The 288358-nt window shown below is 37.5% G+C and overlaps 5 protein-coding genes and 6 long non-coding RNA genes across 14 annotated transcripts; 3 read left to right on the top strand and 8 right to left on the bottom strand.

The window, feature by feature from the left end:
- Positions 1–14695: 14695 nt before the first annotated feature.
- On the top strand, positions 14696–33468 carry LOC129454133 (uncharacterized). Of its 2 annotated transcripts, none has more exons than XR_008647694.2 (8): positions 14696–14756; positions 17723–17804; positions 18087–18167; positions 29859–30179; positions 30295–30438; positions 30660–30781; positions 30950–32506; positions 32543–33466. It is a non-coding gene; the product is annotated as an uncharacterized lncRNA (long non-coding RNA). The 2 variants fall into 2 exon arrangements; XR_012368570.1 differs by having other exon boundaries at positions 14725–14756; positions 17699–17804; positions 32543–33468.
- LOC129454127 (uncharacterized) lies at positions 20648–24571 on the bottom strand. The gene is made up of 4 exons (XR_012368571.1): positions 24283–24571; positions 23433–23479; positions 23021–23341; positions 20648–21774 (listed from the first exon to the last, which is right to left on the bottom strand). It is a non-coding gene; the product is annotated as an uncharacterized lncRNA (long non-coding RNA).
- Positions 33469–53052: 19584 nt separating the features above from the next.
- Positions 53053–64973, bottom strand: LOC141363106 (ICOS ligand-like). Its single transcript, XM_073865643.1, has 4 exons — positions 64644–64973; positions 55990–56030; positions 55542–55880; positions 53053–54522 (listed from the first exon to the last, which is right to left on the bottom strand). Exons 1-4 carry the CDS (start codon positions 64745–64747, stop codon positions 54284–54286), a joined length of 723 nt encoding a protein of 240 aa, XP_073721744.1. The 5' UTR covers positions 64748–64973; the 3' UTR covers positions 53053–54283.
- A 3882-nt stretch (positions 64974–68855) lies between these two features.
- Positions 68856–77149, bottom strand: LOC141363130 (V-set domain-containing T-cell activation inhibitor 1-like). The gene is made up of 4 exons (XM_073865680.1): positions 76710–77149; positions 72171–72211; positions 71729–72061; positions 68856–70810 (listed from the first exon to the last, which is right to left on the bottom strand). Exons 1-4 carry the CDS (start codon positions 76712–76714, stop codon positions 70587–70589), a joined length of 603 nt encoding a protein of 200 aa, XP_073721781.1. The 5' UTR covers positions 76715–77149; the 3' UTR covers positions 68856–70586.
- A 3174-nt stretch (positions 77150–80323) lies between these two features.
- LOC129454128 (uncharacterized) lies at positions 80324–173484 on the bottom strand. Of its 2 annotated transcripts, none has more exons than XM_073865562.1 (4): positions 173387–173484; positions 86563–86603; positions 86119–86451; positions 80324–81905 (listed from the first exon to the last, which is right to left on the bottom strand). In XM_073865562.1, exons 1-4 carry the CDS (start codon positions 173425–173427, stop codon positions 81520–81522), a joined length of 801 nt encoding a protein of 266 aa, XP_073721663.1. In that variant the 5' UTR covers positions 173428–173484; the 3' UTR covers positions 80324–81519. The 2 variants fall into 2 exon arrangements, with proteins under 2 accessions (XP_073721663.1, XP_073721662.1); XM_073865561.1 differs by lacking the exon at positions 173387–173484 and adding an exon at positions 148570–148761.
- On the bottom strand, positions 116526–117898 carry LOC141363133 (uncharacterized). Its single transcript, XR_012368640.1, has 4 exons — positions 117697–117898; positions 117506–117610; positions 116760–117438; positions 116526–116670 (listed from the first exon to the last, which is right to left on the bottom strand). It is a non-coding gene; the product is annotated as an uncharacterized lncRNA (long non-coding RNA).
- On the bottom strand, positions 118105–118961 carry LOC141363108 (uncharacterized). The gene is made up of 3 exons (XR_012368612.1): positions 118847–118961; positions 118460–118655; positions 118105–118367 (listed from the first exon to the last, which is right to left on the bottom strand). It is a non-coding gene; the product is annotated as an uncharacterized lncRNA (long non-coding RNA).
- Positions 129513–131235, top strand: LOC141363132 (uncharacterized). The gene is made up of 4 exons (XR_012368639.1): positions 129513–129781; positions 129873–129930; positions 130061–130520; positions 130621–131235. It is a non-coding gene; the product is annotated as an uncharacterized lncRNA (long non-coding RNA).
- Positions 173485–221465: 47981 nt separating the features above from the next.
- LOC129416940 (uncharacterized) lies at positions 221466–223539 on the top strand. The gene is made up of 3 exons (XR_012368634.1): positions 221466–221820; positions 222890–223040; positions 223150–223539. It is a non-coding gene; the product is annotated as an uncharacterized lncRNA (long non-coding RNA).
- Positions 223540–240840: 17301 nt separating this feature from the next.
- Positions 240841–262791, bottom strand: LOC141363113 (uncharacterized). Its single transcript, XM_073865660.1, has 4 exons — positions 262669–262791; positions 262236–262273; positions 243076–243408; positions 240841–242101 (listed from the first exon to the last, which is right to left on the bottom strand). The coding sequence occupies exons 1-4, from the start codon at positions 262710–262712 to the stop codon at positions 241686–241688; spliced, it is 831 nt and encodes a 276-aa protein (XP_073721761.1). The 5' UTR covers positions 262713–262791; the 3' UTR covers positions 240841–241685.
- A 10249-nt stretch (positions 262792–273040) lies between these two features.
- Positions 273041–276478, bottom strand: LOC141363107 (uncharacterized). 2 transcript variants are annotated; one of them, XM_073865645.1, is made up of 5 exons: positions 276118–276478; positions 275046–275086; positions 274603–274941; positions 273576–273813; positions 273041–273417 (listed from the first exon to the last, which is right to left on the bottom strand). In XM_073865645.1, exons 1-5 carry the CDS (start codon positions 276135–276137, stop codon positions 273372–273374), a joined length of 684 nt encoding a protein of 227 aa, XP_073721746.1. In that variant the 5' UTR covers positions 276138–276478; the 3' UTR covers positions 273041–273371. The 2 variants fall into 2 exon arrangements, with proteins under 2 accessions (XP_073721746.1, XP_073721747.1); XM_073865646.1 differs by having other exon boundaries at positions 273041–273414.
- Between the last annotated feature and the right edge of the window lie 11880 nt (positions 276479–288358).

The following is a 288358-nucleotide window of genomic DNA, read 5'->3' as shown; positions in this document are numbered from 1 at the left end:
CCAACCATCCTCTTGAGGTCGTCGTAGCCAGGTGGCAAGGGCGATCTAAATAACCACGTGAAGTTGTATAAGAGTGCTGTGGGTGAGTTTCACTGATTGATGGTGTTTACGCTTTACTTGCTGTGTGTATGCTGTGCTTGTAGCGTTCAAACTGCCTAGCCTCAGACGAGTCGCGAGACGACGACATCCGTTGTGGCCTGGGTCCTAAGGAGAGCGAGGAAATTGAGCCCTGTGCCCGGGGTGTGTCAACGAGAGCTTTGTTTGTCCATAGAGCAGACAGTGGTGAAACCCAGTGAGTATTATCAAGAGTGTACCGTGCGGACTGTGGGTTGTAGCGGTGTGTGTACTGACCTCTCCAACAGAAGCTCGTGGTGAGCGGAGCCCCGACGAAAGTTCGCCCCAACTCGTGACCCCGGTCGTGGAAGAAGGAGGGGGAGTTTGGGAAGCGTTCGGCTCCGTGTCATCGGACCCACTAGTCCCTACGACGCCCGGACAGCCGGAGTGGATGGGCGAAGGAATACGGTGCACCAACACTGTAGCGAAAATCCACTGTTTGCAAGTAAAGCTCTGTGTGCATGAAGATCCCCAGTGCTGTGAGTAACGTAACCTGTGAAGTAAACCTGTTCTGTGCTTATAGCAATTACCTACCTGTACAAGTGAAGCTCTGTGTGAGTGAAGATTCCCAGTGTTGTGAGTAACGTAACCTGTGAAGTAAACCTGTTCTGTGCTTATAGCAATCACCTACCTGTACAAGTGAAGCTTTGTGTGCATGAAGATCCCCAGTGCTGTGAGTAACGTAACCTGTGAAGTAAACCTGTTCTGTGCTTATAGCAGTTACCTACCTGTACAAGTGAAGCTCCGTGTGAGCGAAGATCTCCAGTGCTGTGAGTAACATAACCTGTGAAGTGAAACTGTTTTGTGCTTATAGCAATTACCTACCTGTGCAAGTGACGCTTGGTGTGAACGAAGACCTCTAGTGCTGTGAGTAACATAACCTGTGAAGTGAAACTGTTCTGTACTTGTAGCAATTACCTACCTGTACAAGTGAAGCTCTGTATGAACGAAGATCCCCAGTGCTGTGAGTAACATAACCTGTGAAGTGAAACTGTTTTGTGCTTATAGCAATTACCTACCTGTGCAAGTGACGCTTGGTGTGAACGAAGACCTCTAGTGCTGTGAGTAACATAACCTGTGAAGTGAAACTGTTCTGTACTTGTAGCAATTACCTACCTGTGCCGGTGAAGCTCTGTGTGGGAACGAAGATCCTCCAGTACTGTGAGTAACGTAACCTGTGGAGTGAACTTGACCTGTGGCTATAGCCATCACTTACCGTTCCAACGAAGGTCCCGTGTTGAACGAACAGCGACCAGTAACGAAGTACCTTACCCTTGTCTGACTGTTATTTGATTCTGCCTCCAGGAGAAGCGGAGCGCGCCACGGATTGTTGGGCCAGAGCCCCCAAAGGAGCCCCTGTCCCCAGTCTTTCCCCCAAGTGGCCCTGGAGGCGAAGAAGAGACACATTAGTTTTAAATTGCCCTTTTTCCCTTCCCCCTTTCCCTTTTAAATATTTAATAAAGTTTGTTTTAATTATAGTATACTCGTCTGTCTGGTCATTGGGGTGGTCTTGGGAAACTCCTCGAGGTGGAAGAGTTGAGAGGGGTGTGACCCTTAGCATAGTTGGGTCCGCCCTCGGGGTGTGACAATGAGTTAGCACGCATCATTGTTGCCTCACAGCAAAAAAAGGTCTCTGTTTCAAAAAAGGACTAAGTCAGACAAAGACTTTGTTAAGAAATCTTTCTTTGTGGAGCATGCATGTTCTCTCTGTGACATTGTGGGTTTACTCCCACAGTCCAAAACATGCAGATGCTTTTATCCAAAGCGACTTACACTGCATTAAAAGCTAGACATTTTATCAGTACTTGTGTTCCCTGGGTTTGAACCCATGACCTTTTGCGCTGCAAACACAATGTTCTACCACTGAGCTACACAGGAACACAAGAAGTGTCCTTTTCCCAACTTGTATGTGTATTAACTTTATGGATAGATGCTGGAATACAGTTGTAATAGTTGAGAGGACTTAAGTCACTAGTTGAGTAAACTTAGAAATTTGCTTAATCAGTTTAAGTTGGTTCAACTTTTGGTGTAAGTTGTCATTGCTCAGTAAATTGAGTTAGGTGAACTACATCATCCAAAAGTTGAGTAAACTCAAAAAAGCTGTGCAGCAAGTTGCCTTGAAAATGTAAGTTAAGTCAACTTTTTATTTTTTACAGTGCATTTTTCATGACCGATAACACAAACCTGCAGCTTATACAATATAAAGTCATTCACAGAACTCACATCACCCAAAGTAAAATGTTCAAAATGGGCCTACACAACACCAACATTTGTTCACAATGCACTTCAGGCAGCATAGATGACTATTTGCACGCCATATGGCAATGCCAACCAGTTCATTCATTTTGGGTTACAGTCACTGAGACACTATCCACTGTCCTGAGTCACAGAATCCTACTATCTCCAAAACTCTGTCTCATAGGCGACCTCTCTGAAATCAAAATCTCACAAAAATACAGGAATCCATTGCTCATCTCTCTAGCTGTCGCTAAGAAAGTAATTCTTCAAAACTGGAAATCCAAGAAATCTTGCAACATCAATCATTGGATAAATTTAATTTCAGAACACATTTCAATCGAAAAACATAATGCATACAGAAGGAAGCAGATATCTGCTTTTGAAGACATCTGGTCCCCATTATTAACATTTCTTAACACAAAAACATAACTACAAGCCGCGTACATTACCATTTACATTACCATTCACATATCTCCCTTTCCATCTTCTGTTATGTAAGTTTATTTATTGTCTTTCATAGGAACACACTATTCATGCTCATGCATAACATATTTTTTTTGTTGTTTTGTTCTTTTTTTTTTTTTTTTTTTCCCCCCAACCCTTTTCAAACTAACGAATGTGAACCTCAGATTAATGTATAGAGCTTACTCAAGATCATTATACTCAACTGTTCTTGTAGCAACTGTCAATTGTCTTGTCTCTGTTATCTGTTTGTCGTATATGTTACATGTTACACTATGTATGTGGTGCTACAAAAAACTGGAAAAAACTGACTTCCTTGACATTACACGGACAGTCTTTGTGTCTTTCAGACGTCTGCAGCAGTTCATCTTAAATGTGTGAAAGAAACGGTTTTCATATTCAATCTGTTTGAACCAAACATCAACATGAAGATTATTCAGCTGCAGATTTGTGAGTTTATTACAGGTTATGAATTTTAATGTTTTTGTAATCTAAAGGTATTTAATTTAGTTTTTCTGTGTTTTTTTCTTTTAGATGTGTCAATTTTGTGTCACGCTGTAGTGTCTTTACATCAACTAACAGTTTTGGGACAAAATGTGACTATAAACTGTGATCTGGATTCAAATGAAGTTTATTGGATTTTACTGAAACAATCAGATTCTCATTTAGTGATACTGCGCTCATTCTCAAACTCACCATTACCTTTTTACTTAAATAAAAAGTTTAAAAATAAATATTCAGTAGAGTCTAAACATGGTCTGGTGATATATAATATTACTGTAGATGAGTTAGGAGTTTATTACTGTATAAACACAGGCACAGGATCTCCAAAACTCAGTAACAGCACAAGACTGCACATCATCAGTAAGTACATTTGCTTATTTATTGATAAAAACTAGTGCAGGGCAAAGATTAATCGCCATTAATTGCATACAAAATAAAAGTGATATTCATTTCAGAATTGTTTTACTTATATATAATTAATTTTTTTTTAATATAGAATATATAAAAATATAAATAAATATAGATAAACATGTAAATGTTTCTTAAATACATACATGAATGTGTGTGTATTTATTTATACATAATAATTACACACAGCACGTACTCATATATTATGCCAAAAATCACTTTTATTTTGTATGCGATTAATCGCGATTAATCTTTGCCCAGCACTAATAAAAACATATTAATACATGCGATTATTAACATTAGTGATTCACTTCTTTAGTTTTTACTGACTTATAACTTATAAATAAGGCTTAACTTAGGATCTTATTTAATGATATCGTGCTGCAAACTTTCTTTACAGAGCCAACTCAACCAACTGAGTTAACTAAGTGTAATAAACACACACATGTCCTAGTGACCGAGCAAAACTGTACAGAATGGAAGACGCTCAGCATTATATCTGCTCTGATAATTTGTGTTTTATTCATTATAGTCATAGGTGAGTAGGCTACTTATACAGTATTGTGTATTTATCTTTCTGTAATACATTTATTTATATAAATAATTTGATTTAAAAAAGGATAATAACCTGGTATGATATGACAGCTTTTTGGATTTTTTTATTTTTATGAATTAATGAATGTCATATTTAATGAGAGTCTACAGTACATGGAAGTTTTATACTTTTAATTATTCAACAATCAATTGTAAAATAAATTATAAAAAAGCAATAAAAACAATAAAACATGAATACAGTTTTCTTCATAAAATCATAGATTTTAAATTCCTAGAATTTATAAAGGTCATGCACATGTTATGGTTTTACAGCAATATAATTAAAAGTTCTCTGTATTATTTTTAGGACTAATAAAACTTTGTGTTACTAAAAACGGATGTTGGATCAGATCTAGACAACTTCATAACACAGATCTACAGCAGACACAAGTAACAGAACAGCCTCAAGACCCAGACCAACTACAGGTAAAAACATTAATATCATTACAGAAATTATTGATAATTCGTGTGAATTATTGCTAAACTTTTAGGCCACCAATCCGCTGTGAGATGGATTACTTTATGAAATTTGAATTAATAATCATCAGCTGAATTTTAGTAATGATTTCTTGTTGATTTTTCAGTATGCGACGATGGACTTTTCCAAACTGCGTAAAAATGTTCGTCCTAGCAAAGACAACAGCACATATTCTGCTCTAAAGCTGACAAGATCAAGAGCACAAGAATATTAATCATCTCATATTTTAAAGTACAGGATCATTAATGCTTACATTATTGTATAATCTCACTTATTTTAATATCTCTTTTTGGTTTCAATTCATTTAAAGTATTGACATTTTTAAATTAGCATTTTTATCTCTTCAGTTGTTGACTAGACAACAGTAAAACAACAAGCAACATTTTATAAAGTATAACAGAATAAAAATGCATTGAAAACTGTATAATACTGTTTTTCACCATAGTGGTCCTACTGTAAAACATTTTGTAGTTTTTACGGTAAAAAAACTGACAGTTTGTGGTTGCCACCGTAAAAACACAGGAAACGTAAACAATTTTGCAGTTATATTTGTATTTTATTATAAATCTGCTTTATAACATACAGATTACCATCATAACACAGTTGGTAAAATGGATGTCCACATGCTGAATCATAGTTTATCACAAGTGGTCTTTCAATACAGTAGATTATACTTAAAATTCTGCTGGGTTGTAAACAGTCATCACTTGGCTGTCATGAGGCCATAATAATTGTGACCACTTTTTACCCGATACCAGTGAAACTTGTCATTTAAATGTCATGAAGTGTTAATACTTTGTCAAATAGATTTATAACAGTGTTGTAAATATTTTTCTTGACCTCAACTACAGTTGTACAAATTAAATTTGACATTAAAATGTCATTAAGTGTTAATACTTTGTCAAGTAGTTTTTTAACAGTGTCATGAATATTATTCATGAAGTTTTTTTTTTTGGTTTTTCTCCAGGTGTTAGAGAAATAAAATCAATCTTCCAATGATAATAATAATAATAATTAAAATTTATTAAATTATATTTTATTGCATAAGACAGATTCACCTAAAATTAAATGAAAACAGTACAATAATGGGTTAAGCCATGCAGCGTTGGGTCCATGTCGTTGCAAAAATGTTAATTCAAAGTTAATTAAATTAAGTAATTAAATTTTTTGTTAGTTTTTTTTCTATGTGAGAAAATTTCAAGTTATGATGTATTGGTTTATGTCAAGTTGTCGTCACAATGTCATCTTTGCATTACAAATTACATAATTGAGAGAATGACACTTAATAAAAGTTGTCATAAAGGTGCTTACAATTTTTTTATGTTCATGACACGTGTCATATCATTATTATGAAGGTGTCATGTCAGTCTTATGAACACCCCTTCAAGTAAAGTGTTAACGAAGTCGCAAAATCTGTACCGGAGTTGCAGACTTCGTAGAGGAACCATTAAGGATCCGTCTGGGAGCCTATTGCTATGCAATTTTTGTTATAACATGGCAGCCTTGAATGCTTGATTCTGATAGGCCAACTATGAAATTAGGGGTTGGGGTGGAGGTAATCATCCGGTGCCTCATTTGAGTACTAAGAGTCAACTTGACAGGTGAATATACAGATTCACTGCTCACAAATAAATACAATCTAAGTATTTAACAATTACAATTAAAAAAACACTTTCCTGCCAATGACGTGTTTTTCCGGCAATCCATTTCCACTCCAAGTGGTGATCTTAACCAACGTATAAATCCCAGAAGGGCATACCGTTCAAACTCTGTGTATGTTTTGATCATCGCTCTGAATCTGATCTCTATCAAAAGTCCTTCACAAAAATGCAATTTATTTCAGCTTTTTGCTCAAAACTTTGTATTTTTAAAGAAACAAAGAAACCTACCCATATTTGAGAGATGATAAAAGATAACAAATGAAGGTAGGATGAAAGTTTTTTTATTTTTTTTGAGAGCAGAGGGTCTGTTCTTTTATTTGATATATTGTATGTTTGTATATTTAAAGACATTTTCTGGAAGGCATTAAACTTTTGTGAAAATCATAAAAAATGTTGGCAACTTTTTTTACAAACGCGGGCAGGGATAAAAATGAATTAATAAAAGAAACACGAGTCGGGAAATGCATTTACTCAGGTCTCTTTTTTTAAGATGGTGGTCAAGTGTTGATGGGAAGATTTGAAAATAGTGTTCACAATGCGGTCAGAGCAAGCTTGACTTCTTCCGCCTGATGTGGTTAAGCTTTTGATCTGCAAAAACCTGACAACTATATGCATTTTATTTAATGCCACAGCATAAGATTCACTCTTAAAATTTACTTGCATACTATGATTTTATTTTATACTGTAGTTTCATATTTAATTATTCATAAGAGGCAAACTACAGAGATGTTAGATCAACTAACAGGTCTGGGATACATTTTTTTTTACTATAAACTGTGATCATAATAAAGGAAAGATTTATTTGTTATTACTATGAGTAACTACCAGATCCTTCTGTGATATTATTATACACGGTATGAAAAAATAAAGTGATGTAACGGTTAACCAAAAAAATGTGATACTCGCTTGGGGGGTCACCTCAGTCAATGCCTGCAATGGTTGCCTGTTGGTCTTAAGAATCCTACAGGCTATATTTGGGTTACAAGCGTTTGTCACTAGACTACATAGAGGACAAACATATTGTTTTTGGATACAAAAATATGCTTTAATTGAAATAGACTAACATGTATTATATAGTAACAGACTGCAAACTTTGCTTAACCAACAGAAAGTGCAAACCAAGTAACTTAATATACAGTACAACAAAACCAAAGAGCAGATTGTGCTGTAGGGCTTTAAGTCTTTGCTTTCACTAGTAGTATTTTAAAGGTTTTTATTGATGGAAATGAAACATTTGGAGAATGTTTTTATAAAACAACAGCTATACTTATACATGTTTTCTCATTTGATCTTTTACTATATATGCAGAAGTGGACTTTTTAAAACTGTGTAAAGGTTTCAGCTTTCTAAAAGCCCACAGCACTGACAGCATGCTGCTTTGAAGCTGACAAAACTGTGAGCACAAGATCACCTGAAACATATCTCACACCCTTCAGTTGTAGAAACAGCTTTTTATGATTTTAGCACCTCATCGTGCGAGCACTGACCACAATGTAACTTCTGTAATGAGCTGTAGATTATACTGTTTGCATAGGTAATAACAACTAAGTTATTAATTTTGATATAACATACATTAAAATCAATTAGATGTCTCATATTGAAATAAACTTTATACATGCATATTTGTAAAACCACAACATCCGCATGGTAAACTTTTATGTTGTACGATAGCCATATAGCTAGTCATGATTGGATGAATGAGTTTCTGTTACTTGATGTAAGTATCCAACTTTAACTACTATATAGCTTGACACAATGCTAAGTGATATGTCTATATAAGTTCATCATGTCTGCTTTTGATTGACAAGTTGTCAAATTAATTTCTATGCAAGTTTTTTTTTTGTATTATTGGCTGGAGTGATAACTGCATTGATCATAACAATACTTCTTCATATTTCAATTCATCAGGATAAAATATATGTGGTGTTGCAATGATCTTGTTTTTCTAATAGGACTGAACATCAAAAACTGTCAGAAAGAAATCGAATGTGAGTTTAACTTCCTCTCTTTGATGAAACTGAAAAAGTTTTGAAGTAGAGTTTCATCTCCTGGGCTATTTTTAGTGGTGCTTGCATTTATGCAAAGCATCACTGTTGTTATTGCTCACACTTATTTAGTGCTGCTCACATTTATGCACATTTTTATTAACGTAAAGCTGCTTGGAACAATTAAACTTTTATAAGCGATCGGTTGCAGGATTTCTGAAAAAAACACTCAAAGAATCCCTTAGACTTAAAGGGATAGTTCACCCAAAAATTAAAATAATGTCATTAATGACTCACCCTCATGTCGTTCCAAACTCATAAGACCTCCGTTCATCTTCGAAACACGGTTTAAGATGTTTTATATTTAGTTCGAGAGCTTTCGGCCCTCCATTGAAAATCTATGTACGGTATACTGTCCATGTCCAGAAACGGAAAAAAACATCATCAAAGTAGTCCATGTGACATCAGTGGGTCAGTTAGAATGTCTTGAAGCATCGAAAATACATTTTGGTTCAAAAATTACAACTTTGTTCAGCATTGTCTTCTCTTCAAGTTCTGTTTTTAAGCGCATGCACAAGACCAAAGTCACGTGACTGCAGTGACACGGCTGACGTGTTATCTGGTGCGCCCCAATTTTTTGTGCACCTGAGCTTCTTTTACAGTCTGAGGGAGATGCACGCTGTAAGTTTGAAAAAAACCTGTCATCCGTGTCATTGCAGTCATGTGACTTTAGTCTCGCGCATGCGCTTCACAACAGACGCGGAAGAGAAGACAATGCTGAATAAAGTCGTAATGTTTGTTATTTTTGGACCTAAATGTATTTTCGATGCTTCAACACATTCTAACTGACCTACTGATGTCACATGGACTACTTTCATGATGTTTTTATTACCTTTCTGGACATGGACAGTATATGCACGTAGATTTTCAATGAAGGGTCAGAAAGCTCTCGGACTAAATATAAAACATCTTAAACTGTGTTCTGAAGATGAACGGAGGTCTTACGAGTTTGGAATGACATGGGGGTGTGTCATTAATGACTTTTTTCATTTTTGTGTGAACTATCCCTTTAATATTGTGTTGAACTTTGACGGGTCATAGCTCCGCTCAAGGACTTTGTAGAAATGTGGGTAACAACATTTGAAGAAGGTGGTAGGCTCTGTAAGGACATACATCACATTGAGGTCTACATTGTACCCCTGGGGTGTAAGAGCTGCCCAAAATTACCCATAGACAAACAATGGGGAGAAAATCTCATAGATTTAACATTGCGAAGAACTTTGACAGGTCATACAGTAGATCAAAGCAAGGATATCGTAGAAACATGTGAGTTACAACATTTGAAGATGATTGTAGACTCTTTAAAAATGTACTCCACAATGGGGTGTAAGTTCACTCTAGCAACCATTTTTGGCACCCTAGCAATCAATCTCTTAGTTGTCATTATAAAATACCCAGATAGATATCTTTGCAACACAGTGTCTTAAAGACATGTGGGTGGGCTCATTTTACTCAGACATCAATCTCTCAAGATTCTTACAGAGCTGTTAAGCCACGCCTGTCAGCTATAGATTACTGTTCACATGAACAGATATACTTTGATGTAGTTACTGTGGTCAAATTTGTCTTCATTTTAGTATAGTGTGTGTACTAAACCCGTACTCAAGGTCTCAGGAAAGTTTCCAGTTTGTAGAATCAGATTAAATAGTTTTGTCGCGGGGCTGTTATCATTTGTGTGGTCTAAGCTTTAATGTTGTTTCACTTAAGTGAAAGTCTCATTATGGTGAATGTATGGTAATGGATACTCAAAATGTGACCTCTGCATTAACCCAACCTGGTGAGTAGAGACACACGCACTACACGTCATAAACACACACCCAGAGCAGTGGACAGGAGCTTCCTGTCAGCCATCACAACCTTTAAAATAAAAGTCTGTCTTTAACCACTAGAACACAAGTGCCCACCAAGCCCATCTTGGCATGATCAGATCATCTAAAGTTATTTGGTTTGTTTGTCATCATGGTTCATCTTATTTTTAATGTCTTTCATTTTAGGTGTCTGAAGAAAACTCTCTGAAGAGGGTTTCAAAATTTTCCAGACATCTGGTTTATGGAAGTTTTAAAGTTATTAATTAAATGATCAATTAAAATCGCAAAATATTTCCCAAATTTGAAAATAAATGATAAAATAAATACTAAAACATTAAATAATGTTTTATAATAATGCATCTTTCCTGCCAAAATTAAAAATAAAATGCAATTGATGAACTTGAAAAAGAATCTGTAAATACATTTTATAAAGGCTTTTAATTCATGCCCAAGCAGCAATAGTGTCAAAATTAATGTAAAGTTCAGTTTTAATTTTATGTTTTTTTTATTTATTGGTTTTCATTTTCAACTTTTATGCAAATTTGATGTTAATCAGTGGGCGGGGTTTACTTGCTCAAGAAATTGGGATTGGCTGAAGCAGTTTTGCCAACTTTGCGACTTTATTGTTACATTTAGTGACCCATTAAGACAATCCTTTGTACAGATAGGCTAGTGTGTCGCTACTGGCCCACAAGTGTCGGGTCTTGTTGTCCTGGTGAAATGTGTGTATCTCTCATCGTCTACATCTGAGCAGTGAGCAATATTTACACAGTACTAGCTGACACATCAATATGAGATTCACATTCATTGCTTACATTACAAAAGAAGAACCAACTGTCGCTGTGTATGTCTGCAGCTCGTTTGACTGACGCCTCACCAGATCAGATGTGTGATATTACGCACATACATAACAACGAACCAGCAACTTAATGTTTGTTCCTCCTTTCAAATGTAAACAATTCGTGCGAATCTCGTGATGTGTCAGCTTGTACAGTGTAAATATTGCTCACTGCTCAGATCCATGCACAGTGTGTAGACAATGAGAGATACACACATTTGGGAACAGCAAGACCTGGCACTCGTGGAACGGTACACTGTAAAAAAAATCCGTAAAAAAACGGTAAATCTCTGGCAGCAAAGTTGCCAGAGAAATTCCGTCAAATTATGGTAAAAAAAATGTTTTTCAAAATTACATACAAAAACCGTAAAAATACAGAGAATCTTTTACAGTCCTAATTCATTAAATTACAGAATATTACTGTTAATAATTGTTATAAAACTGTATAAATTATGTGAAAATACATGAAATACAACTACTTTTCAGGTCAATCCCTGTAAATATACGGCTTTTATTAGTTATTTTATTAAATTGCTCTGTATTTATACAGTAATATTTTAAAATACAGTTTATCTTTGTAAAATAACTAAAAAACACCTGTATAAAAACGTATTAAGTATGTGAAAATACATGAAGTACAAGTGACACAAATGTTTGTCTAAATCGGTCTAGAAGTCACTTAATGTAGCAATAAAGTCGCTAAGTTGGCAACACTGCTTCAGCCAATCCTCATTTCTTGAGCAAGTAAACCCCACCCACTGATTAACATATAATTTGCACAGAAGTCGAAAATGAAAAAGAAATTGAAAAAGAAAATGAAAACCAATAAATAAAAGAGAACATAAAATTAAAACTGAACTTTACATTTTAATTTTGTCACTGTTATTGCTTGGGCATTAATTAAATACCTTTAAAAATGTTATTTAAAGATTCCTTTTCAAGTTTGTCTTTTAATTTTAATATTGGCAGTCTTGCCTCAAGATTGTATTGAAAATTAAATGTCAAATCATCAATTGCATTTTTGTTTCTCAGTTTGGCAGGAAAGATGCGTTACTAATAACCTTAAAAATGTTTTTTTTTAATGTTTTAATTTTTATTTTATCATTTAATTTTAAAATTTGGGACATATTTTTCGATTTTTTCTATCATTTAATTAATTTGGCAGAAATAACCTTTCTGTTTTGTATGTTTATGTACTAGGGTTGCAAAGGGGCAGAAACGTTCCTTAATCTGGGGAATTTTGAAAAATATTCCAATTTGGAAACTTAACAGGAATTTGTGGGAATTTACAAGAATTTATTGGAATTATTTAGACAATATGGAAATTTATATAAACTATATCATATACAAACGTAAATAAACACTTTGTTTCATCATAAGCATATACATGCCTGCAAGGTAATACAAAGTTTAAAAATGAAGTCTTGACTGATTTCATTGTAAATAGAACTGGCCCTCTACCCCATCAAGGGGTGATCACTGAATTTGTAAATTTACTGATTGAGCAGTAATTCAGCAAAATAACTATTCTCAAATACAACTTCAAAACAGCTCAGATTGTTAAAATAGGGCTTCAAGTGCATTTTGTCAATCAACAATCACAACATTGTGACCTCTAGTGGTTATCAAAGGAAGTTCAGCTTTACAAACAGTTCATTCTTTATACATGGTGGTATAAGTAAGGAATAATTGACGACGGGCCATTGAATTATAAGAAAATAATGCACACCCAAGGTGTTTATGCAAACATCTGGTGCCTAGTTTTCAGACATTTGAAAAGTTAGGTGTGTGGTTATTGAAAAATAATGCATACCCATGGAACATTTCTCAAGCAATCAGAATACAGCATTCCAGACCCGTGTTATAAGCTACATTAAATGTTATTATATTAAACATTTTGAGAGATGAAGCAGGTCAAAAGCAGGAGTTCAGTCTAGACATTTCAAACAGCTCTTCATAATGATTTCATAAGCTCTTAAGTATAAAACACCTTCATATGTACATACAATGAGTACGTTTAGCTGCTCCTACAGTGTTATGAGTGCATCGAGCCACCTACTGTTTAATGTTTACTGTTTAACTGGTTTAATGTTTGTTTAGATCATCAGAACTATTTCACCTATACTAAATGATGGAGGGTTCCTAGAATTTACCATCATGTACATACTATATATTTACTGACCACTGACTCACCAACTTGAATCCTGCTTGAAATGTGGATCGAGTTGAACCAATAACAAGAATTTTTGAGGTTTGTAAAATGTAATATGCTAATAACATGATGCACAAACAAGAGACAATCATTCAATATTAGTATAGCCTATTTACATGTATTTATTTAGCACACCCTATTATCCAAAGGGACTCATAAATGGAAAATATATTTCATGTTTGAGGTTACAAAACCAACAAAACCTTTTATTAACAATTAAAGCACCTGCACAAGATCACAATGAGATCACAATGCTCACTGTTTGTCAAATGCCCAGCCCAGAGTTTCAGTATTAATGCATCACGTGTGTACATCTCTTAAAGCTTTGAAGACGATTTTAGTGTTGCAGGCCCCATACGGCATGGAATAAGCTGCCACCTAATCTTTGTGCATCCGACAACCTCCAGACCTTTAAAAAACAACTTAAAACTCATCTATTCACTATGCTCAATGAATAACTCAGTTTTCTCTGTTCAACACTGTTCATCTTTACTTTATTTCTATAATTCATCTAAATGTATGTTTTGACAAAAAGGTTATTTGTTTTCTTTGATTTATGTTGATCAGTGTTTGCTTGACTTCATCTACCTGCTGCTTGTTTGTCTGTCATAATAAGCAGCTGGCCTGTATATTTGTCTTCTTATTTGTATTGTATAAAAAATAAACATATTATTATTATTATTATTATTATTATTATTATTATTAAGACACTTTGCAGTCCATAGAGTTTACTTTGTCTGAGATGCAACTCTCAAGGTCCAGAATATTTAAGAAACATATGCTGAAATTTTTTGAAAAGTTAACCAATGAACAATAAATATTAGTCCTCAAGACAGTGATCCTGCTATACGGTTTACATTAAATCTACAATAATGTTTTTATGTTGAAAGTTTTGCTTTATATATTGGTGTTATAGTCAACTTTATTATTTATTATTTGTTATAGTCAAACTTTGTCTATCTCTCTCTATATTTGTGTTTAATAGCAGGTCACAGACCAACGATTCCCATTCAAAGACGTATCTCGTTGCTTAATAGTACAATGCACTGCTGGATAAACTAACTAGCTAGTCATGATTCGAATAGTTGACTAATGTATTATGCTGTTGGGAAACGCACCCTGTTTAGGTGCATTTAAAAATGAATGCAATGATGTCATCTAAATGCACAAGACCATAAAGAGTTGACATTTTTTGCATAGTTCCTTGTTGAGCGTTTGCATGTGATTGCATACTTTCACTTTGATCACAAGGTTGTCTCCAGGTCTGTCAATCATTTATATGTAGCCAATCACTGTCAGGAACTCCCAACACAGGTGGAGAAACCTTTATATATATAGACCAGTGTTGTTCTGATGCTTTACTTCATGCCACCAGTGAGGAAACCTTATAACAGGTAAGTTAAATTGGTTAGTGTATATTTCATTTGAGTGTATATTAAACTTTTTAGATGATGTATTTAACCTTCAATTTCAGTAAAGCCCATCAGGCAATTAAATAAATGCTGCGTGGTCATGTGTCATTTTAACATTTTATGTATCATACTGTGTTGATTTTGTGTTAAAGTAAATAATAGGGATTAAAAGTAACACAAAATGTGTTACACGGATATGTATATGTTTTAGGACAACGCATTTAGTGTGTTGTCCCAAAACTATCCCTGATGCTGTTGTTTTTAACAAATTCATTCTTATAGTATAAATGTTTTAACATGAACCTTTGGACCGAGTAATGCTGCTGTCATTCCTGTCAAATATTTGTTTTGCTTTTCTGGGAATGTTGCCAGTTCATCTGGTTTTTAAAGCATTGCAAAACATTCAGTGAACAAACCTGTAGCCCGAGCAACCATTGTTTATAAGGAACGTGCATCATTTGACTGTGAAATCAACCTGATGGGCTTTAACAAAGACTTTGTTTCGATGTCTTTCACTGTATAAGTATAATATATGTGACCTGCCATATGTAAAATAATATTTTAACTGAGATATTAGCTTAGGGAACACATCATGTACCTGATGGTGACATTGCAAAACTTTTTTAGGAATAATTTAATAATTAAATTCACATATATGCATGTGGATAAATATATAGACTATAGTTACCTCCCAACTTTAAGTACCTTTCTTAAAATGTTTTACAGACCTTTTCAAAATGAAAAATGTAGCTGTTATTCAGTTTAGTCCCATTCAGCTATCACATTGCAGTGGACTTGCGTGACTCTACACAAGATAATAACATCTTTCCAAAGTTTTTGTTTTCATATTTCACTGTAGCTATGTTGTTTTGTCCTGTTAGTTGTTTGAAGTTGTTGATTAGATAAAATGGAGACGAGTATGTGAGACATCTGTGTGTGTCATCTGTTTTAGACTCCAGATAGATATGATAATTTACATGTGCTGATAAAAAAATAAAGTGGAATATAATCCCCAAAATGACAATAATAGCATAATGTGATCAATGTTTGACTTACCAAAATGACACACACTTTATAAATACTTTGGTTATGATGCCATAAATGGTTTCAGATCATAATGTGTGTGTTTGTGAATTTCCGTGAGAGTCACAGAATTTTTTGCCCATTTTTCCGTGGCCCTACCACGGACTTTCTTTTCTGTGGCATTCTCACGGATTGGTTATTGGTTACTGTTGTGTCCTATTTTCTTACCATTGTCGCTTCGGTTTAGGGTTAGATTTACATAAAATTACATCCTTACACAAACCCAACTCTAACCCCAACCCCAGGCGACAATGGTTTAAAGTTTAGAAAATATGAAAGAATAAATCAGAAAAAAATAGTATAAACTAATACTTAAATGTGCAGTGTGTCATTTTTAGAAGGATCTCTTGAAAGAAATGCAAAATAATATACAAAACTATATTATCAGGGGTGTATAAAGACCTTTCATAAAGAACCGTTATGTGTTTATTACCTTATAATGAGACATTTTTATCTACATACACCGAGGGTCCCCTTACATGAAAGTCGCCATTTTGTGTCGCCATGGACATTTGGACATTTTTTTTTACTAAATTTATCTCCGACGATGACGTGTTTGTCCGGTGGCAGCTTCTCTATGTGTTTCAAAAGTGAGGGGTGAGCAGTGCACTAAGCCGTTGGTTGCAATTCGCAACCTCACCACTAGATGCCGTTAAAATTTACACACTGCACCTTTAAAGTGACATACTAACGCAAACACCAAATCTAACCCTAAACCGAAGCGACGATGGTTTGAAAATAGGAAAAAGCAGTTGAGTAACCAATCCTTAAAAATGCCACGGAAAAGAAAGTCCATGGTAGGGCCACGGAAAAATGCGGAGATCCGTGAGAATGCCACTGAAAAATTAGCAAAAAATTCTGTGACTATCCCACGTAACTTTGTGAGATCATGTTGATCAAACAGTAAGCTTGATATACTGAGACACTTTTGTTGCTGTGGATTCCAGGAAGTTCAGAGGTATCTGATGATCTCTCTCTGGATCATGACCATAAACAAATGCCAGAAATGCAAATATTGACTCAGTATTCAGACATTTTACAGATATGTAAATTTAAGTAGATATATTATGAAAACATTTACCATAGTTTTTGCAAATGGTAACCATAACTATAATTTAAGTGTCAAACTTAACCGCAGCATACTGTTACTTTTTCAAATGTAAGGTCCAGGTTACAGATGCTAAGCATACCTATATCCTACATAATGTAAATTACATTTTGTGAAAATATAACCATGATATATGTAATATTGACTGAGTAAGATCATGTCAAAGATTAAAATGAATATGATTGATAATTAAATGACACTTTAGTCTGGATTTCACAGACATGGTCACATATAGGCCCATGCATACAAAATGCAATGAAATGTCAAAATGTTGATAAAAACAAGACAAACAGAATTCATGTGTACCAAGACTAATATTAAAAAATACATTACTTGTCGTAATGAGCAGACAAATATCAAACACAAATATAAGATAGAGGCAAAAAAAGGGAAACGGTATAAATTATAGGGTACTTATACTTTAAGATTGGAGGGTTTGTATTGAAATAATGCTTACTTATTCTGAAAGTATATACAGTAGGTTGTGTGCATATTTTGCGTATACAGTCAAATCATTACATTTGCAAAATAAGTAAATATTAAAGTCATTTTGTCATTCTCTCGCTGACACACATCAATGACAAAAGGTTTTGTAGCCTATATTTTTAAAAAATTCAGCAAATGATGTAAAATGTCCAGTTAATATGTCAAAAGGTGGAGGTGGAGTTGACATGAAGATTTGACACGGTTAGATGCTCCTCCCTTTTCTGTAAATCTAGCAGTTGTTTTACAGTCGTCATCATTGTCATTTATACAGGCTTACATGACTTGCATGCAAAATAATGCAAACCCGACCGAAACCCACCCAGAGGTCAGTCGGAGGGACCTGTCCGAATACTGTAAGTAAAATTCAACCTAATGATATTACTTTTTTGTAAATTTTTAATCAACCGACACCTGTTGTAAGTTTCTATTTAAAGCTTATTGTTAAAGCGTTCGTCTAACTTAAAGCCATTGAGCTTTAGCAATTTCCCGTAAGGAATTATAACCATTTCTGGCATGTTGGGTTAAACTGGTCTAACTTGTTATCTCATAATAATGAGAAGTTTAAACTTCCCATAATTATGACTTGATAAATGTATTAATACTTGACTGATTTTTTTCATTATTTCTTTTTTTAGCTCCTAAATTCATTAGGATCAGAAGACGAATATGCATTTCCACCGCATCCTGGTGATTGGAGATAAGAGTTTTGTAAACAGGTAGGTCTATTATAAAATCATTATGAGACCAAAGATAAACAAATGCCATGACATAAAACACAAAGTCATCTTTAAATTGAGATGAACATTGATATCTGTAGAGATATGAGCTTATAAAACAATAAAATAAGTTTCAATGAGCACTGCACATTGATCTAAGCATTTTTCATGAGGGCATAATGTTTTTGGTGACGTAGACAATGCATATTTAAACAGGGTTTGTAAGTCAAATGTCAAACAACTTCTCCACTCCCTAAAAAACAAGAATTACAAGACATTTTTAGTACATACATACTTCAGTGTCTATAATTTACATATAGATTTTGTGTAGTCCAATGACAGAACCTTACTGCTGTTTGTTTATGTAGAGATAAAAATTACACAGAGGTACACTGATAACAAAATCACATTAAATATTGAAAACACAAGGTATAAAATTATGTTTCATCACATTTCAAAATAATTTAAAAACTATATATACAATCTTAACAATTGGGAATTTCAGGTAAGTCCATAAAGTGTGGGGAAAGTTAAACATTATTTAATAAATGTTTGTATTACACATGCACATGAAATTTCTTCAGTACATGAAGCAATCTCTCTGTTGTTTTATTTGGACATACACGTTCTCAATTTATTGTGGCACAAATTCTGTGTGCTATACACATTCAGCAGAGATCTTTGTCATGTTGTCATGATAGTATCACACACTTGGACATCAACAATACACATCTCTCATTCCACCACACACAGCAAAATCACCAGCATATCACCAGGTCAGGTGGTACTTATATAACCACCAGCAGTTTACATTTAACACGGCTGATTTCAGTAAGGTGCTATGTGTGCCATTCATCACAACATACACCACAAGTTGAACTTGGACTTTAAGCCAATCTTTGGCACTTCCACCTGCAACAGTTGCAAGACTTATCAGAGCCCACAACGTTTGTGAATCCATGCTCACACACTTTCCTGATCCATGTTGACTGCAGTGGCACCCAAACTTATCTTTAGCTACTGTAGCCCATCTGCTTGTTTCACATACTGTGTGACTTTTCTGACATTAGAAGCAAAGTTCAGTCATCTTTTCAGCTCATTCTGATGACTTTCAGCACTTGATCAACTTTCTGACACATTCAGCAGATCCTCAACTTCAGACATGTGATTCATCTTTTAATGCAATTTTATTGTTTTGCTGTATAGCTGTCATCACAAAGTATTTGTGTACTGTTCAAAATCTGCTAAAAACACTAAAACCAGTCCATCAACACTGGGAAAGAAATACACCATGAAATAGAAAACACTACTGTTTCATCTGTCTGATACATCAAATCATTTACTAGTATATGATTTTCCTCAAACTAAAGGATATCAAAATTAAAAGTTCTCCCGAGAAAGTATTAATACTATTTTTACATGAATGCAAAATGAACCATAAATAGAAACAAATAAACTGTCCTTATAAGCAAGGAGAAAGTTTGACTTCTTTAGAAAAGATAATTTTATATCCAGTTAAGGATGGTTACTAAAATAACCATACTTGCATTCATTAGAATGATAATGTTGTTTTTAGCAAACTTGTGCAGTGCATGTTTTCATTTTAAATGCACCTTTAAATTGAAATGGATTTTTATCTCTTAAAGTTATTAAAAAAAAAAATGTATTTGTGTTATTATAGTTTTGGTGTGGATGCCGCTATCCTCTTAAATTTAAAATAATTTAGAATTTTTTTTGTATTTATCATCCTTGTTATGATTGGCACTGACTTAAAATTGAAGCACTAAAAGAAAATCACTTCTGATTTCAAGATGATGATTTTCTCATATAAAGTTGGAAACATAAGGCTGATCACTAAGGAATATCAAAACATTTACAAAACAAATATCATATAAAAATACATCACGTTCTCTACAAAGGAAATAAAGCAAAGCAAAATAAATTTACCAGGCACAAAAACACAAAAAGCCAGCTGGTCACAAAGCCAGTACATTCAACCCAGACAGGTGTCAGAACCTGCCAATCACAGAGCATATACATATTTAAAGTTAAGACAAAGGCCAAGAAAAACAGGTAGGCCTACTTGCATGACATTTAAATCTATAGTTAAGTGTCAAGCCGTGAACAGACACCAGAGGGAGACAAAACTCAGATGAAGTGGATGATTTATGTCAAGGTGGGCAGAGAAAAGAGAAGAGACTTAAAAGGCAAATATCCACAGCAGAAACCAAGCTAAGATGGGAACAAACAAAATACAGATGTGATACAGTAGTTAGGATAAAAATATAAAACAGACATTATAAAACACAAACATTACTATCAAAACACAACGTCTTATTTTGCTCATCAGTACTTTATTATTCAGAACAGTTTAAAGATTAATTATTAAACATTTTCGGCAAAAATACTGTTTATTAGACTTATTATGCCTTGTGTAGAATAGATAATATTGAAGACAAAGTGAACAACAAATCTTTTAATGTATTTTATTTATATTCCACATGTAAGCAGAAGATCAAGTGAGAGAAAGATTACAATCAGCAAACAATCACATCACATGCTGAAAAGATTTCATCACAATTTAGGAGAAAATAAGGTCAGGGGATAAAGTACTGCAGGGTACACAGCTCCCCCTTCAGGGCTGCTTCAGTAATGTAAAAAGTGGACAGAAACAGAGAAAAACACATAGAAACAAAACAACAAATTTACACAAAAGTAAATCATATAACGTAAGAATAAATAAATGAAGGCTGTAAAATGATATATTACAACCATCAAAGTCGGCAGTTTCCCATACAGGATTTAGATAAATTTAGGACATGGCCTTAGTTATATTAGGACATTTTAGTAGTTTTTGTGTGCATCTTCAAACAAAACAATGGGACTGAAATGTTAGAATATTTTTTTTTTAATTAAGGCAGCTGCCTTATTCTGGGACTGTATAAGTCTGGGACTAAGATAAGCCCTGTCCACAAAATCACCCCTACATTCATTGCTCCCTCTTTTTCTTTAAATAATAAGGATAGTGTAACAGCATTTTTCTGCATTTGCTTAATTTTATGTAACATGACAAAATATTTTCAGAACAATAACTTTGAAGGTTATCAAACATAGTAAAAAACGCAGTAGAAAAAGTCATACAAAAATAAACCAATATATAAACAATAAGAGATATTATAGTGTAGTAAAAATCCCTGACAAAATATTAGTTTTACAACATTATTATCAGTGTTAATATGATCTATTACAATAATAGGATGTTTGGGCACTTAAAACATTAGCAGAGGATGTCTATAGGTAATGTAACAAATTATACAGCATAAACCTGAGAGGAAAGATTTCATAAATCCACAGCAGTTTGGTTAACTAAGTTTTAGGAAAAGTTCCATCATCATTTGTTTACAGATGCCATTTGGTCTGAAAACTTGATATTTAATGCAAAAACATTAATGTGGCTTGAACATCCATAAGCGTTTTTTGCGCATAATGCATAAAACACAAACACAACAGGAAATTAAAATTACAATTACAATGCAACAAATTGTTGGAATAAGCCATGGTTTTGTTTGTGTGCTTTGGTTTTCATCTTGAATTGAGGTCTGTCCCTCTGTAAAACAAAATAATAACAACAAAATGATCAAATGAAGTTCTCAACACAACTGCTCTGGTGAAACTAACATCTTTTAATCCGACAGTCAGCAGCATCTTTCTCATGCAACAGATTGTTATTTGAGCAAACCATAATAATGCATGGTTAACAATAATAACAACACATAATAAACTATTACATGTATTCATTATTGTTTTCGTTTTATGAATATATTTATGTTTATGATAATATTACTTCACTTCTTACACACTAGATGGAGACACGAGCTTATGAAATTTTTTGCTTATTCTAAAATTATTATACTTTATTTTAAATATGACAAAAGTAAGCACAAACACATTAAGAACTAATATAAACATTAACTTAGCACATTATTTTGTTTATATTCTGTGATCAAATTTTTTTGTAAAAAAAATATATATATATATATATATATATATAATACATAGCAGCAAAATAAATAAACCAGCTTAATCAACATATTTTTACTTGCAATATAAAACTAGATGTTTTTGAACAATTATTGTATTTATTGTTTACTGGTTGTATCTATGAAAGGTTTTACTGAATGGATTTGTAAGATCATGAGTGCATGTGCGCCAAATACACATTCAGTTCTTGTGCGTGTATTATGGTTAAAACAAATGTTTTGTAGAGATTTACTGCATTTGTATTAGCTATTATGGCAACCCCTAGCTGCACAAATTATGTCGGTCTTCCTGGATTTCATAAAAAGAATTAAAAAGCCAGTGAAAACAGCACACTTGTGTTCCTCGCATTATGACTACCATTAGCTTTAGTGGCTCACCGGAAGTCTTAACACAAAGGAGCCTTAAAGATGGCGAAGCTCACATTTATGTAACGACAGGCCGTTGAATCATAAGAAAATAATGCACACCAAATGTGATAATGCGGCACAACGTGAAGCGGAGCCAAATTCAACTAATCAGCTCACTTGCATAAAAGTTTTTTATACTTCATGCCACGCAGAACAATCAGCCCATGACATTGCAGTACCACAAGAGTGATTTGAAAGCATGCAGTCATTTGGTCCCGATTGGTCTGGACAGCTTCAATGAAGTTGAACTGATTCCCCGACTAACACAAGCTGATAACATGAACCAGGTAGTTATATAGGAAAACATCTAAAACATTCAGGGTTTAACAGTGTACTATTTTTTTCAGAATCAATATATTCGTTACATTTTAATCAAAATCAAAACTTTGATGTAATGTTACAAACCTCTGGCTTTGATGATGAGATACATGTCCTCATAATGATCTGCTGGTATGATGGAGCAGGTGTACTTGCCTTCATCATTTGTTTTAAGTTCTTTGATTTTGATAGAGTAGTTTCCCCTTTTATACTCGTCAGGAAAAGATTCAACTCTGATGCTTTTGCTCTTTACATTTTGTGAAATATTGACTGGACTAAACTCGTACACCTTCTGACTGTTATTGAGTCTCCAAAACACCATGTCTACTTCATTTATATCTTCTGAGTATGAGCAGTTTAAAATCGCTGAATCTCCAACAAAATATTGAACTGTGACCTTCAGAGAGACTGAAAACAAAACAGAAAAATATGCTTATGTGCAGTTTTGCATTTGAGAAAATAGTAAGAATTTGTCTTTTAAATTTAATAAGTTACTCACCCTGTTCACTGTTTATTAACAGTACAAAGACATAGATGAGGCACCACCTGTAACAGAGAAAGATGTTCTTTTTAGCAATGTCATAGGGGCTCTTTAATATGAACCAGCAATACATACATACTTTATGCATATATTGCAATTTACCCCATTCATTACATATACAGTAATTTAATGGATATTGGATTAACGGTTTAGGAACATTTTCCTTTTTAATACCCATTTCTCTAAGCACAATAATAGTGTGTAGATCGTGCACCAAACTCTAAAAGTTAACAGGATTTCAAAGCATTGCACATAATGTTAAACATGAGATTTTTAGAAATATAATATCGTTAGTTATTGATTAAAGAGACACTTTTCGCATGCCACAGTTGAACTTTTCCCCCCGGTTTCACATTCAAGGCTTAAAACTAACGTTAGTCCTAGACTAAAAATACTTTTGGGATGAATATAACTTGCACAATTGATTCGTCTCAAAATACACAGTATCGTCTTTTCCAAAGCATGTTTATAAAAGATGGTTAAAAATCATAATTTAAATAATGCCCAATAAGTTACTAGCTTTAGCTTTAGCCAAGGCTTGTCTGTAAAACCAGGCCTAGGAGTGATCATGTCCTTCTGCAAGTTAACGATCAAGTCCCGTGATTATACGAGCTATATCTAACTGATAACACGGATTATCGGTCTACAAAATTTAACGCACAATCCATTAATACCTACCTCAAAATCATAATGCACCAATGCTACTTATAACCTAAAAAATTTACGTAACGCGGCGATGCGTAGAGCTTTTTTATTTTTTAGTACTGCAAAAACAAAACGAAAGTTGTAACTTAATAGGCTGGTTTACCTTCAGCACCGCGAAAACAGACGGTGGTCGGTGGATGACGTCAAAGTACTGCGAGAGATTGGAGAAATCATATGAATCGTCTCCTTTTGAATGGCTCTCGCGATAATGTGGTATATCGCTTGTCACTTCTTGCGGCAAGCCTTATATCTGCAGCCTGCAGAACTGCTGTCTACACGTTACGACACCACAATACGTCACCACTGACTATAGTCTACTTCTTCACCATCACTATTGCCACCTAGCGATAAGGCGGCTAGGGTTAAGGTTAGGCCTAGGCAATGTTAACACTAGCATCAACAGACTTGAAAAAATAGTTTAGATTTACTTTATGAACATGTTATAAGACATAAATATACATAAACATCGATGTTTTCACTGCAGCTTTTTAGATTTAAAGTCCACATAAAATCAAAACGGACAATTTTTATTTTTAAATTGAATATTTTAATATTTTAATGGTCTGCTTATCAATCGTTCTTGCGGTACTTTGATGTTATCTCCCTGCGGTTTGATCTCACCTTGTAACTTTGTCTATTGCTTTCTGTAGTGATTGTCGGAGCGCACATGGATTATGGAGGCCCCTCTCCAAGCTTGTGGCCCTAGGCATTTGCCTACTCTGCCTATAGGTAGCGCCTGATTAAAGCTCATGTTCTTTCTGTGTTTTTGAAGCTTTGATTGTGTCTACGGTGCGCAATAACCTATAACGTGTTCATGTTTTTGATGTTTAAACATTACATTATTTTTCACAAAGTTTACTTATCTGTATAGCGCTGTTTTCACTGTCCTCAAAACAGCCTGATGTCTTTCTTGTTCTATGAAGTCTCTCCTTTAGAATACGTAACGAGTTCTGATTGTGCAGTTTGTTTAGTGTGTTGTAATTCTACAGCAGCTTAGCTTGCCGTTAGCTTAGCTGGTGACTGACGTATTCCAGTGGGCCGAGTTTAGTCAAAAAACTGTTCTACTGACGTCATTAAAGCAGGAAGTAGAAGACTGTAGTCCAAACCGGCCTTTCACTTTTCCCTTTTGCCACGGCTAGGGCAGGTGGCTTTTCTGTGTGGAGTCTAAGGGGCCAGTCACACCAAAAGCGTTTTAAAAGCTTGCAAACGCAAGGCGCGATGCACTGCCTTTTTTAAAAAAAGAGCAGTGCGACACGGCTTTTCATATTGCTAAGCAACCACCGAGTCAGCTGTCTTGTCAATCAAATATTGAAGCGTGAGCGCTCTTTTGCTGTTAACTATCATATTAGCAGAAACTTTAAAAAGAGGGAGCTTGCGCTGACCATGTTTGAGGGTGAGAGGTGCACAAACACGCAGGAGAGAGTGAGCGAGTGGATTCCGGTTCTTCATAGCAACTGTAAACTTCACTCGCCAGAACGTAAGGCCCGCATCTCCCCTCATTCGATTGGACAATGGAAAGACGCGAATGATGTCGGGCGCTTCTCCGCTCTCAGCGCTGCAAAAAAACGCAAGGCGCTCGGCGTGCATAAACAGCGCGCAAACGCGCCCTGCCCATAGAATATCATTCAAAAAAGGCGCCTGCAACTGCCATGAACGCTTTTGGTGTAACTGGCCCCTAACTTTGCATGTTCTCGCTGTGTCAGCGTGGCCAAAAACCCCCATAGGTAAAATGGATTAACTTGTTCTCGCCATGAATATAGCTGTAGATGTTGGAATGGCGTAAAGGAAGAAGAAGAAAATATATCGCCTGGGAGTGAACTTTGAGCTTTATCATTTTACGGGTATTATTTATGCTGTTAAAGCAACATTACACACTAACTAGGGTTTAAAAAATGAGATCAGGAAGAACATGACCTTTAAAAGTAAATGAGAAGCGTTAACATTTACAGCACTTCGACCTCAGCACACAGCAAAGCCAGAGAGTAACGGAGTGCATTTACTTGAGTACAGTACTTAAGTACAATTTTGAGGGATCTGTATTTTACTCGAGTATCATTTTTGGGGAGTACTCATGACTTGGCAAATATTGTACTCTTTACATCACTACATTTATATACATAACCATAAATACCCGTTACTTCTTCTAAAAAAAGGAAAAAAGAAAAATCTCGGAAACCCTCAATTTGTTGTTTCCCTCTCAAACATGATTGGATTGTGCAGGCGCCACTGATTGGGACAGCCTATCAGCAGTCACCCTCAGCTTTCCACCAAAGTCAACTCCGTGGTCAAATTTAGATAAGAGATAAAACCATGCCAGGAATGTGCCAACCCATGGCCCCACTTCGCCAGACTATTTAAAGTTTCTAAAATATTTCAAAATTCTGAAGTTAAGATAGTTTTCGCTTCAAGTGTTTGCTGTGTTTACCAAAACAGAACTTCATCACCGCCTACAAAAATTCATCCTCCAACTTGCGAAAGCATGTCAAGGTACATACATTGAAATAAATTTCCTTACATTTCTTCTAAGCTAGATTCTAGCTATAGAAAAGTGCACCAAATGATTGGCTAGCTGTGATAAAGCAGTTTTTTTACATTCACGGTTACGTTTGAGTAGTTGAAGCCACATGCACCCGCCAATTTGCCAGCTGTAGCCATTCAGATGTATAGAATGATTTTGGGGAGAATATTAAAAGGAATTGCAAATTGTATTTGCAATAGCGTTTCCTACTTGTGGGTGTAAAAACCATGACTTAATTAAAACACAAATGCAAACCATTTGCATTTCCGTTTACGCGAAGGTACAATGTATGCCAAATTTCAAAGTCCATTTGCAATTGAATTTCCTATGTCTTTTGAGTTATGACCCATATTTCAATATCAATTGCAATCCACTGGCCTTCGCGTAAGGATCCTGCCAAAACTCAAAATCGCAAAATGCCTGCACATAAACTTCAATCAAAGTGTTGGGGGCGGGATTATACTATAGGACGTGTTTGTATATGTAAGTGACGTCACTCACAGTCGACCCATAGACAGTAAACAATTTTGTTGTAACGATGGTGTGCTTTAAAGAAAGCAAAGGAGATTATAATCCATGTGCAAAAGTGTGTAAAATCCCAAAAAAAGGGCCAGCAAACACATTCGATAAGGGCAATCCACAAACGTAATCCAATATCATGCAAAAGGTCTGGGCAGGCAGAGAACAATCACAGAATCCAGAAACAGGCACGGGTCAAAACAAGCAGATACAAGATAACAGCAATCAACTGGTGTACAGGAAGTGGTTATATACAAAACAGACAGGAAGTGGAAAGTGAGACATGGCAAGATGAATATCAAAATAAAAGCCGGAACAGAATAGGATGTCAAAATAAAAGTACAAAACACGAAACACAACCAGAACACAAGAAAACACATAACAAAACCTTACATTTGTTGTGTTGCTTTTAGGACTTTCTATAGGCATCTCACTTGACTTTATGCCTCCACGTCCACCCAAATGCCTCATAGACAGTAAAAGATTGCCTGCGAGCTTCTCTTCCTGTCCACACTGTAATTTCTTTACTGTGCGACAGAGAGTCGCAGGTTACGACGCAATTAGCCTGTTTTTACAAAAACTGCTTTTACTGGGCCATAACGTAAGATTAAAGGTAATGGAGCATTTTATACATTTTCGTGTTTCTTTAGAAATAAGTAATGGACAAATGGAGTCTTTAAATGCCTCCGATGTAAAGTTATTTGCTGTCAAAGTGACGCCAAAATGAATGGGAGTCAATTGAATGCTAACAGCAGGTGGGGGTCTGCTAATCAATGACGGAGGCTGGGGAAGCTTCAATAAAATATGAAACCCTGCCCCCCTGAATCGAACATACTTCAGCTGCTAAACAGCCACAAGGGGGAGCACAAGAAGCTTAATTGATATGAAGAAAAAACTTTATACATTAAATTTTATATTACCTATATTTCAGCAATTATTGACCAAATAAGCTAAAGCACTGTGTAAGTAATGTAAGCACTTAAATATAAGCACTGTGGCACTAGTAATGCAATATTTAGAAAATGTTCTCTTGTACTCTTGATACTCATACTTTTAAAAGCAAGTACTTCAGTACTTTTACTTCAGTAGACAACTCACTGCAGTACTTACTTGTACATGAGTCAAATTTTGCAAGGGGTATCTGTACTTTTACTCAAGTAATGAAGCTGTTTACTCTGGCCGCCTCTCGCATAATCTCATGCATAATCAAAGTTAACAGTTAAGGGAGTGTCTTGAGAGTATTTTGTGAACGAGAGCGTCTCTTTTTTCATAAACGGTTTTGACGCGTGTGCAGCAGGCACTTCTTTTGACAAAACACGCAATGCACACAGGATCACTCGACGCGCAAAACACATATTTTGAAAAAAATGAACCACACAAATGACACTCCGAACACTTATTTTGAATTAGCGCCCCTCGGATGAGGAGTCATGAGCCGCCACTGGTAACTACTCATTTAACAAACTTTAATTAAGGAAAACATGGAAGTGTTTGGTGGCTTCTAAATTCATCCCTGTTTGGATCCTAAGGAATAAATCGGGCTTGATTAAATGCTAACACATTCACAACGCGCTTTACAAAGATTAAGTGCATGGAGTAAAAAAAACAGGTAATTTGTCTTAAGTTGAGGTAAGAACATAGTAAAATATTGAAAAACTGTAGTGTTTTCCTTTAAGCAAAATCCAATTAAAGATAATTGATTTGGGGACTATGGAATCGGAAGTACTGAAATGCTAACTCACTTCTGGGGTTCACACTTTGCCTACAAAAATATTTCTTCCCTCACTTACTTTACTTTTTCAAGGATAAAGTAATTAAATTATAGTAATTACTTATTAATTACACACAACACTGAACTAGAAATCTCTTAGTTAAACTTTGTTTTTCTGTAGTTAGACAATGGTAAATGTGTGGTTACTATGGTTTTCCAACACATACAACAGTAAAACTATGGTGAATTTTGTGTTGGTTTTTAACTTGTTTACTAACATTACAGTCAACTCTGTTGTAACAGCAAGTGTGTCGAGTAAAAACACAGGTATAACTTTTCAGCAGCAACAACATAAACAAGGATCTTTGCTGTCCAAATTAACTGGTAGACTCCCAAATGTATACAATGTTACAACTTATAAAAAGTATGTTTTTTTCGTGCTGCCTTCAATATTATATATATTTGATACACTGTTAAAAGATTTGTTGGTTTAACTTTAAAAGTATGTGTTCTTTGAGTTAATTCAATTTAAGAAAATATATATTAGTTAACTTAACAATATTAGTTGACTCAACATTTTAAACAACCTTTTTTTAAGTTGAACAATTATTTTTTTACAGCGTTTTAAATATATTATAAAAGGTATCAATACATTTTTAAGTAAAATTAAGTGATGATGGTCACAGGGTTTGTACAATGTGGTCAAAGCAAACTCACTTCCTTTACTTGATGTGGGTTAGAGTTTTCCTTCGCTCATAAACAGACAGCAGTAAAGTTTATTTGTGTTTCATTAAGACAACATCATGAGAATCACACAGCTTCAAATCTGTGAGTTTCTTTACATTAGATGAATATATTTTAATTTGATTTGTGTTTCATTCGTTTTCTATATCTTAATTTTTATGACTTTGTTTTTCTTATCTTCTCACAGATCTGTTCATATTGTGTCAAGCTGCGGATACTTTGGATCAACTCACAGATTTGGGACAAAATGTGACTATAAACTGTGATCTGGATGAAGAAGAGATTTATTGGTTATTACTGAAAACACCAGATCCTCCTGTGATGATATTACGCACTTTATCATCAAAACCTTTATTCTTCAACAAAACATTAAGAAACAAATATTCACTTCAATCTAAAAATCATCTGTTTATAAATAACGTCACTATTAATGAATTAGGACTTTATTACTGTATGAAGACAGATACACATCCAAAATTCAGCAGTGGCACCAGACTACATTTAAATGGTAAGTGCTCATACAGTGATCAGTTTAAATTCATATTCAGTCTTCTCTTTATTATGCTGTAATTAAGTAGACTATATAGCATGTATTATAACAGATTTATACTCTTTCTTTACAGAGCCAACAAAAAAACCAAACCAAGTAACTTCTATACAGCAGAATCATACAGTAGTAAATGAGAATGAGAACAGTGACACATTGTATCGGACTCTTACCATCATACTTGGTCTGCTGAATGGTGTTTGGTTCATTGTGGTCATAGGTGAGTACATTTCTTTCAGTTCTTTAATCTATTAAAGTCTCAAAGCAAAAAAACAATAACATTATGCTATTGGTAGATCATCAGGATTTTAGTAAAGTTAGTTTAATGATAGATGTTGTAATGTGAAACATCTTTTGGCTATTATAGCCTGTAAAAATATGTTGACTGTTAATAATAACTTTATTTTGTAAATAAAAATCAAATTTTATTATGACCTTTAGGGCTATTTAAGGTTTTTGTTGTTGGAAATAAAAGATTTGGACAAGGTTCACAACAACTTCACAACACTGATCTACAGCAGCATCAAGTTGTAGAGCACCATCAAGACCCAAATCAATTACAGGTAAATGTTGAGAGGAATTTCATACTAAATTGTTTGATAGTTTTTTTGTTTTTGTTTTTTGAATCTTAGTTCTCATACTCCCGAACTATTCAGTGTTGTTTTGGTTATAAAACCGCTCCACTGTCGATATTAATACTGTATGTGTACTATCTCTGTTTGCTCTTTCAGTATGCAGAAGTGGACTTTTCAAAGCTTCGTAAAAAATATCGACCCAGCAAAGCTGATGCTACTTATGCTGCTCTGAAGCTGCCAAAATTGCAAACATAAGCCTAGGACTAATCTGATCTTACAGTGTACAGTATTATCAATACATCACAGATAACCTCACAGATTTATATTAAGAGGTTTTATGTTTTTGAATAATTGAGATATTCAATACAGTGACTTATGCTGCTTATCCAGTGTGGTTTGTTAAATACTGTATATATATTCATCCGTCGAAATTGCAGCTGGGTTGTCGGTAACTTACCGTAGATTTAAATTTATGTTTTTTACTGGCAACATGTTCAAAGTTAAATAAACATTTAACATTTACAAGTCTTTGTCTTTACAGAGTAAAACTAATAAAACAGCATCAAGCAAACATTCTGGGAAACAAAATCTGAAGCAAAAAACAGAAAAAGGTTGATGAAGATTTCTGGTTCCCAGAATGCTTTGCATGAGGCTGTTATTGTATAGTTTTATTCTGTAAAGATAAAGACTTGTTAATATTTAACATTTATTTAACTTTGAACAAACTCTTGCCAGTAAATAACATAATCTAAATCTACAGTAAATTACCGGCAACCCAGCTGCAATAACATTGTAATTTCTACGGAATTTTTTCTGTGTTCTGTGTTACTGTTTACCAAGTTGTCAAATATTTATTGTTAACGGTATGTGTGTGTTAAAAATATCTTATGTCTATATGTGGTATTGAGATTGTCCTTAAATGTTTTCTGAAGGGGCAGAAAAAAACGTGAGAAAGAAATTGAATGCGAGTTGAACTTCCTCTCTTTGATGTAAACGAAAGGTTCTCACGATACAGTTAAGAGTTTTGAAGCTTGCTTTCATCTATAAAAATTTATCAAGACAAGTTTTTACAGTAATAGGCCTTTAAAATATGAATTAATAAATGTATTCTGGGATGGAGTTGTTGAGGCTTTTTTGGAGATGAGCAACTGTAATAAAAACTCATCCTCTTTCACATCCATATTAAAGTAAATGTTCATTTAGTGGCTCATGTTTATGGTTCAAATAAACAATTCATGTGAATCATGGTCTCTTCTTAAATTAGATATTCTGTTAAATACTCTTATTCGATTTTTAACTTTGCTTTCTTTAAATTAATTTGTTGTACAGTAGTTTTATAAGAGTTTTAATGTAACATTAACTCTGTTCAATTTAATTATGTAAACTTGATTGAGATCTTAATTGTTTTGCAATCAAGACAGCAGATGTCAAACACCTTTTATATGTGAAGTATTGATGTGGCTCAGCTGGTATATCATTGCACTTACAGTGTGCAGGTCATGGGTTTGATTCCCACTGATACTGAACACACATACTGACGAAATGCATAGTTTGAATGCATTGTGTTAGTTTGAATGAAAACATTTATATGAAAATGAAAGACCTTAAAAAAATTTTATAATGAAATGTTTTGGTAACCTTCACCATAAAAGAAAGATGAAAGAAAGAATTGCGAGAAGAGTTGCATGCAAGCGGTCTGCAAAATGGTGCAAGGTATGGTGCAAGGTATGGTGCAAGGTGTGGTGCAAGGTGTGGTACACAACTTACAAGAAAAACAGAAAAGAATTCTATTTGTTTGGTTGGCAACCGGTAACTAATACAGTTCAACCTTTGACTACACTAAAGGTTTTACCTTAAACCTAGTGTGGTGGTTTTTCTCATACATTTATGTATCTCGGTGGTCTAAACCTCAGATGGAAAGTGAGGCCACTGCAGTTTGCTCTTTGCAATGATGTGCTGTGTGTTTGTGCAACAACAAATATGTTACAACAATCATGAAAATAAATATTCACTTACGAAGAAATGTAATAATATTAAAATACCACTTTTACCTTTACTGATTACTTGCTCTTTATATGTATTACTAAAAGAGCATAAGATTAGAGGATCATGTAACTTCAGTTTGTATGAGAATGTCTACATTATTGATTAATGTATTTACTGCTACATTTAAAAATTTGTTTATGAAGTCTTTGTGCCTATCAAAGTAAAACAACAACAACAAACATACAGAAATACTTCCTATCTATTTAAAATCAATGTCAGAAATATACAAATATGAAGTTGTATGATCTTGCCTACACACCTTCTGTGTTTTGACCTAGAAAACTTCTTCTTTGTGCCTTAAGGTCGCTTTAGATGCAAAACCTCAACCACACAGACTAGCAGGTCTTATAGCAGAACTATATGAGCATCTTTTATTTATTAGTTTTGTGAGTAAATACATGCTTTGTGTACTTTAAAATGTGCTAAATGCACTAAAAGTGGTTCACATTGGCTTGTTATAATAGAGGAACCATTTTAAGTGCTATATAGCACCTATGTAGAACCACAAGTACTGGTATTATAACATGATTATAGCACCAAATAAATTTTTCACTTTACTTATTATGACTCAACTTGTATACTTAAATGTTTCGATTTCTTTGTATCAATATTTGGCTTGATGTTTACATCTGGTGGAAATTTTGTGTTAATGGCCCACTTAAAAAATCCCCTTACTTACCCCTTGATGTGTCAAATACTTATTTTCCCCTCTGTACATATATGACTTTAAATTGCACCATATGGTGCTAAATACTGTAGCACTTAAAGTGGTTCCCTATTATCTTTAAGCCAATGTTCATTACTTTTAGTGTTATTTAGTGCCTTTTTAAAGTAAATGTGAAAGTTCACATTATACATAGGAATAATATAGGTTTGCAAAAATAATGTTTGATGTTAACCTACACTCACCTAAAGGATTATTAGGAACACCGTGCTACTGTGTTGGACCATATTTCGCCTTCAGAACTGCCTTAATTCTATGTGACATTGATTCAACAACGTGCTGAAAGCATTCTTTAGTAATGTTGGCCCATATTGATAGGATAGCAGCTTGCAGTTGATGGAGATTTGTGGGATGCACATCCAGGACACGAAGCTCACGTTCCACCACATTCCAAAGATGCTCTATTGGGTTGAGATCTGGTGACTGTGGGGGCCATTTTAGTGCAGTGAACTCATTGTCATGTTCAAGAAACCATTTTGAAATTATTCAAGCTTTGTGACATGGTGCATTATCCTGCTGGAAGTAGCCACCAGAGGATGGGTACATGGTAGTCATAAAGGGATGGACATGCTCAGAAACAATGCTCAGGTAGGCCGTGCCATTTAAATGATGCCGAATTGGCACTAAGGGGACTAAAGTGTGGCAAGAAAACATCATTCCCCCACACCATTACAACACCACCACCAGCCTGCACAGTGGTAAGAAGGCATGAAGGATCCATGTTCTCATTCTGTTTACGCCAAATTCTGACTCTACCATCTGAATGTCTCAAAAGAAATCGAGACTCATCAGACCAGGCAACATTTTTCAACAATTTTGGTGAGCTCGTGCAAATTGTAGCATTTTTTCCTATTTGTAGTGGAGATGAGTGGTACCCGGTGGGGTCTTCTGCTGTTGTAGCCCATCCACCTCAAGGTTGTGCGTGTTGTGGCTTCACAAATGCTTTGCTGCATACCTCGGTTGTAACGAGTGGTTATTTCAGTCAAAGTTGCTCTTCTATCAGCTTGAATCAGTTGGCTCATTCTCATCTGACCTTTAGCATCAACAAGGCATTTTCGCCCACAGGACTGCCGCATACTGGATGTTTTTCCCCTTTCACACCATTCTTTGTAAACCCTAGCAGATTGAGCAGATTGTGAAATACTCAGACCGGCCCGTCTGGCACCAACAACCATGCCACGCTTAAAATTGCTTAAATAACCTTTCTTTCCCATTCTGACATTCAGTTCGGAGTTCAGGAGATTGACCAGGACCACACCCATAAATGCATTGAAGCAACTGCAGTGTGATTGGTTGATTAGATAATTGCATTAATGAGAAATTGAAATGGTGTTCCTAATAATCCTTTAGGTGAATGTATACTATTCTATAATAAGTTAAGTTGCAATTAAATGTAATATAAAACTATTGCATTTACAGTATTTCAATTAACAGGGGACTCACTGCTGCCCTCTGCTGGACAAAAGTTAATGATTAAAGTTGTTGTGTCCCATCAGAGTAAGCAGATACTTTGTAATAAACCAATAGATGCCATTTAAATACCACAATCAGTTGCTTGTAGATTTCATTTGGTTTGATAAATTAATACTTTTAATTATTAGGTTTAATAAATAAATTTTTGCCGTGACTCAAATATGTACTTTAGGAATTAAGCAGGAAAACACAGCAGAATGTTAGTAATCTCTGGTCTTGTTTTTCTTCTTCAGATGTCAATAATGCACTGTAAAAAATACTTTGCTGCCTTAAAATTTTTTGTTGAATCAACTCAGATTTACAAGTCATGTCAACACAGATGAGTTGTCACAACTTATAAATAGTATACAATAGTTTTCAAATATAGTTGAAAAAAGTCAACTTAATTTTATAAGTTATAACAACTCACCTGTAGTTATAACAACTAATCTCTAGTTAAGATAAATTACTTTTAAAAATGACTCCTGAAAGTCTGAACTCCTCTGCTGAAGCAGATAAAACAAAAAGATTTGTTCAGTAAAGAAAATGTATGTTCAAGACCAGTGTTGGGGGTAACGCATTACAAGTAACTTGAGTTACGTAATAATATTACTTTTCTGAAGTAACGAGTAAAGTAACGCATTACTTTTTAAATGTACACATTAATATTTGAGTTACTTTTTCAAAAAAGTAACTCAAGTTACTTTTTTAGTTTAATTAATTTGATTAAAAAATATGTACTGAATTAAACTAAACGTATGCTCTCTCTGTGCCTGTGTGGAAACAGTTTGAGTCAGAAACTAAGATGGCAGGCCAAAGCTAAACATTTTTGTGATGAAATATGCAATTTCTGAATGCAGAACTTTTCAGTCATAAAAACACCTACAAGGCCTGAAAGAGATCAAGCTTTAGCCAAGAAAAAGTAACGCAAAAGTAACTAAAAGTAACGTAAGTGTCAGGACCCCGGTGTGATCGGTTGCTCTTTTTGTTTGTTTAACTTTTGTGTCTCATGTGTGCACTCTCAGTCTCCTCCCTTCTCGTTATTCCTGATTGTTTTCCAGCTGATGTGTGTTTGTTCTCCTCTATTTTAGGTCCGGGATTGCTGTGCTCTGTGCGCGTTTGTTGAGTTACTTCCGGGTGATCGCTGTCATGTTTTGCTAGACTCTCGTTGGTCTTTTGATCGTGTTTTTGTTCTCATTGTGTGTTTTTGCCTCCAGGACTCGGTAGAGATTGGTGTCGTTCGGCATTCACTATTACCTCCGCTGTGGAATACTGTTTTTGATTCTTGTGGACTCTCGGTGGCAGTATTCAGCGTATCTCAACTAAGCCTTATTTAGGCTGGGACAGTTTCCTCTTTTTACCGGTACTGTACTCATCTGTGAACTTTATGTGACTCTTTTCTCTGCTCATCGGTGTGTCTCGTTTTCAGGCTAGATCCGATTGAGCGTGGTGGTGATCTCACCGTCCGTACTGCCTATTCACCGGTTTTCTGAGAACTGTGGATTATTTTCCCGGCCGCGAGTGAGGATTGTGTATTCCCTGCTGATACTTTCTGAGACTCTGGATTTACTACCATACATCGTGGATTGTGTTGTTGGTTACTGTTTTGCTGAGACCCTTGTGGATTATTTTCCTCTTCTCTACTCTGTTTATTTAATAAACATTTTACTTGCATAAGATTCCCCGTCTCATCCATTACAGAACGAACGCGCCAACATGGAATCTGCAAGTCAGGCGAGTGGAGAGTCAGTCCAAGCAGCCTTAGCCCAGCAGGGGGCACTATTGGAGCAACATTCATCTATGCTTTCCTCAGCGTCTCATGATTTCCAAGTGCTGTCGGGTCGTCTAGCGGAGATTCATAACAGAATGGAGCAGGTGGCGCAAGCCATTGGAGATAGAGGAGCATCCACATCCTCTACTGAGAATTTGAGTGGTACCGAACGCGAGCCCCATGCAAATAATCCGCCCACCTACGATGGAGATGTCAAGTCATGCAGAGCCTTTCTTTCTCAATGCTCCCTAGTCTTCGCGCTCCAGCCTCGGAGGTATGTCTCGGAGGCTTTAAAGGTGGCATACGTCCTTACCCTCCTCACGGGCAGAGCGCGAGACTGGGGAATGGCAGTCTGGGATGCCAAACACCCTTGCTGCGTCACGTTCGAATCTTTTCGCACGGAGATGATCAGATTATTTGATCGTAGTGTACAAGGCGATTTAGCAGCAGCCGAGTTGACCCGCCTTACTCAGGGTAATTCCTCTGTTACGGATTTTGCGATTAGATTCAGAACCCTCGCCGTGTCAAGTGAATGGAACGACTCCGCCCAGAGAGCTCAATTTCTCAGAGGTTTGAATGAGCATATTCAAGATGAAATCGCATCCCATGACCTACCTGGCTCTCTGGAGGGTACCATTGATCTGGCGCTTCGTGTCGAGGCTCGCCACAGACAGCGGAGAGCTCGTCGCTCTTTACACCATCTTCTATCCGATTCCTCGCTGTGTGTGGGCGACGATGTTCCTTCAACATCCATCTCTCCGGGTGAGCCTATGCAACTGGGTCGTCTTCGGCTTACCGCAGAAGAGAAACAACAACGTCTCGTCAATGGTCTGTGTTTATACTGTGGTAAGCCGGGGCATAAGGCCCTCAACTGTCCAGCAAAAGGTTCCGCCCGCCGGTAGCCCCGGGAGTATCGGTGGGCGTTTCTCCACTCAAGTCTTCTCCTGGGTCTCGTACCATGTTGACTGTCTCCATCATCCATAATAATTCGGTGTTTCACTCTCAGGCCTTGCTGGACTCTGGTGCCGAGGCGAGTTTTATGGACGCTTCTCTCGCTGAGTCTTGGGGTATTCCTGCGGTACCCCTAACAGAGTGTCTTTCTGCTTTAACTTTAAAAGGGCAACACATGGCAGAGATCACACATTGCACCCCCTCTGTAAGTCTTTTTGTTTCTGGCAATCATCGTGAGGATTTTAAATTTCTTTTGTTACATTCTTCCCAGTCACCCATTATTTTAGGTCATGACTGGTTAACTAAACATAATCCTCACGTTGATTGGCAGAGTTGTCTTGTATTGTCTTGGTCACCGTCTTGTCATGTAACTTGTCTTGGTCCTGCTCTTTCTGATCCTGTTTGTCCTGTTTTGCAGATTCCAGCGGCCGATGTCTCGGGGGTTCCGGCGGAGTATTCTGATCTGCACCGGGTGTTCAGTAAATCTCGAGCTACGTCCCTGCCTCCTCACCGGCCGTATGATTGTGCCATCGATCTTCTCCCAGGTACTTTTCCGCCTAAGGGTCGTGTTTTTTCCCTTTCGGGTCCTGAAAGAGAGGCAATGGACAAATACATTAATGAAGCTCTTGCCGCCGGTCTCATTCGCCGTTCCACCTCCCCTGCCGGGGCAGGTTTTTTCTTTGTCAAGAAGAAAGACGGCTCCCTCCGTCCGTGTATTGATTATAGAGGGTTAAACGACATTACTGTTAAGAATAAATACCCCTTACCTTTAATGTCCACTGCCTTTGAACTATTACAGGGAGCTCGCATCTTCACCAAGTTAGATCTGCGTAACGCGTATCACTTGGTTCGCATAAGGGAGGGCGATGAGTGGAAGACAGCATTTAATACACCCTCAGGACACTGGGAATACTCCGTTTTACCGTTCGGTTTAGCGAACGCTCCAGCTGTCTTCCAGACTATGGTCAATGAAGTGTTGGGAGACATGATTAACAAGTTTGTCTTCGTGTATCTGGATGACATTCTCATCTTTTCACCTTCGGTGCAGATACACACCCAGCATGTTCGCCTAGTCTTACAACGGCTCTTAGAGAATCAGTTATTTGTTAAGGCGGAGAAGTGTGAATTCCACAAGCAGTCGGTTTCGTTCTTGGGTTTTGTTATAGCCGCGGGAGAGATTCGCCCCGATTCCGCTAAGATCAAAGCAGTCGCTGAGTGGCCAGTACCCGACACACGTAAGGAGTTACAGCGATTTCTGGGATTCGCCAATTTTTATCGGCGTTTCATCAGAAACTTTGGTCAGATCGCTAAGCCTCTTACTTCACTTACCTCTACTAAAGTAGGTTTCCGTTGGAATAACGAAGCTCAGGAAGCCTTTGATGAATTAAAGTCCCGTTTCATCTCTGCACCTGTGCTCACTATTCCTGATCCGGCTCACCAGTTTATAGTTGAGGTAGATGCTTCTGATGTCGGGGTAGGCGCCGTTTTGTCTCAGCGGTCACCTATTGATGGGAAAGTGCATCCTTGCGCTTTTTTTTCTCACCGGTTAAACCCAGCAGAACGTAATTACGACATAGGTAATCGGGAGCTGCTGGCGGTTAGACTCGCTTTGGGTGAGTGGCGTCACTGGTTGGAGGGAGCCTCGGAGCCCTTCCTGGTCTGGACGGATCACAAGAACTTAGCCTACATCCGTTCGGCCAGGAGATTAACATCCAGACAGGCTCGCTGGGCACTTTTCTTTGACCGTTTTAACTTCACCCTCTCGTACCGGCCTGGTTCTAAGAACGTTAAGCCCGATGCTCTCTCCCGTCTGTTCAATGGTTCGGAACACGACTGCTCCGAGACCATTCTTCCGGAGGGAAGGGTAGTCGGGGCGGTCGTCTGGGGCATCGAGCAGCGGGTGAGAGAGGCCGGACGAGGGGTGGAAGTTCCAGAGGGGTGTCCAGCGGGTTGTCTGTGGGTTCCCGAGGCGTTGCGTTCTGATGTTATCCGGTGGTGTCATGAATCCAGGTTTGTCGGTCATCCTGGTGTTCGGAGAACGTTGGCTGCTGTCCGTCAACGTTTTTGGTGGCCCGCTATGGGTCCTGACGTCAGACAGTTTGTATTAGCCTGCCAGGTTTGTGCTTGTAATAAGGCCTCTCATCAGCCGCCTGTTGGTCTGCTTAAACCCTTGCCTGTCCCCTCTCGCCCCTGGTCTCACATAGCCCTTGATTTTGTCACTGGCTTGCCACCATCTGATGGTAACACGGTTATATTGACTGTGGTGGATCGCTTCTCTAAAGCGGTTCATTTCATTCCCCTGCCCAAACTTCCTTCTGCCAAGGAGATGGCTCAGGTTCTGATTAACCATGTCTTTAGGTTACACGGTCTTCCCTCTGATGTGGTTTCAGATAGGGGTCCTCAGTTCATCTCGCTTTTCTGGCAGGAGTTTTGTAAACAGATCGGCGCCACCGCCAGTCTGTCTTCTGGTTATCATCCGCAGACCAACGGGCAATGTGAACGGGCTAATCAGGATCTAGGACGTACGCTCCGCTGTCTGTCGTCTCGCTATCCGAACTCCTGGTGCCAACAGCTCCCCTGGGTCGAGTACTCTCATAATTCTCTTCCCGTTTCCTCGACCAATCTGTCCCCATTTGAAGTCTCTATCGGTTTCCAACCTCCCCTATTTCCATCACAAGAACCCGATGCAGCGGTTCCGTCTGCTTTAGCTTTTGTCCGAAGGTGCAGACGCACTTGGAAGAAAGCTAGAACCCTATTATTACAAAGCTCCAGACGAACCAAGGCTGCGGCTGACCGTCACCGGCGACCTCCTCCTCGTTATATCTGTGGACAGAGGGTTTGGCTTTCCTCCAAGGATCTGCCTCTTCGCGAGCCTTCTCGTAAGCTGGCTCCGAGATTTCTTGGGCCATTCAGTATTGTCAAGGTGGTCAATCCAGTGACAGTTAAGCTTAAGTTACCTCCTTCTCTTGGTCGGGTTCACCCTGTTTTTCATGTATCCAGGGTTAAACCAGTGATTTTTGCTTCTATTAATTCCCCTGTCTCTGCCCCTAAACCCCCCGCCCCTTTACTAGTGGATGGTACTCCTGCCTACACGGTCAGGAGGTTACTAGATGTTCGCCGTAGGGGTAGAGGTTTTCAGTATCTTGTGGACTGGGAGGGATACGGTCCGGAGGAGAGGTGTTGGGTACCGGCTCGGGACATTCTGGACCCCGGACTGATCGAGGATCTCCGTCGACGACAGGGTGAGTTCCTCCCTGGCCCGTCTGGTGCCGGACGTGGGGGGAGGGGTACTGTCAGGACCCCGGTGTGATCGGTTGCTCTTTTTGTTTGTTTACCTTTTGTGTCTCATGTGTGCACTCTCAGTCTCCTCCCTTCTCGTTATTCCTGATTGTTTTCCAGCTGATGTGTGTTTGTTCTCCTCTATTTTAGGTCCGGGATTGCTGTGCTCTGTGCGCGTTCGTTGAGTTACTTCCGGGTGATCGCTGTCATGTTTTGCTAGACTCTCGTTGGTCTTTTGATCGTGTTTTTGTTCTCATTGTGTGTTTTTGCCTCCAGGACTCGGTAGAGATTGGTGTCGTTCGGCATTCACTATTACCTCCGCTGTGGAATACTGTTTTTGATTCTTGTGGACTCTCGGTGGCAGTATTCAGCGTATCTCAACTAAGCCTTATTTAGGCTGGGACAGTTTCCTCTTTTTACCGGTACTGTACTCATCTGTGAACTTTATGTGACTCTTTTCTCTGCTCATCGGTGTGTCTCGTTTTCAGGCTAGATCCGATTGAGCGTGGTGGTGATCTCACCGTCCGTACTGCCTATTCACCGGTTTTCTGAGAACTGTGGATTATTTTCCCGGCCGCGAGTGAGGATTGTGTATTCCCTGCTGATACTTTCTGAGACTCTGGATTTACTACCATACATCGTGGATTGTGTTGTTGGTTACTGTTTTGCTGAGACCCTTGTGGATTATTTTCCTCTTCTCTACTCTGTTTATTTAATAAACATTTTACTTGCATAAGATTCCCCATCTCATCCATTACAGTAAGCATTACTTTCCATGAAAAGTAACTAAGTAATGCAATTAGTTACTTTTTTTTGGGAGTAACTTAATATTGTAATGCATTACTTTTAAAAGTAACTTTCCCCAACACTGTTCAAGACCAAAATAGATATTGGAAGATAATGCCTTTATGTCAGTAAGAAAAGCCTAAAATTTGAAAAGTTTTAAAGTTGAGACTTGATATGTGCCAGGGCCAAGATTTAAAAATAGCTAAAAATTGTTTCTAAAAAGTGCATTCACAGACAGGATTTAAGTGTAAAGGATTTCTTGGAGATGTGTGTCGTGTTTTTTAACAGGCTACCAGGAAATAAAAGTCAAACTGTGGTTGGTTGCTTTACATGTCAGTCAGACATCCTCCTGGCCTGTCCTTGGCCAATGAAAGCTGCTTTGAGGTCCAGACCTTTCAGACAAACAGCACCTGTGACAGACATTGATCAGAGCAAACTCACTTTATCTGCTTGATGTGGGTTACATTTTTCCTCTGCTCATAATAAGAATTTGAGGAACAACATGAGAATCACACAACTTCAAATCTGTAAGTTTACATGAATATCTTTTTATTTGCTCTGATGTCAGGGTTTTTGTTATTGGGTTGCATTTTAAAGTAAATTGTCTTTATTTATTATTTAATAGATCTGCTCGTATGGCTTCAAGCTGTAGAGACTTTGGATCATCTCACAGATTTGGGACAAAATGTGACTATAATCTGTGATCTGGATGAAGAAGAGATTTATTGGTTATTACTGAAAACACCAGATCCTCCTGTGATGATATTACGCACTTTATCATCAAAACCTTTATTCTTCAACAAAACATTAAGAAACAAATATTCAGTTAAATCTAAAAATCATCTGTTTATAAATAACATCACTCTTAATGAGTTAGGAGTTTATTACTGTATGAAGAGAGATACACATCCAAAATTCAGCAGTGGCACCAGACTACATATAAATGGTAAGTGATCATCCCAAAATCTATTTAAATTCAGTCTTGTCTTTAATATTTTGTTGTACACAGATTGTACTGTTTCTTTGCAGAGCCAGCAGAAAGCCCAAACCAAGTAACTTACATACAGCCAAATCATACAGAAGTGAATGAGATTGAACAAAATGAGAACAGAGTCACACCGTGTCAGATTCTGACCATCATACTTGGTCTTCTGAATGGTGTTTTGTTCATTGTGGTCATAGGTGAGTAAAGTTTAGGCTCTAAATATAAATGTCATGTTAAATCTGATTCATTGTGTTTTTCTGAAGGACTGTTAAAGGTTTTCATTGTTGGAAGTAAAAGATCTGAAGATTGTTTACAACCCCTTCATGACACTGAACTACAACAGGTGACCTACAGATGTTTATCAGCGAGTCACAAACCAGTTACAGGTAAATCATTTTAAATCACAATAAATATATTACAATTGGTTTGTTTTTAGTATTTTTTGGATTGCATTCACATTGTTTATACAAGTATCCGTTATCTTTTTCAGTATACAGATTGAATTTTTTAAAGCTGCATAAAAGTCTCTAGAAAAAAAATCCAGTATAACTTCTGTGCTGATCTAATGCTGCCATCTCACATTTTACACTATAGCTGTTATTGATACTAGATTATATCACACCATTGCTTTACTAATGTATGTAGTTTTTATTCTTTACACAAGTGTTTCTGTAATAGGTGACATTGTGTGAGCAGCTCAAAAAATGTAAAGTTTGAAGATAAATGCAAAACGTCTATAAGTGATCAAACTGAAGTACTGTACATGTAGTTTATATAGTAGTTTTAACATAAGTCTTCTTGGTTAACAATCATTCTTACTTGATTTGGCAACAACATGTTACAACCAGCCATAATGCAGCTGCAGAGTTGTAGTTCAATTTAGCCTTAACATCCACTCAGATGTTGTAAAAAAAAGTTATTAGTTATGAATAGGGTGTTTAAATACTGGTAATGTACTGTATCTTTGATTGTTTATATAGGCTAATTTATTTGCCAAAATGTGTACACTGCCAAAAACTACTCTCTTAGTATTTTTTGTCTCAAAATCAAGATGCATTTTCTTGATGAGTTAAATGACCTACAAAAATAAGTCACGTTTTTAGGGGAAAAAATTCAAAATTAAGTTAATTTGTGCTTAAAGCAAGCAAAAATATCTGCCAAATATCTGGGGTGAGAACATTTTTCTTGAATTAAGTGTTTAAGAAAAAGTAAACATATTTTAAGATTTTTCTTTCGTACCCCATGGGCAGATATTTTTTTAAGCACAAATTAACTTAATTTTTACATTTTTTAGAAATTTACTTGAATTTAATATTTTTTGTCTACGAACTAGATTTTTTTAGGTTATTTTGCTTATCAAGAAAATGAATCTTAATTTAAGATTTTTTAGATATTTCTATAACAAGAAAAAAATGCTAAGTAAGAAAATCTTTTTTTTTTGGCAGTGTATAGTTTGATCCAATGGAAGGTTAAATTATTAAAACTTAATAATATCTGTTGTAGTGAATTATCATAACTATGGAAATGTTACTGATGTTTATCAAGTTTTCTTAATAAATAGTTTTAATAAACTTGGTCAAATTGCTGTATTGTTAATAGGTTCATTATGTTAAAGATGTTAAAGTCAAGTGTATTGTCCATTCTGCTATATGTACAGGACATACAGAGGATTCAAATTCTGTTTCCATCACAATTTAACACAAGTTTTAAGAGCTAAAAAATATAATAATGCAGCTGGATAATTTCAATTGTGTCACCGTAATGAGCACATGTTGGGTGTCAGGGCTCTGGCTGTCAAATGTAGTTTCGTGTTTTGAGTATGATGCTCTGTGTTTGTATATTTATGGATTTAAGGGTTAAACATCATACATTTTGAAAAATACATTATTGGAAAAAAGGGTCTTCATCCTTTCCATTAATCAGTTTGTGTCAAGTCTAAATATAATGAATACCATGGTTTACATTTTGGGTTGAACCAAATTAAACATAGTTGTCTATCAATTCATTGAAAAATACTGCTTCAGTTATTAAGTCATAGTGAAGCTATACTTTTTTTTTCTTGCATTATGTACTGTATCGAACACTAATAATATATCTAAAAAAAAGTATCACATGCAGGTTTGCAATCACAAACATCTACTGTGTGAAAGAAATAATATTAACATTGATAAATATTAAAACTATCCCTTTAAGCACCCAACCAATATGAGACCTCATAATGTGTTGGAATAGGTTGATATGTCTGTATATATTTCATGTCTTTTGTTGTTAACAAAAAGTTAGGCTACACAATGTGGTTAAACTCAACAGAAGTGTTTAAACCAAACCCAGAAATGTTTTCCACTGGTTTGGTTTCTTTACCAGTAATGACTAATAGAGTCTCACCTTTAACTAGACCCGTGGTTTTACCTTGCACCGAGTTCAGTTGTTTATTCAGAGCATTAAACATTTATGTATCGCTATACTAAATGTTTTCTTAAACTTAAATGGAAATAGGTTTTCATCTAGATCTCAGATTCACATTTAGTTTGTAACATATATAAAGAAATTCATTAAAGTAATTTGCCAGTCTGGGTTACTCTCAGGATTAGATCAAAGAAAGAAATGTGTTTACATAGATGTGCTATTGTGGTGATGGTAAATATATGCCCTATATTGCTTACCAAAAAAATCCGAGTAACTGTTATGTGTATAAAGTGTTTGAAATTGCTTGTTTTACTTGTATCACTTAATTAATTTTGTAACCCTTAAAAAGCTTTTGACCAAACAACAGATTATAAAACAAAGGTTGAATACAATATAAGACCCATAATGAATTTTATGAATTCATTTCACACATACGTTTTATTTAGATTAATACAAATACCCATAGGGCAATTTCCCAGACAGGGGTTATCGTCCCAGATTAAAAATGTATGTTTGAGATGCTTTAATTTTAAAACATAAAGTCAATAAAGACTTTAAACGTGCCATAGAATAAAAAAACTGTATTTACCTAGCATAGATGAATAATAAAATCTCATATTTGTGTCTCCCCTTGTAATGTCAGAAGGGGATCTTATTATAATAATACCGCCCCTTAATCTGCACTATCCAGCCACGGCACTGACATTTAGTGCAGAGATCAGCTCATTTGCATTTAAAATGACACACCCAAAAATGCCACATTTTTGCACACCTACAAAGTGTCAATTTTGACATAAATTATTATCTATATGATATTTAGAGCTAAAACTTCAAATACGTACTCACCGTGTGGACAGCAAAGATTTATTTGACCTTTTAAAGCACTTTCCTCCCTGAAATACGACAAAAAGCGTGGGAGCTACATAGGTTATAATGCAAACATTTTAAGACTGCATCCTTGCGTTGAGTGAGTGAAAGACATCAGGTGGGGTACCATCATGCTCCATCAGAGGGCACTCTTTCTCGGACATTAGCTACCATATAGTGCACTACATCCCCCATAATCCTTTGCTCAGACTTATAAATCCAGATTATATTTACCTGTGTCTTGTTAAACCGTATCAGTCAGCCTTTTTATACCTGAGCTGTGTCTAAAACCCCCTACTAGTTATGGCAAAGTGAGGCTTCCTGAACCATCGGCACCTCATTGCTTCATCAAAAGGTTTATTACCTAGTGATGGGAGGAACAAAGCTTTTCGAAGCTTTGAATCAATTGAACCAATTGCTTCGCAAATTGATTCAGTTTTTCGAAACGTTCGAAACACCACACACGCTGGCGACACCTGCTGGTTCAAATAGTGTAAAAGTAGCAAGATCTGTCCAAACATTTGACAATTTTTACAAAATAATAGCAAGATTGTTCTAAGAATATGCTTTTAAGAAAAATAAATTATTTAATTTAATTAAGAATTAATTAAAAGTGTATTCTGTGTTTTAGTTTTATTTATGGCAAACAAATCATTAAAACGAACTCCATTTTTAATTATTTAATCATATAAATGTAAAAAAATCATTAAATCTGTTTATAAACAAAAACGCAATGGTAGTTTTATTAGTCAGAAGAGAAGGATGAATGCTTTATGAACTTTTATAATAAAACTGACCCGACTAGTTCTTTGGCCCTATGCTTTAGTATGGCCAGTTTGAAACAAGCTCCGGACTAACCCTAACCCTAATGAATCGAAACAAAAGATTCTTAGATGTTTCGAAGTCTTACGAAACGCGCCCATCACTATCATTACCTAAAGCTTCATTCAGCATTGCTCCCTAGTGACAACCTAGCTAGTGTGCAAATGAATACATTTAATTTTATTCAATAATCCAGGCAGAAATTTGTTCTTGTAGGGATGAGGTGAGATCTCGTGCGACGAGATCTCGCGAGATTAAATATGTATCGCGAAATTATATCTCAAACCAAATGCTGTATCATTTGGAGGTCGCGTTTGTAGACTACATACATCATAAAGACGGCCTTATTACAGAATATTAACAATTATAAAGTTCAAAATGTTTGGATAGAAGTAAGCGTCCAAAGTGAAACTAAAAGATGCGAGTCCTTTAGCGCCCCCTGCAGGCATTTTTTACAATACATAATGCTGGTTTTTATTACAAAGGATACCTACATATTACTGTCATGTGTTTGTTTTGATAGTTTATTTGACCCATTTATTATTGCGTCGTTGTTATTATTAGGTAATTTTAAAGCCTCACTTGGGTCTATTTTTAATACCAAAAAATTAAATAACTTAATTATCAATTAGCAAAGTAATTGTTAGGCACAGTCCTAGATTAGATAAAACATTTAAAAATAATTTGATTTCAGTTTTCTATTCATTTATTGTATCATTAAGGATTTTTTTAAAAGTTTAAAAATCTAGTTTTTGTGAACCAAATCTCTTGTGTCTCGTCTCGTGAATTAAGTGTCTCCTCACACCCCTAGCTATTTATCTGGTTAAAAAATAAAATTGTATCTGTGTAAGGGGTGGTGGCACAGGTTTGCTCCTTACTTACTAAATGTAAGTTGTGTGATTTATATGAAGATGAATTTTATGGTTAAAAATGACTCTGGTGCACCTGTTTTAGACAATAATAGCATTGACTGATGTGTTACTTTACTAATTCTTAATAAATTCTCTAAACACCTTCCTCAAAAACAGGTTTAACCACAACACCACCTACAGTTGTTCGGATAAAGTCATAGTTTCGATACAGCCTGTCAGGAAGCTCTTTGCATCTTCTAATAAATGACAGCTTACCAGTCTGCAACACTTTGCTGTTACCAAAGGACAGAGGTGTGCAAAGTGTGGTTTAGCTGTGTTCAATCAAACTCCTGACTTGATAAAACACTGACTTAAAAGGTCTGTCCGTTGTTTAGGAAGTGGTTCAACTTTGAACAGGGTGAGGTCTATTAGCTTTAGCAAAAGGCCTATAGTCATTTTTAACCATGGTGAGCATACTAAGTATTACTACTTTGTTAAAAAAAGTATAAAATGTGCAAGTTGTGTTAACATTGCAACTTTGTTAAATAAATGTTGTTGTTTTTTCTTGAAGAAAAGCACATGCACACAATGATATATTTTTTATTTATTTAATTGATATTTCTGATCTTTATTATACACGATACATGTTAGCAAAATAAAAGTCAAACACTTACTGCAAGTTTAAACCATCTATGCAATTTACTGTTCATCAATTGTTATGACGCTGACCTTGACTAAACACAAAAAACAGCTTGTCTTTGAACTACATGCAAAGACCATCATGCTGGTGAAAGATCTGTGCAGGCTGCAGGAAATGGCTGCAGACGTAAATAAAGTTTGCACAGTAAGAACAAATAAGAAGATGATTATAAGTGATCGCTGATCATTATTGCATAATAAACCCTTATCATGCATAATAACAAATATTTTTAATAGACTACAAATTTGAATAGATGTGTAAAAAATCTGTTTATATATTGGGATAAATCGGTTTGCAATTTTATTTTGATATTTCTCTAAAAAGTTCAATAAAATATGAAAAGCAGGAGTTTGCACTGCAGGTCTGATGGTGTGAGAAATGGCGTACTGTACGACAAAAACATTACAAATAAACACATTCGGCAAAGGATGATCACTTTAAGATACAATGCACATGAATAAAATGAAGCTCTTTCAAGACAATTGTATATGCCTTGTCTATATTAGATGTAGTACTGTATAGAAATAGTATTAAATATATATGTCTAAAACTGAAACATTTAAAAATAAGCGGTAAAATAAAAAGGTTACACATAAAGGTCTGAATAAACAAAATAAGAATCAATTACCAACATAATGTTTACACAGCATTTTTGTCAAATCAACATATATTTAAGTTATTTCAACTATTCATAGGTCAAAACTGAAGATAGTATGTTGAATTGACTTGCAAAACAAAGTTGTTTTAACTTCATGCGTCATCATACAGTGTATGTGAAACATTTGTTTAATTCTTGTTTTATTACAAGTAACACACATTTATTAAATTATTTTTTACAATGTTACAGTGTAACTAAGATTATGAGAAATTGAATGAGGTTAATTTACTTTTGTATGTTTTTGATTTGGGCTGCTGTAGAAAAAGGAAGGTTCACTTGAGGAAAAGCTCACCGAAATGTTATTCTCCAGAATAGCAAATACCTCCTGGAGAAAAAACATAATAAGTATTAAATTAATATTGTTACAGATGCCATCACATGTACATTTAATTTCAAACAAAATAGCTCACCAATAACCATAAAAATGCTTAGAAGACCCTTCATTACTCCAGATATAATGATGATAATGTGCCACTGTGTCTCTTTCATCTGAAAACCGATCCCCGTAGTCTGATTTTGACACTTTGATAACTCAGTAACATGAGTTGCTTCAAGATTAGTTGCTTCTGTAATTAAGGGGTCTATAAATGGGAAAGATGTGTTACAATTAAAATAGTTACTGATTTTGTGTACTGACTGCATTTTTACAGAACAAACATTATTACATTTTGATTATTAATTACATCACAGACCTGTTGAATGCTGTATTCTGATTGGTTGAGAAATGTATTCATATACAAAATGTATTGTTTGTTATAACTGTGATATAAGCAGAATATTGCCTCCGCTCCTTTGAATTAGTTAAAAATAACACACACCAATGTTACCACCTTGGGTGTGCATTATTTTCGGGAAATATTCAACGGCCCGTCATCAATTATTCCTTACATATCTAAATGTGACCCTGCTGTCAAATCCACAAAAGTCTCAATCTAAATTTGAGATTGAAATATTTCAGTAATTGATTTCATAATTGATTTTAATCTTTGGCAGTCAATATTAACAAAATCAAGATTATATTTTCATAAAACTTAGCGTTATGTAGATTTTTATTATTTTGAAAACAATAAACTACTTTAGGGTTTTACAGAGTGGGTAACAAATAGCTAAATAAGTATTGAATGTAAGTATGACCCGCTGATTAAAGTAACACTTACCGATGATGTGCAGTCTTGTGCTGTTACTGAGTTTTGGAGATCCTGTGCCTGTGTTCATACAGTAATAAAACCCTAATTCATCTACAGTAATATTATAAATCACCAGACCATGTTTAGACTCTACTGAATATTTGTTTTTAAACTTTTTATTTAAGTAAAAAGGTAATGGTGAGTTTGAGAATGAGCGCAGTATCACTGTATGAGAATCTGAATGTTTCAGTAAAATCCAATAAACTTCATTTGAGTCCAGATCACAGTTTATAGTCACATTTTGTCCCAAATCTGTTAGTTGATCTAAAGTCACTGCAGCTTGACACAACATTAACACATCTATAAGAGAAAAAAAAACAAAGAAAAACACACATTAGAAATAACAAAATGTATACTGTAAATGCACTAGAAGTCGCTCTGGATAAAAGCATCTTAAATCTAAATAATAAACCTCCATATTATTTATTTATGAAATAACACAACAAAAAAGTTATAAAATAAACTACTAATAAATAATCATAATATTCTTATAAAAAGTAATAAACTTACAGAGTTGAATCTGAATTATCCTCATGTTGCAGTTTTGATTTGATCGCTTTAATAAAATAAACTACACTTTACCCCAAACACACACACACACACACACACACACACACAGTGTTTAAACGCTACTGCACATCTCTGAAGTGAAGACAAGCTGACAAACATCAGACAAAAAGGAGGTCAATATTTTATTTACACGTACAACACTAGAGGGAGAACTTCAAACAGAAGTTAAACATAACTAATACAAACAGACAGTTCACTTAACCATTTAGTCGTGCTTGAATCCTCTTTACACATTTGTGTTTAACTTACTATTGTTTTGGTTTTAGTAAAAAATAAGATCTACAAACTAAAAGCTTCTCATTTTCGGTCCTATGAACTTACTCAAATAAAGAGGATCTAAATAATGTTGCAGTAACATTAACTGATATACTACTTCACAACTAATATAAATATGAGATGTCACCACAACTACACATTTTTATTTTACAAATTATTATTACTGCAGGGTAACAGTTTACACTTTTTGTAGTCCTTTGAAGTCCTGTGTCAATTCACATGGTTGCATGGTGCACGAATTTGTTTCTGTGTATGGCACGTCTTTTTCAATGAAATGTTTGAACAGGAGAGTCCACTTGGCAATATACACAGTACAGTACTATTATGAAAGAAGAGCCTGGATGATCGATATAAAAAAGCCTGAAGAAAGAATCGAAAACAAAATGGACTGCAAGTTCTCTACATTATTTTACTGTTGTTCTTTATTTCTTCTTCTCTCTTCTAAAAGTTATACAATGCAGTTGCAGTAGCACCTTTTCTTAATTTTCATGTCAGACATGGAAAGAAAGTCTACCTGGCCCAGACAGCATGCCAGTACAAGCAAATACTAAAGACAGCATGCAAATGCCAACTGAGTTTATGTTTTTTTTTGTACTTGAGCAGACATTTAACAAAGAATTAAGGCAGTTCAAACTTCAGCTGCATGGCTGGCAGGAGCTGCCATTGGCGAGTCATGTGACCTGCCAGTGGCCGAGTGGCAGCTGCCAGTGGGAGGGATGTTGGATTTTATTCATTCAGTGTGTTTAATTAGCTATTTACTTTATTTAAACGCTAATTTTGGATGCATTCACAACTGGTGAGTAGCGCAGTATACAGCTAGCAGCAGAGTAACGGTGCTCTTAATTTAGTGCTTTTCTTTTCTGTTCAAAACCAGATTTATTTGCTTTGTCATAATGGATGTTTTATTCGTCATCAACATTTGGCTGAGATTAATCGTTTTTAAAGCAGTCAATGGCTATTAAGGCTTGGAGTGGAAGTTTCGTGCATATAGATACATACTATTCTGCCTTTGCTGACATTATTATATTGAACTAAATATTTTCCACAGGCAGCTCAGCCAGACAGTGTTGTGGATGGACTTTGACGTGCACGCGCAAAAATGATTATATATTTTTATACTCTGCATTTGTGCGTATGGATGTCTTCTATACACAATTATTATTTTGTAAGCATTTATTATGTATAAAGTGCTTAAAGTGATCTCTACTGGCACCATTTGAGCTTCCACACTTTTGAATAACCCTATTAAGACCAAAAGTTAGATAATTTGATCTGTGACATCTGTGGAGATATGCTATGAACTGTTTGCCCATATGTGTGGACCTTTTCTAACCTGTTTATTAAAAACAATTAACATTGGCCAAAATTGACCCGGGAGTTCTCCAAGGTTACCAAATAAAACAAATTTAAACTTAATGACGTAATTTAATGATCTCTACATCGCTATTATTAGAATATACTCTTTTAGAAAATATTTAACTATGACCTCAAGGGAAAGATACGATGATGTAAATGCAAAAGATTCTCAAAAAAAGGGGGAAAGCAAAATATATCATATTCAGAAACCAAACTAGTAGGATTACTTTCAAAGAAAGAAAAAAATGTTACTTAATTTGACAGTCATCGATCTCTCCGAGATAGACACATTAGAAATATAAATAGAATCATCCAAGTGGACATGTTGTCAATCTTAATTGTTTTGCCTCTAAAATATGATTTATACCATTTGTGATGTCATTACATTGGTCAAATCTTCAAAAGGATGGACACACAAATTGCATATTTAGACACTCTAAATTTAAGAGTTTGACAAGGAGTTTTATTTAGTTTTTTAATGCTAATAAAAATTCAATGCAATTTTAGTTTATGTATATTTACTTGTTCCAAAGCAGCTTTACAGAAACAACAAAGAAGCAGAGTACTGTGGTTAAAATATGTTATTTATGTACAGTTTTGCACACATTAATAGTAAAAACAGTCATTAGATCAGTTTTACAGGAACACGATGGGGTGGTTTCCAGGACTAGACCTTAGTTTAATTAGGACAAACATGCCCTACTAAAAACATTACTTGTGCACATTTTAAGGCAAAACAACGGGCACTTATGATATGTCAGTGCAAGATGTTTTGAGTTTGGACCGCTCTTTTTTAGGACTAGTCTAATCCCTGTCCGGAAAACCGCCCATGAATGTAACATTTATATACTTGGCAGACACTTTATCCAAAAGCCTTAAGAGTAAATTCCAAGTAAAAAAAGTGTCAAAAATTAGGTTTAAAAATACAATTTGCATCTATTTGAGATATGTCAAAGTAGCCGTGGGGTCAATTTGAAGGTTAAATGAAGAATATTTAACAAAGTGCGTGGTCATTTGATCCAACCAATCAGCGCAAAGAAGTGCCTATAATAACCGTCCCTCACCTCTGTCCCATGAAAGTTTTTGGCAGGATCCCTCCCCCATCCCATTACCTTACTCTCAGTTAGTGCATCTAAATGATAAATGGAAGGCATGGCCATCCAAATCGCTTTACATACTGCCTCACATTCACCCATTCACTCATTCATTCATACACCGACGGCGGTGTCAGCCATGCAAGGCACCATTCAGCTCGTTGGGAGCAGCTGGGGTTAGGTGTCTTGCTCAAGGACACCTCGACACTTGGTCAGGTGGAGTTGGGGATCAAGCCACCAATCTTCTGGTTTGTAGATCAACTACATGAACCACTGAGCCACTGCTGCCCCATCCCAGTTAAAGAGCAGGGAGTACTCTGAGTTCGGAGCCTCCCCTCGGACTGCATGCTAAATATGCTTTCTCTCATTCCCTATTGTTTCCATGTTAATGCGAACTCGTGAATCTAGATTTAAAAGTGTCTACTGTTGAAGCATATCTTATCTCTTCTGAAAGCTGATTCCAGCTACAGGCCATAGCTTAAAGCTGAAGTGAACCCATTGGTATTTCTAACTGACCTGATCATAATGATCTGAGTAATCTGTTAGATTTATATTCATTTAGCATATCTGTAATATATGTCCTGTAGTGATTCATAAACGAGTAATAATACTTGTTCTGTATGAGCTGTAGCTGTCTTGTGGCCTTTGGGGGATCCCAGTTAGTCCCATGACCAAGTCCTGTCTTGAGACAAATCATCTAATTCTGGCTCTATTCCTGAGCTGATTTGCTTACATTACCATTCTCATGGACCTTAGTGTTATTTTGACAGGGCATGTATTTAACAACAGGGGTCACAACTGGCCTAGAGGGTTCTTCACACCTTTTCTTCCATATGATACAGAGAACTAAACACAACATGAAAACCCCAAGGACAGCAAAAATTATCCATAAAAGTCTTTCTCGTGCTTGGTTTCCATTTTCTTCTTTTGTTTGTTCATCCGTGTGTACTGTTGATTATAAAACAAAGAAGTAGAGAAAAACATCACTGGCATGTAATAAAGCAAAGTGAGTAGCAGAATAACAAATATAAATACAGTTCCCCTTAATAAGTATTAGGATGCCCTTGCTCTGTTTGCTGTGGATCCAAGACAATTGTAAGATGAATATGAAGCAAAAGTACAGATTGTTGATTTGATTAACAATTGATTTTGTTTCCACACATATATGCTTTACCATTAAGAACAAGGACATTTCTTCATGACATTTGTGTGTGCTGTCACCAAATGCAATGATTCATACTGCAGAAACAATGGATTAAACTTATACTACACATTAATGTGAACAAATAATGCATCGGTATACAGTTTATAACTCAACACTTGACATACTCACATTAGATATTAATAATCCAAAGAATTAAAGTACAAGTATTAAGTATTAAAATCCAAATGTGTTGTTTCATAGAGTTGGTAAATTGTGTGTTAAAAAAAGTAAAATGTGTCATTCTGCACTTTTGTCTCATATTCACCTTTTAATGTTGAGATATTACTTAACTTCACAGCAAACAGAAATTTTGCCTTTATTTTCACAATACATATAGAGGGCACTGTACATGTAACAAAGTTAACACTGTTACGCTTTATCTTTCTGAAATATATATACTGTACAGCAGCGCATCTCAAACAGTTGTATGACATAAAAATACATTAATTTATCATAAATTCTTTGTAATTAATCCTAAACAAAAAAGGCTACTAACCAACAGCATTACATTGTATCATTTACTATATTTAGTTTAATTAAAATGTAAACGTTTTAGATTGTTTTGTTTCATACATTTTCTTTGGGGGGAACGAAGGGATGCACCGTACACAAGCGAGGCCGCTTGCAAAGTTTGGGAAAACACTGCTGTATAGCACATCAAGTAGACCAACTATCTAGGTAAACTTCAAATGTTTTGACCATCATTTACTGCATAAAAAAAAACTTTCTTAATGTCATGTATATCAGTATCACCACTACACACCTTTAATGGTCAGCTGTGTGATCAGGATCACTTGATCGTCTAAATGTAGGATGTAGCACCAGTAACCTCCTGCATCAGTTTGTGTAAGATTGTTGAGTTTGATGGAGAAGTTTCCTTTCTTATACTCAGTAGGAAAAGTTTCAGCCCTGTTCTTGTAGGTGAAGTCTTGGTGTTGTAGTGAACATGTGCCTTCTATTATGTCACAGACATTCAGGCTGTCATTGTGTCTCCATTGAACAAAAAGACCAGAAAGTTTGTGTTCAGTCTGATTGGTAGCACACGGCAAGACAACAGAACCTCCAGTAACACCCTCAGCAACATTCACATCCTGCAGGGACACTGAAATAAGAGAAGTTATTTCAATAAACTCATATACAATCACATAATTTGTTAGTTTTAAATGTGGCACAAATGTACCTCTCAAAATTTGTTTTATAAAGGTGCTTACCTTTGTTTATCAGCAGAGCAAATACACAGATAATGCAGTAACTGTAGAAAACATAAGAACAAGTTTGTGTAAGTTCATGTAGCGCAGCTAACATAGCATAGTGCTAGCAAATATCAATGCTACAATCTTATGTTCAGGTAACTGGAGACATACGGTTTAGCTGATGGATTGGCGTCACCATATTAGTCCTAGCCAAATGTTCTTATTAACACAAGTGAACGTGGGGGAGGTTTACAGTTCTCAACCGATTTCAATGATTTACAATGTATGTCCAGTACAAAAACATCCAGTCTTTAGTTACTTAGAATCTCAATGGTTAGATTTGAAAAGTGCTCATTTATTGATTTTTCTTATTTTTATGTTTAATTACACAGGCATGCCTAATATATCATTTCATTTAAATACTCAGAACCAACCTGATCTCATGAATTTCTGTGGCATAGTCACAGAATTTTTTGCTCATTTTCCCGTGGCATTCTCATGGATCTCCGCATTTTTCCGTGGCCATTTTCTTACCATTGTCGCTTCGGTTTAGGGTTAGATTTACATAAAATTACATCCCTACCCAAACCCAACTCAAACCCCAATGCCAGGTGACAATTGTTTAAAGTTTAAAAAATATAAAGTAATACATCAGAAAAAATATAGTATACTATACTGCCCTACAAAGCGAAAGCGCAGTAACTACGCATTTGGTCAAAATTGAGTTAAGGGTTAAAATGGGCTTTGTGAGATCTGTTGTGTCTTGTGACAAAGTCTCCTGGTTAAATTTTGTCCCATTTCAGAGTAGAGCCCGACCGATAAATCGGCAGGCCGATATTATCGGCCGATATTAGGCATTTTCTAAACTATTCATATCGGCAATCATAATGGCCGATAAACGAATATTAAAAAAATAAATAAAGAAACACGGACGAAACAGCCTTCAACCATGTCATGAGTGTTGCCATGGTATAGTTTGTCCACTAGAGGGCACTTTACAATTACCCTGTAGGCAACACTCGTGTGTAACGCGTCACACATTCTGCAACCTGCTGATTTCAGCCAGACCAGGGCAGAGACGACAGCGGTTTAGTTGATGGTGAGTTGGTCACGAGACATACATTGCTTGAATAACAATTAAAAGAACATCCCAATCAGTTCTCAAATAAGCATGACAAAATTTGTGACTATCATGTCCAGTTTTGCTGCTGTTAAATAAGCTGAGAGTGAAGCGGAATTACCTAGTAATGTTACGTTGACTGACTGTCCTTTTAACTTTTGACAATGCGACTGAAGTATTTCTTTAATAGTGTGACAGTTAAAGCAATGAGACGTATCATCTCTCCTTAGCCTGTTATATTGAAAATGTATGTTTTACAATTTGCAGTGTGACGTTATTCTTTGCTAAATTATGTCTCGTCATAGACCTGATAATGCCAGTATCAGTGGAAGACCGCTAACGTTAACGAGCTTGGAAACCACAACGAACTTATTCTGCCTAAATAAAGTAATGATTACTGTATTTATAACTATCTCCGGTTACAGTCCCTGCATTGTAAAATGAAAGTTAGACTTGCGGGGAGTGAACATTTAGACATAGAGAAAAGGTATCAAACGTAGCTTTTGCATAAAAGTTCGCTTTTCTTTTATACGTGTGTGAAATTCACTGACGCCAAGTGTGCGTTGCAGACTGTCATTCAGCCGCAGCATTAACGAGTCACATAATGGATTTAGATCACTAAATAGTAGGTTTTAGAAGGCAGGCAGCAACTGATGATTGAAAATGGTTTGATGTAGCTTGATGGAAAGAATTTAAAAAGTGCAGGTAAAGGGATAAGCAAGCTGACATTGTTGTATACCGGAATATCAGACCAGTTTTTTTTGTCCTAAAAATAGGTACAAAAAATAGGGCGTCGTCTTATATTCGCGATATAGAAAAATTCACGGGGGGAAAAGCACAACAGAATTCATCTGAAATAGTGTCTGAAAAGCAACCCATTAAGAAAAAAACAGCTCTCCCTTCTAATATGCATTTAAAATCAGAGCAGCAACATAAAATCTGTGTTTAACTGAATTAAAACGGCGCACGTTTACGGTTAACTAAAACTTGCAGAGAGAGAGAGAGAGAGAGAGAGAGAGAGAGGTGCGTGCGTGCGCGAGAGAGGCAGGGAGAGAGAGAGAGAGGTGAATGCGTGAGATGCAGAGACAGAGAGAGAGATAATAAAAAATTAAAATAAAATTATTTTTTGGTGAAAACCCAAAAATACATTTGGAAAATGGGGGGTCGTCTTATATTCGGGGAGGCAATATAGGGACCAATAATTACACACGCACACAAACATTTAGGAATGACCTTTATCTTGTTTAATATTAATGATGATGATAGTAATAATGTGATCATTAATTTTTGTGATTATTACGGTCAATAATAATAATAGAAGTAATAGTTGTGGCTGTAGCAGCAATCGGGTAGGGAAATGTTTTGTTGCACGTTTCTGAAAAAAACAAAAACAAATTATCGGCCGATATATCGGCTTATCGGTTTTTAAAACCAACAAACATTTGTATCGGTATTGGCCTTCAAAATCCTTTATCGGTCGGGCTCTATTTCAGAGAAATGTGTGTGCCAAAATTGCAGTAACATGTTTGACTGGCTGGTGTAAAAAACTTTAAAGCCATTTTTCTCAGTTTCAGTGTTTGCGTAGATACTGCACTTAGCCTTTGGAGGGCAGTATAAACCAATACTTAAAGTGATATAATAACGCAAACACCAAATCTAGCCCTAAACTGAAGCGACAATGGTTTGAAAATAGGAAAAAGCAGTTGAGTAACCAATCCTTGAGAATGCCATGGAAAAGAAAGTTAAAATGTGAAGATATATGAGAATGCCATGGAAAAATTAGCAAAAAAATTCCATGACTATCCCACGAATCTTGTTAACTTTAAAATAAGGAAAATTCATTTTTGGGTGAACTACTGTCTGTCTCTAGTCTTTTGGCTAACTGCTAGCTAATGTCTAATGTTGTAAACAAGTATGATTTTACAACTACAGATATTTCTTCAAATAAAACTATAAATGAAGAGTTTGGTTCTAAAACGCAAAATACGCCATTTTAAAAAAAGTTACCAGCAAAATGAGTTATGTATCATATCAGTATTAAAAAGTACATTTTTAGTTTTATGCAAAATCCAATATCCGCCATGTTATTCTGTCATCTTTTCTCCCTTTTTACCAAACCGTGATAAACGCCACTCCTCCTTCTTTGCAGAATGCAATAAATCCGCTCAAACAATCACAGCGCACCATTCCACGTAAACAACAATGGCGACACTTTGAATACACACAGAATCCTATAGTTTTCCTCATCTACTTTGTACTTCGTGATTAACAAACAAACAAAAACTAAATTTCATTTTGTTGGCATTGATGAACCTGTGGTAGTTTTCTGTGGAGGAGAAGAAATGTAAGCCATCAACATCTAAAAATTCACGCAAGAGGCACTCGGGTGAAGGAAAAATGCCGGCGGTTGCTTGTTCTCTCGACAGCATCAAGCTTTTGTCATGCTAACACATTGACCCCAGAGGATTTTATGAAAAACTTTCAATTATTTTAACAAAAATCGAGCAGGACCAAAACATATGACAGCTGATCGCTGTGAAAAAAGTTCAGTGAGACGTCAAGTATGACAGCAGCAATGACAGTGTTCTTAATATGACAAAGTTTTGATTAATGCCATTTTGTTTTTTTATCAGTGTAAACCACTAGTCAACTTAATGAATATAACATGGCAAAGATGAATGCACATTTATATATTGAGTCAATAGATATATATCTTTTTGAAAAAAAACTTTTCATGGATTTATTGCGTTTTGTGGGGAAAATAATCAGTTTTTATAATAAATCTTTGAAAATCATATTATGGATTTGAATTTTTAATGTTTTATAACCTAAAGATGATATGTGAAAGTTTGTAACAGAAAAAAGTGGTTTTCATCTTGTCACTTTCTTGATATAGAACATTTTGTGTATTGCGTTTTGAACCAAACTCTTCAAATATTAACTATAAACATTACATAAACATTAAGCTTGTGATACAAATGATCCTTGTAAATCATATGTTATTGTTTACAACATAGTTTATAAAGTTTTAAATATGGATATTTTCCCTAAAAATTGCATCGATTGCCCTTAATAATAATAAACTTTATTTTGTGGTTTAAAAGTGCATAATTTTACAATCGTTTCACTAGATAAAACCCTTAACCCTCATTTGGGATCGTTTAGAGTCCTTTGAAACTGCAACCCAAGGGTTTTTGTCCTTCTAGGAGTTTTTCCCACAGGGTTTTCTCCTAGGGGTTTTTTCGTCCCCGGGAGAGTAAGCCAACTTTGGCTTAACTTACTGTATACGTTACATTATTACTACACTCGCTTGTACGGTTTATCATTAGCCGCTATATTCTACTTCTTATATTATCTATTGATTTTCTTTGTTCTCCCCTACATCTACTCAAGTAAAGCTGCTTTGCAACAATTAACAATTGTGAAAAGCACTATATAAATAAAATTGAACTGAATTGAATTTTAAACTGCATTAAAACTGTTAAGTGTTGGGGTTCATTAAAATGAGAAAAATCCTGGAATGTTTTCCTCAAAAAACATAATTTCTTCTCGACTGAACAAAGAAAGACTTCAACATTTTTGATAGAGACAGAGTGTAGTTATGCTCATTTGAAAACCACGCCCACCGGGGGGAAAACAACCCAACCGTCTCCATTGACTTTGTATTGTGAGAGGCCGCCTCCTTGTCATTTTTGGCTTATAACATAAAACAGAATAATGCCTAAAAGCTGCTGTGTGACAAGATGTACAGCTAACAAGTCAAAAAATAAGCTGCCGAGCCTAAAACCCGGCCTTTAGGGAGAAAAAAGTGGATCGCCGAGTATGTTTCCCTCTAGTGGGCGCAGTTCTATTAGTAGTATGAAAAGTTGCCTGTTTCCACTTTTGTGTCTTTAAATGCTCGTTTTTTGGGCCACACAGCAGCTTTTAGGTATTATTCTGTTTTTTGTTATAAGCCAGAAATGAGAAGGAGGGAGCCTATCGCAAAACAAAGGCAATGGAGACGGTTGGAATCTTTTTCCTCCCCGGGGGACGTGGTTTTCTGGTTGTGACGCCGCCGCGCTGCGCTCTGTCTCTGTGAGTAAATTATCTGGATGTTTTTTAAATTGACTAATCATTTCATGCTGCTGGAATTCCCCCTCTCTGTTATGAGTAATTTACAATACTGAAGGACAACAGGGCTAAAAACATCAAAGAAAGATTTTAGTAAACCTATAAATAAAACCAGTAAACCCAGACAAACCGGCAAGTTTGTGAATGGGAGCAGATGCAACAAAAATTTGTTGGCAGACACTATCAATTTTAGAGTTAAAAAAAGAAAAGAATCACATAGCAGTTGAGAAACAGGCAAGACAAATTAACCCACTGGAGCTGTACTATTATCTATATACAGTATTATCATATATTGCATATTTTTTGTTTCAGATAGACGTGTTGGTTTTCAAAATAATGTAGACAAATTTACTAGGGGGCCTAGAAAAGGTCCAAAACTGGAAAAATCACCTCTTCTTTGCCAAGCATTCACATACACTAACAGATCTTACGACCTTGTTCTCAAGTAATGAAATGGTAAAAAGTGCACATGTTCTTCTGCTTGAAACAATGTGAACAGCAGCAATCCTAATCCTTCTCTTTTTCCTTCCCTGTTTTTTTCCATCAGGATATGCATCCTAAGTTAACTAGAGGTTATGGAAGCTCCTGATTAGATCCAGCCTCACTTGAAGCAGTGAAGCAACACAGACAGAGAAAGTTATTTTAAAAAGTTGACTTATCAACTTTTCCAACACAGCTACCAGATCTGTGTACTATAGTGGAGTGGATAGAAGACGTTAGCAAATGGCCAAAAATAAAGTTGCCAGATACATATATACGTATATTAGTTTATTATATTAGTGCAACCAAACACAACAACCAGACATTTTGATGCTGGGAAACCGTTTTAATAAACTTTCTGAGTTGCTAACACGTTATAACTACTGGGGAAAAACACTTCTATTGCCTAAATGCACATGCAGGCTATTTGATCACGTGGGCCGTAAAAGAGTCTATAAATAATTAGGCTTGTTTGACTTCATCCGCCGCCGCAAGAATCGACAACCGGATGACGTCAAAGTACTGCGAGAGTGATTCGTGAAATCATACGAGGAGTTTGCTTTAAAGGCCCTGTCCCAAATGGCACATTACGAACTTGTGGTCCTCCTCAGAGTCTACACTTTAATGACATCATGTAGTGATGACTTTAGGGACCCTTGATGCGACTCCACTTGGGTACACCGGACATAGATATGTATAAAGGCTAGATGGCTCGTCCGCGCTGCTGGCCAATGGAGTGCAACGTCCGCATTTTGGCGGCCATCTTACGACAGGGCGCTCGCTCACTCGTAGCATTGAGTTTTAATGATGCAGGTACTTTTAAATGACCATAACTTGCTTAATTTTTTACCGATTTTCAAACGGTTTGGTTTGTTATAAACGTCAAATATGTACCTATGACACTGCATACCTATACTAAAAATAAAAAATAAATTCATGAAACATGTTAAAGCATCCAGAATTATAGCCACGTTAATAACGTTTGTAAAAATCCAAACCGTTTGAAAATCGGTAGAAAATTGAGCAAGTTATGGTCATTTAAAAGTACCTGCACCATTAAACTCAATGCTACGAGTGAGCGAGCGCCCTGTCGTAAGATGGCCGCCAGGTGATGCCGTTAGGGACTCCGCCTTGAGCCATCTAGCCTTTATACATATCTATGACACCGGAGTCATAAGCCGTTTCTCAATATGCGTTCTTGTCTATACTTGCGTTCTTGTGGACTTGTGAAACGTCATCAGTCGCGGCCCAAGTATTGTTCCAATTCAAAGTTCGCATCAAGCCCAAGTTCACATAAAATCCCCGGATGTGTTCTTGATCCGCCCATTTTATCGAGGATGCATCAGAGGAGACTTGTGTGGACTTATGACGACGAAGTTTCCCATAATGCATTTCGCGTCAGGAGTTCGTTCTTCCGAGTCTGAACTTGCAAGTTCGAACTACGAAGGACACAAGTCCGAGTTTGGCGTACTTGGTATTGAGAAACGACTATATTTTGGTATAGACTCGAGGGTCATGCCGGAAATAGGAAAAGAAATTACCTATCAGTGTGAACTCCTCCCATCCGTCGTTTGATTGGTCTGATTGCTCTTTCGCAAGGACTTCTAGGTTGGTAAAGTGCGCAAAGCCTGCTGCAGTGTGGGCATTCACCGAAGATCGTATCAAGGGGGCAAATGGGGCACTGATGAGCACAAGCGTAAAAATGCCAAATGGGACACCCTACAGACTCGTAGACTAAGCGAGCATGTGCAATTTAAGGCCACGAGACCGAAAGTCCACATGAAGTGCCAAGTGCGCCATTTGGGACAGGGTCAAAATCGCTCTCACTAAACTTTGACGTCATCCAACTGTCGGTTCTTGCTGCACCGCATGAAGTCGAACAAGCCTATTGTCTGTTAACTGAACATGTTAAACACGTGGCTTGTGTTATCTCACAGCTATTGCAATATGAATATGGCTTTGTGAACATGACTGATATTTTTGTAACCTTAAACATGCATTTTCTTTTTTTGAAATGATGCTATACCCTGCCATGATTTTACTGTGGTAAAACTGCAGTTCTTTTTTCAAACTAAAAGGTTTGTTATCATGGTTCGACTATGGAAATATTATAGTAATGCTGGAGTAAAACTGTGTCCTGCTGAAAAAAAAACAATAAAACCATTACAGAAAATTCTAATGGTTTACATTAAAATACCAATAGGAACCATTAGCTTTCACCATTAAAACCACTACATTTTAGTGTGTTTTGGGCCATATTCCATTAGAACCAATACATTTCCAAATAAACCCAAAAGAATTTCTGTGATGGTGTCTATTGTTTTTTTTAGCAGGGTGATAACCATATTTTTTTAAATCATGGTAAAGTTTGTAGTTGCTATAATGTATATTCTGTTGAAATTTTATTTAGTTAACTGTTATTTTAAATCATGGTTATTGTGGTAAAACCATGGTTGGTTTTATATTTGCCGGAAATAATGAAAAAAACTTGGAGAACTTTTGCACGGGTACAGAAATGCGTAAACTGAATGCTTTTATTTCTATGTCCAGTTGGTTAAATGCATCTGATGCGCACGTGCATTTGTATATTTTTCTGTTTACTGAAAACAATACATTTGTAGTTGCTATTGTATATTGTTGATTATTGTGTTTTGCCATTTTGGTTAGCGTAATTAAACGATCATGAACCACGGGCCGTCGGTGGGTAGCCAGCAAACATTACCGATATAAACTAGCAGTCCGTTTGTTTAGCGGTTTTAGTAGCGGATGTCGCTGGCAAAACTCCGGCAAGTCCGGTGGTGGCCTTGTGCTAACTGGGTAACGTTAGCGATTAGCCAACAGACTTTTCCCCAGAACTGATTTTATAGACAATACAATGTTCTTACATAAAATAATGCCTTATGACGATGACGAACTAAGTTAAACGACCAACATTTCATATCTTAAATAACGTTACACTTACCTCGTGACAGCTTCATCACAAGAAAACACATTCGGTAGCCCGTCTTTGACCAGATTTTTAACACGCCTGGTGATCATGGTACTGCAATACCAATAACGTGTCATCTATATACAAGAATCCAATATAGCGATGGCATTTCCAGCAGAATCAAGATGTGTCCTGAGTCCCAATTCGCCTACTTATACTACGACCTAAAAGTATGTACTGTTTTTGTGAGGAAAATGTACATACTTTTGAGTGTGTAAGAAAAGAGTATGCACGTTCTGGGACGTACTTCGATGACGTCATGCAACGTGAAGGACAACGTGGTTGCCTAGTTACGCACACCAAACGCAGGTCGTTTGTGAGGCGGCTGGTTATGTTCATGTGCAACAATAGCTGTGTCTGAAACCGCTCCCTGTCCACTATATAGTGCACTATATCGGGTGTCGGCCATTTTGTAGTGGTGTCCGAAACCTGAGTGAACAACTTCATTCCCTACATTCATTCACTACTTTTTACCCACAATGCACTCTGATTTTGAGGGTACATTCGATGTACACTCGTTCACTCATATTTCCCATGATGCAGTGGGAGACAAACGCGTAACTTGAATCAGGGCTGCGTTCAGCCCCGACAAAACGTTGCACAACGTTTATTAAACAGAAACGGTGATGCATTGAACACTCTGTTGTGATGACGTAAGCGTTGCAACTACGGTAGCTGAGAGGCCATTCTTTGTGTTCTTTTTTAAATGTTTCTGAGGACTGATCAAATCGTTATAAATGTGTGTTTAATACTGTAAAATTCCCTCGATGCTACAGTCACTGACCTTGGTGTCCAGAATGAAAGACAACATTCCAACTTGAACCCATTGAGCGAGCTGTCTCTTTACTATCGCGTGGTTTTATACATCTTGCCCCTGATTGGGCTGACATTTCTGACACACCCACCAAACAAGAGAAAACGCTTCTAAAACCTGTTGCATTCCGTTGCACACCGTTTAAAGGAAACATGTCGTTCAACCCGGAAACCGTAGCAAAACGTTGCGCACCGGTGTGAGATTGAACGTGCCCCAGCTGAATGATACTGACAGTAAACACCAAACATTTTCTTGTTGTCAGTTATTTTCTACTTTTTGAAAATAAACTAATGAAAAATAATTGCGTTATCTTTTATTTAAAATCTAATACACATTTGTATTAAATAATAAATAAACAGCAGTAAATAAATATTATAAGCAGTTGTTTTGTTCTCTTTATTATCAACTAATACAATAAACATGACAAATGTGAAAAACAGTAAGAAAGTAAACTTTACCATTTCACAGCACAATCAATAAAGCCACACAGGTGTTTTTGATGAATCTCTGCGACAGCTCTCTGACGCATGACATTTGCGTCAGTGTCCAAAATCGCTCACTCATTTTCATTTGCTTCTTCCCCATAGTGTGTAACGAAAGCTACTTATTTTAAAGTCAAAATAGTTAAGTTTATAGTATAACTATTGTTTAACGTATTTTATGCTTATTTTATACTTATGTATGCAAATAAAAAATACCGCGATGAAAATGAACCATGCTTTTCCTATAGTAAAAGTGTAGTAACCATATTTCTTAATGAAGTTAACATTTGTACAGCCACAGTATAAATAAGTCAGTGTGGTTAAACTATGGTTAGTGTAGTAAAATGTGTTTATTTTCATAAGGGTTTATAGTAAGGTATAAATCTAAGACAGAAACATAAAAAGAAACACATAAAAAGACACATGCATGACACAGTACTACAGCCATGGTACTTTATTTTCACAACATCAGCCGAATATTACGAGACAATGAAAGATAACTTTATTTAGGGTTAAACATTAGAATTCTTACACTTAAAAGCTGAGGGCGCATCTCTGCTGCTGCGTCTGGCTGCCATGTTTACATCACCACACAGCTCCTCCCTCCCGCACGCAATGGGTTGTGGGCAATATTAGCCGTTAGAGTGTGGATCGATCTGCACTTCGAAATCTAACCGGAAATAGACCATCCGGGTATTTTTGGGATACTCATTTCAACATACTACGATTTGGGACGTACTAATTCTAGTTTTGAATACTATTTAGGATGGATAGTATGCGAATTGGGACTCAGCAGTGGTTTTGATTATGGAGGTAGGGTTGATGGATGGGCAAAAATGCACACGCCCACACTTAAAGGGACAGTTCACCCAAAAATCATTTATTTGTTTGTTCTGATGATCACAACGGAAGAATCGACAGCCGGATGACGTCAAAGTATCGCGAGAGCCAGATGAGATATGATTTCTTGAATCATTCTCACGGTACTTTGACGTCATCAGGCTGTCGCTTTTTGCGGCGCCGCATGAAGTCGAACAAGCCTATTTTTATGAATGAATGTAACCAAACCGATCATGAGCCCATTCACCTCCATAGTAGGAAAATATAATACTATGGAGGTGAATGAGGCTCAAGAACGGTTTGTTAACCCTTGTGCATTGTTCAATGTTGTTCATTCTTCAACCCTTGTGCATTGTATCCCTTCATGTTGATCGAGATGAAAACATCCACTAAGTTCATTTTGGAAAAAACACATAAAATGACAGATTTTTGATATAAAAAGTGATTGTGGACTAGATTTTTAAAACCTATATAGTATTGGGCATGTCAAAGATTAGGAAAAACATTGGCTTTGATTCATTGTTAATTTTTGTGCACCATCAGATTTTTTTTGTCATTTGTTTGTAGCTTGTTTTTGCCCCATTGACTTCCATTATAACGACAATTTTTGATTGCAAAGCCCAAATACTATATTATTCTTGGGGCATATTTACATATTAAAGGAGATTTGCTTATTATATTTGTTTAATCTCTTTTAGGTGGATCATGAGTGAAGCTCTAAAAAGTTGAATAGATCCAGGTCAGCCATTGGTTTGAGTGTTTTATGTAAATTCAGCGACACATTCACGCGTGAGAGAGATGTCATGGACATTTATGAATAAATCTTTCACCTAATCGACTGACAAAACAGGTAGCTCGGCCAGAATCATACTCTGTCAAATCATGTTTTACATACAGTTTGTAAACAAACTTCAGGCTAATATTAACTTGTTTTGTCTCCATCCTTTCACCCACGACCAACAGACCCAAATCTTGTTCGGCCTGATGCTTAACCAAATGATGACCACTGCAAGGTGATATAAATCTGTGTATATTTACCCTGTAAACAATGTGTTAAAATTCACTATTTATTATCATGATCTCATATAATTGATGTCTACAACAATTGTAGTTGCCAAATTTTATTGGATATTTATTTAACATTGAAGAAGTTATTTTACATCCATATCTCATTTAAGTAGTGATTTGTTATATTTGCATAACAATATATTTATTGTTACGTATATTTTTAACTTAACAATGTGATTTTAAGCATGTTTCCTATTGTACGACACCTTTTCTTAAGTTTTTCCTTTACTGTAGCTTAACTAATAAAAATGTTTAAACTAAATGATCTCTGTTAAGATTTATTAGATAAACCGGTATGAAAGTAATTACCGGTATTTTGTCACGCAATTATATGGATTTTTCAAAACCGTTGATACCGGCATTATATATTTATAAATTCTATTTTTGCACTTATTAGGGTTCCCGCGGGGTGTTAAAAACGAACCTTCAGAAAGTTATATTTAAGGCATTAAAACGCCCAGAGCTTCATCCTAGGACTTCAAATTAACTTTCTGAATTATTGTTTTTCACGCGGGAGTCTACCCAAGTCTTAAAAGCCATACCTCCGTTCCCGAGATGTGCTGGCCACAGAAACGAAAAGCTCTGATCGCACTTCAATCCATTTATCATTATTTTTTTAAGAGGATGCACATGCAGGCTATCATAGTGCACGCAAATCCTGCAAAAGGCTATATTTCAGGTGTTGTCCCTGCTGAAAAAAACAGCATAGCAGCAAGACCAGCATATGTTGTGTTTTAGTGCTGGTTTGCTAGTGAACACCAGCTAAACCAGCAATAGCACCAGCTAAACCAGCACCAAAACAGCATTAGCACCAGCTAAACCAGCATAAAACCAGCATTAGCACCAGCATCCCATGCTGGTCATACCAGCAAGACCAGCATATGTTGTGTTTTGGTGCTGGTATGCTGGTGACCACCAGTAAAACCAGCATCAAACCAGCATAGACCAGCATAATACCCATGCTGGTTTGATGGTGTTTTTTTTTCAGCAGTAGTGATCTGTATACAGTGAGTTTGTCGAGAAACAAGCCTGTGGCTTATGCATTGCCAGGTTCTGAAACATAGATGACCCAAGTGAACAAAATCAACGCTGCTTTATTGAAAATCAATTTAAACAGTCGGGCCATCGAGTCCCAAAGCACCAACAGCGCGTCAATAGTGTTATATATTTAGGAGGCTATTCTTTACCTCACTGCTTCAAGCTTGTTTAACAGTATTACTCCCTTTTCACTCAAATCTGCTCTCTACTCCACACTGCACTGTACGCGCTCCCCAGATAACAGCAAAGATTGGCGGAAATTACAAGAAATTACCACAAGAAACCATAATTTGCCAAAAAGTTAAAATCTTGTCCTTATAAATCCAACAGGCACAATATATACACAGCAGACAGCTTTAAAGTTGTTGGATGTAACGTAAAACATGGTAATAAAGCACATACCAGCAAATGTTTTACAGATTTCCATACTTTCATACTTCAAATTTTAGTGATTAATATGCATAAGAAGATGACTCCACCAATCCACATAATGGCACTTTTTAAGGAAAAAATAGGAAAAGATAAAAAATCATGTCTATGTCCAATGCCTCACTTATTAGTTACAGAAGGTTAAAAATACAAATTTTGCCAGTAATGTAACTACAGTGTGACTTCAAACTGTTTTATCTCGTATGGCAACATCCCGTAATACCGCTATACTGGCGGGAGACTGGCAAATACCTTGATATGACTTTTAGCTTATATTGCCCACCCCTACCCCCAGCTACTGTAAACATACAGATACAAAATGTGGTAGGATCATGTATCACCCCAAGACTTACAAAAAAGTCTCTTGGAGCAAAGCTCTAAACCCCACAGGAAGTCAGCCATTTTGCATTTTCTCTGTAGCTTGAGTGCAAATTTCGCCATTTCCAGGCTTTAACAAACTCCTCCTTGAAACTTAATCAGATCATCATCATATTTGGTCCGTGTCTTGTAAAGGCATTTGCGATGCTAAATTGCTGAGATCTTGACATGTTGTTGGAGGGTGTGTCCGTGGCGGCCTGTCAATTTTCTGTGTTTCGCAATGAAACAGGAAGTTGTTCTAACAAAGGCTTAAACCGTCCAATCTGACACACGCTTCACATGTTTCGCAAGTGTCCTGGCCTGAACACATCAACATGGCAATATTCAGAAAAAGTTATAGCGCCACCTGCTGGCAGCAGGAAATGCCATGTTTTACACAGTGATTTGCTGCTCATTGAAATGTATTCAGATCATCATCACATTTGATCAGTCGGAACTTAAGGACTTATCTTGACTTTTCGTTGAAGGACGTGTCCGTGGTGGCCTGGCAAAGTTTGATGTTTCACCATGAGAAAGCTGTTGTAACTCAGGCATACAATGTCCAACCTGTCACAGACTTCATATGTTTGACAAGGTTCCTGGCCTGAACACTTCGATATAACAACAATCAGTTACAGTCATAGCGCCACCTGCTGCACACAGGAGCTGTGGCACATCAAAGTTCCTTTGAATATCCACTTATATTTACCCACTTAAATTCATATCCCCTGGTTCACTGCTTTAATAATGCCATTGGGTAGCGGTACCCATGTGTGCAAGGGCCCTACCATCGCTACTATAAGACTATAAAGGAGTGTGTAACGTGCTGTTCCAGTATGCTGGTGAATGATCTCCGCTTCAGAGTGAATATTTGACAATGAGCTCCCCTTATTGCAGTGTTTCTGTTTCTTGTTCAGACGGAGGGTTGGGTGAATGAGGTTCAATATTACCATTCACATGGCGCTTGGAGTCATCATTTTTACGCATTTTCTTCAATATTAATGGGATACAGAGAACTAAACACAATATTAAAACACAAAAGACAATTAAGACAATCGTCCCTTGGTTTCCATTTTCTTCTGTTGGTTGTTTTCCCATGTGTACTGTTGATTCTACAACAAAAAAGTAGAGAAAAACATCACTGGCATGTAATAAAGCAAAGTGTGTTGAAATACAGTTAACCTTCATAAGTATTGAGACACTAAAGACAAAATTGCTTTGTTTGCTGTGAACATTTGATTATGTTTCAACACATACGTGTTTACCAATAAAAACAACAACTTTAAATGCTGACTTACGTGTGTTGTCACCAAATGCAAGTCATCAAACTGATACTACACATTCATGTGTGAAGAATTAATGTATCAGGACACAATTTATCACTTAACACTTGGCAGACAATCATATCAATATGTTCACATTAGATAGAAGAATTAAAATTCAAACATGTTGTTCCTTTAGGTTAGTAAATTGTGTATGCTTAAACAGGTGAAAAATAAAATGTGCCATTCTGCCATTTTGTCTCATATTTAACTTTTAATGTTCAAACATTTCCTTAACTTCACAGCAAACAGGATTTTTGCCTTTATTTTCCAAATATGTAAAGAGGGCACTGTATGTAACAAAGTTACATTTTTACGCTGTATCTTCCTGAAGTGTATATATACTGTATAGCAATGTTTTTCAAAATGTTTTAAGAATTTTAATTAAATACATATTTATCATAAATTCTATGTAATTAAACCTCAGAAATAAGGCTATTAAGAAACAGCATTACATTGTTTAATGTAATATATTTTGATTAATTAAAATGTAAACGTTTTAGATTGTTTTATGTTATATATTTTCTTTGGGGGGGGGGGGGTCGATGGGATGCACTGTACACAAGGCGAGCCTTATGCCAAGTTTGGGAAAACACTGCTGTATCAAGTTGACTAACTATCTTGATAAACTTCAAATTTTTTGACCATCATTTACAGCACTCAAAAATCTTTCTTAATGTCATTTATATCAGTTTCACCACTACACACCTTTGATGATCAGCTGTGTGATCACTTGTTCATATGAAGGGATGATGTAGCACAGGTAATTTCCTGCATCAGTGCATGCAAGATTGTTGAGTTTGATGGAGAAGTTTCCTTTCTTATACTCAGTAGGAAAAGTTTCAGTCCTGTTCTTGTAGGTGAAGTCTTGGGCTTGTGGTGAAAATTTGCCTTTTATTATGGCACAGACATTCAGGCTGCCATTGTGTCTCCATTGAACAGTGAATTCAGAAAGTTTGTGTTCAATATAATTGGTAGCACATGGCAAGACAACAGAACCTCCAGTAACACCCTCAACAACATTCCCATCCTGCAGGGACACTGAAATGAGAGAAGTCATTTCAGTAAACTCATGTACAAACACAAAATTTGTTAGTTTTAAAAGTGGCACAAATGTAACTCTCAAAATTAGTTTTTTATAGATGCTTACCTTTGTTTATCAGCAGAGCAAATACACAGATAATGCAGTAACTGTAGAAAACATAACAACAAGTTTCTGTAAGTTCATGTAGCTCAGCTAACATAGCATAGTGCTACCAAATATTAATGCTACAAGTTTATGTTCAAATAACTGAATCGCAGACATACATAGACAACACATTAGCCAATGTATGGACGTCAAAGGTGCCACCATATTAGTCCTGGCAAGATTTTCTTATTAACACACATACAAGTGAAAGGGAAGCTGCAATTACATTTACAGTTCTCAACTGATTTCAATTATTTATATTTTATGTGGAGTACAAAAACATTTCAAATCTACCCATTGAGATTATAGTAGAGACAAAGTTATCAATTATTGATTTTGCTCATTTTTTTGCTTAATTTAATTGTACAGACATCCCCAATTCTGAATGATTACTCCTTATGATAATGATTCATTTTATAATTTAAATAAGTCTAACTATCAAGGCTTAAAGTACAGTTCCCCCATTCACTTGCATGTGTTTATAGCAGGGTTTTTACTGTTTTATCTTCTGAAAGAGAACAAATTTCTTTTTGTATTGCTAATGTATTTTTTCTGTATTGCATCCTGAGAAAGATTATACCTTCGTTAGGAGAACACCACCATTTTTCAATATTTTACTATGTTTTTACTTCAACTTAGGCAAATTAAAACATAATTATCTTTTTCAATGCATGCACTTTATTTTCCACAGCGCATCGTGAATGTTTTAGCATTTAGCTTATAAGCCAAGTCTAAGACTAACTTAAAAGTTAGTGTTGTCTTAATCGAAAACAACTTGCTCTGACATCTTAAATATCATTGCAAGTGTTGTGTCTCAAGATGCACACCAATAGTGTTTACATATAAATTATGATTTTGAAAATGACTTAAATATCCTAATTTAACTAAGGCCTAGTCCTGGCTTAAGCTAATCCAATGGTCTCAAACTCTCGGCCCGCAGGCCATTTGCGGCCCGCATTATCTTTCAACAATATAACATGATATGGCCCGCAGAAAGATTTTAATTAATTTTGTTTCATATTCCTTTAGTGTTTGATTTTAACGTTTAAAGGACAAGTTCGGTATTTTACACTTAAAGCCCTGTTTTCAGATTGTTTATGATGAAATAGAACGGTTTTGACTGAAATTTCGATATGCGGCTGCCCCGAGAATTTTTGGGGGTTTGTGTTTCACCTCCCACCTTTACAATGGGTTTATAGATGCACAGGAACAATCCTTCCTAAAATGCATTAAACTTTCGTTTACAAAGACGTGAAACTCACCGAGTGGTCAGGGGTGTTCACTGATATGCTCACACAAAAATCGCTGCAAAATATGCATTCCAACAGGTTTTTTTCGTAGTTTATGCCAACTCCATTGACTTGTATTAGATGTGCTGTGAGGTACGGTATTACTCCGCGCCGGGAACTTTGTTTCTATTCTTGCAATTGGCAATGGCGGAATAGGTCCACAAGTTAACAACGAATGCTAAAACACCTGTTGGAAAGCATCTTTTGCAGCGATTTTTGTGTGAGCATATCAGTGAACACCCCTGACCACTCGGTGAGTTTCACGTCTTTGTAAATAAAAGTTTAATGCATTTTAGGAAGGATTGTTCCAGAGCACCATTAAACCCATTGTAGAGGTGTGAGGTGAAACACAGAAAATTCTCAGGGCAGCCGCATATGTCGAAATTTCAGTCAAAACCGTTCTATTTCACCATAAACAATCTGAAAACAGGGCTTTAAGTGTAAAATACCGAACTTGTCCTTTAAGGGTTCATTTACATGGTCGCGTCTAACAACGAGTGTTACAACTAGTCAAGGCGTTTCTTTCCAAAGTGCTTGGTGGGTTGCGCTTCTTGGCGTCACCGTTGCTACACAGCCATGAGTCACACTCCGTGATGACAAGGATAACGGAATGCGTGATCAGATTTTAATTCCTACCAAAGCCCCTTAGCTGTTATAAAATGCACTGGTAACCCACTGCTTCTTGGGGATTATTGCTTTATGGTAAACGGTAGTCTCTGTGTCTCTGCACTGCTCTTCCGTGGGGGCGCAAATTCAAAATAAGTGTTCAGAGTGTCATGTGTGTTGCTTGTGTTTTCAAAATATGTGTTTGTTGCGTCATGTGAACCATATGCATCACGTGTTTTGTCAAAATAAGTGCCTGCTTCACACACATCAAAACCGTTTATGATAAAAAAAGACGCTCACGTTAACAAAATACACACAAGACACTCCTTTAACATTAAACTTTGCAGTGAAAAGCACAGAAAATCGACAGATAGCACAACATAATACACGATAGCACAAGCAGCTAAATTTGCTGCGGCTTTAAATCAACATTATAAGCAAACGATTATGGTTAAAACAAATGTTTTGTAGAGATTTACTGAGTTTGTTCCAGCTATAATGGCAACCACTTACTGCGCAAATTATGCCAGTCTTCCTGGATTTCATAATAAACAATAATAAGCAAGTCAAAACGACACACTCACACTACGACTACCAATTTAGAAAACTTAAATGTAGATTGTAAGTAGATTAATAATGAACAATTGGTTGCAAAGAGACATAACAATCTTTGGTAGGATCGTATTAACGAAAGTTGAAAGTCTTTCTAGATTCATCTTTCTTTAGCATTATCTGCTATAAAGATAAAGGCAATAAACAGCTACATTTTGATTTCATATGGAAAATGAAAAGTCACTTTATCCATAAAAATAATATGATTAAAGACTATGAAGAGGGTGGTCTTAAAACAAGCGACTTTTTTGATATTATGGAGTCATAAAACTCAAGTGGTTATAATATTTCATAAATAATTAATCTTCATTTTGGTTTCGAATTATAATTTATTTAAAAAATGTGGTGGTATTAGTTTTTTACACTTTCTACTTTTCATCAACAAGTAGGGGTGTAACGATTCATCGTGCAAATGCGCGTTTTCTCAATGAATGAATTTGAATGAATTACGGTGGAATCCCGGCACATCCGAACGCCAGAGGGCGCTCCCGTGCAGAAACTGCCTTTGTGCCACACAAGAAGTAGCATTACAAACGCTATTCCAGGAAATGTCTACACATGAATATTTATACGCTGTTCTTCAAATTGTTTCAGGTATTTTCATGATAATAAAGAATATTTTGAATGATTTTGTTTAACGAGTGTTGCTTTTTTAAATGCACGTTATAAACGACTCTGACTCATAATGATTTTAGATTGATAAGGACTTCCTACTGACCAAATGCCGTAATACAGGCACAAGCTGTGCATAAAACAAAGAATCGCAGCCTTGCGATTCAGAATCGATTTCAGACAGGCATTTTTAATGAGGACCGCGATTGAATCGTGATTGAATCGTTACATCCCTATCAACAAGTATACTGGATTCTTAAAAAACTGCTTATTACAATGTTGTTTTCCAGGTCAGGACCAGTAAAGAGATCTTATATACAAGTGTCTAAAATTAGAAAAAAAAATCTTAAATTTCCTGTCAATCTTAAATGTAAAGAGATGCATTTTAAAATTTTAAATCACATTTATTCTGCCTTTTTGACAGTAAGATTTAATGTTGTGGACTGTAATATATGCCAATTATGCAATTTGGAGATTGAACCAATTGAACACTCGTTTTTCCAATGTAATTTAGTACAAGCTTTAAGGAATGATGCTTTCTTTTGGATTTAAACAAAGATTACCTGTAAAACTAATCTTATCATGGGAAATTGTCAAGTTTGGCTTGTTAATTAAGGATAACAAGATTTCTTATGTTGTAAATAATTTGTTGATGCTGTTAAAATGTTATATTCATAAAATGTTTTGTGATGTTTAAAGAGTAATTTGTAATATATTTGGAGACGTTAAACGGAATGAAAAGTCTATTTATATTCCTTATTAGAGTATTTTAATTTAGGAATGTGAAAAACCCCTACAACACGGTTTGTATGTTATATTTTTGATTTATTATTATTTTACTTGATATGTACAGAATATGAATGTAAATTGAGTGTAATCTCAGTCTTATTTTGTAATTCTCCTAGTTATAAATGCCTTTTTGTATTTCTTGTTCAAAGCATTGAATAAAAACAATACGACTTCCATTAGCTTTAGTGATCTCCGAAAGTTTAGAAACTCTCTAAGATGGCGGCGTCCACATGTAACTTACGTCAAAAATAAGGTGGATAGTCCTATACAATGCAATATTATTACCTGAAAATAAGGTGACACTTCTATTCTCCATTGTAACAGAGACAGCAATTTAAACAACCAACATTTCCTATCTCAATAACACTTTTTTATTTCTCTTTATTTGCTGTCTCCTGAACATAACAACCACTGAGTTGTATCCATGTTGAATTTCCATGCGACAATCACTCACAACTACCTCGACGTCTGACATTATTATAACCTTTACTTTACCAGGAAAGAAGCATGCACACCCAACCGCCAATAAAACCGACGAAGAAGAAGATGAAGAAGAAAGCAGCACATTGAGATTAATCTCCATAACACTTACATCATGGTGGGCAGATCCACGCCAGACACACCCGGTAACTTGGTCTTTGACCAGGATTTTTAACTCAGATTGTTTTACCAAAACTGAATACCGTGGTACTATAGATCAACATTGTAAAATCGTCGGTGTCTCATATATTATACAGGCTAAACATCTTAAAAATGGCATAAAACGAACGGATGTTATTGTCCATTTTGTCGAGTCATCTCGACAAAACGAAACTAAAACTAAAAAGCAACTAATGCCGGAACTTGACAAAAAAGGTCAGACGTGATTTTTAAGTTACCTGAGCATTACATTTGCAAGTCTTAAGGATATTACAACAATCTACGATTAACTAGGAATGGCTGCGGCGAAATTGACGTTTTGTCGCAGTGTCGAGATCCCGAAGAGTGGAGGATTCGAACCGCTGCTGAGTGCTGACTGCAGCGCGGTGACATCACACCTACTGACGTCAGTTCTGTGCGCATGCGCAGAGTGACGCACGTGACATCAGGTACTGACGTCACGTATGTCTTTAATATTCATGTCTTTAAACGACGTGTGACACGCCTTTGACACGCATAAAAACAAGTATAGGGAAATACAGAGCAAACTCAGCATTATCGGTTGTATTTTAAAGTTACTTTTTTTTAAACCTGTGTGTACAGAGCAAACTTTATTTTGTGTACTGGAACAGTGAACATTAATGACACCTTAGCCTATATATATTTTAATCTTATGTCATATGGTTCTTTTATGGGTTTTATATTTTTGGGCATATTTGCTCCTTTCAAAAAAAAGTTTGACATTTATGGTAAATTAAAGCTAAATCAATCAAAGACATCAAAATCTCAATGATAATACAATGTTACTTCGTTTTATAAACAGGACACATGAAACTATACATATACAGGGTATAATACACCGCATTCCAAATGATTATGCACATGCCATTTTTGTTTATTTTTCCAATACAGCCAGTAAGTTTTCAAATTGTATTTCACCCTCAACAGTTATATGACAGTGTGCTGTTATATTTAAATGAAATAAAAATGTAAAAAGATATTTTAATACTTTGAAAAATACGCAAAATATGCTGTTTTATATTATAGATCAAGTTGTGGTCCTCATACAATATGGGTATATAAAAAAGTGTGCATTATCGTAAAAAAACAAATTATTTCATATAACAATTTATATTTTGGTGTCCCTAAACAGAAATCATTGAACTATTATAAGATTCATGAGATTTGACTATAAGGCTTTTTAAAATATATTATTAAGAAAATATTAGAAAAAGGCATCATTAAAAAAACACAGCTAAGAAGCAAACATATATTTAAACCTGCTGGTGTATCTGGAATCCCAAGAACCTCTCGATACAGGATCTTTAAGTGCATAAAGCTGTATTTCTACCCCTCCCCAGTGGTGTAGTGCAGGGTACTATACGCAGGTATACGGAGTATACCCACCTCTTTATTTGATGGCATGGGGTATACCCACTTCTACTGGGGGCATAAATTAAGAGTATGCCCACTTCTACTTGGGGCATAAATTAAGAGTATACCCACTTCTCCAGACACCACTACACCACTGCCCCTCGCCAAACCAAAACTTGCAAAAATAATAAATTTGATGTGAGCTAAGAATACACAAAGATTTTTATACAGTTTTATTTATTGACATGCAAAAATAAACTGAGTGGTATAGATGAATGGCATTCTGGATTATTGGTGAATAGCCACTATGTTCAAACAAGACTTTACCATTAGGGAGAGGTGGCAAAGTAACGATTTTGAATGGAATATTGGGAAGTAAAAAGGTAGGTTCCTTTAGGGTCCCTAGGGGGGTCAAATGGACATCTAGAAGCTATGTAGAGTTCCTAAAATATTGTTTATTACTATGAGATAGGAGGAATTCTTCTGAAATAAATGTACTTTCATGGAGGATAATACACCATGCCATACTGCAAAAAGCATCACTGACTATTTTAATTATTATGGGCATAAAATAAGAAAGAAATCAATGTGTGACCCCCATCATCATCTGACCTAAGTCTTATTTAAGAGCCTGTTTAGCATCATAATATGAAAGATCTGTGAAGTGAACTGCACTATAATTCGAAACATCAACTTAGGGATGCAATAGCATCAAGTACTATCAAGTGAAATAAAGACAAAACCTACATTTGTATACTTACAAGTGTAATAAATAGGAGAATTAAAGTCATGTCAAATATATGCTCATATATTATTATGTAATGCCCAAACCGCATACTTCCATACTATATAGTAGGCGAAAAGCACTACTTCTCGTACTCTTTGCTTACTATATAGTATGGAAGTAGGCGATTCAATACGTAGAACATACCTGAGTTTATGTTTTTTCGCACTTGAGCAGACATTTAACAAAGAATTAAGGCAGTTCAAACTTCAGCTGGCTGGCAGGAGCTGCCACTGGCGGGTCATGTGATGTGATCTGCAGTGGCTGAGTGGCAGCTGCAAGTGGGAGGGATGTTATTCATTCAGTGTGTTTAATGTCTATGCTTGTTAGCTATTTACTTTATTTTAACACTATTTTTGGATGCATTCATAACTGGTGAGAAACGCAGTGTACAGCTAGCAGCAGAGTGACGGCGCTCTTAATTTAGTGCTTTTCTTTTCTGTTCAAAAGATTTTTTTGCAGATATTTTGCTTTGTCATATGGATCTCTTTCATTTGTCATCAACATTTGGCTGAGAGTAATCGTTTTTAAAGCAGTCAAATGGCTATTAAGGCTTGAAGTGGAAGTTTTGTGCACCCGCCTGCTCCCGCTTACATTATAAACGACATATTTTCCACAGGCAGCTCAGCCAGCCACTGTTGTGGGTGTACTTTGACGTGCACATGCAAAAATAATTATATATTATATATATATATATATATATATAAGACCGAATATTAGATAATCTGATCTGTGACATCATTGGAGATATGCTATGAACTGTATGCCCATATGTGGACCTTTTCTAAGTTTTTCTATACTGTAGCTTAACGCTGGAGAACCCTTTTATTAGCAGCAATTAACATTGGCCAAATTTGACCCGGGGGTTTCTCCAAGGTTAACTAATAAAAATGTTTAAACTTAATGACGTAGTTTAATGATCTCTACATGGCTAATATTAGAATATACTCTGTTAGAGAATATTTAGCTATGACCTACAGAGAAAGATACAAAAATGTAAATGCAAAAGATTCTCAAAAAAAAGGCAAATCAAAAAATATCATATTCAGAAACCAAACAGGTATTACTAGCAAAGAAAGAAAAAAATGCGACTTTGATAGTCATCGGTCTCTCTGAGATAGACACTTTTAGAAATATCTAAATAGAATCACCCATCACCGTGGAGATGTTGTGTTTGACCAATCGTATGAAGTTTAAGTGTTTTGCCTCTTAAATATGATGTAGGCTATAGGTTACCGTTTGTGATGTCATTACATTGGTCAAATCTTCAAAATAAAAGGATGGACACACAACTCACATAATTAGACTCTCTAAATTTAAGAGTTTTACAAGGAGTTTTTTTTTTTAGTTTTTTAATGCTAATAAAAATTCAATTCAATTTTTAGTTTATTTAATTGTTCCAAAGCAGCTTTACAGAAACATCAAAGTAGCAAAGTATTGTAGGTAAAATGTTTTATTTGTGTATAGTTTTTTCACATATTAGTAAAAACACTGATTAAATCAGTTTTACAGGAACACAGCGGGGTGGTTTCCCAGACAGGGATTAGCTTGAGCCAGGACTAGATCTTAGTTTAATTAGGACAAACATGCCCTACTAAAAACATTTCTTGTGCACATTTTGAGGCAACACAAAAGACACTGATGTATTTTAAGATATGTCAGTACAAGATGCTTTGAGTTTGAACAGCTTTACATTTATTTTAGTCTAGTACTAGTCTAATCCCTGTCCGGAAAACCATCTGTGTGTGTAACATTTATATACTTGGCAGACACTTTTATCCAAAAGGCTTAACACTTCCAAGTAAAAAAAGTATAAGTGTCAAAAAGTAGGTTTAAAAATACAATTAGCATATTTTTCAGATGGTCATGTGATATAAGCAATTACCCCAAAGAAGTCCCTATAATAACCATCGCTCACCTCTGTCCCATGACAGTTTTTGGCAGGATCCCTCCTCCACCCTATCATTTCACTCTCAGCTGCATCTAAATGATAAACTGACTGCATTTATATAGCGCTTTTAACAGGCTTATGGCCATCCAAAGCGCTTTACAAGTTTTGCCTCACATTCACATTCACGCAATCATTCATACACCGACGACGGTGTCAACCTTGCCAGCTCGTCGGGAGCAGCTGGGGTTAGGTGTCTTGCTCAAGGACACCTCGACACTTGGTCAGGAATCGTCGGAGATTAAACCACCAATTTTCCGGTTTGTAGATAACCTATATTAACCACTGAGCCACCGCCGCCCCTTCCCAGCTAAAGAGCAGGGAGTACTTGGGCAAAAAAAATCTGAATTTGGAGCCCTCCCCTTGGACTGCAGGCTAAATATGCTTTATCTCATCCCCTATAGATTACATGTTAATGCAAACTTGTGAATTTATTTTTAAAAGTGTCTACTGTTAAAGCACATCTAATCTCTTCTGAAAGCTGATTCCAAAATGTGGCACCTTTTTTGAGTGAACCCTTGGTATTTCTAACTGACCTGATCATAATGATCTGAGTAATCTGTTAGATTTATATTCATTTAGCATATCTGTAATATATGTCCATAAGTGATTTATAAATGAGTAATAATACTTTGTTCTGTATGAGCTGTAGCTGTCTTAAGTTTTTTTTGAGCATCCCAGTAAGTAGACTGTTACAATAATCCTCCCTGCTAGTGATGAAAGCATGAACAAACATCTGTCTTGAGACAAATCATCCAATTCCTGAGACAGTAGTAAGCTGATTCGCTTATCGCTTTCCTCACCATTCCCATGGATCTCAGTGTTATGATGACACAAATCGCTACAGGGCAGGTTCCCATCAGGAGGAGGCACCTCAGGCCTAGAGGTTTTTTTACCCCTTATCTTCCATATAAATGTAATACAGAGAATTAAACACAACATGAAAACAACAAGGGCAGGAGTTAATATCATCCATAAATGTGTTTCTCGTGCTTGGTTTCCATTTTCTTCTGTTGGTTGTTCTCCCGTCTGTACTGTTGACTCTACAACAACAACAAAAAAAGTAGAGAAAAACATCACTGGCATGTAATAAAGCAAAGTGTGTAGCAGAATTATAATGTGAAATACAGTTAACCTTCATAAGTATTAGGACGCTATTGCTCTGTTTGCTGTGGATACAAGAAATTTGTAAGATAAATATGAATTGATTTTGTTTCAACACATATATGTTTTACCATAAAGAACAAGGACTGTTCTTCCTGAAATACGTGTGCTGTCACCAAATGCAATGATTCATACTGTAAACACAATGGATTAAACTGATACTCACACTTTCGTGTGAACAATTAATCAGTTTAGCACATAACAGACGACAATTGTCTCATAATGCTCACAATATATAGAAGTATTAAAATACAAACATGTTGTTCCATTGCGTTACTAAATTGTGTATGTTGAAACAGGTGAAAAATAAAACGTGACATTCTGCACTTTTGTTTCAGTTTCATCTTTTAGGGGTGGTTTCCCAGACAGGGCTTAAGCCTAACTTAAATGTTAGTGTTGTCTTGATAAAAACAGCTTGCTCTGACATATCTTGTATAAAAGTAAAGGGTATCCCGCACACTATTAACTTGCAAAAGATGAAAATATGTATATGCATGAGGAAGATCTTGTGATCGAAATGTCGTAATAAATATTTTCATCTTTTGTAACAAGTTGTTGATGCTTTTAAAAATGACTTAAATATAATGCCTAGTCCTGGCTTAAGATAATCCCTGTCCGAGAAACTACCTCTTAATGTTTAAACATTTTTTGACTTTACAACAAACGTAGGAATTTTGCCTTTATTTTCCCAATACGTAAAGAGGGGACTGAATACGTAACAAAGTTAACACTTTCACACAGTATCTTTCAATATACACTAGTCAACATTTGAAGTGGATCAAAACCTTTAATAAAAAAATTACATAAACCAATGACTAATACCTGTCATGGGCTTGCCAGACCTTGGTACTAAATTCAGGTCAGAGTACATTTGGCAAGACCATGACAGTACTACACTGTAAAAAAATCCGTAGAAATTGCAGCTGAGTTGCCGGTAATTTACCGTAGATTTAAATTTATGTTATTTACTGGCAACATTTTGTTCAAAGTTAAATGAACATTAAACATTTACAAGTCTTTGTCTTTACAGAGTAAAACTTAAAAACAGCATCAAGCAAAACATTCTGGGAAACAAAATCTGAAGCAAAAAACAGAAAAAGGTTGATGATGATTTCTGTTCCCAGAATGCTTTGCATGAGGCTGTTATGGTATAGTTTTATTCTGTAAAGATAAAGACTTGTTAATATTTAAAATGTATTTAACTTTGAACAAACTCTTGCCAGTAAATAACATAAATGTAAATCTACGGTAAATTACCGGCAACCCAGCTGCAATAACATTGAAATTTTTACGGACTTTTTTTACAGTGTATGTTCTGTGTGGGGACACGTGGAGTCATATTGTGTGTGTGGCTTCCACGTGTTTCCAGTGTCTTGTTGCTGTCATGGTCTTGCCAGACCTTTGTGTGAGATTTAGGTCTGATTTCAGAGGGCAAGATCATGGCAGCATTGTGTTTTGTGTGGGGACACGTGTAGTCACATCATGTGTTGGTGTCACGTGTTCCCAGTGTCTTGTCACTTTTACCCTACTCCCTTATGTACTCTTGTCTTGAGTAATTAATTATGTTCACCTGTTCCCCATTTGTGTTGTGTCTTTATAATGCCCTCTTGTTCTCTGTCGTGTGCTCGTTCGTTCGTCTTAGATTCAGGCTGTTTCTCAATTCCAAGAACGCAAAGAACGGACTTGCGTCCTCGTGGAGATCAGTCTTGCCAGGCGACCTTGGAAGAACGAACTCGGAAGTTTTGCCGCAATGACTTCTGGGGCGTTAAGCGATTTCAGCAAGTCTGCACTCGATGCATCCTCGATATCAAGAACACATCCGGGTATTTTCATGCGTCCTCTGTCCTTGCGTTCTTGAGAATTGGAATGAACTTCGACCGTTAATGATGACGTAGAGCGAGGACACGAGGACGCAAGATCGCTGAAGAACGCATATTGAGAAACAGCCTCAGTGTGTTATTCATGTCCTTCGTGTTTACTGAATCGTATCATCTGAGTTCGTGTTATTTTGTTCAAGTGTTTGTTTCCCGGTTTAGTGTTCACATCATCATTGTTTTTCACCTGTTTTACCCCCTCGTGGGTTTTTGTGTTTGTTTAAATAAACCTTCAGTTTATTTTACAGTGTTTGCGTTTGGGTTCTCTCTCCGTTATTTGTACCGTGACAATACCTGTTCTTATAGGACAAGTTTGATAAACGTTTTTGATCCACTTCAAATGTTGACTAGTATATATTAATTTTACAGCACTTTTAAGAATGTCTTGATTTTAACGTAGTAAGGATATGAACTATAACTCAAATATGTATTTAACTTTACTTGACTTGATTTATTGATAACAGATAATAAACATTATAAAGAGAGCAAGGAAAGAGGATATAATTTCACTTAATACTTTGTCTCCTCCGTCCTTTCGTCTTTGCAAGGAAAGGAAGCAAGGATGCACAAATAAGAATTGAGAAGCACCCAAGAACTCTTATCAATCATGTTAAGTGATGGGAGAAACAAAGCTTTTCGAAGCTTCAAATCAATTGAACCAATTGCTTCATAAATTGATTCAGTTTTTCAAAGCGTTTGACCATACACGATGGCGACACCTGCTGGTCAAAATAGTGTAAAAGCAGCAAAATCTGTCCAAACATTGTACACTTTTTCCAAAATAATAGCAAGATTGTTCTAAAAATATGTTTTAAGAAAAATTAATTATTTAATTTAATTTAGACATAATTAAAATTGTTAGTGTGTGTTTTTAGTTTTATTTATGCACTGTAAAAAATACTTTGCTGCCTTAAAATGTTTTGTTAAATCAACTTAGATTTACAAGTCATGTCAACAGAGATGAGTTGTTACAACTTATAAAATATAGTTGAGAAAAGTCAACTTAATTTTATAAGTTATAACAACTCATCTGTAGTTATAACAAGTCATCTCTAGTCAAGATAAATAAAAGTAAGTTAAAATGACTTGTAAATCCGAGTTGATTCAACAAAAAAGTATTTTTTTACAGTGTGGCAAACAAATCATTAAAACGAACTCCCTTTTTAATTATGCACATTAAATTTGTCTATAAACAAAAACTAGATGCAATGGTAGTGTTATTAGTTAGAAGGATGAATGTTTTATGAACTTTTATAATAAAACTGACCCGAGTTCACCTACACTGGTCATTTATGATCAACTCCCCCTAGTGGTGAATCGTTGGATTTTCTAAACGTTTCGAAACAGTTATGACGTAATGACGCCTCGTTTGCTAAAATCACGTGACTTTGGCCAGTTTGAAACAAGCTCATTGAAAGATTTTAAGTTTGGAAAAAGTTTTGTAAAACATGTCACTTCCTGTTGCCAGCTGGTGGCACTATAACCATAAGTGACTATTGACTATAAGTGAACATGTGTTCACTCCAGGAACCTTATCAATCATGTGAAGTTTGGGACAGATTGGACATTGTATGCCTGAGTTCTAGTAGCCCATTTCATAGCGAAACGTAAAAATCTGACTAGCCGGAACAGACACGTAGAATCAAATCTTTCACAATTTAGCATCACAAAGGCCTTAAGATGAGACTCTGCAAATAAAATGATTATCGATGAAAACTGTAGGAGGGTTCGTTAAAGAATGATGCCTGGAAATGACAGAAACTGTGCCAAAATAACAGAAATAACTCAGAATAGCTGACTTCCTGTTTGATTTACAGCTTTGGTCCAAGAGACTTTTTTGTAGGTCTTGCAATAAAACAGTGTACCAAATTTCATACATGTATGTCAATCACAGTCTGAGTGCTGCTTCGTTGAAAATGTGAAGGTGGCCCTATAGAGACATTTTCCCATGTCTAATTCCAAAGCCTACACCACATGTAAACACTCTTGACATCTGTGGAAAGTTTCATGAGTTTTCGAGCATGTTTAGGTCCTCTAAAGTCCCACTGAATATAATAATAATAATAATAATAATAATAACTCCTTGAATAACAATAGGCGCATGTCAAAAAAGGTTTGAGAGCCACTGCTTTATAGCTAAACTTAATATTTTAACCTTTATTTACTGCATTCAAAAATCTTTCTTAATGTCATGTATATCAGTTTCACCACTACACACCTTTGATGATCAGCTGTGTGATCACTTCTTCAGATGAATGTAGGATGAAGCACTGGTAATTTCCTCCATCAGTGTGTGTAAGATTGTTGAGTTTGAGCGAGAAGTTTCCTTTTTCATACTCAGTAGGGAAAGTTTCCACTCTGTTAGTGTAGGTGAAGTCCTGGTCTTGTAGGGAAAATTTGCCATTTATTATGTCATAGACAGCCACGCTGTCATTGTGTCTCCAAAACACAATAATATCAGACAGTTTGTGTTCAATGTCACTGGTAGCACACGGCAAGACAGCCGAACCTCCAGTAACACTCACAGCAACATTCACATCCTGCAGGGAGACTGAAATGAGAGAAGTCATTCAGAAAACTCCTATACAAACACATACTTTGTTAGTTTTAAATGTGGCACAAATGTAACTCTCAAAATTATTATATTTTTTAAAGTGCTTACCTTTGTTCATCAGCAGTGCAAATACACAGATAATGAAGTAACTATTGAAAACATAAGGACAAGTTTGTGTAAGTTCCTGTAGCTCATGATGGTGCTAGCAAATATCAATGCTATATAAGTTTATGTTCAGGCAACTGTAATCGCAGACATACATAGACAACACAATGGACATCAAAGGTGCCACCATATTAGTCCTGCCAAGATCTTGTTATTAACACATAAGTGAACAGGAAGGCTGAACATTTACACTTACAGTTCTCAACCAATTTTAATGATTTATAATTTACGTGGAGTACAAAAATAGTATGTCTCTACTTATAATCTCAATGATAAGATTTAAAAAAAGTCTATTTTTGATTTTGCTTATTTTTATGCTTAATTCAATTGTACATACTTCCCTGATGTATCCCTAACTATTATTCTTTATGATAATTACTAATTTAAATAAGTCTAACTACCAAGGCTTAAAATAACTAGAGACATAATGTTTTTTATGTAGTTATTTTGTGCAGAGAAAGTAAAGTTTACTCATTCATTTGCATGTTTTTATAGCAGGGGTTTTCAAACTGTGGGGTCAGGACCTAACAGTGGGATAAGGTGGGTTACGCAAAGTCACTCACTTGGCTGTCCTATTAATGACATTAAATGAGAATGGTTTTGATATCAGGTATTTTGGAATTGCAATTAAATATACATTGAAAATAACTGCTGTCTTCTAAAAGAGAACAAATTTCTTTTAGTATTCCTTAATGCATTTTCCTGCATATTTCTATTAAACATATTTTGGTCGATCCTGAGATAAATTATACCTGCCTTAAGTGGGTCGCAGAAAGAAAAGTTTGAGAACCTCTGGTATAGGGTATTCTTCCCAGGAGTCATATGGTGGCATTTTTTGACGAACCAAACAGCAACTGATTAAAGCGTGGCCTATTTATCTATGACTTTAATAGCAGCAAACCTACAAGCAACTTAAAAAGCAAAAGCAAACGTACTAGGAAACAGATTTACCGGTAAGTACAAATTCATATCGATAATAACTAAATCACAGTATGAGTCTGGGAAACAATGTCATTGATCAGTGCATTCTGGGTAGTTGGTGTAATGTTTTTGGACACAAATGTAATGAAATGGAAAAAGAAATGGAAGTGAATGAGGCTCATAAATGGTTTGTTTACAAACATTCCTCAAAATAGCTTCCTTCATCAAAGCAATGTATACAGGTTTGTAACAACATGAGATTGAGTTTGGGGTGAACTATCCCTTTAACACACCATTACTGCCACCTGTTACTTTTAACACACATACAAAGGTTTTTTATGTTTATCTTTCAGACTTCCCTACCTGTACCTGTGAAGAGCTGTTTTTAACAAGTTTTTTCCAGTTTTTCAAGTTTTTACAATTTTTTTAAAATGACCTTAAATTATTTGTGTATGAATAATAATGAACTGAATTTGTTTAAATATGTCTATAGACTATGTTCTTTTTGCACAAAATCTATTTGGTAATTATATGGTACTTTATCTTATATTTGCCATTCTATTGTTTAATTACAAAGCAGCAATTCAAAATATGGTAATTAAATTGTAAGATTACACTACGCTGCTGGAAACCCTGCTGTCAGCATTTTACCGTAAAATTACGGTACAGCTTACATTGGTTAACTGCTCTCATCAAATCCCCGTACACTTGAAAATCCACCTCGCGCTCGCGTCTCCACCCCATCGCACACCAACCCGCCCCTCTCCTGCATGCGACATGAAATTTGTGTCAGTGTATGTTAGCTAGTGAAGCAGCAACATCTCACTAATGGAAAAAAACCTAACCGACAGCACCAAGCTTCTTGTCCCTACAGTAAAGGTTGGAAGAAAAAGTAAGTCTGTAGAGGAAAGAGCAGAGGTAAAAAGTGTGAAAAACGCTGGACTCTAAATAAAATCAATATAGGGTCCGCCATTGACCGTTGGAGGAAGATTTGGGGCTGAAAACTGACGCCGACATGGCGGACTATTTGTTGAACAGGTACGCATCTATTTATACTTTTATTGTGTGAGGTGTTACATAAATATCTGACAACATGCTGCCGGTCGGCATTGGAATGTTAGCCGTTTAGCATCGCGTATCACGGGTCAATGTAATTATATTTACAAAGATTGTGTGAGGTGTTACATAAATATCTTTTTATCAGTCTGACAACATCATGCTCATGCTGCCGGTCGGCATTGGAATGTTACCCGTTTAGCATCGCGTATCACAGGTGTCATGACTCTAGTTTAATTGATTGCTATTTTGGTTTCTCTGTGTTTTGTGTTTTGTTTGGACAGTTCCACACGTGCGCGCCTCCCACCTGGTGATCTCATTATCGCTGACTTTCCTCACCGACGTCACACACCTGAATTCTATTATTTGCCCAATCCGGTTTGATTTAAATTCCCCTCGTTTCCTCTGTTCTTTGCAAGTTCGTTTTACATGTTCATGCCCGCTAGCTTTGCTAGTTCTAGTCTTGTCGTGTTATCTGTGTTTTTGCTAATTATCGTGTGTGCCTTCTGCTGTCCTTGCCCCTTCAGATTTCCCAGTTCTGCCATCTGCCAACCTGTGAATTAGAGACTCTACATCGCTGTTTGATTGTTGGTTTATCTCAAGTCTCAGTCCACCTGCTCGACTGCTGTGGCACAGCCAAGTTAGACCTCGCCATTGTGGGATTATATCTACGCGCTGTCCAGTACTGTAGGCGCTGTCCAGCGACTGTCCTGCTGAAATTTTACATTAACTTTGTTCCCTCTCTCTGCCGCAGCTCTGGACTGTTTGCTGTTATTGAGCTGTCGAGCGAGTCCTTAGAGGATTGGTTGCCGTGGTCCAGCGCGTCTGGTTAAATCTCCATGGCGTTTAATTTACAGACTGCCTCCACTGTCCTAGTGGCTTCCGTGACACGGCACTCACGGGAGCGGTCTACGTACCCTACCCCGTATCGGGGCCCCCATACCTTTATCCCATGCCTTCATTGCCGGGGAACACAACTGGTGGCTGAGAGACATTTTGTGGCTGCGAGACATTTACCCATTGTGATTTATTAATAAACATCTCTGCTTTGGGATCCCTGTGTTCTGTCTTCCTTAACAACGGGTCAAAGTAATTATATTTACAAAATCATTTCTTGAAGCTCAGGAGGGGAAACGTATGCCAAATGTTGTTGTGAAAGTAAATAATGTCAATTACAATCATAATTGTAATTGTTCATTCCTTCAAGGCTTTATGTGTTTACTGCGCGGTAAATCTCTGTTCTGATGTTTACTACCGGTGATCACAGCTTGACTGAGTGACGTTGTTCAGGTCGTTTCCCGGTGAGAGGGATCAGGTAGCACAGAGGGGCGGGATGAGTTTTTTAAAACTTACTAACCGTCTCAGGCTTTCTCGACCGATTTTTAACATCGTAGACTACAGCTTTAACAGTTTTATTATTAAGTGGAGTTTCCAGAAAATAGTTTGATTTTAGGCTTTTATGGATTTTTTAATTATCTGAATAGCAGAGTTTCTATAGCATTGGTCATGGTTTTGGCATGCAATTTTTGAATAATGAATCAGTTAAATTACCTGAAAACCACACCACTCTGGGTGATGTAGAACAATAATCTGGTGGAGTTGGCAAAAAACAGTTTGATTGTAGGTTTTTATTAATTTTTAAAACTTGTCTGAATAGCAGTTATAATATAGCATTTGTCATGGTTTTGGAATGCAATTATTAAATAATAAAATAGTTAAAGAACCTCAAAATCACCAAACTGATACTCTGGGTGATGTATTCATTTTTAAAATGTGTCTGAATAGCAGTTATAACAAAGCATTGGTCATAGTTTTGGCATTTATTAAATAATAAAACAGTAAAACAATCTGGAAATCACCACAGAAGTACTCCGGGAGGTGATAAACAAGATTGTAGTGGAATTTGCAAAAAACACTTTGATTTTCTTTATGTTTCCATGCATTTTTTATTTGTCTGCGTGAGGTTCATATGCTAATATTAAACTCGATAAAAAGTATTGACAAAGATCCTTGTGAAATATGTATAGATGGTGTTTTCAACCATTTATGCAAATTTTCAAAGAACAATAAATGCATTCCTTGAGATGCTTTGCTGTTTCTCATCCTCTTAAAAGGAGCAAATGTTAAAATCCAGTCATCTATGTTCTTATAGCGCCGCATGAAGTCGCACGCATTTTTTTTTGTAAAAAGCCATGTAGACGCGGAACACTATTTAAAGCAGGGATGGTGTGACCGTGCTTTTCAGAAGCACAGATGCTGTTTTTTTACAGTCTAGGGTTTGGAACTGTAGAACGTTACATGAATCACGGGACCGAGCGGCGAGATCAAAGCGTGTCGTAGCTCTGATTTTATACGACTCTAACTCCAGCTAAATCAGCACAAAACCAGCACCAGCATCAGCACCAGCTAAACCAGCACTAGCACCAGCATTCCAAGCTGGTCACACCAGCATCCCATGCTGGTCATACCATCAAGTCCATCATATGTTGGGTTTTGGTGCTGGTATGCTGGTGACCATTAGCTAAGCCAGCATAATTCCCATGCTGGTCCATGCTGGTTTGATGCTGTTTTTTTTCAGCAGGATTAAAATGTCAGAAGTAAATAAACGAAGGACTGTATGTTATTATATTAAGTTCACGCAGATGAAGTCCCAGATTACAAGATTACAAGATAAAAAGATTACAGCAGCTCAGCTAAAAATGAAATTAGGCATAATACTTGGGCAAAAAAGGCTACAGTACGAACTTTACAAATGTTTGTCATGAATAAAAGAGAAATGCGTCAAGCCTGTATTCGAACTCAGATTGCAGACAGTACGTCTGCCCAAACCACTGTGCACAGCACTACCCACTAGAACAGCGATAATGATCAGTGGATACATAAGAAATGTAAAGGCAACTGTTCAGCTGTAATAGCACAGCCACAAAGGCTGATATTAGTCATATAAAGATATTTATATATCTAAAACGACTGCAAAGAAAAATAATACCGCTCACATAAATGCAAGAAATTACAAAAATCCACTCTGGGTCTCAAAATCCTCTCCTGACATAAATGTAACTTCCTACAAATGAATGCAACATCATCATCTACACTATCATCTATAAAAGTACATTACATTTTAGTCACTTAGATGGTCTGTAATCAAATTGGCTTTACTAGTCATTTCAATATACTGTCTACATTTTTTTGTTTGTTTAAATTTAAGTGTAATTTAAAAAATATAAAAAGCACTAAGGTAAAATGATTTGCACTGGCAATTTGATTATAAATTAAATACAGCTAAAAAATATTTTGCAATGTACATAATAAAAATGTGCGCAATAAAGCAACAGGATAAAACCTGCTCCTGACCAGGTTAGGTTCAGAGAGTTAAAGTTACCCCGGAAACAGACTCTGAGTATAAGTTACCTCTCCTTCTGAAACAGGCTTGACTTACCCCGCTGTCTCGGGTTTAACCTACCTCTCATTTTGAAACCGAAAACTCAGAGTTTCCCTCATTTCAGGGTTAACAAACTCAAACTTTCTGAAACGGGCCCCTGGAGTATTTCTATGTAAAAACAGATCTTATTCACAAAAAATACATAATTTTACAAATTCCCACAGGACAAAGAACTTCGACAAAGATAATGCAATATGAGACATATCTCCCTGTTATGCCTGGCTCACACTACCGGATTTTTAAATTCCTGGCAGATTATGAAATCTGGTTGCAGCACACACATAAGGAGAATCTTGTCAGATATTCTTCTCTCAAATCTTAAACATGCTCACACTACAGGATTTAAAAATCCTAGTGCATCACACACTACAGGATATTATTAGGATTATCTTGCCAGAGCAAGCAGTTCACGTCACCTCAGGAGAAGAGGTTATAAAGGAATGAAGATTATGACACATTTATTATGATTTCTTTTTAAATATTTACATTTGCTAGCAGCTTTCTATTTGAAACCTAGGTGATTTCTCCTCCTCAGCTCTTGTTTATGGCAACAATCATGATATGTTTTAAGGATGTGTTATGCAGGCAGTGTTTGAATGCATACTGTAGCTGTGTGCACAATCTAGCACCAACTCAAGTCTAATCCTCATGCAAGATTTATTTAAATTTAAATACATTTAAAAACATATTTTAAATATAATTGGCTAGCCTATATAACACTATAGACCTTTTGCGTGTTTGCAAACAGAGATGACGTTTTTTGTGGGCGGAGCTCAACTGGTGGCAGAAAGTGAATGCTTCTCAATAGCTCTGTGAAGTGTTTTAGCATTAAACTGTGATTTTTATGGATCAGGTGTTCTGTAGAAGTCTGTTTCCCTTATATTTCTCTTAAGTGTAATGTTTCTTATAACGTTTTCACCAAGTTACGTTTTTTTTTTAAATAAATTTAAAGTTTAAATGGCTTGGCTACTACAACCCCAAAACAGAAAAAGTTGGGACAAAGTAGAAATTGTGAGTAAAAAAGGAATGGAATAATTTACAAATCTCATAAACTTATATTTTATTCACAGTAGAATATAGATAACATATCAAATGTTGAAAGTAAGATATTTTGAAATGTCATGCCAAATATTGGCTCATTTTGGATTTCATGAGAGCTACACATTCCAAAAAAAGTTGGGACAGGTAGCAATAAGAGGCCAGAAAAGTTAAATGTGCATATAAGGAACAGCTGGAGGAGGATCAATGTTTAGGAATAGGAATGTTGTCCTATTCTTGTCTAATAGAGACTTCTAGTTGCTCAACTGTCTTAGGTCTTCTTTGTCGCATCTTCCGCTTTATGATGCACCAAATCTTTTCTTTGGGTGAAAGATCTGGACTGCAGGCTGGCCATTTCAGTTCTCAGATCCTTCTTCTACGCAGTCTTGATGTTATAATTGATGCAGTATGTGGTCTGGCATTGTCATGTTGGAAAATGCAAGGTCTTCCCTGAAAGAGACGACGTCTGAATGGGATCATATGTATCTAGAACTTGGATAAACCTTTCAGCATTGATGGTGCCTTTCCAGATGTGTAAGCTGCCCATGCCACACGCACTCATGCAACCCCAAACCATCAGAGATGCAAGTTTCTGAAATGAGCGCTAATAACAACTTGGGTTGTCCTTGTCCTCTTTAGTCCGGATGAAATGGCGTCCCAGTTTTCTAAAAAGAACTTCAAATTTTGATTCGTTGGACCACAGAACAGTTTTCCACTTTACCAAAGTCCATTTTAAATGACCCTTTCCCAGGGAAAACGCCTGTGCTTCTGGATCATATTTAGATATGGCTTCTTTTTTGACCTATAGAGTTTTAGCTGGCAACAGCAAATGACACGGTGGATTGTGTTCACTGACAATGTTTTCTGGAAGTATTCCAGAGCCCATGTTATGATTTCCATTACAGTAGCATTCCTGTATGTGATGCAGTGCTGTCTTAGGGCCCGAAGATCACGGGCATCTGGTATGGTTTTCCGGTCTTGACCCTTACGCACAGAGATTGTTCCAGATTCTCTGAATCTTTGAATGATATTATGCACTGTAGATGATGATAACTTCAATCTCATTGCAATTTTTCTCTGAGAAACTCAGAAAACTATTTTTCGCTGCAGCGTTGGGGGAATTGGTGATTCTCTGCCCATCTTGACCTCTGAGAGACACTGCCACTCTGAGAGGCTCTTTTTATACCCAATCATGTTGCCAATTGACCTAATAAGTTGCAAATTGGTCTTTCAACTGTTCCTTATATATACATTAAAATTTTCTGGCCTCTTATTGCTACCTGTCCCAACTTTTTTTGGAATGTGTAGCTCTCATGAGATCCAAAATGTACCAATATTTGGCATGACATTTCAAAATATCTTACTTTCAACATTTGATATGTTATCTATATTCTACTGTGAATAAAATATAAGCTTATGAGATTTGTAAATTATTCCATTCCTTTTTTACTCACAATTTCTACTGTGTCCCAACTTTTTCTGTTTTGGGGTTGTAATTGTGTCCATGTATGTAATGTATATGTATTGTTCTTTATTGGTAAATCAATTATTTTTATAGTATGAATCGCTGAATTACTTATAAGAGCAATACTATCATGTATTCTGTATAATATCATTTATTTAATATTTCATCATTTCCTGTTTTCAATTTCTTCCTTATATTTTTAGCCTACGTGTTTGATCTAAAACTATTATGTTTACATACAAATTAATTTGTATAGGCCTGTTTATATATTATTAACACTTTACATCGTGTGTGTGTGTGTGTGTGTGTGTGTGTGCTATGTTTATATATTTATTAGTAAACATCATAATTTAGAACAAACAGGAAGAAGACATAGGCTAAGATATAAGGTAAAAAGAAGTAATAGAAAACGAAAAAAATAAGAAAACTTTAATAAATGGTAATATTATTGATATTATGAACTAATTCAAATCTTTAATCTTTCTAAATAATTATAAACGTAAAGTGATGAAAACGCTATAAGAAACACATAGAGGGATCAGACTTCGACAGAACACCGGATATCTTTTCTAATTATCTTCTATTCAAATTATTAAAAGATTTTTAGATGATTTCATCACTCCAGTCTGTCCGGTTGAGGGCTTATTGCAACCATAAACACCTACGTTTATCTTCAAATGGTGTCTTCGACGACGGTATACTATAAAAATGAAGGTCATCTATTTTGGCATTCCTATTCTGACACTCAACAGCACAACAAAACATTTTCTAGTGAGTTATATTGTTCGTTTCACTCGTGTCACATTCATTTCCACTGTTTTTCTGCCACCACATGCGCACGTGATGTAACTGTGACGTCGACTCGCAAAAGGTCTATTTTTTGCAAATTTAAGAGTTATTATTGAGTGATGTAGGCTATTTCTATTAATGCTCTGTTTTCCTGTTTCTTCCTAACAGGAATATTATTGTAGGCTTATAAGCGTTGCTGCTAAATGACTAATGCTTGGTTAAACTTTATTTTGCACTGTTGTTTGCATTATTTAATTCCACTGTATACTACTCTGCAGTGATATTATTTTTAGCTATATACTATGTAAATTCTATTTTTCTTGTTTATTCTTCTGAGGCTGCTGGTCTTTGAGAGCTTCTTAACAAATTTCATTATAGTTTTATGACAGTAAAGTTTCTATTTTATTCTAATCTATTCTATCTTGCAGTGTAGTGTCTAGTGTTGAATTCAGTATTTACATTAGCAATGGTTCTGGACAAATATGTCATTAATGTGAAACGTTTTAAGTCTGGATTAGGGTTGTGCCGATAGACGATAGTATCGTGTATCGACGATCTTCAGACATATCGCCAATGCCCGGCTTTCATGGCGATAGTCATGACGATAGTTGGCGAATGGTTATTATTATTATTATTATCATCATAGTTTTACATTGACATCCACAATGCATGCTTTTCCTCACATGAGGGTTTGAGGGCTTCAATTTACACGGAGAGCTAGTAAAGAGAGAATTCCTTCTTGCACGTACCTGCACTTAATGCGCGCGTCTTGGACTCCTTCTAGCACTAAATCCAGCGCGCCGCGTCATGAGCAGCTACGCCTCTCTCTGTCTCACGTGCACGCGCTCTCGCGTCTGTCCGAAGTCTAAACATAAACTAAAGTAGTAATCCTTATGTCTTTGTTCAATTTAATGCGTTTCATGCGAGCTGAGGCAAACTTTACTTTTTGTTTAAAATATGACCCGCTGCATATTGGCGCCTCTCCCACTCTCGCGTACGTGCAGAGAGCTGCGCTCTGTCCGAAGGCAGATGGTATTAATCCTGTTTATGATATGCATTTCAAGGAGTTGTAGCAACATATCCCTCGTGTTTAATATATGATTGTGTTTAAAATATGATCGCGTTCCACTGGACCGATGCGTTTAAAAAGGCTCCTCTGAGAGCACCACGGCTTGACAGGTGTAGCCTTCTGCAACAGCACTAAACAAATGCATTGATTTGTTTGTATGTGCGCGCACGTGTGTGTGCTTGCGCAGATGCATGTTTTTACAGTTATTAAGTAATCATGATAGGGTTTTAATGACGCGCTCGCGTTAATGGCATCAGTTTTGAGAAGGTTGCGGTCATGACGGTGTTGCTCTTGTTCTTTTTTGTCCACCCATCAAGTGACTTGTTATAATGAGTAAAAAATTAACAAATAAAAAAATGATTAAACTACTGCCCCGCCTCCGATACTATTGTGTATCGCCGATCTCACAGGCTGACGATAGGACGATCTCAAAATAGGGCATATCGCCCAACACTAGTCTGGATAGATTCACAAGTGTGCGGTGTTTCAGCAATCAGTTTCTATGCGTTTGTGGAGCACGTCACAAAAAAGAACTGAAAATCGTCATATCATTTTAAATTTGTTTTGTTAATATGCTAATTATTTAAGTGCAACATAATTCGCGTATGCCTATTTATTTTAATAAATGCTTGAGAGCATATCGGAAGGTGTAAGTTTAGACTTTTAAACGTCTCACATTACAGGATAATCTGGGCCGAACTTCGGAGCCGATCGAGGTCCATTGCCCGATTTTCCCTCGGATTCTCGGGAGGGGAAAATCGGGGTAAATTCAGCCAGATTATCCTGTGGTGAGAGCCAGGCATTACAGTGTCGTAGAGATAAGTGGGTGGGCTCATTTCACTCAGGTATCCAATCAGTCTCTCAGGATCATCCCAGAGCTATTAAGCCACGCCCCTAGCAACAATTTTGGGCACCCTAGCAACATCTCCCATAGACTGCCATTATAAAATGCCCAGATGGATATCTTTGCACCACAGTGTCATAGAGACATGGGGGTGGGCTCATTTTACTCAGGCATCCAATCAGTCTCTCAGGATCCTTACATAGGTATTAAGCCACGCCCCTAGCAACCACTTTTGAGCACCCTAGCAACATAAAATTCAAACAGTTATATCTCTGCATCAGAACATCATAGAGACACGGGGGTTGGACCATTTGACTCGTGACTCAGAGTGTTATCACTATGGGATGCCATTTTTTTCCCTGTCAACCAAATACATTACCCTAGCAACAGAGTAAACAAAGCCTTATATCTCCGCATCAGAACATCGTAGAGACACGGGGGTTGGACCGTTTGACTTGTGACTCAGAGTGTAATCACTATGGGATGCCATTTTTTCCCCTAGCAACCAAATACAGTACCCTAGCAACAGGGTAAACAAAGCCTTATGTGTTTTTAAATATAAGGCTCCACCATGTTGCCAAACTCACCGAAGGTGCTGAGACACCTATTGGAATTGTTAGTATTATTATTCTGCCGTTTCTTAGCCATAGGCGTCTATGGCAGCCCTATGAACCGTACATAGGAAAATGATGAAATTTGGCACAGTTGTAGTGGTGATCATAAATAGTCATTTGACCAAAAATGGGGTCTCTAGCAGTAACTCTATAGCGCCACCAGCAGTGCAAAAAATCAATGTTCAAACTGTTATAAATAGTGAACCATTTGATCTATGAAAATTCTACTTAGTACACATGATTGCTCTCATCCCGCTATTTGAATTTGATACTTTACAGTAAGACTCCACACATTACAGTAGCGGCCATTTTGAAATGTACAGAATTTCGTTTTTTCGCTACTCCTCCTTCAAATGTGGTTCAATTATTATGAGATTTGGCACAGATGATCTTTGGAGTGAGCCGCATAGAAATGACCGAACAGAATTTTGATATTTATCTTTGTTCAAAAGTAATAAATGCGCAAACTTAACGAGGTTGACGCAAAAATGGTTCTGAAGCTGTAGCTCAGTCATTCTTTGATCAATTGAAATGAAATTTGGTACACTTCATGTGGACCATGAACTTGGGGTCCATGCCAAATTTGGTGACAGCGCCACCTATGGGTCATGAGATAATAAAATAGGCTATTATTGCCCATAACTTCTGAACTGTTTGTCAGAAAATTATGATCTTGATGTCTATGGATTGCTTACCTCATGCCGCATCTGTCGATGTGTATTATGCCGGGTTTGACCGAACCGCTTGTCCGCCATTTTGAAATTTCACATAATTTGTTATATTTTTTGAACTATTGGACATATCCGCGCAAAAAATGGTAAGGAGCTTTGACATGATGTCCTGAAGGTACCTGGGAAGTCAGAGTACAGCGCCACCTAGGGGTTATAAACTATAACAGTTCTTATTGAACTGCTTATAACTTCTGAATACTTTGTCTGATATACATTTTCTTTGTGAAATTGGATTCACTGTTTTATGCCGATCGCAACGATACCTCGTTTGTCATTTTCCAACATTATGTTCATGTGTTATTGTAAGGCATATGGTAAATGATTCCTTTTACAAATTTTGTGTATTTTATGTCAGGTTCTGCTCGTATAATGTTTGGAGCAATCCGCACAGATGTGACCGAACAGATTTTTGATATTCTGTTCTCTTTCTTAGAAATACCACTCTAAAGTTTACCGTGCCTGTGGCGTTGTCTATTTGTCATAGTAATAAATTAATGTGACTGTTTATTACATTGTATAGCATCACTATGCAGAATGATCTGCTTGTCTTCAATCTCACTTGAGCACATGTACAATGTATTTCTGTTATTTCTGCTTCTGCTGTGTCATTCCTGCATCTTTGGTGATTGACATATGTTAATCCTTTTAGCTCTCTAATCTCTTGTCTGCTGCCTCATGAACTGTGTCAACTGAGTGGCGCATCTAGTTAACCACATACATTGAGATTCTGAGTTCCTGGGTTTGAATCCCACCTGAGTCATGACGTTTTTTTCTTCCTCATCAATTCTTCTCAACTTGTCTGTAGTTCACATGTATTCTATTTTTCCATGTTTGCTGTTGTTGCTCTGCATTGTGGTGTTTCTGCTGTGTCTTTCTTGCATCTTTGGTGATTGACATTTGTTAATCTTTTCAGCTCTCTAATCTCTTGTCTGCTGCCTCATGAACTGTGTCAACTGAGTGGCACATCTGGTTAACCACATGGATTGAGATTCTGAGTTCCTGGGTTCGAATCCCACCTGAGTCATGACGTTTTGTTTTTCCTCATCAATTCTTCTCAACCTGTCTGTAGTTAACATGTGTTTTATTTTTCCATGTTTGCTGTTGTTGCTCTGCATTGTGGTGCTTCTTGCTGTGCTTTGTGTGCTTGCTGTGCTTTGTGTGCTTACTGTGCTTTGGGAGTTTGCTGTGCTTTGTGTGCTGGTTGTGCTTTGTGAGCTTGCTGTGCTTTGTGAGCTTGCTGTGCTTTGTGTGCTTGCTGTGCTTTGTGGGCTTGCTATGCTTTGTGTGCTTGCTGTGCTTTGTGTGCTTGCTGTGCTTTGTGTGCTTGCTGTGCTTTGTGAGCTTGCTGTGCTTTGTGTGCCTGCTGTGATTTGTGTGCTTGTTGTGCTTTGTGTGCTTTGTGTGCTTGCTGTGCATTGTGAGCTTGCTGTGCTTTGTGTGCTTGCTGTGCTTTGTGTGCATTGCGCCGAAGGTGCTTGACCCCGTGTTGCTGCTTGCAGCTATATTTAGGGGTCAAGCACCGAAGGTGCTGAGACACCTATTGAAATTGTTAGTATTATTATTATTAGGGGTCAAGCACCGAAGGTGCTGAGACACCTATTGCAATTGTTAGGGGTCAAGCACCGAAGGTGCTGAGACACCTATTGGAATTGTACTTTTTTCTTCTTCTTAGCCATTGGTGTCTATGGCAGCCCTATTGTGAGCTTGCTGTGCTTTGTGAGCTTGTTGTGCTTTGTGTGCCTGCTGTGATTTGTGTAATTGCTGTGCTTTGTGTGCTTGCTGTGCTTTGTGAGCTTGCTGTGCTTTTTGTGCTTGCTGTGCTTTGTGTGCTTGCTGTGCATTGTGAGCTTGCTGTGCTTTGTGTGCATTGCGCCGAAGGTGCTTGACCCCGTGTTGCTGCTTGCAGCTATATTTAGGGGCCAAGCACCTATGGTGCTGTGGCACCTATTGTTTCTGTTAGTATTATTATTCTTCTTAATCTTAATCTTCCCCAATGGGAGTCTATGGCAGCCCTATGAACCGTATATAGGAAAATGATGAAATTTGGCACAGTTGTAGTGGTGGTCATAAATAGTCATTTGGCCAAAAATGGGGTCTCTAGCAGTAACTCTATAGCGCCACCATCATCTCAAAAATTCAATGTTCAAATGGTTATAACTCGTGATCCATTTGCTCTATGAGAATTCTACTTAGTACACATGATTGCTCTCATCCCGCTTATTGAATTTGATACTTTACAGTAAGACTCCACCCATTACAGTATCGGCCATTTTGAAATGTACAGTATTTCGTTTTTTCGCTACTCCTCCTTCAAATTTGGTTAAATTCTTATGAGATTTGGCACATGTGATCTTTGGAGTGAGCCGCATAGAAATGACTGAACAGAATTTTGATATTTTTCTTTATTCAAAAGTAATTAATGCGTGAACTTAACAAGATTGAAGCTGAAGCTGTATCTCGGTCATTCTTTGATCAATCGAGATGAAATTTGGTACGCTTCATGTCGACCATGAAATTGGGGTCCATGCCAAATTTGGTGACAGCGCCACCTATGGGTCATGAGATAGGAAAAAAGGCTATTTTTGTGGATAACTTCTGAATCGTTTGTCAGAAAATTATGATCTTGGTGTCCTTGGCTCATGCCGCATCTGTCGATATGTATTATGCCGGGATTGACCGAACCGCCTGTCCGCCATTTTGAAATCTGTGATAAATTGCTATAACTTTTGAAGTATCGGATATATCGGCGCAAAAATCGGTAGGGAGCTTCGGCATGACGTCCTGAGGAAATCAGAGAACAGCGCCACCTAGGGGTATAAACTATAACAGTTCTTATAGAACTGCTTATAACTTCTGAATTTTTTGTATGGCATGTAAGCTCTTTTCTGCTGCTCCTTGAGCTGTGTCTACTGAGTGGCGCATCTGTTAAGTTGTATGCATTGAGATCCTGAGTTCGTGGGTTCAAATCCCGCCTGAGGCACATGTTAATTTCTTCTATTAAAGTTTTGTTCTTTCCCACCTATTTGTCTCGACCTGTCTGTAGTTCACATATGTTCTATTTTTGCCATGTTTTCTGTTGCTGCTCTGCACTGCGGTGGTTCTGCTCTGTCATTGCTACGCTTTGGGTTCTTTGCGGCGCCTTGTGTTCTTGATGCACCTTGGGTGCTCAATGCGCCCTGGGTGATTGATACGTTGTATCTTTCTTGCTGTGCTTTTGGTGCTCATTGCGCTGGTGGTGCTTGGCCCCGTATCGCTGCTTGCAGCTATATTTATGATTATTATTATTATTCTGACTCTTGTCCAATGGGAGTCTATGGCAGCCCTATGAACCATAAGTGGTAGAATGATGAAATTTGGCACAGTTGTAGTGGTGGTCCTAATTAGTCATGTGACCAAAAATGGGGTCTCTAGCAGTAACTCTATAGCGCCACCATCAGCTCAAAAATTCAATGTTCGAACTCTAATAACTGGTGATACATTTGAACTATGAAAATTCTACTTAGTACACGTGATTGCCCTTCTCACATTAATTGCTTTTAATACCTTACAGTAAGACTCCTCCCATTACAGTAGCGGCCATTTTGAAATGTACAGTTGTTTGTTTTTTCGCTACTCCTCATTCAAAGTTGGTTCAATTGTTATGAAGTTTGTCACAGATGATCTTCGGAGTGAGCTGCATAGAAATGACTGAACAGAATTTTGATATTTATCTTTATGCAAAAGTAATAAATGCGTGAACTTAACGAGGTTGATATAAAAATGGTTCTGAAGCTGTACCTCGGTCATTCTTTGATCAATTGAAATGAAATTTGGTACACTTCATGTTGACCATGAACTGGGGGTCTATATCAAATTTGGTGACAGCGCCACCTATGGGTCATGAGATATGAAAAAAGGCTATTTTTGCCCATAACTACTGGAATGTTTGTCAGATTTATGATCGTGGTGTCTATGGATTCCTTGACTCATGCCGAATCTGTCGAGGTGTGTTATGCCGTGAGTGATCAAACCACCTGTCCGCCATTTTGAAATTTGTCATTAAGTGTGATATCTTTTGAACTATGCCACATATTGACACCAAAATTGGTAGAAAGCATCCGCATGATGTACTGAAAGTACCTGGGAAAATACAGAGCAGCGCCACCTAGGGGATATAAACTGTAACAGAACCGCTTATAACTTCTGAACACTTTGTCAGATATTAGTTTTCATTGTATAATTGTATTCCCTGGTTCATGCCGATTGCAACAATATGTCATTTGTCATTTTTCAACATTTTGTTCATGTCTTACTTTAAAGCATATGTAAAATAGTTTTTTCGCTACTCCTTTTACAAATTTTGTCTATTTTAAGCCAGGTTCTGCTGTTATAATCTTTGGAGAAATCCGCACAGAAATGATTGAACAGTTTTTTGATACTCTGTTCTCTTCCTTAGAAACACCTCTCCAAAGTTGACCGTGCCTGTGATGTTGTCTTATTTGTCATAGTAAATTAATGTGAGTGTATATTACATTGTATACCATTACTATACAGAATTTTATTTTTGTCTTCACTCTCACTTGAGCTTTTTGATGCTCATATACATTGAATTTTCGTTATTTCTGCTCTGTGATGTCATTTCTGTACCATTAATATGCTTGGTGTGTTGCTGTGCTTGGTGAGCTTGCTGTGTTTTGTGAGCTTGTTGTGCTTTTTGAGCTTGCTGTGCTTTGTGTGTTTGATGTGTATTGTGTGCTTGCTATGCTTTGTGAGCTTGCTGTGCTTTGTGAGCTTGCTGTGCTCTGTGAGCTTGCTGTGCTTTGTGTGCTTGCTGTGCTTTGTATGCTTGCTGTGCTTTGTGTGCTTGCTATGCTTTGTGAGCTTGCTGTGCTTTGTGAGCTTGCTGTGCTTTGTGAGCTTGCTGTGCTTTGTGTGCTTGCTGTGCTTTGTATGCTTCCTGTGCTTTGTGAGCTTGCTGTGCTTTGTGAGCTTGCTATGCTTTGTGAGCTTGCTGTGCTTTGTGAGCTTGCTGTGCTCTGTGAGCTTGCTGTGCTTTGTGTACTTGCTGTGCTTTGTATGCTTGCTGTGCTTTGTGAGCTTGCTGTGCTTTGTGAGCTTGCTGTGGTTTGTGTGCTTGCTGTGCTTTGTGTGCTTGCTAGGGCTGCACGATTAATCGTTTTTAAACCGAAATCGCGATGTGAATGGATGCGATTTTCGAATCGCAAGAAATGCGATTATTTCGATTCAAAACTAATAAATATAACAATCATCTAGTACGCAGTTTTTGACAGTTCGCTTCATGCGCATTTTACGTTTGATGCAGTTTAGACCAATAGAGTGCATGAACACTGAGGTGCTGACTACACGTCATCACACCATTTGGAAAACATGAGCGCGAGCAGCAGTTCAACTCCTCAACAAAGTGTACGGCCATTAGGGCTGAAACGATTCATCGAGTTACTCGATTTACTCGATTCAAAAAATTCCTCGAGGCAAAAATTCTGCCTCGAAGCCTCGTTAAATTCCTATGACGCGCACTACACGCGCCAAGATCTGATTCACACGGACCGTTGTTCAATGTTCAGGAAGCACATCATAGCGCGTGGTTCATTTTGAATTTAGTTGGCGCGATGGCGGAGCGAATATGTCCATAAACGGCAGAGAGAGACTGTCTAAAGTTTGGGATAATTACATTCAGCATCTGAACTGAAAACATCCACTGTTGTTTCACCAAGCATCGATGAAACAAGGTAACATAACTTCCGCTGATTTTAATCCCATACTGTATTTGTAGCGATGTCGTTATGCGGTTTGACTAGATATGATGTTTAGCTTTGATGTTTTTAAGGAGTAAACGTATTCACGTTCAATTGCAGGACAGTATAGATTAAAAAAGAACCCCTTGACACACACGCATGCACTACAGGTGTGTGTACCAAAAAACGGCACCACAGTGCAATCATATATGGGCAACTTGTAATCTGACATATTTTGTTCAATAATAATAATCTCTGTTTTATTGGAGTTTAGCATAAGGAAGTTATTCTCTCTCACGCGAGTCAGACCGATCGCGCAATGCATCACGTATGCTTAAACTTATGTAGCCACGCAACAATAATTTCAGCATGCATTCACTGTATACAGCGGGACGTGATGTTGTGATTTTTCGAACGGATTCTTAACCTAAAATGCACCGCAATGCAAGTGATGCAAACCAAATGCAGCGTTCTATTGAAAAGTAATGTATGTATTTTTGCAGTACCAAAATGCAATGAAGCAACTGAACGTCTGACTGGGGTGTCAGTCACGCGTGCACACGCACAAACACAAGTGCACGTGCGCGCATACACACAGGTTGTTACCATAGCAAATAGGCTCACCCCAGAAATGATATATTATATGTTAAAAGCCTAATGGTAAATGCTGCAGGTGTAGAAATGTACATAAACCAGATATTTACTTTGATGTCAGGGCTAGATTACAGCATGAAACCTGTTGTGCATATTAATAAATTAAAGTGTTTAATTGTTGGCACTGGCACTTATAAACACTAAATGGGTAAAAATTGAAATAAATAGGCTTATTTCTTGGAGCCAAATACCTCTGTTTTTTTTAGAAATAAAAGCCAAATGCTTGAACATTTTACAGCCAAGTCATTTTCGTTATGCATTATTTGTTTTGGTTGTTTAAAAACACACACAAAAAATTATCCGATTACTCGATTAATCGATCGATTCAGTGCTAGATTAATCGATTACAAAAAGAATCGATAGCTGCAGCCCTAACGGCCATATGATTTCCGCGATGCGGAAAACACGGACAGAATCGCGAAATGCATACAAATGGAATTAACTGCACAACGCGGAATGTCATGAAGTTGGCAGATTTTGGATTCAGTCATTTTAAAAACGCATTATAACTCATTAACCGGCAAATGAAAGGACAGAAATGCGCGAAAACATTTCCCTTTTGTGTAATGTTGGACTTAAAGAAAGGTGTATATACGTCCGTTTCTCGTCATGCATCGCAAACAATGACAAGCGCCTCATCAGACTATAAGCAGGTTTCATTAAAGCCCGGAACACAGCAGACGAAACAGGTACATTATACTTTCTTGCACGCGCACATCTGCACCGCTTTGAATAATTACAGGCACGAGGGTTCATGAAGCGTGCAAACACAGAGAGCAGTCAGCACACGCGTGATCACTAAACTTAAGTTTTCTTTCTTGTCTAAGTGAACATAAACAGCTGGATGTTTATCAGTAGGCTATATTGAAGCAGAGCAGTTTTAAAGCTGTCTTGTGTCTTAAAGTGACAGTAACCTGGTGCTTTCTGTGTCAGAAATGTTTATTACACACCAAAAATTAAAATCACTCCTTACTCTTAACTGAACAAGCTTCTGCAGCTCCACATTTAAAATCCTACAGTGAGGACTGTGCAGTCTTTTATTTGTATTTTTTGCTTATGTTAAATCATAGATTCTAATAACTAATATATTTACATTTATTACAGATGCCTGAAAAGTAAAACAAGATGAGTATAGTCTTATGATTAAAAGAAAAACTAAACATTTGCTTGTCAGATGCATTGTTGTAGTGACAGCCAAAATACTTTGGCCTATATGTTATTTTAAATAAAACTTTCAAAAAAAAAATTTAAATTGTATTTTTTTTAATGTTCTTAGATTAAAAAAAAGTTTGTCTGCAGAATAGCAAAGTCCTGCAGACAACTTGGTACAATGTTTAAGAGGTTTTAAATAAACAGTAGCACAGCATCTTTCTTTGGTGCTATTAAAACCACCACAACAAACCTGGATGTACCTCTTTTATTATATACTAATAAACCGTACTTTAAATCGCGAATCGCAATTTTGATCAGAAAAATCGCAATTAGATATTTTATCCGAATCGTGCAGCCCTAGTGCTTGCTGTGCTTTGTGTGCTTGTTGTGCTTTGTGTGCATTGCGCCGAAGGTGCTTGACCCCGTGTCAACCCCGCACAGTAAGCTCACAGAGCCTTGCTGTGCTTTGTGTGCATACTGTGCTTTGTGAGCTTGCTATGCTTTGTGTGCTTGCTGTGCTTTGTGTGCCTGCTGTGCTTTGTGTGCTTGCTGTGCTTTGTGTGCATTGCGCCAAAGGTGCTTGACCCCGTGTCAACCCTGCACAGTAAGCTCACAGAGCCTTGCTGTGCTTTGTGTGCATACTGTGCTTTGTGAGCTTGCTATGCTTTGTGTGCTTGCTGTGCTTTGTGTGCTTGCTGTGCTTTGTTTGCTTTGTGAGCTTGCTGTGCTTTGTGTGCCTGCTGTGATTTGTGTAATTGCTGTGCTTTGTGTGCTTGCTGTGCATTGTGAGCTTGCTGTGCTTTGTGTGCTTGCTGTGCTTTGTGTGCTTGCTGTGCTTTGTGAGCTTGCTGTGCTTTGTGTGCCTGCTGTGATTTGTGTAATTGCTGTGCTTTGTGTGCTTGCTGTGCATTGTGAGCTTGCTGTGCTTTGTGTGCTTGCTATGCTTTGTGTGCTTGCTGTGCTCTGTGAGCTTACTGTGCTTTGTGTGTTTGCTGTTCTATGTGAGCTTGCTGTGCTTTGTGAGCTTACTGTGCTTTGTGTGCTTGCTGTGCTTTGTGTGCTTGCTGTGCTTTGTGTGCTTGCTGTGCTTTGTGTGCATTGCGCCGAAGGTGCTTGACCCCGTGTTGCTGCTTGCAGCTATATTTATTAGGGGTCAAGCACCGAAGGTGCTGTGACACCTATTGGAATTGTTAGTATTATTATTAGGGGTCAAGCACCGAAGGTGCTGTGACACCTATTGGAATTGTTAGTATTATTATTATTATTCTGCGTCTTCTTCTTCTTAGCCATAGGCGTCTGTGGCAGCCCTATGAACCGTACATAGGAAAATGATGAAATTTGGCACAGTTGTAGTGGTGGTCCTAAAAAGTCATGTGACCAAAAATGGGGTCTCTAGTACTAACTCTATAGCGCCACCAGCAGTGCAAAAATGCAATGTTCAAATGGTTATAACTGCTGATCCGCTTGATCTATGAAAATTCTACTTAGTACACGTGATTGCTCTCCTCATGCTTGTTGTTTTTAATACCTTACAGTAAAACTCCACCCATTACAGTTGTGGCCATTTTGAAATGTACAGTATTCCATTTATTCGCTACTCCTCCTTCAAATTTGGTTCAATTGTTATGAAATTTGGCACAGGTGATCTTTGGAGTGAGCCGCACAGAAATGACTGAACAGAATTTTGATATTTATCTTTGTTCAAAAGTAATAAATGCGCAAACTTAACGAGGTTGACGCAAAAATGGTTCTGAAGCTGTAGCTCAGTCATTCTTTGATCAATTGAAATGAAATTTGGTACACTTCATGTGGACCATGAACTTGGCGTCCATGCCAAATTTGGTGACAGCGCCACCTATGGGTCATGAGATAATAAAATAGGCTTTTTTTGCTCATAACATCTGAACTGTTTGTCAGAAAATTATGATCTTGATGTCTATGGATTGCTTACCTCATGCCGCATCTGTCGATGTGTATTATGACGGGATTGACCGAACTGCCTGTCCGCCATTTTGAAATTTCACATAATTAGGGGCCAAGCCCGCAGGGCGGCAGGCCACTATTGCGTTTGATGGTTTTCTTATTATTAGGGGTCAAGCACCGAAGGTGCTGAGACACCTATTGCAATTGTTAGTATTATTATTATTATTATTCTTACTCTTGTCCAATGGGAGTCTATGGCAGCCCTATGAACCATAAGTAGTAGAATGATGAAATTTGGCACAATTGTAGTGGTGGTCCTAAATAGTCATGTGACCAATAATGGGGTCTCTAGCAGTAACTCTATAGCGCCACCAGCAGATCAAAAATTTAATGTTTGAACTGTTATAACTAATGATACATTTGAACTATGAAAATTCTACTTAGTACACGTGATTGCCCTTCTCACATTAATTAATTTTAATACCTTACAGTAAGACTCCTCCCATTACAGTAGTGGCCATTTTGAAATGTACAGTTGTTTGTTTTTTTGCTACTCCTCATTCAAATTTGGTTCAATTGTTATAAAGTTTGTCACAGATGATCTTTGTAGTGAGCTGCATAGAAATGACTGAACAGAATTTTGATATTTATCTTTATGCAAGAGTAATAAATGCGTAAACTTAACGAGGTTGATGCAATAATGGTTCTGAAGCTGTACCTCGGTCATTCTTTGATCAATTGAAATGAAATTTGGTACACTTCATGTTGACCATGAACTGGGGGTCCATATCTAATTTGGTGACAGCGCCACCTATGGGTCATGATATATGAAAATAGGCTATTTTTGCCCATAACTTCTGAACTGTTTGTCAGAAAATTATGATCTTGATGTCTATGGATTGCTTACATTATGCCGCATCTGTCGATGTGTATTATGGGGGGTTTGACTAAACCGCCTGTCCGCCATTTTGAAATTTCAGATCAATTGTTATATTTTTTGAACTATTGGACATATCCGCGCAAAAAGTGGTAAGGAGCTTTGACATGATGTCCTGAAGGTACCTGGGAAGTCAGAGTACAGCGCCACCTAGGGGTAATAAACTATAACAGTTCTTATGGAACCCTTTATAACTTCGGAATACTTTGTCTGATATCAATTTCTTTCTGAAATTGTATTCACTGGTTTATTCCGGTTGCAACGATACCTCATTTGTCATTTTCCAACATTCTGTTCATGTATTATTGTAAAGCATTTGGTAGATGATTTTTCCGCTACTCCTTTTTCAAATTTTGTTTATTTTTTGCCAAGTTCTGCTCGTATAATGTTTGGAGCAATCCGCACAGAAATGACTGAACAGATTTTTGATATTCTGTTCTCTTTCTTAGAAATACCACTCCAAAGTTGACCGTGCCTGTGACGTTGTCTATTTGCCATAGTAAATTAATATGACTGTATATTACATTGTATAGCATTACTATACATAATGATCTGCTTGTCTTCAATTTCACTTGAACTCATGTACATTGTATTTCTGTTATTTCTACTTCTGCTGTGTCAATTCTGCATCTTTGGTGATTGACATATGTCAATCCTTGCAGATATCTAATCTTTTTCTGCTGCCCCATGAACTGTGTCAACTGAGTGGCGCATCCAGGAAAGCACATGCATTGAGATTCTGAGTTCTTGGGTTCGAATCCCACCTGAGTCGTATATTAGGTTTTTCTATTAATGTTTTGTTCTTTCTCATCAATTCGTCTCAACCTGTCTGTAGTTCACATATGTTATATTTTTCCATGTTTGCTGTTGTTGCTCTGCATTGTGGTGGTTCTGCTCTATGATTCCTGAGCCTTGCGTGTTTGATGCGCTTTATGGTGCTTGCTGTGCTTTGTGAGCTTGCTGTGCTTTGTGTGCTTGCTGTGCTTTGTGAGTTTGCTGTCTTTGTGTGCTTGCTGTGCTTTGTGAGTTTGCTGTCTTTGTGTGCTTGCTGTGCTTTGTGAGCTTGCTGTGCTTTGTGTGATTTCTGTGCTTTGTGTGCTTGCTGTGCTTTGTGTGCTTGCTGTGCTTTGTGAGCTTGCTGTGCTTTGTGAGGATGCTGTGCTTTGTGAGCTTAATGTGCTTTGTGTGCTTGCTGTGCTTTGTGAGCTTGCTGTGCTTTCTGAGCTTGCTGTGCTTTGTGTGCTTGCTGTGCTTGCTGTGCTTTGTGAGTTTGCTGTCTTTGTGTGCTTGCTGTGCTTTGTGAGTTTGCTGTCTTTGTGTGCTTGCTGTGCTTTGTGTGATTTCTGTGCTTTGTGTGCTTGCTGTGCTTTGTGTGCTTGCTGTGCTTTGTGAGCTTGCTGTGCTTTGTGAGGATGCTGTGCTTTGTGAGCTTAATGTGCTTTGTGTGCTTGCTGTGCTTTGTGAGCTTGCTGTGCTTTCTGAGCTTGCTGTGCTTTGTCAGCTTGCTGTGCTTGGTGTGCTTGGTGTGCTTGCTGTGCTTGGTGAGCTTGCTGTGGTTTGTGAGCTTGTTGTGCTTTTTGAGCTTGCTGTGCTTTGTGTGTTTTGAGCTTGCTGTGTTTTGTGAGCTTACTGTGCTTTGTGTGCTTGCTATGCTTTGTGAGCTTGTTGTGCTTTTTGAGCTTGCTGTGCTTTGTGTGTTTTGAGCTTGCTGTGTTTTGTGAGCTTACTGTGCTTTGTGTGCTTGCTATGCTTTGTGAGCTTGCTGTGCTTTGTGAGCTTGCTGTGCTTTGTGTGCTTGCTGTGCTTTGTATGCTTACTGTGCTTTGTGAGCTTGCTGTGCTTTGTTAGCTTGCTGTGCTTTGTGTGCCGGTTGTGCTTTGTGTGCCGGCTGTGCTTTGTGTGCCGGGTGAGCTTGCTGTGCTTTGTGTGCTTGCTGTGCTTTGTGAGCTTGCTGTGATTTGTGAGCTTGCTGTGTTTTGTGTGCTTGCTTTGGGTTCTCATTATTGCGCTGAAGGTGCTTGGCCCCGAGTTGCTGCTTGCAGCTATATTTAGGGGTCAAGCACCGAAGGTGCTGTGACACCTATTGGAATTGTTAGTATTATTATTATTATTCTGCGTCTTCTTCTTCTTAGCCATAGGCGTCTATGGCAGCCCTATGAACCGTACATAGGAAAATGATGAAATTTGGCACAGTTGTAGTGGTGGTCTTAAAAAGTCACGTGACCAAAAATGGGGTCTCTAGTACTAACTCTATAGCGCCACCAGCAGTGCAAATATTCAATGTTCAAATGGTTATAACTGCTGATCCGCTTGATCTATGAAAATTCTACTTAGTACACGTGATTGCTCTCCTCATGCTTGTTGTTTTTAATACCTTACAGTAAAACTCCACCCATTACAGTAGTGGCCATTTTGAAATGTACAGTATTCTGTTTATTCGCTACTCCTCCTTCAAATTTGGTTCAATTGTTATGAAATTTGGCACAGGTGAACTTTGGAGTGAGCCGCACAGAAATGACCGAACAGAATTTTGATATTTATCTTTGTTCAAAAGTAATAAATGCGCAAACTTAACGAGGTTGACGCAAAAATGGTTCTGAAGCTGTATCTCGGTCATTCTTTGATCAATTGAAATGAAATTTGGTACACTTCATGTGGACCATGAACTTGGGGTTCATGCCAAATTTGGTGACAACGCCACCTATGGGTCATGATATAGAAAAATAGGCTATTTTTGCCCATAACTTCTGAACTGTTTGTCAGAAAATTATGATCTTGATGTCTATGGATTGCTTACCTCATGCCGCATCTGTCGATGTGTATTATGCCGGGTTTGACCGAACCGCTTGTCCGCCATTTTGAAATTTCACATAATTTGTTCTATTTTTTAACTATTGGACATATCCGCGCAAAAATTAGTAAGGAGCTTCGACATGATGTCCTGAAGGTACCTGGGAAGTCAGAGCACAGCGCCACCTAGGGGTTATAAACTATAACAGTTCTTATGGAACTTCTTATAACTTCTGAATACTTAGTCTGATATAAATTTTCTTTGTGAAATTAGATTCACTGTTTTATGCCGATCGCAACGATACCTCGTTTGTCATTTTCCAACATTCTGTTCATGTGTTATTGTAAGGCATTTGGTAAATGATTTTTTCGCTACTCCTTTTACAAATTTTGTTTATTTTATGTCAGGTTCTGCTCGTATAATGTTTGGAGCAATCCGCACAGATGTGACCGCACAGATTTTTGATATTCTGTTCTCTTTCTTAGAAATACCACTCTAAAGTTTACCGTGCCTGTGACGTTGTCTATTTGTCATAGTAATAAATTAATGTGACTGTATATTACATTGTATAGCATCACTATACAGAATGATCTGCTTGTCTTCAATCTCACTTGAGCTTTTTGATTCTCACATACATTGTATTTCTGTTAGTTCTGCTCTGCACTGTCAGTTCTGCATCTGTGTTGATTGGCATATGTCAATCCTTGCAGCACCTAAGCTGTTTTTTGCTGCCCTTTGAGCTGTGTTAACTGAGTTGCGCATCTGGTTAACCATATGCCATGAGTTTCTGAGGTCCTGGGTTCAAATCCCATGTGCAGTGGTTTTTGTCTTAACTTTTTTCTCACTTAAGTTTTGTGATTTTCATACAATACATTGTATTTCAGTTATTTGTGCTGTCTCTTGTCATTTCTGCACTTTTGATAATTGCTGGATATCAATGTTTACAGTTCTGAATCTCTATTCTATAGCTTGGACACACCAACTCAGTGGTTTAATCGTTTACTCAGTGGTGCATGCGGTTAGTGCCGTGCTTTGGGAACCTGAGGTCATGGGTTCGAATCCCAGCTCTTACTTTCACTTATTGAGATTTCCTTTTGTGTTCCCTTTAACACGTTCTTCTCGACCTGTCTGGTTTTCCACACATGTTATATTTTTGCCATCTTTACTGTTGTTGCTTCGCACTGCAGTGGTTCTGCTCTGCATTTGCTTTGCTTCGGTTCGGGCTCTGTATTGCGTGCTTTCTGCGCTTTGTGCATTTGCTGCGTCGTGTGGTTTTTGCTGTGCTTTGGGTGCTCATTGCGCTGAAGGTGCTTGGCCCCGCAATTGCTGCTTGCAGCTATATTTAGGGGCCAAGCACCGAAGGTGCTAAGGCACCTATTGGAACTGTCAGTATTATTATTCTTCATCTTCCCCAATGGGAGTCTATGGCAGCCCTATGAACCGTACGTAGGAAAATGATGAAATGTGGCACAGTTGTAGTGGTGGTCTTAAAAAGTCATGTGACCAAAAATGGGGTCTCTAGTCCTAACTCTATAGCGCCACCAGCAGTGCAAAAATTCAATGTTCAAATGGTTATAACTGCTGATCCGCTTGATCTATGAAAATTCTACTTAGTACACGTGATTGCTCTCCTCATGCTTGTTGTTTTTAATACCTTACAGTAAAACTCCACCCATTACAGTAGCGGCCATTTTGAAATGTACAGTATTCCGTTTATTCGCTACTCCTCCTTCAAATTTGGTTCAATTGTTATGAAATTTGGCACAGGTGAACTTTGGAGTGAGCAGCACAGAAATGACCGAACAGAATTTTGATATTTATCTTTGTTCAAAAGTAATAAATGCGCAAACTTAACGAGGTTGACGCAAAAATGGTTCTGAAGCTGTAGCTCGGTCATTCTTTGATCAATTGAAATGAAATTTGGTACACTTCATGTGGACCATGAACTTGGGGTCCATGCCAAATTTGGCGACAGCGCCACCTATGGGTCATGAGATATGAAAATAGGCTATTTTTGCCCATAACTTCTGAACTGTTTGTCAGAAAATTATGATCTTGGTGTCTACGGATTCCTTGGCTCATGCCGCATCCGCCGATATGTATTATGCCGGGATTGACCGAACCGCCTGTCCGCCATTTTGAAATCTGTGATAAATTGCTATTACTTTTGAAGTATCGGATATATCGGCGCAAAAATCGATAGGGAGCTTCGGCATGACGTCCTGAGGAAATCAGAGAACAGCGCCACCTAGGGATTATAAACTATAACAGTTCTTATAGAACTGCTTATAACTTCTGAATTCTTTGTATGGCATGTGAGCTCTTTTCTGCTGCCCCTTCAGCTGTGTCTACTGTGTGGCGCATCTGTTAAGTCGTATGCAAAGAGATCCTGAGTTCATGGGTTCGAATCCCACCTGAGGCAGATGTTAATTTCTTCTATTAAAGTTTTGTTCTTTCCCACCTATTCTTCTTGACCTGTCTGTAGTTCACATATGTTCTATTTTTGCCATGTTTTCTGTTGCTGCTCTGCACTGCAGTGGTTCTGCTCTGTCATTGCTACGCTTTGGGTTCTTTGCGGCGCTTTGTGTTCTTGATGCACCTTGGGTGCTCAATGCGCCCTGGGTCATTGATACGGTGTATGTTTTTTGCTGTGCTTTGGGTGCTCATTGCGCTGATTGTGCTTGGCCCCGTATCGCTGCTTGCAGCTATATTTAGGGGCCAAGCACCTATGGTGCTGTGGCACCTATTGTTTCTGTTAGTATTATTAGGGGCCAAGCACCTATGGTGCTGTGGCACCTATTGTTTCTGTTAGTATTATTATTATTATTATTATTATTTTTCTTAATCTTCTTCCCCAATGGGAGTCTATGGCAGCCCTATGAACCGTATATAGGAAAATGATGAAATTTGGCACAGTTGTAGTGGTGGTCATAAATAGTCATTTGGCCAAAAATGGGGTCTCTAGCAGTAACTCTATAGCGCCACCATCATCTCAAAAATTCAATGTTCAAATGGTTATAACTCGTGATCCATTTGCTCTATGAAAATTCTACTTAGTACACGTGATTGCTCTCCTCATGCTTATTGTTTTTAATACCTTACAGTAAGACTCCACCCATTACAGTATCGGCCATTTTGAAATGTCCAGTATTTCGTTTTTTCGCTACTCCTCCTTCAAATTTGGTTCAATTCTTATGAGATTTGGCACATGTGATCTTTGGAGTTAGCCGCATAGAAATGACTGAACAGAATTTTGATATTTTTCTTTATTCAAAAGTAATTAATGCGCGAACTTAACGAGATTGACGCAAAATTGGTTCTGAGGCTGTATCTCGGTCATTCTTTGATCAATCGAGATGAAATTTGGTACGCTTCATGTCGACCATGAAATGGGGGTCCATGCCAAATTTGGTGACAGCGCCACCTATGGGTCATGAGATAGGAAAAACGGCTATTTTTGCGCATACCTTCTGAATCGTTTGTCAGAAAATTATGATCTTGGTGTCTACGGATTCCTTGGCTCATGCCGCATCTGTCGATATGTATTATGCCGCGATTGACCGAACCGCCTGTCCGCCATTTTGAAATCTGTGATAAATTGCTATAACTTTTGAAGTATCGGATATATCGGCGCAAAAATCGGTAGGGAGCTTTGGCATGACGTCCTGAGGAAATCAGAGAACAGCGCCACCTATGGGTATAAACTATAACAGTTCTTATAGAACTGCTTATAACTTCTGAATTCTTTGTATGGCATGTAAGCTCTTTTCTGCTGCCCCTTGAGCTGTGTCTACTGAGTAGCGTATCTGTTAAGTCGTATGCATTGAGATCCTGAGTTCATGGGTTCAAATCCCGCCTGAAGCAGATGTTAATTTCTTCTATTAAAGTTTTGTCATTGTATTTTTTTATTTCTAATCTGTGGTGTCATTTCCAGTGAAATGGTGATGGGGCAGTGGATAAGGCACACGCCTTTGGCGTGAGAGACCTGGGTTCGAATCCACTGTGACACACCAGTGTGTCCCTGAGCAAAACACTTAGACACATTCTCACTTAAATGATCTGATTGTCATATATACTGTATTTATTGGCACATGTCCAAATCTGAATTTATAAACATACTTCTGATGCATTTATCTACAAAATGTCAGTGTATTCTTTACCTTCACATTTACCTCTGAATGTATATATTTTTCATGTTCTTTCTATTTAAGCCACTAACTTGTAACCTTTAAGCAGTTGTGTTCAAAACCAATATGGCACATGTCCAGACCCTGAGAAGTAATGTTACAAATCTGAGTGTAAAATGTACTGTCTTGATGATCTACTTTTGTCTTTTACATAAAAATGTTCATATACTCAAGCTTTGTCTAGAGTTTATTCTTCCTTGTAGTTTTGAACCCATGTAGTGTTCATCTATAATTATTTTCGTTATTTTATATGCATGTTCTCTCTATAACACAAAGCAACAACTAGGGACCAAATCTAAAATGTGTGGTTTTGTTGCCAGATATGCAAAACAAGTCAGATTTGAGAGAAACAACTTTGTTATTTAGTGAATCTTAATTTGTAGGGTTCATGGAAACAAATTTCACTAATGATAAATTTAAGACATATTTAACTACTCTGCTCATAAAAACAAATTTAGTACATGTAACAAGAGACCCAAATTTAAAGGAGATTTCTATAGTAGCATAATTCATCTTATACTAAGAATTCCAATCAATAAATGTCAGAGACCAAGTACATTTTCATCAATGTTGTATTTATTTATAATACAAGCCATCCATACCAGTTGTATTGCATAGTAATATTACTTGGATGATTGAGTATTCATAGCTGAAATTATTTTATGGATATTCTCTAAATTGATTGTAGAGTCTGTTGTTTTCACTAGAAGAAGGGGAAAACAATGTTAAAATAAGTAACAATGATAAAAACATCCTACAATCAGAATGCATTTAAAAATCTTTTAAGCTCACATTTTTCAAGTTGCAGTACAGCAATCCAAAGGCCTCAGATTTTCACAGTAGGTATTGAACTGTGCTTGTGTCTTTAAAGCATAGAAACAAATTACATGGCAGGCTGACATGGAATAACATCAGAAAGGCCCAGTCATGGAGTATCAAGTTCATGATCCAAGCTGGCCATGATTTGCTGGGAAACTGCAACGTACCAACACTCTCTGCAGATTTCCCCTTCTGTGACAATGATAATAGTATCTGCATGACAGCTGTAGGATAGGACTTCTACTGCTGGTGACACAATCGTGTCCTGAGGTTTGTGGCAGAAACTATTTTCAATGCAATGGTAGGAAAAACATTTGGAGCTATATGAATGTTGATTAGCGTGACATTGATTGCCAACCTGCTCTCATCAGCATCAGACTTGGAACTGTGGGTTGATATGGATAGTCATTGTAACATCAACCTCTTCAAGACCAGATACGGTGCTGACATGCATTCCTGCAAACCGGGTCATCTTAGTATTATTGACAGTTCCTTGGAAGGGCTGCATGGAAGAGGCGAATGAGTGTTAGGGACAAATACCAGGATCTCTGGGGGGGGGGGGTCAGAGGATGAGCTGGAAAGTTCACAGTGAGCAGTGTTGAGGTTGGATGAATAGGCTTTGTTGGCCGTTCCCAGTGTAAGATAGTCTAACCTACAAGATGCAAAGAAAGCCTTAATGTTCAAGCTGGCCATGATTTGCAGGTGAAAGAGCAACATACCAACACTCTCTGCAGATTTCCCCTTCTATGACAATGATCATAGTTTCTGCTTGACAGCTGTAGGATAGGACTTCTACTGCTGGTGACACAATCGGGTCCTGAGGTCTGTGGCAGAAACTTTTTTCAGTGCAATGGTAGGAAAAACATTTGGAGCTTTATGAATGTTGATTAGTGTGACATTGATTGCCAACCTGCTCTCATCAGCATTAGACTTGGAATTGTGGGTTGATCTGGATAGTCATTGTAACATCAACCTCTTCATATGGTGCTGACATGAATTCCTGCAAACCGGGTCATCTTAGTATTATTGACAGTTCCTTGGAAGGGCTGCATGGAAGAGGCGAATGAGTGTTAGGGACAAATACCAGGATCTCTGGGGGGGGGGGGGGGGTCGGAGGATGAGCTGGAAAGTTCACAGTGAGCAGTGTTAAGGTTGGATGAATAGGCTTTGTTGGCTGTTCCCAGTGTAAGATAGTCTAACCTACAGGAGCAAAGAAAGCCTTAATGTTAATTTGGTTTAAAAAAGTGGGTCAGTGATGGTGGGCCACAATCGGGGACCCAAACAATCCCAGCTGAGTCAACCAAGAGAGTGTGTGATGTTGACATCCAAACTACCAAAGGATCTCTGAAAAGTTCACTGATGATGTGTCCCAGTGCATCCACAGATATGTCAATGCACCATTTAAAACGGTAAAATGAATAGTTAGTGGGTTAATGCATGATTCATGATTAAAGTGTATTTTAAGGTTTTGCACACATAATACACACTTCATTTACCTTTAAATATGTTGTTTACTTCATACCAGCTCATGAGGCACAGCATAATGATGAGTATGTAGAGGGAATGATGTTAGCAGAAAATCTGAAAGCAAAATATTTTTATGTTTATGACTTAATTGAAGGGTGTACTATAAAACATTTAGCAAGTTATGTGAAAACCGTTTCTTAAATAACCTTTTTGTATGTAGTTCATATATTTATAGGAGATTTTGAATCTCAGAATGTGCTCATTAGTCTTGAAGTTGTACAAAGCTGAAAATGTATTGTTAGTAGGTTCATCTGTGCTTAGGACCAATAGACAATACATTTATAGTTCACAGATGAGTCATGATGAGAATGTAGATTTTCAGCATCAGTGCATTTTGGTAACCTGAAAATAAAAAAACACATAGTGTTTAAATAAAAGTAAAACTTTAACCATGACAAATTTACAAAAGTTAATAATTCACGGTGATTTATTAGCTGAAAAAATATTTTATTGGACCAAGCAAAACTTTAACATTTAAAAGGTTAAAATAATAGATTTTTATATACAGAGGTAAAATATAGCCTTAAATTGACCTTTTATTGTGGGCTTCTCCATGTTGACTCTTTATGTAGTGCTATGAAATTAGTTGCGTAGGAATGCAGGCAGTCTTTGTTGGACGCTTCTTATGCGGTTTGACCCCCCCCCCCCCCCCAGTGTTGTATGGATGGCTTGTGCTATGTAGAAATTAAACAGAAGTAATATAAATGAAGTCACCTAAAAATCTGAAACATTTAGTCATTTTGAAATTGCTTTGAAATTTAATTAAATTTATAAGCTATGTGCACAAAAACATTCTCAGCTATACACCAAATACTACAAAAAACGTGTCTGTGTGTAGCTTTGAAGTTCTAGAAAGACTAGGTGTTAAGTGAAATGTAGGACTCTGTGATACCTGGATAAAGGCTGGAATGCAGTTGCTAGTAATCTGGACATCTTTGATTCTTACCATGGTTGGCACTTGGGATATAGAAAGAGAGACCATACAGTAATACAAATATCTTGGAATGGGCATACATTCCATACAAGCAAAATACCTTACATGACTTTCTTCCTTGTTGATATGGTAGTACCAAATAAAACTGATGCATCTTTAAGTAAACCGTTTGATATAGATAGATTAGTAGCATACCTTTACCAGTTGCAAACCTGTACAGCATTTTGTAGACATCACTCTCAGTGTTAGCATCACATTGTAGAACAGACAGACACAAAGACAAATAGACAAGAGAAATCAAAGTCATATAGGTGTTCAATATACATACATATTACCATACTGTAACTAGCACTGCCTCGTGATAACTATAATATGTCGAACTAATTTCAACTGAAATATTTTGCACATCTTTAGCATACACGTGATCTATTAATGTACGCTTTTCAGTTGTTGGATGTTGCACATGTTGACTGTATCCATTAAATTCCATCAACATCCTAATAGTAGATGATGTTATGATATCTTCATTGAAGTCCCCCATGATTAGTTTGGTTCCGGCATGTTTCTCCAGCTCAGCAATGACATGTGATACATTTAGTCGAAACATGTCAATTGGATATGAATTAGGCCTGTACAGCAGTGCAACATTTAAATTCACATGTGGAATTGTCAAGTAGAGACATTCCAAATTACAAGGTTCTGGAATGATGACATTAGAAACCACATTTTGACAACAGTATATTCCAACTCCTCCTCCTCGTTGGTGTTTTAAATTACTGAAAAGCAGACTGCTGTTATCATAACAATTAGCTCTTGGATTATGCTTAAAATTAAATCCTGGTATCTGTACTTCATCTTCCTTGTCTTCAGCTTTTAACCATGTTTCAGTTAAACAAATGCAATCTGCATTCAAAAGCTGTCTGTGAGCTCGAACATCTTGAATGTGAGCTTGAAGACTTTGCACATTATGAAGAGCAATTATAAATATACCCGGTGTATTTCTGAAACCGTTGTTCTCTAAAGAAAATTTGACCATATTTTTCATTGCTTGCTCAATTTTATCATTGCAATATATGGCAGACTCCTTGAAGTTTTGAATGATCAATCCATCGATGGTTCTCACACGACTCAATGCAACATATGCTTGTCCTGGAGCAAAGATCTTGTCAAGCGATACAACAGCTTTATCTACTGTAAGCCCTTGCACTTTGTGTACAGTGCACGCCCATGCCAATTTCAGTGGAAACTGACGTCTTATGCCACCATCATTTGTGACATGATCTTCTTGTGCTTCAATTACAGTTGCGTTTTTGGAAAATCTCGGCTGTTGGTTTGATCGCTGAACTTTACCAACATTTGGATCATCAAAGACTACGTGAATGGCTGAGGGGAAATCATTGTCATCGTCATCATCATGTTTCTGACTTTCACTTATGTGGACAACAGTGCCAAATGCTCCATTAACAAGGCCATCAGAAACATCCACGTTTTTCTTTAACATTACTCTTGCCCCAACACCCAAGGAAACAAAGGTAGATAAACAAGAGTTGAAAACTTTTGTATGCATTCCAACCTTGGGTTCCATTCGTCCAGTTTTAGGATTCCTCACAAAATCTCGAGCTCGAATACTGATCACATCTGGACAACACTCATGAAGCATGAGCATGTTATATTCATCAACTTCAGAATTTGTAGGAAATATGTGAATATCAGTACATACCTCACCAGTTTCACATTGCTTCAGCATGTTAATGTCACTTAGACTCAGAGATTCATTTTTTTTACGAACTCTCAGACGATTTAACATTTCTGCAAAAGATGCCTCTTCTTGCCTAACAACATTTGTTAATTCAGCAATTTCAAAGATGTTATCCCAAAGATTCACTCCTTTTGCATCGGCATAGAGGGGAGTACCTTTGACAGGCGGAAGCTGATAGAAATCTCCTACAGCAATAATGCTTACTTTTCCAAATACAGAGTAGTCACCAGTTTGCTTGATTTGTCGCAGCCTGCCATGAACATAAGACAAAAGGTGATGGTCAACCATGGATATCTCATCAATGATCAAGATTTGCAAACAAGCCATTTTGGAACGCAGAGAATTGATTTTGTCATCACTTAAAGGTTGATATGGCAATTTGACATTAACACCAATAGAAAAGGTGTTGTGGATGGTTGCGGCACCAATGTTGTAAGCAGCTACACCTGTTGAGGCACATAAAATCACAGTTCTATCATCAGGGTTATCAGATAGCTGAGATAAGAGCCTACAAGATTCATAATGAATTGCTTTGATTAAATGACTTTTTCCTGTGCCTGCTCCACCTGTAACAAACAAGAAAAATGGTTCAGAATTTTCACCATATACTTTCTGTAGACACCATTTGCGGACTTTGTGAAATACTGCAGATTGTTCAGCGTTTAAAGATCTTAGTAAACTCAATGCTTCATCTCTAGACATTGTAGCATTACTAGTATCAATTGTGAATGCAGTTTGAGCATTTGCTGCAAGATCTGGAATAAGTGTGCCAGAATCATCTTCATCTGGCAATACTCGTTGCTTCTTTAGATTTAAACATTCATCACGTTCTTTCTCAGTTTCAGGGCACAGTAGAGCCCAAGCATCTTCTAAATCGACACCTTGCTCTAAAAGCTGTTCAGCTCTATTTATTTTATCACTTTCCTTTTCAAAAACTGCTCGATTTGCATCAACAGTACACTTGACACTTGCTAGACTACTTCCACATTTTACAGCACCATGGTTGTAGAAATCTTCATAAGTGTTAAAATTATCTGGTTTCAGCTGCCAATCTTCATAATGTGGTAAAAAAAGTTGTAACAATGAATGGTGGTACTTCTCTGGATCCTTTGTTGGTGAAAATCTCGGATACCTGACCACTGCTGGCTTGGTTCGACTTCTTCGTATCATATATCCACAGTTGTTGTTAAGCTTGATCACTTTGTCTTTGGAGGACTTTTGTGAAGAAAGCTCAGATTGTGACAATATCCTATATTCTGAACAAAAACTTGCAATACACATAACATCAAAAATTTGTGTTTTGGGTCTACTCTTGTACCTGTCAACGAGACTCTTCATCCAAATAGTGCTTTTCTCACCTGACTGCTCAGCTTGCAGCACATGCAGAGGTAAACTCATTTTCACAGGGTCTGTGCCAATTGGAATAAACTGGACTTTGCGAGAACATTCTTTCAAGTGCATACCTGTTAGTCGATACACCGCCTCTTGAGAAGAGATTTCCCTGTTGTGTAAATATATGCTTCCCAACCTTTTCAAAGCTGATCTTGCTTCATGATTTCCATCCAACGCTTCATTCTGTGCACGTTGCAGCAACAGTCCCATTTCTTGCTCTGCTTTTGTGATATAACTAATAATATAAACCACTACAGAGTAAGCATCAGTGACATACTGGATATCCATGTTGCCGTGCCATGCACGTATAAGATGTTTATTATACTGGTTTACCCAAACATCATTTGGATTTCGTTTCAAGACAACACTTTTCTTCTTTGAACATTTCTTGTAAGCCTTCTCAAACACAGCCTGATCAATCCCAATTGATTGAAATAATGCATCTGTTGAAACAAAACTGACATCAAAATCTGTTAAGGCACTTTTAATTTTCTTCAAAACTGCACTTGCAGTCTCATTTTCATCATTGCATTGCCCCAAATAGGCTCTTGATATAAATGTGCGACCAGATGGTGGCCGTGGAAAATTAAACCTACAAACTGTGTTTTTCTTACGACATGTCTTAGAATGTCTGATGCTGTGCTTCTGAACACTGTTGACTGTCTCATACAATTCAGAATCATCCTCACTAGGGATCTCACAAGTGATGTAACGATCTACAAATGCAGCAACCAAAGCATCATTGTCTTCATTATCTTCATTTAACTTTGGAGCATTTTCTACCCAAAACAGACAATGAACATGAGGAGATCCACGCTGCTGAAATTCCACACGGTAAAAGTAATCGATTACCTTTCCAATAGGTTGAGCAGGAGACATAATTACATCTTTTAAAAAACAATGCCACCTATGGTCAAACATTCTTGCAGCAGTGACTGGATTTCTTCTAATCAGCCCACATTTTTCAGACCAATCAAGCTCATCAACATTTAAATTCTTACCTTCTTGAATAAGAATGGTTTTGATCATTTCAGGCCACCTTAGATCTGCTGAGCTAAATGATGCAAAGAAAGTTGGAATACCTAGTTGTCTGATGAGAGCAAAAAGATCTTTCTGAGTGCTTTGCCAATATGGCGGTGTTCCACGGACTGGCCTTAAAAACTTGTAGCCTTCATCGTAATTCAGCAACTTGGTTAACGATTCCGGGTTAGTGAGCACATCTGATGTAACTGCCTGTAACAAACTCTTGTCTGAACCTTTTCGTAAAGCAATAGAAACATTAGACACAATTTGATCCAATTCTGACAAATACTGTGCATAAAATATAAAGTCTGTGTTTTGTGCAAAACGCCCATCTGCATTCAGAATTCTCGCATTTAGATATCGGGACAATGTGATTTTTACTTCCCTGTCATCATGAAATGTTGGGCCACCAGTTGGAAAAAGAACAGGAAAACATTTAGCTTCATTTGTTTTATCAGATAGCAATTTAACAGGACTCTTACCTTCAGCTGGTGCAACATTTAATACATCCTGAAAATGCTGATCAATTATTTCACAACCAACATCAACAGGTTGTAATGACGTGTCAGACAAAAGACCACATTGCTCTTTGACATAGGTCAAGTCTTCTTCAGTTTCTTCTTCAGGATCATTTTGCCCATCGCCATTTTCAGCTTCAGCATTTTGTTCCTGCATTTCATCACAAACAACATTCTCTGGCGGTTCATCCAAAGAGTTGACCCAACATTCATTAATTTCAACATCTTTATACCACCTATTGCACCTGATTAAATATTTCAAAGCATTTCTAACACGATCAGTGTGCACATACTTATACTCGTAATGCCCTTTGTACGTTAACTTACGCTTCAGTTTGATCCTTACCATCATGTCATCACATTCATTTCGTGGAAGAATATTACAGATGTCAGAAGCATTTACAGGCACACAGACAACTGGCCCATGACAACCCCGTTGTTTTCCGCGGGGGAGACAAAGCAATTTCAAAAAAGGAATGTTACGAGCAACAAGATGTTGTTCTAATGAATTAAGACATTTCAGCTGATATGGAATATCCACCAAATGCATGTTGTTAGCAACACTTTCCGCAGGCAATTGTCCATACAGGATTTTTCGATGACATGTTGGACAGATCCACAGTTTGCACTCTGCAGAAGAAACATTAGAATTACCAGAACATCTCTCATCACAAACATGAACATACCTCAGTGTGATGCATCTTCTGGCCAAAGCAGCAATTTGTTCTCCTTTCTTTTCATAGCATTCAGTTTTGCATTCTTTTACTTGCTTTCTGAAAAGTAAACGGTGACAGACAGAGCACACAAACTCTGGACCTCTACTTACTTCCTGGCGAAAATGAGCAATACTAGAATCAATTAGTTTTTGTTCTTTCTTTGTTTGAAGGTATTTCTTTCTGGAAAACTCACATACTCTTGCCTTAAAGGCCAGGTTTTGAAGGTATTTCTTTCTGGAATACTCACGTACTCTTGCCTTAAAGGCCAGGTTTTGAAGGTATTTCTTTCTGGAATACTCACATACTCTTGCCTTAAAGGCCAGGTTAACAAGGTATTTCTTTCTGGAATACTCACGTACTCTTGCCTTAAAGGCCAGGTTTTTAAGGTATTTCTTTCTGGAATACTCACGTACTCTTGCCTTAAAGGCCAGGTTTTCAAGGTATTTCTTTCTGGAATACTCACGCACACGTGTTTGAAAACCCATATTGCTCTTGTATTTCACTTGTGAATATTTGCAAACAAGTTTCTTAAACTGCATATTACTTGAGTACAAATGTTTTGAGCGTTCACATTTAACCATACGAGCATCAACATTTTTGTGATAGGCATCATAAAGATTTTTAAGTTTACTCACCCTGTGAACAACGTCATGACGGTATTTTGCTTTGGCAGAGTCAAGTCTACTTTCCCTGTAAAGAGCATCATGACGGTATTTTGCTTTGGCAGAGTCAAGTTTACTTTCCCTGTAAAGAGCATCATGACAGTATTTTGCTTTGGCAGAGTCAAGTTTACTATCCCTGTAATCAGTATCATGAAAGTATTTTGTTTTCATTGAATTCAGTTTTTTTTGTCTGTACTCACTATTGTTAGAGTATCTCTCCCTATGCCTCTTGTTTGCAGAAGATTCTGTAGCATCGCTTACCTTTCTTTTTCGCAAACATGGCTTACTCATCGTCTCATTTGATGTTCCATTGTCACATGCTCCAGCACAAATGTAGTCTTGATCTCGGTGCTTAACACATGTCACAACTTCATAATGATTATTGTTACAATTGTTTAAATAAATTGCATTGTGTGTCAATACCTCTCCACTAGGGTTATGAGCACTCCATCTGCCATCATTAAATGTCATTATGGTGGTTTTAAACAGATCAGAAGCGGCAAATATATCAATTTCAGTGACCCATGACCCAGAATAAAAGATTCTAGATTGTGTCAAATAGTCATCTACTGAAGCATACTCACTTCTGACATACCTCTGAAACATCGGACCATTCATTTTCAGATGTTTGACAACTGCACGGCGAATTTTCAAATGTTTCTCTTCGCTTCCACATATCACATGTGCCAGTGATCTAAAAAAACAATTGCCATCTGCTTTTATACTCTTAGTCTGACACAGACCTGCAATTGGACCAAAGTTTATAACAACATTACGGCCACTGTTATCATTTGTCAGAAGTACAACTTTACATAAAGCTTGCTGATCTTCATGAGTCAAAGGACAAAATAATATGTCTGGAATAGTAATGTCAGTAATAATAATGTCATCAGTTACAACATTTTCAACATTGCATTTTGACAACTGTTTATCTGGGAAATCAAACTGCTTTCTTTTTGCCTTTTTCCCTTTACTTTGGAACACAGTTTGGTCTGTATGTATTGGAAGGTTCTTACTTTTTGCATTTGGAACTATAGCATCAGGTAATGAAAAGTCAGATGTTCTAACCTCCGTCATCACAGATTCACATACCTTGGGTGTGCGTTTTACAATTTCACTGTAAAGCACCTTACTGGAAGAACAAGGAAGACTGCTGTTATCTGCTTCCAGCAACTGAGAGTCATCAGCATCTGTATGAACCATAACTCCGGTTATCTCAAATAGTGGCTCATTTACACCAAATGACATTGCAATCTCGTTAATGTAGTTGTACAAGGATTGTATACTGCTGTGATAAGCAACGTAACTTGTCTCTGTTTTGACAGCATGAGAATCAACAAAAGCATACCATGATCCCTGCTTAATGACCGCACACGTGTTGGCAGATATAGTCAAAAGAAAGGCATCAGCACTCAGTAGAGTTTGCTGAAGAGCTACATCAAGTGGCATAACCACACTGCTAACTGCTTCATCGTAAACATCAACATTTACCAATCCGGTCAGAGAATCTGTGTACTCAATGTAAAAGACTGTATTACCCAGCACATGTCTCCTTGGTAATTCATGGACTGCAATGTAATGCCTACCCATGGCTTCCTGGTCATTTATGTTACCCTGGTTTCGTAAAGTTTCATAAAGCTGTGTTCCTGCCACCAAAACACCATCAAGATCTCGTGTTGACCAGGTCAGCACATTCTTCATCTTGCTTGTCAACACTGCTGTTAGACTGACAGCACCACACTGTCTGTTGCGTGAATCTCCAAAACGGGCATCACCTTGATGAAAGGAACCTTTTAGCACTGGTTTCTGTGGAAATTCAACACTTGCAGGTAAAGCTTTCAAAGCAATTTCATGTACATTTTTGGAAATTTCACAGTTTGATTCAGAGTTCATTGGGTTTGGATGGTTTATTGATTTGGTTTTGCATTGGTTTTCCATAGTTTTACCTTTGTTTTCCATAGTTTTCCACAGCTTGCCTGCATCAGGCAAACCTACCATTTTTTTACGAGGAAGCGGCAAAACCTCGGCTACACTTGTTTTAAGAGGGAGCGGTGCAGCCTCTACCCGTTTTATTGCAGGACGGAGTGGAACCTGCTGGGGTTTTGCACAATGGCACTTGCCAGCAATTCCTGACAAGTCTACCTTAGTTTTACGAGGAAGTGGCGATACCTCGGCTCTACTTATTTTAAGAGGGAGCTGTGCAGCCTCTGCTTGACTTGTTTTAAGAGGAAGCGGTGCAGCCTCTGTAACACATCGTTCGGCATATAGCCTCTTTGCTATTGCAGACCTCTTCTTTGGCCGTGGCATCTGTAAAAACAACAAAACATTACATATAAAACGTCAGTCTCATTTATCTTACAACACAAGTGGATAACACTTGGCATTCAAACAACTACAATTAATTAAAGTAGTATTTTAATAATAATTAAACATTTGACTTACGTCAACGCGCAGTCTTTTACAAAGTCTTTCAGCACACAAGAAACATAAGTCTTATTTGCCATGTATGGTTAAAGTTTTTTTTTATTTATACAGCAAATAAATACTTTGATTAAAAAAAATTAAAAAAATTCTCACTTACCTCAACTTGCAGCCTTTTACCAATACACCACCACACATAAAAAAAAGAAAATAAAGCATAGTTAGGCATGCATTAACTTTTAATTTGGTATAACTTTATAATACCAGACAGATTTGTAGGTGGTACACACACACACACACATTCTGGTTTCCATGTTTTGTGGGGACATTCCATAGACGTCATGCATTTTATACTGTACAAACTGTATATTATATTCCCCTTACCTACCCCATTCCCTAACCCCAACCATCACAGAAAACTTTCTTGTACCTTAGATTTTCAATAAACATCATTTTGTTTGATTTATAAGCTTGTTTCCTCATGGGGACATCAAAATGTCCCCACAAGGTCACAAAAACACTGGTATTCCTATCTTTGTGGGGACAATTGGTCCCCACAACGTGATAATTACCAGGTACACACACACACACACACACACACACACACACACACACACACACACACACACACACACACACACACACACAAAGTTGTAGTACACTTGTTTTGGTGATTGTAATCCTTGTGAACAGTTACTGTTCTAAAAACGAAACTAGTTCATATCACAAAAAGTTTACCAAATGCTTAACATTAACACGTTACTGTACACGTTTAGTTACCAAAATGGTAACAGAATTAAATCCCACAAAGACACTAATTATGAGTTTAGTTATGGTAGTTTAGAACACCAACATTTAAAAGAAGCCATTGCCACTAAATGTTCATGGCAAACAATAGTTTAAATTCAGATGTTTTTAAGTCTTTTGTAACATAACTATTTTACCTCAAAGCACTGTTTTATAAAATATTAAGAAAAGCAAGAAAGTGAATTCAAAACAAGCTCTGAAACATTCTTACCTGCTGTAGAAAGAAAGAAGTAACACATTGCCCATTTCTCTACCCAATTTACTGCTAATTGAGATCTGGTGCTAATTAATTATTATCTATGGCCAAGCATATGAACTAATCCTAATACTCCAAGTAAAAGAGTGTGGTTAAAAAACAGACCCAGGACTTTTTAGGTCATGGGTTTGAATCCAATGTGGCACATCCCAGGTTTAAAATACAGTATTGAGAAGGTTGCAGTTATCTATTAAAGGGGGTGAGCAATAAATAAATAATCTCATAATAGGAGTATGGAGGCAGTAATGACTTAATAGCATTTCAGAACTCTGTAAATATTACATTAATCAATCACCTTGTGTTTTTTTTCATTTGATTTAATAATTTAAATATAAATTAAAAACTTTAGTTTGTGATAAAATGTAAAACTTAACATTCAGGTAAAATGCCATTTTATATTCCACTCCTTTACAAGGAATCAGTGAGACAAACAAAGATATCAGTGTTTAATCACTTCTAAAAAAGGTGCTTAAACATCCAAATTGAATTAACAAGTCTGTGAAGCTGAGTCATTGAGAACTATATTAACAACAAAAAAAGTGAACACTCCTGTTCAAAAAGCACTATTTAAATGTTAAATTTAAATCTTTTTCACCTGAACTATTTACCTCATTATCACTACTTTATTAAAAACAGGTGAAACATATTCAGAAATACCATATAAATAATACTAGATACCATTTGTTGTGCCACTTGTGCCAGACAAAATTGAAAGAAGGTTACTTGCATTATTAAAATATTCAGGTATTTGCTTTTTGTTATATAATATTAGATCTATTTAAACTTAATTTGTTTTAATAACATCAGTTAAAATACCTTAGACAAAAATAATTTTTTTTAATCCTGTCTTGATTGACAAAAATCATGTGTTTTCTTGACACAAAAAAATGGAAATCCTAAATGTCTAATGTATTTCTTTACAACTCTGACAGAAAAAAGGAGGCCTCATAAACCAGCCCAATCATCCAAATCTGCAGAAGGTAACACTTAGTTTACAGCACTAAAATATTAAGTTTCTTTGCACTTTGTGAATTCTCTTGTTTTCTAAATGACTAAATGCACACATTCTAGATCCCAGCAACTCAAGTCTTGCCCTGTTTCAAGCCAAACTTCAATACTTCAACTTAAGGTATTACAAACACTCTTAAATGGTTATGGTTATTTAATGTTTTAACTTGGTTGCCTTAAAGTTGAGTTAATTGAAAGCGAAAATTGAGACTTGAGATTCTTCTCTTACGTTTATTTTTGTCCTTTACCAGACATGAATGACCAAAGAAAAACCGAATCTGTTAAAGGGTATATACATAATGTTTCGAGCCTTAAACGGGGTGCCAAGCGCCCTTATTTTGAGGCACAAATTCAAGAGAAACTCAAGATACAAAGAGTGGTTGTGTTCAAGCCAGAGCTGCACTCTGAATTCCAAATGGTGAATTTGCAGAGGTAACACTAACTTTTACTTAAAATTGTTGAAATGCATTTGATGTCAACTTTATCTTTGCCCCTCTTACCTTAATAAACAGGACCCCAGTGCACTTGCAGAACATAGTTGTGCAACTATCAAGAGTAGATCAGACTCAAGAAGTCCTCTTCGGGTTCAAATCACGGATGATGTGTATTAAGGGGCTAGACTATAGCTACAACACGACACTGAAGGTCACAGAAAGTGACAAAGTGGTTCCAATCCGTGATGTCCTGAAAATTGAAAATGAATTTCAAAGAGTAAGTAATTGCATTCTTTTAATGAACTCTTTCTAAGATGCCACAAAGGTCCACTATTTGCAGCTGTTGTACTTATTGTTTTTTTACTTCCCAATTGTAGGTGAATGTAAAAGTGCAAATCATCCACATTGAAAGTCAAGGATACAATTTTATTCAAGATCAACGTTTCTTTCCAAACACAACATACAGAGTTGCGGACAACACTGGTCAAATTGACTTCACAAATTGGGGTGAGAAGACCTTGAACATTGGCTCTTGGTACATCCTTAGTAGTGTTTCAGTCCGCCACTTTAAGGGTAATCTAATTATCACCAGTACCAGAGACAGCACCCTACTGGAAGAAGACCCTGACCCTGACATGATTCTCACCACGCAGCACACCACCACATCCACAAACGTCACCACAGAAATCATCGGCGCAACAATCAATGTTCACCACATCTGCCCACAACACCACAAAATCACCAACATGCCCATGTCTGTGTCACGTGTTCACTGCCCAAAATGCAATACACATTACAAAGTCACCTCCATCACCATGTACTCCTATGGAAATCTCACATTCAAAACCTCAAGTGAAATTCAAACGGCAACTATAGAAAACCAGCTCATAAACTCAATTATAGATCTTCCACCACACCCAAGTGCAGACACTATAATTGATTTACTTTTAGAACTACCACCAGTCAACATCACTATACACAATGGCAGAATCACACGCATATCGCCAGCATCCGCCACGCCAGCATCCGCCACGCCAGCATCCGCCACGCCAGCATCCGCCACGCCAGCATCCGCCACGCCAGCATCCGCCACGCCAGCATCCGCCACGCCAGCATCCGCCACGCCAGCATCCGCCACGCCAGCATCCGCCACGCCAGCATCCGCCACGCCAGCATCCGCCACGCCAGCATCCGCCACGCCAGCATCCGCCACGCCAGCATCCGCCACGCCAGCATCCGCCACGCCAGCATCCGCCACGCCAGCATCCGCCACGCCAGCATCCGCCACGCCAGCATCCGCCACGCCAGCATCCGCCACGCCAGCATCCGCCACGCCAGCATCCGCCACGCCAGCATCCGCCACGCCAGCATCCGCCACGCCAGCATCCGCCACGCCAGCATCCGCCACGCCAGCATCCGCCACGCCAGCATCCGCCACGCCAGCATCCGCCACGCCAGCATCCGCCACGCAAGCATCCGCCACGCTGTTCCCTACTGACCTTGACCTGGACCAGTTTATGACGGACGACTTTTTTGATGAATCTGCATCCACCCTTCCACCTACCATACCACCAACAAAAGCCCCAAATCCCACTAAAAGAAAGCCACCTCAACTAAAAAAAGACTAATTTTTTCCAGCTGTCTGAGGGGTGTATGCATGGTATTATTGTGAATGTGACACTACATTTTTGCTTTGTATAAACTTTTACCCAAGTTCCATTTCAGGTTTTGTTTGGTTGCGTGGATGCTGGAGATTCTTTGTTGTAGTTGCAAGTGTGAAGTAATATTAAATGTGATTATTTTATGCATTTAATTTGTGTACTTGATATTCTTGCTCCAGCTATTTTGTTTGCTGTATTAAATAAAGAGTATAAAATCATCATTTCCCTTTATTTCTTTAAAACACTGAGCACAACCCATTTTGTATCAAATATAAGCTTATGTTGGTGTAACTTGTATTGTTTGTTTATCACTACTTGAGTTCTCAGTTTAAACTTGTCTTATATTCACAATTGATCTAGCTTTCACAACTTTCTCCATTTGTCTCATTTAAGGTGTACTTCATTTATGTAATTGAAATTTTAATTACATTTTTAATGAATGCTTCAAAGCTTAAATGTCTAAATGAAATCTATATTGCTTAAAGTGTGTGGTAATGGTAACCCCACAACCATAGTTCATAATTTTGTAATAAAATGGGAATTGACTTTTACTAAAAATCTTGATTCTTAAATGGACATTCTACAATTAAAAATATTTGGAAAGTTATTGGCTTTGAAATAACAGGTTTGTAACATTTACTAGCTCTCAAATGTCTGATATAGCTTTCCTGTAATTTATACTCACATACTAACCAGATGGTAAACATTTTAAAATGGCATGTCTAAAGTGGTTATTCAACTATCAGGCTGGCTATAAGCCATGCTAATATTAATCGAACTTGCCACATTTATGAAATGCTAAGTTTTTGTCTTTTGATCATCATACTGAACGCTCCTAACAACTTAATATTGATTCTTTGATACACAGTATGTCTTATTTCTGATCTGTAGTGTCATTCTGCATCTTCTGTATTTGACAAGTAGTAAGCCTTGCATCTCTGTAACCTCATTTCTGCTGCCCCTTGAGCTGTGTCTACTGAGTGGCGCACCTGCTAAGTTGAATGTATAGAGATCCTGAGTTCATGGGTTTGAATCCCGCCTGAGGCAGATGTTAATTTCTTCTATTAAAGTTTTGTTCTTTCCCACCTATTCTTCTCGACCTGTCTGTAGTTCAAATATGTTCTATTTTTGCCATGTTTTCTGTTGCTGCTCTGCACCGCGGTGGTTCTGCTCTGTCATTGCTACGCTTTGGGTTCTTTGCGGCGCCTTGTGTTCTTGATGCACCTTGGGTGCTCAATGCGCCCTGGGTGATTGATACGTTGTATCTTTCTTGCTGTGCTTATGGTGCTCATTGCGCTGATGGTGCTTGGCCCCGTATCGCTGCTTGCAGCTATATTGGTCATTGTTTCTGTTAGTAAATTTTTCTTCCCCAATGGAAGTCTATGGCAGCCCTATGAACCGAATGTAAGAAAATGATGAAATTTTGCACAGTTGTAATGTTGGTCATAAATATTCATGTGGCCAAAAATGGAGTCTCTAGCAGTAACTCTATAGCGCCACCATCAGCTCAAATATTCAATGTTCAAAGAGTTATAACTTGTGATCCATTAGATCTATGAAAATTCTACTTAGTACACGTGATTGCTCTCATCCCGCTTATTGAATTTGATACTTTACAGTAAGACTCCTCCCATTACAGTAGTGGCAATTTTGAAATGTACAGTATTTTGGTTTTTTGCTACTCCTCCTTCAAATTTGGTTCAAATGTTATGAAATTTGGCACAGGTGATCTTTGGAGTGAGCCGCATAGAAATGACCGAACAGAATTTTGATTTTTTTCTTTATTCAAAAGTAATTAATGTGTGAACTTAACGAGGTTGACGCAAAATTGTTTCTGAAGCTGTATCTTGGTCATTCTTTGATCAATCGAAATTAAATTTGGTACACTTCATGTCGACCATGAACTGGGGGTCCATGCCAAATTTGGTGACAGCGCCACCTATGGGTCATGAGATATGAAAAAAGGCTATTTTTGCACATAACTTCTGAATCGTTCGTCTGATATATATATTCTTTGTGAAATTAGTTTCACTGGTTTATGCCGATCGCAACGATACCTCGTTTATCATTTTCCAACATTCTGTTCATGTGTTATTGTAAGGCATATGGTAAATTATCTTTTCGCTACTCCTTTTACAAATTTTGTTTATTTTATGCCAGGTTCTGCTCGTATAATGTTTGGAGCAATCCGCACAGAAATGACCGAACAGATTTTTTATATTCTGTTCTCTTTCTTAGAAATATTGCTCCAAAGTTGACCGTGCTTGTGATGTTGTCTATTTGTCATAGTTAATTACTGTATATTACATTTCATAGCGTTTCTGTACAGAATGTTCTTCTTGTCTACAACCTCACTTGAGCTTGTTGATTCTTATATACATTATTCTTCAGTTATATCTGCTCTGCTGTGTCATTTCTGCATCTGTGGTGATTGACATATGTCAATGCTTTCATCTCTGTACACTCTATTCTGCTGCCTCATGAACCGTGTTAACTGAATGGCGTATCGTGTTAGTCACATGGAAAGAGATGCTTAGTTCATGGGTTCGAAACCCGCTTGAGGCAAGTGTTAATTTGTTCTATTAAAGTTTTGTTCTTTCTCACCTATTCTTCTCAACACTTCTGTAGTTCACATATGTTCTATTTTTGTCATATTTTCTGTTGCTGCTCTGCACTGCGGTGGTTCTGCTGTGTGATTGCTACGCTTTGGGTACTTGCTGCGCCTTGTGTTCTTGATGCACCTTGGGTGGTCAATGCGCATTGGGTTATTGATACCTTCTATGTTGCTTTTTGTGCTTTGGATGCTCATTGCGCTAAAGGTGCTTGGCCCCGAATCGCTGCTTGCAGCTATATTTAGGGGTCAAGCACCGAAGGTGCTGAGACACCTATTGTTTTTGTTAGTATTATTATTATTATTATTATTATTATTATTTTTCCCCAATGGGAGTCTATGGCAGCCCTATGAACCGTACATAGGAAAATGATGAAATTTGGCACAGATGTAGAGGTGGTCATAAATAGTCATGTGACCAAAAATGGGGTCTTTAGCAGTAACTCTATAGCGCCACCAGTAGTCCAAAAAATCAATGTTCAAACTGTTATAATTGGTGAACCATTTGATCTATGAAAATTCTACTTAGTACACGTGATTGCTCTCATCGTGCTTATTGAATTTGATACTTTACAGTAAGTCTCCACCCATTACAGTAGCGGCCATTTTGAAATGTACAGTATTTCGTTTTTTCGCTACTCCTCCTTCAAATGCGGTTCAATTCTTATGAGATTTGGCACAGATGATCTTTGGAGTGAGCCGCATAGAAATGACCGAACAGAATTTTGATATTGATCTTTGTTCAAAAGTAATAAATGCGCAAACTTAACGAGGTTGACGCAAAAATGGTTCTGAAGCTGTAGCTCAATCATTCTTTGATCAATTGAAATGAAATTTGGTACACTTCATGTGGACCATGAACTTGGGGTCCATGCCAAATTTGGTGACAGCGCCACCTATGGGTCATGAGATAGAAAAATAGGCTATTATTGCCCATTACTTCTGAACTGTTTGTCAGAAAATTATGATCTTGATGTCTATGGATTGCTTACCTCATGCCGCATCTGTCGATGTGAATTATGCCGGGTTTGACCAAACCACCTGTCCGCCATTTTGAAATTTCAAATAAATTGTTATATTTTTTGAACTATTGGACATATCCGCGCAAAAAATGGTAAGGAGCTTCGACATGATGTCCTGAAGGTACATGGGAAGTCAGAGTACAGCGCCACCTAGGGGTTATAAACTATAACAGTTCTTATTGAACTGCTTATAACTTCTGAATACATTGTCTGATATACATTTTCTTTGTGAAATTGTATTCACTGTTCTATGCTGATCGCAACGATACCTTGTTTGTCATTTTCCAACATTATGTTCAGGTGTTATTGTAAGGCATATGGTAAATGATTTTTTCGCTACTCCTTTTACAAATTTTGTGTATTTTATGTCAGGTTCTGCTCGTATAATGTTTGGAGCAATCCGCACAGATGTGACCGAACAGATTTTTGATATTCTGTTCTCTTTCTTAGAAATACCACTCTAAAGTTCACCGTGCCTGTGACGTTGTCTATTTGTCATAGTAATAAATTAATGTGACTGTATATTACATTGTATAGCATCACTATACATAATGATCTGCTTGTTTCAATTTCACTTGTACTAATGTACATTGTATTTCTGTTATTTCTACTTCTGCTGTGTCAATTCTGCATCTTTGGTGATTGACATGTTAATCCTTTCAGCTCTCTAATCTCTTGTCTGCTGCCTCATGAACTGTGTAAACTGAGTGGCGCATCTAGTTAACCATTTGCATTTAGATTCTAAGTTACTGGGTTCGAATCCCACCTGAGTCATGATGTTTTGTTCTTCCTCATCAATTCTTCTCAACCTGTCTGTAGTTCACATGTGTTCTATTTTTCCATGTTTGCTGTTGTTGCTCTGCATTGTGGTGCTTCTGCTGTGTCTTTCCTGCATCTTTGGTGATTGACATATGTTAATCCTTTCAGCTCTCTAATCTCTTGTCTGCTGCTTCATGAACTGTGTCAACTGAGTGGTGCATCTAGTTAACCATTTGCATTTAGATTCTAAGTTACTGGGTTCGAATCCCACCTGAGTCATGATGTTTTGTTCTTCCTCATCAATTCTTCTCAACCTGTCTGTAGTTCACATGTGTTCTATTTTTCCATGTTTGCTGTTGTTGATCTGCATTATGGTGGTTCTTGCTGTGCTTTGTGAGCTTGCTGTGCTTTGTGAGCTTGCTGTGCTTTGTGAGCTTGCTGTGCTTTGTGAGCTTGCTGTGCTTTGTGAACTTGCTGTGCTTTGTGAGCTTGCTATGCTTTGTGAGCTTGCTGTGCTTTGTGTGCTTGCTGTGCTTTGTGAGCTTGCTGTGCTTTGTGTGCCTGCTGTGATTTGTGTAATTGCTGTGCTTTGTGTGCTTGCTGTGCTTTGTGTGCTTGCTGTGCTTTGTGAGCTTGTTGTGCTTTGTGAGCTTGCTGTGATTTGTGTAATTGCTGTGCTTTGTGTTCTTGCTGTGCTTTGTGTGCTTGTTGTGCTTTGTGTGCTTGCTGTGCTTTATGTGCTTGCTGTGCTTTGTGAGCTTGCTGTGCTTTGTGAGCTTGCTATGCTTTGTGAGCTTGCTGTGCTTTGTGTGCTTGCTGTGCTTTGTGTAATTGCTGTGCTTTGTGTGCCTGCTGTGATTTGTGTGCTTGCTGTGCTTTGTGTGCTTGCTGTGCTTTGTGTGCTTGCTGTGCTTTGTGAGCTTGCTGTGCTTTGTGTGCATTGCGCCGAAGGTGCTTGACCCCGTGTTGCTGCTTGCAGCTATATTTATTATTATTATTATTTTTTTTTTTTTTCCCCAATGGGAGTCTATGGCAGCCCTATGAACCGTACATAGGAAAATGATGAAATTTGGCACAGATGTAGAGGTGGTCATAAATAGTCATGTGACCAAAAATGGGGTCTTTAGCAGTAACTCTATAGCGCCACCAGTAGTCCAAAAAATCAATGTTCAAACTGTTATAATTGGTGAACCATTTGATCTATGAAAAATCTACTTAGTACATGTGATTGCACTCATCGTGCTTATTGAATTTGATACTTTACAGTAAGACTCCACCCATTACAGTAGCGGCCATTTTGAAATGTACAGTATTTCGTTTTTTCGCTACTCCTCCTTCAAATGCGGTTCAATTCTTATGAGATTTGGCACAGTTGATCTTTGGAGTGAGCCGCATAGAAATGACCGAACAGAATTTTGATATTGATCTTTGTTCAAAAGTAATAAATGCGCAAACTTAACGAGGTTGACGCAAAAATGGTTCTGAAGCTGTAGCTCAGTCATTCTTTGATCAATTGAAATGAAAATTGGTACACGTCATGTGGACCATGAACTTGGGGTCCATGCCAAATTTGGTGACAGCGCCACCTATGGGTCATGAGATAGAAAAATAGGCTATTTTTGCCCATAACTTCTGAATTGTTTGTCAGAAAATGATGATCTTGATGTCTATGGATTGCTTACCTCATGCCGCATCTGTCGATGTGAATTATGCCGGGTTTGACCAAACCGCCTGTCCGCCATTTTGAAATTTCAAATAAATTGTTATATTTTTTGAACTATTGGACATATCCGCGCAAAAAATGGTAAGGAGCTTCGACATGATGTCCTGAAGGTACATGGGAAGTCAGAGTACAGCGCCACCTAGGGGTTATAAACTATAACAGTTCTTATTGAACTGCTTATAACTTCTGAATACATTGTCTGATATACATTTTCTTTGTGAAATTGTATTCACTGTTTTATGCTGATCGCAACGATACCTTGTTTGTCATTTTCCAACATTATGTTCAGGTGTTATTGTAAGGCATATGGTAAATGATTTTTTCGCTACTCCTTTTACAAATTTTGTGTATTTTATGTCAGGTTCTGCTCGTATAATGTTTGGAGCAATCCGCACAGATGTGACCGAACAGATTTTTGATATTCTGTTCTCTTTCTTAGAAATACCACTCTAAAGTTCACCGTGCCTGTGACGTTGTCTATTTGTCATAGTAATAAATTAATGTGACTGTATATTACATTGTATAGCATCACTATACATAATGATCTGCTTGTCTTCAATTTCACTTGAACTAATGTACATTGTATTTCTGTTATTTCTACTTCTGCTGTGTCAATTCTGCATCTTTGGTGATTGACATGTTAATCCTTTCAGCTCTCTAATCTCTTGTCTGCTGCCTCATGAACTGTGTAAACTGAGTGGCGCATCTAGTTAACCATTTGCATTTAGATTCTAAGTTACTGGGTTCGAATCCCACCTGAGTCATGATGTTTTGTTCTTCCTCATCAATTCTTCTCAACCTGTCTGTAGTTCACATGTGTTCTATTTTTCCATGTTTGCTGTTGTTGCTCTGCATTGTGGTGCTTCTGCTGTGTCTTTCCTGCATCTTTGTTGATTGACATATGTTAATCCTTTCAGCTCTCTAATCTCTTGTCTGCTGCTTCATGAACTGTGTCAACTGAGTGGCGCATCTAGTTAATCATATGCATTGAGATTCTGAGTTCCTGGGTTCAAATCCCACCTGAGTCATGACGTTTTGTTCTTCCTCATCAATTCTTCTCAACCTGTCTGTAGTTCACATGTGTTCTATTTTTCCATGTTTGCTGTTTTTGCTCTGCATTATGGTGGTTCTTGCTGTGCTTTGTGAGCTTGCTGTGCTTTGTGTGCTTGCTGTGCTTTGTGAGCTTGCTATGCTTTGTGTGCTTGCTGTGCTTTGTGAGCTTGCTGTGCTTTGTGTGCCGGCTGTGATTTGTGTAATTGCTGTGCTTTGTGATCTTGCTATGCTTTGTGTGCTTGTTGTGCTTTGTGTGCTTGCTGTGCTTTGTGAGCTTGCTGTGCTTTGTGAGCTTGCTGTGCTTTGTGTGCCTGCTGTGATTTGTGTAATTGCTGTGCTTTGTGTGCTTGCTGTGCATTGTGAGCTTGCTGTGCTTTGTGTGCTTGCTGTGCTTTTTGTGCTTGCTGTGCTTTGTGAGCTTGCTGTGCTTTGTGTGCCTGCTGTGATTTGTGTGCTTGCTGTGCTTTGTGAGCTTGCTGTGCTTTGTGTGCCTGCTGTGATTTGTGTAATTGCTGTGCTTGCTGTGCTTTGTGTGCTTGCTGTGCTTTGTGTGCTTACTGTGCTTTGTGAGCTTGCTGTGCTTTGTGTGCCAGCTGTGATTTGTGTAATTGCTGTGCTTTGTGTTCTTGCTATGCTTTGTGTGCTTGCTGTGCTTTGTGTGCTTGCTGTGCTTTGTGAGCTTGCTGTGCTTTGTGTGCCTGCTGTGATTTGTGTAATTGCTGTGCTTTGTGTGCTTGCTGTGCATTGTGAGCTTGCTGTGCTTTGTGTGCTTGCTGTGCTTTGTGTGCTTTGTGTGCTTGCTGTGCTTTGTGAGCTTGCTGTGCTTTGTGTGCCTGCTGTGATTTGTGTGCTTGCTGTGCATTGTGAGCTTGCTGTGCATTGTGAGCTTGCTGTGCTTTGTGTGCTTGCTGTGCTGTGTGTGCATTGCGCCGAAGGTGCTTGACCCCGCAATTGCTGCTTGCAGCTATATTGGTCATTGTTTCTGTTAGTAAATTTTTCTTCTTCCCCAATGGGAGTCTATGGCAGCCCTATGAACCGTATGTAGGAAAATGATGAAATTTGGCACAGTTGTAGTGGTGGTCATAAATAGTCATTTGGCCAAAAATGGGGTCTCTAGCAGTAACTCTATAGCGCCACCATCATCTCAAAAATTCAATGTTCAAATGGTTATAACTGGTGATCCATTTGCTCTATGAAAATTCTACTTAGTACACGTGATTGCTCTCCTCATGCTTATTGTTTTTAATACCTTACAGTAAGACTCCACCCATTACAGTAGCGGCCATTTTGAAATGTACAGTATTTCGTTTTTTCGCTACTCCTCCTTCAAATTTGGTTCAATTCTTATGAGATTTGGCACAGGTGATCTTTGGAGTGAGCCGCATAGAAATGACCGAACAGAATTTTGATATTTTTCTTTATTCCAAAGTAATTAATGCGTGAACTTAACGAGATTGACGCAAAATTGGTTCTGAAGCTGTATGTCGGTCATTCTTTGATCAATCTAAATGAAATTTGGTACACTTCATGTCAACCATGAATTGGGGGTCCATGCCAAATTTGGTGACAGCGCCACCTATGGGTCATGAGATATGAAAAAAGGCTCTTTTTGCCCATAACTACTGAATCGTTTCTCAGAAAATTATGATCTTGGTGTCTACGGATTCCTTGGCTCATGCCGCATCTGTCGATATGTATTATGCCGGGTTTGACCGAACCGCCTGTCCGCCATTTTGAAATTTGTGATAAATTGCTTTAACTTTTGAAGTATCGTATATATCGGTGCAAAAATCGGTAGGGAGCTTCGGCATGATGTCCTGAAGGTACCTGGGAAATCAGAGAACAGCGCCACCAAGGGGTTATAAACTATAACAGTTCTTATAGAACTGCTTATAACTTCTGAATTCTTTGTATGGCATGTAAGCTCTTTTCTGCTGCCCCTTGAGCTGTGTCTACTGAGTGGCGCATCTGTTAAGTCGCACGCATAGAGATCCTGAGTTCATTGATTGAATCCTGCCGGAGGCAGGTGTTAGTTTCTTCTATTAAAGTTTTGTTCTTTCCCACCTATTCTTCTTGACCTGTCTGTAGTTCACATATGTTCTATTTTTGCCATGTTTTCTGTTGCTGCTCTGCACTGCGGTGGTTCTGCTCTGTCATTGCTTCGCTTTGGGTTCTTTGCTTAGCCTTGTGTTTTTGATGCACCTTGGGTGCTCAATGCGCCCTGGGTGATTGATACGTTGTATCTTTCTTGCTGTGCTTTTGGTGCTCATTGCGCTGATGGTGCTTGGCCCCGTATCGCTGCTTGCAGCTATATTTATTATTAGGGGCCAAGCACCTATGGTGCTGTGGCACCTATTGTTATTGTACTTTCTTCTTTTTCTTCCCCAATGGGAGTCTATGGCAGCCCTATGAACCGTATGTAGGAAAATGATGAAATTTGGCACAGTTGTAGTGGTGGTCATAAATAGTCATTTGGCCAAAAATTGGGTCTCTAGCAGTAACTCTATAGCGCCACCATCATCTCAAAAATTCAATGTTCAAATGGTTATAACTCGTGATCCATTAGATCTATGAGAATTCTACTTAGTACACGTGATTGCTCTCCTCCCGCTTATTGAATTTTATACTTTACAGTAAGACTCCACCCATTACAGTAGCGGCCATTTTGAAATGTACAGTATTTCGTTTTTTCGCTACTCCTCCTTCAAATTTGGTTCAATTCTTATGAGATTTGGCACATGTGATCTTTGGAGTGAGCCGCATAGAAATGACTGAACAGAATTTTGATATTTTTCTTTATTCAAAAGTAATTAATGCGTGAACTTAACAAGATTGACGCAAAATTGGTTCTGAAGCTGTATCTCGGTCATTCTTTGATTAATCGAGATGAAATTTGGTACGCTTCATGTCGACCATGAAATGGGGGTCCATGCCAAATTTGGTGACAGCGCCACCTATGGGTCATGAGATAGGAAAAAAGGCTATTTTTGCGCATAACTTCTGAATCGTTTGTCAGAAAATTATGATCTTGGTGTCTACGGATTCCTTGGCTCATGCCGCATCTGCAGATATGTATTATGCCGGGATTGACTGAACCGCCTGTCCGCCATTTTGAAATCTGTGATAAATTGCTATAACTTTTGAAGTATCGGATATATCGGCGCAAAAAAAGGTAGGGAGCTTCGACATGTTGTCCTTAGGGTACCTGGGAAGTCAGAGTATGGCGCCACCTAGGGGTTATAAACCGTAACAGTTCTTATAGAACTGCTTATAACTTCTGAATACTTTGTCTGATATTCATTTTCTTTGTGAAATTGTATTCACTGGTTTATGCCGATCGCAACGATACCACATTTGTCATTTCCCATCATTCTGTTCATATGTTATTGTAAGGAATATGGTAAACGATTTTTTCGCTACTCCTTTTACAAATTTTGTTTATTTTATGCCAGGCTCTGCTCGTATAATGTTTGGAGCAATCCGCACAGAAATGACTGAACAGATTTTTTTGGCACCTAGGAATTTTTTTGAGAAAAATCTCTTTAAAGTTGACCGTGACTGTGACGTTGTCTATTTGTCATAGTTAATCACTGTATGCTACATTTTATAGCATCACTGTACATAATGTTCTTCTTGTTTTAAATCTCACTTGAGCTTTTTGATTCTCATATACATTGTATTTCTGTTATTTCTGCTCTGCTGTGTCATTTTTGCATCTTTGGTGATTAGCATATGTCAATCCTTGCATCTCTAAAACCACTTTTCTGCTGCCCCTTGAACTGTGTCAACTGAGTGGCACAACTGGTAAGTCACACGCAACGAGATTCTGAATTCTTGGGATCGAATCCCGCCTAAGGCAAGTGTTAATTTCTTCTAGGGATCGAATCCCGCCTAAGGCAAGTGTTAATTTCTTCTATTAACGTTTTTTCTTTCTCACCTATTCTTCTCAACCTGTCTGGTTTTCCACACGTGCGAATCGTTTGTCAGAAAATTATGATCTTGGTGTCTACGGATTCCTTGGCTTATGCCGCATCTGTCGATATGTATTATGCCGGGATTGACCGAACCGCCTGTCCGCCATTTTGAAATCTGTGATAAATTGCTATAACTTTTGAAGTATCGGATATATCGGCGCAAAAATCGGTAGGGAGCTTCGGCATGACGTCCTGAGGAAATCAGAGAACAGTGCCACCTAGGGGTATAAACTATAACAGTTCTTATAGAACTGCTTATAACTTCTGAATTCTTTGTATGGCATGTAAGCTCTTTTCTGCTGCTCCTTGAGCTGTGTCTACTGAGTGGCGCATCTGTTAAGTCGCATGCAAAGAGATCATGAGTTCATGGGTTCGAATCCAACCTGAGCCAGGTGTTAATTTCTTCTATTAAAGTTTTGTTCTTTCCCACCTATTCTTCTTGACCTGTCTGTAGTTCACATATGTTCTATTTTTGCCATGTTTTCTGTTGCTGCTCTGCACTGCGGTGGTTATGCTCTGTCATTGCTACGCTTTGGGTTCTTTGCGGCGCCTTGTGTTCTTGATGCACCTTGGGTGCTCAATGCGCCCTGGGTGATTGATACGTTGTATGTTTCTTGCTGTGCTTCGGGTGCTCATTGCGCTGATGGTGCTTGGCCCCGTATCGCTGCTTGCAGCTATATTTATTATTATTCTGCTTCCTCTTCTTAGCCATTGGTGTCTATGGCAGCCCTATGAACCGTACATAGGAAAATGATGAAATTTGGCACAGTTGTAGAGGTGGTCCTGAAAAGTCAAAGGACCAAAAATGGGGTCTCTAGCAGTAACTCTATAGCGCCACCATCAGCTCAAAAATTCAATGTTCAAATGGTTATAACTGCTGATCCGCTTGATCTATGAAAATTCTACTTAGTACACGTGATTGCTCTCCTCATGCTTGTTGTTTTTAATACCTTACAGTAAAACTCCACCCATTACAGTAGCAGCCATTTTAAAAATGTACAGTATTCCGTTTTTTCGCTACTCCTCCTTCAAATGTGGTTCAATTCTTATGAGATTTGGCACAGATGATCTTTGGAGTGAGCTGCATAAAAATGACCGAACAGAATTTTGATTTTTATCTTTGTTCAAAAGTAATAAATGTGCAAACTTAACGAGGTTGACGTAAAAATGGTTTTGAAGCTGTAGCTCAGTCATTCTTTGATCAATTGAAATGAAATTTGGTACACTTCATGTGTACCATGAACTTGGGGTCCATGCCAAATTTGGTGACAGCGCCACCTATGGGTCATGAGATAATAAAATAGGCTATTTTTGCCCATAACTTCTGATCTGTTTGTCAGAAAATTATGATCTTGATGTCTATGGATTGCTTACCTAATGCCGCATCTCTCGATGTGTATTATGCTGGGTTTGACCGAACCACCTGTCCGCCATTTTGAAATTTCACATAATTTGTTATATTTTTTTAACTATTGGACATATCCGCGCAAAAATTAGTAAGGAGCTTCGACATGATGTCCTGAAGGTACCTGGGAAGTCAGAGTACAGCGCCACCTAGGGGTTATAAACTATAACAGTTCTTATGGAACTGCTTATAACTTCTGAATATTTTGTCTGATATTATATTTTTGCCATCTTTACTGTTGTTGCTCCGCACTGCAGTGGTTCTGCTCTGCATTTGCTTTGCTTCGGGTTAGGGCTCTGTATTCCGCGCTTTCTGCGCTTTGCGCATTTGCTGCGTCGTGTGGTTATTGCTGTGCTTTGGGTGCTCATTGCGCTGAAGGTGCTTGACCCCGTATCGCTGCTTGCAGCTATATTTATTATTATATTTCCCCAATGGGAGTCTATGGCAGCCCTATGAACCGTACATAGGAAAATGATGAAATTTGGCACAGTTGTAGAGGTGGTCCTGAAAAGTCAAGTGACCAAAAATGGGGTCTCTAGCACTAACTCTATAGCGCCACCAGCAGTGCAAAAATTCAATGTTCAAATGGGTATAACTGCTGATCCGCTTGATCTATGAAAATTCTACTTAGTACACGTGATTGCTCTCCTCATGCTTATTGTTTTTAATGCCTTACAGTAAAACTCCACCCATTACAGTAGCGGCCATTTTGAAATGTACAGTATTCAGTTTATTCGCTACTCCTCCTTCAAATTTGGTTCAATTGTTATGAAATTTGGCACAGGTGAACTTTGGAGTGAGCCGCACAGAAATGACCGAACAGAATTTTTATATTTATCTTTGTTCAAAAGTAATAAATGCGCAAACTTAACGAGGTTGATGCAAAAATGGTTCTGAAGCTGTAGCTCGGTCATTCTTTAATCAATTGAAATGAAATTTGGTACACTTCATGTGGACCTTGAACTTGGGGTTCATGCCAAATTTGGAGACAGCGCCACCTATGGGTCATGAGATATGAAAATAGGCTATTTTTGCCCATAACTTCTGAACTGTTTGTCAGAAAATTATGATCTTGATGTCTATGGATTGCTTACCTCATGCCGCATCTGTCGATGTGTATTATGCCGGGTTTGACCGAACCGCCTGTCCGCCATTTTGAAATTTCACATAATTTGTTATATTTTTTGAACTATTGGACATATCCGCGCAAAAATTAGTAAGGAGCTTCGACATGATGTCCTGAAGGTACCTGGGAAGTCAGAGTACAGCACCACCTAGGGGTTATAAACTATAACAGTTCTTATGGAACTGCTTATATCTTCTGAATACTTTGTCTGATATAAATTTCTTTGTGAAATTGTATTCACTGGTTTATGCCGATTGCAATGATACCTCGTTTGTCATTTTCCAACATTCTGTTCATGTGTTATTGTAAAGCATATGGTAGATGATTTTTTCGCTACTCCTTTTACAAATGTTGTTTATTTTATGCCAGGTACTGCTCGTATAATGTTTGGAGCAATCCGCACAGAAATGACCGAACAGATTTTTGATATTCTGTTCTCTTTCTTAGAAATACCACTCCAAAGTTGACCGTGCCTGTGACGTTGTCTATTTGTCATAGTAAATTAATGTGACTGTATATTACATTGTATAGCATTACTATACAGAATGATGTTCTTGTCTTCAATCTCATTTGAGCTTTTTGATTCTCATATACATTTCTGATAGTTCTGCTCTGCACTGTCAGTTCTGCATCTGTGTTGATTGGCACATGTCAATCCTTGAAGCACCTAAACTGTTTTTTTGCTGCCTCTTTGAGCTGTGTTAACTGAGTTGCGCATCTGGTTAATCACATGCCATGAGATTCTGAGGTCATGGGTTCGAATCCCATGTGCAGTGGTATTTTGTTTTGTAATTCTCATACTATACATTGTATTTCAGTTATTTGTGCTCTCTGTTGTCATTTCTACACTTTTGGTAATTGCTGGATATCAATGTTTATAGCTGTAAAGCTGTATTCTATAGCTTGGACACACCAACTCAGTGGTTTAATTGTTTACTCAGTGGCGCATCCGGTTAGTGCCGTGCTTTTGGAACCTGAGGTCATGGGTTTGAATTCCAGCTCTTACTTTTACTTTTGAGATTTCCTTTTGTGTTCCCTTTAACACGTTCTTCTCGACCTGTCTGGTTTTCCACACGTGTTATATTTTTGCCATCGGGCTCTGTATTGCGCGCTTTCTGCGCTTTGCGCATTTGCTGCGTCGTGTGGTTTTTGCTGTGCTTTGGGTCCTCATTGCGCTGAAGGTGCTTGACCCCGCAATTGCTGCTTGCAGCTATATTTTGATTTTGGACTCACTTTATATCTTATATCAGAATATTTTATTACTGTTTAGTGAATATTCATTTATTCCTACTATGAACATTAAGTGGTGCTGTCCACATTAATGTTTGTAACACTAATGTTCTAAACCTAAATCTTGACAAACTATATATTGTTGGAAAGCTCAAAGAGTATAATTTTCATATTTCATTACCATTTGGGGAAAATTATGACATAGTGGTGGCAGTTTCTAAAATGTTACGGGCCCACAGGTAGGCCAAATTTGCTTTTGCATATAACACTAAAACCCTACTCTAAACCTAAAAAAATCATGACAAGCTATATATCATCGGAAAGCTCTCAGAATGTAGTTTTAATATTTCAAAATCTTTTTGCATGAATAATAATGCGGTGACAGTAATTTATTAGTTTGTGAGTATACAAGAGTACAAGAGTATGTTGCAAAATCTAGTGGCAGTTGTTGGTAAAACCATTAAAATTGTGACACAAACATCATGTTTTGTGATTTTAACTTGAAATTTGGATCACAACTACTTGAGACATATTGCTTCATGTTAACATTATTTATTTTGTGAAACATTAACTTTTATGTAATTTTATTTATAAATTAATATGTTACTGCACTATTTTATATATTAAAATAAAGGTAAACGGCTATAAAAATATTTATATTTAATATTTTTACTTTCTAACTCAGTTGTGAAAAAACCTAAATTGTCTTCTTTAAAACAAGACCAAGATTAGGTTTCTAGCCCAAAGAATCCCAGAGAAATATTCATTTAAAGATGTACATCACATTGTCACCCTCCACTCAAACGGGATTTGTGGCACATAAGGGGTTAAAATACGCCGAACCATGTGTCCTGTATCATAGCTCCATGAATGACCTTTGCAGCAAAAAAACCCCGCGTGAAAATCTGTTCGGTATTCACTGAGATATGATTAATTAAATGCGCTGATAGCTCATTCCACCAGTCATACAGATTACACTGAGTGGAGCGGGTGACCGATCTAAGATGGCGGCCCCATATCTCACCGCGCCAGTAGACAGTAGCGGTCGATAGGGCGTCTACCTATATGATGTCTATGGCTGAGAGTGCTCCAGACCAACCTTACGGATGTATGACTTACAGAAGGGATACGTAACTAAGAACGTTTCGGGAAACACGTATTAATGATAAGGTACAGCTTAAGGTACAACTTAAGAACGACGTAGAGCTAAGAAGGTTTCGGGGAACGCAGCCTGTTGTTTTTAAGATATTTAAGAGAATGTTTATAAAAGAGTGAACAACGTGAATCAAACAATGAATTAATTTCGATATTTTAAATAGTCTGTCTGTCCCAACGAGCTGCAGTTGTGGTGGAATGAAAGTAGAATGAAACACTTTTCACAAACTGTTTCTCCGGCTGCGCTGTCTACCCGTACTGCAGGTTGATTTGCGGTCCCGAAAGCTGTCAATCATCTCGTCTCTCAATGGTTATTGTGAAAGTACTAACGTAATTTTCCGGATTTAAAATCCTAAATATCATCATGTTTGATAAGATCGGGGTGGCCCCGATTTGCATGAAAGCATATCGGAAGGTGTAAGTTTAGATTTTTTAAACATCTCACATATACAGGATAATCTAGGCCGAACTTCGGAGCCGATCGAGGTCCATTGCCCGATTTTCCCTCGGATTCTCGGGAAGGGAAAATCGGGGTAAATTCGGCCAGATTATCATGTAGTGTGAGCCAGGCATTAAACACTCAACATTTCCTAATGAATACACTAACCTCGTGGTGGGCAGCTCCATATAAAAACCTTCGGTAGCCAGGCAGCTACTATAAATAACCATGGTCAAATCATCGGTGTCATTTATATTAGGCTAAACATCTTAAAAATGGTATGCAACGAATCTTGTTGTTCTCCATTTTGTCGAAATCAAGTCAAAATGAAAGGGTAACAAATCGAAAGGTTGGGCGCGGGTTCGTCAGTTACAGGCGGTAAATAACTCTTTTTTTTTATGGGTAGGCAGTTACGACACTCACATATAATATGGAAGCCCGTTTCCGCCATGTTGTAAAAAAATCAAAATAAAATTCTGACTTTGTATCTCAAAATTATGGAAGCCCGTTTCCGCCATGTTGTAAAAAAAATTATAAAATAAAATTCTGACTTTGTATCTCAAAATTGTGAGATACAAAATCAGAATTCTGTGATACAAAGTCACAATTCTGAGATACAAAGTCAGAATTTTGAGATACAAAATCAGAATTCTGTTATACAAAGTCAGAATTCTGAGATACAAAGTCACAATGACTTTAAATACAAACTTTTTTAACTTGACTATTTTGATAGTCAGCTCTCCACGCAATGCTATTGTGCACATACATTCAAAGTGTCTAAACAGAATCAACAGCGCTCAAGTTTGATCTGTCCTGAAATGACGTTGATACACTAGGGGTGGGCGATATGACGATATTTGATCGTGAACGATTAAAATGTCTCCATGATCCACTTTTTCAGAAAAATCGTTGTATCGTGATTCGTGCCTATATCACGTATGCGAGTTCAAGTACGCGACAAACTGAGGCACGCACAGCGCGCTATGCAAAGGCGAGTTACAGGCACGTATACTTTGCTGAGTTTGCTCGCGTATTCATTTCAAAGATGTTGCGCGCTACATGAAGACAAGTTACCAGGCTCGTATATTTTGCTCGTGAGTTCAGTAAGATTTAGCAACGCAGTGACGCGACAATGGATGAAAACACGGAGGAGTAAGTAAGTAAAAAAAATCTACATCAATAATATGGAAATGGTTTGGATTTTCACCAAAAGACACGGAGCAAACAACGGTAATTTGCAAATGCTGCAAAGATAAGATTCGCACCTCAGACGGCAACACAACAAATCTTTTTAACCACATCAAAAGAAAGCACCCGAAATAATATTCCTTCAGCCAAACTGTGAAGGGACCCCACGCGAGTGCATCAGCTAGGTTAACTACGCAGCCAGAAGCAGCAAGGCTTAAAGGGGTCATAGCGTTAAAATCAGACTTTTTTCATGTTTAAGTGCTATAATTGGGTCCCCAGTGCTTCTATCAACCTAGAAAATGTAATCAAGATTAACCCAGTAACTTTGTTTGGGTAAGCCATTTTCTGCAAGCGTGTGAAAAATTAGGTCGTTCAGATTTTGCCTGTTTTGTGAGGTAGGTAGTAAGGCAAATTACAATAATACCGCCCCCTTTATCTGCAATATTTAACCACAGCACTGCCATAGTGCAGAGAGAAAGAGAGAAAGGAAAAAAGTACTTGACAGCACAATTGAGTTTCAATTACAACAAACCACCATCATTGTGATCAGTGTTTGCACTTCATCCGCTCATTTGCATTTTTGAACGACACACCCAAAAACGGCTCACTTTTGCTCAGGCCTACAAATGAGCAATTTTTACATGCTATAATAAATTAGCTGTGGAGTATTTTGAGCTAAAACTTCACATACACACTCTGGGGACAGCAAAGATTTATTTTACATCTTAAAAATATGTCATAATATGACCCCTTTAAACAAACAATATTAACGAAGGAAGCGTTTGATAAAGGAACTCCGTATGATAGGACAAGTAAGCGCTGAAAAAAAAGTAAGCGCTGGAAAGATGTGACTGACGCAGTGACATTCAACCTGGCCAAGGATATGGTTCCCATAAAATCTGTGAAAAATGAGGGCTTCAAAAGACTGCTTAAAGTCGTAGATCCGCGTTACGAGATATTACGAGATTTTTCCGGCACCGCTATTCCATTGTTTTGTGTTTACATTTTGAAGCCAATGTTTATTTTGGGAGTTATGTTAAAGTCTCGAACTGCACACTTATATTTATTTAACTAGACTAGACCAAGTTAATATTTTTAGTGAACCGTTTATTACCTTTTTAAAATGTGATATTTTCATTTAAGCTAATTTGCATTTTGCACTTGATTAAAATATACTTGAAAATGTACAGTGGCCAAAATGTTATGTCTTTTTTCCACTTTTATATTTTGTTACCTTGTAGGACAGTCTAGGACCGCATTTTTAAATTGGGGCATTAGTATGGCTGTATTAAAGCTCAGTAATGACAAAATAGTCTTTAAAAGCCATAAAAAAGAATCGTGATAAGATCGTGAAATCGTGATCTCCCTCAAAAGAACCGTGATATGATATTTTCCCCATATCGCCCACCCCTATGATACACAGAACAAAGCTAAGATTTTTTTTAATACCTGCATCATGTGCAAAACTGTCTTTGCATGGTGCTTTTGCTAAGCAGGAATCAAAGGACATGATAGCCACTTTCAGCGTCACTCAAAGTTGGTCAGCTGCAGACATTTGAATGCTGTTTATTTAGGCTTCATAACTTCATGAGGCACTGCAAGAACCGACAGTGGATGATATCAAAACACAGCGAGAGCGAATCAAAAAATCATATAGAGGAGTCTGCTTATCAGTTGTTCTCTTGATGTCATCCGCCTGCGGTTCTTGCAGCGGAAGCTCAGCATAAAGTCGAACTCACCTTAAAACTTAAAAAATGCTGTCAGTAGTGATTGTCGAACTAGCGCACATGGATTTAGCAGTTATGGAGGCCCCCCTCCAAGCTTGAGGCCCTAGGCATTGGCCTACTCTGCCTATAGCTAGCGCCGGCCCTGCGCCCACCGCGCCCAAGGCCGCCTTAATGCACGGGCTTACCTGGGCTGAAGCCCAGGGGCCTCCCAAGTTCAAGGGCCTCCCAAGTTTGCGTTCATGACGATCTGAAAATGTCATATTGTTTTGTAACTTGTCGGGTTTTCTGTCAATCACTCCAATTGCACGTTACATGGCTGCTGATTGGTCCGTTGTAACTTAACGTGAAATAAAATGTCAGCGGGACGCACCTATAGTCGACAGCTTAGGGCTGCGGATATTTTTTGCTATCTGGGACGTAACATATTTGTTATTCCGCGTAATGTAATTAAGTGCGCGTTGTCAACTTGACATTCCTGCACGTTAGACTGAGTGTGACAGAGAAACGGGAAATAATCCACCAACAAATGAAAGAGTAATTTCTGAAATTTCATAAAAAGCACTATAGTGAGGTGCAGCTCTCTCTCTCTTTCGTGCGCGCTCGCTCGTTCGCTCTCATGTCTCTGGCATGCAGAAGTCTCTGACCCGTGCACAAGAAACTATGCCGCTAAATTAAGAAAGGAGTTCCCGCACATAATGCTGTTAGTTGTTATAAAGTTTAAGTTTACTCGCGTTTATATCAGTGACGCGTGCGCAGCTGGAGTGATGTAGTTTGACGCGACGTCAGCTCACAGTACACACATCTGTTGGTAGAAAGACGAGAAAGAGACGCAACGGTAAAGGTGCAAGTCTAAGAAAGTTAAGAGCGACAAAACCATCTCAAATGATCATCCCCTGATAGCACCATTATAATCTCATTATCTAAAGATCTTATATACAGGTATGTTCCCTGTCTGTCTTGTACATATTCATACTTGGTCGTTTTACATGCTTTTGTATGCATAAATACTAAATACAATGCATACTATATCTTCAATAGCCTACAAAATAAATAAATGATTAAAAAACAAGATTCTGTCTATAAAGACTTAGCTTTTGTTATCATTAATGCATTTAACAAGATTCTGTCTATAAAGACTTATCTTTTGTTATCATTAAGGCATTTTCACTTTAAAACTAACTTTAACTTATTATATTTTTAAAACTGTGGTGAGCATTTAGTTAGTGAGTGGCAATTTTCTGCAAATTATATTCCAAAAACTATATAAACATAAAGCTTATAAACATATAAACTTTCACACATTTTGGTTTTATTATCACCACAAGTTGCTGTGTGTGGTTGTTAAATAAAGTGTCTTGTGTTTATGCTCAAGTGGGCTCAGTGATATGTTAATAATGATATTGTTTTCTGGCTCAAAGAGGGAAAACTCACTGTTGTATGTCTCGAAAGAAACTAATGCATTTTGATATGTAGATTACCTAGATATTACACTTAAAAAAAAAAAATTAGACCATAAATCGAGGGGAAGGGGGGCCTACAAAACCTCTTAGCCCCGGGGCCTCACATAGGTTAAGGCGGCCCTGACCGCGCCTGTCAGTAGAAAACAGCGGAGACATTTCTGACTTATTAAAATAAATATGTAATCAAAAATATTAATTTATTTTAGAAAATATGACACATTGATGTAGATTAAACTATTCAACAGTATATCAAATAATCAACCTTAGAAATATACGCAACATAAACAGAATAATATTAACACAAAACATAACTTATAATACTAAAACAGTGACAAGAAAAAGTTTTCTAATACACTTTTATTTAATAAAGGTTTTAATTGTTTGGGATAGCCTCGGCATGTTAAGGATCCATTCGTTCTATCATTAACAGCGCGGAGAAATGAGGACGCATTTTGACACAGCTATTATCAACGTTGGCGAAGGAGGTAGAGTTGGGTCCGAGTCCACCTTTGTCGAGTACGAGTCAAGACCAAGTCCTCAAACATCAAGTCCAAGTCCGAGTCCAAAAGGGTCCGAGTTGGACTCAAGTCCGAGTTCTTAAAGGCCGAGACCAAGTCGAGTCCGCCGAGTCCAGAAAGTAATTAAATTGAAAAAAGATACAAAATTTGTATTGTAAATTGTTACTTTCTATTAATACTTTAAAGGAGCATTTCACCCAAAGAAACATTGTTCTTTATTGAAAGTGCGTCATATTTGTAGTGGAAATGTAACATACATTTCAAATTTGGTGCCTATTTGACCGAGAAAAGGGGTGTTTGTAGTCTCACTCCCTCAACAAAGATATTGGACTGCCTGCTTTCAATGATGCAAAATGATGATTTTTACATCATTGAAAGAAGGAAGTGCAACACTGAAATCTGTATTTCTCCTGTCTCAGCGGAAACTGAGGAAATGATGCATGACCATTCAAAAACATGACTGGGGTTCTTACTATAAATGGGTGAAGTGTCCTGTTACGTGTTCGTAATGTTTTTTCTCATGTTATTGTTTGCTGTGAGGTTTTCTGTTTTGTTTTCTATTGTTCCTGTCTCCGCTGTCTCTGTTTCTAGGTACCGTGATTGGTAACATCGTGTGCCCAATAATTGGACACTCCCAGTTATTAGCAGTTGCTAATAAAAGAGGTCGTGGAGAAGGGATACATCAGGGGGGAGGAGCTTAGCTAGCTGCTGGCTTGGCCAGTTTGGTTGATTGTGTGTGTGTGCTCTGCTACTGTTTCGGCTGCTGTTAGTGGTGGTCAGTTTTGATGCTTTAGTCCATGTAACATGGAGTGAATGTTACCAGCCCGGAGTTAAAAGAAGGGAAGTATATCACGTGATTTACATCTTGCAAACACGCAGTCTTGAGTGTTGTCTAACCCAGTAGGGAAGGAGCGAGTGCCCCTTTGTATGTTTTGTTTTTCAGCTAGTGAAGATTTAGTTATGGCGTGTGAACGCTGAAGATGTTGTTTTTGTTCTTTTTGTTTTTAGTTAGTTTAGCTGGGGGGGGAATTTAGGTAAGTACTTGTTTTGTTTTGTTACTTTCATTCTTTTGGCACTGCTCATTTCTTTGACTCTGTGGCTCTTACAATTTCTACTATTTTCTCATGTATGCACCACTGTAAATAAACAAACCACTTTATGAGTATTTTGATGTCCTTGTCTTATTCACCACCTTATTTCCCAGAGGCCTAACTTAAGTTGTGTTTAAAATTACTATGTACGCCCGTTTCATACCTCCTAACCACCAGGGGGCGTAACAGTCCCTTTAACCTTTCAACCCATTAAACCAATGGCAATATAAACATGTAATAATAATACCTCTATTGCATCTTGTCATTGCCATTGAACATTTTTATTTTGTCAACTAGTTTCCTATCAAAAATTATTTCAAAGAAAAGAAAGGGATATAGAGGTATCTTCTTTTTACCAGATGTCTTGCAAATAAATTCTATATGATTTTCGTAAGCAAAACAAATTATTGCTGACTTTGAGGACATCGTGCTAGTCAGACATTGATGTGTGTGATGTGTTTGTCTGCACGTATGATGCGACTGGCTGCTGCCTGCCAGTGTGTTGCACTAAAATAACAAGAGGGGAGACACTGGTCCCGTACACAATGCATATTTGGTTGTCACTTCACCTTTTAAAGGGAAACTTCACCCATTTGCATTAAGCTTTGTACCGTTAGAACCCCAGTCATGTTTTTGAATGGTCGTGCACCATTCCCTCAGTTTCCCCTGAGAGGGGAGAAATACTGATTTCAGTGAGGCACTTCCTTCTTTCAATGATGTAAAAATCGTCATTTTGCGTCATTGAAAGAAGGAAATCCTGTATCTCTATTGAGTGTGAAAGACTACAGACACTCATTCCTCATTTTTCCAAGGTGGGGGCTATGGGTGGGACCCACTCACGCTTCAGACCAATTACAGATAAGTGGGTGGGACTTACGAAAATATACGAACACAGACCGAAAAAAAACGACCAGCCGCCATCTTTATGCTAAGCTAAGCTAAACAGAAGTTGTGGAGCGAGCCAGAATTCATGTTACAATAACAGTGGAAGTTAATCAATATTACATGGAAGAGGGTGATTTTACAAGCGTGATGCTCTAATCCGCTGTTCATTGCACCTTTATGAGCCACAATACTGCAAAGAGCTGAGGCAGATGTAGGAACAGAAGCCCGAGGAGTAGGCCGGAGCCTGGGCGTCGGCTGGGTAGAGGAGCCCGGTGAAGAAGCAGCAACCATCGGCCTCTGCTGCGTAGAGAAGCTTGCCTGTTCTCTCGCTGTGTGGCTTCTTTATAACATTTCTGCATCAGATAAGGATATGGACGTTTGTTTGGTGAAGGTTTCTATGCAAGAGAGGAACTTTGCGCGCGTTTGGAACGTTTATTTCACGGACATGTTTCGGTTTACGAGCAGACGCGCTGCGGAGTATATAAGCTTGGACGGACTCGCGCCGTTTGCTTTCGGTTTAACATTTCTGGATCAGATAAGGATATGGACGTTTGTTTTGTGAATGTTTCTGGTCGCGTGCTTATTTCAAAGACGTGTTTCGGTTTACGAGCACAAGCTCCAAGAGCTGAGGCAGCGCGTCTGTGGAGATATTATGCAGGGGACGCGTTTGTGTGGAGGATGGAGGGAAAAACGGACGTCTGACTAAAGTGAGTGTTTATATTTTCTTTGTTATACTAACGTGGCATTTATGTACACAATAGCATATCTGAGCGGTGTTTTATATGTCTATATTGTGAGAGCAGTGAGTCCAATAATAACACAAATGTAATTACAGTAAACAAGAGACAAAAAGAAAATTGGTAAAACTAAATAAACATTTAAAATGCATACACTTTTTTTAAGTACTTGGAAAGACATTTGTACTGCGGATCTGAAACCGCACGTTACTGTTTGAATAAGACTTTGCTACACACCAGGCCAGAGTGTTATTGTGTGTACCACAATGTAACATCACGTTTAAAAGTAAATCATGATTGGTGTCAGTCAGACACAGTGGTGCTGGCTATTTTCTTTGTTTTACTAACGTGGCATTTATGTACATAATAGCATGTCTGAGCCGTGTTCCGAGTAATGGGAGTGGCTTGCAGAGCTGTGCATTGTGGTGCATAGTGGCAGTTGTAGTTTTTCATACAAATGTGCTCTAAAGTCACATTTTGTCTTTTCTCTGTCAAATAGGCACAAAATTCTACATTTATGTTACATTTTGACTACAAATATGACTCACTTTCCATAAAGATTAATGTTCCTATCGGTGAAATGGCCCTTTAATGCTTAATCCTGTTCTGTACACACACACTTCAGTAATTTACGGGACTCACAACCTCATTCTACAACCGAATTAACTCCCGCAAAATGCAGGTAGTGACAACCGCATTTACAGAAACTCTGCTTAGTGTGTACATAACCGAACTGAACAACAAGTAGTTAATCAAGTGTTTAAACGTGCATCATAAACATGACAGATCTTTCTTCTGAAAAAATAAATTCCTATAAGGGGAAAAAAGTCTTCTGTATGTGCGGTTTAAAAAATGAGTGTTTGCTGACTACTGTTGCCAGATCTTGCACTAAAAAAACAGCAAACAAGAAAAATCCAATAATACACCAAAATAAATCTAAATGCTTTACTTCAAAGATCAAAATATTGGGACCGGCACCTTCACACTTTATTAACACCAAAAAACTTGATCACTTCATGAGCCAAAAGCCATAAACGGTTAAGCGCCAAAACGGTATTTAAGTACAAAAAAGCAGAGGACCTGGCATGGCAACACTGCAAGACCGCGCGCTGTGAAGCAGCCTCACAAAAGAAGCGTACAATACACAATGCCAAGACCATTTAGGGGATTCACTCCCGCATTTAAATGCGGTTGTCACTCTCGAAAGTTTGCATTGTGTACGAGACCACTTGAGACATTCATTAATTTCTCATCTCAGATTTATGCTGGTTTTATTGTTACACATGACGTGGACTCGACTGTACTCGGGATATTTTCCGAGTCCAAAATGTCCAAGTCCGTGTCAAGTCCGAGTACAAATTCACCCGAGTGCGTGACAAGTCCGAGTTCATTCAAAATTGGACTCGAGTCCGGACTCGAGTCCGAGTCCAAGTTCGAGTACCCCAACTCTAGAAGGAGGTACGTGGCAAACTCAAAAAATGAGAATTAAAACAAAGGAAATAGAAGGTCAGAAAAGGTTTGCCTGGAATAAGTTTTACAAAGTGGTAAATCAGGATGACACCAGTGCAGACTATGTAATTTGTGCGTTTAATTTAGGCTATTTATTAATTTATTTTTGTCCCATGTGCGCTGATCGGAGATTGAGTTCACTGCTGATATTCTAGAGCTTTTAGTCTCGCGGCTGTCATCAGCAGCGTCTTGCATCGCCCAGTCAGCGGACGGCGGGCGGGTGCGGTTTTGAAAACTGGTCAGAAACGTTGGTGCGGCTGGATGGCGGACGGATGATGAGTTTTGTGATGCGGTAGCGGATGTAATAATAGCCCATCCGCGCATCTCTAATTACTAGACAATTGCTAGGATATTATGGGTGATTGTGAGGCTGTTGCTCTGGCATTCAATGTGGTTGCTAGGCTGTTGTTCTAGTGTTCTTTGGGGTTACTAGGCAGTTGCTATGGCATTCTGTGTGATTGCTATGCTATTTCTCTGATTTCCTGGCTAATTGCTACACTGTTGCTAGGGTATTATGGGTGGTTGCTAGGCTGTTGCTCTGGTGTTCCGTGGGGTTGCAAGGCAATTGCTGTGATATTATGGGTGGTTGCTTTGCTGTTGTTGTGGCATTCTGTGTGCTTGCTATGCTATTTATCTGATTTCCTGGCTAATTGCTACACTGGCAATTGCAGTGATATTATGGGTGGTTGCTGGCTGTTGTTGTGGCATTTTGGTTGGTTGCTAGGCTATTGCTAAAATATTATGGGGGATTGCTATGAAGTTGCTAGGATATTGTGGGTGGTTGCTAGGATGTTGTATTGTATGTGGTTGCTTGGTTGTTGCTAGGCTAGGGTATTTTAATTGGTTGCAAGAATATTATTATGGTTTTCTTGGTGATTGCAATGGTGTTGCTATAGCATTCTGGGTGATTGGTAGTCCTTTTCTAGGGTATTTGAGGTGGTTTATCAAATTGATCGGCTGTTCAGTGTGGTTCACAGAGAACTGCTATGCATTTAATAGGGTGTCTTTGAGTGAATGATAGGCAGTTACTACAGTGTTATGGGTGGACCCCTAATTTAAAAACAGCATATCATACTGTGATGATACTGCAGGAGTGACAACTCAAGATGGGGTAATATCATTCTGAAGTGGAATGATTTTGTGGAATCGGGTTGTTTTCTTTAAACATTTACCTGAAGGTATAGAAAAGACAGCATATAATGGGACAACACCCATTATACCTTAGCAACTGTCTAGCAGTCACCCAGAAAACCAGAGCAATAGCATAGCAACCACCCACAATACCCTAGCAACAGTCTAGTAATTACATAGATTTCAGATGGAGAAGCATTTACTACACAGAGCCGTAGTTCACTGAGAAGCTAGGCAAAATCGCATAGATTATCGGGCCCGATTTTCCTCAATTATGAACACGATTTTGCCTAGCTTCTCAGTGAAATACGTCTCTGTGTAGTAATGCCACTCCATCTGAAAGCAGGTGATGGCGATTTAATACTAATCAAGGAACCGGCTTTACTGATGAAACGTATGAGAATCGCAGGTGATTTTTTGCACAGCCCTACTAGCAACCACCCATAATACCCTAGCAACGACTTAAAACAAACACAGAATGCAACAGAAATAGCCTAGCAACCACCCATAATACCCTAGCAACAACTTAAAACAAACACAGAATGCAACAGAAATAGTCTAGCAACCACCCATAATACCCTAGCAATGACTTAAAACACACAGATATAGATGTAGATATAGATATCAGAATTGTGACTTAATATCTCAGAATTCTTTGTATCTTAGAATTCTGACTTTATATCTCAGAATTGTGACTTTGTATCTCAGAATTGTGACTTTATATCTTAGAATTGTGACTTTATATCTCAGAATTGTGACTTTATATCTCAGAATTGTGACTTTATATCTCAGAAGTGTGACTTTGTATCACAGAATTCTGACTTAATATCTCGGAATTCTGACTTTGTATTTCAGAATTGTTACTTTATATCTCAGAATTCTGACTTTGTATCTCAGAATTGTGACTTTGTATCTCAAAATTGTGACTTTATATCTCAGAATTCTGACTTTATATCTCAAAATTCTGACTTTGTATCTCAGAATTGTGACTTAATATCTCAGAATTCTGACTTTGTATCTTAGAATTGTGACTTTATATCTCAGAATTGTGACTTTATATCTCAGAATTGTGACTTTGTATCTCAGAATTGTGACACTATATCTCAGAATTCTGACTTTATATCTCAGAATTCTGACTTTATATCTCAGAATTGTGACTTTATATCTCAGAAGTGTGACTTTGTATCACAGAATTGTGACTTAATATCTCAGAATTCTGACTTTGTATTTCAGAATTGTTACTTTATATCTCAGAATTCTGACTTTGTATCTCAGAATTGTGACTTTGTATCTCAAAATTGTGACTTTGTATCTCAGAATTGTGACTTTATATCTCAGAATTGTGACTTTGTATCTCAGAATTGTGACACTATATCTCAGAATTCTGACTTTATATCTCAGAATTCTGACTTTATATCTCAGAATTGTGACTTTATATCTCAGAAGTGTGACTTTATATCTCAGAATTGTGACTTTGTATCTCAGAATTGTGACACTATATCTCAGAATTCTGACTTTATATCTCAGAATTGTGACTTTGTATCTCAGAATTGTGACTTTATATCTCAGAATTGTGACTTTGTATCTCAGAATTGTGACACTATATCTCAGAATTCTGACTTTATATCTCAGAATTCTGACTTTATATCTCAGAATTGTGACTTTATATCTCAGAAGTGTGACTTTGTATCACAGAATTGTGACTTAATATCTCAGAATTCTGACTTTGTATTTCAGAATTGTTACTTTATATCTCAGAATTCTGACTTTGTATCTCAGAATTGTGACTTTGTATCTCAAAATTGTGACTTTATATCTCAGAATTCTGACTTTATATCTCAGAATTCTGACTTTGTATCTTAGAATTGTGACTTTATATCTCAGAATTGTGACTTTGTATCTCAGAATTGTGACTTTATATCTCAGAATTGTGACTTTGTATCTCAGAATTGTGACACTATGGGTGGGTTGCACCAACAAGGATTAAATTAAGCAGAGTTTAGAGCTAATCTAGGGTTTGTTGATCCCAGTTTAATTTTAATTCGAGTTGTGTTGCACCACTTAAATTTAAACACAGATTAACAAATCTTAGATTAAACCTTTAAACTGTATTAAATCCTTCATCTGCGATTTATTTTGTCCGCCATGTTGAATTTTCCGGTGTAATTAAACAGCAACAATGTTGACGTTGTCATTCAAAAAGGAAATAAACAGTTTATGCAAGCAAAGGTAATGTAATTGTTGTATTATAAATCACCTACATACACCGGTAGGCTAATCTAACGGTCTGATTCAAATAAAAACATTTGACAATCTTTTAAAACAATTAACAGACCAGGAAATATTGTAACAGGAAATATCGCAAAGCTCAGATATTGTGCTATAATGAACAAGATGTGTCGGAAGCATTTGTCATGAAGCGCCACCGTGTGTCCGTACATTCACTGTCCTTCGTCTGACTGGAGCCCGCGTAACAGAGGAGAAGCACATACGAGCATCGGTAGCTGTCACCGGTGCTGTTAATAATCTTTTTGAGCCGCCAAACTCACTTTGTTGAGATGTTATAATAAACGCATCTTTGAATAGCGCCACCATGCTCGCGGTATGTGTTTCTAATCATTTAGCCAGACATTTAATTGTAAAAAAACATATTTAAACCTCCTCATATGCAAGTTTAAAGTTAATCCCTCACTGAGATTTAAAACGGAGTTTAAAGTAATGGAGCAACAGGATTAAAGATAATCTAGATTTACTGTAAGATTTAAACCTGGATCAAAATGACAGTTTAAATTTAAACCTGTTTATTTTTAAACAGGTTTAAAGTTTGGTGCAACGGAATTATTAAATAAGCTTTGATTTAAACCAGATTTAGGCCTAATCCTTGTTGGTGCAACCCACCCTATATCTCAGAATTCTGACTTTATATATCAAAATTCTGACTTTGTATCTCAGAATTCTGACTTTATATCTCAGAATTGTGACTTTATATCTCAGAATTCTGACTTTGTATCACAGAATTGTGACTTAATATCTCAGAATTCTGACTTTGTATTTCAGAATTGTTACTTTATATCTCAGAATTCTGACTTTGTATCTCAGAATTGTGACTTTGTATCTCAAAATTGTGACTTTATATCTCAGAATTCTGACTTTATATCTCAGAATTCTGACTTTGTATCTTAGAATTGTGACTTTATATCTCAGAATTGTGACTTTGTATCTCAGAATTGTGACTTTATATCTCAGAATTGTGACTTTGTATCTCAGAATTGTGACTTTATATCTCAGAATTCTGACTTTATATCTCAGAATTCTGACTTTATATCTCAGAATTGTGACTTTGTATCTCAAAATTGTGACACTATATCTCAGAATTCTGACTTTATATATCAAAATTCTGACTTTGTATTTCAGAATTCTGACTTTGTATCTCAGAATTGTGACTTTATATTTCAGAATTGTGACTTTGTATCTCAGAATTGTGACTTTATATCTCAGAATTCTGACTTGTATCTCAGAATTGTGACTTTATATCTCAGAATTGTGACTTTGTATCTCAGAATTGTGACTTTGTATCTCAGAATTGTGACTATATCTCAGAATTGTGACTTTATATCTCAGAATTCTGACTTTATATCTCAGAACTGTGACTTTGTATCTCAAAATTGTGACTTTATATCTCAGAATTCTGACTTTATATCTCAAAATTCTGACTTTGTATCTCAGAATTGTGACTTAATATCTCAGAATTGTGACTTTGTATCTCAGAATTGTGACTTTATATCTCAGAATTGTGACTTTATATCTCAGAATTGTGACTTTATATCTCAGAATTGTGACTTTATATCTCAGAATTGTGACTTTATATCTCAGAATTCTGTCTTTGTATCTCAGAATTGTGACTTTATATCTCAGAATTCTGACTTTATATTTCAGAATTGTTAATTTATATCTCAGATTTCTGACTTTGTATCTCAGAATTGTGACTTTGTATCTCAAAATTGTGACTTTATATCTCAGAATTGTGACTTTATATCTCAAAATTCTGACTTTGTATCTCAGAATTGTGACTTTATATCTCAGAATTCTGACTTTATATCTCAGAATTCTGACTTTATATCTCAGAATTGTGACTTTATATCTCAAAATTCTGACTTTGTATCTCAGAATTGTGACTTTATATCTCAGAATTCTGACTTTATATCTCAGAATTCTGACTTTATATCTCAGAATTGTGACTTTGTATTTCAGAATTGTTACTTTATATCTCAGATTTCTGACTTTGTATCTCAGAATTGTGACTTTGTATCTCAAAATTGTGACTTTATATCTCAGAATTCTGACTTTATATCTCAGAATTGTGACTTTATATCTCAGAATTCTGACTTTGTATCTCAGAGTTCTGACTTTGTATTTCAGAATTGTTACTTTATATCTCAGAATTCTGACTTTGTATCTCATTTACTGTATTTCCATCACTCTCTAGTAAAAAAACGTTATACACATAGTAAGTATAGTAATCAATTCACATTACAAGCTAATATTTTCCAAAAATAGCTGAAAACCTATGCAAACAGATTGACAGCCCGGCTTAGTTTGGAACTGTAGAACATTATAGGGATGTGCCTGAAGCCGAATACGTTATTCGGAAGGGCACGGATAATAGCTTCAAAACGAATAACGAATTCATCCGAATATCAGAGAAAATATTCGGCCAGACATAATCACGTGTTTACTGGAACAGCTGTAAATTATAAACCCCTTAAAGCACGAATAATATGTGTGTGAAGAAGTGAATGAGTGCAATCTATAAAATGACATTTTCGGCGCAACCCTTATTCAGAAATGCGAGCTGTTTTGGAATTAGTTTAAAATCTTAAAAACGCTGCTAATATCAAACTTCTTTTAACCAAACTGGAAAAATTACCCTTTTAGTTTTTTTCTGTTTTATTTAATTAGACCAGAAAACCTTGATAAAATGCTGCACTCTGATAATAAAATATTCGTTAATAACTCTGTATCTCCGTGTAACTCCGGTAGATCTTTTAATTACTTCTAGTCGAAGCAAGCTTTATTGTCAATCTAGGTGAATATAAAATAAATAAGTAAATAGATAAAAATATGAAAATGTAACATTTTAAAAGCAAAATTTAAACTGAAGATTACTATGACATGAATTGCAATTAACATAAAAATAAAGTAAGCAAATAACAACTGAAACATTTGAATTAAATCTTTCTAATTACATTATTTTTTTAAATCATGTTGCTGGTTGTGTACTAAGTCATAACTCATAACAAATTTTTAATAGAGCGTTCTGTTATTTGAAAATTTTAACAAATATCTGATTATTTATTTATTTAGATGAAGATTAATAAGAAAGTTTTTTTAAACAATTCGTTTAAAATAGCGCAAACGCTATATGGACATAGATAAAAATGAGCTCAGCAAGTTTGTTGTAATGCTTATGCTTTCGTAAATTCTTATCAAAACAGATGTTTTTGAACTATTCTGTGCATATACTGCGCTCGACAAGCTCGCGCTGACTGACAGATCCGAAATGGAACGCAGACAGACTGCGCCTTTGCGTGTCTCTGCGTTGCATTTCGGATCTGTCAGTCAGCGCGAGTTTGTCGATCTTAATAACTTTTTAACATAAATCAGTTCCCAAACTTTATCTCCCTTAATAACTCTTTAAACATCTAGCAAGTCCTGCATTTTATTTTCAAATTCCTGCATGTTTTTAAACCGAAACCAAGATGTCAGACATGGATATATGAGTAGTATTAGGTTTTCACTCTTTTAGAAAACTTACAAATAACGATCATTTTAGATGTTTAATTATTATATTTGAATCGCTAGATGAGGGATTAATGTAGGCTACTTATTTTTTTCTGAAAACATCGCACTCATTTACAAAGAATGGGTCTCATGGAACTGTGCCGACAGGCACAATAAACATTTAAAGGTGATGTAGCCTACAGTTTTGTCAACGTGCTTTCAAGTTTATTATTTTAATGCTACAATACAATGATGCATAGCACATAGGCACAAGCTGGATGAGGCTGTAAAATGAGTTGTTTGCTTTCAATGAGTATTACTAACTTTCCATGAGTATTACTAACGAGAATCAAGTTATTTGTCTTTTTGATAAAAATTTTGTATTATTATTTTTAATAAATATTTACAGTTTTTAAGTTATAATTATAATAAAAAGCAAAAATGCATTTAAAATGCCATTTTTATGTAATATGACACACTTCCGGTTTAAGACCCGCCCACTTCCGGTTCCATCCGAATACAAATACAGATACAAATAATATTGAGACTGTTACAGATACAAATACAGATACAAATACTGACTCCGCTGCACACCCCTATAACGTTACATGAATCATGTGACCGCGCGGCGGCAAGATCAAAGCGTGTCTTTATTTATACGACTCTGGGCTGCACAATATAGAACTTTTGTGTGTTTGCAAACAGAGATGACAGTTTTTTGTGGGCGGAGCCCAACTGGTGGCAGAAAGTGACAGCTCCGCAATAGCTCTGTGAAGTGTTTTAGCATTAAACTGTGATTTTTATGGATCAGGTGTTCTGTAGAAGTCTGTTTCCCTTATATTTCTCTTAAGTGCAATGTTTCTTATAATGTTTTCACCAAGTTACGTTTTTTTTTAAATAAATTAAAAGTTTAAATGGCTTGGCTACTGATATGTGTGCATGTATGTAATGTATATGCAGGGTTTAAATTGGGCCGGGGCCGTCCGGGGCTAAGCCCCGGCACATAGGCTGAAGGTCGCGCTCTGCTCTTGCTAGTGTACCCGCTGCGCTTGCGTGTGCGTACTCGCTGCGCTGGTGCGTGTGCACTGACGCGAAGGGAATAATGCGTTTTTATTCATTATGGGGCATACTCACCAACGCAAGTTCAACGATTTGCGCGAGCAGATTACATACAAAGTCAATGCAAAGACGCAACCAGGCGCGTCCTCGCACAGGGCGATGCAAATGACGCGAATTGGGCGCCGCAATTGCCGCGAAAACACGCGCTTTTCCCTTTAAATGCGTCTTCGCGCAAGTTATGCAACTCAATCGAAAAAACTCAGAACTTCAAGAACGCGCTCTCACGCAGGACGAGAGAGAGAGAGAGAGAGAGAGAGAGAGAGAGAGAGACAGACAGACAGAGAGAGAGAGAGAGAGAGAGAGAGAGACAGAGAGAGAGAGAGAGAGAGGAGAGGTAAGAATGGTGCCCACGTCGAGAAAACTTCATAGAAGACTAGAAACGTGTAAAGGATTAAAGTATGTATGTCACTCATCTAATTACATTATGTTAAGGATAACACTGGATATAACTATTGTATAGTTTAATAAAATAATGTATTTTGATTACACAAATCAAACCTAACTATATGATTGTTTTAGCTGCTGACCAGCATAGGGAATCTCTATGGCTAATTTATAAGACATGTTGCTGATACAGTACTGTGTGTTGTACCTTTTCTTGTTAATTGAGTCTTATGCCTGGAATTATTCAAGGAGGTTGATTCTTTTAACTTTCTTTAAAGTTTGATCAGTTGTGCATAATGACATGTGCAACAAATGGATATAGGGTGTCAAACTCATAGATTTGCATCATTTAAAATTCAGAAGCTCTTTTTAAAATATTTTGGGTCAACCTGGCACAGATTTAAAGCTGAAACTTATCAAATCCTATCAGAGGTCCAGAATGTCATTGAAACACACCAGTGGCTTTGCTATCATCAGTATTAAACATGTTATCCCTTGAAGTACCCCTCCCCGCAGAGCCCCCCCACATAACAAATCCCAATTTAACCCCTGTGTATATGTATTGTTCTTTATTGGTAAATCAATTATTTTTACAGTATGAATCGCTGAAGTACTTATAAGAGCAATACTATCATGTATTCTGTATAATATCATTTCTTAAATATTTCATCATTTTCCTGTTTTCAATTTCTTCCTTATATTTATAGCCTACGTGTTTGTTTTAAAACTGTTTACATACAAATTAATTTGTATAGGCCTGTTTATATATTATTAACACTTTACATCGTGTGTTTGTGTGCTATGATTATATATTTATTAGTAAACATCAGAACAAACAGGAAGAAGACATAGGCTAAGATATAAGGTAAAAAGAAGTAATAGAAAACAAACAAAAATAAGAAAACTTTAATAAATGGTAATATTATTGGTATTATGAACTAATTCAAATCTTTAATCTTTCTAAATAAATTATAAACGTAACGTGATGAAAACACTATAAGCGACACATAGAGGGATCAGACTTCGACAGAACACCGGATATCTTTTCTAATTATTTCCTATTCTAATTATTAAAAGATTTTTAGATGATTTCATCACTCCAGTCTGTCCGGTTGAGGGCTTATTGCAAACATAAACACCTACGTTTATCTTCAAATGGTGTCTTTAACGACAGTATACTATAAAAATGAAGGTCATCTGTTTTGGCATTCCCATTCTGACACTTAACAGCACAACAAAACATTTTATAGTGAGTTATGTTGTTCGTTTCACTCGTGTGTGTCTCATTCATTTCCACAGTTTTTCTGCCACCACATTGCGCGCGTGACGTAACTGTGACGTCGACTCGCAAAGGGTCTATAGAGAACCTGAGAACCACGCCCACCGGGGGGAAAATAATCCAATCGTCTCCATTGCCTTTGTATTGCGAGAAGCCGCCTCCTTGTCATTTCTGGCTTATAACAAAAAACTGAATAATGCCTAAAAGCTGCTGTGTGACAATATGTACAGCTAACAAGCCAAAAAACCCAGAAATACGTTTTTATAAGCTGTCGACCTCAAAAAACGAGCGTTTAAAGACACAAAAGTGGAAAACAGGCAACTTTTCATAGTACTCATATTAGTAGAACTGCGTCCACTAGGGGGAAATGTAGTCAGCAATCCACTTTTTTCTCATTAATGGCTGGGTTTTACGGCTCGACAGCTTATAAAAACTTATTTCTGTGTTTTTTGGCTTGTAAGCTGTACATATTGTCACACAGCAGCTTTTAGGCATTATTCTGTTTTTTGTTATGAGCCAGAAATGACAAGGAGGCGGCTTCTCGCCATACAAAGGCAATGGAGACGGTTGGATTGTTTCCCCCCCCCCCGGTGGGCGTGTTTTTCAAATTTGCATAACTGCACTCTGTCTCTATTGACGGGTTGCATGGCGACGTCACTAACTGGTCGCGCGTGCAACCGAGAGGCAAAAAGAAGAGATGTGCTTTGTGTTGTAGGCTAGTAGATGTGTCTGTAAGTCAAAATGCCAAGGAATTGTTGCATGGAAAATAGTACCAACAGAGTCAGTGCTGGGTGCCTGATGTTAACATACCAGTAGATGCGACTATTACGTTACTAGTGTAAGGGATCTCAGGTTTCGGAAGGAGAACAAAACTGCAATCATTCCCGGGTTTCGGACACAATATGCTAGAGTACGAATATATTGTATTCCAATATGTAGCGTTTAACGTTTAACCTTAGCGTTTTTAAGTATTAACCTTAAATCAAAACTAAACAACAGATTTGTAAATGAAAAGGTTTAATTACAGTACTGACATAAAGTTACAGTTGAAATGGTTACACTATAAATGCATGAAATGATAAATAATACAAACAATTGACTGTTTCCAATGTATGTGAGATATTACCTGATAAGATAGAGAACAGAGAAAGAAAGTTTAGAAGAAAGAGATTCACACTTGAGAACTGAAATCTAGGCCTATTGGCCCGAACCCCAGAACTTAGGTGAAGAAAGAAAGGAAAGGGGAAAAGGCCAATGCAAAGGCAAAAGCTAAAATGCAAAGGCCCAGAGCTCATAAAAACATTGACCTTTATCCTCTATCTCTTGACCATGTGACTAAACCTAACTTGATACATTCAAATTGACCAATCAGCAGAGGCGGACAGAGTACACAGGTTCATTACTTGAGTAAGAGTACAGTTACCCCTTGCTAAATTTTACTCAAGTACAAGTAAAAGTACTGCAGTCAGATGTCTACTCAAGTAAAAGTAAAAAGTACTTGTTTTTAAAAGTACTTGAGTATCAAGAGTACAAGAGTACATTTTTACATTTTGCATTACTACTGCCACAGTGCACATTGAACCATGTGAGATGATTGACAGCTGTACATCAAATGATAGAGCTCTGAGGTCAAATCTGACACAAATCAGGAAGAGGAGACACACATCTCACTCCGTTCGCTCTTTGAGCTCTTTAGATCGCATAATTCAGTGGAAAATTAATAGAAATCTTATTCTGTAAGACTAAATATTTTACTAACATGTGATAATTAATCATTATTTCTTCAAATATGCGCACCATTGTACTAATAGCCCTGGGGGATTCTGTATATTTTATGTATTTTAATACAAATAAACCGGAGAAGACGAGAATGAATGTTTGATGATTTCTATTCAAAATAACGAACGTTTCAGATTAATTATTTTGCACTCCTGGCATAAATAAGAAATTAATGTCACTGCAAACCAGTTTAATAACAAACAGTGGTCAAATGTCGAAGCTGGAGTCTTAAACCTGTCTTGTGATGCTGAGTTTGTCCAGATCAAGTAAGAGTGTGATGTTTTGAAGAGTAATGAATTTTGAACAACAATAATCCGGGATCACCAGTGATCCCTGCCGCTGTCAAGGGGTTGAATTTTTGTAAGTGGTGATGAAGCTCTGTTTTGGTAAACACAGCAAACACTTAAAGCGAAAACTATCATTAAAATTAAAATAGTCTGGCGAGGTGGAGCCACGGGTTGTCACATTCCCAGGATGGACCTACTGTGTCTTCATCCATTGTTTCGTCCATGATTTCTTCCCTTATCTAAATCTGACTATTGGGACTTTGGCGGAAAGCTGAAGGTGATAGCTGATAGGCTGTCACAATCAGTGGCGCCTGCACAATCCAATCACGTTTGAGAAAAGGGAAACAACAAATCGAGGGTTTCTGAGATTTTTCTTTTTTCCTTTTTTTAGAAGAAGTAACGGGTACTCACGGTTCTGGATAGAAATGTAGTGGAGTAAAGAGTACAATATTTGCCTCTCAAATGTACTTGAGTAAAGTCATGAGTACTCCCCAAAAATAATACTTGAGTAAAGTACAGATCCCTCAAAAATTGTACTTAAGTACTGTACTCAAGTAAATGTACTCTGTTACTGTCCGGCTCTGCCAATCAGAAGATCACCTTTAACCCCCACTGTATTGGATAAACAGCTGTGACAATAGTCTTTGATCACTATCAGCACAGGGAGTTGTGACAAGCTGTGACCAAGTAATACATTCCTATATTTTTAATCTTACACTAGCCTAACATTATAATTCATACATGTATCACAGTAACACTGCAAAAATAAAGACAGAAAAACAGATCCAACTAAAATCAAGTTTCATTTATATACAAACAATAAAGAAAGTTTGTTGCAGTATAGCGGATCAGCTCATCAATTGGGCTTTCTGCCTCCTGGATGCACGCGCACCCTGCAATGTTTGTAAACTTGCAACCTGTCAGCCTACTCACTGCAGAGCAATACGCACAACCGGTTCGCGCTTTTGGTGGAAAACAAAGCTTCCATTGACTTCCATACAAAATAGCGCAACAAAGCAACATTCGTACACACCCGGCAGGCGTAAATAACTTAAGAAATCACTCAGATTAAAAATGTTGAGTAATCTGACTCCCCTGACAAATCATACTCCCCTCGCGTGCACGCGCATCACACACAGTTGATAGGCGGAGCAGCGAGTTTGCAGCGCTCTTCTGTTTTTAAACAGCCATTTATCGATATTTTTCCATTTTGCCTCCAAGAAAATACACAACACCGCTGTCTAAACTTTATTTAATAATTTATAATTGAATTCGTAAGGATTGAATACAAAAGACAATAAGATGGCAGATCGATTTAGCTCGCGACAGCGTCAAGACCCTTACCACGGTTTGTAAAAGGGAAGTAATTGTTGGCACAGTGATTTAGTATTACAGTAGTACTACAGATATCATGTTTAATTGTGATTGCTGTAGTGAAACCATCGCTAATTAATAATGTTATCGAATTTATTTAACCAGTCGTCAATGCTGTTTGCTGCTTATTAATTCAATGCGGTGTTTCGTTGAAATATACTGTACTTGCACTGTAAACTACCCCTATTGCATCTACAGCTTAATGCTTTTGGAGAGCATAAACTCCATAACATGAGGTATTAATAATATAAATATGACGTGCATCCTGCCATTTTAACCTTAATAATATAGGGAAATTTTGACAGGTGTAATATTAAGGTTGTGAAAATTATACTCTCCCCCAGTAAACTCTTCCTATTGTAGCTATAAAGCCTAATGCATTTCTTTTTTATTTCAAATTAGGGATGCACCGAATCCAGATTTTTTAGGTTCGGCCGAATCCCGAATCCACCGTTTAAGATTCGGCCGAATCCGAAACCGAATACCGAATCCTACTCGCATCCTTATTCCAACACAGTAAAACACATTAATGAAGTAAAAAACGTCCACAGCAGTGTATTTTTCATTTTATATAATTTTAACTGTACATTATGCCAGGATGACAAGTTGGAAAAACTATTTTGACAATTACCATGAGCCTATGCATAATGAAAGCGATGCGTTGCGACACGCTCGTTTTTCCAATAAGCAAGCAGCTCCGCGCTGAAAACTATATTTAACTTTGAGTGAGAAGCTCCGCTCGTCAATGTCAGTCTTCACACGGCCGTCCAATTACAGTGGAGGAGGGGCGGGACATTACCACAGCAACCAACCGGCTAACAGCTGAAGCATCACAGCTACCAAGCGCTCGGCTGAAAAACAGCTGGCATTTGGGGTCCTCAAGGCGTTTTCAGCGGTGTTTAAAAGTTTTGGTGTGTCCAGCTGACCGAAAGAAAAAGCTCATCTCCACGTCAGCACCCGATGTGTGTAATCAACGGCTGCGTGACGTCGACCAGCGTAGCGCAAGCCTAGGGTTCGGTTCGGTGGAAAAAAAATCTAGGATTCGGCCGAACCCGAACCCCGCCAAAAAGCCCAGTATTCGGCCGAATCCGAAACCGAATCCTGGATTCGGTGCATCCCTATTTCAAATACTAAGTGCAGCTAACCTTAAAAACATTTTTTTTGTCTTTTTAATCATATTTTTTGTTTTACAAAATGAACATTAAAGAAAAACCCTATACTGAAGAAAAACATAATTCTTCCCATCATTGCATTAGCTTAATAATATTGTTAACTTGAGATTTCTTACATGCAACAAAACGATAGCAGACAACTCAGTTGGACCTACAGCTTTTATAAACATGTCTAATGTTAAACTGTCTTTTAAAGATTCAGAAAAAATTATCAATAGTTTTGAGACTGAATATTGGTACTTGCTATTATTGACATTTAAATGCAAGTGCAGTAATTATTTTATTAATACAGGATATTTCAACCAAACACAACATGAATTAATAAGCAATGCCAACAGCACGTCATTGACGACTGGTAACAGAGAAATTATAACTTTTTTTTAAATTAGCCATGGTTTCAATACAGTACGCATAATTAAACATTATATCGGTTGTAAACAGTGGTAATACAAATCACTGTGTCAAATAATAATGTTACTTCTCTTTCACCAAACAGTGTGTTAATGGTCTTGACACTGTCATGAGCTAAATTGATCTGCCATTCTGGTAAGTCATTGTAAAACATTGATCACATTATGTTGTTATTGTCATTTTGGGGATTATATGCCACTTTATTTTTATCAGCACATGTAAATTATCATATAGATCTGGAGCCAGATGTTTGTCTCACATACTTGTCTAAGCATTTTATCTTATCAACAACAAACAGGAAAGATATTATTATCTTGTGTCGAGTCACGCAAGTCCAGTGCAATGTGATAACTGAATGAGACTAAAATGAATAGCTTCCATTTAATCCTTTTTACTATGACTATTAAAATTTTATTGTTTTTCTCATTTTAAGAAAGGTATATGACCAGTCACAAGTAGGGAGGTAACACATCTCTTATCCACATGCATATATTTGAATTTGATTACTTTAATAATTCCTAAAAAGGTGCGAAATGTCACCATCACATAATGTGTTCCCTAAGCTAATATCACAGTTAAAATATTATTTTACATATGACAGGTCATATACATTATACTTATGAAACATATCGAAATAAAGTCTTTGTTAAAGCCCATCAGGTTGATTTCACAGTCAAATTATGCATTCGTCCCTTATAAACAATGGTTGCTCGAGCTACAGGTTTGTTCACTTAATGTTTGCTTTAAAAAAAACAAATGAACTGGCAACATTCCCAGAAAAGCAAAGTAAATATTTGACAGGAATGACAGCAGCATTACTCGGTCCAAAGGTTAATGTTAAACCAGAACAAATGTGTTAAAAACAACACAATAAGTGATAGTTTTGGGACAACACACTAAATATGTTGTCCTAAAATATATACATATCGGTGTTTTTATTGGAACACATTTTGTGTTACTTTTAATAAAAAAACTTGTGTTGTCACTTTTATTTATTTTAACATAAAATCAACACAATGTAAAAAAACAAAAAGGAACACATTCTTTCTGATTACACAGCATTTATTTAATTGCCCGATACTGAATTTGAAGGATAAAATACATCATTTAAAAAGTTTAATCGGATTCTGTTACACCAACCAATTTAACTGACCTGTTACAAGGTTTCCTCACTGGTAGCATGGAGAAAAGCATCAGAACATCAAATCTATTCACCACCGGTCTTATATAAAGTGTTGGGAGAGCTCGACAGTCACTGCCTACATGTAAATGATTGACAGACCTTGGGACAACCTTGTGATGAAAGTGAAAGTATACAGAGACAGTGGCTGTTTCTCAATACCAAGGATCCTTCCTTGGCAGGACTAATCCTTACAAGTCACTTCCTTCAGAGCAGGGGTGGGCAACTCCTGGTCCTGAGGGCCAGTGTACCTGCAGAGTTTAGCTCCAACCCTAATCAAACACAGCTGAAAAATCTAATTGAAGTCTTCAGGACTGTTTGGAAATGACATTCAGGTGTGTTCGATTAAGGTTGAAGTTAAACTCTGCAGGACTGTGGCCCTTGATGCCCACCCCTGCTTCAGAGGCTAGGCGAGGCTCCTCTTAAGCATTCGGTGAACACGTAAATAACAGGCTAGCAAGTGCACGTCATTGCGTCAATGAAAGGTGTGCTTTCGGTGCTGCGCGCATAGGTTTGTGGGTGATTTCAGCCCGTGAAGAGCGCGAAGGATACACATATGCATCGGTTAAATCCGAAATCGCATACTTACTGAGTACTTAATTTCACTGAGTACCTATTTAACGAGCCTAAAAGAGTACGTACATTATCGCATGATAGCTTTAAGTATGGATATCATCCACCACGTTGACGTGATCTTGTGACCTGTGACGTAATAGACTTGTTCGAGTTCATGCGCGGAACCACAAGAAACGACAGGAGGATGACATCACAATACCACGAGAGCGACTCGAAATCAGACTTCTCTGTATGATTTCTGGAATCGCTCTCGCTGTACTTCCACCTGTTGGTTCTTGCAGCAGTGCATGAACTTGAACAAACCTAATAAAAGACATGAAAACGTATGCGTTTGGATGAGGGACAGGTGCACTAACACCTGATTGCATCAGTAACTTGACAACTCTACTACCGTCTATGTTAGTGTTACAGATATTATATTACACATACACATTATTTAGTGGATATTAGTGGACAAAAATAGGTAAAACAAAGCAGACTGTAATTTAATATGTATTTGTCAGATGACAAGTGATTATATACATTTTAGTGAAGCAATTATGCTCTTTTATTTACCTAAAACAACAGGAAACATGCATTTTAAAATGAATGAATAAAACCATCACAATATATGAAAACGTATGGAAGTGAATACCATATTAACCAAAACTTTATTCAAATGTATTTTTTTAAGAAACTATCACATATTTACTGCCATGTCAACACAGCTGTGACAATTCTGCAGCTTTATTTTCATGAATCAGCTGAGCACTTTGTGGTATATCCTGGGTCTGTGCGTGAAGTCAGGGTGCTGAGGAACAGCCCTGTGTGTGTATGGAAATCACCCGGTCGATTGCTTTGCTTTCCCGTGGCATCATGGGAAAAAGCTGGGATAGAAGTGTCCATCCGATGCATGCTTCCAAATTTGGGTGGACTGAGTAGGGTATCCGGGGATTTTTTGCCTACTGATTTAATGAATACTGAGGATTCTGACATACTAGATCTCTTCACATACTATATGTTAGGAAAGTATGCTGTTTCGGACGATACTTAATTACACGTGCCGTGCCTCTGAATCTCGCGAGAAATAGTCAAAAATCCTGGTAATTCTCGCCTACCCTTTTACGTATACTGAGGTTTCAGACATAGGCTACTAGGTTTGTAAACATTGAATGACTTTCTGGTGCGCACGCATCATGGGGTCAAACTGTTCATACCATTTAGACTTTCTAGTTTAATCTAACAGGGCTGAAAAATGATGACTTACCTGAAATTAAGTGAGCATTACAAACACAAGCCTCTTTGATCTTTGCATTGCCCCAGTCTGCACATTTAATTGCTTGCAGCCGCAGATGTTGTATTTTTTGTTTTTGAGATTCTGCAGGAATCCCGAAAAACTTAACGACAGACCTGGTACGATTTTCAAAGCCCACGATGTAAGTAGGCATTTTTGACGATACCGAATAATACGCAACTCAATCTGCGGTAATGACTTTTCTGACCCCGACATGCGCAGTGGGAACCATCTGTGGCGTGAACTGTGAAGGGGTCTTTTCGTTCGCCTAATGCTTTTTACCTACTATATAGTATGGCAGTATGCAGTTTCGGATTCAGCCTGAGTTTTCCGTTACAGAATAGCTGATCTGAGTTAGTTCAATCGACTCTAGGTAGGTAGTAGGTTGACTCTGAGTTAAGCGCATGCACAACTACAATAAAAAGCCATCATCAATGGAGCTCCGATATTATGATTCACCATGGTAACAGCACGTAAAAAAAGAGGTCTAAATCCTTTTTACTACTAAAACTGAAAAGTGTTGCTGCAAGTGTACAGCAACTACGAGCATATATTTTAAAGAAAAGAGTTGTTGTTGAAAATACATTTAATTTTTCATCACGGTTAAAATATCAGAAATAATTAAACGGAGGAGTGTACATTATTACACCTTATATAAATTTTTATGCAGATGCAATCCCATGGTCAAAAAGAACGTGTCAGCAACTAAACGCAGCTACTCCTTTAAAAATGGGGAGAAGACCACAAGAAACTCTGAGTTTACAGAATAAAACATGCTCCCGACCAGGCTAGTCACACAGTAAGTTGCCCCGGAAACAGACTCTGAGTATAAGTTACCTCTCCTTCTGAAACAGGCGTGACTTACCCTGCTGTCTCGGGTTTAACCTACCTCTCATTTTGAAACTGAAAACTCAGAGTTTCCCTCATTTCAGGGTTAACAAACTCAGAGTTTTCACTTATAACCACCTTTCTGAAACGGCCCCCAGGACTGTATTTTGGATTATTGATTGTTCTCCCCTTACGAAAAATAACCATGGTTTTATTGTGGTAAAAGTGTAGTAACCATGGTTTTTTGGTGCATTGATTACTATCAGCAAAACCATGGTTTTACTACACTAACCATGGTTTAACTATGGTTTTTGAAAACCATGGTTGTCAAAACCATGGTTATTTTGTGGTTACCATGGTTTTACTACAGTAACCATGGTTTTTGGTTTTAACTGTAGTAAAACCATGGTTAATTTTCGTAAGGGTCTGCCTGCCTCAGATCTCTGCATGTATCTGTTCTTGTGATTGTTATCTGCCTGCCCTTATGCCGGTTTGTTTGTATCACTGTGTCTCCAATAAAACTCCAATTGGATCCTCTGTTTCAGGACTACTCGTTACAATTGTAAAATGTAATATGCTAATAACATAATATACAAACAAGAGACAATCATTCAATATTAGAATAGTTTATTTACATTTATGTATTTATTTAGCACACCCTATAAAGCGACTCATAAATGGAAAATATATTTCTTATTTGAGGTTATAAAACCAACAAAACATTTTATTAACTAATAAAACACCTGCATACACAAGATCACAATGAGACTTTGTTTGTCAAATGCCCAGCCCAGAGCTTCAGTATTAATGCATTACCTGTGTACATCTTTTTCATGTTAAAACAAAGCTCTGCAGACACTTTGCAGTCCGTAGAGTTTGTTTTGTCTGAGATGCAATGAATTCAAACCGAAACTGTCACGGTAGGAAATCCATTGTTTCCTCTGTGTCATGTGTTGTGTTTGTGTTAGTGATGCGCGGGTCGGCGTTTTTTCCAACCCGCGGGTCCCGCTTTTATGAAATATTTGGCCCGCCCCAACCCGCACCGCAACACTGTATCTATTTTTACAACCCGCACCGCCCCGCGCCCGCGACCATTAAAATAGACATATTAGGCATTTTTAATGTAAATAAAAAGAGGCTTTATTTCAGCCTAAGAGTGCTTTGAAACAGCCATTAGATTACATCGCCCTGTAAACTGGCAACAACATACACCAATGAGCCATAGAAACCAGCATGGTCATATTAATATAGAGATAGGATAATGATAAACCAGGAGTGTCCAATACATCGATCGCAAAGGCAATGCCGGTAGATCGCACAAAAGTCAACTGTGTATTCTCATGCTGCTCCATGCCTCCACGGGAAAATTGGCATTATGAGAATTGTGAAACACTTAAGTCTTTTTGAGTTGCTGTGCCTTTCTTCTCATATGTGTTTTTATAAATCTTATGCCTGCCGCTGCAGCTCAGTCGTGTAAACTTCCGAAATTTACAAGCATGCAATTGCATCGCATTCTTCTTGCTTTCATGCACGAGCTGAAGCACGCGAGAGCGAGCGAACGAGGGAGAGAGAGAGAGAGAGAGAGAGAGAGAGAGAGAGAGAGAGAGAGAGAGAGAGGCAGCGTTGTGCTGATATATGCTTCTGATACTATTGTAATTTTCTTTCAAGTTTGTTTCACTAAATCTCCGCTATTTTAAACCGTACTCGACATGTGCTCCAGGATTTTTTTTAACTCCTCAAGAAAATAGAGTAATGGTGACATCCCTAAATCCAATGTAGAGATATATGCAGTATAGTCCACGCATTTAAAGTGTTTTTAGCATGTAGAACTTGTCTGCTTTATCATTTTAAAAGTAGATCACCACACAAAAAAGCAGCATTTGTATTATCTATTCACAAATTCCCTACCTTAATTTCTCCTGCAGATCGTCTTTCATCTTTTAATTCTCCGTTTGTTTTGTTGTTGTGGCTGGCAGCCAGCGGAGCTACTTGGCGCTTCCGTGACGTCAAAGGTTTGGGGATATCAAGTTACGTTGCGCAAGTTACGTTGCGGAAGTTACGTTGCCACATAGGCCTACGTAATTTAACCTTATCAAAGAACGTAATTAAATGTAAAAATATATATTCCCAAATATTTAATATATATGCTACAGGGAATTAGACGCAACATATCAGTTTTTTAATTTTGTTTTTAATGACCCGCCCCAACCCGCCCCGCATTAAAGTTACAATTTCTTTACCCGCCCCAACCCGACCCGCGGGTTACCTGCGGGCCCGCGGGTTACGAGACGACCCGCGCATCACTAGTTTGTGTTTGTACTGACATTTGTTCCATGTGCTAGTTAGGTTTATTCCTGCCACCTGTGTGTGTTGATTGTCTCGCTCCAGCTGATCCTCATCACCACTCGGCTATATCTACCCTCTGCTCTCTGTGTTTGTTGTCAGATCCTCTCTTCATGTTCACGCTGTGCCCACTGGATTACTGTGTCTTGTTCCCGAGTTGGATTAGTGTTCATGTTGTCTTCGTGTGGATGTTCCGGTCTGTTTCTGGTTTTCACCATTGGACTGTCATCACCACAACACCGTCTTCACCTACCAACTCTTCGCCCACCACCGTAGTCCATCGGCCACCATTGCATATACTCTGGAGATTCATCAGCCCTGTCATTTCTGTTCATATTTACATATTTACAATAAACATTCATTAATTTCCTGCATTTGCTTCCTCCTCATTTTCACGAGTCGTTACAGAAGGATCTGACCATCAATGGAAGCAGCAGGCGATCGCTCCCCATCTCATCTTGAAGATTTCCTACAAAGAGCCATCAGCCGGATGGATCGTCAGGACAAGGCGATAGATGAGATGGGTCGAGCCTTCCAAGCAATGGTGACGAAGATGTCCGAGCTCCCCCATCAAGCGCAACATCAACCACCACCCGCTGCGCCACCCACGCCACCCACACCGCCGATCGTTTCCGGGGGTAATTCTCAGGTTGATCCACGCCTCCCGATTCCAGAAAAGTGAGCCGAACTTTTGTCGCACATTTCTGTCTCACTGTTCCTTACATTTCGCTCTACAGCCCCGCACCTTCACGACTGAGGAGATGAAGGTGGCCTTCGTACTATCATTATTAACTGGGAAGGCTGCCCTCTGGGGGACGGTGGTGTGGGAGAACAAGGACACCTGCTGTGCTTCGTTCCATGCCCTCTCTGAAGAGATGAAACGCGTCTTCGATCGCTCCGTCGCCGGGAAGGAGGCCGCTAGGCGTCTCACTGATCTGCGCCAGGAAGACAGCTCCGTATCAGACTACGCCATTGACTTCCGTACCCTGGCGGCGGAGTGTAAGTGGAACGAAGAGGCGCAGTGGGATCACTTCCTGCATGGGTTGGCTGACCGCATCCAGCAGGAGATTTGCACTGTAGAGCTGCCCACTTCTCTCAACGGTTTAATAGATCTCACCATCCGAGTGGACAACCGCCTCGCCCAGGCCGCTAAACGGAGGGGAAGAGCAGTTCTCGCGACCAGACCTGAGATCAGTTTTCCGAGCGCCGAGGCTGCGGTCAGCCCCCCTGGAGATCCTGAACCCATGCAGGTGGGGCGAGCTCGGCTTTCCCGGGAGGAGAGGATTAGGCGGAGATCCCTGGGACTGTGTTTATACTGTGGCAGTACCGAACACCACATCCAGCGCTGCCCGGTAAAAGACCAAGCCAGATAGTACAACTGAGGCTACTATCGGGTGGGATCTCTGCCAGGAAGACCTCATTTACATCGACACTCCTTCCGGTGAAACTACGGTGGTCCACCAGCTCACACGACAGTCAAGCACTCTTGGATTCCGGAGCGGAGGGTAACTTCATGGATTACACTTTTGCCAGTAAGCTCAAGATTCCTCTCACCTCTCTCAAGCATCCCATCGCACCCTTTGCGCTTAATGGACACAAACTACCAGTCATCACCCAAACCACCATACCTGTCTCACTGGTAACATCTGGCAATCATACTGAGGACATTTCTTTTTTTATTACGGACTCACCTCAGTCTCCCATCGTTCTCGGACATACCTGGTTACATAAACATAATCCCAAAATTGACTGGCGCCTTGGTTCTGTTATTAGCTGGAGTGAGGGGTGTCATAAGTCTTGTCTATTGTCTGCTTGTCTCACTGTTTCTGAGTCTGTTTTTCAGGGGGAAGCAGTGAATTTGTATTACGTGCCCGCGGAGTACCACGACCTGAAGGAGGTGTTCAGTAAGTCTCGGGCTGATTCTCTTCCTCCTCATCGTCCTTACGACTGTGCTATAGAGTTATTGCCAGGTACCTCTCCGCCTAAAGGCAAGTTATATTCTTTGTCTGTTCCAGAGACACCGGCCATGGAGAAATATATATCCAGTTCTCTAGCAACGGGGTTCATCCGTCCTTCCTCTTCTCCAGCGGGGGCGGGGTTCTTTTTTGTGGGGAAGAAGGACGGATCTCTGAGACCTTGTATTGACTACCGAGGGTTGAACAACATAACGGTAAAGAATACTTATCCTTTGCGCTTATATCTTCAGCTTTCGAGAGGTTGCAGGGAGCGTCCGTCTTCACTAAATTGGACTTGCGTAATGCTTATCATTTGGTCCGCATCAGGGAGGGGGATGAGTGGAAGACTACTTTTATCACCCCTAGAGGCCATTTTGAGTATTGCGTCATGCCCTTCGGGCTAACGAACTCGCCCGCGGTCTTCCAAGCACTCGTTAATGACGTGTTGCGAGACATTGTAGATCTATTCATATATGTTTACCTGGATGACATATTGATTTTTTCTTCGTCTCTCCAGGAACACGTGCAACACGTACGACGAGTGCTTCTGTGGTTGCTAGAGAATGGATTGTTTGTCAAGGCGGAGAAATGCGTTTTTCATGCACAGTCTGTTTCCTTCCTAGGACATATCGTTTCGACTGAGGGCGTTCACATGGATACTGACAAAGTTAAGGCTGTGGTAGATTGGCCATCCCCAGAGTCTCGCAAGGCCCTGCAGAGATTTCTGGGGTTCGCCAATTTTTACCGGCGTTTCATTCGCAATTTCAGTCAACTAGCCACACCTCTGACCGCCTTGACCTCCCCTAGAACTACATTCAGGTGGTCAGACGCAGCCGAGGCTGCGTTTGCCAAACTTAAGAGTTGCTTTGTTTCAGCTCCGATCCTCGTTACCCCTGATCGATCACGTCAGTTCATGGAGGTCGACGCGTCAGAGGTGGGGGTAGGAGCAGTTCTTTCGCAGCGAACATCAGATGGAAAGGTCCATCCTTGCGCGTTTTATTCCCATCGTCTGTCTCCTGCGGAAGTTAATTATGACATTGGCAATAGAGAGTTGTTGGCAGTCAAACTGGCTTTTGAAGAATGGCGTCACTGGTTAGAAGGCTCGGGTGTACCTTTTATCGTTTGGACTGATCATAAGAATCTAGAATACATTAGAATTGCCAAAAGACTCAACTCCAGGCAGGCTCGGTGGGCTCTTTTTTTCGGTTGTTTCGATTTTACACTTTCCTACCGTCCGGGTTCTAAAAACATCAAACCCGATTCTTTGTCTCGCCTTTTTGAGCGTCCCGATCGTACTGCTACTCCCGAGCGAATTTTACCAGAGACCATATTTGTCTCCACGCTCAGATGGGAGGTCGAGTCGAAGGTTTTGACAGCCTTAGAAGGGGTAACGCCCCGGGCCCGTTGCCCACCGAACCGCTTATATGTACCGGAGGAGTTACGTTCCAATGTCATCCAGTGGGGTCATTGTTCCAGCGTAGCTTGTCATCCAGGGGTGAGTCGCACAAGATTTCTAGTTAAGCAACGATTCTGGTGGCCAGGTATGGCTCGTGACATCCACGATTTTGTTTTGGCTTGCTCTGTTTGTGCTGTTGGTAAGACTTCCAATCGCCCCCCTGATGGGTTACTCCTACCGCTGCCAGTCCCTTCGAGACCCTGGTCCCACATCGCACTAGATTTCATTACCGCCCTCCCACCCTCCCAGGGTAATACGGTGATTTTAACCGTAGTGGACCGATTCTCGAAGGCGACCCATCTCATCCCCTTGCCCAAATTGCCATCAGCCAAGGAAACAGCGGTAACTGTCGTGGACCACGTCTTCCGCTTACATGGCCTTCCGACAGACGTGGTCTCCGACAGGGGTCCCCAATTTGTGTCCAAATTTTGGCAAGAGTTTTGCAAGTTACTAGGGGTGACTGTTAGCCTTTCATTCAGGTTTCATCCCCAGAGCAACGGTCAAACCGAGCGAGCCAACCAAGATGTAGAGACGGTGTTGTGATGTTTGGTCTGTAAGAATCCCTCGTCCTGGAGGCAACACCTCTCTATGGTGGAGTACACACACAACTCATTGCCAGTGTCATCCACGGGCCTCTCACCGTTTAAGTGTAGGTTAGGTTACCAGCCACCTAATTTTCCTAGTCTGGAATCTGAGGTCTCGGTCCCCTCCGCACACGCATTTGTCCAGAGGTGTCACCGAACCTGGACCAGAGCTCGCGAAGCTCTACTCCAGGCAAGGTCGCGCACCAAGGCTAAAGCTGATCGCCACCGGTCTAAGCCTCCCGTTTACGTCGTCGGACAAAAAGTGTGGCTTTCTACTCAGAACATTCCGATGCGTTCCGTCTCGAATAAGCTTGCTCCCAAATTCATTGGCCCGTTTGCTTTTGCCAAAATCATTAATCCGGTAACAGTACACCTTAACCTCCCTCCTGCGTACAGGAGAGTTCATCCTGCGTTCCACATTTCAAAAATTAAACCCGTGTTTCGTTCTCGCCTTAAAGGGACACTTCACCCATTTGCATTAAGCTTTGTATAGTTAGAATCCCAGTCATGTTTTTGAATGGTCATGCATCATTCCCTCAGTTTCCCCTGAGACAGGAGAAATACAGATTTCAGTGTTGCACTTCCTTCTTTCAATGATGTAAAAATCATCATATTGCATCATTGAAAGAAGGAAGTCCAATATCTTTGTTGAAGGGGTGAGACTACAAACACCCCTTTTCTCAGTCAAATAGGCACCAAATTCGAAATGTATGTTAGATTTCGACTACAAATATGACACACTTTCAATAAAGATTAATGTTTCTACGGGTGAAATGCTCCTTTAATCCGCCAGTCCCGGTTCCCCCCCGCCTCGTGTCGTAGCTGGGGAACCAACCTATTCGGTTAACCGTATTCTGCACTCCAGGCGGAGGGGACGCGGATTTCAGTACTTGGTGGACTGGGAAGGTTACGGTCCGGAGGAGAGAAGTTGGGTTCACCGCCTTATTGATGATTACAATCAACAGGTAGTAGGCTGGGAACGTCAAGGGACGTCCTAGGGGAGGGGGTACTGTCACCGTAGGAAATCCATTGTTTCCTCTGTGTCATGTGTTGTGTTTGTACTGACATTTGTTCCATGTGCTCGTTAGGTTTATTCCTGCCACCTGTGTGTGTTGATTGTCTCGCACCAGCTGATCCTCATCACCACTCAGCTATATCTACCCTCTGCTCTCTGTGTTTGTTGTCAGATCCTCTCTTCATGTTCACGCTGTGCCCACTGGATTACTGTGTCTTGTTCCCGAGTTGGATTAGTGTTCGTGTTGTCTTTGTGTGGATGTTCCGGTCTGTTTCTGTTTTTTTACCATTGGACTGTCATCACCACAACACCGTCTTCACCTACCAACTCTTCGCCCACCACCGTAGTCCATCGGCCACCATTGCATATACTCTGGAGATTCATCAGCCCTGTCATTTCTGTTCATATTTACATATTTACAATAAACATTCATTAATTTCCTGCATTTGCTTCCTCCTCATTTTCACGAGTCGTTACAGAAACAATTTTATAAGCGGCAAAGAGAAGCAAACACAACTCTCAAGGTCAAGTTTATTTAAGAAACATATGCTAAAATTTACAAACATAGTTATTAACATGTCATAAACTTAAAATGAGACATTAAATGTACATTATTTTTTTACTGTAAAAGCATTTCGGTAGTCTACTAATATGTAGGTAATTTTGTGGTTCTTTGGCACTATCAAAACACTGCTCTGTTTGTTTAAAGTTGCACTTGTACAGATGATGCTTAGTTAAATAATGAACAATAAATATTAGTCCTCAAGACTGTGTTCCTGCCTGACCGGTTTACAGTAAATCTATAATGTTTTTATGCTGAAAGTTTTGGGTTATGTCATGGTGTTATAGTCAACTTTATTATTTATTATAGTCTAATGTTGTTGTCTCTCTTTTTGTCTCTTTCTCTTATTGAAGCTTTGTTTTAGGGTTAGATTTACATAACATGACATACTTACCCAAACCCAACTCTAACCCTAACGCCCAGCTAACACACAACGTACTAGTTATGTCATTTATTGGTCATTTTTGGTAATTTCATGACTTACCAGCTTACCAGTATGGTCTCCTTACGTCACAAGATAACCAAGTACGTCCAGTTACATAATAAATTCGTACTATTTTGGTAATTTCATAACTTACTGACAACGTAACTGTTACGTCATAGGGAGGTAATTTCATTACCATTACAGTACCAAATCACCACGTCGCAAGTACGGTCTCCTTACGTCACTCACAACATAACCAAGTACATCCAGTTACATAATAAATTCGTACTATTTTGGTAATTTCATAACTTACTGGCAAGCGTAACCGTTACGTCCCAGGGAGGTAATTTCATTACCTTTACAATTATATAAACATTAATTTCCATTTCTATTTAGGTTAAGCTGGGCGTACATGGTGCGAATTCTGACGGTCGGAACGTCGTGAGCTCTCACACACGACACGAGTGAGTTTATGCGAAAGTATATCGTAGGCAGTCACACACGACAAGATTTTACTGTAGGATTTTACGAAGTCTGACGTAAGCATTTTCGCACCTGTGAGTGGCAGAATGTACAAAAAATAAAACAAGAAGAATACGGCAAAGATATTGCCTTAAGTGCAGAAAACAGCCTGGAATTTCTGTTCTTTTGTATTTCTGTTTATGCATTCCGAAATTGCAATATATAGGTGTAGTACTGTGGCGGTGAAGGAATTTCTCTGGCAGTGTTTTTTTTTTTTTGTTTGCTAGCGCATATGCGGTTAATATATCATGATTGTAGTGCCAAGTAAATATCTACATTGCTATTATTAATGTTACATATATTGTTGCTTTTTTATAAATATGACCGTTTAAAAAACAAATTCAGTGGGCATATTTATTTATTTGTAGCCTAAATGCAGAATGAGGAGCAATGAGGTAAAACGCAAGGTAAGCTAACATAACACGTCTTTCCCTTTATGATTAAATTATTAAGACAATATATCTACAGCCAAATATTAATTTGTAAAACGAAAATCATTTAATTTAATATAAAGCACATTGGCTTGTTTGCATTGTCTAGTGCAAATGTACGGACCCTCGGTCAATGCGTGTCTTGAAGTAAAAGTGAGCCCGCAGCATTTGTTCTCCTGTAACTGTACAAAATAAATGCCATACAGAAGGCATCGCATATTAATATATGGCATTTTCTCAGTAGGCCTATGTAAATTAATACATAGCAATACAAATATAGTATGAAAACAAATTAATCATTATTTAAATAAAGTTTCAGAGATAGCCTACAATTTTAGTGATTTAAATATTCTCATAATTTCAGAACAAGCTAAGGCTACCATAACAACTTACATTGGGCTATATCATGTGTTCCTTAGGTCAAAAATATGTAAAACAAATATATATATATATATATATATATATATATATATATATATATATATATATATATATATATATATATATATATATATATAAATAATACCAAACAAAAAAATTAAGCTCACTTGTTAAAGCAGAAGATCCATAATAATGTGGAAAACGTCGTCTCCGCGTATGATCATCATGTTTAATGTAGGCTACTCTCTTGTTCGTTGACAATTTATTTTGCATTTATTATACGTGTATAAAGTGTAAAACAATAAATGCATATCTTATAGCCTATTAAACATGGACATTCCTTTGCTTTTTATTCTCTGTCGCGACAGCCCTTTTAAAGGGAAACTTCACCCATTTGCATTAAGCTTTGTACCGTTAGAACTCAAGTCATGTTTTTGAATGGTCGTGCATCATTCCCTCAGTTTCCCCTGAGAGGGGAGAAATACTGATTTCAGTGAGGCACTTCCTTCTTTCAATGATGTAAAAATCGTCATTTTGCGTCATTGAAAGAAGGAAATCCTGTATCTCTATTGAGTGTGAAAGACTACAGACACTCATTCCTCATTTTTCCAAGGTGGGGGCTATGGGTGGGACCCACTCACGCTTCAGACCAATTACAGATCAGTGGGTGGGACTTACGAAAATATACGAACACAGACGGGAAAAAACGATCAGCCGCCATCTTTATGCTAAGCTAAGCTAAACAGAAGTTGTGGAGCGAGTCAGACTTCATGTTACAATAACAGTGGAAGTTAATCAATATAATATAGAAGAGGGTGATTTCGCAAGCGTGATGCTCTAATCCGCTGTTCATTGCACCTTTATGAGCCACAATACAGCAAAGCGCTCAGGCAGATGGAGGAACAGAAGCCCAAGGAGAAGCCGGAGCCTGGGCGTCGGCTGGGTAGAGGAGCCGGGGGAAGACACTGCAACCATCGGCCTCTGCTGCGTAGAGAAGCTTGCCTGTTCTCTCGCTGTGTGGCTTCTTTATAACATTTCTGCATCAGATAAGGATATGGACGTTCGTTTGGTGAAGGTTTTGAGGCAAGAGAGCAACTTTGCGCGCGTTTGGAATGTTTATTTCACGGACATGTTTCGGTTTACGAGCAGACGCGCTGCGGAGTATATGAGCTTGGACAGACTCGCGCTGTGTGCTTTCGGTTTAAGATTTCTGGATCAGATAAGGATATGAACGTTTGTTTTGTTAATGTTTCTGGGCGCGTGCTTATTTCAAAGACGTGTTTCGGTTTACGAGCACAAGCTCCAAGAGCTGAGGCAGCGCGTATGTGGAGATATTATGCAGGGGACGCGTTTGTGTGCAGGATGCAGGGGTAAACGGACGTCTAAAGCCTAGTTTATAGTCGCCGCGTCCGCAAGAGCGCGTTGGTGCGCGCGGCAAAAATGACGTCAACGCGGAGTGGGCGGTCGCGCGCGTTGGGTGCGCGAGACCCCATTTCGCGTGGCGCTGTGCACGGCATTTTTTGTAACTTTCCGCGCGGCTCCGCATCCGAAAATGACCGAACTCGAGGCGATTCTGTCCGAGCAGGCAAGCCTGTGACGTATCTCTTTGATAAATCCAAGCAAAACAATGTATATATTTATCTGACACTCTGGAAGTAAAGTATGGAAACTTTGCAGTTTAAAACACGAATTAGTTTACATGAATCAGAATGTTTGGCTTATATTTGTATTGAATGAACCACTGGATGAGGAATAAAATAAAACCTTAAGATGTCTGTACTGTTTGTTTAGTAAAAACGTTAATGAAATGATAACGTTTAATAAAGACATATTTAAAAGATTGTTGTTTTATTCATGTTCTCATATTTATATATATCAAACTCTAATGTTAAAAGCAGTAGGGTTGTTCCAGCGGACGACTTCTTCTATCCTCTTCTTTGTGTTTGTTTTTGACTTTATTGCTCGCGTCGCCGCCTGGTGGTTAAAAAAATAGTGCAACGGCGAGCGCGTTAACTATAAACGCCTCGTCCGTTTGGTGAGACGCGCGCGCGATCCGCGGAGGCTTGCGTTGCGGACCAAAGCGCGAGTATAACCAGCCCTTAACTAAAGTAAGTGTTTCTATTTTCTTTGTTATACTATGGTGGCATTTATATACACAATAGCATATCTGAGCGGTGTTTTATATGTCTATATTGTGAGAGCAGTGAGGCTGATATTACACAGATGTAATTAAAGTAAACAAGAGACAAAAAGAAAATTGGTAAAACTAAATAAACATTTAAAATGCATACCCTTTTTTAACTACTTGAAAAGACATTTGTACTGCGGATCTGAAACCGCACGTTACTGTTTGAATAAGACTTTGCTACACACCAGGCCAGGAGAGACAGCAAGCGCAAAATGCGGCAGCGGCATCTCGTAGCGGCACTTCCGGCGTCAACTCCAGCAGCCAGTGACGTTCTCCGGCATTTCGGAGCGGCATCTCGCGCAGCCAGTGAATTTCTTTCGCAGTGTGGCTGTTGGTAGCAACTTCCGCGGGCCAATTATACATAGCATCTAGGGCTTTTTTGATGAACACATTGATCGGTTCATCTGCGTTAACAGACACTTGAACCATCTTATCAAAAGACTTGTCCAGACTTTTCACGACATCTCTTTTTTTTCTTGAGGTTGGTTACACGCTCGGCATCAGTTTTGCAGTAATTTTGCGGCAAGCACACATCCGCATCTGCAGATATTACCGCACACAAAAGATTAACAAGCGCGCTCCTGTAGTGTTCTGAAAGCATTTCTTTAAAAACCGGAGGACCGCACACGTACCCCGTCTTGCGTTTGTGATCACGCTCAAGTGACATTTGTGCTCTCTTTTCAAGAATCCGCAGCGTCGTAGACAACTTTACACAATGTACGTCCACAAGTCTCTCCCTGATTTTGTTAAGCTTCCGGTTGTGGTTGCACCGTCCTCAAAAATAGCGTCTGCAACTCCTTGAATCCTGCACAGTTGAGCTATGCCTATTAAAAACTTTGCTTTAAACAATTTAATGGAGAATTCCTGAAAGTAGCCTTCAAATTTGCCGCTAAATGAGCATGCCAGAGCGTCGTATCTGAGGTGTGAGAGCTCTTAGTTTCAGGCTCTGATTTGTAACCTAAAAATCCTGACCCGTCCCCTCTAAACACAGCAATTCACACGCCCCTCATCACATAGTCATCGGTGTGAGTTATGAAGCTATAGAATATTAAAGTGTCAGTGGGAAAGGTCTTTCCCAGTATTTTCTATATCATCCTCTCCGCTCTATGCACCCATAGGAAAAGGAATTCTTGCTTCTTATGTGGAACGCTTAAATTTTTCTTAACTTGTAAAACAGGTGAAATAAAATCAGTTTCATAATGTACACAGCTAATATGAGGGTTTTTAGTTTCAGCCCTAATAGTTATCTTTAAGCTGTTATTTTTTATAAATTAATAAGATCTTCCACTTTACATTAAATTGTGTCAACAACAACAAATAAAATGGTAAATAATATGTCTCACTATGTACTCTCTCTCCCAGTGCGATGGCTTAGATCGTAATGCATCTTGGAAACAGTAGCCAGATAAAGGTGGTGTGTGTAGAATTTAGCGGTATCTAGTGGTGAGATTGTGAATTGCCACAGACAACTCACTCTTCAATTTTAAAACCCATATGGTAGCTGTCGCACGACAAACATGTCCTCTTCTGAGACAACGTAGGGAAGAAACGTGCTCTTTAGAGCAGTTTGTACGTTTAGGGCTACTGTAGAGATATGACTGTGACTTCCGTATAAGGGGACCCGCGGTGTATGGAGATGAAAATGGCTCGTTCTTGGGTAATAGAAACAATTCAGTTCATTATGTAAGGTCCTTATACACCACTGAAAATATAGTTATGTATATTATTTAGCATTTTTGTCTTTTTTAAAAGTAACACAATGCACCTTTAACATATACACCGTTCGATTCGCCTTGTGAAAATGACTACATTTCCCATAATGCCCCTAGTGCACTAAAGGACACGGTGGTCACAATAATCAAACTGCCGGTGTAACATGATGGACTACGTGAGATCTTTGTTTTGCCTTGTGGAGCTGTATATAATAAAGCGAGGTATTTTTAATCTGAACTAACACATAGATTTCACTCGTTGTTCTACAACACTCGATTTACCAGATGGTTTGTTACTGTTTTCTGTGATGACATTTTTTGTTTTGTTTTTGCTATTATATTCTCTGTCATTTAAAGGTAAACATAACGGAAAGCATGCCGGGTTTACAGTGAGCCAAGCAACATGTATAGGTAAGGGTTAAAAATCAACTAGATGTTGGAATCTTTAAAAAGTAAATTAATGCTCAGCCCCCCAAAAAGCTGACTGAAGTTCAGATGTTTTGAGTACAACACAATAAATCAACATTAGTTGGAAATGATAGCAAAGTGAATCTTTATAGTATATACTGATTTATTATTATTCTTATATTATGGTGTAATAAAACCAACGTCGCTTTAAGAATATACCTAGATGATTTTGTGCGGGTATTTCATATGTAAGGATCATCAGTTAGCCTATGTCTTTAGACTTACTATTTTATTTGATTATTTTACAATAAAAAGTTTACTTGTGTTTATATAAATTGAAGAAATCATGTACCTCGCTTTGTCACCACGGAAGAAGTACATGTTATTCTGGGTAAAGAGTAGTGTGAGTTTAATACACAATATAAAAAACACAGTTTACATAGCCGACAGCTGATAACTGAGAACAACAGAGACAGAGAAATGAGTGCATCAAAGCATGTGATGAAGTTAGACTTTGTATGTTGTGTTCATTGAATGTATATAATTTGATTGTCTTGTATGGAGTAATTTGTCAAATATTATTAAATATTATATTAAATACAAAAGCACTAAAAATTTTAGTGTTTTGGCTAAGGAGTGTGAGCATGTCTCAGGTACTTGTATTTCAGGTGCAATAATAAATACTAGACGTAAACTTGAGTTTTTGAGATTAAAATAAATGTAATTGATAAGTGCTTTATTCTTTAAGTTGATGAGTTCTTTCTGAAAGTCTGAAAACTATACTAAACCTAATATACTAATAACCTAAAGTTAAAAGTCTCAGTTTTTAGACTGGTAATGTTTTGTAATATGTGTCTTTTTTTCTTTACTTATGTTGTACTTATTAATATGATGAAAGCAACGCAAGCTGCATTAATGCAGACCCCTTGTATAAACACTGTCCTGCTATCGCAGGAGGAAAGGACATGCTTTACGAGTTAAAAAACAAAATATCTCGGCCCTCACACGGGCGCTGCCAAAACGATTTACGATTCGGAGTGGAAGCATCTCTCAGGAATGCAACTTTAAGGACTACGATCTGTGTAAGTGGCAGAAGACCATATCTTTGTATTGAACAGTTTTATTTGAAAAAACATAACTTCTGTTTTGAAAATCAGGTCATCTATACAAAATGCAGAATAGGACATTTAAAAAGTACACATCAATTTTTACTCTCTAGAGAAAATCCTACAAAATGTTCATCTTGACAGAATTCATTGTTCTTTATTCTTTTAGATTGTATTTTATCTGCCGCTGTGAGAAACCTTTTTTTATTATGTTGATACTTTTGATCATGTTTTTTAATCAGTCGTATCCATACATAGCGCTAAGATTATTAGAGAAAGTTCATTTTAAACATCTTTTCTAATCTTACTTTATATAATTACAGTTTATTCTCACCATGAATATACCTTTATAAGCCAGGATGACGTTTAAAAGAAGAGAAAGAACGCTTAATTTCTTTGATCATTTCACATAAAAAATTGTGTTTAATGAAACTAATCAATGAGAGGATTTCACAATATTTCAATGCCAACATGGTAGATTATAATAATGTGAAGCATTCCAAAATGGATCATGTTAAAAGTTAAAGTTTTTTCAGCACTCACCGGAGTACTGAGTGAGCTGCACGGTGTATCCATGGTATCCATGTTTGTGATTTTCGTAACTGTGATTTTCCCGGCTTTTATTAGACATATTGGGGCCCCACCTTATATAAATTATGATGGGAGCATGGAATGTGTTTTAATGAAGACCACTTGTGTAAACACTGTTTTTATTGTTTTATCGTAGGAGGACATGATTTAACGCGCCCCGGAGATAACCCCGGACGTAAACATGTCAACGTGACGTGGGCGTACCGGTTAAAAGTTCAACGCGACGTGGGCGGTCCGGTTAAAAGTTCAATGCTACGTGGGCGGTCGGTTCAAAAGTTCAGAGCGACGTGGGCGGTCGGTTCAAAAGTTCAACACTGCGTGGGTGGTCCCGGTCAAAAGTTCACGACGTGGGAGGTCCGGTCAAAGGTTAGCTCCTCCCCGGAGGTCAAAGGGTTACGACGTGGGTGGTCCGGTCAAAAGGTCAGCCCCTCCCCTGAGGTCAAAGGTTCACGACGTGGGTGGTCCGGTCAAAAGGTCAGCCCCTCCCCTGAGGTCAAAAGGTTAGCCCCTCCCCTAAGGTCAAAGGGCACCATCAATCATTTTTATGTGACAGTATGTGCCCCATATATACTACTGTTATAGCTTTAGCTCGTCTCACAGTGAGTATTACTAGGTACAAGGGAGAAGGGGGATGTAAAGGCTAAGGTCATACGTCACCACTCTATGCAATGCAACGCAACACGGGGGCGGGGCCTGTCCAGCGCTGGGGTTGCGACGACACCTTGCTATCGGTGAATCCACACTAAACGGTCCACACGTCCTCTTCCCGTTCTCCTAGGGCAGGCGAAGATCTAGACGGAAATAGCAGGCGTGAATATATTCTGGTCATACACAGTGCCCACACAGCGCCAGGCCCTCCGTTTCCCCCTTACAGTTCCTATACCAACAGGTGCCCAAATGACCTCCTACTTTCCCCTCAATACCTTGGTCAGGATCTTAAAAGTGCACACAGAGCGGAGCCAGCGATGAAATGGACTTTTGGCCGGGGCCTACGACGACGTAGCGACTCCCGGTGGACTCTACAGACACTGGTCTTTTCCTAAGAAGAACACAGACGTCAAGGACACGACACCACACTGCAAGCTTAGTGTACTCACGTCAAACGATCACTCAGGCACTACACAGCACACACTCTAGTGAATGAATGTGGTCTGTTCTCTTCCGTTGGCACAAACCAGCGCTGGAAAAAGGGGAGAAGATCTTATGGGTTATGCCGACGAGGTCTTAGCCGAGCTCGGAGGCTTCGCTGGCCACTGCCTGTGAACACGCTTGGTTCCCGGCTCACCCACCCGCTCCACACTTGGTGGGGCCGATAAGATAATGAAGCACACACTCCTTTAATATTATATAATTGTCATATGGACAAATCTGAGGTTACTCACAGTTCCGTCGTTTCGAATCTCCACATTCAATTCCCGACTCGCCCACCCGCTTCACACTCGGTGGGGCCGCTAAGGGGACAAAGCACACACTCCTTTAATAGTCGATGGTCGTTATATGCACAAATCTGAGGTTACTCACAGTTCCGTCGTTCCGGATCACCACATTCGGTTCCCGGCTCGCCCACCCGCTTCACCCGGAACACACACTCCTTTAATAGTATAACCATCGTATACAATTGTCTGGGATTACTCACAGTTCCGTTGTCGCTGAACGCCGTTTCTCTCTTCTCTAGGAGGTTTCCAATGTTGTCAACACAGAGGTTGTGGTTCGCTCAAACTGTTGTCCACATGCGACGGGTCTAACGGGTCCGGGTGGAACCTCTTCCTACCTCCTTTTGGTTCCGCCCCGTTGAAGTCACTCCGTGACAGAAGCACCGCTCCCAATCCATCCTGAGAGGCGTCTGTGGAGATCTTAGTTGGTTGTGTGTGATCAAAAAAAAAAAAAAAAACAAGAACAGGTTCAGTAGTTAGAGTCTCCTTTAACTGCTTCCATTCTTGATCATGTACTAAAGTCCAGACAAACTCCTGATCATTTTGTAACAAATTTCTCATATGGGTAGTTTTGGCTGAAAGATTTGGCAGAAATTTCCCAGGAAGTTCACCAACCCAAGGCATGCAGAATTCCCTTCTTATCAGTAGGTGGATGCATATCAAGGAGGGCTTGCACTTTTGCGTGGCTCCACACCAGTCACAGAACGTGATCTCTGTGACTCACTAAATGCACTTTATTTTCAAGATTTTGCAAAGTTCAATGTTCCAGAGGAGCTTATATAGTCAGACTGATTGGTAACAGGTGGTGGCGTGATCAGTCTCGGGTAAGTGTTAGATGGGAAATGTAGTGAAACAGGGAACACAAACTAAAACATTACAATACATGTCTAATCGATTTAATCTTCCCGATCAGATCTAAGTTAATATAAACACTAAATTTGCTGTTGTTGGCACACTTTGTAGACAAAAAATACCAATGCCTTGACAAAATAATGACAGAGAATGAAAAGAGAGGCTGCTAAAGGCAGTTCAACATTGCAAACATGGATTCAAAGCTCCATCAAGCCAGCAGGTAAATTATATTGAATATTTAGCAGATTGTCACACTTTAATTCTTGTTATTATATTTCCCATTATAATCACATGCTAGTAATATAACACATCATATTTATAATACTTTATTAAAACCATAATAATAGTACCATCCCCCTTAGTGCCCTTTTTGGTTTGAGCCACTGCCCCATTTTCTAAATGACTGTTCTCAGGGACGTCGTTAGGCCTATTTTAGGGGGGCTGAAGCTACCCCAAAATGTTCCTAAGCCCCCCTAAATGAACAAAATAAAATTTGATTTATCAAAAACCATATCCTCATTAATATTTAGACTCAACAAATGTTATATATCCAGCTACAAAAAAACGTCTGACAAGTCGGACAGAATACGCTAGATGTCGAACGTCAAGTGACCAAACCGGAAAACGGCGATCGCTTCCGGTTGCCTGTATGTGCTATTGTAGCTTGTTATTACAAATTGTGCTCCATACTCCAATCCAGTAGGTGGCGGAAAATGCACCTTTAGTTGGTTTGCCAACCGCCATTAAACACCAGAAGAAGAAGAAGCTTGTTATTACACAATACACACACACACACACACACACACGCTAATGGTGAAATAAAGATTGGTAAGTGTCGTGATACGGAGGAGTGAAATTGTAAGTTGTTTTTAATTACCTGCTGGCTGCTTACCTTTAGCTACGTTTTCTTGAGGTAAAGGAATGGGAATATTTTGGTTTGCTATGTCATGAAAAACTTTAGTCTTGCACAAGCAAAATACAAGAAATTGTTAACTTAGCAATCTAATCACAACTCTTTATTCTTTGCCAATAATATAGGCCTAATAATCTTTAAAATAAAATATCTCTAAAATAAAATATCTCTAAAAGAGGCATATTCAACAGTATCAATCCCCATAGAATGTTGTTGTCACTGAAAACTAAATGTCATCATAGGGTCCCTGTTAATGCAATACTGTTGTATCCTTCAATTCATTGAGCAGATGAGATGGATATTAGAAAATATTTTAGGAGAGAGAAAGAGAAGCAGCTGCAGGAGATTGGCAGGCCAGTTGATTCTGAGGGAGCCGGACCCGGTGTGATTGAGGTCAGTAATGGTCTATAGGTCTAAGGATTGTTTTTCTTTTCTTTTCTTGAATTTCTTATAACAATAAGCATTTGTTGGCAGGTCTAGGCACTATGCATAGCATACACTACATTTTTTTTCATTATATTTAATATGCTAGCTATATTCTAACTAGTCCTGAGACTATTTTAATCGTATAATGTGATAAATTAAATATTAAATACGTAGATGTTACCTAAAAGTAGGCTAAAGATGAGTAAATGCCCACACTCTCCACAGATACACATGTGAAACAAAAATGAAAGCAGTCATACAGTACATATTATACAGTAATCATTACTCCAAATCTTTTATTCCTTCCGCCATTAGGTTATTGTATTTATACAGTAGCCACTTTAAAAAGGATCCATATCAATAGCTTACCTGGTAAAGTATGCAGTGATGCCAATTTTTTTCTATTTCTTTTGCTTTTTCTCATTTGTTTAACTTACCAACTTTTTAGCTGTCTGACCTCTGTTTATGGACATTTTGGATGTTTCATGTGACCAATTTGCATTTCTAAAGTCATGAAATTAGCATCAGGTTTTTTGATCTTAAATAAAGGATAAGACAGAAGGAGAGGCTGAGGAGGAAAAGGGTCAACAGCAGTGATGCCACAGTTACTTTGAAAAAGTAATCTGATTACTGATTACTGATTACTCCTTTAAAAAGTAACTAAGTTACTTTACAGATTACTTGATTTTAAAAGTAACTAAGTTAGATTACAAGTTACTTTGTTAGTTACATTCCAGTAGCTGCCAACACCCCCACTGCCTCAACATTAAAAATGACAACCGGTTTTGCCAACACTCACTTTATTGGAAGTGCATTTTTAACAGTAACGTCAACAATGTATCTCCTGACATTTTAAGTTGAACTGTTGTGTTTTAAAAAACTAAAATATATATATATGAGTCTTTCTTGACTTCACTTAACATAAATAGGGGTGAGCAGGGGCCATTTTCAGAAAAACGTAATTTTAAAAGTTAATGTTTTAGACAGAGATATATTTTTGTTGTGGTCAATAACTCACAAGTGTGGTCTATCAAAACCAGCTGAAATTTTGAACAAATGTAAAACGACTTCTGTATAATTTCACTTTAAACAAGAGTAGTGAATTGTTACTTTTGACCTTGACAGCAGGGACGAAAGTATCACACAGGTGGGTCAAAAGTAACACAACAAAACATGATAGATTTTTGTGTTACACTTGTTTTTATTAAATATATATTACTATGACCTCTTTAATATGTAACTGCAAACTTATTTTGTCATTTATCTTTGTAAAAAATAATTAAATTACATTTTTATTTTAAATTTCAGTTTTATCAAATGTTTCAAAAGCAACCAACAGTACAAACTTAAATTGCTGAGACTAAAAAAATTCAATAGTTTAAACACTATGAAAATAAAATTAAATCAAATTAGAATAATATCAATTTTTTTACCATATTATACACAGTATTAGCAGCTGGACAAAACTAACAAGTGTTACTTTTGACCCGACAGGATCTACTTACTCTATAAACTCGACTTACTTTTATTTTGAAAAACGGAGAAGTCTTCAGGATGTTATATACTAAATACCTTGTAGATTTATCAGTATTGTAACACATGAAACGAGAAACACAACGCGTTGTAAGAAAAAAAGACCGCTTTTGGAATGTACTTATCATGGTTGAAAACACAGTTCTGGATCTACACGTGGAAATCGGTGAGTAAATAACGCGATATTTGTCAACTCTTTCAGAGGTTATGTGCTAATATGCGGTCATAGTGAGATTTAGATGTTATCAGGGCTCGGAGAAAATCGCTTTGTTACTTTCGTTCTTCAACTCTCCCACACTTACTGGTTTTGCACTGAAGTCCAGCTTTTGTTGTTTGGGTAGTGGATGAACTCCTGCTCACTGCTTCGCATCACCGGGTGGGACTATGTGGGACTTGCTCTTAGTTTGACTGTCTGCGCCGTGCTGCGACTCCAAAGGTTTTTTTTTTTAATTTGACGTAGTGTTTTTGTAGCTGCAACTCTCTTCTCTCTTCATTGTACGTTGTTTACGTTTGTGTCGCTTACACGTGACCTGAATTGTCCTCGTGCTGAAAACGTGACTTGTCGCACACCTGACTTCACTTCCCGAGACGCAAGAAGAAATATACAAGAAAATATATATTTTACTAAGGAAAATTTCAAAAATAGTAACGCACAGTGACTTGGATAAGTAACTTTAATCTGATTACTGGTTTGGAAATATTAACGCGTTAGATTACTCGTTACTAAAAAAAGTGGTAAAATTAGAGTAACGCGTTACTAAGTAACGCGTTACCGGCATCACTGGTCAACAGGCAAGCTGCTTGAGGCAGGATGAGCAAGAGGGTACATAGACAGAGGAAAAAGCTAACATTACAGTAACTTTTATTTAACAGAGTAGAAATGGAAGAGGAGGATATGTCTGTCATGTTTTACTTGTTAACATCTTGGTTTCTTGACTGGTTGTTGACATAATTGTAGCTCAGATGTGAGTGCAAAAATTTTGCAAACACAAGTTACAAATACTCTGTGGGCTGAGCCCCCCCTGTCTTCCAATCCTAGTGACGTCCCTGACTGTTCTCATTACAAATATATTCCAAAGAAAAGGGAATGATTTATAAATAATTTTGGCATTAAGGAATAATGCAAAAGATGTTAAATTAAGACTTTTCAACCCAAGGGCAGTGGATTTTGTACAGATGTAAATTTGTGTGTATAATATGTACAGTATGAGTGTGACCTTATGAAATGTAGTTTTCACCGAGCTATGTGTTTCTCTAGTTTTCTTGCTGAACAAACTAATTAATTGTTTTGTTTAGTTAATATTAACACAATTATCAGCACACTAAGGTTTAAAAAAATTATCCGGCCCTCACATCATGGCGTAATTTACCATCCGGCCCTCAGCCTAAAATTAGTTTGACACCCCTGCTCTAAACAAATATTAAACCAAACAGGTAACATTTTATTTTACGGTGTCTTTGTTACACATGTTACATGTAATTATTATAGTAATAACAGTTAATTATGCATAATTACATGCAACTTATCCTAAACCAAACCCTATTCCTAACCCCAACCCTACAGTAAGTACATGTTGTTGATGATTATTACTTGGTATTTAAATATATAATTACAAAGTAACAGTGACGCCTTAAAATAAAGTGTAGCCGGGTATTTTTACTTAAGAGCTTATGAAATGATTATGATGAGCTGTTTGAAATGTCTAGACACACCTACATCAACTGAACTCCTGTTTTTGAGCTGCTACATCTCTCAAAATGTTTAAAATAATAACATTTAATGTAGCAGAACTTCCTTTGGTAACCATTAGAGGTCACAATGTTTTCATTGTTAATTGACAACAGGCACTTGGAGCCCTGTTTTAACAATCTGAGCTGTGCACTGTTTTTAAGTTGTATTTGAGAGCAGTCATTTTGCTGAATTTCTGGTCAGTCAGTAAATGTACAAACTCAGTGATCGTCATGCACATTTGGTGGGGCTGTTGTAGCCTAGTGGTTAGAGCATGGGTCACCAAACTAAGGCCCGCGGGCCGTCTCAGGCCCACCACCCCCCTTTGACCGGCCCCCCAGCCCCTCTGCCCCCCACTACTTGAACCGGCCCTATAAGGCAATTTTATTTTTGTAATTGTTCTTTGGAAAGTAATCATAAGTTTGCATCTGGTATTTGTTGATTTTTTTAAGTTAAAAAAATATATTTCATTTTAAAATTAACTAATTTTGCCAAATTTTCGTCACCCGACATGCTCGTGATCAAGCAGTAACAGACAACGCACATGCAGATAACTGTCACAGAACTGGCAGTGTTCAGGACAGCAAAATGGCTAGCATTAAACAAAAAGTTGATAAGATAGTGCAGAGTTTTCAAAGAACAGTGGACCAACAATTATTTTTTGTTCAGTGTAAGGACCGTGCAGTTTGTATTATATGTAAAGAAAGTGTTGCAGTTTTCAAAATATATAATCTGTGTCGTCATCACGAAACCCGCCACAAAGAGTATGCTAGCTAGCGATGGCAAGCAAGAGAAGACAGGATTCAAAGGATGAAAGGCGTACTTGCTGCACAAAAGAATGTATTCCTTTGCCAAACTCAGGTAAACCAGGCTGCTTGTTTGTATTAACAAAAGCTTTTTTATTCTGCTATAATATATAACACTAAACAGTATATATATATATATGCATATATATATATATATATATATATATATATATATATATATATATATATATATATATATATATATATATATATATATATATATATATATATACACACACACATATATATATATATATATATATATATATATATATATATATATATATATATAATTTTATATACAAACTATAATTCTATCTTGACATGCACATTTTCTGGTTCATGTTGGTCCAGTTTAATTCAGAGGACTTATTGGTTTGGTGTATTCATTTTCATTGTAAGCCTTTAAAAAGTAATTATTTTAGATGCAATTTTGTAATATTTATAGCTTAAATTCTCTAATATCTTCTAAAGACATTTAAAATTATTTCGCAGAATTTTCAGGGAAAAAGCAAAAAAGTCTGCGGATTCAGTCTGGCCCTGGCTATAAGGTAGCTCACCTACTAGCTACCCTTGGAAAGCCGTTTACTGATGGGGACTTTGGCTGTGCCAGGCTAGTAGTTTCTACTACACAATGAGGCCTGCTGGTGGTCATTTTGGTCTGGGTCATACAATTCTATGTTATACAGCTGACCCGGCCCCCCATCACAGTCAGGAACGATAATGTGGCCCCCAGAGAAAAAAGTTTGGTGACCCCTGGGTTAGAGAGTTGAGCTTATACCCTGAAATTGCCGGTTCAAGTCTCATGGCTAGCTAGCCAGTAAATCAGATATCTAAATGTAGGCTAGCACTATTATAATAATGTTTATTATGATTTTGTGTTACTCAATGAAAGAATCAATTAAAGTTTACTTACAATTAAATCAGTCAAAAAGTCATTTAAAAAATGCATTGCCTTCCATGTGTCACGAACCCGGGGTGATCGGTTGCACGGTGTGTTTGTTTACCTTTCGTTGTCTTCCCTCTTGTGCGCACATCTCTGTTTCCTCCCTTCTCGTAATCCCTAATTGTTTTCCTCCGCTGTCTTATTTTCTTTCTTCTATTTAAGGCTCTTGTGTTTTGTCCTTCGTCGCGCGTTTGTTGTCTTACTTCCGAGTAATCACTGCCACGTCTTGCCCGGCTCCGTTTGGCGTTATGTTTTATTGCCTTGTTTACTTTTGTTTTCTTAACGTTTGGTTTTGCTCTCAGGATTCAGCCGCGTCCTGTGCGATTACCGGATCTGTGTCCCGATCTCCTGTCATTGTTGACTGTTATCATTGTGGAGTTACTTTGTGGATTTCCTTGTGTGAATATCATCTGTCCTTGGACTGTTTCTCTTTTCTGATTCATCATCAGTATTCCGCTGGTTTTCCTTGCCTTCAGGGTGTACACCAGTGGGTTCGAGAACAGGGCCTATTGAGCACCGCTATTCCTATGTGGATTATTGTGATTTCTCTCCAGAGCCTTCGTTAGTGTGTCTCGCATTTAGACTAGATCCAGTGAACTTTGTGACTTGTTTATGATATTCTCTCTCAATGTCTCTCTGGTCAGCTCAGTTCAGTTCCACCAATGCCAGCTGCCAGCTGTCCGGTAAAAGGTGTCGCCTTTTCCAAGCTCTTCTCCCGGTTCTCATACACTGTTGACCATCACCATTCTCTACAATAACCATGTGTTCCATTCACAGGCTCTACTGGACTCCGGAGCCGAGGCGATTTTTCTGGACGTTTCTCTCGCTGAGTCCTGGGGCATTCCTTTTGTGCCCTTAGCTTAATCCTCACGTTGATTGGCAGAATAGTGTTGTCTTGTCATGGAATCCGTCTTGTCATTTCTCTTGTCTTGGTCCTGCTCCTTCTGGTTCTGTCTGTTCTTTTTTTCAGGTTCCTGCTGCTGATCTCTCGGGGGTCCCGGCGGAGTATTCTGATCTGTTTTGGGTGTTCAGTAAAGCCCGAGCTACCTTCCTGCCACCTCATATACGATTTCGAGATCAAACTCCTCCCAGGCAATTCACCAAAGGGTCGTGTTTATTCCCTATCTGGTCCTGAAAGAGAGGCTATGGATAAATATGTTTACAAAGCGCTTTGTGCCAATCTCATTTGCCGCTCCACCTCCACTGCTGGGGAAGGGTTTTTCTTTGTTAAGAAAAAAACGTCTCTCTTCGTCTGTGTATTGATTACAAATGACATTGCTGTTAAAAATAAGTACACCTTGCCATTAATGTTTACAGCCTTCAAATTATTACAGGGAGCTTGTGTCTTTACCAAGTTAGATCTACACAACGCTTATCACTTGGTTCGTATTAAGGAGCGTGATGAGTGGAAGACAGCATTTAATACTCCCTCGGGCATTATGAATATTCTGTTCTACCGTTCGGCCTATCGAACACACCAGCTGTCTTCCAGACAATGTTTAATGAAGTGTTGGGAGACATGATTAACAAATTTGTCTTTGTGTATCTCGATGATATACTTGTCACAAAGTGACTTTTTGGGGCGGAACTAAAGTTGGTGGAAATTGGTTCCGCCCGGACCATAAAACGCAAACACAGACACTTCCGGGAAACTCCTGGGGGAACATCAGGCTTCATCAGGCACAGGTGTGTTTAGTGAGTGTGGCGATTACGGATTGGACAACGGAGAGAAGAGGAGGAGTATATAAAGAGCCTCAAAAGTTGCAAACGGGGCAGTTTATTCTAGCCGATCTGGTGAGAGGAGTCGAGTGTCTTGGCAAGTTCAGCTTTGGGAAGGCGGAGGATATCATTGACTGGGTGAAGAAGGATTTAGGGACACGAGTGATTGGGCTGAGTATACCACATTTAAATGATGATCTGTGAAACAACACATGCAAATCAATGATATGTTCTGAGTAACTGCAATAGGAATACTCACCGGAAGTGTCACCGTGGGAGATCTCCAGTGATTGATAACCGATGGCGGGGAGATTATCCAACAGCTGGAAGGAGAAGGAGACAAAGGGAGAGTGTTATCACCACCTGTGAGTACCTCTGAGCATTTGTAAATCACATCGTATTGGAGAGTAAACCATTCAGCGAGTGTTGTGATTTCTAGCATACAGGTGAACGGCCCCACTGTGGAAAGGAGTTATGGGTGAGCCGGGGATCACAAGTAGAGAAAGACGCAGGGTGTCGCGACGGCGACGGTCACATTTCGATCCTCCGTTGTACTCAGCGTCCAACGAACCCCAGGACGAGTCCCAGTCAGCCGTGGTTGCGACCTTATTTCACTTGGAGTGTGTGGAGTGCAGTGGGTGAGTCCTTGTCCTTGCCGTGAGTGTGTACACATGAAAACTTGCAGTGTTATGCTGTGTTTGTGCCATCAGTAACCACCTCTAGGCTGGATGAGTCTTGTTGAAGCAAGTGGACGTCGAGGCTGGGGAGGTGACATCTTTATTACATGCCATTTGCGACTTCCTGTACGGATACCCTGCATTGACGCCCTGCATCGACATCCTGGATCTTCCTGTCCCTGTGGAGGCAGTGGTGAACTAACCAAGCAAGAAAGACTGGTGTGAGTAAAGCGGAAAGTATATATATATACACAAGGAGAAAGCTTGGCTGCTGCAAGAGGAAAATTAGCTGTATGGATAACATTACCTGTTGTGGAGCCCCTTCAAAGGTTCGCCCCTGTCTAGATCTCTGTCCCGTCAGCTGGAGGAGAGGAGAGGGAAGCGTTCGGCTCAGCACAGCAGTTCCAGCTTCAATCGTCGTCCATTGGAGCCTCAACGTAGGCCAGTGCCAAGACGCTCTCGCCGCTTAAGGTCTGTAAGCTCCATCTATTTACTGTTTTGCAGTCTACTTACCATAAGTCCATCGCCCAGGAAGAGTTATGTTATGTGAAGTACCCGCCTGCTGTTGAGAAGTCATAGAAAAAAAGTAAAGCCCCAGTCATCTGTATATTACTTACCTTCTGCTTAAACCTAAGAGCCAGCAGATTGAGTTGTATGTTATCTGAAGTAACAGTAAAGCCCAGTCATCTGTAAATTACTTACCTTCTGCCTATAGCTAAGAGCTAGCAGATTGAGTTGTACGTTACCGAATGCCACAATAAAGCCCCAGTCATCTGTAAATTACTTACCTTCTGCCTAAAGCTAAGAGCCAGCAGATTGAGTTGTACGTTATCTGAAGCAACGGTAAAGCCCCAGTCATCTGTAAATTACTTACCTTCTGCCTAAAGCAAAGAGCCCGCAGATCGAGTTGTACACCACCCGAAGCAACAGTAAAGCCCCAGTCGGCTGTAAAGGACCTACCTTCTGCCCAAAGCTAAGAGCCAGCAGATTGAGTTGTACGCCGCCCGAAGCAAAAGCAAAGTCCTAGTCGTCTGAAAAGTACTTACCCTTTGTCCATAGCCGAGAACTAGCTTGTGCCGTACACCTCCTGAGAGGAAAGCAAAGTCCCAGTTACCTGCAACATGTTTACTTACCTATGTTTCCATCGCAGATCGAGTGACCTCCCTCCTGTAGTACTTACCTGTGCCACCATTCAGGGAAACAACGGAACAATCACAGCAGCCACCTCTCACTTTTCCAACTGACGGGCGGAGCCGAGCCCGGCAGCAGGAGCGCTGCTCATCCGGCTGTAGGGCGAGTAGGAACACCCCTACGGGACCGACTTGGAGTTGGGCACGTACAAGTGCAGGTATCGATCCACCAGCCTTTAAATACTCACCCTCTGTTTCTCCTTACGTCCAGGAAGAGGAGAGTGCCCCGGACCGGTTGGCTGTAAGCAGAACCAAGAAAAGCCCAGTGTATAAACTGTTGTCGTCGCAAAGGCAGGAGATAAGGAAAGGAAGGACCCACCTGAAATTGGCCTGTGACGGAGTCTCGGAGACTGTGCCCCTCCAATTAGACAATTGGATTTTAGCTTTCCCCTTTCCCCTCTCCCATATTTTTAAGTAATTTAAATAAAGTTTGTTTTAATCATACTTACGCTCTCTGTGTGTCTGGTCATTGGGGAGGTCTTGGGACCTCCTCAAGGTGGAAACTAGGAAGGGGCGCGACTCACTACATCTGTGGTCCGCTCCGACCTGTGACATACTCATTTCCCCCCCTCCCAGCAGATACACTCCCATCATGTTTGCCTGGTTTTACAACGGCTTTTGAAGAATCAGTTACTTGTTAAGGCGGAAAAGTCCAAGTTCCACAAGGAGTCGATTTCGTTTCTGGGTTTCGTCATGTTTGATAAAGTTTTTAATAAAGTGCTTTTCTCACACATAGCCTACCATAGTTGTGATTTTGTTGTTGATTTTTAACTAAAGGGGGCACCACCGTAAAAGTCAGCTTATGGCACCTATCTGACCAGCAGTGGCCCTGTGTGTGTGTTTCTGCTTAGACTACTCTGTTTTGATTATGTAGACTTTAATGTAGACTCTTTACCTACAGTCAAGTCACTCACTCAAAGGTTAAATAAAATGAAGTAAAATATATATCTTCAAATCAAGTAAATTCAAATCAGAGCATCTTCCATGTCTGAAATGGATGTATTCTTGAATCTATAAGGTATAATATAACAAGATAACTTTTTTTAATGGGTTTGGCTAAAAGAAAATGTTGGTTTTGTCTATACTACTGCTAGGTACTTATACTATATTGACTGGGTTAAATAGAATTGCATTACTAAAAAGAGACTAAAATACAATTTTCATTTACTAAAACTAGACTAAAAATGTCACCAGTTTTCGTCGACTAAAACTAGACAAAAATAGTCAAGGATAATTTTGACTAAAATAAGACTAAAATGCCCAGACTTTTAGTCGACTAAAACTTGACTAGACTAAAAAGAGTATGAACTGACTAAAACTAATAAAAACTAAAATGTCAGCTTGACACAAAGACTAGACTAAAACAGGCCGCCAAAAACAACACTACCTGACACTCATAAGGAGTTACAGCGATTTTGCAAATTTTTATCAGCATTTCATCAGAAATTTTGGTCAAATCGCTAAACCTCTTACCGCTCTTACTTCCACTAAAGTGTGTTTCTGCTGGAATAGTGAAGCTCAAAAAGCCTTTGATGAGTTAAAGTCCCGGTTCCTCTCTGCTCAGCTCTGCTTGCTGGGCACTCTTCTTTGATCGTTTTAACTTCACCCTCTCGTACCGGCCAGGTTCGAGGAACATTAAACCTGATGCTCTCTCCCATCTGTTTGATGGCTCAGAATCTGAATGGACCGAAACCATTCTCCCAGAGGGATGGGTGATTGGTGCCCTTGTTTGGTGAATCGAGCAGCAGGTGAGAGAGGCCAGTTGAAAGGTGGAAGCTCCGGAGGGGTGTCCGGTGGGTCGTCTGTGGGTTCCCGAGGCGTTGCGTTCCGATGTCATCCGGTGGGGTCATGAATCCAAGTTTGCCAGCCATCCTGCAATTCTGAGAATGTTGGCTGCAATCCGCCAATGTTTTTGGTGGCCCTCCATGGGTCCAGACGTCAGACAGTTTGTGTTAGCTTGTCAGGTTTGTGCTTGTAATAAAGCATCTCATCAGCCACCCGCTGGTCTGCTTAAACCGTTGTCCATGCCCTCCCGCCCCTGGTCACATATAACCCTTGATTTTGTCACCAGTTTACTGGCGTCTGATGGTAATACTGTTATTTTGACTGTGGTGGATTGTTTCTCTAAAGCGGTTAATTTTATTCCCCTGGCTAAACTTCCTTCTTCCAAAGATTTGGCTCAGGTTCTGGTTAACCATGTTATTCGTTTGCACGATCTTTCGTCTGACGTGGTTCTAGACAGGGGTCCTCAGTTTATCTCTCGTTTTTTGCAGGAGTGGCAGCTGAAGTGTGGAAAACGGGCTAAGCACAAAACAGCATTACAAAGGAAGACCAGTCACAAATATGCAGGGTTTAAATTGGGCCAGGATTGAGCCCTGTAACATAGGCTGAAAGTCTGCTCTGCACCAGTGTGTCGCTGCAAAATAAGTGACTGGTCACTGTGTATGTCTGCAGCTTATTTGACTGACGCCACGCTGGATCTGATGTGTGAAATTACGCACATACATAACAGCAGACCAGCCACTTACACCGCAAAATCACCAGTGTTAAACCAGACCTGGTGGTACCCATATATACACCAGGAGTGTACATTTAACACTAGTGATTTTTCTGTGTGTTGAATACTTCTTTGAAATGTAAACAATGCATGCAAATCTCATATTGATGCGTCAGCTCGTACGGTCTAAATGTTTCTCACTGTTCAGCTCCATGCAGATGCCAAGAGAGTTGTGCATTTCACCGTGACAGCAAGCACATCTGTACTGAGGTTTGTCTAAATGAGTCTTAAAGTTGCTAAATGTAGCAATGACGTCGCTAAGCTGGCAACACTGCTTCAGACAATCCCCATTTCTTGAGCAAGTAAACCCTGCCCACTGATTAATATAATTTGGATACAAGTTGAAAATGAACAAAAAATGAAAACCAATAATTTAAAGAAAACATAAATGTCACAGTGTAATATGAGGTTGAGACACTGTGACTAGCCTTATACACAGCTATTATTATTACACAGCCACCATTAACACCAAGCACGATTCGAATGCCGGCATTTAATGTATACACGGATCTGTGTAGTCAGGGCCAGATTAACACTTTGTTATACCCTGGGCAACAATATTCAAGGGCCCCATCATCACGACCCCAGGATCACCATAATATGGTCATATACAGAATATATTACTGTATTATACAGTACATATACTCAATACTTTAAATTCTAACTGTCATCAGGTGTATTTTGATTTACAAATATTTCAATGCTCATACAAATGCACTACTATGTCCCCTATCAAAGACATTCACTCACATATGATGCTATGAAAACAAAACACATCAGCATCTATATAATCTTTGGGCTGTAAACATAAACTGGCGGTGTAGAAAAGTCCTGGCTAATTTAGCTGAGTTGTCCTCGTCGTTGACGGAATCTGACTTAACAGAACTTTTTAATTAATACACATTTAAGATGACCATGGATTAACTTTAATTTGCATAGTCATTGATATAAAAAGCTTATTTTTTGCATATACAAGCATTGTCTAAAAATGAAAATAGGCTTTTACTTAATTATTATTACAAGACCATCATATAGCCTAATATTAGACACCCAAACCAAAGTGAAGAAAATTATCTTTAATTTGAAGTCTGAACTGAACATCAACGCAGACATGATTTCTCTCACAGAAGTTTAAGATCATATAGGCTACATCTTGAACGTAGATATATAAATGAACACAAGGAAAGTAAGTTTAACACTGTGAAGCACAAGCAAACATGCTGGAAGGCAGCTAAAAACCATCAGGACATAAACACCGGCTTATTTTATTTTATTGGAGCCTTACCTCCAGATAAAGTAATAAACTGGATTGATGATTTAAATGTTGTTTACTCACATGTGCGTTGTTAACTCTCCGGATTTTATGTTTGCACTGCTTCACTCGTTCACTTTTCCACATGGTTGGTTTGTTTACAGTGTGGCGTGAGCAGCTACACTGCAGGTTCGACTTCATGTGGCGCTAAGCAGACCTCTTGATGATGTCAAAGTACCGCGAGAGTGATTCAAAGCAGATTTCTCCATGTGATAACTTGAATCGCTCTCGCGCTACTTTGCTGTCACTCGCCTGTCAGTTCTCTGCTCCCCAGTCACTTTCGCGCCGCTATAGTAATTTGATTTCATACGCCGATCGGATCGCGCAGATACCTGCGTATCACATAGACTACACCACTGTTTATACTTTACATTTTCTGCGTTTCTGATGTCCTTTTCCTTTTTTAATTTCCGCTTCGCGCTCCCACTGAGCTTTTCCGTGTCTCGGTTTTTTCTGTTGTACCAACGCCTTGCGTCATGTAATGCTAGGCGAACCTTTGACCCACCTCATGCGGACTGACCAATGAGGAGAGGGTCTTAACCTGAGGCCCTCTCTTCATTGGTCAGTCCGCATGAGACTCAACCGCTCTCAATTCACGTTCAAAGTAATAAACGCAGCGTCTTTGCAGCGCAAAAGCCCATGTTGACAGTTTGTTTAATATAAAGCGGCGTGCGGGACATTACCAGATACAGTATTTTGCTCGTACCCTTGCTGCCCTGGGCCCTTTCGAGGTCTTGGGCCCCTGGGCAATTGCCCAGTTGCCCGTATGGTTAATCCGGCCCTGTGTGTAGTGGTGTAGTGTATTGTGCATCTGTGTTTAATGTTTTATGTTGTTTATCACTGTTTGCTACTTCCCAAACAAAACTACATTTCATCTGCCATAAAACATTGAAATAACCACACGCATATTATTTATCTACTATCATTTATTGGGCAATGAACACGCATACGAAGATTACAAACACTCACCAGTTTTCATTTTCCAGAACCAAACCTGTGCATAGGGATGGCTCCCGCGAAACTGACGTTTCGACACTGTGTCGAGATCCCGAAGCGTAAATGTTTCGAAACACTGCTCCGAAATGTGATTCGAAACACCCATGTCACGTGATGAAGTGATTCGAAACACCAAGCGGTGCATTTCACAAGTATTTCGAAAGGTGGCGTACCTGTCGAATCTGCTTCGAATCTTAAACTGACAGGGTAGGAAACAAAACTGACAATACCTCATATATGCGTTTTTGGCAAGATCAAATACTATAAATTACTGAAAAGAAGTAATTTTTCCTCATAGGTATGTAACACTTAGGCTACTTACAAAAAATGCATGCCAGCAACAAGTGTCCCTTGTGTGAGAATGTTTTCAAAGGCTGGAGAAATGATATGTAAAAAAGTAGCTGGTTGAGTTTATCAACACAGAACAATTTATATATTTGAATAAAGATCTTTATATGTAAACAATGTGGCATATTATGGCTTGATATATTTTATGAATCTCTTATTATTTATTTGGTATATCTCTATTCGATTTTTTTTTTCATTAAATAGACCCGAATAGCCTATAGTTATCGACAATTGTGAGCCTAAAAGCTCATGTAGTTGTCAAACAGATGTTAAAACAACAACAAAAACCATTTTATTATGATGACGTAGCGCATGCATTTCCCGGGTTCGATCCTATGATCTACGCATGAGAGTCGAGAGCACTATCCACTCTCCCATTCTGTCACTTGTGTCAATCAAACAACATGTGGGATACAATTTGTCAGTGCTCGTCTAAAATCCTGTCAAGGCTGCTTCATGTAAAGACATGCAAACGACCGCTAGGTGTCACTGTGGAGGCGGTTTCGGATTGATGTTTCGAAGCCTCGAAACATACGGCACAATTGATTCAACTGTTTCAGTGTTTCACGAAGCCTCGCTCTGCCCACCACTACCTGTGCAATATACAACCTGGGACTTTTATACACTTACCATGCTGGGCAGCCATTTTGGTTGTGATATCATATGGGTCACCAGTTCATGCCTGTATAAAAGTGTTCTGTTTTTCTGCTTAAAGTCTTAATGGTTGTTTGATGTGTGTGTGGAATGTTGTGTTTGTACTTATTTAATTTCATTAATGTATATTTTGTTGCCCATGCATGTTTTATAGTTAGAGGAGAAACCCCCACCAATTTCAAAATGGTTTGGTCCAGGGGCGGAGCTAAGAATATAAAATGGCTCCCACACAGTCAGTGGCTGAATCCGAAACCGCATACTGCCATACTATATAGTAGGCAAAAAGCAGTAGGCGAACGAATAGTATGTCCGAAACCTCAGTATACGTAAAAGGGTAGGCGAGAATTAGCGGGATTTTGGACTATTTCTCGCGAGATTCAGAGGCACGTGTACTTAAGTATTGTCCGAAACCGCTTACTTACTGAATGTAGTAGGGAAAACAGCACGTGAACAGAGTAGTACGTCCGAATCCTCAGTATCCATAAAATCAGTAGGCGAGAAATCCCCGGATGCCCTACTGAGTCCGCCCCGATTCTGAAGCGTGCATCGGATGGACACTTCTATCCCAGCTTTCCCATGATGCCACGGGAAAGCAAAGCAATCGACCGGAGACCAACCAATCGGGTGATTTTGACACGTTACACAGGGCTGTCCCTCAGCACCCTGACTTCACGCACAGACCCAGGATATACCACAAAGTGCTCAGCTGATTCATGAAAATAAAGCTGTAGAATTGTCACAGCTATGTTGAGCTGACAGTAAATATGTGATGGTTTGTTAGAAAAATACATTTGAATAAAGTTTTGTTTCATATGGGATTCATTTCAATACGTTTTCATTTATTGTGATGCTTTTATTCATTCATTTTTTATTCATGTTTCCTGTCGTTTTAAGTAAATACAAGAGATTGCTTCACTAAAATGTATATAATCACATTGCCTGCATTGTTTGTATTCAAGCACAGCTGTCATCTGACAATAGATATTAAATTACAATCTGCTTGTTTAACTTATTTTGTCCCCTACAAAATAATGTGTAATATATCTGTAACACTGTTACAGATCAAGTTACTGATGCAATCAGGTGTTAGTGCACCTGTCCCTCATACACACGCATACGTTTTCATATCTGTTATTAGGTTTGTTCGAGTTTATGCACCGCTGTAAGAACCAACAGCTGGATGACATCAAAGTACCGTGAGAGCGATTCCAGAAATCACACGGAGAACTCTGATTTCGAGTTGCTCTCGCGGTATTGTGATGTCAACCTCCTGTCGGTTCTTGTGGTTCCGCATGAACTCGAACAAGTCTACTACGTCATATGTCACATGATAACGTCAACATGGCGAATGCTGTACATACTTAACGCGAACGTACATACTGCCTTAGCGCACGTTAAGTAGGTACCCAATGAAATTCAGTACCTACACACTAAGTATGCGATTTCGGATTCAGCCAGTCAGTGTGGGTTGTTGTAGGAGTTTTTGTTTGACTGTGTACAAAGTTTATTGCTGACTTCTTGCTGATGCAGTTCAGATCAAGTGATTTAGCTGAACTAGCGTGTAAATACTTTGTATATAGTGTATATTTTGTACAGTTTATTTTCTTTTTGATTATTTTTCTATTTTTACACCGTGTGTTGGGGATTGTTACCACGTGTGTCATTAATAAATAACCTTCACCTGAATCCAAGCGGCTTCTGTGTCACTTTTGCCTCCCATTCCCCGGTCAAATCCTAACAGTATTTAAACTGAACTTTACATTTTAATTTTGCTGCTATTATTGCTTGAGCATGCATTAAAAACCTTTAGAAAAATGTATTTAAAGATTCCTTTTCAAGTTTCAATTGCATTTTATTATGCATTATGACTTTGAAAATGACAAAAAAATGCTGTTTTAATTTTTATTTTAGCATTTATTTTCATATTTGGGACATATTTTGCAATTTTATTTTAACATTTAATTAATTAATTTTAAATTGGCAGAAAAAACTTCCATAAAACAGATGGCAAGGCAATTTTTAAACCCTCTTCAGAGATTTTTCTTCAGACACCTAAAAAGAAAGACATTAAAAATAAGATGAACCATGTTAAGACACACCAAATCACTTTAGATCTGATCACGCCAAGATGGGCTTGGTGGGCACTTGTGTTCTAGTGGTTAGAAAGGCAGACTTTTATTTGAAAGGTTGTCATGGCTGGCAGGAAGCTCCTGTTCACTGCTCTGGGTGTGTTCATGACGTGTAGTGCGTGTGTTCTCTACTCACCCGGTTGGGTTAAATGCAAGGGTCACATTTTGAGTATCCATATACATTTACCATTATGACACTTTCACTTAAAGGGGACAAAAAATCAAAAACCATTTTTACCTTGTCTTAGTTGAATAACGGTAGTCTACCCGCAATCACGAACATACGAAAAGTGTTAGACATTCTGAGCCTACAGAGCCTACCACCTTCTACAAATGTTGTAATTCACATTTCTACAAAGTCCTTGAGCGGATCTATGACCCATCAAAGATTGGCGCAATGTTAAGTCTAATGGAGCATACACACCAAACGCGAGTTCAACGATTTGCATGAGTAGATTACATACAAAGTCAATGTAAAGACGCAATCAGACGCGTTCCCGCGCGGGGCGATGTGAATGACATGAATTGGGCGACGTGATTGCCACGAAAACATGCGCTATTCACCTCAAACGCGCATTTAACTCAAGCAAAAATTTTCATGACACTAAGTTAAATCCCGCGAGTAATCTAGTGCGAATAACGTGATGCCCCGCATTTGGTGTGTACGTATCGATCGCATCGATCGCTTATAAAAGTTGAATTGTTGAAAAGTGTGCATAACTGCAAGCAGCACTATAAGTGTGAGCAATAACAACAGTGAAGCTTTGCATAAATGCAAGCAGCACTAAAAATAGCCCAGGAGATGAAACTCTACTTCAAAACTTTTTCCTGTTTTGTGAGAACATTCAAAGAGAGGAAGTTAAACTCACATTCAATTTCTTTCTGACAGTTTTTGATGTTCAGTCTTTTTAGAAAAACAACAACTCAAAAGATCATTGCAACACCACACATATATTATATATTTCTGATGAATTGAAATATGAAGAAGTATTGTTCTAATCAATGCAGTTATCAGTTCAGCCAGTGATACAAAAAAAAAACTTGCAAAGAAATTAATTTGAAAACTTGTCAATCAAAAGCAGACATGATCAACTTATATAGACATATCACTTAGCATTTTGTCAAGCTATAGTAGTTAAAGTTGGGGAAACAAGTAAATACTTACATCAAGTAACAGAAACTCTTTCAACCAATAGAAAGAAACTCTTTGCAAGTTTACAATACGGATGTTGTGGTTTTACAAATATGCATGTATAATCTGAAGTTTATTTCAATATGAGACATCTAATGGATTTTAATGTATGTTATATCACAATTAATAACTAGCTCATAACAGCCAGAAGTTCAATTGTGGTCAGTTGTTCCATGAAGCACGAGGTGCTAACATCATAAAAAAGCTGTTTACTACAACTGAATGGTGTGAAATATGTTTCAGGTGATCTTGTGCTCACAGTTTTGTCATCTTCAAAGCAGTGCTGTGCGCTTTTAGAAAGCTAAAACCGTTTACACAGTTTTAAAAAGTCCACTTTTGCACATATAGTAATCGATCAAAAGTGAAGCTACAGTATAAAATAAATTCAAACTATGTAAGTAAACTTTAAGAGTGAATCTTATGCTGTGGCATTAAATAAAATACATACAGTATAGTTGTCAGGTTTTTGCAGATCAAAAGGTTAACCACATCATGCAGAGGAAGTCAAGCTTGCTCTGACCACATTGTGAACACTATTTTCAAAATTTCCAGTCAACACTTGACCACCATGTTAAAAGAGAGACCTGAGTCATTTATTCATCTTAATTCTATCCCTGCCGGTGTTTGTAAAAAAAGGTTGCCAGCCAGCGCCAGCATTTTTTTTCACAAAAGTTGAATGCCTTCCAGAAAATGCTCTTTAAATAAATACAATATATATTCAAAAATAACAGATAATCAAAATGCAATAGATAGATCAAAATACTGCATAGCAATAGGCTCTCAGGCTGATCCGTAATTGGTCTGCTTTAAAGTTTGCAGTCCGGTCTGAAATCATTGTGGGTCCACCCCAGAGTTTATTGTTATTCTTATACAAACTAATTTAAACATTTTAGACAAATAAAATCTTTCAGATTTTGAGCCAGCAATATTTATTACTTTATATTACTCCAACAATATAGAGTGATAACAAATGAGACAATAAAAGATTTTAGGCAAACCCACCGCATGTTATGGTTAATTGTTCCAGATACTGTACAAAATATTTGTAATTTTAAAGGTCACGTTCTTTCTGATCCCATTTTTTAAACCCTAGTTAGTGTGTAATGTTGCTATAATAGCATAAATAATACCTGTAAAATGATAAAGCTCAAAGTTCACCACCCTAAAAAAACAAATGGTGCTATATAGCACCAAAACTGTTGATTTGAATCGTAATCATAGAAGAACCATTTTTAGTGCCATATAGCACCGGTGAAGCACCTGTGTAGAACCATATAGGGGCCATATAGCACCACTATAGCACCACATTTGGTTCTACATAGCACTATATGGTTCTACACAGGTGCTTCACTGGTGCTTCACCGGTGCTATATGGCACTAAAAATGGTTCTTCTATGATCACGAGCAAAGAACCACTTTTGGTGCTATATAGCACCTTTTGTTTTTAGAGTGCTGTCAGGTGATATATTTTCTTTAATAGAATTCCCGTTTCAAAGCCTACAGCGAACGGACGGTTTGGACTACAGTCCTCTACTTCCTGCTTTATTGACATCACTAGAACAGTTTTTTGACTAAACTCCACCCACAGGAGTACGTCAGTCGCCAGCTAAGCTAACGGCAAGCTAAGCTGCTATCGAATCCAGAAGTGGACAGAGCACACAGCTTCATTACTCGAGTAAAAGTACAGATACCCCTTGCTAAATTTGACTCAAGTACAGTACTACAGTCAGATGTCTACTTAAGTAAAAGTACCCAAGTACTTGCTTTTAAAAGTACTTGAGTATCATTTTTTAAATATTGCATTACTACTGCCACAGTGCAAGTTGAACCACGTGAGATGATTGACAGCTGTACAGCTGACGCAAATCAGGAAGAAGAGACACACATCTCGCACGTTGATCGCATAATTCATTGGAAAATGAATAGAAATCTTATTCTGTGTGACTAAATATTTTACTAACATGTGAAAATTAATCATTATTTCTCCAAATATGCGCACCATTGTACTAATTCTCTTGTCGGATTCTGTATATTTTATGTATTTGAACACAAATAAACTGGAGAAGAATCACCAGTGATCCCTGCCGCTCAAGGGGTTGTAGGCGGTGATGAAGTTCTGCTTTGATAAACACAGCAAACACTGGAAGTGAAAACTATCCTTAACTTGTTCAGAAAATTGAAATAGTCTGGCGAGATGAGGCCACGGGTTGGCACATTCCCTGGATGGCCCTGTTGCGTTTTCATCCATTGTTTCGTCCATGGTTTCTTCTCTTTTCTAAATCTGACCATGGTGACTGAGAAAGCCAAAGGTGATTGCTGATAGGCTGTCCCAATCAGTGGTGCCTGCACAATCCAATGACGTTTTAGAAAAGGGAAACATCAAATTGTGGGTTTCCGAGATTTTTCTTTTCCTATCTTTTTTAGAAGAAGTAACGGGTACTTATGGGTATGGATAGAAATGTAGTGGAGTACAGAGTACAGTATTTGCCTCTCAAATGTACTTGAGTAAAGTCAGGAGTACTCCTCAAAAATGATACTCAAGTAAATTACAGATCCCTCAAATTTGTACTTAAGTACTGTACTCAAGTAAATGTACTCCGTTACTGTCCGGCTCTGATTTAATCACAACACACTAAACAAACTACCCAATCAGAACTCAATAAGTATTTCTGAAGGAGGGACTTCACAGAACAAGGAAGACATCAGTCTGTTTTGAGGACAGTGAAAACAGAGCTATACAGATAAGTCAATAATGTTTTTTTTACTTGTGAAACATGAACACGTTATATTGCGCACTGTAAACACAATCAAAGCTTCAAAAACACAGAAAGAATGGGACCTTTAATAAAAAGTAAAACTGCTACGTTAAATACCTGTTAATTGGCTAAGTCTAAAAACCCTTGACATAGATCACAAACTGTAATAAATGTAAGAAAACATTACATTTAATTTAACAGAAAATTAAAGAAAAATATGGTTTATGGTGAAAATCTCTATAATATTCAACTGGATTATACATATTATGTACTTAAAAAATTAAAATGCTAATTTAATACTTTAAATTAATTAAAATGTAAAAATTACAACAATGTAACCTGTAATCCTGTACTGTACAATATGTGCTCATTAATATTCTTGTGCTCTTGACCTTGACAGCTTTAGAGCAGAATATGTGCTGTTGTCATTTTTACAGAGTTTGGAAAAGTCCATCGTCGCATACTGAAAGATTAACAAGGAATCATTACTAAAATTCAGCTGATGATTATTAATTCAAATTTCATAAAGTAATCCATCTCACAGCGCATTGGTGGCCTAATAGTTTAGCAATAATTCACACTAATTATCAATAATTTCTGTAATGATATTAATGCTTTTACCTGTAGTTGGTCAGGGTCTTGAGGCTGTTCTGTAACTTGTGTCTGCTGTTGATCTGTGTTATGAAGTTGTCTAGATCTGATCCAACATCCATTTTTAGTAACACAAACTTTTATTAGTCCTAAAAATAAAACAGAGAACTTTTAATTATATTTTTGTAAAACCATAACATGTGGGTGGTGATGGCACAGTGGATAAGACACATGCCTTTGGTGTGAGAGACCCGGGTTCGAATTTACTGTGACACACTGTTGTGTCCCTGAGCAAGACACTTAACCCCTAGTTGCTCCAGAGGCGTGCGACCTCTGACATAGAATTTGTAAGTCACTTTGGATAAAAGAGTCAGCTAAATGTAAATGTGCATGACCTTTATATAATTGTATGTATGAAGAAAACTGTATTTTGTTGTTTATTGCTTTTCATAATTTTAATAAGTTCCTTAATTATTTTACAATTGATTGTTGAATAAGTAAAAGTATAAAACTTCCATGTACTGTAGGCTCTCATTAAATATGACATTCATAAATTCATAAAAATAAAAATAAATCCAAAAGGTTGTCATATCATATCAGTTTAAGGTTATTATCTTTTCTTAAATCAAATTATTTTAATAAATAAATGTATTATAAACAGATTAATACACAATAGCCAAAATCATAAATAAATGTTTTTTTTTACTTACTTACAACAACTTTATATTTAAGCAATAAGGTACGAGAGGCTGTGCTGTATCGTGAATAAGTAACGGCTGAAGGGCGTTGTTAGGCACGACGCGAAGCGGAGTGCCTGCAACCCCTTCATCCGTTACTTATTCACGATACAGCACTTGCCTCGAGTACCTTATTGCTTTTATAAAACGGTTACCACATAATATTAAAGTAAAAAAAATATTAGTGCAACTTTCCTGAAGTTAAATCAATAAAAGCATTCCTTCCGCTAGAAAAAATAGTCCCTGAATGCAAACCACAACATGAAAGCTCAAATAAAAACAACAAACTGTTCTCAGACTTTGTCTCATTATATGTTTATGTGTTGCTAAGGGTGTTGCTAAGGGCGCAGTGATATTAAATAGAACCGTTGGGTGAAGCGGTCATAGCAGTGTTTTATCGTGAATAAAGCACACCTATTGACCAATCAGAATCAAGGATTGGAACTAACCGTTTTATAATACTGTATAAGTACTCACCTATGATGACTATAATGAATAAAACACAAATTATCAGAGCAGATATAAGGCTGAACGTCTTCCATTCTGTACAGTTTTGCTCGGTCACTGGGTCATGTGTGACTTTATTACATTCAGTTAACTCAGTTGGTTGAGTTGGCTCTGTAAAAAAGTTTTTTTTAAGATTTGAGCACAATATCATCCAATAAGATCCTCAGGTTTGTCTGTTATAACTATAAGTCAGTAAAAAACTGAAGAAGTGAATCATTTATGTTAATAATCACATGTATTAATATGTTTAGATCAATAAATGAGCAAATTTACTTACCGATAATGTACAGTCTTGTGCTGTTACTGAGTTTTGGAGATCCTGTGCCTGTGTTCATACAGTAATAAACTCCTAACTCATCTACAGTAATATTATATATCACCAGATCATGTTTAGATTGTATTGAATATTTATTTTTAAATGTTTTATTTAGGTGAAAAAGTAATGGTGAGTTTGAGAATGAGCGCAGTATCACTGTAGGAGAATCTGATTGTTTCAGTAAAATCCAATAAACATCATTTGAGTCCAGATCACAGTTTATAGTCACATTTTGTCCCAAATCTGTAAGTTGATGTAAAGACACTGCAGCGTGACACCACATTAACACATCTATAAGACAAAAACACAGAAAAACACACATTAAATACCTTTAGATTACAAAAACATTTAAATATATAACCTGTAATAAACTCACAAAGCTGCAGCTGAATAATCTTCATGTTGATGTTTGGCTCAAACAGATTGAATATGAAAACCGCTTCTTTCACACATTTAAGATGAACTGCTACACATGTCTGAAAGACTCAAAGACTGTATGTGTAATGTCAAGGAAGTCAGTTTTTTTTCTGACCAAATTATAAGCTCACATTCACAATGCCTACATATACAGCATTTGTATAATCAATTTAATAATGTCAAGCAATAAATGCAAAACAAATCCATGTAAGCTTTGATCTTGCTAATATTTTAATATTTTAAGTACACAACTACTAATATTGTCACTATTGATCCAAAAAACTGTGCAGGTTTGAGATCCCCTAGCTGTGCAATAATCTTTCAACAGATCAATGTCTGATCATATATCTCAGCATCTAAAACATCTTGACAGTTTACATGATCCATGATCACCAAAAAAGGCATGCAACTGCTCAAAGCATTTTACAAATGAGATTTTAAGACATGCCATTTGAATGCCATTCATAGTTTTGAAATTATAAGCAGCCTAGCAGTTTAAAGCAGTACTATTGCAATTTTGTTACTCTTCTCTAGTTTGTATTTGTGTGAGTGAGCTATATGAGCCTCACTTATATCAACAGTTACAGGAAGCACCTTAAGGTCATAGACTAGAAACTGTGTGTAAAGTACATCTGCGTGGAAAGTGGAAAATTTTGAGCGCACTAATTTTAAGCACAAACGAATTCCTGAGGCTTAACTTGACAATGACATTGCGGCATCGTGTCCTAATTTACCTACTTGTTTTTATTTACTTCTTCAAGTTTACTGTATTAGTCAAATAAAGTAGGGCTGTGTTTTAGTTAGCACAACCAGTATACACTTTTGAGGGCTCAGACGTTTTGTTCTGGTGTCCGTCACTATAGTGGACATTATCGCCAAAAAAGCCAAAACTATTCCTCATTGTCAGTGGCAGCTGGTAAATAGGGGGCGTCGGGGCGGTGCCCCCTTTAAAGTTAGACAGAAAAGAAAAGTACTTTAACATGTTAACAAAAAGTTAAATAAATAGTGCAAGGTAATACAGAATAAAATCATTAAGTCATACTTTTTCACTGTTAGTCATATATCATCATTCAAAACAATATTGTTTTTTATGTTTTTGACCTCATGTGATTGAACCATTCTTAGTAAGTCTCATAACCACTCATTTAACTGATGGTTACAGTAAAATATCTTAAGATGAAAGAAAATATAAAACAATCCTTACAAAATCGCACTTTTACAAGGCATTCAGTTGAAGAATTAAAGGATTCAAGAAGCTTGGACCAGATCGACCCAACTTGTAGATTCAGCAGGAGTCAAATAATCGCAGTCGAGATTACACTTACACTTTTCCAGCACGTTATGGCAAACGGAGTTGGTGAGCTGGATGCGATCTAACTGTGCATTCAGACCGCCACCAGCGAGAGCGTCAAAGTGGCCGGAAGTCATTCATTTTCAATGAGAGCCGGCGGCGAGCTTCGGTGAGCAGCGGCGCGTCGAGCAGAGTTAAAAATCAGCTCAACTTTATGGTAATGAGATATGACGCGGTTCGGCGGCAACCAATTGGAAGGCAGACCCAGATAGCAGTCAGTTCTGGGCCGATTCTGGCTTTTTTCCGCCAGTGTCGGCTGAAAGCCGGACAGATTTTTAGTGTATGCGCCAGAACTGGCCCAGATGAGGAAATAGTATACCAGTAGTAAACACTGGCTGAATCCGAAATCGCATACTGCCATACTATATAGTAGGCAAAAAGCAGTAGGCGAACGAATAGTATGTCCGAAACCTCAGTATACGTAAAAGGGTAGGCGAGAATTAGCGGGATTTTGGACTATTTCTCGCGAGATTCAGAGGCACGTGTACTTAAGTATTGTCCGAAACCGCCTACTTACTGAAAATGTAGTAGGGGAAACAGCACGTGAACAGAGTAGTACGTCCGAATCCTCAGTATCCATAAAATCAGTAGGCGACAAATCCCCGGATGCCCTACTGAGTCCGCCCCGATTCTGAAGCGTGCATCGTATGGACACTTCTATCCCAGCTTTCCCATGATGCCACGGGAAAACAAAGCAATCGACCGGAGACCAACCAATCGGGTGATTTTGACACGTTACACAGGGCTGTCCCTCAGCACCCTGACTTCACGCACAGACCCAGGATATACCACAATTAAAGTGCTCAGCTGATTCATGAAAATAAAGCTGTAGAATTGTCACAGCTGTGTTGAGCTGACAGTAAATATGTGATGGTTTGTTAGAAAAATACATTTGAATAAACTTTTGTTTCATATGGGAAAGTTTATTGTGATGGTTTTATTCATTCATTTTTTTATTCATGTTTCCTGTCGTTTTAAGTAAATACAAGAGATTGCTTCACTAAAATTTATATAATCAAATTGGCTGCATTGTCTAGTTTGTATTCAAGCACAGCTGTCATCTGGCAATAGATATTAAATTACAATCTGCTTGTTTTACTTATTTTGTCCCCTACAAAATAATGTGTAATATATCTGTAACACTGTTACAGATCAAGTTACTGATGCAATCAGGTGTTAGTGCACCTGTCCCTCATACACACGCATACGTTTTCATGTCTGTTATTAGGTTTGTTCGAGTTTATGCACCGCTGTAAGAACAAACAGCTGGATGACATCAAAGTACCGTGAGAGCGATTCCAGAAATCACACGGAGAACTCTGATTTCGAGTTGCTCTCGCGGTATTGTGATGTCAACCTCCTGTCGGTTCTTGTGGTTCCGCATGAACTTGAACAAGTCCACTACGTCATATGTCACATGATAACGTCAACATGGCGAATGCTGTACATACTTAACGCGAACGTACATACTGCCTTAGCGCACGTTAAGTAGGTACCCAATGAAATTCAGTACCTACACAGTAAGTATGCGATTTCGGATTCAGCCACTATTTATAGCTGGTGGCCCGAGTGTAAGCATACTCAGCTGAAGTCCGGGTCTACTCAAGTAGCGTCTCAGTGTAATCGGGCCAAATCTGGCATTGTGTAGTCGGACCGACTACGTTGCATTGTGCCTGGACCGATTATGGTTTGATATGATACTGCCAAGATGTGTATGATGTCAGAAATTCAGTATGTGGCCCGATACCAGTGGAACTGACACATGCCGGTTGTAACGCTGTTTGGCGGCAATTTAAAAATGTTTATGCTTCAGACGGACAGTATACAGTACACGGCCCGATTCCGTGATGCCGCAATCAGCCCTCTAGCTGTTGAACGGCAACATCACCACTGCTGTTATGATTTGAATCAAGCAGAGCACAAAGCTGAGCTCCCGTTCGACACAGACACCATCATCAATAACTGGTAAGTCACTGATTTAGTTTTTATATGTTAAAAATGCATGATAACAATGAAAAGGAATTGTTTGCTACATATTCAAAACCGTGAATTTTCCTGCATGTTTAGCCAGCTATCACGTTAGCTTAAATATTGTTGTTAGTAAGCTGAATCCATTTAGAAAGATGTAAATAACCAGTCGTCGTTCACGTGCAGGTTAACAAGTTTTTAATAATCAAGCAGAGAATTCAGACACACGTTCGTATCTTCATAAAAAGGAGCAGTACACACAACCTTATTTGAGCTAAAGTAGTTAAGAAGTTAAAGAGCACCCTGCTGAAAAATCCAGCATCAAACCAGCATGGGAATTATGATGGTCTTTGCTGGTGGTCACCAGCATAACAGCACCAAAACACAACATATGCTGTGGCTTGCTGGTATGACCAGCATGGGATGCTGGTGCTAATGCTGGTTTGGTGATGGTCCTGGTTTGAGGCTGTTTAGCTGGTGTTCACTAGCAAACCAGCACCAAAACACAACATATGCTGGTCTTGCTGGTATGCTGTTTTTTTCAGAAGGGCACATTTTTCAGATTCACGAATTTACACACCCTTTGATGTGTAAGTGTTAAAGACATGTGAACGATGTGCAAATGTACAAAACCCTACACTGTAAAAAATTTGCTGTAACTATGCAGCTGGTTGCCAGTAACTTACTGTAGAAGTTAAAGACTGAAAATGTTTCATGTTAATTTAACTTTGAACAAACTGTTGCCAGTAAATAACATAAATGTAAAATCTACAGTAAGTTACTGGCAGCTAGTTGGCAGTAACACCCAGTAATACTGTAATTTCTACAGAAATTTTTTACAGTGTAAGTAAACAATGACGCCAGTTATCTTCTTCAACTTAAATCTCTTTTCTTGGACTACAACAAACACACAACAGTTTACTTCTATGGATTGCACACAACTTTTCTTAAATTAGCACACAAAAAATAGCATGCATCACCTCTTTGATATAAGCAATCAACTACTGTATGACCTGTGTCCTGTATGAAACTATGACCAACTATTAAGACTATAAATCTGTTTCAGGTTAACTGGTTGGGGCTTATTGGCGGGACAGATGTACGAGACTGCACATGGCATATATTGAAGAGGGCGACCGACAACTCCCTGGCTTAAAACCTCAACTGGATGGAAAAGACTTTATTTGCCACCCTCTAACTCAGAGAGGTAGTGATTGGTAAATATATCTGTTAATTATTTGTTAATAAAAATTAGACATTTCTTTTTAATATGCTCATTAAATGTTAAAGATTTCACAATGACAATATGGATTACTTATTTTAAAGATGCAGTTCGGAGAAGGTCCCTTACAGTTGTGGAGGGGACAATGAAGAGGTGGCTCGATCGAGAGGGTGGGTGCAAGAGACAACTTTAGCAAAAGAAAAGCAGTTAGTGTTAGCGCCTGTGTTTGAGTCTGCAAAGGAGAATGTTTTATGCTGTAAAAAGAGTGGTGGTGTTTTGGTTAAATGTGTTTAACTTGTTTTAATTACTTGGCTTGTGTGTGAGAGGTGTGTGTGCGTGTGGGTTGGTATATGTGGTTTATGGGGAATAGTGTATAATGACATGTTTAATATGCTATAAACATGCTTTACAGGGACACAATACTAAGTGGTACTTTTTCAGATTAAAGACTTCCAACAGATTTTTGTTATGGTTGGGCTTAGGGACTGGGGTAAGTTAAGTAAGGAATAATTGACGACGGGTCATTGAATTATAAGAAAATAATGCACACCAAGGTGGTAATGCGGCACGACGCGAAGCGGAGTGCCGTTACACCGCAGGTGTGCATTATTTTCAAATAATTCAAAGGACCGGAGTCAATTATTCCGCTTATACCACGGTTACCACAAACATTGTTCTGGTGCCTATTTTTAAGACATTTGAAAAATTAGGTGTGCGGTTTACAGAAAAATAATCAACACCCATAGAACATTTCTCAGCCAATCAGAATGCAGCATTCAACAGACCCGTGGTATAAGGCAATAGAATATACAGTTTGTACAGTATAAAATGCATTGTGTCTATGGAATTGTCCCGGTAAACCACATATGCCAATGTGTGTGTGTGGTGTGTGTGTGAGAGAGAATTTTTTTCTTTAAATGTTAATTAATTTGTTTTACATGTTGTCTCGCTGTAATTGCTTAAGGGGATAATTCACCCCAAAATTGCAATTTTATCATAAATCACTTCCCCTCTGTCGTTCTAAACCAACAAGTGCTTAGATTGTCTTTAGAACACGTTTTTAGATATTTTTGATGAAAACTGGGAGGCTTCTGTCCGTCCCATTGATTTCAGTAAGTTTTACAATCCATTTAACACAAAAGAATGAAAGACATTGCCAAAAAGTTCAGTGTTCCATCAGTATTTCAATGAAAAAAATTTTCAACAGTTTGTTCTCCTCCTTGGTCGTTCAAAGCCTGTTAACGACCAGACTACGGCGCATCCTGCTGACGTCACCTGCTGCTGACGTCACCTGCTGACGTATGTCCCAGCGTACAGACAGAATAGGCTGCCAAGTAAATTTTTGTACATTTATTTGGGCTGTTCAAGTATTGTTACAATGTTTGCATTATGCTTTAAAAAAAGCGTAGAAAAATAAAAAAAAACATTGGTAACCACATCAGCAAGTGACGAGAGCTGCAGGTGATGTCAGCAGCATCGCTGTAGTCTGGTCTTGAATACACTTTCAACAACTAAGGAGGAGAACAAATTGTTGAAATCGTTCGTTTTATTTTCTTTGTGCACAAAGTGTTCTTGTCACTTCATAATATTATTATTAAACTACTAATGGAAAATTGACCTTTTTGGCGATGTCTTTCAATTTTTTCTGGGAAAGGGATTGTGAGACTAACTTAAGTCAATGGGACAGACAAAAGCCTAAAATTCTAAAAATGTATTCTGAAGACAATCAGAGCACTTGGTGGTTTAGAACGACACAGGGGTAAGTGATTTATGAGAAAATTATAATTTTAAGGGTGAACTATCCCTTTAAAAATGTTTATAAAGTGGGTTATGTGCTTGTAAAATGTGTTGTGTAAGAGATATATGTCTGTTTGTATTTGTTGGGTTTTTGTAAAGTGTACTGAATTTGTTAAGAATTAATATGTTCAAAATTACGGTTAATTGTTGGTACATGTTAAAACATGTTCATATTTATGTATTTGTTAACTGTTAATTCACATTAATGTGATGTGTGTATTTTTTTAATAAAAGGCTCTTAATCTTCTTAAATGGGTGTATTTTTCTTGAAAAATAAAAAATATACAATATTTACCAGTTTCTGGGCCACATCTGGCCCAGGGACCATGCAGATGTTGTCAGCCACATAAAACAAAGGGTCTGGGCCAGACCTGGGCCAAATAAGCGATTTAAGTCACTTTACAGTGTGCTAGCCAGACCTGGGCCAAATAAGCAATTTAAGTCACTTTACAGTGTGCTAGCCAGACCTGGGCCAAATAAACAATTTAGGTCACTTTACAGTGTGCTGACCAAATCTGGGCCAAGTCAGTATGTAAGATCTATTTTACTGGGTGTGGGCCACAACTGGCCCAGATTTAATAGTTTGATCCAATTTTTAGTGTGTGGGCCAGTTTTGGGCCGGGGACCCAGCCAGAACTGGGCCAGAACTCAAGCAAATATGTGGCCCAGTGGTGGGCCAGCCAGATTTTGCTATCTGGGGAATGTTCGGCGGCAACCAATCGAATGGCGGAAACCTCCGCCTGAGAGGAGTTCAGAGAATGCATTCGAGCGTCAGAGTGTCCACTACACCTTTCCTTGTCGTTGGCAGGGCAGCCAGAGCTTTTATTGACGCTCTCGCCGGTGGCGGTCTGAATGCACAGTAAGTTATGTCTTTTATTGTTTTCCCTGTGTCTTTTGATCTGTCAGCAAGACTCAGAGGTCTCCTGAATGCCCTTGTGGAAACCCAGTGACCTTTGACCAACTTCAATCTTCAAGGTAGTCATGGATCACTATACAGCTTTACATTTCCTCGGATGTATAAAATGTGTTTTTGTTATGTCTATTTATATACTGCCAGTGGTTTAATGGTTGCACATGTGGGCTTATAACAGAAACCTTGCAGGTTTAAACACCAAAAGGGCGATTTATTACTTATTTAAGACACCTAAAGGCCCAATATGTAAGATTTTTACTTTAAAATGTACAAAAACAATACAGTATATCCAAAAATATTTGAATCCCGAGAATTTGCAGTTTAAAAAAGCGCTCTGTCCTATTTATAGGGTCGCTTGTCAATGGTCTCATCTCTGGGTTATGCACCGTTTTTGCTTTTGCTGACATTAAAACTACAGGTGTTTTTGACATCATCTGGCACCGCACAGAACAATCAATGACATTATATCACTGCTAACTGAGTGATCAGTTCTCTTGCGATAGTTTGATGTCATAGACTTTACAGTTTAAAATACCCATCAATCTGTGCAGTGGCACATATATAAGTACAGATAATAACATAGCATGCTGCTTATTTGTGGCTTCGATCAAACCACACACAGTGTCAATTTTACACATTTTTGTGTTATGCTTTTAACACATTATCTGCCATTTTAACACATTATGTGTCATTTTGTGTTGATTTTGTGATAAAAAACTCCCCAGTGCTTGTATCAACCTAGATAATGTGACAAAGATCAACCCGGTAACTTAGTTTTGGTAAACCATGGTCTGCAAGCATGTGAAAAAATAGCTCATTGTAATTTGGCTTCCTTTGTGATGTCAGAAGGGGATAATACTACCCTTTAATCTACACAATCCGACCACACCACTGCCATTTAGTGCAGAGATCATCTCATTTGCATTTTAAAGGACACACCCAAAAATGCCACATTTTGCTAACACCTACAAAGTGGCAATTTTAACGTTATAATAAATGATCTGTGGGGTATTTCGAGCTAAAACTCCACATATGTACTCTGGGACACTTAAGAAAAAGTCCCCTTTAAAGCACATTTCCTCCTGAAATACAACAGAAAGCATCATCTATTCCTTTACAAATGTGCATGTAAGACATCAGTCAGGTGGGGTACCATCATGCCCCATCAGAGGGCACTCTTTCTTGGACATTATCTACCATATAGTGCACTACATCCCCCATAATGCTTTGCTCTGCTCAGACTCATTAGTTTAGATATTACATTCACCTGTGCCTTGTGGGGATTCCGTTTATCAGTGGAAAAAACTCATGCTGCGTCCGAAACCGCCTACTACATACTATATAGTACGCGAAAAGCAGTAGGCGAGGCGAGTAGTATGTCCGAATACATAGTATTCGAAAAACAGTATGCGAAAAGTACCCGGATGACCTACTACTTCCGGTTAGATTTTGCAGTGTGCATACGATGGACGCTACACTATCCCATGATGCCCCGGACGAGGAGTTATCCAACGAAGAAGAAGAGGCACGCGGCTGTTTTCGCGCTGAAATGACACGACGTGATGACGACGTATGTCACGTGATGTAGCAACATGGCGGATGTAGTACGTCCGAATCTCATTCATACTACCAGGATTCATACTATACAGTACCTACTGTTTTAACGCCAAGTAAGTAGGTACTTCATCTAATTCAGTACCTACTATACAGTATGCGGTTTCGGACGCAGACTCAGTATATATGTCTCTCTAAAAAAAGAGTAAATCCCAGATTAGATATTAAATTGTACAGACAATCTCTTAAACAAGAAAAGGTAATAAGATATTTGGGAGTGTGGTTTGATAATAAACTTACTTTTAAAATTCATATTCAAAAAATGGTGGATAAATGTAAGAGAGGTATAAATGTACTTAAATGTCTGTCAGGATATAATTGGGGTGCATCTGGTGCACCGTATAAGATAGTCATCTGTTCTGATTCCATGTCGTCCTTGTCAAGTATTCAAAGTGGGAAATCTATATGTAGACAAGATCTCCTAGATGAAATAAATCAATTAATTTTTAGATTAAGTCAGCAAAATATTTATATACAGTTTATCTGGGTTCCAGCACATGTGGGTATTGAGGTAAACGAAAAGGTAGATAAATTAGCAAAAGAAGCTCTAAAGGCAGATCAAGTAGAAATAAAAGTACCATTAAGCAAGTCAGAAGTTAAAGTTATTTTTAAAGATAATATAAACAGAAGGTGGCAGGATAAATGGGAAAGGGAGACATTTGTATAGTATTCAAAAAGAGGTAATAGTTAAAAAATACAGTGGGTTGAGTAGGCAGGAGGAAAATATGATCACAAGACTTAGAATAGGGCACACAAGTTTAAATGGCTGTTTAAAAATAATAGGTAAACATGAAACTGGATTATGTACACATTGCGGAGAGGTAGAGAATGTAGAACACATACTTCTAATATGTAGAGAATATTCTGAAAGAAGGAAAGAACTAGAAAAGGCAGCAAAGAATGTATTGTGTGATCTTATTAGGTGATCAATCTTTAATTAAAGCTGTAATCATGTTTTTGAAAGAAACTGAACTCGCAAATAGGATATAGAATAGTAAGAAACATCAGTTCCCCATTTAGTTAACTTTAGTTGTATTAATTTATTTATTTATACCCCCCCTTTTTTTCTTTTTTTTTCTCCACCTCCGTAGTAGAGTAACATAGTTGATTTCCCAAGGAGTTCGCACCTCAGTCCAGAAAATGGCGGTAATGCACATTGTTTGCAAACTGCCAGTAAAAACTACCGAAGAAGAAGAAGAAGACCTGTGCCTTGTTTAACCTTATTAGTCAGCCTAATGAGATGTGTCCAATTTCCCTACTAAAGATGGCAAAGTGAGACTTTCTGAATCACTGACATTTTGCAACCTATTGCTTTATTAAAAGGTTCATTACCCAAAGCTGCATTCAGCATTGCTCCCTAGTGACACCTAGCTATTGTGCAAAGAAATACATTTAATTTTATTCAATGACCCAAGCAGAATTTAGTTAATTATCAAATAGAAAATTAACACAATTACTTATTCGTGAATTGTTTGAAAAATAACTATGAATGAACTACAAATAAGACTTTATTTAGTGCAGTGTGTATGGGAGAGTAGTTTAGAGTGGGAAAAGATAAGAATTGCTACTCTTTTCTCTCCGGAAAGCTGTACTGTAGCCTGGTGAAAAAGGGCAAGAACATGGAGAGCATCTTGGATCATACATCTGTTCCATAGTGCTGGTTCAGAAATATTGGAGTTATAATGAGTGACACAATATGTACATTGTATCTTTTGCATGTTTCTCCTCTTCCTCTTTCTATAATGTGCCCATGATGGCTTAAGCTAGACCTTCTCTCGTCTATAATGTTTTCCTAGTTTAGAAATATGTAAATGTTGCTTCTGTGGACCGGTTCCTCTACTTTGTCGTCTGTCAATTGTGTCATGTGTGTTCAACTGCATGTGGCGCTGTACAAAAAAATTCACAAGAGCGATTTAAAAGCTATATATTATTTAAACTATAATATAGCCTGCTATACAGCTGTCCGTGATGTCATTTAGCCTTTTGTTGTACTAATTGTAAAGCAGAGTCTAGCTGTTTTTAATTGCTGCTGTTAACACACAGATTTAAGCAGTGCCTCAGTACTGGAATGTCAGGGCTGGTGTGTCAGGACTGGAGCATGAGAGTTGGAGTGTCAGGGCTGGAGCGTAAGAGCTGGACCCTCAGGGCTGGAGCGTGAGAGCTGGAGTGTCAGGGCTGGAGCGTAAGAGCTGGAGCGTCAGGGCTGTAGCGTCAGGACTGGAGTGTGAGAGCTGGAGTGGCCTGGCTGGAGCATCAGGGGTGGTGTGTCAGGACTGGAGAGTGAGAGCTGGAGTGTCAGGGCAGAAGCTTCAGGGCTGGAGCGTTAGAGCTGGAGTATCAGTGGTAGCGTCAGCCTTGAGTGTAAAGACCAGCAACTCTACCTGCAACTCTACGGCATATCATTTGACTTCTCTTTCTAACTCTCTTTCGCTCAACAGGGACTGTTTCAGAGTAGTAAAAACTTGTAACTTAGTGTGAGCACTTCTTGTATACTGTCTCCCCATGGCAAAACACTTTATTATTTCCTAATCTTTGTAAATTGCTTTGGATAAAAGCGTCTGCTAAATGTCTAAATGTAAATGTAAGTAATATAAATTGTGTTTTATATGAAGGTGAGTAATTTCCTAATAATTTCTCTAAACAGGTTTAACCACAAGACCAATATGGCTGTAATCCACCTACAGTTGTTTGGATGAAGTTCTAATCATAGTTTTTATATAGCCTGTCCGGAAGCTCTTTGCATCTTCTAATAAATGACGGCTTACCAGTCTGTGCAACACCTTGCACACCTATGTCCTTTGGTAACAGCAAAGTGTGGTTTAGCCGTGTTAACCAAATTCATGCCTTCCTAAAACAGTGACTCAAAAGGTGTGCCCTTTGTTCAAGTGGTTTAACTTTGAACAGGGTAAAGGGTGTCTATTAGCTTTATCATATAGCCTATAGTCATTTTTAACCGTGGTGAGAGTTCAATAGTTTACTAAGTTTTCGTTTAAAAAAGTATAAAATGTGCAAGTTGTGTCAACTTATTGCAACTTTGTTAAATAAATGTTTTTTTTTTCTTCAAGAAAAGCACATGCACACAATGATAATGTTTTTTTATTTATTTATTTAATTTCTCTCTCTCTCTCTGACCTTTATTATACACAACACATGTTAACAAATCAAATAGTCAAATAGTTAAACCATCTTTGCTATTTACTGTTCATCAGTTGTTAAATAATGCTGACCTTGACTAAACACAAAAAACAACTCGTCTTTGAACTATGCAAAGACCATCATGCTTGTAAAAGATCTGTGCAGGCAACAGGAAGTGGCTGCAGACTAAAATAAGTGATGGCTGATCATTATTGCAAAATAAACCTCTGGTCTAATCGTGCATATTAACAAATATTTTTAATAGACTACAAATTTTAATAGATGTGTAATAAATCTGTTTATATATTGGTATACATCTACTTGCAATTTTATTTGGATATTTCTCTAAAAAGTATAATGATCTATAAAAAGCAGGAGTTTGCACTGCAGGTCTGAGGGTGTGAGAAATTACGTGCTGTACGACAAAAACATTACACATAAACACATCCGGCAAAGGATGATCACTATAACATACATGAATAAAATGAAGCTCTTTCAAGACAATTGTATATGCCTTCTCTATATTAGATGTACTGTATAGAAATAGTATTAAATATATGTGTCTAAAACTGAAGCATTTAAAAATAAGCTGTAAAATTAAAAAGGTTACACATAAAGATCTGAATAACTTGGTGATAAAAACATAGAAACCAAATTAGAATTAATAACCAACATAATGTTTACACAGCATTTTTGCCAAATCAGCATATATTTTATGCTACTTTAACACCTTTGACTAGTTTTTATTAGTTATGTCAACTAGTCATAGGTCAAAACTTAAAATGTTGAATTGACTTACAAAACCAAGTTGTTTTAACTTCATGCTTCATTTGTCTTACAGTGTATGTGAAACATTTGTTTAATTCTTGTTTGCTTACAAGTAACACATATTTATAAGTTTTCTAAATTATTTTTACAATGTAACCGTGTAACTGAGAAATGTAATGAGGTTGATTTAGTTTTGTAGATGTTTTTGATTTGGCTGGCGTAGAAAACTGAAGGTTCACTTGACTTGAATGAGGAAAAGCTCAACGCAGTGTTATTCTCCAGAATAGCAAATACCTCCTGGAGAAAAATCATACATATTAAATTAATATTTTTACAGATGCCATCACATAACTTAATTTAATCTGAGTTTAAAAAAAATAACTCACCAATAACAATAACAATGATCAGAAGACCCTTCATTACTCCAGATATAATGATGATAATGTGCCACTGTGTCTCTTTCTTCTGAAAACCGTTCACCGCAGTCAGATTTAGACACTTTGAGAACTCAGTAACATGAGTTGCTTCTATACATGAGGAAGATGTGTTAAAGTAATAAGTGTTACTGATTTTCTGTAATGACTGCATTTTTACAAAACAAACATACACTGTAAAAAGTGTTTCTGTGCCTTAGTAGATTTAAAAAAAATTAATTGAGTAAACTGTATTAAAAAAAATTAATTCTTGTTTTTTTAATCAAAATATGAGTTAAAATAAAATAAAAATTGGAATAAATTGATTAATTCTAAATGAGCACATTATTGAGTAAATTCAACTTAATTTTATTATCTATAATCGATTTAAATTTGTAAGAAAGAAATTAACTTATTAATTTTGTGTTAAAACTACATGAATTATTTGAGTAAACACAACTAACTAGGCAGTGGACTTGCAGTTCCCAGCATGCTTTGCATGGGACTGCATTTGGAGAGTGAAATTTGAATTGAAACTTTTTTTGTTTTGTTTTTAACTAAAAAGAAAGACTTGTTAGTGTTTAATGTTCATTTATCTTCGATATTTGGAAGAGTTTCTGTTTCTTCTTTGAGTTTTGTAGTTACCATTGTTCAGAAGACTGGTGCTTGTGCATAGACTGCATACTGAAGTATGTTATGCTTTACAGCTGCCCAAAACGAAACTGAGTGGGTGCGTTGTTTGAATAAACGTTTCTAGCCCTCATCTGACGGCATAAAAAACAACAACTAACCATAAATACGCTACCTGTACCAAGAAAAGAAGGTTTATCTAACTGAGTAATACTAGCACAATTAGTTAACTCAACTCAATTTTATTGCATTCATTTTAAGTAATGTTAGTGTGTTCAATATACTTAAAAAAGGTTGAAAGTTGACTCAACCTAAAACTTCCCATGCAGTCACTTGCCTCACTTTTTATAAGTTAGATCTAGGTATTACTTTTTACAGTGTACTCATTATTAAAGGATTAGTCCATTTTCTTTAAAAAAATCCAGATAATTTACTCACCACCATGTCATCCAAAATGTTGATGCTTTCTTTGTTCAGTCGAGAAGAAATTATGTTTTTTGAGGAAAACATTCCAGGATTTTTCTTATTTTAATATAAAATTGCAGTTTAAGGACTCTAAACAATCTCAAATAAGGTGTAAGGGTCTTATCTAGCGAAACGATTGTCATTATTAGCAAGAAAAATAAAAAATATGCACTTTAAAACCACAACTTCTCGTCTATCTCTGGTCATGTGACGTGCCAGGGCAACCTCACGCAATACGTCATCACGTCAAGAGGTCACAGATGACGTATCGAAACTATGCCCCAGTGTTTACAAGTATGGAGAAAGAGGACCGTTTCAACGTTGTTGTATGTCGAATGATACGAATTAATGTCTTTGTGTCAGTTTCATATATGTAACACGTGACCTTTCCACGGCATTACGCAATTACATGAGGTCGCGCTGGTGCGTGACAGGACCGGAGATAGCCGATCTTAGCCTCGCTAACTCAGACTTAGTATAATCACAATGTTAGTGTCATTGTAGCGAAATAACTAGCAGTTCGGTCAGGCTGCAAAAACGTAATTTCAGCATACGTCACACACTCCGTTGCTCTGATTGGTCATACGTCTATCCAATTGAGTGCAGAGGCATTTTTCGGTTGAGACACGCCTCATAATTATAGCTCAATGGAGCGGTATCAGACTCAAATTCTGACTAGAATTGAGTATGACAACGTCAGGCTACATATTTGTAACTTTTCTTGCCAAAAATGACAATCGTTTCGCTAGATAAGACCCTTATGCCTCGTTTGGGATTGTTTAGTGTCCTTTGAAGCTGCATTGAAACTGCAATTTTAAAGAGACACTATGCAGTAATTTTACCTTAATATGAAGTTTTTTCGGTGCTAAACAAAGTCATAGTAGAGCGAATCATCCTCCTGTTGAAGCTCAGGGAGGATGCCGCTGGAAAAACCAGCAATGCAAGCTTGAGAGGAGCACCCCTGACATATCTCGCGAGAATCACGACTTGCTTTACGACAACGATGTCACACTATTAACCGGTACCAGTGTACAAAGTGGGGCGGGAAATTACAACAGTTGCAAGTATTCCCCAGCGACTCTAGGGGTCGCTGTTTGACAAAAACAAAAAAATCCATAGAGCGCCTTTAAACTGCATTAAAACTGTTAAGTGTTGGGGTCCATTTAAATTAGAAAAATCCTGGAATGTTTTCCTCAAAAAACATAATTTCTTCTCGACTGAACAAAGAAAGACATCAACATTTTGCATGACATGGTGGTGAGTAAATTATCTAGATTTTTTTAAAAGAAATTTTACATCCTTTAATTCTATTATTCTGATTGGTTGAGAAGTGTATTCATATACAAATTTATCTGTATAACCCACACCTAACCTGACAAATGTCTTAAAATAACCATGCACCAGAGTAACCGTGATATAAGCAGAAAAATTGACCCCGGTCCTTTAAAAAAAATTTCGGCCCGTCGTCAATTATTCCTTACATATCTAAATGTGACCCTGCTGTCAAATCCACCAAAGTCACATAGTATAAATGTGAGATTAGAAGATTTCAGTCATTGATTTTAATCTTTGGCATTACTCAGTCAATATTAACAAAATCAAGATTATATTTTCACAGAACTTAGCATTATGAAGATTTCTGTTATGTAGAAAACAGTAAATTACTAAAAAATTACTTAAGCTGGGTTTTCACAGAGTGGGTAACAAATAATTAAATGAGTATTGAATATAAGCATGACCTGCTGATTAAAGTATCACTTACCAATAATGTGCAGTCTTGTGCTGTTACTGAGTTTTGGAGATCCTGTTTCTGTGTTCATACAGTAATAAACTCCTAACTCATCTACAGTAATATTATATATCACCAGACGGTGTTTAGATTGTACTGAATATTTGTTTTTAAACTTTTTATTTGTGTAAAAAGCTGATGGTGAGTTTGAGAATGAGCGCAGTATCACTGTATGAGAATCTGATTGTTTCAGTAAAATCCAATAAACTTCATTTGAGTCCAGATCACAGTTTATAGTCACATTTTGTCCCAAATCTGTTAGTTGATCTAAAGTCACTGCAGCGTGACACAAAATTAACACATCTAAAAGATAAAAACAAAAACAAAGAAGAACACACATTAAAAATAGCAAACTACTAATAGAAATGTATACTGTAAATGCACTGAAAGTCGCTCTGGATAAAAGCATCTGCCAAATACAAAAATCTAAATAATAAACCTCCATATTATTTTTTATGTACTAACAAAACAAAAAAGTAACTAAAAAAATAACTAATAATAAATAATCGTAATACTCTTACTTAAAAAGTAATAAACTTACAGAGTTGAATCTGAATAATCCTCATGTTGCAGGTTTGATTTGATCACTTTAATATAATAAAGCACGCTTTACCCCAAACACACACACATACACAGTGTTTAAACTCGACTGCACATCTCTGAAGTGAAGTCAAGCTGACAAACATCAAACAAAGGAGGTCAAGATTTATTAACATGTACAACACTAGAGGGAGAACTTCAAACATAAGTTAAACATAACTTAGTTAACGTAACCTATCCATTTTACATCTTTGTATTTAACTTACTGTTGTTTTGGTTTTAGTGAAAAAAAATAAGATCTACAAACTAAGACCTTCTAATTTCCGGTCCTCTAACTTTCTTGAATGAAGAGGATCTAAATAATGTTTCAGGAACATTAACTGATATACTTTCCAACCGATATAACTATGAGATGTGAACAAAACAACACATTTTTATTTTTCAAATTATTATTAAAAAAGTTACACTTTCATAATTACTCAAGTACTGTGACACATCTTTGTAATTACTCAAGTAGGGGAGACCGGGGCTAGTTGTCTCACGGGTTGGTTGTCACACTGCTTATTACAGACACACTACATGGCGCTGTGGTACAATTTTGATATCTATTTGTTAGCCTTTAATAGCTTACTCATTTGCACTTGAAATTTTGCTGAGCAGACACAAAACATTGAGGTTAGGAGACAATTTTTATGTTTTCATGTTGGTGTTGTTTTTGTGTTGAGATCTTGTAGGATATTAGTAATTCAAAAACAAAACACTCATTAAAAAGCTAAAAGTAGTAGCTTTATTTTGAGTCATCTTTTACGAATCAAGTTAAAGCCGTGTGGCAGCTAGCTTATCATGTTTGTCAAGAAGTCAGTTGGGGATGGTTGTCTCATAGCTTGCGGGGTTGGATGTCACATAAGAATATTGGACATGTAGACCTTTTAAGACTGTTTGTCTGATTGTTTGTTTGTTTTTGTTTGCTGTTAAAATAAAATAAAGCATTAAATAAAGAGGTTTTAACACTAAAAATTATTTCTTTTTATTTCTCAACACAGTAGACAATAGGCTTTATGCCAAGCTGCACTACTTCCTGAACTTCAGCCAGCTTCTTGTTTCCTGTCTGCCATTATTGGACAAACTGATTAATCCAGGTGTGCCTGACCTCAGTAGTCACAACAACAATAATCAGACACACCTGGATTAATCAGTTTGTCCAATAATGACAGACAGGAAACAAGGAGCTGGCTGAAGTTCATAGTGCAGCTGGGCATAAAGCCTATTCAAGTAACTGATTACCCACTTTAATCCCATTGTTTAAACATAAGGGGCATTAATAACAACTATCATAGGGGTGGATTCATATTAAAACTTATTTGCAGTTTCTAGCTTAAAAACTAAAAAATTACACATTATCTTTTCAGATCCCAATTTATCACTGAAATCCTATTGAACCTCTATAGGGACAACCAACCCCATACCCTGTGACACATTGTGTCAGAGTCTCTTTGATGGTTAATTACTTCCTGTTACAATACATTCGAAAAATAAAAAGTATACACATTTAAAGCCAAGACTTCAAAGTTTCATTTCATGTAGGAATTACTGCTGAAAGATTTTTTGAAGATGAGCAATTCATGCATGAGTAAAAATTGTGACAACCAACCCCGGTCTCCCCTACTGTCTCACATCACACGGTTTCATCAGTTAAAGGGATAGTTCACCCAAAAATGAAAATCCTGTCATCCTTTACTCACTCTCATGTTGTTACAAACCTGCATACATTTCTTTGTTCTGATGAACACACAAAGTAAGATATTTTAAGTTTTTATTTTCACCGTTTCTCTGCCAAACGCTTCAGTCAAGCGGAGACTTTTATGCGTTACTTTGCGCTTACTTCCGCGTCTGACGTTTATCTTTCACACGCAGAGACATGCACACCCGCACATGGACAAAACCGTGAGAAAGCCGGTTAAGGTGTTTACATGTGACGTGAACTCGGGGTAATGAGCAAAAACTTCCTGTGCCGATCGGTTTTTGCCATTTATGGGCTTTCCCTGATAAAAGAATAGTGTTTTACATGTTTACAAGACCCACGTGTTATCAGTTTATTAAAGACACACTATGCAGTTATTTTACCTTAATATAACAGCTTCAAAGTCATTTCGATGGTAAACGAAGTCATAGTATGGCGAATCATCCTCCTGTTGAAGCTCGGGAAGGACGCCGCTACCAAAACCAGCAATGCAAGCTTGAAGCCGTTTCTCAATACCAAGTAGCCTACGCCAAACTCGGACTTGTGTCCTTCGTAGTTCGAACTTGCAAGTTCAGACTTGGAAGAACGAACTCCTGACACGAAATGCATTCTGGGAAACGTCGCTGTCATAAGTCCACACAAGTCTCCTCTGATGCATCCTCGATAAAATGGGCGGATCAAGAACACATCCCGGGATTTTATGTGAACTTGGGCTTGATGCGAACTTTGAATTGGAACAGTACTTGGGCCGCGACTGATGACGTTTCACAAGTCCACAAGAACGCAAGTACAGACAAGAACGCATATTGAGAAACGGCTTGAGAGAACCGCCCCTGACAAATCTCACGAGAATCACGACTTGCTTTACGGCAACGACGTCACACACGTTAGGCTTGTTCGACTTCGTGCAGCGCTGCAAGAACCGGCAGTCGGATGACGTAAAAGTACCGCGAGAATGATCCGAGACGGCACTTTGACGTCATCCGGCTGTCGGTTCCTGCAGCGCTGCATGAAGTCAAACAAGCCTGTAACAACAACTGCACGCGCGCATTTGAGACGTGATGCTCGATGAGGGAAACAGCTAAGAAAACCCGTTCGGTAGAGAGTAGAAAGCGAAAAAGAGAATCTGACCGAGTTAGGAACCGGACAAGAGTCCCACTCGGTCAGGTTTTTACTCGTTGGCGTGAGCTAATAGACAGCACTGGATGCAAAAGGGATGTTGATCTGGCGATCTTGTTGATGGACAAGTAAGTAAATCTCTTATTTGTAAATTTGTTTGCGGTCTATGTTGTATGTGGTTGCGCTTGCTTGTAGTGTGTATTTTTTTTACTAAGCTGTTCATTCATCCAGTGTTGATAATTAGACCAGTAAAATAACTTCAACATGGGGTCTAGCTAGCTTACGATCATAAGAGCATTTAGCAGACTTGCTAACAAACACTCGTTTCTCTTACATGTTTTTTTTGGCCATCTAAACTCAAGTGTTGTGTTGTGTACATAGTCATTTCGATTTCTTATGGCCAACGAATAACGGCCAATGTTATGAAATAATGCAACGTATACAATTAACTTTGTCAATGCATTTTGTAATGTTTACATTACAATTAAAAAACAAATGAAATTATACAGTAGACATAACGTTAGACTATAGACTGTTTACTTGTGATTAAGCTGCAATCTTGTAAAACGTAATAAGCCAGCAAACGCGGTACTTTATTATTATATGCCTACTCTACACTTGGCATAAACTTCTTATTATCCTATTACCATCATCTGTAGTTTAGTAGACATGCAGTAGCCTAATATTTGTATGAAATTGTGAAACATTACCTGGTCATTATCTTCGGAGTCCATCTCACGCCCAACACTATCCTTACAAGTACGTACAGAGTGGGGGTGCGAAATTACGACAGTTGCAAGTTTTCCCCAGTGACTCTAGGGGTCGCTGTTTGACAAAAACGTCAAACTGCATGGAATGACTTTAAGCATAATCAGCGTAAGGAATAAGGCTACATTGTTATTTCTTCTATTATCTATCTATTTTTTGCTGTTTATTGTATGTGCAAAACACAACAAAGTACTTTTACATGCAATATTCAAACAAAGTATTTTCCCACCCTTAAAGGAACACGCCCACATTTTGGGAATTTAGCTTATTCACCGTATCCCCCAGAGTTAGATAAGTCCATACATACCTCTCTCATCTCCGTGCGTGCTGTAACTCTGTCTGACGCAGCCCCCGCTAGCTTAGCTTAGCACAAAGACTGGAAGTGGGTGGCTTTAGCTAGCATACTGCTCCCAATAAGTGACAAAATAACGCGATCATTTTCCTATTTATGTGTTGTGATTTGTATAGTCAAACCGTGTACAAATAACAAGGTGATATGAGACACAGCGATCTTTTAACAGTATACATACTGAGAACTATATTCTCTGAAGACGAAGCACTGCCGCATGGGCGGAGTGATTTGCACAATTCTGACCGAACTCTCTGCTCCTCACCAGGGGCTTCTCGTGTGCTGCGAGCAGATCACTCCGCCCATGCGGCAGTGCTTCGTCTTCAGACTTATTGGGAGCAGTATGCTAGCTAAAGCCACCCACTTCCAGTCTTTGTGCTAAGCTAAGCTAGCGGGGGCTGCGTCAGACAGAGTTACAGCACGCACGGAGATGAGAGAGGTATGTATGAACTTATCTAACTCTGGGGGATACGGTGAATAAGCTAAATTCCCAAAATGTGGGCGTGTTCCTTTAAGTTGAATTAGAATAACTAGTAGAATATCAACTAGGGCTATCTCCATGCTAGAGCACAGAGAGGCTGAAATAAACTTTCAAAGACAGTGTTTACAACACAAAAAAGTTGAAGGGGTTTATCGTAAAACAACATAAATAATAATATTTGTCATAAACAGCAGCTTTTTATGTAACTACAAAGGGTTTTCTGTAAAATTATATAAAGATATTGCATTTATTTCACTGTATGTGGTTATGGGGACACTTCAAATGTTTTTAGGCAGAAACTGAATGCAAAAAGGGCATTATTCCTCCCTTCAATAGAAAAACTTTTGCAAAGATTATAGAGATAAATTTCCATTTTCTTCTACAAACTGACATTACCTGGAATGAAATAAAACTCTCTGTGGGTTTCGCGACCACTCAGGCAGGGCCAGACATATACACTTTCAAATAGACTTTTGAAAAAAAGGGCCTATTTATGTTTGTGTTTATTAGAGGACTGACAACACATATAACCATGTTTAGCACTTTCAACAGTGTTTTGGAGGGGTTTCCTGTAAAATGACATCAAAATTTTACATTTACTCCACTGTATGTGGTTATGAGAGGCTTTTAAGTTTGGGCATGCCACATTCAGGCAGAAATTCAGAAATATAGCCCTGTAAAAATATTATCCTCTTTAAAAAATACTCATGACTATTATCTACTGACTTCATAATTTCAAAATAATACGACTTTAATCTCATTATAATGACTTTAAAGTCGTAATTTTTCCATAATTATAGTAATTTTATGTAGTTTGACCTTTTTCTCTAAAAAGTACTCACAGTATATTGATTTTAATATTAGATTTCTTTTGCTTGGTCCCAGTTCTCATTTGTACTAATTCCTCCTTTCTACACGTCTTCTAATACAGAGTCATCATTTTGTGCATATTTCTGGTTTAGTTGCGGTCCTGTAGTTCGAATGAAAACTACAAGAACTTGCTTTACGGTAGACCTACAATCCAATCAGAACCAGCTTTGCTGCAGTAGGCTAAATTATTTACAACAGTGGTAATGGACAATTCAGCTTCGAGCCTGTAAGGGGAGCAAAGAGCAAAAACTCTTTACTCAAACATGCACTTTAGTTTGGAACTAAAATTCTGATTAGTCTGAATTTGAAGTGCTTCACATAGAAATGGGAAAACAATTTAAGAGAAAAAAATTTGTTAAAAAAATAAGAGACATTTAAAATCACAATAAAAAACAAAGATTGATAAGATTTTAAAATAAAAAATTTAATAAAAAGTTACATGCATGAAAAAGAAAATAATAGGAGTAAAAGTGACAGGAGTTAAAAGTGCAGTCAGTACAATCAGCAGTGCTCAATTAGTAAATGCAGAGTTAAACGGATGTGTTTTAAATCGAGATTTAAAAGTGTTAATGCTCTTAAAATTAATGTGTTAAAATAACAGATCTTGTGTCTAGTAAAGGACAACACTTAGATGTTGCCTTCTCAGGGAACAACAGTTACATAACCCGAGACATTTTCACAACTATGAAATACAACTATGAAAAAAGCATTTTGGTATGAATAATAATAATAATAATAATAATAATAATAATAATAATAATAGATTTTATTTGTAATGCACTTTACATTTATGGCAAATCTCAAAGTGACAAAAATGTCATAAAAACATCAATAAATGTTTTTAGTGTTTTTTTAAAAGTCTCAGTATTTTGAGATGCCCTCAGATGGTCGGGGAGGGCGTTCCAGAACCGAGGAGCACTGTTGACCATGGAATACTTCTAAATAGTGTGAAAAGCCGCAGACAGATCAAGGAATATGAGGAGTATGAGAAGGGAAGGCGAACCAGCATCAGCTGCCATTCGTAGGTCATTTGTGACTCTCAACAGGGCTGTTTTACGTGCTTTGAGCAGAGCGGAAACCAGACTGGACCTAAGGACTAGACTGATATGCTCAGATATTTTGGTTCTGGTCAGAATTCCCGGCAGCAGCGTTCTGTAATAATCTGTAATAATCCAACCTGCTGGTGATGAAAGCAACATGTTCTTGAAGTCCTGTCTTAAGACCAAACAACTAATTCTGGCTATATTTCTAAAGTGGTAATAAGCCGATTGCTACGGCGCGGTCGTTCCCGTTCGCATCCGCGCCGCGGTCGTTCCCGTTCGCATCCGCGCCGCGGTCCTTCCCGTTCGCATCCGCGCCGCGGTCCTTCCCGTTCGCATCCGCGCCGCGGTCCTTCCCGTTCGCATCCGCGCCGCGGTCCTTCCCGTTCGCATCCGCGCCGCGGTCCTTCCCGTTCGCATCCGCGCCGCGGTCCTTACAACGAAAATATTTAAAGGACATGTTTCTATCAGGAGACCTTTTCTTCCATATAATGTAAAATGTGATACAGAGAACTAAACACAACATGAAAACACCAAGGACAGTAAAAATAATCCTTGAATGTGTTTCTCGTGCTTGGTTTTCATTTCCTTCTGTTGGTTGTTCTTCCATGTGTACTGCTGATTCTACAACAAAAAGTAGAGAAAAACATCACTGGCATGTAATAAAGCAAAGCAAGTAGCAGAATTACAATGTGAAATACAGTTAACCTTCATAAGTATTGAGACTAAAGACAAAATTGCTCTGTTTGCTGTGAATATAAGAAATTTGTAAGATGAAAATGAAGCAAAAGTACGGAATGAAACATTTTATAAACCTTTGATTTTGTTTCAACATATGCGCTTTACCATAAAGAACAAGGACCTTTCTTCATAACTTGTGTGTCATCAAATGCAAGAGTCAGACTGCAGAAACAATAGATCAAACTGATACTACACACTCATGTGTGAACAAATAATGTATTCAGGACACGGCTTATTACTTAACAGACAATTGTCTCAATATGCTGACATTACATAGAACTATTAAAATCCAAATGTGTTGTTTCATTGAGTTGGTAAATTGTTAAAACAGCTGAAAAAAAAGTGACATTCTGTACTTTTGTCTCATATTCACCTTTTAATATTTAGACATTTCTTGTCTTTACAGCAAACAGAGGAATTTTGCCTTTATTTACCCAATACGTATGGAGATTACTGTACATGTAACAAAGTTAACACTGTTACACAATATCTTTCTGGAGTGTTTATATATTGTATAGCAGTGCTTCTCAAACTGGGGACTGATTGTGCCTGGTGAGCCCCAGGTTTATGACATTTTAAGGCATTTAGGCTATTGAGTGATAACACATTGTATAATGTAATATGTTTTGTTTAATTCAAAAGTTTTAGAATTGTTGTGTTATATATTTTCTTTGGGGGGGTACGATGGGATACACCATACACAAAGAGGGCCGCATGCCAAAAAAGTTTGAGAGCCGCTGCTGTACAGCATCAAGTAGACAATCTTAAATATCTTGGCAAAATTCAAATGTTTTAACTATCATTTACTGTATTCAAAAATCTTAATGTCATGTGATATCAGTATCACTATTACACACCATTGATGGTCAGCTGCGTGATCACTTCTTCAGATGAATGTAGGATGTAGCACAGGTAATTTCCTCCATCAGTGTGTGTAAGATTGTTGAGTTTGAGAGAGAAGTTTCCTTTCTTATACTCAGTAGGAAAAGATTCAGCCCTGTTCTTATACCCAGAGTTCTGATTCTCTACTGAACCGTTGCCGTGTAGTATGTCAAACACAATCAGGCTGCCATTGTGTCTCCAACGCACATTAATGTCAGAAAGTTTGTGTTCAATCTCACTGGTAACACATGGCAAGATAACCGAACCTCCAGTAACCCCAACAGCAACATTCACATCCTGGAGGGACACTGAAATAAGAGAAGTTATTTGAGAAAACTCATATACAAACTAGGGCTGCATGATAAATTGCATGTAATGGTCATGTGCATCTCATCAGTAAAGCTGGGTCCTTGATTAGTAGTAAATTGCTATCACATGCTTTCAAATGGAGCGGCATTTAGTACAGAAAGCTGTAGTTCACTGACAAGTGAGGCAATTTCGCATTAATTATCGCGGATGTATCGCCTACGATCATGGCCAGACTTAGCATTGAGCTTGAGCCCAAGGGCCCCATGCTTGCATTCGTTTTTATTTGTTCGGCGATATGAACGTCGTTATAATTTTCTTTTACAGCTTATTGATTGGTCAAGTGTGGTTAATAAGACCTTAACTTTGTAAGGAATTGTGCATTTAATTTGTTAATATACATGTCAGTCATCTTGGTGATGAATATGATGCGCTGTGTTTATTGCTGTTGAAATAGACGCTATAATAGTGAATACGCAAAATAGAAGAAGCGCTCAGTGAAATGAAAAACATTACAACAGTAAGTATGGTTTAACTCTGGTAACAATGTTTTTTGTTTGTTTTTTAGTGGTGTAGTCTAACGTGATACACAGATATCTAAATAAAGTCAATGATTTCCATCTACGGAGAAGTCTTCTTTTGAATAGCTTTGACAAAATCAAGCACACACACACGACACTGTAACCAAACGGTCCCTGTGGAGAAGTAAACGAGTGAAGCAGAGCTAGAGAATATAACAAAAACCAGAGAGAGTTAACAACGCACATGTGACTAAACAACATTTAAATCAATCCAGTTTATTACATCATCTGGTGAGGATCCAATTGCACTAAATTAAGGCCATGTTGATGTCCTGATGGTTTTCAAGGTTTTAATGTATTATGTTCATATCAGACCTGAAAAGTAATGATCATCTTATCCACTTTGGTTTTTAGGGTCTATATTACTTGATGGTCAGATACTTATTAAACACATTTTTTTTTACAGTAAATTTAATGACTTTAAAGACCTTTTTTAAGTCCTCTAAAATAAAAATTTAAGACTTTAACATAAAAAAATAGGAAAATGTTCAGCCCGACAAGACACAGAATTGTGTGGCGAAGCATATCACAGCACAGCTCACGCTCAAGACACATCACAGGGACATGACAACTTTTAGTCTAAGTGGTAATTCGCCTAACAACCCTGACATGGTTGACTATGTAAAAATCAGCCTTTAAGGTACTCAAGTTAATTTCTAAATTCTGGCCCCTCTTAGCATTTTGAAAAAGACATGGAGGACAGCCCCAGGACATTACAAAATAGGGGTGTGATGGATCACAAAACTCATGGTTCAGATTACAGTTTTTGAGGCACAGATCTGATCATTTTTCAGATCAGCAAAAAAAGGGGTGGGAAAAATCTAATAACAAATAAAGAAATTACAAACATTTATAAAAAAGAACAAAGTTGCACATTAGGTAAAGTCTTTATTAATTAAATTTAAATTAAAATTAAAAAATTTAATATAATTATTATTTTTTAGAGCTACAGAAGTGATTTTCTCTTTGTCTTGGGTTGTTTGATTAACATTAATGACACAGACTTAAGTATGTTAATTGAGGTTACTGTCTCTTTAAAACCAAATAAGACAAGATTGGTTTCTGACTGTAATCTATACATACAGTTAAGATATAAACAAATATTTATATTAGAAAAAGAATACTGTGGAGATCATTTTGTTTGTACGTGTCCTGTCAATAACAAAGATTTTAAGTTTGTTTGCTTTTTGAAACGCGTCTCTCTGTGTATGCACTACTGAGTGCGCCACATAAAAACATTGTTGTTTTTCAGTGCTCTATTCACCAAATGTATTTTAATACACTACAGTATGAGACACAGTAGTGCAACTCTCTCTAAGGTTTACACATTAAGAGTTCTGATCTTTGAATGGCATAGGGATGATCACATCTGATTGGAGCTGGACCGGACACATTTAACCTCACGTGCATGTCACTTGAATGTTAATATTTGCAAGCATTTGAAACATGTGAAAATTATAAACTTAAATATGCATATTAATCCACAAATTTCATGCAAGCCGAACCGTACTGCGATCTAAAGTACAAATACCCCAAAGTTTAAGTATTCACATGGATTAAAGTGAAAAAAATTCTTCTGAGTGAAATTTTTTTCAGGCCAAGCCAAGTCATATTTCTTTAACTAAAACTTAATGTAGGCGAGACCAATAGCATTTTAAGGGGATATTTTTTTGCCATTAATTCCATATTAAAGTCTCCTGTGGCATATATAGGTAGCTGTAGTTTGCATGGCATTTAAGATGAAGGCGAAACAGCTAAATAACTCACTATATAAAAAGAAAACATGAATATCACCACCTTTAATGAATCTTTTATTAATTATTTATTAATTGTAAATGTATTTATTTGAGCATTTACTAATATTTTTTTTTCAATCAAAGTTGAAACTGTTAACATTAGTGAATGCACCATGAACAACCATCAATTACTGTAATGACATAAACAAGAATTCCTTAATGTTTATATACTCTATATTTCAAATTATTTGTTCGTAATGCATTTACTAATGTGAACAAATACAACTTTTTAATGTCATATTATTCAGTACCCATGAACGAATAATCCAGGGTCTGTTCTGTTCACACAACAGCTTACAGTCACAGCTCTAATACAGTAACGTTATGTATGAATATAAACCCTGAACGAGTAACTCGAGTTAAACTCGTGTAGAATTCGCACAGGATGTCTGTAACCATAGTGACAGTTGTTAATTGAATGACTGAACATTTATCAACAAATTATTATGTTACAATAGAGGCAGCGCTGATGTGCTAGTTTATGCGCAATGTTTCTGCTGTTTACTTTCTCCTAAGACCTAAATGGTCGTGTATATATGAGGATGCTTGCCTAGACAGGATTTTTGACCCATATTTGTATTTAAGGCCAATAAAGTGGCAAAAATACTCACAAGCTCAATGGGAAGTGAATGCACGGCTTACGTGTTCAGCTCTGATACAAAAACAGCGGGTGCATTTAGCACTGTTGTTTGTGTTTGAATGGCTTAATATCACTTGTTTATAAACTGCGGCGCTTAAATATGTTACAAATGTTACGTTTTTGAGACCACACGCAAATGAAACTGCAAGAACCGACAGGTGGATGACATCAAAGTCCCGCGAGAGCATTTCGGAAGCAGTCTCCTCTGATGATTCCTGAAATCGCTCTCACGGGATGTGGATGTCATCTGCCTCTTGGTTCTTGTGGCGCCACATGAAGTTCACCCACAAATTTAACAAACCTGTTGTATCAGCAACTGGCCTGATGAGCATAGCATTCAAAAACGGGACGCGGGTGATCACGTACGTGAGAAATCATTTACCCCCAAAATACAGGACCCCTAATCGCGAAGACACGCAAGTTACCTTGGCAGTTTGGTTTCCTTATCCCACGAACTGAAAGGCTTGCCAATCTTCATCATTTCGCTTAGCCAAGTCAATCTCCATTGGTCTTTTACACCTTTATCAATCGCCAAAACATCTGAGCCTTTCTGCATTACAAGTTTGTCCATGCTAGCTGAAATAGTTATCTCAGCTTAACGTGATACAGCCAGAAAACCCGGAGTGGATCCAGTGCGTAGTGATTACAGAATGCTTACAGTGGAGAGAGGAACGTGATTTGGCTCCACTCCAGCCTTTGATCACATCCAACTTAAAAAAGGTGAATACACGTCGACTTTATGAAAAGTGAATTTAATAATTTTGCAATTGACGGAAATCCGTCTAGCGACGAAAAACTTTAATCCATGTATTCATCATCTTTCCCTAAATTATCGGTAAATGTGGTTGCCAAATAGCCTTGAGGGGGGTAAAGGGGTTCTCCCTGAAAAAAATGTTGCGATTAAAAAAAAAACTCACGCAACGGATGATGCAGTGTTTCCGACAGAATTTTGAGAAACTGTGGCGCTGATGCCGTCACGTACTAATTAGCATATGTGTGACGTCATCAAGTGTTTGAGGTTGGTGTAGTGTTAAATCAGTTTTTCTACTCTGTCTGATCTGACTGTCCAGGGCTCTAGACTAACGTTTTGCACTGGTTGCACTGGTGCGCCTAACATTTTTTCTTAGGTGCACCAGCACAAAAGTTAGGTGCACCCTAATTTTTGACCGCATCGGATTTATAGTTCACCCAAAAATGAAAATTCTGTCATAATTTACTCACTCTCATGTTTTTACAAACCTGTATAAATGTCTTTGTTCTGATGAACATGAATGAAAATATTTTGAGGAATGTTTGTAACCAAACCATTCATGAGCCCTATTCACTTCCATAGTATTATTTTTTCCCACTATAGAAGTGAATGGGGCTCATGCTTGGTTTGGTTATTAACATTCCTCAAAATATCTTGCTTCGTGTTTATCAGAACAAAGAAATTTATACAGGTTTGTAACAAAATGAGGGAGAGTTAATGCTGACAGAATTGTCATTTTTGGGTGGACTGACCCTTTAACACCGCAAGTTTAGCGCCCATGGTGGTTTAATACAGAATATAAACATGTAGGCTATTTTATAATTTTCCTTATATGATTCATGCACAGTCCTGTTTGATAACCCGCATCTGCGCGATTAAAATAACACTTGACCCGTTATCTGACATCAGCATCAATTTATTTCATACCTGCCTGTTTTACATAAAGACTGCGACCGGCCACACCGCAAATCGTGAAGTAAGTAGAAACCTTTAAAGATCTTCATGCAGAACATTGACAGAAATAAGCACAGGACCATGACTGGACAAATATATTAACATTTAATGTGAAACTTTGTGAGGGTCGGCAGATTGACAGCTGAGCGGTCAGCAGTGTTTGAACCGGGTGTGCCTCATAAGCCTTGAAAAGTGAAGCCTCTGGCTCTTTGATCGCCCCCTGGTGGCTGGCTGCAGTACAAGTCATAACCCTGCCCTCTCCATTCAAACTAATGGGACTCTGCTCTAAATAAAAAAATTATTTACACTTCCAATAAAAGTTTCCAAAAGGTGGTTTTGGTACTTTCAGGTAGTTGTTATCACGCTGATATATGTTCAAGTGTTCATTATTGTGGTCAGTTTCATTTTAGCTAGTAATTTGATGCTATAGAAACGGGGCGTGTCGTTATGAGTGGCGTGGTTGAATTGGTCGAGCGAGCGTTTAGGCGGAAGTTTGATAACGTGGCTCCGCCTCTGGACCACGGACGATTCCTTCTGCGCATGCCTTTGCTCCAAACTGACGTTTTTACGTAACATGGCGGCGACCGTCAATTACTTGGCTTCAACATTTTTGGCTTCAACTCATTACAATGGTGGGAGGCGACGTCGCGTCGTCCATCTTTTTTTACAGTCCATGGTTTGAACACTCATAAGCGCTGCGCTTATATTTATACCTTTTAAATTGATTGCAGTGATTCCAAAGGGATGTCCAAAAAAACTCAAGTAGAATGTTAAATGTTTAAGGTTTAATGTATTTTTCTCGCTGCCCTGCGTAAACCCGCGCCGGTGATGGAATGAAATGCGTGATGAGATTGCATAAAAAAGTTTTTTGTGCTGCATTGGATTTGGAGCGCGTCACACAAAAAATAAACTCATATAGGCTATAGGCTACTTTTGAATTCGTTTTGTTCATTGGCTAATATTTAAGTTAAACACATTTCATGTAGGCTTATTTATTTTATTATTTTTTCACAAAAGAAAGATGTAATCATCGTGTTCTATTCATTTGAATGCTTTTTGCGCATAAACTAAACCCTTGGGGGAATTATTTATAAATGAATCAACAACGCAAATCAAGGAATTAACTTATTTCTCTATTTAAGACAGTCTGGCAGGGCGGTAACAGCGATTCATCAAACACCGAAAAGTTTATAGGATTAGATTTGGAAGTAAGATTATGAAGAAAACAGCGGTCCTGACTCCTGGCTTTTTTCTATAAATTTGGCGCACGGCACGCGACATTGCTGTTCGGGGTTACATTCAAATAATTTTCTTTAAAAGAATTATGCTTTGGCTCTGACTCGATTGTAAGAGGCTTATTACCTAAATTCGTCTTCGGGTTCGGACCTGATGTGACGGGAGGTTGATGTCAGAGCATTGGTTATGATCTTCGGACGGATCAGGCAACTTAACATTCTTAACAAAAAATTTGTCAATCGTTCTTTTCCTCTTCTCTTATCATCCGCTGCTACATCCACTCTGTTTATCTGACGGACTCACCTCTCTCTCTCTCTCTCTCTCTCTCTGACTGGAGCGCACACGCATTTTTAAACGTACGTACGTAGATCTGGACCATGGCTTTTTCCCTCGAACTCCTGGTCGCACCAGTGCGACCTGATATTTTTTTAAGTCGCACCATTGAGAAATTAGGTCGCACTCTAGAGCCCTGCTGTCATTGTTTGTTATGTTATATCAGGGGTCTCCAACATTTTTTTATTGGAGAGCTACTTTCTAAAAAATAAAAGTGGTCGAGAGCTACTTGTGTCACGTTATACCTAAATTTGTGAGTTAATAGACACCGGTCTATTAACTCACTGTGATTTGAACTCTTTCCTGCCAGCATTTTTTTTTTAAAGTTGCCAGCCAGTGCAAGCTTTTTTTTTATTTTTCACAAAATTGTAATACCTTCCAGAAAATGCTTTTCTTTAAACATAAACATACGATGCATCAAATGAAAGAACACATCCTACAACAACAAAAAAGTTTTAAAAAGAGTATTTACTGCTTTTGGATTCATAATAGGGATGTGCATGTATGTCACGTATAGGCTCTCTGGTATCTCTTGACATTTGATGTTTAAATATGAGATGATAACCCATTAGGGCTGGGCCGGTTTGGATTTTTTCTTACCGCGGTCGGTAATCAACAAATTCCCGCGGTTTTGCGGTTTATTGGCAAGACAACGAGTTAAATAACATGCATGACTTATTTATGTTCAATAACAACATGTGCAAATAACCTAACGGCGCATTCACACGGGGCGTCAGCGTTAACGCTTCCCATTCACTTTTAATGGGTGACGTCATGCGTTGCCGAACTGAATTGTGGATCCGCCGGCGCCGCTTCAGTGCCGTTGCTCGCGGCAGAAGTTGAACATATCTCAACTTTTCAAGCGGCAACGCGCGCGTCAGCCAATCAGATCGCCTTATGCAAATTACCTAGACAGAGCCAGCCAATTACGTTTATGGAAGAACGGAGCATGTGTAGCGGCCACTGTGATTGGCTGTTGGCCACGCTTCAGACAAGCCTTCCGTTAAGCGTTAACGCTACGCCCCGTGTGAATGCGCCGTAAGGAACATGTAAAGTGAATATTATTTCCTTCCACATTTCTTCAATTTCAACATTCAACAACTTGAACAATTAATATTATCAGTTAAAAAAAATTTAACGCATTGTGCGTGTCCACACGTACGTGCCTACAGACATTTCTCCACTTTTCTATCCTTAATTTGTGAATGGCCTGTAAATGACGCAAATTATTACTGCCCTGATGGTCTGGTAAAATAACCATTTGTATGAGAAATCACTTGTACTGCATATGTGTCCGTGCTTGAGTATAGATTGGAAGCTGCACGGAGACGCGTGTGTGTGCGCAAAATGACACGGTCTTTTTCCACAAACGGAGAAAGAAGACGTTGTTTCAAGTTTTTTTTTTTTTGCGGTTATGACGGTGAGGAGCTCAGACCCGCGGCATGGGTCACGTGACCGCAGTATGGCGGTAATCCAGTTACCGCCCCAGGCCTATAACCCATTGAATCTGTGACGACGACCGTATTTTCATTTTATCAAAAATGAATCCGAAAATGACGGCCTCCATTTTAACCATAGTGCCTCGACTCGAGATGTACGCGGATCGTCCGGTTGCCACGGCGCGAGCTTCACAGCGTTGCGCGGATCGTCCGGTTGCCGCGGGGCGGGCTTCACTGCGGGTGCGCGGACTTATCCGTTTGTTTTTGAATCATACATGTTAAATTACTGATGTCATATGATACGCCGGTCTACACAGCCCAACGCGCCGTCAAACACGTACCCAGTCTTTACTACCACAGGCGCTTGTAACACTAACCAGACATCCAAATGCGCCATAACCACAGAAAATAAATAAATAAGTAAACCTGCGAGCGAGCTACCTTCAATTAAGACGCGAGCTACTGAGCGACGTGTTGGAGACCCCTGTGTTATATTGTATTTTAACACAATTTTTTACATATCTGTTTTGTTGTCGTACATGTATATAAATAGGGTTACTGACTAGAAAAATAGTGACTAAACACGACCCAATAACACGACCCTCGTGTAACCATGTTACTTTAACTTTGCTTAAATCCTGATTTAATAACGCGTCTGACAAAATCACCATACATTTACATTTAAGAGCTGATATACGAGGTGATTCATGTGTCTCATGCATGCAGTGCAGAGCTTTACCATTGCTCTTCTGGTCGTCTTGTGTTAAGAGCGCTTTTAAAAGTAAAAGTATTATTGTAGATCGCGTATAAAATATGAGAGAATACACTGTTGACTTTACAAAGAGTTAAAACTTTAGAACCACACCATAGGGAGGAGAGAACTCAACACACAAGCACACAGAGAACCAGTGTATGTGTGGGCAAACACTGCTAACCTTTCGTCATGACAAACTCGATCAGCCATCTTCTCTCTCAGTAACATCTGTTGATGTTTACGTGAAAAAGGCAAGTAGACAGAGAACTGCACCTGGAAAACACTGCCAACTTTTAATTCTTTCCCTCAAGTGCCTTGTGTGACAGGCGCTGTCGGGGGGCTGCATGCAGCATATGAGAGAGTTAGAGTCAGCTCCTGTAAATGCCATTGGCTGTTGTTTTGCTTATAATAAACTGACATGATGATAACATATAAGCAGTCTTTCATAAGGGTCTCAATTACATGTAGATGCATGCTGTATGCATTTGTGAGTATGGTGGTGGTGATTCTACTGTGTCACTCTGGGTCAGGTGAGTATAAAGATTAGAGGGAAAAAATCACAGTATACTCCATCTAGACTACACTGTTTTACCTGTAGTAAAACCATGGTTAATTTTTGTTAGGGATGTTGTATAATTTCTGTTAGAGTAAAAATTTGCAGATAGTGTTAACACTAAAGGCTCTATCTTACACCCGGCGGAATGCAGCGCAATGCGCGACGCAAGTGTCTTTCGCTAGTTTCCACCCTAATTTTCACGTTTAGTGCCGCGTTGTTTAACCTGATCCGAATCCGGTGTACCGTCGGCGGCACACTGCGTGTGTTTTGGTTGATAACATTGGGAAATACAACAACTTAAAAAAGACAAACCTAAACACATCATATATCATTAAAAAGCTGAGATTCTTGTGATTCGAACGATGTAAACCATTTTAAGATACAGTCAACACAGTCAGTGCAATCAGAGTGTTTGTCAAACAACCAACAACCAAAAAACCAGCTTACAAACAGGGTATGAAAATGAGTAAACTGACCTATAACGCCTTCTTGTAGTCCAAAGATCCATAAAATTCCAACAAAAACGGTGTAGTTACACTCTGAAGGGTCCAGTAAATCCAATTAAGTGAAATATTTAGTCCACAGCACATGTATATGTCAATAAACATCCAAGGAACATAGTAGTATCATTTACAAACAGCCAACAAATCTACCAAATCTCCGACGCATTCGGTCGTGTAGCGTCTCTTCACTTGTAAACATTGCAGATTTGTTCATGTCAAAATGGCCGCTGAACTCTGCCCTTTTGATTGACACCTCATTTGAGCGAATAGGTGCTTCTCAGAGGTGACAACAGGCAAGAATACGCAAGGAACGCCCTTGCGCGAGGATGGGACCTTCCCCTATTTGATTGACAATAGATTGATCCTGTCGCGTCAAAGTTTGCAAATGACGGGCGTATCTGATAGCCAATAAGATTCTGAAAAGATTGACACAAAGCTTCCCTAGAAAGATTCAACCTGTAACCCGATTGGTCGTGCACAAACATACACTTGTTTGGTGCGCTCTGTGTGCGTAAATCCCAACAGTGACTAGCGGCCGTGCGCTAAAGCTGCTAACGCTGTGCTAGGAAAGCATTGAGCGTCTAAAAAGTTTTACAATGTCGAAAAGAGCAAGTAAAAGAAACTTTTCACTTGAAGAAGTTGTCGAGCAGTGTACCAGGCGTGAGAGTGATTTGTTGGAGGAAGACGTTTCAGACGAAGAGAGCGTTTCCTCCGTCGACCCAGTAGCGGAAGAGATTTTTTGGATGGGGGAGACGTCACTCTCGACAAGTAAGTGCTTTATTGTATTATAAAACATATTTTACTGTTGGTACTGAGGTTTGAGTTTGGATGCGTGTTTTGTTTGGTGAGCCCCTGCATGAGTGTGTTTGTATGCGCTCATGCACAGGTATCTGTGCCCATGTTTGCATGTGTGTGTCTGTGTGTGCTTCTGCGTTACTTTATGCAAGTAAAATAGTAGTATATAGATTATAAGTAAGTGCTTTATTGTATTATAAAACATATTTTACTGTTGGTACTGAGGTTTGAGTTTGAATGCGTGTTTTGTTTGGTGAGCCCCTGCACGAGTGTGTATGCGCTCATGCACAGGTATTTGTGCCCGTATTTGCGTGTGTGTCTTTGTGTGCTGCTGCGTTACTTTATGCAAGTAAAATAGTAGAATATAGATTATAAGTAAGTGCTTTATTGTATTATGAAACATTTTACTGTTGGTACTGAGGTTTGAGTGTGGATGCGTGTTTTGTTAGGTGGGCTCTTGCAAGAGTGTGTTTGTATGCGCTCATGCACAGGTATTTGTGCCCGTATTTGCGCGTGTGTGTGTGTGTTCCTGTGTGTGTGTGCTTCTGTGCTTCTGCGTTACTTTATGAAAGTAAAATAGTAGAATATAGATTATAAATGAAAAAAATATGTGACTCAATGTTGTTGTATCTGTCTTACAGGTGCATGCTGGAGTGGACCTTTCCAATGCCCTAATCAGCTATTATAAACTGATCCACAAAACCCAGAATTGGTATAAGACCTTTTTTATCATTTCTAAGACATTGCCACTGTGAATGCCTTACTGATTTACAAGCATATCACAAAAGGTAAAGGGGAGGTGCCAATGCACCAGAAGGCATTTAGGGAGACACTAGTGAGTAGCTGGCAGCGGTTGCTGACATACCCGCTCCATCGCCCACTTCACACAGAGCACATCACAAGCCTTTGCATATTAGTGGAGACGGCACAACAGTTCGTCTAAGGTGCAGGCACTGCCATGCAAAGACTACTGTAAAATGTTCTTCATGTGATGTGCCTTTGTGCTTTTTGCCAAGCCGTGATTGTAATAACGAGTGGCATGTTGCCAATAACCTGTAATATTGTAAAATTTCTAAATAGTTTTTTATATACATTTATATATTTAGATTGTGGTTTTTCTAATATTAAAAGTATTTTATTACTATAGAACTTGTTTTGTATCTTTATTTTTACAAGTATAGTTTCAAGAATATAGTTTTTTTCAACACTATAAAGTGTTTATGCTTCATTTACTATGTGTCAGCAATTATTGACAGTGAATTTGGACATGAAATAGAGTAGCTCTAAGTGTAAACTTTCATTAGAGCCCAAAAATATGATTGTACATTGAAGCATTCAAGAAAAACAGCATTTTATGTCAATGGTTACAAAGGGCCATTTGGTGTCTCCAAGTGCCCTTTATAGAAGGCCGCCTAGACATAAACTTGGATAAACATGTGAAAAAGACACATTTTCTAAGATATTGTAATCAAATTTGCTTGGTAAAGCTTTGTAAGGCTTCATGCTATGATCCCAATGTGTTTTCCAGCTAATAGCTCCCCATTATTAGTCCTCTGCAGGCAACTGTTTACAAAAAAAAAGTAGGCGGAATATTTTTTTCCTCTCTTTCAGTGTGTTTAAAATTCTATTACTTTATAACAGTAAGACTTACAGTGATTCTGACTGTATAGAAACAAACCTCAGAGTCTCACCTTTCAAAAGACATCAAAACCATGCATATACTCCAAATACTTCAAGAACAGTATGCAATTTACTTTGGGTATGTTTTTTTTAGGCGTTTTTGCAAAATATAGCAGGATTGCAAAGGGGTTAAATAGCAAATGAATTTGCGCCCCCTTTTGTTGGCGCGTTGCTATTTTGAGGCAACTAAAATAGACTACGCCATTGACCAACAAAAACCTGGTCTAAAGTCAATGGCGCAATATGTTTTTTGTTATTTAAAGAGCGCATTAGTAATATGCGCCTATAAACGGGAGGACAAGGCGGGTTTGCTTATCACAAAGTACATGAATGCGCAGCAGCACAAAAATGCTTTTACATATGAAAGATTAAAGGATTGAATGTAAAAGATTATTATTGAGTCTCTTGGACATAAATGAGGACTAATTATGAGACGTTAGAAGGCGCAAAGAGCTGCTTCACCTGCAGCCTGGTAAGTAAATAAATGCTTTGCTTTAAACAAATGCATCGGTTTTTAAATGTGTTTTTAAATGCTACCTCACGGATTTATTGTATATGATGACTCTGTACCTGCGGATATGGTGAGACGAGAAACATTTTTAAATAATGCTTAAAAAAACTCTTTGCTAAAAAAACCCGCTGTCCAAAGTGCTGAAGCGTGAGGAGAGCCGTTTGTAAATTCTTTATCTCCTGTTTGTTACAAATAAAGTATTTTTAGAGAACAAACCTTATCTTACATACTTGTAAATTATTTTTTGATGATATTTGATAGCCATACATTTAAAGCAATTACAAGCCTGTTTTTTTACTTTAATGACTAAAAGAAAACAGGTTTTAAAGGTTTTAATTAAAAAATAACAATTTCAATACAAGTGAAAAACAACACAATTATTTAACATTAATCTTAAACTGGGCATCTTGTTCCTCCACTTAGTTTTTCAGTTTACAAAGTCCGTCATCGAAATAGGGATTAGATATAACGCCAGCGCAACTTGCTTTTAAAGGGGATGAGAGCTGAGACTCTCATTGGTTTACTGCACGTTACGCCCAAAATACTCCCATTACAACAGGACCAACCCTTTTCGACCATGCGCTCGGCGCACAAACCATTTTTCCCGTCGTTAAATTAGCAAAAGTGGATTCGGACACACCCATTTACACGTTGCGCTGTGCGCTTTAGACAATGCGCTTAGATCGTTAAAATAGGGCCCTAAATGATTAAAGAGCACCAATTATCTGATATGATTTTACATTTCCTTTGGTGTGTAAGTGTGTACATATTTAATATATGTAAATCAGTGGTCACCAATCCTGGTCCTGGAGGGCCGGTGTCTCTGCAGACTTTAGCTCCAACGCTAATCAAACACACCTGAAGCACCTTAATTAGCTGCTTCAGGTGTGTTAAATTAGAGTTGGAGCTAACCTCTGCAGTGACACCGGCCCTCCAGGACCAGGATTGGTGACCACTGATGTAAATATTAGGACCCATTTAAAGGGTACCGTCCCAGTGACAGCTTTTGTACTAGGGCTGCACGATTCATCGTTTTTAAACCAAAATCGTGATGTGAATGGATGCGATTTTCGAATTGCAAGAGCTGCGATTATTTCGATTCAAAACTATCAAATTAACAATCATCTAGTACGCAGTTTTTGACAGTTCGCTTTAGAGCCCGACCGATATGCGTTTTTTCGGGCCGATGCCGATACAGATATTAGGGAGTAAAAAAAGACAGATAACGATATATCGGCCGATATTCTTTATGTGTACATTATAGTTCAGTATATACTACAGTATATTATACTAAAGTACTGTACATAGAATACACTATATACTTTAACATAATATACTATGAATAAATACAATGCAATGCAATGATCACTCACAAATGTGGTGATCACTCACAAATGTGGTGATCCAACACTTATATTGATGTGACAAAGATATGTACTATAGGCAAGAAGTTAACAATAAACTTTATTATCCAAAATTTGTTGGATATCAGTGCACTAAACAGTAAACTTGACTTATTATAAATAACTTTAAAACACAAAGAGAACAAAATACATAAAACTTGCATCATTTGCAGTTTTGACGAGAATAACGTTATAAAGAGAAACTTATGAAGTCATTGATTAATATTAGCTTTACAGTAAGTTGTGTTCTTCACAAATTAGTTAGCCACTCACAGTTACGAAGACAATGCTTGACGGAGCACATACTAATGTACGCTATGTTTAATGTTGTGCACAACGTTTTTATAACACAAACCCAGGGTTCCGTGCAAACTTTAAACTTTTATAAAACTAAAGCGTCTTCGCTCCGCCTCTTTTATTTAGCAAGGGTGTAGAGTTGCGCGAGCTTATTGAATCAATTGCTCTGAAATGAGCGTGTTAACTAACAACACAAGCAGCAGTAATCTCATATAGTGTTATATAAGTGCACGGCTGCGCGTAGTTTAAACGTGTCATTTCTCCGTCTCGCGTCATTTCTCCCGCTTGCGTTTTAACTTGCAAGTCGACAAAGAGACGGATTAAAAACACCAAATGTAAGCGGGAATGCGTCTCTCTTGTCCATTTATAATCCAATCGACCAAAGCGCGTCTTAATACCAGGTGTAAAAATGTTGTGAAGAAGACACTGCGTGACTGCTTCCATGCCACCTGAACTGAGAGACTGACTGACTGAAGTAAAGGGGCGGGGGATTGGCTGGTGTCACTACAGTGAGTGATCTGGGTCGCCATTAGCAACCAGTATGGCGCACTCTGCTGGACAAACAAGTACTTACATCTTTCAAATGCATTTAATGTGTTCTGTAACAAACGTTCATATCGGCGCATATCTGCGGCTTATACGCCGATACAGATATATCTGCGACATGCTCATATCGGCCGATAAAATCGGCAAAACGATAAATCGGTCGGGCTCTAGTTCGCTTCATGCGCATTTTACGTTTGATGCAGTTTAAACCAATAGAGTGCATTAACACTGAGGTGCTGACTACACGTCACCATTTGGAAAACATGAGCGCGAGCAGCAGTTCAACTCCTCAACAAAGTGTACGGACATATGATTTCCGCGATGCGGAAAACACGGACAGAATCGCGAAATGCATAATGGAATTAACTGCACAACGCGGAATGTCATGAAGTTGGCAGATTTTGGATTCAGTCATTTTTAAAACCCATTATAACTCATTAACCGGCAAATGAAAGGACAGAAATGCGCGAAAACATTTCCCTTTTGTGTAATGTTGGACTTAAAGAAAGGTGTATATACGTCCGTTTCGCGTCATGCATCGCAAACAATGACAAGCGCCTCATCAGACTATAAGCAGGTTTCATTAAAGCCCGGAACACAGCAGATGAAAGATGTACATTATACTAGGGCTGCACGATATATCGAAAATGTATCGCCATCGCGATAACTGTGTAAGCGATATGCATATCGCAGGGAGCTGGGATAACTTGCATTTATTTTACGTGTCTATCATTTGTGTGTTGCATGCTTAGATCGTCCAAATGACGCCGATCAGAAGGTGGTTCCCACACACTTACTTTACTTGGGCGGCTCTCTCAAGTATATTAACAACTGCCCACGTATATTTAGCATCAAATTTTGTCTTTTTTTGTCCGTGATAATGACATTATGCATGCGAGCACGTCGTGTCTTTTCTGAGTTCGCTGTGCGTTCGCGTGCTTTCCGTTTCTCAATGAATTAGGTGCGACGCAAAGCTCAGTGTCGCATTGTATCCTTCCATGTTTCTGAACTTGATCATAGTTGTATCCATTAGGAGGTCTTCACGGAAGGACACGAGTCTATATTTTGAAAGGTCAGTGGGGTCCGACTCGGTCCCATTTTAATTACTTCAGGTACCGGGTCTGTTTAAACCCAAGTCGATCAGAGACGGCCGTGAAGAGTCAGTCAACGCTAACGTGCTATAGCGCATGTGCAGTCTCAAGCGTGCCTCCGGTTTCTATGGCGATGAAAACTTACTCTTGTTTATATAAAGTCACGGCCACGCGCTGCACTTTCTTTCTCCCATGTTTATAGTATTATTATCAATGAACCGTCTTTTTATATCTAAATTGTTTGCTACAAAGATGGTAGCAAAAAACCAATGTTAAGCCCATTGTACTGAACGAGCAGCTCAAACTGTCAAACAGTCATTAGGTAAGCTGAATCTAAATACTTTATATAGAGTATACTTTTAAATCTAAAATAATGACGGATTAAGCTCTTTTAATCTGCAACAGAGGAATAGAAAAAGAGGCAATTTTACTGCTTCTACACAAACCTATCAACTTTATAATCCATAGACCTGCATTGTCTTTCATTAATATATTATACATTTTATTGTATAAAGTTAGTCTTTCTACACCTCTCACAATGTTAATAATGTTGGAGTGGTTGGATTTATGAAATGAATATAAATATTCAATAAATCAAAGTATTGCGTTATGGTCACACATTACTAGTTTTTTGTCACATGTATAGCATAGTTTAATTACATCTTAAGAATATGCATTACCTCTTTATTTCATTGCATATATAAATGCTAAAATAAAAGCAAATAAAAAAATAATTTCTCTAAGTAAGACATATCGCAAGGTATATCGCCATCGCACCCACCAACAGAACTATCGCATATCGCATATTTTCTCATTATCGTGCAGCCCTACATTATACTTTCTTGCACGCGCACATCTGCACCGCTTTGAATATTTACAGGCACGAGGGTTCATGAAGCACGCACACAGAGAGCAGTCAGCACACGCGTGATCACTAAACTTAAGTTTTCTTTCTTGTTTAAGTGAACATAAACAGCTGGATGTTTATCAGTATATTGAAGCAGAGCAGTTTTAAAGCTGTCTTGTGTCTTAAAGTGACAGTAACCTGGTGCTTTCTGTGTCAGAAATGTTTATTACGCACGAAAAATTAAAATCACTCCTTACTCTTAACTGAACAAGCTTCTGCAGCTCCACATTTAAAATCCTACAGTGAGGAGTATTTTTTGCTTATGTTAAATCATAGATTCTAATAACTAATATATTTACATTTATTACAGATGCCTGAAAAGTAAAACAAGATGAGTATAGTCTTATGAGTAAAAGAAAAAACTAAACATTTGCTTGTCAGAAGCATTGTTGTAGTGACAGCCAAAATACATTGGCCTGTATGTTCTTTTAAATAAAACTTTCAATAAATTTTTGTTAAATTGAATTTTAATGTTCTTAGATAAAAAAAAGTGTGTCTGCAGAAGAGCAAAGTCCTGCAGACAACTTGGTACAATGTTTAAGAGGTTTTAAATAAACAGTAGCACAGCATCTTTCTTTGGTGCTATTAAAACCACCACAACAAACCTGGATGTAGCTCTTTTATTATATACTAATGAATCGCACTTTAAATCGCGAATCGCAATTTTGATCAGAAAAATCGCAATTAGATTTTTTTCTCAGAATCGTGCAGCCCTATTTTGTACCTTTTATTCTTAGAGTGTAGGGCCCAAAATTTACTCAAGCCCAGGGGCCCCCACCCCGGTAAGTCCTGCCCTGCCTACGATATGCCCCAGCTTGTCAGGAAACTATCGCTGCGTCCGAAACCGCATACTGTATAGTAGGTACTGAATTAGATGAAGTACCTACTTACTTAGCGTTAAAACAGTAGGTACTGTATAGTATGAATCCTGGTAGTATGAATGAGATTCGGACGTACTACATCCGCCATGTTGCTACATCACGTGACATACGTCGTCATCACGTCATGTCATTTCAGCGCGAAAACAGCAGCGTGCCTCTTCTTCTTCGTTGGATAACTCATCGTCCGGGGCATCATGGGATAGTGAAGCGTCCATCGTATGCACACTGCAAAATCTAACCGGAAGTAGTAGGTCATCCGGGTACTTTTCGCATACTGTTTTTCGAATACTATGTATTCGGACATACTACTCGCCTCGCCTACTGCTTTTCGCGTACTATATAGTATGTAGTAGGCGGTTTCGGACGCAGCATATGGCTTTGTGTAGTAAATGCTGCTCCATCTGAAAGCAGGTGATGGTGATTTAGGTACTACTAATCAAGGAACCGGCTGTACTGATGAGATGCGCATAATTATCACATGCGATTTATAGTGTGATTCATTGTGAGTTAGGAGAGGTTAAAAATGAAACTCATTTTGTGTTATATTGCCCATGGTATGATGACTTTAGAAATGTACTAATTGGTAAATTGTTGGTTAAAAAGCCTGAAATGTTTTGGATTAGTGATGATGATAAGATGAAATGGTTGTTTAATCATAATGTGTTTAAATTGGCTACTTTTGTTTGTAAAGCATGGAAGAGGCGATAGACTTGCCTATTCAAATAAGTTTATGTCAGTTGTGCTTACTGTTTGTTAATTGTTCTTTTATAGCTTGATACTGGTGTCTTATAAGCCTATTAGGGCTGGGCATACAGTAGTATGCAAGACACAATAATAAAAATTCATTCATTCATATAGCCCTAGTACAAACACATAGGGACGGTTTCCCGAACAGGGATTAGACTAGTCCTGGACTAAAATAAATGTAAAAGCTGAAAACAACTGGCACTGACATATCTTAAAATACATCAGAACCCTTTGTTTTGCTTCAAAATGCACACAAGTAATGTTTTTAGTAAGGCACGATTGTTCAAACTAGTTATATATTTCCGAATTAAACTAAAGCCTAGTCCTGGCTTAAACTAATCCCTGTCCGGGAAACCAACCTAAGATTTGTTAAGTTTTAAAAGTGGCATAAATGTATCTCTCAGAATTAGTTTTATATAGGCGCTTACCTTTTAGCGGCCCAAATACACAGATAATCCAAAGAAACCTGTAGAAAACATAAAAAGTTTTTGTAAATTCCTGTATGGCCGCTAGCACAGCATGGTGCTAACAAATATTTACGCTACAGTTATGTCCAGGTAACTGTAATCGCATATTACATTCCTTTTTATGCTTATTTTAATTGTACAGACATCCCCAATGCATGTTAAAAGTTTTATTTAAAAAAAATATGTATCGTTGTAAAATCAAATACATGTTTAATAACACCATTAGAAGTTAGCAAGCGATCAGCTAACAGGTTGTTATTCAAAACTGGTTTTGTAAAGACAACGCAATATTTTGTAATGTTACCTGAAAATAAAGCCCCATGACACGTTTAATCTGACTGTAAACAATGACAGCATCGAACTACGTTCAAACAACCAACGTTAATACACTAACCTCTTGAGCAGACCCATACCAAAACAATATTCGGGATCCATCATTGACCAAATACAGTATTTCTATCGGATTCTTTTTTTAACAAACATGATGGCCATGGTACTGCATTAGTCTATCAATAATCACAATGTCATATATATATATATATATATATATATATATATATATATATATATATATATATATATATATATATACATTTGTATTATGTAATTATCCGTTGAATACGAGGCATGTTGATGTGATGGCACCCCCAGTCCAAATCAAAGCCGGTGAGTTACCAGCTCACCACGCTTTATCCTTCTTCTTCTCCTTCTTTCGTTTACTGGCGGACTGTTGAACTAAGCACATACCGCCACCTACTGTTTCGTATTATCCATTTCCCCATTTCATATGCATAAAAAAACAGAATTCCGGTATAAGCTGACGCTGCGTCTCCAGCTCCTCCAGCCCATACACAGAACCCTGTCAAATCAAACTGCCCTTAAACAATTTTAAATCCTATAATTTATTCCTATACTATATATAAACTCTATTAGCACCCTATACCCTAAGCCATCTCTATTAAATTCCACTCCTATATACCCCAAATCTAAATCCTTTTGTCCATTATTATTAAGATACTCCATTAATTTTGTTCTCTCCTGAATATATTTCCTACAATGACATATTACATGTTCTACGGTTTCTTTTTCCTTACAAAACTCACATAAACCACTCTCATGTACTCCTACTAAACAGGGCCGGGTCTACGGGGGGGCTGGGAGGGGCATTGCCCCCCCCCACAGATTTTCCTTCTGCCCCCCCCAAAAAATGTCCAGCCAACCTTAAAATAACGGAGTCTCTTTAAACAAAAAACTCCTTCAGGCAAGCACTAGTGTTTACAGCTCCCGCCCCCTATCGTCTGTTTAGCTCATTCAAGCCTTGAAAGTTTTTTCAGCAGTATTTAAGTCACAGGAAAAGTACTACTGTTCTCTATGACGGTAACTAAAAAATAAAACGCATCTTTAAAATATATATCAGAAACAATGCAATTTAGTATTACATAAACGTAATAACCCAACACATATTAAATTAAAACTTTTTTTATAGTAAAACGTGCCCAAAATAGCCCCTTATCCTTTCTTAGACTCACCTCATTATTTATTCATTCAAATACAACAGCCAATGGCAAGTCTCCAGCAGCATTTAATGTGTTTGTTTTAGACGTAGTTCTGTTTATTAAAATTAGAATATGCAGTTTGGCTGTGGCATACTATATAGTAGATATAAATGATATAAGATGGTTATACAGTAAATATACAGTATTGTAACAGCTGAGCATCGCGTGCCGTGCAGTTTTAAAATCACATTTTAGCGGTTTTGTCATCGTCATTCGTCAGCTCATTCAGCTCGCGTTTAAGAAAAACTTCACACGAAAAATCTACAGACTTTTAAGTTCAAGAGGAGCTTTCACTCCGCAAGGTCATCATAAGGTAAAACGTTGTATTTTTTAATGTTGCGTTATAATTTCTGATTTGCTGTGTTATGAACAAAGCTGTGTGATTTGGTCTCGTCGCAAATCACACTTACAGTATTTTAGGGCTTGTGCTTTTGTCTGGTGCTGTTATAGGCAAACAGGATAACCTTTGACGAATTTGTCATGCATGTCAAATTGCTTACATGATGTTTCAAAATATATTATTTAAAGCGTTGTGCTTTGTTGTGATATTTGAGGTTGCTGCAGCAGCATGTATGATAGGGTCAGGAATTAATGACAACACAGCTTATCACATATATCACATTGAAAATACATTATTTTAAATGAAGAAAATGTTTGAGAAGTGGAAATAAAGTTCCTAACAAGTGTTTATTTAGAATAAAGGTATATGTTGGGTAGGGTAGGTATAAGAATGGCTTTAATTTATCTATAAGTGAAATAATAGATTAAATGCAGTGTAAACATTAATAAAATATAGCTATATGTACAGCTTTGTATTCATATCACCTGCTTGCCTGATTTCATTAACTGTGACTTAATGTGTAAAACTACATTAAGTGTAATCATTATAACATTATAAATCATTAATCTAATTGCATCTACTTTTAAATTTTGAACGTGCAAAATGACATATACATGGCCTTTTATTATAAGACATATGCAAAATAATATTGGATTGAAACATCCATAATTTTAGTGTATGAATCGTTTTAGTCGAGAAATGGCTGCCCACCCAATTGAAATTTTAACATTAAACATTGGAATATATATTCCTATTCCTGTAATTCCTGAGGTAGGATCTTTTGACCCATCAGTAAAAATTTGAAGACTTTCATAATGTTTTTGATGTAAATGCTTTCTAACGTTAACTGCCACCATTCCTGCTTCCTCCCAATCTCTTCCTTCTTCTAACATTTCCAAATCTATTACTACCTCTGGAAAAATCCAGGTCGGAATCTTACCCAATACTGGTGACAAATTACTTTCAATCTCCACAATCTGGAATTTATCTGCAACAGAGTTTATATCCCAACCAAATCCTTTCCCTTTATTATTAACATATTCCCAGCAATTATTTAAAACATCCGTAGCAATATGATTTCCCACAAAACTCTTAATGTATTTCCAATAAATTAAAGATAACTTAATTCTTCTCAATTCTAAAGGTATTTCATTTGCTTCAACCAACAGAGCATTAATAGGAGTTGACTTTACAGCTCCTAAACAAATTCTGAGTGCCCTATATTGTATCTTGTCCAGACGATTTAAAAGCGTCCTTGATGCCGCACCATAAATCATGCAACCACAATCTAGCACTGATCTAATTAAAGCTTGATATAATGACAGCAATGCTACTCTCTCTGCTCCCCACTCTTTACTAGCTATTGCCCTCATTGCATTTAAAGTCTTCCTACACTTTTTCTCAATTTCATCTATATGCTTTTTCCAAACCATACTCCTAGATACTTAAATGTATTAACCTGAACTAACTCTTTATCATATAGTCTCAACTCATATTTTTCTGAGAATTTCCTTTTCCTAGTGTACAACATACAACATGATTTACTTATTGACATTTTAAATCTCCATTTTATTGACCATTCCTCAACCATTTTAATAGACTTCTGAATACTAGATACCACATGTGATATATTCTTTCCCCTCTTCCATATTGCACCATCATCTGCATATAACGCACAACCTATACCCATCCCTACATTATCAAAAATATCATTAATCATAACATTAAATAGCAAAGGACTAATTACACTTCCTTGAGGTATACCATTTTCTACATGAAATTTAGATGACCGACTTACTCCCACTTGAACTCTAAAAGTTCTTTCAAATAAAAATTGCAATAACCAATTGTATACTTTCCCATTTATTCCCATTTTAGCTGCTTTAATTAACAAACCTTCTCTCCATACTGTATCATAAGCTTTTTCTATATCAAAATATACTACTGTCATAACTTCTTTCATACTGATGGCTTTCTCTATTTCATTACTTACTTTAATTAAGGCATCCATTGTAGATCTTCCCCTCCTGAACCCACATTGATATATAACTTACTATATTTCCCTTTCTTTTCTAAATCATATGACAAACGTTTAACTATCATCTTTTCCATCAATTTACATAAATTTGATGTCAAAGCAATAGGACGGTAACTTCCAGGTGAACTTGGATCTTTCCCTGGCTTCACGATCGGCATTACTATTGCCTGCTTCCATGAACTTGGAATTATCCCTTCATTCCATATCTTATTAAACAGCTTAAGAATTACATTTAAAACTTCCTTTGATAAATGTTTAAAAATTGCATAACTTAAATTATCCTGACCAGGTGCAGTATTAGCACAATTTTGTAAAGATAGTTTTAACTCTTTCATTGTAAATTCCATATCTAAAAAGCTGTCACTATAACTTTTCTTCTCCATAATACCCTGATTTTTTCCAGCATATTCCTTCTACTTTCTTCATACTTTTCATCAAGTTCCAAATTATGAAATTTTTCTAATGTCTTCCCCAATAAATTTGCTTTGTCCATATCTGATACACTGAAAAAAATGATTCATTGAATTTAATCAATTTGTTTAAGGTAAGTGGTTGCAATCAATTTATTTAAGCTACATTTAAACAAAAAAAGATTAGTAAAGTAAAATAAAATATAAAACTTTTGTATAAATGTAGCTTAAATAAATTGATTGCAACCACTTACCTTAAAAAAATTGATTAAATTCAATGAATCATTTTTTTTCAGTGTATACTGCAATTTCATTATTTTCTACTAAAACCAGAATTTAAATCCATTTTTCCCTTTTCCGCTCGTATTTCTTATCATATTCCATATTTTATCCAATGATGTATCCTTCCCTATAGTTGAACAGAACTTTCTCCATCCTTCTTTCTTAGCTGCCTTTATAACTCTTCTTGTATTTGCTCTAGCTCTCTTATATTCCAAAAGATTATTCATATTCATATTTTTCCTTAATTGCTTGAATAAAAATTCCTCACCTTTATTACTTCACTACACTCCTCTGTCCACCATGGTATGTTCCTTATTGTCTTTCCCCCTCTCCTTCTAGGAATATATACAGTTGCTGCTTCTATAATCAAACCTGATAAAGAATTACAAAATGTTTCTACTGATTCTTCATTCACTCCCTTTATATTCATTTCACAATAATTATTAAATGCTTTCCAATCTGCCTTTTCATACAACCATTTCCCTTGCAAATTATATTCTACTCTTAATCTGTTAATATTAATACTACACAAAATAGGAAAATGATCACTTCCAATATTAGTATCATTAATCACACCCCAGTCACACCTTTCTGCCATCACACTTGATATCATAGTTAAATCTATACTTGATAACTTATTCTTATTTATGCTATACCTAGTTCCTTCTCCATTATTTAAACAAACCAAAGACCTATCCTACATAAATTACTCCACTGTTTCCCCATTAGAATCAATTTTTCACTACCCCATAACCAATTATGAGCGTTAAAGTCACCACACCACATTTCCATTTTTCCAATATTCCCACCAACCTTATTAAGTGCCTCTAATGAGATTTTGTTACATGGATTATAGAAATTAAAGATCTCAATTGATCCCCCTTGATAATATACTTCTATGCCTACACATTCTAGCTCTTTAATATCATTAATAACTCTATATGGTATCTCTTCTTGAATAAATGTTGCTACCCCTCCACCTTGTGAATCTTCCCTGTCCCTCCGAACGGGATTATACCCAAATAACTTAAATTGCAAATTTGTTTTAAGCCATGTTTCTTGCACACATATTATACTTGGTATGATTTAACTCAGTAATAAATTTCTTAAATTCTTGTCCATTTGCTATAATACTTCTTGCATTCCATTGCACAACACTTATTACCATCAGGCTAATTAGACAGCTGAGAAGCCTCATGAGATGATGACCGAGCAAAGTTTCCATGAATCCTCTGAACTGCTATTCCTGATATCCCCAAGAATTCTGATGCTGCCTCCAAGACTACTTTCATCTTAGCTGATCTGCTCGACATCATTGCAGTAACATTGATAACCTTGATTCTAAAAGCCAGAAAATTTTCGTTGCGGTGACTGCCAATCAGTCACTCACAGACTCCTGTACCAATAACAATGTCCATATCTTCACGCTCACGTTCTATATTTCGTTTATTCACGTTTAAATTTTAAAAAGAGTTTACACAGTATACAGATCTTACATATGGCTTTCCAATGCCATTCCAATCATGGTCAAAACTGGTATGCTCATTACCCACACCTGTGCAGCATTTCTTCTTTACCCATTTTATACATTTCCCAAACTCAATACTCCACCTTGTGTACAAAATAAGAATAACACCATAAATGGCTCTTACCGGCCCCTAATTGTAAATGGCAGGCAGACATTACAATTCAAAAATATTACTACAAAGAGCCATACAAAAAACATTAAAGATACAAATCTACAATAAAATTCACAATATCAAATGTAACTATTACGTTTCCTTTTGTCATTACTCAATTTTGCCACTCGCTCCTATAGCAAAGGCAAATATTTTCTTGACACTTCTTTGTTTACAGCAACATTCTTACTGAAGTCATGTTTATAATGTTGATTAAGTATTTCCACCAATTTATACACTGAAGTGCTAATAACAGTAACAGGACACATGATCTAGTTCAAAATCATTTCGTCCTTAGAGGGATACACATATATCACCCACGACCCACCCAATAGGGTTCTAACAGCGTATTCCCTCAAATCACTGTTTACAACTTCACAAACTTCCATTAAGTTAGAAGCATTTACCCCAATTAGTAAATCCACATCAGCATCTATTTGAGGAATGATAACATCTTTCAAGTATGACTATTTGTCAGAATAAAATGTCCATCACCGGCGCCTGTATGCCAGTATGACTGAACTGGAGTAAACACATTGCTCGTTATTAAACAATTTTAAATTCAAGTAGATGTCTTTGGATAAATGTGCAACATAGTTGAATGTGATTGGCCACACTGCACAAGTCAAGCGCCTATCGCAATCCTTGCTCCTGTGTCCAACACAAAGACAGCCAAAACATAAACCATTATCCTTCAAAAATTCAAGCTTTTTCCTGTGTGCGCTGCATTTGTGAACACCACTCCAATAGGTGACCACATTTGCAACACAGACATGTGACTTGTAGTCTTGATGTTTGGTCAGAGTCTGGAGCTTGTATTAATTTACTGTCTTCAACAACAGTTGGTGCAAAGCTGTTTCTGCTTTTAACCTTAGGCTGAGATTTCAGTATTACAACTTGACGGCTCTTCGGCTGATCCGAAAAGCTCCAATGCGGCATTAAGGCCCTTTCCCGAATGGCACACTTCATGTGGACTTTCGGTCTCGTGCCATTTGGGACATGGCCTAAGTCGTGTCCGAATCCAATGTTTGGCTTTTTTCCTACCTCCATGTCCTGTCCTACAATTCTATGCCTTGGCATGCACAGAGAATGTGGGTGGCCGGAAATGTCCTATTCTTAAGTGTGTATTCTTAAACGTGACTTCTGCTCTTCTCCTTAAAAAATTATAAAAATGTTTTAATACTTCTTTGAACCTTACAATGGCACCCTGTTTAGGTTCCAAAATGTCTTTCATTGGAGGTCTGGATATTGGCTGTCACTCAATCCTTGGCGTTTGAGTCTGACGACACTACACAGACGTGGTTTGTTGCCTGCTAAACTATACAATATATTCTTCATCACATCCATAATTCATCATCCTCCATTAATATAATGATGAAAAAAAACATTCATTTAAAAGACATAGTCCTAGGTGTTCATGCATACACACGGTACAATGTTGTAAAGGGCTAGTTTAGTGGGGATCCACAAGTTGAACATACCAGACAAAGGCACATGCATTAGCCTACCTGGGCAAGATACCTGGGCAAGATGGTCAGAATTGTTTTATTGTAAAAATAACCACACATTGGGGATACTTCTGACAGAGGAGTCAACAGTGGAAAGTTTGTCTTGTCTAAAATAAAGGATATTCTGACCTCTAGTGGTTACCAAAGGAAGTGAAGGTAGACTTTACAAAGAGGGTTTATTCATAATTCATGTTAAAAGATGGAAAGACAAAAATAATACTATATCAAATTGATTTAGTGAGTTTGAAAAGCAGAGGTTCAGTTGACTTGACAGTGTCCCAATATAATCTTACAGCAGTATATTCAAAGAGTAAAAAAGAAAACAAGTGCATATTAACATAAAATTGTGTTTCACAGCATTCTTGCAGATCAAATGGTCATAGATACATACTGAAAAGAATTTTACCATGGTTATTATTGTGTTATTATTGCTACTACAAATAAAACTGTAGTAACTAATAAGTAAATAATGCTTCATTTTCCTAATAGCAAATCATCTCAAGTGCATTGCTAGATAATTATTATTATTTGTTAAAAACAGTGCTCTTTAAAAACAATTAAAAGCTATTTTTTTGGCAAATCACCCATTCTGTTATCGTTAGTGCAGCAGCAGTATAGTGACATCTATTGGACTTTGATTGTATTGCATCAAATGGTTGAATCTGGACCAAAATCCTAACTCAATCGCAATATTTATTTTTGCTTCACGGGCCGGATAAAAGTGTCCGGTGGGCCGAACGTGGTATACCCACCCCTGCTTTAAACACAGCTTAGTCACACTAATGACATTTACTTTAATATATTGATTCATACAGAGTGATTCATGCAAAGTGGGTCAAGCGAACGGGTATATTTTTAATGTTTTTAAATGGAAACTGAAAATACTTGATTTTATTTCCTTGCCAATCTATGAACGAAATATCAGGTTAACTGCGTTATTACAATACTTTTTGATATTTCACAGCCATGCTAGTCATTTACTGGCCTCAGTTGTTGTTGGATATAGATGTTGGTTTGTGTTTTTTTCTCCATTCTGTGAATTATTTTTTTGTCACCATTCACTTTAACTATATAACCATAGCTTTTTGTTTCATTTGTAGTTGCTTATTTATAGTTTTATTTGTAAACTTCCCACCAATCTCCAGTGACCATTTTTCTGGCATCTTTTCCTCCTGTGATGTCATTGTGACCTGTTGCACTTTAAATGTGGCCTGCAGGACACCTCTTGGGTTGTTGGTACTTTACGTCCTTCAGGTCAAAATAAATTAATTGTGGCTACATTTCTAAAGCACAGCTAAACACGAAACAACAGTGCCGTAAATGTAAAATAAAATCTTGACCTCTTTTGTCTGATGTTTGTTAGCTTGTGTTCACTTCATAGATCTGCAGGAGAGTTGAAACACTGTGTGTGTATGTGTGCGGTAAAGCGTGGTTCATTATATTAAAGTGATCAAATCAAAACTGCAACATGAGGATTATTCAGATTTAACTCTGTAAGTTTATTACTTTTTATAGGATTATTTATTTAGTTTTGTTATTGATTAAACTGGTAAATAATATACTATAAGGGGTTTAATATTAAGATCAATCCTGTTTTATCCAAAGTGACAGTGCATTTATACATTTTTATTAGTTTGTTTAATATTTTGAATGTTTTCCATGATTTTAACTCTTTAATTGTCAAGCTCATAAGTCATAAGAGAAAAAACATAAAATGACAGATTTTCGATATAAAAAGTGATTGTGAGGTCTTCGGCATGTCAAAGATTAGGAAAATGCATTTTTGTGCAGCATCATTTTTTTTAAAATCATGTTTTACATTATGTAAACAAACTCAAGGCTAATATATTGATTTGTCTCCATGTCTTATCCTTTCACCCACGACCAACAGACCCAAACCTTGTTTGGCCTGATGCTTAACCTAGTTCAGTTCACCAAATGATGACCACTGCAAGCTGATGTGAATCTGTGGTAATCACAGCATGTATCTCAAGATAAGATCAATATGACAACAGCAGACCATCTCTTATCTGACTAAAAGCTCAACATCACTGCCACAAACATTGGATGGAGTATGCAAAATGATCCAGCAAACAATATTATATGGACTTTTTTGGCTAGCTTCTACAAACATTGACACAATCCTATTGAGATTTATTTTTAAAATATTAATTCTTAATCTATGCCGTCTCTCTGTTTGTGCTTAAATACATCTGAATGTAATGTCATATATTTAGATTTGCCGTGTAAACATGACATTATTCAGTATTTATTATCATTTGCATGTTTCGATGTGGCATATGTCATGATTTTAATGATTTCATATAATTGATGTTTATTTACAATGCAAAATTTTGTTGTTAATTAACATTGAAGCAGTTATTCAACATCCATATATTATTTGAGAAGTGATGTGTTATATTTGCATAATAATCATTTTGATGTACATTTTAAATTCAAGAATTATATTTAATACACATATTTATTATTGTATGACACCTCATGTTATGAAAAAGTAAAAAAAAGTATTTTCTGATTTCTGAATGCAGATCTGTTTTTAAACTGTTAAACCTTATAAAGTGCTACAAATAAAAAAGTTGATAAATTACAAAAATAACCAAAAAATAACTTCTGACACCCGATAAATCAATGGTTAAAAAACTACAGCAGAGCTTCACACCTTCTAGTGGTGTTTTACCTCTAAAATATAATGACATATATAGTTTGTGATGTTATTGGTCCAATCTTTAAAAAAGAAGCAGTATTATAACATTACACGGTGGACACACAACTCAAAGGACACACAAATTGCATAATTACTAGTTCTTTGTCTAAAAAAATCTAAATGTGAGTTTGACAAAATAAAATCTTAAAATAAATAAGAGTAACATAATGAACAGTTCCTTAAGTGAAATAGGAAACAAAGTGAAGACACTGTGACTCAAATAAAAAGTTCAGTTTTACATTAAAAAGTTTATATTGTCTTTGGTACACATTCAATGTACAGTAACAATGGTTTACGATTGAAGACCAAACAGTATAATTCAGACTAAAGAGCAGCCCAAAACATCAGAAAGCTTTATGAGTCATTGACACATTTTAATTTAACACTGATAATTATTCTATAACGGATTGGTATGTTAGCCATGAAACAGATTAAGTAGTGATCATCTTCTTTCCCCCATCGTGATGTATATCCGAGTAAAATGGCTTCTGAAATGATAAAAGTTATGGCTGAACATGAATTCGTCAATCTATAATTGATTGAATTGTTGGAAGTTGAGTCATGTTGCTATTTGCTGTGATCTTCTCATGGAGCCTGTCCACCTGCTATACCAAGTGACCGGAAGTAAACAGAGAGCGGGGGGGGGGGGGGGGGGGGGTAGGGTTTTTGATTAAAGATTATAAAGGCACATTATTTTTTTTAAAACGACAAGTTATTAATATGTTAAACCTAAAGAATACATTTTACAGCTATACAATATCACCTTTCATGGAGCTCTAAGTCATCATGAAACACATCTTTACTGGGCAGGGTCCTTTTAGGAGGAGACAACCTTGATCTATTGGTTTTAAACTTTTTCTTCCATATAAATATGATACAGAGAACTATACATAACAGAATAAAAAAACTAAAGACAGGAGTTAATATCATCCATAAATGTGTTTCTCGTGCTTGGTTTTTATTTTCTTCAGTTGGTTGTTCTTCATCATGTACTGTTGACTCTACAAAAAAAAAGTAAAAAAACCCATCACTGGCATGTAATATAGCAAAGTTTATAGCAGAATAACAATTTGAAATACAGTTAACCTTCATAAGTATTAGAACGCGAATGCTCTGTTTGCAGTGAAGACAAGACATTTGTATGAAGCAAAAGTACAGAATGTAACATTTGATTATGTTTGAACACATACATGCTTTACCATAAATAACAAAGACCTTTCTTCCTGACTTTATGTGCCGTCACCAAATGCAATATTCATACTGAAAAAACAATGAATTAAACTGATACTACACATTCATGTGTGAACAAATAATGCATCAGGATACAGTTTATAAAACTCAACACTTGACAATTGTCTCAATATGCTCACATTAGATTATTAGAAGTATTAAAATACAAATGTGTTGTTTCATAGAGTTGGTAAATTGTGTTAAACCCTTAAACCAGGTGAAAAATAAAATGTGACATTCTGTACTTAGTCTTATTCACTTTTTTAATGTTTAAACATTTCTTGACTTAACAGCAAACAGATGAATTTTGCCTATATTTTCACAATACGTATGGAGAGCACTGTACATGTAACAATGTACACTAGGCTACTAAACAAAATCACTACATTGTATAATTTTATATATTTTGTTTAATTTAAAAGTTTTAGATTGTTTTATGTTATACATTTTCTTTGGGTTATATACATTTTTCTTGGTGAACTTCAAATGTTTTAACTATCATTTACTGCACTCAAAAATCTTTCTTAATGTCATGTAATATCAGTATCACCACTACACACCTTTGATGATAAGCTGTGTGATCAGGGTCACTTGTTCCTCTAAATGTATGATGTAGCACCAGTATTCTCCTGCATCAGCGTGTGTAAGATTGTTGAGTTTGAGGGAGAAGTTTCCTTTCTCATATTCAGTAGGGAAAGATTCCACTCTGTTCTTGAAGTTTAAGTCCTGGTCTTGTAGTGAAAATGTGCCTTGTATTATGTCACAGACATGCAGTCTGTCATTGTGTATCCAATGCACAATAATATCAGAAAGTTTGTGTTCAATCTCACTGGTAGCACATGGCAAGACAACAGAACCTCCAGTAACACCCTCAACAACATTCACAGCCTGCAGGGACACTGAAATGAGAGAAGTATTTTCAGAAAACTCAAACACATAATTTGTAAGTTTTAAATGTGACACAAATGTACCTCTCAAAATTAGTTTTATAAAAGGTGCTTACCTTTGTTTATCAGCAGAGCAAATACACAGATAATGCAGTAACTATAAAAAAAACATAAGTTTGTGTAAGTTCCTGTAGATCATAACATAGGATGGTTCTAGCAAATATCAATGCTATAAGTTTATGTTCAGAGAACTGTAATCGGAGACATACATAAACCACACATTAGCCAATGTATGGACATCAAAGGTGCCACCATATTAGTCCTGCCAAGATTTTCTTAATAACACATACATATAAGTGAACAGGAAGGCTGCACTTCTGGATGAAAACACAATTACATTTACAGTTCTCTACCAATTTCAATGATTTACAATTTACGTGGCGTACAAAAGTATTATATCTCTACTTATAATCATAATGGTTTGATTTGAATTAAAAAGTTGTCAATTATTGATTTTGCTTTTTTTATGCTTAATTTAATTGTACATACATCCCTGATGTATCCCTAACTATTACTACTTATGATAATGATTCATTTAAATAAGTCTAACTAAAATAACTAGAGACATAACGTTTTTGATGTAATTATTTTATGCAGAGAAAGTAAAGTTTACTCATTTATTTGCATGTTTTTATAGCAGGGGTTTTTAAACTGTGGTCAGGACCTAACTGTGGGATAAGGTGGGTTACGCAAAGTCACTTGGTTGTCTTATTAATTACATTAAATGAGAATGGTTTTAATATCATGTATTTTGGTATTGCAATTAAATATACATTGAAAATAACTGATGCCTTCTAAAAGAGAAAAAAAAATTTGTGAACGAAATTTCAATGAATTTGAACGACGACCAGGAGAACACTCGCAAAATGGAAAACAATGGGACATAAAGTGATGACTTTTAAGTTTTAAGTGGCCAATATTTTGTTATTCTTGAACAAGCATCATCATCAAATGCCATCAAACAGTAAATCAAACTTTAACATGTTTAGCCTTGCTGTAGGCTAACCTAACTAAGTTAACTACAACTTATATTTGACGAGGAGTGTTTCAATGTGAAAACATCATCAGGGGCCTATATGAGACATATCTCCCTGTAAGTTAAACATCTGACATCTTAATACAACTAACCTCATGGTGGACAGCTCCATGCCAAAACACCTCCGGTAGCCAGGCAGCTACTACAAATCACCATGGTCAAGTTATCGGTGTCATTTATATTAGGCTAAACATCCTGAAAATAGTATGAAACGAATGTTGTTGTCCTCAATTTAGTCTCGAAACGAAAGTAAAAAAAATCAAAACTTTGGGCGCGACTTCATCCTGGGTTATACTGGCAGTTAGCAAACAACTTTTAGGGGCAAATACGGCAACGATAATCTAAGACCTTTATCCCATTCATTTTCCCTAAAATTCCTTATCAAGCTAAATATTTCTTTCTCTTCTTTCCCCTTTTTGGTATGGGAGGGAGCGGCTTTCTTCTTCTTTTGTGTCTAATGGCGGTTGGCAAACAAGCTTTTGGTGCATTTCCGCCACCTACTGGGATGGAGTGTGAATACATAGGCGAATGGAAAGGAAAATACTATCTACCAAAAATGTATTAAAACATTTGTTTTAATTGAATAAATCCCTTACAGTAGGTTTATCAAACGTGGATCTCTCAAATACTTAAATAATATAGGAATGTTCAATCACTTTAGTTTTTCCACAAGTTGGGCTTTTCATTAGCCTTTTATCCCTCACAATGAACAAGCACATGCTCCACTGTTTCTGCCACCCCACAGTGGATGTACCCATCTTTCTCATTTTTTCCAATCATAAAAAATGTATCTGGTGTGCCCAATGCGTAGCCTCAAATTAATTGTATCTTCTGTCTACTGTATCTTCATCTCTTTTGGTTCCATATTTTCTCCTTTAACTCCCAACTTTATCATGAATATTATTTTAACTTCTTATTCCAGTTCTTTTGCCAGACATTTATAACAGCTTTTTATAAGCACTTAGCTTTAACTTTGCCTAGTGGTATCTTTATGTCGATTTCATCCTTCTTTAATCACGTTTTTCGAGAGTGTTCACCATCTCATTCCACTCAACTCCTACATGAGACCCACACTCTAAAAATGTCTGGGTTATTAATTAACCATAATAGGTAAATATTGAACAGAACACACCGCTGGGTTAAAATTGACCTGATGCTGGGTTGTTTTAACCCAACTGCTGGGTTATTATACCCCATGGTTGCATAACAACAACCCAACATTGGGTCATTTTTACCCCAGCATGTGTTCTGTCCAATATGTACCCATTATTGGTCAAAAATAACCCAGACATTTTTTATTAAGTGGATTTAATCTGTACAAGATCTGTAATATGTCATACAAAATATCTTCTTGAGCATCGGACTTTCTTTTTAAGTTCCTTTATGCAGGACATACCATCATAACATGCTCCACCTCAGTTAAATAAACTTTAAAAACAAAACACACTCACTTTACAGTTGTACAATCTTTTAAAAAAAGTTTATTTCTTCTTCTGTTTAATTTGTGGGGATAACGTTGTACAGGTCTAGTTTAGTGGGGATCCACAAACACATTGAACAAACCGGACAAAGGCAATTTTCTCAAAAAGGGGGAGCTTATGGCCAAATTTGCCCCCAGTAATTAAGCAGCATGTTGGTAGGGTGGAAAGTGGAGCTGGTGGTCACGTGCATTACCTGGGCAAGACCTCAAAGTATTTCTCCACCATTTAAGATTGCACACCTGACCTGAGTCATCAAGAAAAGTTCTTTGTCATTGAATTATTTATTGTAAGAATCACCACAAATTAAAGAGCCGTTCATGCTTTCTTGTGCAGAGAAGTCAACAAGGGGAATGTTTTTCTTGTCTTTATTCTCAAAACTAAGAGCATTGCGTTACCAGCACAAAAAGAACCCAGGGAACAAATATAATGATAAAAATATACACCTCGTAATGCACTGTAAGTCATTTTGAATAAATAACTCTGCAAAATGAGTAGATGTAAATGTTGTCAGTTCTGACAGTAACCAATAATCAAAAATAAAGGATATTCTGACCTCTAGTGGTTAGCACAGGAAGTGAAGGTAGATTTTACAAAGATGGTTCATGTTTTTTAAACACCTGGAAAAACTAAAAAAATACTATATCAAATTGATTCAGTGAGTTAGAAAAGCAGAGGTTCAGTTGACTTGACAGTGTCCCAGAATAACCTTACAGCAGTATATTAAAAGAATGAAAGAGAAAACAATACAAGTGCAAATGACAATAAAAATGTGATTCACAGCATTCTTGCATATCAAATAGTCATAAATACATACTGAAAATGTTATTTGCTTAACTTTTTAGGCTGTAGCCTACAAGATAGACATATTTAATGTGCTGTGGATCTTTTCCACTAAATATTCATTTTTTACATGTTTTATTTAAATAAAAAGGTGGGTTTAAGAGTAACTGCATTATCACTGTATGCAAATCAGTAAAATCCAATAAACCTCATTTGAATCCAGATCACAGTTTATTGTCACATTTTGTCCCAAATCTAAAAGTCACTGCAGCATGACATCACAAACACACAAAAACACATTAATAATAACACATGGACTGATAGAAATGTATGAATGCACTGTAAGTCATTTTGGATAAAAGCCAAATGCATAATGTAAATAAATTCTAATAAATAAAAAAACTAATAATAAACAAAATGAACAACACACAAGACATGTAATACGTTGAATCTGATCAATCATCATGCTGCTGCTTTGATCTGAACACTGTAGTTTAATGAAAACTAATTCCAACAACACAGCGTTTAAGATGTAGGATGACCATTTTGTCATCTTTCCTCTAACCCATCTCCTCCTGTGATGTCATTGTGACCTGTTGCACTTTAAAATGTGGCCTGCAGTACGCCTTTTGGGTTGTTGGTACTTTATGTCCTTCAGGTCAAAATAAATTAATTGTGGATACATTTCTAAAGCACAACTAAATCCGAAAAGAGGATTCAAACAAAGCTAAACAGTAAAATTTTCTATTTGTAATTAATTATACGTTATATTTAAACATTATAAAGTTATGTTTGAAGTTCCCCCTCTACTGACGTAAATGTAAAAAGTCTTGACCTCCTTTGTCTGATGTTTGTCTTCACTTCAGAGATCTGCAGTAGAGTTTAAACACTGTGTGTGTGTATGTGTGCGGTAAAGCGTGCTTTATTATATTAAAGTGATCAAATCAAAGCACCGACATGAGGATTATTCAGATTCAACTCTGTAAGTTTATTACTTTTTATACAATTATTTATTTAGTTTTGTTATTGATTAAACTCGTAAATTACATGGGGTTTATTATTTAGATTAATGCTGTTTTATTCAAAGTGACTTCCAGTGCATTTATAAATTTGTATAAATTTGTTTAATGTGTTTTTATCTTATAGATGTGCTCATTTGGAGTAACGCTGCTGTGACTTTAGATCAACTAACAGATTTGGGACAAGATGTGACTATAAACTGTGATCTGGATACGAATGAGGTTTATTGGGTTTTACTGAAACAATCAGATTCCATTACAATATTACTGCAGTCGCTCTCAGTCACAAATGTAGTTTTTCACTTTAATACGACATTTAAAAACAAATATTCAATAGAGCCTAAACATCGTCTGATCATAAAAGATGTTACTGTAAATGAGTTAGGAGTTTATTACTGTATGAAGACGGGCATGTCTCCAAAACTCAGTACCATCACAAGACTGCACATCATTGGTAAGCCATCGGGTCAAACTTATGGTGATTTATGACCCTGTTATTTATGACCCTGTGAGCTAAAGTATCTTTTGTGTATTTAAAGTATTGCATAAACTCCTACATAATGTAAATAACATATATAACCTGAAAGATTGAATCAAAGATTGATAACTTTGTGGTTAAAATGAAACTTTTGCGTGGATTTCAAACACATGGTCACATTAAACACTTGTGTTTGATCTGTAAAAATGCAGTCAGTTAAAATACACAAAGTAAGCATGTTGGCAATCAAAGTCTTTACATGCCTTTCTGATAAACATCTTTCTCACAGAGCCGACTCAACAAACTAATTTATCAAAGTGTGCAAATCAGACTGCGGTGAACAATGAAATGAAACAGAAGAATGAAGCACAATGGTTCATTATCATCATCATATCTGGATTACTGAAGGGTCTTCTGATCATTGCTATGGTTATTGGTGAGTTATTTTTCTTTAACGTAAATAAAATTAAATGTACATGTGATGACATCTATAAAAATATTAATATAACATTAAATATTTGTAGTTTTTGAACAATGTAAAATATTTTAAATATAATGTAATATAAATATAATTCTTTTAATTTTCTCCAGGAGGTGTTTGTTATTCTGGAGAATAACACCGCAGTGAGCTTTTCAACAGTCAAGTCAAACAAATCTTACTTTTCTATAAGAGTAAATTCATCTCATTTTATTTCTTATAGTATCAGAAACCTGTAACATTGATCAGACATTACTACTTAAAAATGTAGATCCCTACATATGTGATTAAATGTTTAAACATTATGCTCGCATTTGATTCTTATTGATTTGCTTGTTTGTATCTCAGGTTACTCTTTATGTGTAACATATTTTTATTTCGATACTTAAAAAAAATGTAAATACTTTTAGATGTACAAATAAGATGTAGTACAATATCTGATATAGATAAGGCATATACAATTTCATTTAATGTGTGGCTATTCTTTGCTGAATATTTTTAATGCTGTTGTTATTATTATTTCCCACACAAATTCCTATACAAACCTGCACTGCAAACTATGCTTTCATGTTTTGTTGTCCATTTAAAGAAATAACAAAATTAAAATTCAAACAAATATCATGAGTCTTTATTTATATCCACTGATTTATTACAGATCTATTAGCTTTGTGGTATTTTAAAATAAAATTGCATGACCACTTAACCCAAAGTGTAAAGGTTACAACCAGACAGTCACTTTTTTAAACCCCATAGAGGTTTATTGTGCAGTAATCATCATCTGATTGTAAATGATCACTTATTATTATCATGCATATTTGATGTTGCATCACGTGCAGATCTTATGGTCCACAGCCACTTCCTCCTGCCGACACAGATCTTTCTCAAGCATGATGGTTAGCAAAGCTTTCTCTGTATAAAGCTCAAAGACAAGCTGTTTTATCAAGGTCACAACTGTTAATGTTACATCACATAGATGGTTTAAACCTTAAACCCACAGTAAGTGTAGTTTGCTAGCATGTCTGGTGTGTCATAAAGGTCACTTTCATGGTCACGGTGGTATAAGTCATTCAATTAAAATTAAACTGAGGAAAGATATTTGATTATCATTGTGATTTACACAGATATTAACATAGATTGTGACACAACCTGCACCTTTTTAACTTAATAATATGCATTATGATAAATAATAAGCCTAAAGCTTAGTCATACACCTTTAACCCCATTCACAGTTAAACCATCTGCCGAAACAAAGGACATACTTTTGTGTCATTGCTTTTGCAACCCGCTGGAGTTGGTTTAACACAGCTAAACCGCACTTTGCACACCTAAACTTTAGTAGCAATGCTTTGCAGATACAAACGGGTAAGCTCTCATCTATAAGAGATGCAAATTATCTAAACTACTTTTTTGGATAGAGGTGTTGTGGTGTTACAGTTTTTATTTGCTAAGACACTTAATGAAATCCACTTGATCTTCATCACAGCACAGCAGAAGACTTCACATGCAATGTTAACACATTTCATTCGTTTCACACATTTATTTTTTTTGTCACATGATCTTTGTCAAAACATTTACTACAGATCGAAAGACCCCAAACACAATTCGATTAAGACCATGTCCACACAAACACAGGTCTTTTAAAAACCGTTTTTTTTTGTGGTTCAACAATTCTTTAAAAACCAAATGCAGTATCAGTTTACTAAAACCTAACTCTGCAATGGCTTATGATTGGCCAACATGGATTTACGGTTACGGATATCTTTTGGTTTGGCATGCTTTTGACAGCGCTTCATACCTGAGCGCTTCATTGCTTTTAAAGCATGTTTTTAATGTTTTGTGAGTAAACAAAATTAGTAGTTTTGGCTAGTGAACTTCAGGTTTAGCCTTGAAATGTGGTGTTTAACCCTAACAAGACCCTTGGGGTCAATTCTACCCCAAGCCACTTTTCTTTAGTTTAAAAACATGGTTCCCTTCATCTCAGTGGAATAAGATTTTGTGACTTCTCCAGATTATCTGTCAAGAGTCATATAAAAAACTGGGCTTGATTTGGTCTTTCTAAAGAGGCGTAAAAATTTCTACCAAAAGAATGGGATATTAATTTTTTTTCTTTTTATTCGTAAAATAGACATTTCAAAATGCATCAAAAACTACAAAAAAATCTACTATTTGAAATAATATGAATTTTTAATGTCCCTTCTAACGTTTATATAAACATAAATTCACAAAATGTTTCAATAAAGTACTGATACTAAGCAGTTGGCCACATCCAGTGAAATGAATGGGTCTCTATGGGCCTCTGTTGGTCGAAGTGATTTATTTCCTAAACTGTAATTCTTTGTTTTTTTTCTAAACACCAAATGGTCAAATTTAACACATAACATTTAGAATATCTAAAAACAATTTACATCAAATTTAAATAATATGGTGCATAATGGTGTAGTTGAGGAATTGAGTGGTAAACGGGTATAAAAGTACTTCATATCTCCCAAAACACAGCATTAATGTATAGATGGAAAGTAAACAAAAAAAATGATATTATTTGTAAAAATGTATATATTCTTGTAATCACTCCCCAAGGAACTATAACATATACAGGAAAATAGGGGCTTATGAGGGTTAAGCGATCAATAAAAACTGTAATCCTATTGGTGAAAATAGGTTTATTGAAAACATTGTCCACATGTTTATAAACATAATTTCTGCTCAACCTGCTCTGAGCAGGATTCAAGTTGGTGAACAAGCCAGCAATGGACATACTAACTATACTAACCCTGGAACATAATACACAATAGATGAATGTCCTGTACCTACTGTAGAGCTAACTAATTGAATGCTAATAACTTAAAATTGTAAATTTTTAAAGATTTTAAGATCACTGAAAGTGCACCAATCAATGACATGCAGTCTCGTGAGAAGCAACTGCTATGTGTTTTATTAACCAACAGATGGCGCTGTTTTCGACAGCTCGAAGCTTTGACTCGTGGTGCTCCATTCGAGGTTTCATTTTCCCATCACTCCAGTGTGTAGTATCTCCCTGAAATTAAAGCAGGCTACAAGTAGTTCAGATAATTTACTGCAGAGAATGGTTTACCATTTAATTTGAACTTGTAAAGAATGCAAAACATCAGTTTTGCATTATTTTTCTAGGGCCATTTGTGTTTTTCTGTGTTTACTTTCACTTATATCACCTGGTTACATTTACCCTTGATATGTTCTCCATTTAGCCAATCACTGTGCTCTGGCAGGCATCCAATCACAGATGAACACACAGTATATACCTTTTCTCTCAGTAGTAGTATTGTATTGAAATTGGAATAGATCTTTCTGTTAGCAAGTAAATATAACAGGTATTATAATCAGTATTTAAGACATTTAAGGCTAAAGAGATTTTCTGATATTTACCATTGGCAGTCTGACACATATTACAGGTATGTTGAATTGCTTTTGTTGAGTGTACATTATATTATGATTAAATACATTTATACCACGGGTCTGTTGAATGCTGTATCCTGATTGGTTGAGAAATGTTCCATGAGTATGCATTATTTTTCGATACCTAACTTTTTAAATGTCTTATAAATAGGCACCAGAGCAATGTTTGTGGTAACCGTGGTATAAGAGGAATAATTGACTTCGTCCTTTGAATTATTTAAAAATAATGCACACCCAAGGTGTAACGGCACAATGCGAATAACCACCTTGGGTGTGCATTATTATCTTATTATACCACGGGTCTGTTGAATGCTGTATTCTGATTGGCTGAGAAATGTAATACATTAATTTCGGATAACCGCACACCTTACTTATCAAATGTCTTATAAATAGGCACCAGAGCAATGTTTGTGGTAACCGTGGTATAAGAGGAATAATTGACTTCGTCCTTTGAATTATTTAAAAATAATGCACACCCAAGGTGTAACGGCACAACGCGAATAACCACCTTATAATTTAATGGCTCCTCATAAATTATTCTTACTTATACCACGGGTCTGTTGAATGCTTTATTCTGATTGGCTGAGAAATATTCCATGGGTGTCGATTATGTTTTAATAACCACACACCTAACCTTTAAAATGTCTTAAAAATAGGCACCAGTGCAATATTTGTGTAAACCAAGAGGAATAATTGACTCTGGTCCTGAATTATTTGAAAATAATGCACACCCGCGGTGTAACGGCATGTGCATTATTTCTTATAATTCAACGGTCCGTTATCAATTATTCCTTACTAAATAAATTACTTTTATTTAAAAGTTACCACAAGTGGGTTGAATAAATTGGTGTGAATGGTTTATGTATAATATGATTTAATCGATAATCATGAATTACTTTGATTTTAAAATATCTTAAATATCCAGGTTTTTGAATTTGTGTTTATAGTAACATATCCATTTTGTGTACATTTCTCTGTCAAAGTACAAGTTCAGAGAAGTCCATCAAGGAAATTAAATAAACATTTATTTATGATTTAATGAATGTAATAGGCTATATTTATTAATTCATAAATTGATTATAACAGGGACATCAATCAATGAGAAAACATTGTCACTCTCAATGTTCTTCTTTTATTCGATCAGTGTATAATTTGGGTATATTCTTTTGTCAGATTATGTCTGTCACATACCACAAACACTCCCATACACATCAGTCACATTTTGTTCCCTTGTTGCAAAAATAACATACAAAACAAATACATAATGGCTTCATTGCATTTCTATTATGGGCCAAATAATGCTGGTGTCATGGTTGCATGGAATTTGGGCACTTTGTCCGGTTTAAAAGCATCTTAAAAATTAAGACATTTAGTGTACAAACCTGTATAGCCGGAGTTATCATTGTTTTCTCATTGAGAAATTTTTACATTCGACAGTGAAATGAATGTGCTAGTTGTTAAAACAAGATGTGCCTGTATTTCTTATTATCTAAAGAAAACATATACATATATAACCAGATATTCGACATATCAAACATAAAAAGTCATTTATAAATGGTTTTATTCATGAACAAAGATGCACATTTATGAAGTTTTAGATTTTAAAATAGAAACCACAACTATAAAATCAAAATTGATTTGTATTGATAATTATTTGTAATGACTACAACACAGCCACAGCCCCAGCAAAGTACATTCATATTAATAACCTGTATGGCTTAGTGAGTTAAAGGGACAGTTCACCCAAAAATAAAAAAATCTGTCATCATTTTCTTACCCTCATTTTGTTACAAACCTGTATAAATTTTGTTGTTCTGATGAACATGAAGGAAGACATTTTGAGTAATGTTTGTAGAATATTGTGCAGGTTTATTGCCATTGATGCGCAATGCATTCTGGGAAACATGGCTGTCATAAGTCCATATAAGTCATTACGGCGTAGGCTATACATAGGCTGTGCATTGCTCTGCGTAGCCTGATGCGCACCTCTCGAATAAAGCTATGTTTATAATCGACGCGTCTGCACGGGCGCGTTGGTTCACGCGCCAAAAAGGACGTCAATGTGAAATGGGCGATCATGCGCGTTGGGTGTGCGAGACCCCATTTCGCTTGGAGGTGTGAACGGTAATTTTTGTAACTGCGCGCGTGGAAACGATAATGGGCCCTTAACACTAGATGTGTTTCAATTATCCTTCAAATTGCACAAATTGACATTGCGAAAAAATATGTCAATTTCGCAAAAACATTTATGTATTGCAAAAAAAAATTTGCTTGCATGAGGTGGTTTTTCAGCAAAATGGGGTTCTAAAACTGTTGACCTTAAATTTAGTGCCATTCAACTTAATGACAGAAGTAACCAGCTTTGATTGCAACTTGTGTTAAAATAAGTTACCTAACATTTATTTTATTGTGTCTGGCAGAACTGAAAGTACTGGCACCTACCGCAGCTTTGCTCACTAGCATGGACATCATTAACACAGATTCTGCATCAAAGGCCAGAGACCTGCCAGAGAAACTGGAAGCTCTGTATGATGCCAATATGAGACGCCTCTGCCAAAATGATCTACAAAAGAAGTGTGAAGAGATCTTTATAAGACTGGCGACGGAGTTAACTAATGAACAGTGTGTAAACCTTGAATGTGAGACTAAAGATCAGGCCAACTCTAAGGTCTGGAAAAAATACAGAATTGGTAGGATAACAAGCACAACCCTATATCATGTATGTACTGCAGTAACAGATACTGAAAAATCAGACCTTGTAAAAAAGATAATGCAGTACAACAAACAGGAATTGTCTGGCCAAGCAGTAAATTGGGGAAAAAATAACGAGGACATAGCCAGAAAACAATACATAAAAGAAATGAAAGCAAAACATCAGAACTTTAACGTGGATCTCTGTGGTCTTGTTATGCTGCCAGGTAATCCACATCTTGGGGCATCACCGGATGGAATAGCAAGCTGTACCTGCTGTGGGAAAGTCGCTGTAGAGATTAAGTGCCCATACAAATACCGTGATGGTCTGAGAGGGAGTAATGAGGACCCATATTTCTGCTTAGATAAAAATGGTCAACTAAAAAAGGCTCATCAATACTACCATCAAGTTCAGCTTCACATGTTTGTATGCGACGTCCAGTCCTGCGACTTCGTGGTTTGGACAGAGAAAGAAGTTCAAATCTGCCGCATCGCCAGAGATGAAGAAATGCTGCAAAGAGTGCTGCCTAAAGCTGAAGTTTTCTTCAAACAGAGAGTTTTGCCTGAGCTATTAACACACAGCATGGATACACCCGATCCAAGTGGAACCAATTGAAACCCTGAGTTAATTTCTGCAAAGAATAAAAAAATTGTAAACCATAGGGGCTTACTTAAAGACAAAAAATATAATTTCTTTACTTTTCCATTAAAAGGTTGAATGTAATGGGTACAATAGAATGTATATTTTTCAGTAAGTTTTAAAACATGTACCAAATGCATGTAAAATATGTAATATGTACTTTTAAGAGAAACATGAGGAACTATAACTTTGACTTGAACCAACTAAAAAGTTTGGTGAAACATTTATTTTAAATGAACTTTATGGCATATGGATTATGGCATATGGCAAGCATTTTTACATTCTGTAATTTACATTAGTATATATTATTATGTTACTAGTTCTTATTTTTTAGATACTAATAACCATTCAATTAGATATAAGTTATTCAACAGATATTAGTAAAATGAGATACTAGTGCTTATTTATTAAATACTGGAACTTATTGATTACCTACTAGAACTTATTCAATAGATATTAGTACTTATTTATTAGATACTAGTACCTAAAGATTACATACTGGTGCTTATTCATTAGATACCAGTACTTATTGCACTAGGGACTACTAGTAATTATTTCATTATTGCTAGTAACACATTTCAAATTTTTGACATTGATTTCTATGGAGATCTGTCATTCAGCTATTCAGTAATTAATTAGGTTCTGGTACTTATCCATTAGGCTATATACTAGTACTTATTTTTTAGATACTAGCTGCTATTAAATAGATACCAATGCTTATGTTGTAGACCAGGGGTGCCCAACCCTGTTTATCTGTTAAAATAAACTTTTTTCAAACTAAATTAAACACTTTTTTGGTTAACCCCTGAAGCTTCTAAGGAATTTTCATATGTCTTTGTGTCATGATTCTGCCTCTTGTCCTTGTTTTGTCCTTGTCTGCCATTATTGGACAAACTGACCTCAGTAGCCACAGCAACAATAATCAGACACACCTGGATTAATCAGTTTGTCCAATAATGGCAGACAGGAAACAAGGAGCTGGCTGAAGTTTAGGAAGTAGTGCAGCTGGGCATAAAGCCTATTGAAATTAATCTCGGACACAAATCATTTACGGAAATATCGCACTGTTGTTTTTTTAAGGCCATTATATTAATATTTATTTTCAATATCTGGCTTGAAGTAACGTTTTTTTTTTTTAGGAACAAATGTACACTTAAACATGGTACAAAAATAAAAAAAGGCAAGGCGCACAAATTTCAGAAAACAAATTACATAAATAAAAAGTAATACAAAAGGGGGTCAATCATTTTCTAGAATGTCAAAGTCTTGTATCAGTCCAGTAAATTTACAAGCCTGTTTGCTTTTCATATAAAGAAGGAAGGTAGCTTTCAAGA

Source organism: Misgurnus anguillicaudatus, unplaced genomic scaffold (assembly GCF_027580225.2).
Source record: "Misgurnus anguillicaudatus unplaced genomic scaffold, ASM2758022v2 HiC_scaffold_32, whole genome shotgun sequence".
NCBI classification, from domain to species: Eukaryota; Metazoa; Chordata; class Actinopteri; order Cypriniformes; family Cobitidae; genus Misgurnus; species Misgurnus anguillicaudatus.
This window is presented reverse-complemented; position numbering and strand designations above follow the sequence as displayed.

What these genes read in the sequence shown, in the direction of transcription:
- LOC141363106 (XM_073865643.1), bottom strand. Translation starts at nt 64,747, where the DNA reads ATGACACGTTATTGGTATTGCAGTACCATGATCACCAGGCGTGTTAAA. An exon ending in TGCTCTGCTGATAAACAAAG is followed by an intron (nt 55,881 to 55,989) that starts GTAAGCACCTTT and finishes CTCTTATTTCAG; the next exon opens with TGTCCCTGCAGGATGTGAAT. An exon ending in CACACAGCTGACCATTAAAG is followed by an intron (nt 54,523 to 55,541) that starts GTGTGTAGTGGT and finishes TATAATCAACAG; the next exon opens with TACACACGGATGAACAAACA.
- LOC141363130 (XM_073865680.1), bottom strand. An exon ending in TGCTCTGCTGATAAACAAAG is followed by an intron (nt 72,062 to 72,170) that starts GTAAGCATCTAT and finishes CTCTCATTTCAG; the next exon opens with TGTCCCTGCAGGATGGGAAT. An exon ending in CACACAGCTGATCATCAAAG is followed by an intron (nt 70,811 to 71,728) that starts GTGTGTAGTGGT and finishes TTTTTGTTGTAG; the next exon opens with AATCAACAGTACACATGGGA.
- LOC129454128 (XM_073865561.1), bottom strand. Translation starts at nt 148,631, where the DNA reads ATGGTTATTTATAGTAGCTGCCTGGCTACCGAAGGTTTTTATATGGAG. An exon ending in ATGGAGCTGCCCACCACGAG is followed by an intron (nt 86,604 to 148,569) that starts GTTAGTGTATTC and finishes TGTTTTCAATAG; the next exon opens with TTACTTCATTATCTGTGTAT. An exon ending in CACACAGCTGATCATCAAAG is followed by an intron (nt 81,906 to 86,118) that starts GTGTGTAGTGGT and finishes TTGTTGTTGTAG; the next exon opens with AGTCAACAGTACAGACGGGA.
- LOC141363113 (XM_073865660.1), bottom strand. Translation starts at nt 262,712, where the DNA reads ATGATGGATCCCGAATATTGTTTTGGTATGGGTCTGCTCAAGAG. An exon ending in GGTATGGGTCTGCTCAAGAG is followed by an intron (nt 262,274 to 262,668) that starts GTTAGTGTATTA and finishes TGTTTTCTACAG; the next exon opens with GTTTCTTTGGATTATCTGTG. An exon ending in TGTATTTGGGCCGCTAAAAG is followed by an intron (nt 243,409 to 262,235) that starts GTAAGCGCCTAT and finishes CTCTTATTTCAG; the next exon opens with TGTCCCTCCAGGATGTGAAT.
- LOC141363107 (XM_073865645.1), bottom strand. Translation starts at nt 276,137, where the DNA reads ATGGAGCTGTCCACCATGAG. An exon ending in ATGGAGCTGTCCACCATGAG is followed by an intron (nt 275,087 to 276,117) that starts GTTAGTTGTATT and finishes TTTTTTTTATAG; the next exon opens with TTACTGCATTATCTGTGTAT. An exon ending in CACACAGCTTATCATCAAAG is followed by an intron (nt 273,814 to 274,602) that starts GTGTGTAGTGGT and finishes TTTTTTTTGTAG; the next exon opens with AGTCAACAGTACATGATGAA.